Source organism: Carcharhinus amblyrhynchos, unplaced genomic scaffold (genome assembly GCF_965287045.1).
Source record: "Carcharhinus amblyrhynchos unplaced genomic scaffold, sCarAmb.v2.hapA scaffold_49, whole genome shotgun sequence".
Classification (NCBI taxonomy): Eukaryota; Metazoa; Chordata; class Chondrichthyes; order Carcharhiniformes; family Carcharhinidae; genus Carcharhinus; species Carcharhinus amblyrhynchos.
The window spans coordinates 2,001,937-2,290,294 of NW_027649790.1; the positions used below are offsets into that span (position 1 = coordinate 2,001,937).

Below are 288,358 nucleotides of genomic sequence, written 5' to 3' on the forward strand. Positions count from 1 at the left end.
GTAGGGAAAGATAAATTTAGTGCACGCTAGGTCCATTCAAAAGTCTGATGGCAACAAGGAAGAAGCTGTTTTTGAGTCGGTTGGTATGTGACCTCAGACTTTTGTATCTTTTTCCCAATAGAAGGTGGAAGAAAGTATGTCTGGGATGCATGGGGTCTGTGATTATGCTGGCTGTTTTTCCAAGGCAGTGGGAAATATAGACGGAGTCAAAGAATGAGAAGCCGATTTGCATGATAGACCAGGCTTCATTCATGACCTTTTGTAGTTTCTTGAGGTCTTGGGCAGAGCAGGAGCCATACCAAGCTGTGATACAACCAGAAAGAATGGTATTCTATGGTGCATCTGAAAAACTTAGTGCAAGTCGTAGCAGACATGCCAAATTTCCATAATCTTCTGAGAAAGTAGATGTTGGTGGGCTTTCTTAACTTTAGTGTTGGTATGGGAGGACCAGGACAAGTTGGTGGTGATCTGGACACCTAAAATCTTGAAGCTCTCAATCATTTCTACTTCATCCCCTTTGATGTAGAGGGACATGTCCTCCACTATGTTTCCTGAAGTTGGGGACAATCTCCTTTGTTTCATAAGCAAATCTAACTGCCAATTCTGTTCAAATGCCAATTGACAATACTACTCTGTGGAGGGCATTTATCCACTTAAATGTAGGTGGGCCCAGTCTTAATAGCCCATCCTGTCACTGCAGCACTTCACTCTAAGTACTTGCACTGAAGGATACCATGTTTGTTGTGCATTTATAGAATTTTTAGGGATTTCTTACCAGCACCCTTGCAGCTGAACAGGGGGCAATTTAAGAGAATGCTTGTGTGCCATCCCTTTGTGCGAGTGACTGGGCAGTGCAACATCACAGCCTATAGCATTTCCGTCCCTAGAATAAAGCTCTTAGTTTATGTTGAGCCTCCACGTCCTCCTTAGTAAATCCGGTGACCACCACTTAAAAAAAACCCGGCAAGCCGGACACTGCAGCCACTCGAAGTCTACACAGATGAGAAAGAAATGATAAAAGTCGTCAGCATTCAAGCCTGGCGACGAAGGAGGCAAACAATGGTTGCAGTCACTCAGAGGAACCAAAAAAAACGAAAATAACTCGAGGGAAGCTTGCCACATACTCTGCCAAAATGATCACAGTAACTGAATAGCAATTACCCAGGAACAACAAGATTGGAGCTGGCAGTGTTGTAAAACACAACAATAAAAAAAACAAGCTGAGCTTGGGTTGTGCCTTGTTTTAGGAGACAGGAAGGAAGTGCCAAAAATTCATGGCACGTTATGGAAGGACCTGTGTGTGCACAGAGAAAATTTCTGGAGTTTTTGGCACCATGGGACAGTTTGATGAGAATATAGAGCAATAGAGTTTGTATACAATTCAACTTTTTTCATACAATCCCCACAGTGCAAAAGACCATTTGGCCAATCAAACCTGCACCAACACAACACAATCCAATCCAGGCTCTAGCCTTGTAAATCCATGCATCTACCTCACTAGTCTTTCCCAACACCAGGGGGTAACTTAGCATGGCCAAACTACCTACCCTGCACATCTTTGGTCTGTGGGAGGAAACTAGAGCACCCGGAGGAAACCCTTGCAAATACAGGGATAATGCACAAACTCCGCACGGTGACCTGAGGCTGGAATTGAACCTGAGTCCCTGGCACTGTGAGGCAGCAGTGCTAACTACTATACCACACTTGGCAGCATGGTGACACAATAGTTAGCACTACCTCACAACACCAGGGACCCGAATTCAATTCCAGCCTCAGGTGACAGTGCGGAGATGCACATTCTCCCCGTGCTGCATGGGTTTCCTCTGGGTGTCTCCCACAGACTGAAAGACATGGTTAGGTGCATTGGCCATGCTAAATTCTCCCTCAGTGTACCTGAACAGGTGCCAGAGTGTAGCGACTATGGGATTTTCACAGTAACTTCATTGCAGTGCTAATGTAAGCCTACTTGTGACAATAACAAATAAACTTTAAACCTTGGACTATTTTTCTGAGTAGTAGCTTTCACGTTTACAATCTGTGTGTCCTTTACTCATACAATAAAGACGGTGGTGTGGTTTCATCTTTTTTATTGGATCAGTGATTCTCAACATTAATTAGTGCCAGTAGCACAGACCTGATTAAATAATAACCATCAAACTGCATACAACCAGGTCAATGGCTAAGCCAGAGACTTGCAGGTACACAACCCTGAATCACATGAGAAGGTTTAATAGGTGACTAACTACAAGGTAATGATGGTAATGATATGCAGCTATGTGACAGTGATATGTCACTGAGGTAGAACAAAGTGGTAATCTCCTGTAAATACCTCAGTGCTGCTGAGTTGGCTTAACTTTCTGGAATAACTGACCAAGTGAAAACAGTTGTGAAATGATTTGTAAATCGAGCAACAATACAAATTTAACATATTTAACATCAACTTTCCTTGCATTCATAAATGACACTTTTTAACCTGGAAGAACATCCAGAGATGTATCACAGGAGCATATAGGGGTGACCAAAAAAATTTGGTGAAAGACATAGATTTTAAGGAAGGACTGTAGGCAGAGAAGTAGAGAAGGTAAGGAAGGGAATTCTAAACTGAGAAGCCAAGCAGTTGAAGAGACAGTTTAGCAGTCACACTGTACTGTGGCAGAGTGAAATAGAAATGTCAGCTCAGTTGTTTTAACTAGACAGACTACCCAAATCCTCAGTGGGTAACCGTGTACTGGTCAGTTATTCAGAACAGTTGCCTTGTTTGGGACACAGTGGTAAGCACTGCTGCCTCTCAGCGGCAGGCAACTGGGGTTAATTTTGGCCTCAGGTGACTACGTGGAGTTTGAACATTCTCCCCGTGTCTGCATGGGTTTCCTCCAGGTGGTCCAGTTTCCTTACACAATCCAAAGAGGCGGTGGTTAGGTGGATTGGCCATACTAAAAAAATTGCCCCTTAGTCTCAGGGGAATTAACAGGGCAAATATGTCAGATTACAGGGACAGGTCCTGAGTTGGATTACTGTTGGTGCAGGCTTGATGGGTCAAATGGCCTCTTTCTGTGGTGTAGGGATTTTATGATTCTAAGTGGGCCTTGGGGATCCTGCAGAAGACAAGTGTCTGGGTTTGCAGTGGCAAACAGAATACTAGAATGAGAATTTTAAATGTGAGACATTGTGAGAATGACAGCCACTAATGGTCAGGGAGCACAGGGATGGTTAACGAATGGGATTGGATGCAGCAGCAGAGTTTTAGGTGATTTGAAATTTATCAAGCCCAGTGTGTTGGCAGAGTTAACTGGAGGTAAAATTGGAACATACAAGGGTCTCAGCCAATTGGCTGAAGAGGTGGTGAAGATGAGCATTAAAGAGATGGATGCAGATCATCTTGTTGATGGAGGGTATAAGAGATCCAAAGCTTAACTCTAGCTAAAATAGGATGCTGATTTGCAAAGAGTCCTGTCCAGCCTCAGACAGAGGCCAGGGAGGGAGATGGAGTTGATGGCTTAGGGAATGGAAGGATAACAGACAACAGCTGCCATCTTAACAGCACTTAACGGGAAGAAACTGTTACTCATACAATACTGGATGTCAACATGGCCCAAGAGCTTTGCAAACAGACTCAAGTTTGAGGATCTTTACATTCAGTCTCTCATTCCCTGGCACCACTTTGTTTCACATACACAGAACTAAGCCAAATTAAATAAACTTGGCATTCATCAGAGTCCATGAAGGCAAGATGGGTGTTCTTAAAAATTTATGATAATTTATAGAAAGTTACAAATAGAGGAGAGAAAGCAGAGAAAGCTTCATTGCCCGTTCCAGGAACAGGGACTCTCTTACATTATAGTCCTTCAAAACAATACCGAGTTTCATCCTCTAACTTTCACTCAAACCAGACGATGGTAGGCTCAAGTCTCATTGCACGGACTTGAGCTAGGCTGATACTCCAGTGTGATACTGAGGGAGCGCTGCACTGTTGGAGATGCCACTAAACCAAGACCCCAGCTCTTCTCTCGGACGGTAAAAATCTGGCAACATATTTCAAAGAGCGTGAGCCTCTCATGACCTGGCCAACAATTATTCTGAACCATCTGATATCAGTGCACCCCAGGGGTTTTACATCTGGGACACTATGGTCTCAATGGGGCTCAGTCCTCTTGTGCTGGTGAAGGAAGGGCTGAAATATTTACAGCAAATACAGAACTCCACTTTTTGTTGTTGGTTACAATTTGTAACAAACCACTTTGAAATTAAAAGCGTACATAATTAATCTGAAAACTTTAAAAAATAAATTCTGTATTACACAAGGGAGATTTTACGGAATAGTCAATACTGGAATGGACGGCAACAAATATGGTCAAATTTGCAAAATGGGCATATAATTGGCAATTGAGTTTCAACATAGATAAATGCTAAACTTGTATCAAACCTTGATTAGCCCTCACTTAGAATACTGTGTACATTTTTACATTTAATATATTATTCATTTATTTTTAAAAAGTCAGACACATTGAGAGAGTGCAGTGATAATAGCAGAAATACCAGGGTAAACCTCTCGAGAGCATGAATATGCTGGGTCTCTTCTTTCCAAAAGACTGAGAGATAACTAGAAATATTTAAAATCATGAATAGTTTTGATCGTGTAAGCACAGAGAGAATGGGGATAATTCTCCTAAAAATGTTCCAAGTGCTGAATTTGCAGGAAAACTAGTGTTAATCATGATTGATTTTTCAGTGGGAGTTCAGTCAAGAATCTCCCACACATTTTGCAATGCAATGAACAAAAACAGCCCGGGAAACAAACATGTTTGACATGCAGAAATCACAATTGAGAGTACCATTAAAAACTTGGGGAGTGGGGCCTATTCATGCCAGAGTCTAATAGAGTCTGGAACTCCACGCATGCACAGTGGCCCTGAACTGTCAGCCTCCTGTTTGCTGGCCAGCTCAACGGCTGGCTAGCCCAGGACCCCCGCAGTGCTTCTTCCCTCTTCATCAGTCACGGCCTGATTGCGGACCCCATGACCATTCCTGGGTCAGCCCTGATCCCTGCCCAATATCCAGCCCCCCTTTCCCCCCAGCATGATGACCATCCTACTGGCTCCAGCCTGCCCCGATCGCTGGCCTCTCTCCGACTCCAACCCCAACCGATCCTGTCTGCAGAGCAGCATCAGGATCCCCCACCCCTACCAATCACCCCTAAGCCCCGGCCTGTTGTCACTGCCCCATGCCCAACTGGGCAGTGCCAAGGTGACCCCTGGGCATGGATACTTTAACCCTTGGGCAATGCCAGCCTATGCCCCCTGGCAATGCCCAAGATGCCCATACTCAGGGGTACCCTCCCCCCCCCCACCACCTGACCCCCCTGGGGGATCCCGATGGCCCCCTCTTCCCTCTGACGGGGTGGGAGATGCTCAGGATGCTTAGTCCTGGGCCCGATAATGACCTGCTGGTCCTGCCAATTTCAAGCATGGTCCCGACCGCGTTGGGAGATATGCGTGTCAGGAACGCATGCATGAATCCTGTGAATCAGCCCACATGCAATTCTCCTGGCCTGATGTGCTAAAAAATCTCGGGATGGGAGAATTGCCCCGTGTTTCTGCTTGTGGGAAGAGCAGGACGAGTGGTCATTTCATATAGTCACCAAGAAATCCAACAGGGAAGTAACCCAGTGAGTGGTTAGAATGTGGAATGCAGCGTCACAAAACAGTGGGAGCAAATAGTTTAGTTAAATTTAAGGGGAGACTGGAAATGTATAGGAGCTTGAGTGCAGCATAAACACAGACATGGATGGGATGGGCTAAATGGCCTGTTTCTGTGTTGCATGTTCTATGAAAACCATGAGCTGCACATGAGATTCACTTCCCACTGTGAATTCACCCCCATTGACACTTCAAAGAGACTGACAGCTAGGTGTTACAATCCTTCTCAGATCTATTGATAATTTCCTGTACTGAAGAGGAACACAGTGTTGCTGTACTACTGAATTGTTTGTCCCAGATACCATACCACTGGTCTGCAGAATTACCCCTTTTTCGAAGATAGTTGTGCAGAACTGCAGTTTATGGCTGTGGGGCATACAGCAATGAAAGGCCAAAGATGTAGAGATCAATCAGGAAGGTTAGAGTGACACAGGTTTGCTTGAGAAACCAAGGTTTTAAAAAGAGAGGGAGGGACAATTGGGATTGCTGCGCCAACTATTACAGAATAAAAATCTGGAAAAAGTGCTGTTACTAATCTCTCATTTTTAAAACCAGATGATCACACTGTAAATACTCTATAAAGGACATCACTCCTTCACCTTGAACTCAGTGCCACTGGGCGATCTGCAGAGCCTTATTCCTATGCAGAAGTGAGAGGACCAACCTGCAAAGATGAATGGCAGTGAAATAAAGTTCTCTTTAAAAGTTTAGTCTGAGAGCATCCAAAGATCCATGTGTCGAAGAGCCAGGATCCGTCATGATTACTATCTAATGAGCAGAAAAACAATTCATCAAAAATAATCTGTTGCGTGTCTTTTAGAACAATAGTGCTGCAGGGTTTCACACTATATTATTTTCCAGTACTTTGGTCCCTCTGTAGAATCGGATAAAGTCAAATGCTCCAAGGTCAAGTGTTTTGAACTTTCCATCAAGAATGAGTTCAGCGATGGCCCTGCCCACGGCAGGAGAATGCTGCAGGCCGTGCCCACTGAAGCCGGTCGCAAAATACATGTTGGTAACCAGTGGGTGAGTGCCAATGATTGCATTCTGGTCGAAGGTGTTGTAATCGTAGTAACCTGCCCAGGCGCTTTTCAACTGAAGACAGAAATTTGTTAGATTAGAACAACAGCAAGTACCATCATTTGTAGACCTCCTATAAATAGGTACACCTCTGATGGGATCTGCTGCAAACATGCACACCTCTCTCTCTCCACTGAGAAACTCTCTCTAAATACCCATAACCTACTCTGCCGAGACCCTCTGCAAAGGTATACAGGCGTGCTGAGATAGCCTGCAAATGCACAATCCCACAGCAGCCCTCTTCAAATATGTGCACACTCCCACAGAGATCTGCAACCCACACATGTACTTCCACAGAGAGCACCTGCAAATATGCATGCATACTCCTTCAAATGTGAATACATTTATCACAGAGATCCTTGCAAATGCATGCACACCTCACCTTCACAGGTATCCCTGCAAATGCACATGCGTGCCCCCACTGAAACACCGTGCAAATATTCACACATCCCCTCCCACAAATTCCCTGCAAATACACACACACGCACACCTCAGCAGAGACCCTAGGCACAACATACACACCTCAGCAGAGTCCCTACATGCACACCTCAGCAGGCAACACACACACACACCCCTGCCCCCCAGTGCAAATAGCCCACACAGACCCTTACAAATACGCAAGCACATTCTCACCGAGACCCCCAGCTGGAAGCAGGAGAAATTTGGAGATGTGACCAAAGGTTTGGTCTCAAGGTAAAATTTAAGGCCAGTCTGAAGGTGGAGAGAAGGGAAGATTGTGAATAGGAAGGAATTCCAGTGGGTACAACCTAGAGGGTGTGAAGGTATAGGTGCCAATGGTGGGATGGAGGGAATGCAGGTGGATAAACGGCAAGAGGTGGTCACAAAGATAAAGATTCTATAGGCTGCTACATCTTGTGACAATCTCTCTCAGCTGCAGTCTAATATTCAACACATTCCTCCTTCTCTTTAGTTCTGAAGAAGATCTGGATGGACTCAAAACATTAACTCTGTTTTCTCTCCCTACAGCTGCCGCGAGACCCGCTGAAATGTTAAAATGATGCATAAATAACTTACCCGCAAGGACTCGAAGGCAGGCACTCTCTGAGCCAGACTAGGCCACACTGCCTCGTCAAAGTACTTGTAATCCACTTCCAGATCACTGATGTCTGGTTCCTCCTCCTTAAACAGACAGTAATTGGAGTTATTGAGAGAAACAGTGCGTCAAATCGCTCAAATCTATTTTATTCATCATACTTTCTTTGTGAATGTCATTCTCAGGATGAGGGATGTTAAAAATGGAACTGCCCCATCAAACACTTCCAGCCAAATTGCAGTATAGGTTATCTGCAGAGTTAAGCTCTTTTTGGATTATGGCCGAACAAATACATAGCAGCTGGCATAGAAACTCGCATTTTTCAACCAGATTTATCTCCAGCTTCTCAACGTGAATGCCAGAATAGAATGCTCTGGCTGGAAAGGGAGATGGAAACAGATTAAAAACTCTGAAAGGGAAATTGAAAAAAAAACACTTTGAAAAACTGACACAGGCATGGAGGGCTGAATGGCCTCCCTCTCCGTGCGTATGATTTTCTGAAAAACATGAGCTGGACAAATGATGCTAAACCCACACAAAGTCAAACTCTCTGTCATGGAGAATGGCAGTAGCCTTGGTATGGAGGTTGAGAGGGGAGGTGTTGGTGACAGCCAACGAGAAGAAAAACTGATGCATACTACGTGGCATCTTCACTGGCATCCATGTAGACGGCAGAGTCATCTTCGTCACTTTGCCATTCCACATCTGTAGCTCCCGTATGTAAAATGGAAAAATGAAAATCACAGCTTATACAGACTTGGCAGTACTCACCTCAGTTGGAGAAAGTCCTCCCAGGTAATTACCTCCCAAACCTTCTCGACGAAAGTAAACTCCTTTGTGGTCAATAGTCAATGGGCATTCCAGTCCTGGGCCATTTGGACAGTGAAAGACATAGACATATCTGACAGGGCAGAAGGGGAAGAGATTAAAAAGCTTTTGGATGCTGCCGTGATGATCTAACAGATAACTGACCACCCAGTAGTAACTGCACAGTTGACATGGACCCAGAGTCTGTTGAGCAAACTATCTTCACTGAGGCAGTGGTAGAGACAATACAATTAACTTTACCAGCCTCCAGCTCGCAGGGAGATGAAAGTCAGGAATCCTGTTTCTTATTGTTAACTATTAACTTATTTATGTGTCAGGAATGGCTTACTTGGTAGTACGCTCACCTCTGAACCACAAGGTTCCAGGTTCTAGTCTCACTGCAGGGCTCAGGGACCATTGCATTGTCAGAAGTACCACCTTTCAGATGAGACACTAAACTGGTGTCCCACCTGCCAGCTCAGATGGCTGTAGAAAATCACTACAACAATTGCTGCTAAAACCAAAAAAAAAACGTCAGGAACAGTCGTGAATGCACACTCAGGCCATTACAGCCACTGGTATTTTACCAGTCAATGACAGGAGCGTTAGTGAAGTTTTAAAACCTCATTTTAGAAGTGTTATAATGATTCAAAATGAAGATCAGGATAGCAAATTCATAAAGAGTAAGTGGGGGCGGGGGTAGAAATTGTCAATAAGTAGCAACAGTGCTAGCAACAATGAGAGTGAATGTGTCAGTTACAACAGTTCATAATGGAACAAATCATATCATAACTGTGTCCACACAAGTTTCTAGCTTTGACCAGTGGGGAAGTTTGAAATGTTGGGCACTGAGTTATGGAGAAATTCCTACATAGCTTGCATAGCTGAAATGTCAATTAATGGGACTTTTGATTCCATGTTGCGATCTTGAGCCCCACACTGAAGTAACTTTTTTTTATTTTACATTTTATCTTAGGTCGTAACAAACTTTAGGAAAGGTAATTTGAGCACCGTCCTTTGGCAGAAATGGCTTTTTCCGTTATGTAGCTGACAGATTGATTGGAAAACATCTGGATTTACCATCAAGGAAAATTGTTACTGTTACTGGCACTCCCATTACTTTCTCATCCGTATTCTCCCCTCTTATTCTGTCAGGAATTGGCTAGCCTGGTCTTCATTTTGAAGTATGCCTTAGGGTGGATCATACAGTAGATGTAACATTAACTTCTGTATGACTGTAACTGCATTTGCACATGAGCAAGTGCTCCCCCTAGTTTTGCAGCACAGAAACACAACCTCCAAAAGAGGAGCAAGGAAGCTATCCCCGTGTCCTGGCCAATACATATTTCTCAATCAATATCACAAAAAAGGATAATCTGGTCATTTTCACATTGCTGTTTGTGGGAGTTTGCTGTATACAGATTAGTTAACACAACTAGTTTACCACAATTACTGCATTCTAAAACTGCTTCACTGGTAGTAAAGTGCAAAGAGACATCCAGAGGTTGTGAAAAGATCTCTATAAAAGCAAATCTTTCATTTTTTAAAAGACAGGATCAGAACTGTCTGCAACTGAATGGCCTTGGTGACACACGCCAGCTTGGCTACTACTCAAGAATGGACATCTAGGTCAATGAACCAAAAATTAACATAAAACTTATTGCAGTAAAAGTCCAAGGGGAGGGAGCATACAAATGCTAAACATATAAATGTATGTTCGAATAGAATTGTATTCTTGAATTGCATTTTTTGAGAAATGCGAAGTAGCCTTCCCTGTCAGAGTAATCAGTTTGCAGAGGTGTGGCTAAAATATCAGCAAGTACAGCTTCTAGCAATGGCCTCACTCTGAAAACCCAATGCTAGACAAGTGTAACAAAACGTTTAAGATGCTCTCATTTGTGCCCAACTGTTCTGAGATCTTCACCAATTACATTGCCCAAAAGATCATTGTTGTGGTGTTGCATATATATAGAAGTTACAAATGTGGTGTTTGATAAATGTAAATAGTGAAAAGAAATGCTAGAACAAAAAGAAGAAATCATAAAGCATTGTTTCTTTAAAAAGCTGGTCTACGGATTTTAAATTGCAGGAAGCAGGCTGTAGAAGCAGTTTTTGCAATACTATATCAAAGCCGAGTAATCAGTGTTTCAACCTAACCAAAACAGGCTTTTGTATTGGACCAATGATTTTAAAGCAAGCACACAGAGACCCAGAACCAATGAAATTCAAACTGAGGGTTGTTGACAGCCTCAAGCCACTCAGATTGCAGGAATATTGTGTGGTAATTCCAGTTATATAAACTCCGACAAGAGGGGATAACTATCAGAGTATGCTTGCCACCTCTTGAGTCAGAAGGAGAGAAAGGTGAGATTGTCATGTAAATCCTGCAGTTTCATGCATGTATTTAGATGGTGATTTTATAAAGAAAGACAGAGATTCCAACTCAAAGTATTCCAGACAGAAGCATCACCAGAGAAAGTTCATACTTCCGAAAGACGCCTGGTTGTACAATAATTGAGAGTGACTAAATTCTATAATTATTTATTTTATTATTCCTGAAGGAGTTGTGTAATATTTAACAGCATTCTATTGGGATTTTATTCAGTTTGTTAATTCTTTTAATGAGGTTGTCACCAGTTTAAAAAATGAAGACCTGTTAATGGTTCACGATAGAGCGTTTCAGATCCTGCTTCAATTTACTAAACCCAGTAGCTTCCTACTACCTCACACACATGCATATAAGATTACAAGGCGAGGTATATCGCCTTGAGCGGTTCCAAAATTGTGCAGGGGAAAAGAAAAATCACCTCCATGTCATAACAATTACTACAGGTTATACCAGTACTGGCAGAGAATAGAAACATAAGAACATAAGAAATAGGAGCAGGAGTAGGCCATCTAGCCCTTCGAGCCTGCCCCGCCATTCAACAAGATCATGGCTGATCTGAAGTGGCTCAGTTCCACTTTCCCGCTTTCTCCCCATAACCCTTGAGCAACAGTTCTCAATGTTCAAACCTCTCCACTTCAAATTATAGAATGGTTACAGCTTATAAACAGGGCATTCAGCCTGTTGTGTCTGTGCCGGCTCTTCTCAAGAGCAACTCGGCCAATCTCACTCCTGTGCCACTTCCCTGGAGCTCTGTAAATGTTTGACCCAATTCCCTTTTGAAAGCAGCAATTGAATCTACCTGCATCACACACTTTCAGTTCAGAATTGAACATAAAACTTAAATTGAGGCCAAACCATTGCTTCATAAAGGTTTACAGTAACTTTTTGCATTTTGCACTCTGACAATAGATGCTATTGTATTTAATACTTCTGGGGTTTATGGTGTTATTCTGTTAAGTAGGCTTGTATGTGGGGGTCTGTATGCGAAAATCATTTAATTAAACTAGAGGCAAATTATTACAAGGTTTAGGACACAAAAGGAAAATAGGTGTTGACGGTATGCATTTGAAGTAAGGACAGCAAGTTCATTTTCAATAAATAAATAAGCAGCGGGTAAAAATTTGCATTAAGAGTGAAGTGAGAGTTTACATTTTAGTTACTAAATTACAAAGGGGTGTAAAGGGTTTACAATTTGGAAAAAGTCACGATAAGACAAGGTTATTAAATTGCATTTGACCCAACAATGGCAGCAATAAGGAGTTAAAGATTACAAACTCTGGGAAATTTAAGTTTCAAAGAGGGACTAGGGACAATGAAAAAAGATGAAAGAGAAAAATGGTACTTGTGGAGTGAGGTGCTGGGCGTGGCCATGTAAGACCTCCTGGGTGCCACTCTATGTCAGTTCAACCAAAGAAAAAAGTATCAGTCTTAGAAAAAAAAGCAGGATTCCATTTTGAAGTTTCTTGAATTTCCACAGTAGAATGGGAGAGAGAGTAAAAAACCCTGTCATAAACCTTTTGCTACAGGAACAGTGGGTTTGCTTTGTGACACTACTGGAATTTCTGTAGTAAAACATCTATAAAGGATTATCCTTAAGGGTGTTTATTAATGAGTTTGACCAAGCAAGGCATCACCATGGCACAATGGTTAGCACTGCTGCCTCACAGCGCTAGGGACCCAGGTCCAATTCCGACCTTGGGTCACTGTGTGGAGTTTGCGCATTCTCTTGGTGTCTGCACAGGTTTCCCCCGGGTGCTCCCATACTCCAGAAATGCTAGGTTAATTGGCCATAGGTCAATTGGTTAGATATAAGGCAAGTTTTTCTTTTATAGGGTAGTGGGTGCCTGGAACTCGCTGCTGGGGCAGGTAGTGGAAGCAGATACAATGGTGACTTTTAAGGGGTGTCTTGACAAATACATGAACAGGATGGGAATAGAGGGATATAGTCCCCAGATGACCACCGACCATTCTGCCCAACTGAACTAAAGCCCCCAGATGGGTAGGGGGCTTTAGTTCAGTTGGGCAGCATGGTCAGTGCAGGTTTGGAGGGCCAAAGGGTCTCCTTTCTTTGCTGTAATTTTCTTTGTATGTTAAGTTGCCCGTTAGTTGTAGGGGGACTAGCAGGGTAAATGTGTGGGGATATGGAGGTAGGGCCTGGGTGGGATTGTTGTCGGTGCAGACTCAATGGGCCAAATAGCCTCCTTTTGCACCGTAGGATTCTCTGATTCTACGAAGCAGGGAATTTTTTAAAAAATTGGCAGTATTTTGCAAAACAAATTTTAACTGTAAATGTAACCTTGGATTCAGTTTTTTTCTTGTTAATAAATGTTTTAATTTGATGTTTCGAATCCCAAAAATAGATTTGTTGCTTCTGAATTCTATAAACTCATCTTCTCATTGTCGAACACAAAAAAAAAGCTATGATACATGGGCCAAGGTTCCCTTTTGGATTTGGTTTGATCCGGCAATTGACATCTGCCGGATCATAACAGTACTCTGTTTCTATTGATAAACTGCAGGATGTCATACACATTAACCATATTCTCAACCTGGCCTGTTACCTTCAATTGGTGCATCTACAACCCCAGGTCTGTTTTCTCCCATAATCCCTTTGGAATTGTATCCTTCATTGTATGTTGACATGTTTCCTGTTCTTCATACAAAAACACATCATCCCACACTTGTCTTCATTAAACTTCCTTTACTAGCTGCCTGTCAATTCCACCAGCCTGACCACGTCCTTTCAAAGTCTCACTAACCTCCTCACAATTCACCTCACTTCCGAGTTTTGGCATTCACAAGTCTTGAAATAGAGTCCTGCACATCTAAGTCACTAACATATAAAGAAAAGATACGGACCACTTCATAAGGGGACTCTCTTACCTATATATTCTTCTGGTATGAGAAACAACCATTCATCATGACTCTGTCTCCTATTCCTCAACTTTACATCCAAGCTGCCACTGCCTTGTGTTTTTTTCCATTTGGGGTTCAACAGGCAGTAACTAAAGTAAATCAAATTGCTTTCCTTTGTGTGTCAGGCTAAGATCAGAAAGTGTCCATGCACAGAAATTACAACCTGGAATCCGGTCTATCCCATGCACCCCACTAGGTGTTTGTAGTTATTACTTGAGCTTATCATCGTGCATATGAGACTTTATAATGAACTGACTGGTGCAGCAGGCTTTGGCAAATAGAACTTCATTCACAACCAACGTTGCAATCCTTTATCATAATGGAAAACTGCAAAACGTGAAAATAAATCTTTAATTTCTACGACAGATTATTTCCTCAATGGTGCAGCCTTCCCTGTTCTGTACTTTGCCACAACCCTGCCTCATTTGCTCACCTTTTTCTGGGCTCTACTGGGAGTTTCACACCCTCCAAGGTACCTTCAGGTCCAGCACCAATCCCAATCATCTCTGCCACTTTGCCTGACCATGCTCCAGCCTCATTGATGATTAGCGCACACTCCACTGGCTGGTACTCCGTGCTATTTGGCATCCGCACCTGTCATTCAGAAGACACAGCAAGGTTCAATACTAGTTCCTAACCCATCACTTGACTATAATCCCATTCCACAACTATATCAGCACCAGCCAGATAGCATCATACATAGCTTTGGGTTGATACTCCCCAGAGGAGCATCAACCCAAAGCTGTGTATGCGAGGGAGTGTCAGTCCCAGCAGTGCACACCAGGAAATGTCAGCGTAAAGCAGCATATGCCAGGGAGCACTTATTGCAAAATTGTTATTTAACAGTTGAGATTGGTTGCTCAGCACCAGTTATTACTCAGATAGCCATTAAAAGCCTAGTTCCACCAGTTTGAACAAGAGTCAGTTTTTCAATAGGGCTTCTAACAGCAATGCAAGCGCAAAAAAAAGGAGAGAGTTTGCATCTGATTTCAACGAGTGCTGGCTTTGGGGGAGGTTGGCGCATGGCATTGCCTCAGGGAGCATATTGTGGAATGGAATAATGGACGACAACTTCAATGAAACATGGCAAGTGTGGTGAATACCTGCAGTTAGTTCAGCGTTAGGGGCCTGGCTTAATGTTGTAGACTAATTGGCCAAGAGTGAAAGCAGCAGCAGGACAAATAAATACTTAATACATTTAATGTGCCAAGCTGTACAAAAACTCATAGCATTGTTTAACATAGTGCCATAGAATCCCTACAGTGCGGAAGGAGGCCATTCAGCCTATCCAATCAACAACATCTTAGGACTGTGAGAGGAAACCTGAGCATTTGGAGGAAACCCACGCAGACACAAGAAGAATGTGCAAACTCCACGCAGACAGTGACTTGAGGGTGGAATTGAACTTAGGTCCCTGGTGCTGTGAGGCAGCAGTGCTAACCACTGTCACCATGCTACCCATTAGAATGTCCTAAGGTTTTTTGTAAGAGTATCCAGGTGACCAAAAGCTTGGTTAATAGGTATAGAAGGAAGAGAAGTAGAGAGGCACAGAGGTTTAGAGAGGGAATTTTAGAGCTCAGGGCCAGGTACCTGAAAGCACATCAGTCAACAGTGGGGAATAAAAACTGGGCATGCATCACAGCAAAGTTCAGCACTCATGATCTTTCAAACGTTCAATCTCAAATGTCATCCCTCAGAGGTGCTGAAAGCTGGCTAAATACTTCTCCATAGTAAAGAGTTACAAGAGATCCTCTCACTCATCACTCAACAGGCATTTGGGATACAGCTTTCATTCTACATTCTTCTCAGTTCTGGGAAGAACTTGGGGCATATTTGATAAAACAAAAGAAAAAAAAGTCAGGTAACTGAATCGTACAATAAGCTGATGCCATGGCTCTATAGGACATGCTTTTGGTATTCATTTTGCTGTACTATTTTAAATTTCTACAACAGTATTCTCTCTGGGAGGCAACAATTAAAATCTCGCAAGATAGAACAAGTGCCCCCAATATCCAAATCTGAGCAGGCCAAGGGGAGGTTTGGAAAGGAGGTCAAAGTAACTGCTCCAGTTTCACATACTTTCCCAACCATGTTGCTACTTGGTTAGTTACAGACTGTCTTAATCACACACTGACCTGGAATGGAGTCAGGTGCAGACCCCATTTAGAAGACTCTCCTCATTCCTGAGAAAGGATGCAAAGTCTGGAGGGCAAATTCACCAGCATGTTAGGGCTAAAAGATTGCAAAGACAAGTTGTCTTTTTGCCTTGTCTGTAGGAGATGAAGATATAATTCAGTTGAGGTGTTCTGTCCATCAAAGGCAGGTTTGACAGACTGGAACAGAGTCCTCAGGTGGTAGAGTCCAGGACAAAGGGTTACAACCTCAAAATTAACACTAGATCATTCAGGGATGATGTTAGGTAGCATTTCTTGACATAAGTCATGGAAATCAGGAACTACCGGCTCCAAACTATTCTGGCCAGGCCAAAATGAGATTGATAGATTTTTTTGATAGGCATTTAGGGTTACACAACCAAATCAGGTAAATGTAGTTAAGGTGGAGATCAACCAGGATTGAAATGAATGGTGGAAAATGCTAAGTGGCCTATTCTTGTTGCTAAGAAGCTGCAGTAGGTTACCACTGGTCTCATACATTGACATGGTGAATCCTTTTCAGCGAGACGCTCCTGCCATCATCTGTTTGCATCTCTCTGGTTGAATGTTGAAAACCTGTCGGAATATAGAGATTAATACAAAATCTTACCAAGTATTCTACAACAATATTGGTATATACAATAGCTCCACGTGTTGGCCCAGTTGAAGGCTCTGTTGTTAAATCAAGCCACATTTATACTGAACTGGTAGAAATAAAAGCCTACAAGGTGCGTATGTGCATCCTCAAGCTTCTCCTGTAAAATCAAAGTTCTTTGTTTTTGAAAAAGGCCTGATCAGTGTGGCCTGGGTATCTTTCCTATGTTCTTGTCCATTTGTTTTGTGCACAGAATAGCTTAACTGAGATGGGGCCCACGTCATTTCATCAACACTACTGATGTATTTTCTTAAAAGTTTAATGTTACAGCTTACAAGGTAGATAAGGATTTGAAAGGTCATTTGGTCTGCCTTAGTTAATCAGTATAGAAAAAATCTACACTGGATGACATTGAAAGTCAGAATTTGTGTATGCTTAGTTGGCAAGTCTGTTGAGATTGACGTGACGTGTATAACATATATATTGGAACATGGTGAATAAGCTGGGATTCAACACTTGCTAGTGATCACTTTTCTGGTCTAGATAATGACTGCAACCACCAGGTGACTTCACAAATGAAAGATAGGTAGTATCTAAGCAGGAGGGAATGTCAGCAGTCCAATGTCTCCTACTGTCTGTAGACTGTAGGATAGTATGTACAAACTGATGGTATTACCATCTCAGGACAGTTTGAGTCCAAATGAAGTGGAAGAAATCATAAAGAATATCATGAGTGGTTCAACAGGAAGTTTAAAATATTTTGCAGAAAATAAGTGAAACTGCTTACAATGGATGCCAAAACCAATATTTTATTTTTAATGCTTAGTGTTGTTCTAATGCACAGTTTATGTGGGGGATATTAGAATTTAAGCTAAAGCAAATCACAACATGTCGCAAAGTTCAGGGCAATTCACAAAAGTAGCTTTTATTATAGGATCAGTGTAAAGAAACATCGTCTTGTTCGTCCAAATTGTTTGTACTCGGTTTACAAAATCGTCAAAAAAGTGCGTACATTTGCAAATCTTGAGCAATAACATAGAAGGAGCAACAATATAAAATCTAACTGAGCTTCATGGGTCCTATTGGAAATTCTGATGTGGAAGCAGTCCATTATGTCTAAGACCCTTGTGAAAGTGATGGCCTGCGTCACGTATATGAGCAAAGTTTGCTGATGATAACAGCCCCAAGCACCTGGGAGAGATTCCAGTCTTATGTGACCGTGTGGAGTTTGCACTGCCGGCAGCTGATTCCACGCACCCACCACCCTGAGTGAAAAATTTACCCCGACATCACCTTTGAACCTACTCCCCAGCACCCGAAACTTGTGTCCTCTTGTGGCAGCCATTTCAGCCCTGGGAAAAAGCCTCAGAATCCAAAGATGTGTAGGTTAGATGAATTAGCAGTGGTAAATATGTGGGGCTAGAGATGTTGCGGTGACTAGGTAAGATACCCTGTCAGAGAGTCAGTGCAAACTCAAGAAGAGGAATGGCCTCTTCTGTACTAAGTTTATTTATTTGTCACAAATTGGCTTACATTAACACTGCAATAAAGTTACTGTGAAATTCCCCAAGTCGCCACACTCCAGCGCATGTTCAGGTCAATGCACCTCATCAGCACATCTTTCAGACTGTGGGAGGAAATCAGAGCACCCGGAGGAAACCTACGCAGACATGGGGAGAAGGTGCAGACTCCACACAGTTACTTAAGCCGGGAATCAAACCTGAGTCCCTGGCACTGAGGTAGCAGTGCTAAACACTGTGCCCAGAAGGGATTCTATGATCCATGATTTACTTCGAAATTCACATTGAAATGGTGTTGTTTTGAGTTCCTTCAATGTTTCGGGTTTTCTTTTATCCATTATCCAATGCAAAATGTCATGTGTTCACTCAAAGTCTGACACTGATTGTAAATTTTGTCCTTCAGTCTGAACTTGTGTTGCCATAACCTCACTGTTACAGATTTATCTGAATTTTCATATATACCTTTCACTGCCTGAAACACATCTCCTTACAATTTGCAGGCCTGCTGATAAGACACTAAAGTATACAATTTAATAAACTGCTCTGACCTTTGGCGTTAATTTGCTTTGAAACTGAACTGTGGAGTGATAGCTGTAAGCTCCATTGTATCCCATAAGCTGAAAAGCAGCCATACAAGGCCCCAAACCACAATCTCCAGTTTGTGCTGGGAGATGAGAGAGTGCTACAACTAGCCCCATGACCAGAGGATGAGGAAAATCATTATTGATGGCCATGTCCATTATCCAGTGAGTTTTGCTGAAACTGAACGTGAGTAGATGTCAGACAAGGTTCTGATGCTATTTCGTTCGTGGTGCGGCTTAGGCTACATACAAAATAGCTAAGCATTTTTAAAATATTAGTTCATGGATATGAGTGTTGCTGGCTGGCCAGCATTTATTGCCCATTCCCTAGCTGCCCAAGGACAGATGAGAGTCAACCACATCGCTGTGACTCTGGAGTCACACGTAGACCAGACTAGGTAAGGATGGTATATTTCCTTCCCTAAAGGACATTAGGAACCAGATGGGTTTTTCTGACAATTGACAATGTTTTCATGGTCATCAGTAGATTCTTAATTCAAGATATTATTTATTGAATTCAAATTCTGCCATCTGCTGGGGCAGGATCCGAACCGGGTCCCCAGAACATTAGCTGAGTTTCTGGATTAATAGTCTAGTGATAATACCACTAGACCATGTCTTTCCCAAGCAAATGGGAGGAACAGTGATGGAGGGAGAAGGAATAACAGTATTCGCTCCAACCCTGCTTTGGGCTTCTGTGTGTCGTAAGACGCACTGAGCTTCCAGCCCCTCCATCACAGCCATGCTGACACCATCCAGCGTGCAGCGAATAGCATCCTGTGTGCTGATGGAAACAACCAGCTGGTCCACCAAATCTGTCCAATAACATCATGTTGCAATTCACACCATCAGTACTCCTCCCAACCACATCCATCACCAGTTTCAATCATGTGGGAGAAGCAAAACAATATAGGTAGGGGGGAGGAGCTTTGGCTAATTCAGTAACTGCCTGTATTTCTAAAGCACCTTGACAAAATAAAACATTGAGAGGTGGGAATTGGTTGGCAGAGATCAAGAAAGGGGCTTGAACGTAGTGATTAGCACAGCTGCTTCACAGTGCCAGGGACCTGGGTTCCATTCCTGGCTTGGGTCACTGTCTGTGCGGAGTTTGTATATTCTCCCTGTGTCTGTGTGGGCTTCCTCCCACAGTCCGAAAGACGTGCTGATTAGACGCAACGGCAATCTAAATTCTCCCTCAGTGTACCTGAACAGGCGCCAGAGTGTGGCGATTAGGGGATTTTCACAGTAACTTCATTGCAGTGTTAATGTAGGGAGAGAGAGAATGAGATTGAGGAAGAAGTTGAAAACCAGGACTCTACTGGAAGCCTATACAGATCAGCAGGCACAGGAGTGATGGATGACGTGCTGCCAAATCAGTATAACACTGATGGTCAAAAAAATCTGGGAAATTTCTTTGATGGCTGAAGGCAGTTAAACAAGTTCCAGGAGAACATAATCAGCAGGAAACTCATTCAGCTTCCTGTCAAATATTTAACCTAAATCAGTAATCATTGCACAAATCAGCAACTTGTTCAGATGGTTAATAAACTTCTGTGCGAAGAACAGATCTCTAATATCTAACTTAGTTTGATGCTTACATAACATAAGGCTCGACAAGATCGGAAATTCCCGACCAAAGTCAACGGAGATTTCCATTGTTGGACATTCGTCCGCTCCGATTCTGTGACAGGTGAGGTGCTAGAGTTCCAGCCAATGAGTTTTTCCATGGGAATCAAATTAACCCTTTAATCATTGTAAAGGCTTCAATCAAATCTTCTCAAAGTGCACATTTTGCTGGACTAAAATCCTCAGCTCTTTGCAACAGAAGAGAGTATCCAACGCCTTGAGCCTGGTTTCATCACTTGTTTGATTAGCATCTTCACTCTGCCTTGGCTACATAATTCTTTATTCATTTGCCTATTAAAAATCGGTTTTGAAATTTTCCATTCATCCCCAGCCTCAAAGCACTTTGGTAAGACAATCTCAGATTTCCACTATCCTTCCTGTCGAAGTGCTTAACATCCCTGAAGATGCTTCATTTTAAGATTAATTTGATTGGGATTGTAACTTTTAGTTTATAAGATATTATTTTGATTCAGAAGACTGTGATTTTACATGTGAAATAGATAAAAGAAAGTTTGGATAGACTATCAGATTGGCTTGGAGTTGCAAATCAAATGTGGAGTCCTACTGTTTTTCTGGGATGATGGTGAGAAGTATTAACACCTAGAAATATTGTGGCCTTTGAATATCTCAAAAGAGATGGGCTGTCTGTAGGCATCTTAGGAGAGAGTTTGAGGTTCCAGCCTTTTCTGTTTTCATTTAAAGTGAGATCTGTGCAGTTTTTCTTTGTGCCCGTATCACTGAGGTCTCAATTCCCATGGGGAAGGGACAGTATATTTATTTTTAAAATGGGCTCTGCATCTATTGCTTATTCAACGTTAAAGAAAAATGGGAAATGTTAATGGGGTGGGGGGCGGGGGGGTTCATAGAGAGAGAGAGAGAGAGAAATACAAAGGTTGTGAAGTACTCTCATACTTTTCAGACCAAAGTTGGGTTCAGATTCAAAGATAAAGTTAAAGATAATTAATTTGTATTTCTTTCTGGAATAGGCCATGTGCATCTTGTTGCCATGGAGATGGGCAATTTAAAGGTCAGTACGTGTCTGGAGCAACTTGAAGGTGGCAGAGAATCTGTTAGATTAAACGGTCAGGAGCAGAGGGCCATCAGGAACTGATTTAGAGATACTATGCAAGGATACAAGTGAGGTTCATGTTCAGAATGGGGAAATTCAAACTCTTGAGATGTTAAAGTGGGGCTGGAGGATTCAGCTGCTTGGATGCTAGTGGAAGAATCCCCAAGAACCCCATCCTAAAGATTTGAGCACAAAATCCAGACTAACACTCTGGTGCAGCACTGGGGAATTGATGCACTGATAGGTGCCTTTCAGATGAGAAATTAGATCAAAGCCTCACCTATCCCCTCAAGCTGTCGTAAAAGACCCTAGTGCACTATTTCAGAGTCAAGTAGTTCTGCCCAATAGTTCGGCCAATATCCCTCAACAAACACCTTAAAGAAGATCATTCCTCTTGTTGCTGTTTGAGGGATCAATTTGTGCACAATCTGGTTGTCATGTTTACTACATTAAAATAGTGATGGTACTTAATTAGTCATGAAGCATGTTGCGCAAGAGGTTGTGAAAAAAGCTACATAAGTCTAATTATGTTAATGACAGAGGGCCAAACCTGGTACGGTTTAATGTGCCAAAAATTCTCCTTTTGAGTTCACCTAGTTGAAAGTTCGCCATCCGTACTAAGAGGGATTGCAAAATCAAAATGTTTACATGAAGGGTACTCACCTATCACCTCTCCGTGGCAATGGTACACACCCATTGATATCGCCTTCCTACGGAATGCATTCAGCAGCAGCCAGGGATCAAACCAGCCTTCGTTCTCCAGACCTGCATCACAGGGCACAAGGAGATCAACAGCTAACAGGCAAGATCAGACTGCCTGTACATTAATTTTGGTAGAGTATCTTACCCATTCATACTCTAAAGGTGACTGACCACATCGCAACATCAGTCTGCCCCAGTTAGACTTCAATCCTTAAGCTCAGATGCAATTATAAAATATAAATAGAAGTTAATATAATCTAAAATGCATGTCAGAAGCTCCAAGGCACTGGATATTTCAAAGGCAATGGGCCTAGAAAAATCCCAGCAATAGCATGGAAGACTTTTGCTCCAGAACTTGTTCACCTTTAGCTAAATTGTCCCATTACAGCAACAACATTGACATCAACAATGCGGAAACTTCTCCAGGTATGTCCTGTCCAGAAAAAGCTGGACCAATCAATCCTGCCAATTACTACTCCATAGCCAACCCCTGATCATTAACAAATTGATGGAAGGTGTCATCAACAGTGCTATGAAGTGGCACTTCACCAGCAATAACCTGCTCTGTGATGCTCAGTTTGGGTTCCACCAGAGATTCTCAAGGGGCATAGTTAGCTTGGAGATTTGTCAGGCTGAGGAGATTACAGTGATAGGGAGGGAGAAGGTCATGGAGGGATTATAGGAATATTAAAATCAAGATGTTGTTTGACCAGAAACTTAGAGTAGCAAGCACAGGGTGATAAGGGAACAGGACTTTATCCGAGTTAAGACACAGACATCAGATTTTGATAGCCTCAACTTTAGAGGGTAGAATGTTAGAGAACAGTCAGGAGTGCATTGGAATAATCGTGCCTCGGGAGTAATAAAGGCATGAATGAGGGTTTTCAGTAACAAATGAGCTGAGATACAGCTGAAACTGGGTAATGCTATGCAAGCAGATATAAACAATCTTAATAATGACACTAATAAGAGGTTAGAAGCTCGCCTCAGGGTTAAATGTAACAAAGTTGGGAACAGATTAGCTATCTAAATCAAACACTGAAATTCACTGGCATCAACTTGAGATATTTACAAATTATCAATAACATTGACTTCAAAAGCTATAGTGTAATTTAAGCTAAAATACTTCCATTTTTATATTAACAGATTTGTGATGGGAGTCAAACTATCTTCTCAAATTCACCAGAAATGACCAACCTGTACCATTTATATTTCACTTCAATGCTAAAGTAATAGACTGTACCCAGTGGTACAGTGCCCATTTTATACAGACAAGCCCATAACCACTAGTATTGTATCAGAACAATGGCAGACTTGTACCCACAAATACTTCACCCTAATGTATGCAACTCAAAGTCCTCTCCAGATGCAGCCTAAGCTCAGAAGGGCAAAAACTGTAATTGTGCTGATAGTTTTTGTCGTAGCTCAACTGGACGAAGTATAAAAACATGATGGTCATCTTTAATTTTCACTGAAATGCCAATGACAACACAGCAGTGTGGTTAAGGTTACAATTAACCATGCCCACAGCAATAATGGTTCTCATAATTTTAGGTGGCTCTCTGAGAAAACAGATCTTAACATAGATTAAAGTAAGCGTATTGCTCAGGTTACCAACAATCTCTGCCAATCCAACATCAGAATTGCTGTGCCCAAGGACAAAGCGTAAATTTTGAGCACAACCCAGAGACAGCCTTAGTAATTGGGCCTATCCATTATATTTCTATTACAAACTGACTTTAGGAGACCAAACCATAACCCTGTATAGTGATTACAACTTTATAATTTTGAATTTTGCACTTAATTTACTGTTCATAATTTGTTGTTTAATAAAAATCTAACTTTCTGGCAGTTATGGAAATCCAGTACAGACTCGAAGGCCACGTGGCTCTATGATCTTTACTATAATTACCAATATTAATCTTATGATGACATTGACTGTGCGCTTTATGGTAGTAACATTAACGCATCTGTGTTGTCTTTGCTCTGTGATGTCTTTGGTCCGTAATGTCTTTGGTCCAATGTTCTACTTTTGCATCCAGTTATGCAGCACAATCCACAGAGATCCAATTCAGTGAACCCGTTAATTGAACTGATAGTTTGCAATCTAAGTCTCAATATGTGCTTAGCGGTGAAGTGGACGGGGAAGATCTTTCTGATAGCTTGCCTCTGATGTGAACTCTGTACCAAGATTACTCAATACATGTCAGACATATCAGAGATATAGTGCAGAACTTAACATCTCTCTGCTCTACATATTCAGAGCTTGATGGTGGAATTTGGATTTCCATTGGCGATGAAGCATTTTTTGTGACAACTTGAAGAACAGATACTCAGCAACACTCACCACATATGAAAACAAGATTGAGTTTCAGAATGCAACATTCAAAAACCTAACAGACCAGGTGATTTAATTTAGGTAAAGAAACTCAGTAGCTAGGTTAAGAGTAATAGAATATTTTGTGAACAGAGGGGGGTGAGGATAAAGGCATCAAAGCTTTCACTGCAGAAATTATGTTGTACTGCAAATGGGTAAAGGGTTCTAAGATAAAGGCAAAATACAGCTGATGCTGGAATCTGAAACAAAAACAGAAAATACTGGAAAAACTCAGCAGGTCTGACAGCATCTGTGGAGAGAGAATATAGCCAATACTGATAGTCAGGAAGAAGGGTCACCCTAACTCGAAACATTGGCTCTATTTTCTTTCCACCAATACTGTTGGACCTGCTGAGTTTCTTCAGCATTTTCTGTTTTCCTGCGAGTGTAAGGGACTCGCCTGCCTGCTGGCCATATTGGTACTATGTTTGAGTAGCCACGTTCCTATTGTGACCAGAGCTTAAAACTGTTCTTTACGAGCACTCATGTCATTCAAAGACTACAGACTGGCTGATATAGGGAACAGAAATACCGTGTATAAGGGCCACACATCTGAGAATGGACAATCAGATGGACTGAGTTAGAGTAAATGCTGTCTGGCTGAAATCATACCATTATGCAGCAGTATATTTCACTGAATACAAATGAGTCACCATTTACTTTTACAGTGATACAGGTTTACAGCATGGAAACACGCCTTTCCGCCCAACTTGTCCATGCTGCCTTTTTTTTTTGAAAAGTCCTAAGCTAATCCCAATTGCCTGCATTTGGCCCATATCTCTGTACCCATGTTAACTATCTAAATGCTTTTTAAAAGACAAAATTGTACCCGCCTCTACTACCACCTCTGGCAGCTTGTTCCAGACACTCACCACCCTCTGAGAAAAAACTGCCCCTCTGGACACTTTTGTATCTCTCCCCTCTCACCTTAAACCTATCCCTTCTAGTTTTAGACTTCCCCAACCTTTGGGAAAAGATATTGATTATCTTTTTGAAATGATTAAACTCTTTAATTATTAGTCAGATATTCTTCATGTGGCACTCACCATATGAAGCTACAACAACCCCCTCTGTGTTGATCCACGGGAATTTCCTTTGTATTTGCTGTGGTGTTAGCAGAGTGACGGCTGCTCCCTCAGCCCTAAAGGTTGGAAACAATAAGTTAACAGTTTCTTTCTCATTTAGGCATTAGCCAATCCCTTTTCCTCAATGATCAACACACACTTTTCCTCCTACAGCTTGGTGACAATGCACAAGCCTCTACCAAGGGGACAGACAGTACAAGCAAATACTTGCTACTGACCCTGAGATTGGCTCCGCTGATAGAATCATAGAATCCTTAGTGCAGAAGGAGACCATTCAGTCCATCGAGCCTGCACCAACAACAATCCCACTCAGGCCAAATCCCCGTAACCCCATGCATTCACCCCGGTAATTTCCCTGACATGAAGGGCAATTTATCATGGCCAATCAAGCTAATCCGCACATCTTTGGACTGCGGGAGGAAACTGGGGGAAACCCATGCAGACACGGGTAGAATGTGCAAACCCCACAGACAGTGACCCAGGCTGGAATTGAACCCGGGTCCCTGGCGCTGTGAGGCACCAGTGCTAACCACTGTACCACCGTGCTGCCCTTAGTTTCCTCTTCCCACTAGCAAGTGAAAATCTGACATTTAATACTCACTTTCCTACAATGGTGTGGCTAATGTTGAAGACTCAGCAAAACATCAAAAAAAAACTTGTATCCACCTGATTTTTTGACACAGAGTTGGCACCCTGTGAGCTGCACAATCCTCGAAGCACTCCCTCCTCACCATACCCTATATATCCTTGGAAGGAGGAAGAAATGGCCACTTGGCCATTTTAAAGCTGAGCAAATAAATGTAGCACCTGACCATAGTTACTACCTATTAACCCTTCAAGAGTGTCACAGTGGCTGGCACTGCTGCCTCAGTGCCAGGGACCCGGATTCGATTCCTGCCTTCAGCGACTGTTTATGTGGAGTTTGCATGTTCTCCCCATGTCTGCATGGGTTTCCTCCAGGTGCTCTGGTTTCCTCCCAATCCAAAGATGTGCAAGTTAAGTAGATTGAACATGCTAAATTGCCCCTTAATGTCCCAAACGTGTAGGTTAGATGCATTAGCCATGGTAATTGTGCGAGGTTATGGGGATAGGGCATAGAGTGGGCATAAGTAAAGTGCTCTTTTGGAGTTGGTGCAGACTTAATGAGCCAAAGGCTTCATTCTGCATTATAGGGATTCACTGGTTCTATCGCTCCCAAAATAAATATCAAGTGAAGTGGGATTGGGCTTAGTTTGAATCTTTATGATTTAATAACATAGCAATACGTGCTTTGTGGGCTCACACAAGAACAAGCAATTGGGAGAGGCACTGGAGAAAATTGGATTACTACATAAAGAATCACTGTTTTCAATCAAGGATGAGAAAATTGGAAGGAAAGAAACCTTCTTAGAATATATACTTCATTCTTGTTATTTAACCTTCTTGAAATCCATGAATGGCAGGAACTTCAAATCTTAGTTTTCAAATAGCTCACCTCTGAATTCGATAATTTTCCTCCAAAATCCCACTCTGTTCCTTCCCAGCCAGAAATAGATAGCCTGAAGGATTGAACTGGATATCGACAGGGTCCTCGTTCAGCACATTTAAGTGTTCCTGTTAGACAGACATGGAGTGAACTTTAACTTCTGGTCAATGTTCTACTCCCGTCCACCCTACTGAAGACCCCATTCATTTAGCACATACGGAGGATTACCACCATTAAAACCAAGGGCTTCCTCTGATTATTTAGTGGCTGCAACACTAAAGCTAAAATAGGTACAAATTAACGTGCATATTTGTCCAAGCCAATGAAAATGAGATTATTCTCAATAGTTTTGCAGTCAACAATATTGACAAAAAGTAATGAACTTGCATTTTTATCAGCCCTTTCACAACTTCAGACTCTTGATGCTTCGAGTGGATAGGGATCTTAACAGCAAGTCTTAGAATCTGCCACCCTGCAAAGTCACCCCAACATGTTCATCCTAGCCTTCTTGTTGCGATTGGCTATGCTCTTTCTTCAGGAAGATTAATGGGCAAAGCTGTGGAGGATGCAAAGGGCCATTTCCCAGGCTGTATTGTAATGCTTCTCTTGAAGTATCAAAACACCTGAAACAATGCTCATACATGCCAATAATAGGTTCCACGATGGCTTGGATAGCTGGTTACTGCATTTGAGGTCAGAGTGTATGTAAGACTAGCACAGAGGTGTCGCAGAGTGTAGCTGCTGTTTCCCAACAGCCATCCTTATACATCCATATAAGGGGGAATGACGAGAGACAATCAACATATCCTTATTATTTTTGGATTGTGCAGGCAATGTATTTAAGTGCACGGTGCTTTTAATTTTTTTGTGGCTTCTCATGTGTGGCCTGTGCAGGAACTCTCAGGATCAGTTAAATAATGGCCACTCCCAGGGAAACATCCATCTGATCCAGCACTGATGCTGACAGAAGAGTTGCACACTCCTGGAGTGGCAGCCTTTACATCTGATTAAAGTATAGCAAACATATATAGAGGAGCACAGAGGATTGTGGCTGCCATTAGTGGCTTTCTGAATTCTTGGTATCTGTGAAAAGTGCAGTGCTCTCTCAGACCATTAGCAGTTGTCCATTGGAAACATAATGAAATATTGCTTGTTCCAGTAAACAAGGCATCAGTCACACATGTACGTGTAGATTGCGTTGAGGCAGCTCAGAATGCTCCTGAGGCAACAAACCTGTGCTGAAGTTGCCCTTTCAGACCGGCTGTGATCTGGCTATGGTTTGGAGGTCTGATTTCTGCGCATGGTAATAAAATGCACATCATATGAAATACTATACAAATGTTTTACATATTCATTAGAGGCGTGGCAAATTTGCAAGTCTCTGCCATTGTAAGAAAGTCATAGATTTCCACAAAGATTTTGTGGGAAGGTACATGCCGGATTCCTCTAGGAAAACCTCACCTGCGCTGCATATCTACGCTGGTCTTCCTCATTGTCATCCAAAAATTCTCAAAATCCAAAATTTTAGGAAAATAAGTAAATGTTGGAGCACCAAAAACCCTTGGCAGAAAGACTTCGAAAGAATTGGTCAAGCAAAATGAAGCTTACAAAAAGGTCCAAAAATCCACATGAAATGTAGTTGATAAGAACATTAATGTTATTTTGCTTTTTTTTAATCTTACAGCTTGTAGAACTATAGTCCATTCTATATGGATGAAATTAACATTTGATTGAACTCCCATGTCCAAACTAGGTGACTGTGGTAGAGTCCCCCTCAGATGTCTATTGCTGCCCATTCAATTGTAAAGAAACTCTCAACTTTAAATCAGTTCATGTTGATACAGGTAGAGTGAAAGCCAATCCTTGTGAGTCATGGCTCACCATTCTAACATCACTTCCAGATACATTTTTATAATTTACGCTCATATTTATACACACCATTAACAATGTTTACTTGCTCTGATCCTTATTCATGTATGTGATTTCCACAACATAAAATATTCCCTTCAAAACTACACAATTAAAGTGGTTCAATAAAATAAACCCCAACTGTTAATTAAGGTGATTTGTGTTGCACAAACCTATCATCTTTACTTTAGAGCAGCACAGACTTGCAAGCAGCCTGACAGAGATTTATAAAATAATGGAAGGGCTGGATTGTGTGCCCAACGATAAGATTTTCCAGTTTGTCTGTTTTTTGGTTGTGTTTTGCTGGTTAGACCAGTAGTTCTCATCACTAACTGACCTTGAAACATTGGTGGTGAGCCGATTTCTTTTACTGCAGCAATCCATGTGATGTAGGTACACCATAGTGCTGTTAGGAAGGAACTTCCGGGATTTTGGCCCAATGACAGTGATGAAACAGCAATATGATTCCAAGTCAGGATAGTGTTTGGCTTGGAGGAAAACTTACTGGGGGCGGTGGTTCCTTTCATCTATTACCCTCATCAGTACAAGTGTTGGAAGTCCAAGGTTTGGAAGGTGTTGTTGAAGGAGACTTGGCCAGTTGCTGCAGTGCACCCTGTCGATGATGCACACTGCTACCATTCTGCATCAATGGTGGAGGGAATGAATGTTTAAAATAGTGGATGGGGTGCCAATCAAGCGCGTTGCATTGCCCTGTCAAGCTTGGGGCTGCACTCATCCAAGCAAGAGGAGAATATTCCATCTCACTGTTAACTGGTGCTTGTAGATGGTGGACAGGTCTTGGGAAGTGATGGTACAGCTCAGTGGTACAGCATGTGTCTGCAAATCACGAGGTTCCTGGCTCAAATCTGAGTGCCTCCTTCAATGATTGGCTGGCATGACATTCCAGGCACAGTAGTTAGCACTGCTGCCTCACAGTGCCAAAGATCCGGGTTCGAATCCTGACTTGGGTCACCATCTGTACAGAGTTTGCAAGTTCTCCCCATGCCTGCATAGGTTTCCTTCCATAGTTCATAGATGTGCAAGTTAGGTAGAGTGGCTGCAATATATTGTCCCTTAGCGTCAGGAGGATTAGAAGGGTAAATATGTCGGATTGAGGGGATAGGGTCTGGGTAGGATTTTCATTGGTGCAGGCCTGATCAACCAAGTGTCTTCTTTCTGCACTAGAAATTCTATGATGAAATGTTACTTGTCACAGGATTTCCAGTCTCTGATCTGGTCTTGCAAACACAGCATTTATATGTCTTGTCTAGTTCAGTTTCTGGTCTATGGTAACCCCAAGATGTTGACAGAAAGGGATTCAGCAATGGGAGTGCCCTCGAATACCGTAAGAAGTCTCACAACACCAGGTTAAAGTCCAACAGCTTTATCTGATAGCAAATACCACTAGCTTTTGGAACACTGCTCCTCCTTCAGGTGAGTGGGAGATCTGCTCACAAACAGGGCATATAAAGACAAAAACTTAATTGTAGAATAATGATTGAAATCTTTACAGCTAATCAAGTCTTAAATGTTCAGACAACGGGAGTGGAGAGAGTGTTAAGCACAAGTTAAAAAGACGTGTATTGAGTTAGACAGGTCATTTAGTGAGATGCTGCAAGTCCAGGTAAGTCATGTGGGTTACAGACAGCGTGACATGGACCGAAGATTCCAGTTGAGACTGTCCTTACATGGTGGAACTTGGCTATCAGTCTCTGCTCAGCGACTCTGCGCTGTCATGTGCCGCAAAGGCTGCCTTGGAGAACGCTTACCCGAATATCAAAGGCTGAATGCCTGTGACCGCTGAAGTGTTCCCCAACAGGAAGAGAACAGTCTTGCCTGGTGATTGTTGACCGGTATTCATTCATCTGTTGTGGTAGCGTCTGCATGGTCTCCCCAACGTACCATGCCTCAAGACATCCTTTCCTGCATGACACCATACAAACTGCACAGCAACCTCTTCAAGATGCGTTGAATCATCGACATGGATGCCAACTTCTCACACAATAACACCATCCACCAGGTACACTGTACGTACACTTGCAACTTAACCAATGTTGTCTTCCTGATACACTGTATATCGGGGAGATCATGCAGCACTCTGAATGCTAGTGACATTTGCTACCAAATAAACCTGTTGGACTTTAACCTGGTGTTGTGAGACTTCTTGCTGTGTTTACTCCAGTCCAACGCCAGCATTTCCACATAATGTCCTTGAATGCCACATGGGAGGTTAGATTCTCACTTGTTGGAGCTAGTCATTGCCTGACACGAATGTTACTTGCTACTTATCAGTCCAAGCCTGAAAGTCAATCAGGTAGTTCTGCATACAGGCAGATATTACTGCAGTATCTGAAGGGTCACACATGATGCTGAACATTGCTGGCGAGACCCCAGGAGACACGCTTTCAACTATGTGCAGATAGGAATAGATTAGATATTAGGTGATTTTTTTTGTGAAAATACTACTGACTGGTATGGTGGTTGCTAACACTCTGCCTGCCTTTAAAGTTGGGATAGGGGTGCAGGAATGGCTGGACCAGTTCTTAACTGGGTTAGAGGTTGCTTCTTATGTGGATTAATGAGTACGGTAACATATGTAACAACCTGACCTCCAGGGCTAGCTTTGATTCTGGAGGGGATCAGACAGGAATCTTCCAGTGTCTTTAATTTTCCTTGGTTTTTACTCTTTTGATTTGTTTCTCCCAGGAGGGTGCTGACTGTGTGTGGGGGTGCAGGAGGTATGGGGCTCTAGTAGGAAAGGTCTAATCACAATGCTCCAGCACCAGGATTGCAGGGTAGACTTAATGGATCAGCTGATATTTCTCTACCTGTTTTTATGTATTTGCTTACATTAAGGTTATCAGCTAAAATGTTGGCCAACGATCTTGATCAGCTTTTTATTTTCATTGGGCTCAAATTTTGGGAGTTACCTGTTGATGAAGGTGCAGATCAATTTTAATATTGAGGAAAAAGATACATCTCAAAAAACTATAGCCCTCAATTCAAATACAGCAAGTGCCAAGCTGCAAACCTAAACTTTTGTCTATTGTGAGACCTGATTCAAAATGCAGATGGGCAAAAAAAAACAAAAATTAACCACTGTCTGATAAACTTTATACTAAGCTTGCTCCAAGACAGTTACTGTAATGAGCTATTTTATGCTAACCACTGTATTACTAGTCATTTACTTTGGGACTAAAGCCTAGAAAATACTTTTGATCCACATTTGCAGGCGACAGCTTAGTATATTTTGGTGCAATTCATTTGTATGCCACGATCAGAGGGATGTGTGGCGAGTGTTCAGGATCTGGAACGCTGAGCAGCGTACCTGCTACTTTACCGGTCAAATCTGACACAGTAACGTAATCAGACCAAGGACAAGCTATAGCACAGAGCATGAATTTAAGAAGTGTTTAGCCATAAGGCTAGGTACACTGCCAGTGCATTACAGAAAAGTAAAGTTTATTTCTTAGTCACACGTAGGCTTACATTAACACTGCAATGAAGTTACTGTGAAAATCCCCTAATTGCCACACACCAGCACCTGTTCAGGTACACTTTAGCATGACCAATGCATCTAACCAGCACGTCTTTTAGACTGTGGGAGGAAACCGGAGCACCCAGAGGAAACTCACGCAGACACAGGGTGAACGTGCAGGCTCCGCACAGGAGTGATCCAAGTCAGGAATCGAACCTGGGTCCCTGGTGGTATGAGGTAGCAGTGTTATCCACTGTGCCACCCCCACAGAATTATACAGATTGGGGAAATTAAGCTTGTATCCCTCGTCCATACCAAATCATCTGATCTTATGGATGGTTATTGAAGTATAACTAGTGGCCAGGACAGAGGTAAGGAAATCAGAGTCAGAGTTCATGCAACAAAGGCTCAGACTCAACTCAGACAGTGTCAAATATTCTTCCAATACTCACTGTCTGGACTCAGAAGACCTTGTGGACATGGTTGCATTACCTGTAGAGCTGTGGCCCCATACAAGTCTACAAGCAGAGCAGAGCAGAGAAAATAGATGGCCAAAAAGAGGAAGTTGCCAAAGCTTTTTTTTCCAAAAAGGTTTTCAAGTCTGGGAATCCACCAGTAGACTTTTAACCTCCAAGAAACCATTCAAAAACACTAAGTAGCAACTAGCTATGTGAAGAACCCAAATTGCCCATACCTGTATATTGCGAAGAAAGTGAGCAGACTCAATTGACAGGTGGATGTTTTCTGGTAGAGAGAACTGCTGGCGAATTCCTCCTACTGATAAGACAGTGGATGCTTTGGCATACTGTGTGCAAAAGAAAATAAATTAGTGAGAGACAATCAGTAAAACGCCATCATACGTAAACCAGCGTCACAGAATGTCATTGTATCTATCCGTTGTGCCACACTGACACTAAAACATTTTCCTTCGTTATGTTTTTGCATCAACCAGTGGGTCCAAGTGAAGATACCACATTACTCCAGAGGAGGATAAAAACATGCAGAAATGAAAACAGCAGAAGTTCACATTTCCTTTCAAACCCAAATTACTCCGTTCTTCAAAAGAATGTGCTTATGTCCCTGGCTTTGAGTGAAGTCCAGACAACTGAACAATTTTCCCCTCTCTACTTGGGTCTGAGGCAATTTCAATCTACTTCCTTGTAAGTGCATGTCCAAAGCAGTAACAATTTGAAATTTGTTAAACTTTGAAGGGGATTAAGACACAACATAGCATCAAGTCTGTATCGCAATCCCATAAAAATTGCAGTTCCACACCAACGAAGGTCCTACAGAGGCTATATGGAAGAAAGGTTATCCTGCGCTGCTCTTAGACACAGCGGTGAGATTATACACCTACCTCAACTGTGAATCGTGCAAAACAGTGTGGCCAAAGAAAGGGGAAAGAGGAAAAGGTAAACATCAGAGGGATAATGTTTCAATTTTGTGAGGGAACTCAACCTTCATGAAAAATACAAGGATTCACCTGAGCTTTCATAAAAACATAAGAACTTGAAGCAGGAGTAGGCCATCTAGCCCTTTGAACCTGCCCCGCCATTCAACAAGATCATGGCTGATCTGAAGTGGATCAGTTCCACTTTCCTGCTTTCTCCCCATAACCCTTAATTCCTTTGTCTTTCAAAGTGCCCACCTATAGTAGCCCTAAGTCAGAAGGTTTTCCTTCAAAGACAAATAGAAATAATAATCAGATACTGCTTTACTATAATTGGGCCATCATCAACCCATGCATTTTAGTATTACAAGTGCTCAGTGAATGGTAGTCTATGAACTCATTGTTCTATTTCCATTGTTCTATTTCTACAGCCTTGAAACAATGCTTGAAAAATTAGGAAACACCCTTTTTAACCCAAAGGCACATTGACTTGTTTGGTACAATTTCATCTGGGAGCCAGTAAACAAGCATATCCATCAGTTGATGATCCATTCTATGTTTCTGACCCTACAGACAATACATCAAAAGTTAACTTTGGTGCATCTAAGCCATTCTTCTGAGCTTTGCCATCATTACCAGCTCTGTTGCAGAAAATGCTGCAAAAGGGACAGCAGAAAAATGGAAACAAAAAGCTCCAAGTTTTTCTTATTCGTTCATGGGACATGTGCGTCACTGGCTGGCCAATGTTCATTGCCCACGTCTAGTTGCCTAAGGGCAGTTGAGACTCAACCACATTGCTGTGGCTCTGGCTAAACAAATAGCAGTCCCCCCTCCACCCCCCAAAAAAAACGTGCTCTATCCCCTAAATTTGGAGAGAGCAGAAAGACTGAAAAAACAATGGGATGTAAGCAAGAACAAATGCTGAGGGAATTTACTGAAATGTGTCAGGTATGAGTGAGGTGGAGAGATTAGAGAAGCTGTTTGCTTCAGAACATTTTAAAAGGGTTGTTCAAAATGATGATAGAAACTATTTTCACTAGCTGAGAAGTGCTATGAGGAAAGGCTGAGCCTATTATCATCGAAGAGGTGATCTTATTGAAATAGACAAGATTTTTCAGGGTTTGACAGGTTGCTGGGATAATGTTTCTTCTCATGGTGGAACCTAGAACTAGAAGCAGAAAATATAAACAATGGGTTTCCCATTTAACATGGCAATTGGTTTGAGTGTCTTTGGAATTCTCTTCCACAGAAGGCAGTGGTGGGTGGATTATTGAATATATTCAAGGCTGAGTTTAGGCAGATTTTTTTTGTTGACGTGGGAGTCAAGAATTTTGGATTCAGGCAGCAATGTGCAATTAAGGTTACAATATAATTTAAGTTAATTGCCAAGAAAATTGGGGATGTTAGGGGAAAAGATCATGTGGACATGACAAGAAGTTTACTTCACAATGACGAATTATGAATGTAATGCAGGGTGGCACAGTGGTTAGCACTATGGCCTCACAGCGCCAGGGATCTGGGTTCAATTGCACCCTCAGGTGACTGTCAGTGAGGAGTTTGCACATTCTCCCTGTATCTGCGTGGATTTCCTCCAAGTGCTCTGGTTTCCTCCCACAGTCCAAAGATTGCAGGTTAGGTGGATTGGCCATTCTAAATTTCCCCTTAGCATCAGGGGGATTAGCAGGGTTAATACGTGGTGTTACAGGGATAGGGCTTGGGTGGGATTCTTGTTGGTGCAGGCTCGATGGGCCAAATAGCCTGCTTCTGCACTGTAGGGATTCTATCTGAAAGGGTGGTGGATGTAGTTTCAATAGGGTAAATAGAAAATTTGCGAAGATACGAAGGACGAACTGGGGAGGTGGACTAATTTGTTAACTCTTCCAAAAAGCCAGCAGAGAAAGAATGGCCCGAATGGCGTCTTGTTCCTCAGGGTTCTATGAAACTTCAAAATGTTACAACAGAATACAATACGGAGAGCATAAAATTAAGCTGAAATGAAATCCAAAACCAAAGAAAAAGAGCAGATGTAGCCCCAACAGTGCTTATACTTTTATTTTACAATCAGGGTTATAGATTAGAGTTGAAACACAGAATGAAATCTATCATGGTATTTTTCCTTGTAACATTAGGGTTTATTTGGCTCAGTTCCCTCGCTGGGAGTCTACTCACTGTTGGGTCTTTCTCTACCACCACCACTCGGACTCCTTCCCGGATTGCCTCTTTCTTCTTCAACCAGTAAGCAGTGGACCATCCAACAACTCCTCCGCCCACTATGACAATGTCAGCCCACTCGGGAGGCAGCCCAGAAGTCTGGTGCATTGGACTCCAGCCACTGCCAGGGAGCACTTCCTTCACTTTCCGCCTGAATTTGACAAACTCCTTTTCTAGATCTAGAACAGAGACAGAAGAGTTTTTAAAGGGCTGTTGATAGCTAGCAAAGGAAACACTAGGGTACCAAACACATTACTACCAAACCTTGTCCCGTCATTGCCCAACGACCCATGTACGTTTGGGTAGCATAGTATTAATGATGCTTGGCAAGTAATTCAGAGATCCAGGTTAATGGGAACAAGAGGCCATTCAGCCCTTTGAGCAAGCTCTGCCATTCAATAAGATCATAGCCGATCTTCTCCCTCAACATCATTTTCCTGCACTATCCCCGTCTCCCTTCACATTCTTAAATCTATCAATCTCAGCCTTTAACATGCTCGACGACTAAGTGCCCACACTCCTCATCTCACTCCTAAACAGCTTGCGCCTTATTCTGAGATTATGTCCCCTGGTTCCAGATAACCTTGATGTGGAAATGCCAGCATTAGACTGGAATAAGCACAGTAAGAAGTCTCACAACATCAGGTTAGAGTCCAACTGGTTTATTTGGTTGCCCAAGCTTTCGGAGTATCGCACCTTCAGATGAATGAGGAGTTGCGTTCACAAACAGGGCATATATAGACACAATCTCAATTTACAAGATAATGGTTGGAACGTGAGTCTTTACAGGTAATCAAGTCTTAAAAGTACAGACAATGTGAGTGGAGAGAGGGTTAAGCACAGGTTAAAGAGGTGTGTATTGTTTCCAGCCAGGACAATTGGTGAGACTGTGCAAGCTCAGGCACGAAAGCCTGTGAGTTTACTATCAAATAAATCGGTTGGACTAAAACCTGGTGTTGTCAGACTTTTTACTGTGTTTACCCCAGTCCAACACCAGCATATCCACATCATGGTTCTTTGTACAACAGATTTCAGGATGCTGTTGATGTAGCCGGAGACGTTCTCACACAATGTCCCATTGCCTGATACGATAGGACAGCTGGGTGTGTTGGTGTTATGTATTTTCGGGAGGCAGTAGAGATCTCCAACGCGGGGAGTACGTGGGACTAGAGCACAGAGGGTGCTCTGAAGATCTGGATCAAAGGCCTTGATCAGTCTATTGAGTTGACGGGTGTGTTCTTTGGTTGGATCTGCTCAGATGAGGAGGATCACAACAGACACCTACAGACGCTGGAAATTGCCCTCATAATATGGCATTCGACTCATCGACTGAAAGTTCCGATGCACCACAGCAAAAAACTGCACTGACCTTTAGGGACACGGCGGACAGAGTACTCTTCGTCATCCAGTACTTCCCCAGAGCGGACAAGCTACAACATCTTCTCCAGAGCCTTCAACATGTCGTCAATGGAGACTAACATCTTGCCAAGGCCATCTCCACACCCCCAACTTCTTGCCTTCAAACAACCGCACAACCACAAACAGACCATTGTCTGCAACAAATTACCCAGCTTTCGGGGAACAGTGACCACGACACCACACAACCCTGCCACAGTAACCTCTGCAAGACGTGCCGGATCATCAACATGGTTGCCATCGTCTCATGTGAGAACACAATCCACCAGGTACACGGTACATACTCTTGCAACTCGACCACGCTGTCTGATATGCTGCAGGAAAGGACGTCTCGAGGCATGGTACATTGGGAAGACCATGCAGATGTTATGACAACAGATGAATGAACACCGCTTGACAATCACCGGGCAGGAGTGTTCTCCACCTGCCAGGGAACACTTCAGCAGTCATGGGCATTCAGCCTCTGATCTTCAGGTAACCATTCTCCAAGGCGACCTTCACGCCACACGACAATGCAGAATTGCTGAGCAGAAACTGATAGCCAAGTTCCGCACACGAGGATGGCTTCAACCGGGATCTTGGGGTCATGTCACACTATCTGGAACCCCCACAACTTGCCTGGGTTTGCAAAATCTCACAAACGGTCCTGGCTGGAGACAATACACACCTCTTTAACCTGTGCTTAACCCTCTCTCCACTACATTGCCTGTAAAGATTTGCATTCCAAACATTATCTTGTAATTGAGTTTGTGTCTATATATGCCCTGTTTGTGAACACATCTCCTCACTCACCTGAAGAAGCGACACTTTGAAAGCTTGTGCTACCAAATAAACATGTTGGACTTTAACCTGGTGTTGAGACTTCTTACTGTCCAGACAACCTGCCACCCCTACCAAGGGAAACTTCTCTCTGCACCTAACTGATAAGAATTTTGTATGTTTGAACAAGATCACTTTACATTCTTCGAAACTCCAAGGCCCAGTGTATTTAACCTTTCCTTATAGTAATTTAGAGTCAATCCCTCCATTCGAGAGATTAATTTTGTGAACCTTTGACACACCCAGGGGGCAGGGATTCAGATCCATCACAGCAACTGATGGAACTTGAATTCAGTTAATGAAGCTAGTATAAACATGAAACCATCAATTATTTTTAAAACCCATCTCGTTTAGTAATGTTCTTCAGGGAAGGGTATCAGCACTGCTTACCTGATCTAGCTGACATATGACCTCTAGACCCACAGCAATGTGATTGACTCTTAATTACTGTCTCTGGCAAGTCACTCAATCCAAGGGCAGCTGATAATGGCCAACAAGTGCCAGCCTTGCCAATGACACCCACATCCCACGAAAGAATAGGAACATCAGATTTAGAAGCAGGAGAGGGCAATTCAGCCTTTCGAGCCTGTTCCACCATTCAATCAGATCATGGCTGATCTCTCCCTTGTCTCAAATCTACCTTCCCCCCCATTCACTATTCCCCTCCTCTTTATTAAGAATATATCTATCGCCTTCTTGAAACCTTTCAATGATTCAAGCTCCACAGTGCTATGAGACAGCGAGTTCCACAAATGCACCACTCTGAGAGAAGTAGTTCCTCCTCAACTCAGTTTTAAATCTACTGACTCTCGACCCATACCTGTGATCTCTTGTTCTAGATTGCCTCATTAGAGGAAACAACTGATCTATATTTACTTTTATCAATCCCTTTTGAAATTTTATATACCTTGGTCAGATCCCATTCCAATCTCCAGCAAGTACAAGCTCAAACTGTTTAATCTCTCCTCGTACATCAACCCCCTCATCCCTGGAATCAATTTGGTGAACTGTCTCCAAATGCCACCACATCCTTCCTCAAATAAGGAGACCAAAACGGGACATAATACTCCAGATCCAATTGCAACAACACTTCTCTACTTTTATACACCAGAATAAAGAAAAAGAAATTCCAGCAAGAGGTGTAAAGAACTTGAGCCAATTTTACCCTTCTTGACTTAAGGAGGCTGAGGTCAATGATAACCCCCAATATTGTTGCCCTGGCTAGAAGGAGTAACTCAGTACTAATCAGAGGTCAAACCTGAATGTTCCAGTTAAAAACTGAGCAACTGGCAGGTGATGGGGTTTATTTTTCAAAATCAGTAAGCTATCAAAGTTTAAGTTGGAGCATATTTCAAGAATTGTTGCTGATCAGATTGGAAAGCTCATGGCAAATATTTGCTGCAGAGGATTGAGAATCATTGATGGCATAGGAGGAGATAATTAGGACCATGAAGTCCAAGCCTGTTCTCCATAGGGTAATGCAGTTAATCCCGTGCTCTATCCAAGTCAATTCTTTTGGCCAGGTTCATTTCCTACAAGTGCCCATCCAATTTCCTTTCAAAATAAACGGTATCTTGCACTTTATTGCAGCTTAATAATGTTCCAAGAGGCTTCGTAGCTGTGCTGTCAAACAACATGTGATACCAAGCTACAAAGAGGATATATATTAGGTCAGGCTTGCTCAAAGAGGTAGGGTGGAAGGAGTACCTCATGGTACTGAGATTTAGAGAGGGTTTTCAAAGTATAGATAGGGCCTCAGCACAGCCACCAGTATTGAAGGAAAATCAAGGATGTGCAGGAGATCAGAACTGGAGCAATGCAGTGTATTTGGAGGATTGTGAAGCTATCTGAGATTACAAAAATAGGGAGAGATGAGGTCATGGAGTGTTGGAGGATTTGAAAACAGATGTTAAACAGCTCTCAGCCAGAATTATGTTCATATTAAATAGACCATAAGAAAATAGGAGCATAAGTAGGCCATTCGGCCCATCGAGTCTGCTCAATGAGATCATGACTGCTTTGATAATGAGTGCCTGGTTAACACACAAGGACCAGCTGATTTCACAGGATACTGCAGTGCAGAAGAGGCTCTTCGTCCTATCGAGTCTGCACTGACACATGAAAGGTCCTGGCCTGCCCACCTAAGCCCACTTGCCAGCACTTGGCCCATAGCCTTGAATATTATGACATGCCAAGCACTCATCCAGGTATTTTTTAAAAGGATGAGAGGCAACCCACCTCCACCATCTTCCCAGGCAGTGCATTCCAGACCGTCACCCCCCTCTGGGTAAAAAGGTTTTTCCTCAAATGCCCCTAAACTTTCCACCCTTCACTTTTAACTTGTGCCCCCTCATAACAGACCCTTCAGCTAAGAAGAACAGTTGCTGCCTATCCACCCTGTCCATGCCCCTCATAACCTTGACCACCTCAATCAGGTCACTCCTCAGTCTTCTCTGCTCCAGAGAAAACAATCCAAGCCAATGCAACCTCTCTTTATAACTTAAATGTTCATCCCAGGCAACATCCTGGTGATCTCTGCTGCACCCTTTCCAATGCGATCACATCCTTCCTATAACATGGTAACCAGAAAGTGCTCTAGCTGTGGCGTCAAAGTTCTATACTCCATCATGACCTCTCTGCTTTTGTAATCTGTACCCTGATTGATAAAGGTGAGTGTGCTACATGCCTTTTTCACCACTCTACTAACCTGCCTTTCCATCTTCAGAAATCTATGAACGAACTCATCAAGGTCCCTTTGTTCTTTGGAACTTTCCAGTGTCAGACCTTTCATAGTATACTTCCTTGTTAAATTACTCCTTCCAAAGTGTATCACCTCAAACCTTTCAGAGTTAAATTCCATGGACCACTTATCCACCTATTTGACCATCTTATCTATATCTCCCTGAAACCCAAGTCACTCAACCTCACTGTTAACATCTGGCCAATCTTTGTGTCATCAGCAAACTTACTGATCCTAACACTCCACGGTCATCCATCTTGCACTTTCTGTACTCCAATATTGCCTCCGCAGACTTACTCCTATTATACTTGTTAAAAGCCTTGTTTTCCTTCTCATTGTACCTCTGGTCATCCATGGTTCTCTGGGTTTGTTACATCTTCCTATTATCCTAGAGGGAAATAGAGGCCTGTGCCCTTCCCACTTCATCTTTGAATGCCCCCTCTCTGCCCTTCTGTAGATTTCCCCACAAATAACTTGCTCCAGTCTACCCCTTGGCCAAATCCTGCCGTTTTTTTCAAATCTAATCTCCCTCAATCATTATTCTATCAAATAAATTGAAGAGTCAGTTTTAAAGAGATATATTAGTCTGTACACTGAATAAATATATACACACACAATCACTTGTATCCATTCATCCCTACTATGTCAAAAAAAAATCAAAAGATCTCGCTCCTGAATGCTATCGAGATCAAGCGCTGCTGCTGATATTGGATGAGGACAAGATTAGGCTGAATCACCGTTCCCAGACACACAAACGGTGTGCTGGTTGTTACAGTAAAGTTCAGAATATATCTGGCATCAGAGGGAACTAAACCAAAGTGAAAGGTTTCAGCAAGAGAAAAACGAGCGAGAGCAAAAGCAAAACAGTCCAAAGACATGCGGGTTAGGTTGACTGGCCATGCTAAATTGCACGGTGTCCTGAGGTGGAATTGTTGTTGGTGCAGTCTCGATGGGCCAAATGGCCTCCTTCTGCACTGTAGCATTTCTATGATTTGATCAAGAATGGAGTTATTGTAATTTCAGGATAGAAGGGTATTATATGGAGACTGTGCTTGATCCAATTTGGACCTATCTATTCCACTCCTGTTCTTATTCCTTGCTTTTGCACCCTGCATTTTTCTCTTCTGTTTACTTACTTCTCATGATTAACTGATGTCCACATCCCACATTCATCTTAATAACCACATTGTACGGCAGTGTGTTAGGGCTTCAGTAATTTTTTTCAACTACTGCAAAGTTCACAAACACTTCGGCAAATATCCCTTAGAACCTCCCCTTTTGTGCTTGTGGCATAAATCCTAAATATATGCCTATTTGCTAATGATTCACAATAGGTGGGAATAATCTTTTACCATTTACCCTTGTGAATGCCACCAATTTTTTTTACTTTTACTGGGTTCACATTAACTTTGTCCATGAGACGGTTACCAGAGTAATCCAATGAAATGACCCCTTAGTCGAGTGTAGTAAAGATTTCCTTGGAATGCACTGCAATTTCTTGGCAGAGAGAGAACTCATTTTGTTAAGAAAATTAAAGTAGTTAAGATTTATTGATTAGTCAAAAGAACAAAAGAACAAAAACAGCCCGGGAAACAGGCTCTTCGGCCCAACGAGCCCGCGCCGCCATTTCAACATTACCAGTCCCCCCCTCCACCCATGACCCTTATCTATTGTTTTATGGCAATCCACATTGAGGGAAACTAATTTAGGGACAATTTATTACCTCCAATCAGCCTAATAGCACATCTTTGGGGTGTGGGAGGAAACCGGAGCACCCGGAGAAAACCCACGCAAGCACAAGGAGAATGTGCAAACTCCCACAGACACTGGCCCAAATCCATGTGTCTGCACAGCAAACACTGATAGTCACTGAGCTGTCGTGTTGCCCAGTATCTGGTCCAGTTTAAGCACACACTAACGACATGAAGCACTAGGCCAATCTCGAACATTCAAGAGCAGACCAAGTACGACCCATCGCATGTATGCCCCTCGTTGGACAAGGTGGACCAACTTAAAACCTGTGAATTAAGAGAAAAAACATTATCATACCACATCCTTTTACATTACCAGGGACGTCCCAATGCTAATGAACCTTATTTAAAACAATCTCCTATATCCTCCCATCTCCAAACCACTCATGTGCCTGTCTAAGTCACTCTTAAACAACTCTAGCGTGCTTGCCTCCACCACCTTACTTGGCAGAGCATTCCATACCCCCACTACCCTCTATGTGAAAAACCTCCCTCTAATATCTGTGTTATACCTCTCCCCGCTCACCTTAAGCTCATGGCCCCTCGTACTGTGTGTCTCTAACATAGGAAATAGCTTACCTCTGTTTACTCTATCTATACCCTTCATCATCTTATATACCTCTATTAGTTACCCCCTCAGTCGCCATCTTTCAAGGGAAAACAGTCCCAATTTGTTCAATCTTTCCTCATAATCCAGTCCTTCCATACCAGGCAACATCCTGGTAAACCTCCTCTGCACTCTCTCCAGAAGCTCCACGTCCTTCCGGTAGTAAGGCGACCAGAACTGGACGCAGTACTCTAAATGCAGCCTAACCAACGTTCTATACAACTGCAACATTAGACTCCAGCTCTTATATTCTATACCCCTTCCTATAAAGGCTAACATACCATAGGCTTTCTTCACAACCTTCTTCACTTGTACTGCCACCTTCAAAGACTTGTGCACTTGCACCGCCAGGTCTCGCTGCATTTCTATACTCTTTATGGGTCTACCCTTTATCATATAACTCCCCCCTACATTGTTCCAGCCAAAATGCATCACCTCACATTTATCCGGATTAAACTCCATTTGACATATATCTGCCCAATTTACCAGCCTATCAATATCCCATTGTATTGCCAGACACTGCTCCTCACTGCCCGCCAATCCAGCCATCTTGGTGTCATCAGCAAATTTGCTGATCACACCACTTACTCCCTCTTCCAAGTCATTTATATATACTACAAAGAGAAGAGGTCCCAGTACTGAGCCCTGCGACCCACCACTAGTGACAGACCTCCAGCTAGAAAAGGACCCCTCCACTACTACTCTCTGTCTCCTCTTAGCAAGCCAATTCTCAACCCATCTAGATACCTGGCCATGTATCGCATGAGCCTTAATCTTTTCTACCAACCTACCATGAGGGACTTTGTCAAACGCCTTACTGAAATCCACATAGACAACATCAACGGCTCATCCTTCGTCGACCGTTTTTGTCACCTCCTCAAAAAATTCTACCAGATTCGTAAGGCAAGACTTCTCCTTTACAAAGCCATGCTGTGTATACTTAATCAGATCGCAACGCTCTAAGTGCTCATACATCCTATCCCTAAGAATCCTCTCCAGCAACTTGCCTACCACTGACGTCAAACTCACCGGCCTATAGTTACCCAGGTTATCCCTCCTACCCTTTTAAAACAACGGTACCACGTTCGCTATCCTCCAGTCCTCTGGGACCTCACCTGTGTCCAAAGAGACAAAGATTTGCATCAGAGGCCCAGCAATTTCATCTCTCGCCTCCCTAAGCAGCCTGGGATAAATGCCATCGGGCCCCGGAGATTTATCAGTTTTAATGCTACCTAAAAGCCCTAACACTTCTTCCCTCGTAATCGATAGTTCCTTCAATTGGTCTACAGCTCCCTCGATGACCGTACCAGACATCAAGCCCCTCTCCTTTGTGAATACTGACGTAAAGTATTCATTCAGGATCTCCCCCATTCCCTCAGACTCTAAGCACAATTCCCCTCGTCTGTCCCTGAGGGGACCGATTTTTCCCCTAGCCATCCATTTGCTCCTAACATAGGAGTCAAACGCCTTTGGATTTTCCTTAATCCTACATGACAAAGCCATTTCATGTCCCCTTTTTGCCCTCCTAACTCCCCTTTTGAGATCCCTCCTACTCTCTCTGTCACAAGTAAGGCTTACATTAGCGCTGCAACGAAGTTACTGTGAAATTCTCCCAGTCGCCACACTCCGGCACCTGTTTGGGTCAATGCACCTAACCAGCACATCTTTCAGAACGTGGAGGAAACCGGAGCACCCAGAGGACTGGAGGAAACCCATGCAGACACAGGGAGAACACGCAAACACTGTCTACATAGATAGTGACCCAAGCTGGGAATCAGACCCGAGTCCCTGGTGCTGTGAGGCAGCAGTGCGAACCACTGTGCCACCACGCTGTCAGTTAGAATAGTGGTGAAGTTAACCCACAAAAATACATTCAAAAGAAACACTCCTGCTCACTTGCCCTACACCTGGACTGAGATGGCTGTTAAAGCTGCTAACCTTACTGGATACAAAGCATGGGAGATTGGGGGTGAGGGTAATCCACAAAGCATCTGGGGAAATATCACTTTCCCTCCAAAATCAAAGATCACAGTGAAAATGCAATCACATTTCTATTTACATCAGTTCTTTGTATTGAGAACAGTGAATCCTAGATACACCAGATTACGATCTTGATTTTTCAGGTGAGACTCTGCCAATGGTCTTTACGTTCAGCAATAGCCTTACTGTAGGAGATATGTTCTTGAATGGTTTCCCGTCACATTTTCTTATTCTCTGAAATTTGCTCTCACTTAAGAATGCACATATATTTTGTTTCAGGTTTTTTTTAAAGCAGATTGCTCTGCGCGAACTAGCTGACCTACTTCCTTCAATACAACAACGAGCGCACTTCAATCCCTTCGAACAGACTTTGGGTCATGAGAAATTATGGAAGGGGCTGTTATGCTACATGTTGGGTGTTGTTGGTTCCTCAAAGCTGAGGACTGCCCAGATCTCTGGCCATCTCAATTTCTCTACCTTATGGTGGAGATTAAGGTCATGCTTGGCCTTGGGAGGGCGAGGGCTTGGAAAGTACGTCTGGAGTGAGTGAGGTGGAAGTGAGTGTGAATGTGTGTGTGGAGGGCAGTGCGAGACATTGAGCGAGTGAAGTTAAAGTTAATTTATTAGTCACAAGAAGGCTTACATTACTGTGACATTACTGTGCAAATTTGCTAGTAGCCATACTCTGGCGCCTGGACAGATACACTGAGGGAGAATTTAGCACTAACAATGCACCTAACCAGCATGTCTCTCCAACTGTGGGAGGAAACCGGAGCACCCAGAGGAAACCCATGCAGACATGGGGAGAATGTGCAAACTCCACACAGACCCAAGCCAGGAATCAAACATAGGTCCCTAGTGCTGTGAGACAGCAGTGCTAACCACTGTGCCACCGTGACACCCGAGGTGAGCCAGTCTGCCTTTTCTCATTCATACTTATGCTCCAACACATACACAAGTACCCACTCTCTCACTTGCCCACCCATATACACTGACCTTCTCACACCCTGGGACTTTTACTACTTACTCTTTAACTTAATAATTTACTGCAATGATATTGCTGGCCTCCTGCTGAGCAATTGTTTCTTTCCGAAAAGTTCAACTTGGTTAGAAGTTCAGTTTGTCCAACCAAACACTATCATTCTGAAATGTTCTCATTGGTCCCTCAAGGGAAAAAAATATGCAATATGGCCCTTAACAAAAGGGTTGAGCAAACCTGCTTTACAGCATCCTCTATTTGTACCATCATTTATATGATTCCAGCTCTATTGTCTAATTTGGTGTCTATGGGAGTATACCCTATTTTGTGGTAAATCAAATAGCCAATTAAACTAAATCAACTAAATGGACTGAGGGACATCAAAGGAGCAGCCCCTTAAAGGAGGTACTGCCCAAAGCAATAAACTTAGAACCTCAAACCAAAACACGATTAAGAGTCGATAACACACCTCAGTCCCCACAGTGCCCACCAGGCATGATTGTCCGCGACAGTGCCAGTGGACACCAAGGGCTCTATGTGAATATGCTGTACACAAATTGATCAAGATGCTTAGATACATAGCTGTAAACACACAGGGCCGCACAGTGGTTAGCACTGCTGTCTCACAGCACCAGAGACACAGGTTTGATTCCTGGTTTGGATGATTGTGGAGTCTGTACATTCTCCCCATGTCTACATGGGTTTCCTCCAGGTGCTACAGTTTCCTCCCACAGTCGGAAAGACGCGCTGGTTAGGTGCGTTTACCTTGCTAAATTTTCCCTTGGTGTACCCGCGCTGGAGTGCAGCAACTAGAGGATTTTCTCAGTAACTTCAGTGCAGTGTTAATGTAAACCTACTTGTGACACCAATAAACTAACTTTTAAAACACACAAGGAGTTGAAGCTACGACAGCTCTTCCTGTGCAACGTACAAAGTTACAACAGAGTCCAGCTGGAACAGACCTGGCATTAACTGTCAATTCTTTCCTGGGCTGGATTTTGAGTTGTTGAGGAACTCTTGTCCAGTTAATGAGTGAAGATGCTGCAGGACTCAAATCTGCTGCACAGGCTAACGAAAGCATGGTGAGGGGCAAATCAGGTCACCCTCAAAGGTGCTCACCTTGAAAGAAGTCGTCGCGTTTCAGTGCCCGGGCGCTGCTGCTGACGGCGACCCGGCTTTGCCTCGGGCTTGCCGGGCAGGGAGAGCGGCGAAGGAAGCTCAGCGGGGCCAGAGCTCGCAGCCCGCGACCAGCACAGGGCAACATTGCAGCCAGCTCACTGAGACACTGAGCGGAGTGCGCAGGCGCCACGGGGTGGGCGGGGCCGACCAGCATTCCGTCGCTGGGCGTCATACGTTGCTGCGTCAGCCCGTCGCTGCGCACTTACGTCACTGCATCATCTCGCCATCATACGTCAATGCGTTACCACCCAAAATGGCAAGCAGCCCGTCACGTGACGCGGCCTCTTGTTTTTCCTTCCTCTTTCCCTTCATGGGCGGGAATCAAAATAAATCATCAAGACAAATAAATATGTCATCTGATCTCCCCGCCCCTTTAATAAAACGGAGCTGCTCCCTCTCTGCACAGACACTTTGTCATATTCCTCTCAGACGCTGTTCATTCTCTCCCTCAGTTTTACTTAAAAGCTATTTAGCGCCTCGAGAGCTTTTCTGGCTGGGAATCACAATCAGGGACAGTTCCAGCCTCAGCCCCGCTTTCGAACTGTGTGTGAGTGAATCCACCCCCCCCGGCTGTACAGTGTCAGTGTGCACCCCCTCCCCCGCTGCCCAGCCCGGCACCAGTGACCGTCTCCAGGAAGTGACGCGATCGAGCGGAAGTGACGCGCCGGCGCTGACGTGTCCCCCAGTGTCCTGGATCTTTCTGGATGGTTCTCGGGCCGCTCGCGACATGCTGGACTTCTTCAGCATCTTCAGCAAGGGCGGCATCGTGCTCTGGTGCTTCCAGGGGGTGAGCAGCCCCTTCAGCGGCACCGTCAATGCGCTCATTCGGAGCGTCATCCTCCAGGTGAGGGGGCGAGGGAGGCCGGGGCTCCCCGCGGGAAAGAAAGAAAACCGGGACCCCCGGGAGGATAGAGAGAGACCAGGGCCGCCACGGGAGAGAGAGAGAGAGACCAGAACCCCCGGGAGAGGACCCCCGGGAGAGAGAAAGACCAGAACTCCCGGGAGAGAGAGAGACCAGAACCCCCGGGAGAGGACCCCCGGGAGAGAGAAAGACCAGAACCCCCGGGAGAGAGAGACACACACAAGGATCCCTGGAGGGAGGCGGGGAGAGAGAAAGACACACAAGGATCCCTGGAGGGAGGCGGGGGAGAGAGAGACACAAGGATTCCTGGAGGGAGGCGGGGAGAGAGAAAGACACACAAGGATCCCCGGAGGGAGGCGGGGAGAGAGAGACACACAAGGATCCCCGGAGGGAGGCGGGGAGAGAGAGACACACAAGGATCCCCGGAGGGAGGCGGGGAGAGAGAGACACACAAGGATCCCCGGAGGGAGGCGGGGAGAGAGAGACACACAAGGATCCCCGGAGGGAGGCGGGGGAGAGAGAGAGGGAGACACACACACACAAAGATTCCCGGAGGGAGAGGGGGGAGAGAGAGAGGGAGACACACACACACAAAGATCCCCGGAGGATGGGGGGGGGGGGGGAGAGAGAAAGAGAGAGACACACACACAAAGATCCCCGGAGGGAGAGGGGGGGGGAGAGAGAGAGAGACACACACACATACACACACACTCAAGGATCCCCGGAGGGAGGGGGGGGGAGAGAGGGGCCAGGACCTTCGGGGTTGGGGGGAGAGACCAGGATCCCGGGGCGGGGAGGGGTGAGAAAGACCAGGACTCCCGGGGGTGGGGGAGAGAGAGACCAGGACTCGCGGGGGGCGGGGGAGGAAGAGAGAGACCAGGATCCCAGGGAGGGGGGAGTAAAGAGACTGGGATCCCAGGTCTAAACTGCATTTAGCACGTCACTATTCTCCAGTTGGGGATTATCCCTCAAAGTAGCTGTAACTGGTATGAAGTGTAACAGCTGTAACATTAGACCAGGTAAGATGAGGACTGAATTTAAACTTGTTGGGGAGATGCTGGTGTTGGACTAGGGTGGGCACAGTAAGAAGTCTCTCAACATCAGGTTGAAGTCCAACAGGTTTATTTGGAATCATGAGCTTTCGGAGCGCTGCTCCTTCAGGTGAGTGGAGGCTAGTTCACAAACACGGTATATGTTGGCAAAGAGACAATCGCAATGTTCCCAATTGTTTTTGTGATGATTGAGTGGCACAGTGGTTAGTATTGCTGCCTCATAACGCCAGGGACCTGGGTTCAATGCTAGTCTTGGGCCACAGTCTGAAGAATCTGCACATTCTCCCCATGTCTATGTGGGTTTCTTCCGGTTTCCTCCCACAGTTCAAAGATGTGCGGATTAGGTGGATTGGCCAGGCTAAATTGATCCTAGTGTCTGGGGAATTAGCAGGTTAAATGTGTGGGGTTGTGGTAATAGGGTCTGGGTGAATTGTGGTTGGTGCTGACTCGATGGGCTGAATGGCCTCCATCTGCACTGTTGGGATTCTGTGCAAGATAATTACAGAATAGAACGTGAAGTATAGTTGGAATGCAAGCCTTTCCAGGCAATCAAGTCTTTACAGGTACAAACAGCCTTCGATCTTAGGGTAAGCATTTTCCAAGGCGGCCTTCAAGACAATCATCGAACAGAAACTGATAGCCAAGTTCTGCATGCATGAGAATGGCCTCAACTGGGATCTTGGATTCATGTCACGCTACTTGTAACCCCCCCACCATACTGCCTGGGTTTGCAAAATCCTACTAACTGTCCTGGTTTGAGACAATTCACACCTTTTATAATCTGTGATTATCCCTTTCTGCGTGCACGCTGTTTGTACCTGTGTAGACTTTCATTCCAACCATTCTTCACATTCTAATCTGTAACTATCTTGCATCTGTGTCTTTATCTTTCTATGCTGTGTTTGTGAACTAATCTACAATCACCTGATGAAGAAGCAATGCACCTAAAGCTTGTGATTCCAAATAAACCTGTTGGACTTCAACCTGGTGTGAGACTTCTTCCTGTGCTCGTTAAACTTGGCAATATTTGATATATTATTGCCGCATGTATTGGGATACCATGAAAAGTATTATTCTTGTGTGCTATACAGACAAAAATGCTATTCATATAGAAGGAAAAGAGAGAATGCAGAATGTAGTGTTACAGTCATAGCTAGGATATAGAGAAAGATTAGCTTAATATGGGGTTGACCCATTGAAATGTCTGGCAGCAGGGAAGAAGCTGTTCTTGAGTCGATGTATCGCCTATGTCAGATACCTAAGTGCCCGATATACAACGGAGAACAATTGCCCCATGTCACTGCATTAGCAGTTTGTCATATCCAGTTTTGAGCTGATGGATGGTTTTCAATCACTGCACTGAATTTGGTGAAAGATTTGCCATTCTGTAGCATCTTTCACAAATTCAGGATGTCTCAGTATTTAAAAAATGCTTTTGAAGTGCAGCAGCCAGTTTGGGCACAGCAAGGTCCTACAAACAGCAATGTAATAATTTTCAGATTAGTTTTAGTGATGTTCATGGGGGGAGGGCGCCTTAGATATATGGGCCTCAGTTTAATGTCTCATCAGAAAGCCTGGATCGTCTGGTGCTAACATAAATTATGTGCTCGTATCTCTGGTGTAGGATTTAAACTCACACCCTTGTGTTACCAGCTGAGCTATGGCTAGCCAATATGGTTGCCTGGACTGGGAGGCATGCCTTATGAAGTTAGGTTGAGGGAGCTGGGTCTCTTTTCCCTGGAGAGACGAAGGTTGAGAGGCGACCTGATCGAAGTTTATAAAATGTTGAGAGGAATAGATAGGGTGGATTCTCAGAGGCTATTTCCCCGGGTTGAAATGGTCGCTACGAGAGGTCACAGATTTAAGGTGCGGGGAGGAAAGTACAGAAGTGATGTTAGGGGTAAGTTTTTCACTCAGAGGGTGGTGAGTGAACGGAATCGGCTGCCGTCAGTGGTGGTGGAGGCGAACTCACTGGGGTCTTTTAAAAGACTTCTGGATGAGTATATGGGGTTTTATGGGATTAGGGGTTATAGATAGGTCAATAGATTGGTAGGTGTTGATGTGATCGGCGCAACTCGTGGGCCGAAGGGCCTGTTTGTGCTGTAGTGTTCTATGTTCTAATTGGAGAAAAAACTTTACTCAGTGCTTTGTTTTGGGGTAGTTTATTATGCAAACTTATTATTAGATGAGTAAAGATAAAACAGATAAAATTAATGGTGTAAGCAAAGCTTTTTATGATGAAGTTTGTAAAATCGGAGGCCCAGTTGACATGCATGCTATTTGTCACACTTCGGTCAGTGAGTGTCCAAGTGCTTTAGGAAATCTCCCAAACGTATTGTTTGTGAATTTGTTGAGATTCTGGATAATTAGCCTCTCAATCTAAATTAGTTTAGAGGCTTTATCACATTGATATAGGACTGCAGTTTGTGAATAATTATTACAATTCCCTGTTTTTTAGGGTGATCAGAATTTTCCAAGATTTATTGCAGCAATTAAGATTTGTTTCAGTTCCCCCTTGCATTTAAAATCATGTTGTGGTTTGTGTGCTGTGTAGTGTTGGACTGTGGGAAGTCTGACTGTGAAACTTGGTCAGGCAAGAGGTAGTCAAGCAAACAAAATTAAGGTCTGGTGAAGGGAAAAAAAGAATTGGCAGTATTTGTAATTCTGCTCTGTTTAATGCAATATCCTATTTGCGATAGCCATGATGAAACATCAGAAGGATCAGAAGTTTGCATTTTGATATTTGTTTATAAATCTGTGTACAGTACTAATTTCACTTCACTCTGTGCTTGGGGATTGGGGTGAATCTTCATTAGTTATTCTCTGTGGAATATACCATCTGTGACCAACTTGCTTCCAGCAACAGCCAGGAGTATGAATGAGTCACAAGGACATACACATGGTGATCTGGGGACATCTTCCCTTGAAATTTTCTTCCTGGTCTATGGAGAAGGTTGCTAGTCATTCTATAAAGTAGAAAAACTGGAAACATCCAGGTTGTATCAGCCTTTGGAAGCACACCAAGGGTTCAATCTCTTGCATGTTATTAGCCAAATTCAGAAGCTGAGGCTGGAGTGGATGGAGTAAAGGTAAAGTCACCATCCTCCCAGATGATCATAGCTGCTCTCCCCTATGAGGAAGGAGGAGTTAACTGGTGGTGATTTAACCATAGGATCACCACCCCTCAGGCAAGGCCCAAAATTGGGAAGGTGGGCTATTGTGAATAATCTCAAATTATGGGAAATGAACCTGTGCTATTGGCATCACTCTGCTTTGCTAACCAGTTGTCCAGTCAACTGAGCTAAACTGACCGCCAGTCATAACAGCTGTTCTGGAATAGATCTTCCATTCAACAGACTTCTTGTTCACATTGGGGTGATTGTGGGATTGAAATAAGATCTAATTAAGGATATAAATAATTCTGTTCAATGGTATAACGAAACACTGATTAAATCCCTTGTTCCTGATGAGCCTATTTATGTTAGGGTACTGTGGAATAAGTACAGTTTACTTGAGTGTCCATGACAAAGGAACAGAAATCAGCCAAGCTTCAATGGTCTCTACTGGAAAGTGCACTTGAAAGGCAATTGAGTTAGCTGTGATTTTCCCTACTATCTGATAGTGTGACGATCACTGTGATGGCACTCTTTAAGACACTTATAACAGCAAAAATAAGACTAATATGAGTATGACAAAAATGGAGAGAAAATTGCCTCGTGTTCATTCGAAGCTTAGAAGCAATTCTGAGAAATTTCACTTCATTGATTCCTGGGGTGGGGAGGTTATCTTAGGAGAAAAGGTAGACAGGTTAGAACCTAGAAGATTGAGAGCTGACCTTAATAAAACATAAAGGATACCTCCAGGACTTGACAGGGTGGGTGTTGAAGCAATGTTTCCCCTGCAAGAGGCTAAAACTAGGGGACACATTTAAAATAAAGAGGTCTGCCATTTAAGATGGAGATGAGTTTTGTTTTTCCACTGAAAATCATGAATCTTTAGCATTCTTCCCTGGAGAGCTATGCAAGTGTGGCAGTTGAATATTTTTAAGGCAGAGGTCAATAGATTCTTGACTAATAAAGAAATTAAAAGTAATTGGAGGCAGATGGCATGTGGAGTTGAGACCACAATCGGATCAGCCGAGATCTTGTATCTTGGAGCAGGCTTGGAAGGGCTAAATGGCATACTCCTAATTTGTATGTTCAGGTTGGGGGATGCAGACACATCTTCTCAACTACTCATGCCTAAGTTTTGAAAATTCATTAGAAAGCCAGTCTGAATCGCCTTCATTCTGGTTCTGATTTGTCTGCACTACTTGTACTTGCAAATAGCCTATCAGCTCACATGCCTTGGTTCATACCCTCAGTCTTTGTTGCTGTGTCTGGTAAGAATAGGCCCCTTCAGACATGAGAAACTTTGGAGACAAAGAAAAGTGAACACCAAAGTACTGTAAAACTAATGAATTGTCTTTGTGTAGTCTCTTGTGACAGTAATCTGTAAACAGCCTTGTTTTTCCGAACATCAAACAAGTCAATTAATTAATTAACTGGATTGTCTGTTCTCGATACTGGTTGAAGGATGAATATTCCCCAGGTCTCACTCAATCTTTACAAACCAGCTGAATGGAAGAAATTTGTAGCCAGTGAGTTACCATGACTTCTTTTCCCACTCCTATACCATTAGCCCAAGAAGCTATGCTTGGCTCCCTTCTACTTCACATCTACTTTCTACCCCTCAGTGACTTCTGAAAACAGTGTCACTCTTATCTACCATACCTAACCACTTCCCTCAACCCTTCCATGATCTCTAAATTGTCAAACTGTCCAATATTCAGCACTTAAATGAGCAGAAATTCTCTCCACCTTTATATTGAAGTACCAAAAGTCACAGATTGCAGTCCCTGTCACAAGGTCAGTGCCTAGCCATTGATTCCATCAGCTTTCCTGGCAACTGTGGCTGAACCAGATTTTGATGTCATTATCTGACCTTGAGATGAGATTCAAATGTATATCCATCACTTAAACTATCTATTTCCACATCCATGACTGTGTTGCTGCCTGTCTTAGCTCATCTGCTAAAACCCTCAGCTAGCTGTTTGTTATCTCTAGACTTGGGGATTCCAAAGCACTGCTGGCCAATCGCCCTTGTTCTGGTTCATGTGATGCTATCTCCTGCATTTACAAAGTGACAATAATCAAAAACCAAAGTCAGTTAATTAATAACTGGATTGCCTGTTCTTGATAATGCTGGTAGAGGGATGAGTATTCCCCAGATCTCACTCAATCTAACAAATACAAAGTCCCATTTACCTATCATCTTTATTGTTGCTGACTTACATCAGCTGGCAAAACTTGTGTAGAATCCTCACGGTTCTTTTCAAATCTTAAGAAATAGGAACTGGAGTAGATCTTGAGTCTGCTCTGTGTTTGGTACGATCGTGAATGGTATTCTGCCCTCAACTTGGTTTTCCTGCAGCTCCCATAAATCTCTCTATGACCTTGTCCTGACATAATTCTCCCTCCACCAATTTCAAAGCCCTCTCAACATATCTGCACTCCTATTCTGGCCTCTTGACCGTTCCTGGTTTTAATTGTTTCACCATTGGTGGCTGTGACTTCAGTTCCTCGCTACAGTTTGTTTTTTATCCCAGTTCAAAATGTGTGCTGCTTGTTTTTTTCTGGTACCCCAGAGATTTTACCTTCATGAGGATTTTGCCTGAATACTCTTGTTTATCTCCTGTGGGCCCTGTCTGATCTGTACACGTGGGATGTTGCAAGCCCTTCTACAAATACAAAACGCTCCCCTCAGCTGCTTGTTTTTGAAGTTCTCTTCCAGCAGCTGCTGCTGTTTAGTGGCTTGCTTCCTTTTGTTTGATAAAATGGCACATAATCAAGAAAAAAAAACTTTTATTCATGTCATCAGGCGATACCCCAAAGCGCAAACAGTAGCCAATTTGTGTGCAGCAACAGAGAGACAGTGGATTTGTTAATCTGTTTAGATGTTGTTGGTTGGGTACAATGCTGGACAGGACACCAACAATTTGTATTTATGTAGCATCTTTTCATAAGAAAGCTCTGACACTGCAGTGAGGTATAATTAGCATGTAGCTGAAGAAGGTAGCCTCGAGGGAGAGTTCATAGAGCGTATTAGAGATTGTTTCTTCGAACAATATGTTGTCGAACCAACCACAGAACAGGCTATTTTGAACTTAGTACTGTGTAATGAGATGGGATTCATTAATGATCGTGTAGTCACAGATCCTCTAGGGAAGAGTGATCATTGCATGCATGCTTGAATTTCAAATTCAGTTTGAGAGTCATAAATCCTCGCCTCACAGTAGTATTCTGGCGTTAAACCTAGGTAATTATTTAGGCATGAAGACAGACTTGGCCCTGGTGGACTGGGTAGAAAGACTAAAAGGTAGGACAGTTTGTGAAGAGTGGAAGGTGGTTAGAGATATTCAATTCATCCCAACTAAAGAGGAAGAAAGATTGTGAGGCAAGGGTGGCAAGGGTAGGGTGGAGGGAATGCATCGATGGCTAACCAAGTGTCTTGGCAGCAGGTTTGCCGGCATTTGGCAACAAACTTTCACAAGTAACAATGTGATAACGATAAAGCTGTTCTAGGGCTTGTGATTTTAGGAGTACATACTGACCAGAAAACAGGAAAAGCTTCTCTGCTTGTCTCTAAGTAGTGTCACGGAATCTTTTACCAGCAGGAGCTTCCGTTTAATATCTCTTATCTAAAGATCAGTTATGCCACTAATGTAGTGCTTCTTCAATTCTGCAATGGACTATCAATTTAGTGGATTGTGGAATGTAACTTAACCCATGGCTTTCTGAACCCACATTTATGTCAGCATCCATTTGCATTTTGTTTATGGTGTAGCTGTGTGTATAATGTAGGCAGTTTGACCAATCGTGCAAAGGATTAAATATATGTGGTTGAAAGTACCTCTGCCAACATCTCATTTAGTTTGATTACAATTGAAGTGATTTTAGCTGGAAGAACATGGATCATGGCGTCTTTTTAAGCCCTAGGTATTTTTTGGGTGGAGTCTCTCCTTGGGTGCAAAGTGAAAGTGCTCTCGTGTTAAAAATGCTTTTCAATTGCTGCTAACTTTCAGAAATATATTTAGAAACATAATATTTTCTATAAACCAGTGCAAGTGGATGGCAAAATAAAACATTTTTTAAATTCAATTGATAAGTATTTGATAAGTTGCAGTTTTAATAACATAGCTGAACATGAACTCATTATCAAATTTCAGCGTTGTTAGTAAGGCTGTCCAGTCCCCGTCATGCAAGTAAACAGATTTTATATTGTTGAAAATAACAATGAGAGCTATACCTGTCCACGTAACAGACTCATTGCTGTATATTAGTTTGAGTAAATTAAATGTTTCTTGAGATGAAATCATTTTTTCACAAATGTCTACTAAAAGTGCCTGACAAAATGGAAGTTATGTGGAAGAAAAACTTTAGAAACCAGTACAACCACTAGAACTGCTCCATTTCTGTCTAATGATGAGATCAGTTTCGGATTAATTATACCTTGATCCAATGAAATTGACCACGTAAAACACAAACATTTGGGCAAACTTATGAGGTCTTTTAGGCTGCTCTGGGCAATGGTGCTTAGATTGCACTCCAATTGCTCATGTAAAGTGGCCTGGCTGCCCTCCTAAACTATATTTGCTGTAATCTTGATGCTTGGTAAATTCTGCTGTTTATGGCCTAACTCATCAATTCCCATTTACCACTCACCCCATCCTTTGGTTTCCAATTAAGCAATATTTTGATTTTAAAATTCTCATGCTTGTTTTCAAATTCCTCTGACATTGCTCCTCTCTGTCTTGAATCTCCTTCAGCCCCACAAACCTCCAAGATAGTTGACTTTTTCAATTCTGGCCTTTGAAGCAACCTGGTTTTAATCATTCCACCATTGGTAGTTGCACTTCAGCTGCCTGGACTCTAAGCTGTGGAATCCCCTCTCCACAGCTCTTTCACTCTATCCCTTCTTCCACCTGCGACCCCATCCAAATCCATTTACTTTCCTAAACTCTGAGAAATCACCTTCCCCAAAACAACATCCCATAGGTTTTAGCACTGGGCCAACTCCAGCAAATAATTACCACAGGACCTGTAGCTTTCTTTTGAGAATCTCTAGTTTAGACTAGAACTTATGGTCTCAGACTTCTGCTTTCTTCCTCTGAACAACAGCTTGATTCTTCTGAGAAAGCCGAGTTTTCCAACTGGGTGTGACTATAATCTAGATTCTTAGATTGCTAGTCTTTATTTTGCTTAACAAAGTGTCTGTTTCACCCTGCTACTATGCTAATCTGCATCTCACGACCTCAGTGCAGCTAAATCCCTATCAGTGTATTTTTATCCAGTTCTTTGCTGGTCATTTCCTTGCAACTTCCTAACACTTTATAAACCTAACTTGTTGTGAAGCCAGTCCCTGCCACCCCTTCCCCAGCCAGCCTATGTGTTTAGTATATATGATCTGTGGTATGACAGATGAGTAAGGACTGTAGTACCACAGCATTCCATCGGATAAACCCATTATGGCACTAAGCTGTAGCGCAGGAAGATTCAGAAATCTGCTGAGGCTGTGGTTAGAAGTTACAAGCTGTGACACAAGATTGTTTTGTTGTGTTGCCACATATCTTTCCCATCCTCTTTTATGCTGAGGGGCCTGCTGGCATTTGCTATTTCGGTCACTGAAAATGGCAGTGCAGATGGAGAAGGTCGTCAAGAAGACATATGGCATGCTTGCCTTCATCGGCCGTGGTATTGAGTTTAAAAATTGGCAAGTCATGTTTACGATTTGTGGGACCTTAGTGAGGCCGCACTTGGAGTATAGTGCTCAATTCTGGTTGCCACACTACCAGAAGGATGTGGAGGCTTTGGAGAGAGTACAGAAAAGATTTACCAGGATGTTGCCTGGTATGGAGGGCATTAGCTATGAGGAGAGGTTGGAGAAACTTGGTTTGTTCTCACTGGAGCATCAGAGGTTGAGGGGAGACATGATAGAACGCTACAAGATTGAGAGACAAGGACAGATTGGATAGTCAAAGCTTTTTCCCAGGGTGGAAGAGTCAATTGCTAGGGGCCATAGGTTTAAGGCGCATGAGGCAAGTTTTAAAAGAGATGTACGAGGCAGATTTTTTTTTAGAGTGGTGGGTGCCTGGAACTCGTTGCCAGGGGAGGTAATGGAAGTGGATATGGTGGTGACTTTTAAGGGGCGTCTTGGCAAGTACGTGAATGAGATGGAATAGAGGGATGTGGTCCCCAGAAGTGTAGGGGGTTTTAGTTAAGTCAGGCAGCATGGTCTGTGCAGGCTTGGAGAGCTGAAGGGCCTGTTCCTATGATTTCATTTTCTTTGTCTTTGTCTTGTGCATGGCCATTAGGATAATTGACAGAAGGCCAGTGGTATCCTAGCGCCTTACCATGAGTCAGGCCATTAGGATAGATTAGAAAGGAAAATGGAGATGAAGGTGAACAGCACAATTTACTGATATTTCTGTATTCAGTGTTTAATTGCTGTAAATTTAAGTAGCACTTAAACAGTCTTAGGGCAAGCACATACCTCTGAGAGAAGGGCAAGGCTGGTAGAAGTAGAGAACCCTAGATGACTTGGGATAGTGAGGCCATGGTCAAGAAGAAGGAGGCACATGACATGCATAGGCAGCTGGGATCAAGTGAATCCTTTGAAGAGTATAGGGGGTGTAGGAGTAGAGTTAAGAGAAATCAGGAGGGCAAAAAGGGAACGTGATTGTTTTGGCTGATAAGACAAAGGAGAATCCAAAGAGCGGCTACAAATATATAAAGGCCAAAAGAGTAACTAGGGAGAGAGTAGGGCCTCTTATAGACCAGCAACGTCATCTATGTGTGGATTCGTAAGAGATGGATGAGACCCTAAGTTATTATTTCTCATCAGTAGTCATTGTTGAGAAAAGCATGGATGTTAAGGAACTTAGGGAAATAAATAGTGATGTCTTGAGGAGTGTACATATAACAGAGAAAGAGGTGCTGGCATGTCTTAAAGTGCATCAAGATAGATAAATCCCTGGGACCTGATGGTGTATCCCAGGACATTTTGGGAAGCTAGAGAGGAAATTGCAGGTCCCCAGCAGAGAGATTTGGTATCATTGATAGTCAGAGATGAGATACCTGAAGATCGGAGGGTGGCAAATGTTGTGCCTTTGTTTAAAAAGGGCTGCAGAGAAAGGCCTAGGAACTACAGGCCGATGAGCCTCACATCTCTGGTGGGTAAATTGTTGGAAGGTATTTTGAGAGATAGGATCTACAGGCATTTAGAGATGCAAGGACTAATTAGGAACAGTCAGCATGACTTTGAGTGGAAAATCATGTCTGACAAATTTGATTGAATTTTTAGAAGGGGTAACCAAGAAGGTAGATGAGGGCAGTACAGTTGATGTTGTCTACGCGGATTTTAGCAAGGCCTTTGACAAGGTGTCGCATGGTAGGTTGTTGCATAAGGTTAAGTCTTAAGGGATCCAGGGTGAGGTAGCTAAATGGATGTAAAATTGTCTTGATAACAGAAGACAGGGGGTGGTTGTAGAAGGTTGTTTTTCAAACTGGAGGCCTGTGACCAGCAGTATGTCTCAGGGATCGGTGCTGGGTCCACTGTTATTTATCATTTATATAAATGATTTGGATAAGAATATAGGAGGCATGCTTTGTAAGTTTGCAGATGACATTAAGATTGATGGCGTGGTGGACAGTGAAGAAGGTTATCTCAGATTGCAACAGGATCTTGATCAGTTGGGGCAGTGGGCTGACAAATGGCATTTCATTTCAATAACGGCGAGGTGATGCATTTTGGTAGATTGAACCAGGGCAGGACTTAGTCAGTTAATGGTAGGGCGTTGGGGTGAGTTACAGAACAAAGACACCTAGGGGTATAGGTTATAGGTCATTGAAAGTGGAATCACAGGTGAACAGACTGGTGAAGAAGGCATGCTCGGTTTCATTGGTTAGAACATTGAAGACAGGAGTTGGGATGTCTTGTTGAAGTTGTAGAAGACATTGGTAAGGCCACACTTGAAATACTGTGCACAGTTCTGGTCACCCTATTATAGAAAGGATATTATTAAACAAGAAAGTGCAGAAAATATTTACTGGAATGCTATCAGGACTTGATGGTTTGAGTTATAAGGAGACGCGGGATAGACTGGGACTTTTTTCTCTGGAGCGTAGTAGCCTGAGGGGTAATCTTATAGAGGTCTATAAAATAATGAGGGGCATTGATCAGCTAGATAGTCAAGATCTTTTCCCAAAGGTGGGTGTATCTAAAACTAGAGGGCATAGGTTTAAGATGAGAGATACAAAAAGGTCCAGTGGGGCAGTTTTTTCACATAGAGGATGGTGAGTGTCTGGAACAAGCTGCCAGAGGTAATAGTATAGGCAGGTACAATTTTGTCTTTTAAAAAGCATTTACACAGTTACATGGTGTAGAGGGATATGGGCCAAGTGCGGGCAATTGGGATTAGCTTAGGGTTTTTAAAAAAAAGGGTGGTATGGACAAATTGGGCCAAAGGGCCTGTTTCCATGTTGTAAACCTCCATGACTTTATGACCTGTCTAAAAAGAAAATTGCATCACCCTAAGTGGTAACAGCCTGAACAAAACCAGCCATTTGCCAACCTGTTTGAATCAAGTGATTATACATGAATCTGTTTCATAAGTTCAAGTTTGTACGAGCAAATTATTAAAAGCTTTTGTACACACACATGGGAGCAGCAAAATTCACCCTGCAACAATATTTAATGACTGTTTTCAGCAGTTTTCCTGTTGGAAAACAGCTGAGTGGCTCCCTGCTAGCATAGTAAGCGTGTGGAATTGTTTCAATTACCTCACAAAGCTTCCCACACCCTCCCCAATCTAAAAATAGTTAACCACAATCGGATAACATAACAAAAATATTTGTTTAAATTAATCTGTGCCGTTATTGAAGGTTATTCAGTGGCCTATAGATTTATTGGAAAAATGCCAAGTGCATTGAATTGTTTCTGACTTAAGTTTTATATCCCTGGAAATATTGGTGGTCATCTTAGAAGTTTCTGTAGTCTCTGGAGCATTTCTACAGATTGGAGGTACATAGAACATTACAGCACAGTACAGGTCCTTCAGCTCTCAATGTTGTGCTGAGCTATGTCCAATCCCAAGATCAAGTTATCCCCTCCCTATCATTCTGGTGTGCTCCATGTGCCTATCCAATAACCGCTTGAAAGTTCCTGAAGTGTCCGACTCCACTAAAGTATCTATTCCACACCCCAACCGCACTCTTGAGTAAAGAATCTACCTCGGACATCCCTCCTATGTCACTCACCATGAACCTTATAGTTATGCCATCTCGTAACAGATACATCCACCCGAGGAAATAGTCTCTGCACATCCACTCTATCATCTCATAAACCTCTATTCAGTTGGGTAGCTAATTTAATTCCACTATTTAAAAAAAGCGGTAGTGAGAGAACTGAGTTATAGACCACTCAGCCTCATGTTGGTAATTGGGAAAATTCCATAATCCATTATCAAAGGTTTCATAACGGAGCACTGGAAAACAGTGGTAGAATTGGACAGAGTCAGCGTGGATTCATGAAAGGGAAATTATGCTTGGCAAATCTACTGGAATTCTTTGAGAGTATAACTAGGGCATTGAGGGGGAGCCAGTGGATGTGGTTTATTTGTACTTTCAGAAGGCTTTTGACTAAGTCCCACATAAGAGATTAGCGTGCAAAATGGGTGGCACAGTGGTTAGCACTGTTGCTTCACAGCTCCAAGGTCCTGGGTTCAATTCCCGGCTTGCGTCATTGTCTGTGTGGAGTTTGCACATTCTCCTCGTGTCTGTGTGGGTTTCCTCCGGGTGCTCCTGTTTCCTCCCATGGTCCAAAGTGCGGGTTAGGTTGATTGGCCATGCTAAATTGCCCCTTAGTGTCCTGAGATGCATAGGTTAGTGGGATTACTGGGTAAAATATGTAGGGATATGGGGGTAGGGCCTGGGTGGGATTGTGGTCGGTGCAGACTCGATGGGCACTATCTGCACTGTAAGGTTCTATGATTCTATGAAAATTAAAGTGCACGGGGTTAGGGGTACTATATTGAGATGGATGGAAAACTGGTTAGCAGAGTAGGAACAATTGGGTCTGTAGGCTGTAACTACTGCAGGGATCAGTGCTAGTCACAATATGTACTAATGATTTAAATGATGGAACTAAACATAATATCACCAGATTTGCAGGTGAGACAAAGTTGTGTGGGACAGTGAGCTGTTAGGAGGATGCAGAGATGCTTCACTGTGATTTGAACAGATTGAGTGAGTTGGCAGATGCAATAAAATGTGAGGTTATCCACTTTGGGAGCAAAAGCAGGATGGCAGATTATTATCCGAATGGCTATAAATTAAGGGGGCAATGTGCATGTAGACTTGGGTGCCTTAGTACACAAGTTGCTGAAAGTAAGAATGTAAAAATGCAAGTGCAGCAAGCGGTAAGAAAGCTAAATGGTATGTTGACTTTCAAAGCAAGAGGATTTGAGTAGTTACAGAGGGTCTTGTTGATGCCACACCTGGAACTATGTGTGCAGTTTTGGTCTCCTTATCTGTAGGAGGATATTTTTGCTATAGGGGCAGTACAGCGAAGGTTTACCAGACTGATTCCTGGGATGGAAGAACTGATGTACGAAAAGAGATTGAGTCAGTTAGGAAGGATTATGTTCACTGGAGTTCAGAAGAATGATGGAGTATCTCATAGAAACCTATAAAATTCTAACAGGACTAGACAGCATAGATGTTGGAAGATGTTCCCTACTATGGAGGTATCCAGAACCAGGGGTCATAAGAAATAGGAGCAGGAGTAGGCCATCTGGCCCTTCGAGCCTGCCCCGCCATTCAGTAAGATCATGGCTGATCTGTCGTGGCTCAGTTCCACTTTCCCGCCCTCTCCCCATAACCCTTAATCCCCTCTCTTATCAAAAACCCATCAACCCGCTTCTTAAAAATATTTAGCGAGGCAGCCTCCACCACTTCAACGGGCAGAGAATTCCAGAGATTCACCACCCTTTGAGTGAAGAAGTTCCTCCTCAACTCCGTTCTAAACCGCCCCCCCTTTATCTTGAGGCTGTGCCCCCTAGTCCTACTGTCTTTTTTGAGCGGGAAGAGTCTCTCCACCTCTATCCTATCCATCCCATTCATCATCTTATACGTCTCAATGAGATCTCCCCTCATTCTTCTAAACTCTAACGAGTACAAGCCTAGTTTATTCAGCCTATCCTCATAGCTCAACCCCCTCAACTCCAGTATCAGCCTAGTAAACGTCCTCTGCACTCCCTCCAAGGCCAAAATATCCTTGCGCAGGTGCGGCGCCCAAAACTGCACACAGTACTCCAGCTGCGGCCTCACCAATGCCCTATACAGCTGCAGCAAGACCTCCCTACTTTTATATTCAATCCCCCTCGCTATGAAGGCCAGCATCCCATTCGCCTTCCTGACCACCTGCTGCACCTGCAGGCTGGGTTTTTGCGACTCATGCACAAGGACCCCGAGGTCCCTCTGCACCGTCGCCTGCTGCAGTTTTTCGCCACGTAAGTAATAGTCCTTCCTACCATTCTTCCTACCAAAGTGGACCACCTCACACTTGCCAACATTAAATTCCATTTGCCATTTCCTGGCCCATTCGCCCAGCCTATCTAGATCCTTCTGCAGACTCTCCACACCCTCCGCACAATTTGCCTTTCCCCCAATCTTGGTGTCATCAGCAAATTTCGACACCCTACACTCGGTTCCCTCCTCTAGATCATCTATATAAATGGTAAATAGCTGAGGCCCCAGCACCGACCCCTGGGGCTCCCCACTAGTCACCAACCGCCAATCCGAATAGCACCCATTGACCCCCACTCTCTGCCTCCTATTTGACAACCAATCCTCTATCCACGCTAACACCCTACCCCCAACTCCATGTCCTCTGACCTTCTGCAGTAACCTCTTGTGAGGTACCTTATCAAACGCCTTCTGAAAATCCAGAAAGACCACATCCACCGGCTCTCCTCTATCCACCGCCCTAGACACATCCTCATAGAACTCCAGTAAATTTGTCAGACACGACTTCCCTTTAATGAAACCGTGTTGCGTCTGCCCTATCAAGCAATTCCCTTCAAGATGCCTCGCAATTTCCTCCTTAATGACGGATTCTAACATTTTACCTACCACAGACGTTAAACTAACCGGCCTGTAATTCCCCGCCTTTTGCCTGGCACCCTTCTTAAACAACGGCGTAACATTAGCCGTTTTCCAATCTTCCGGCACTTCCCCGGAATCCAGCGACGTCTGGAAAATAACCACCAAGGCATCCACTATAACCTCCGCCATTTCTTTCAGAACCCTCGGATGCATTCCATCCGGTCCTGGGGACTTGTCCACAATCAGCCCCTCCAGTCTGTCACGCACCACCTCTCTAGTAACAGTAATGTCATTAAGACCCTCCAGTCCTACCACCTTTCCATCGCTAACACCCGGCAAATTATTCACGGTCTAAGGATACTGAGGCAAACCATTTAGGACTGAGATGAGAAATTTCTTCACCCAGAGAATTGGCCAAAACATTCTATGTTTTGAAGATGAGGTTAGATATAGCTCTTGGAGCAAAGGGGATTAAAGAATATGGGAGAGGAGGTGGAATTCGACATTAAGTTGGATGATCAGCCATGACCGTAATGAATGGTGGAGCAGGCTTGAAGGGCTGAATTTCCAGTATCTGGCCTACCCCCATTGTCTGTTTCTATATTATGATAAACATGCACAGTTGCTAACAGTTATCCAAGGTTTTCCTATTTTGATACGGATTTTGAAAAGTATTTTTTAAAATTGTGAGCACTACTTGATGTTTGTTTACGCCATTTTGCTGACAGTGCTGACGTTTGGGTGTTGTCAGCCTTTCCGTTGCTGCACTATTGGTAATTTACCAAAATTTGCTGGACTCTGGGGTGGAAAACAGTAAATGTGATGCCACCATTTAAAAAAGGAGGTAAACAAAACACAGGTAACTATAGGCTGCTTAGCTTAACTTCTGTAGTAGGGAAAATGCTTGAATCTATCATCAAGGAAAAAATAGCGAGACATCTAGATATAAATTGTCCCATTGGAAAGAAGCAGCATGGATTCATAAAGGGCAGGTCATGTTTGACTAATTTGATGGAATTCTTCGAGAACATTACATGTGCAGTGGACAATGGGGAACCTGTGAATGTGGTGTATATATGGATTTCCAGAAGGTATTTGACAAGGTGCCGCACCAAAGACTGCTACATAAGATAAAGGTGCACGATGTTACAAGTAATGTATTAGCATGGATAGAGGATTGGTTAACTAACAGAAAGCAAAGAGTGGGGATAAGTGAGTATTTTTCTGGTTGGTGATCAGTGACTAGTGGTGTGCCTCGGGGATCAGTGTTGGGACAGCAATTGTTTACGATTTACATAGATGATTTGGAGTTGGGGACCAAATGTAATGTGTCAAAATTCGCAGATGACACTAAGTTGGGTGGAAGAGCAAAGTGCACAGAGGACGCTGAAAGTCTGCAAAGGGATATAGGTAATCTGAGAGTGGGCAAGGGTCTGGGAAATGGAGTACAATGTTGGTAAATGTGAGGTCAGCCAATTTGGTGGGAATAACAGCAAAATGGGCTATTATTTAAATAGTAAAAAATTGCAACATGCTGCTATGTAGAGGGACCTGGGTGTCCTTGTGCAGGAATCTCAAGGAGTTAGTTTGCAGGAGCAGCAGGTAATTAAGAAGGTAAGTGGAATTTAGTCCTTCATTGCTAAAGGGATGGAGTTTAAAAACAGGGAAGTTATGTTGCAGCTGTATAAGGTGCTGGTGAGGTCACACCTGGAGTACTGTGTACAGTTTTGGCCTCCTTGAGAAAGGATATACTGGCACTGGAGGGTTGCAGAGGAGATTCACTAGGTTGATTATGGAGTTGAGAGGGTTGGCTTATGATGAGAGACTGAGGAGACTGGAGCTATATTAATTAGAATTCAGAAGAAAGGGGAGATTTTATAGAAACATATCAGATTATGAAGGGAATAGAGAAGATAGAAGCAGGGAAGTTGTTTCCAAAGGCAGGTAAAACTAGAACTAGAGGGCATCGCCGCAAAATAATGGGAAGGAGATTTAGGTCTGAGTTGAAAACGAACTTCTTCACACAGGGTTGTGAATCTGTGGAATATCCTGCCTGCTGAAGCAGTTGAGGCTACCTCATTAAATGTTTTTAAGGCAAAGATAGATAAATTTTTGAACAGTAAAGAAATTAAGGGTTACGGTGAGCAGGCGGGTAAGTGGAGCTGAGTCCACGGAAAGATCAGCTGTGATCTTATTGAATGGTGGAGCAGGCTAAAGGGGCCAGGTGGCCTAATTCCTGCTCCTTGTTCTTCTGTTCTTTATACACCTCAAATAGCAGCTGAATATGTATCATCAGAAACTGGGTGTTCCTTGCTGCTTGACTGTAGTGAGCACCAATCTGAGTTTCTGTTTCCAAACGTAGTTGTATTTCCCATAACATTCACCAGCTATCAATTAGAAGTGAGAGTCTGGCTGACCTCAACCCTACCTAAACCAGAGACACTGAGACTAGTTTTAGGTTCTTTATCATGGCCCTGTCTGCTATCAGCTTATTTGGCACTGACTGTGATCACACTTGGGACCTTCTTGAATGTTGGAGCAGAATTCGCCCAGGCAAGTGGAAAGTGTTCCATCAGACTCCTGATTTGTGCCTCGTTGATTGCCCACAGTCTGAACACAGTCACAATCTCCTCCGAATTCCCCGTCTCTTAACTGCATCTGTCTCTCAGATCACTCCATAAGGAGAATTCTGATAGAAACTGAGTTTGTGTATCAGCTATTCTCCATGATGCTGCTTGTGAGTCGCACAGGTAGAAACGTTTTTTTTAGATAGCACGCCTCAACAGCCCTCCAGAGTTCAGGGTACGTCTTCAAGCTTTGTTCCTCTTTAAAAATCTGCTCATCAGTTTCTCACCTTGATGAAGGTTTTTTAGTTTACTAGTGTCACAAGTGGACTTACATTAACACTGCAATGAAGTGAAAATTCTCTAGTTGCCACACTCTGGCGTCTGTTTGGGTACACTGAGGAAGAATTTAGCATGACCAAGGCACCTAACCAGTACGTCTTTCAGAGTGGGAGGAAACCAGAGCTCCCGGAGAGGGAACACACAGACATGGGGAGAATGTGCAGACTGCACAAACAGTGACCCAAGCCGGGAATCAAACCTGGGTCCCTGGCACTAAGAGGCAACAGTGCTAACCACTCGGCCACCATGCTGTTAAGGTGGAGTTGAGACCGAGTGTGGTATTGGATGAAGTAGCACTAGAATGCGGGGAGAAGGTGATCAGACCAGGGTGATAAACACCATTCAGGAATTGCATTCTAACTTTACATCTGTTTTGACTATAAATTTCTATTTCCACACATCCACTGGCAGGAAGATTGATCTATTGCCTGGGAAGCTTAATATTCTTCATTTTTAAATCTTGACAAAGTTTATTATGGGTGAATTTGTCAAGAAAAAATATATAATTATGGATCAAATGTAATGACCTGATACAAAAGCAAGTAGCTTGAAGAGTTCGTTGTTCCTTGCTGACAGAAATTTGTTAGCATGTATTAGACTAGAGAAATGTCTTTCTAGAGAAATGTTGGCATCCCTGACCAAATTCACTGGGCCATATTATGTTATCCTTACCTCTGAGACAATATAAATTTCAGTAGTTCAGCTGATGAACTGACCGTTTTGTTTTGCAGGAGAGAGGAGGAAACAACTCATTCACTCATGAAGCCCTCACTCTTAAATACAAGCTGGACAATGAGTTTGAGTTGCTGTTTGTGGTGAGTATTCAACAGAGCAAATATACTCCATAAGTATAAAAAGCATAAGAAACCATTCCCTGTGGTGTCTATGCAAGTTCTTTAGTTAATGTTAATGTTTCACCTGGTGAGATGCTATAAAATCTTAAATCTGAAGTTGAGTTCAGGAAATCAAAGTGTGTAGTGCATATTGACATAGATGAATGAATTTGCTCAATGGGAACACAGTAAAACCTGTAAAATTGAATATCTACCAAAAAAAGCAGTTGCAGACATTCTTGAACCAATGGACCCCTTGCAGCAAGTCACAATGCATCAAGTCCATTTGCAACCTAAAATGGTGGGCAGATCATTCGCTTTAGAACCAGGAGCTGCAGCAACAACTTGGGAGTGGAAGAAGCACTGATTGAACCAGTGAAGAATCCCATTGTTTAAACTGAAGTCAAATTCACTGGTTGTAGCTGTTGTGATCTAATATAGGAGGGAAAGGAATAAATATCTGAAAAGTTGGAAGATGAATAGACACTGATTACAGGAAATGAGGCCAGCACCACAAGCTCCAGTCTTCTTCTTGGACTGTAACTCCTCCATTTTCCCTTTTTTAACTACTCGGAGCTAGCTGCCTACTTCCTGGAACATCTCAGTGCCAATGAAATACATTCCAGAATCCCATATTCCATGTAATAGAACTCCAGCTGATAATTTGGGAAATAAGATTATGAACTGAAATCGTGCGTACGCAGGGATTGAAAATTAATCCAAATCTGGAGTGAGGGCAAAACAAAGGAGGAATGAAGCATAAGAGAGCCAATCCTGAAATATATGACTCATCCAGTTTATTGTATGTAAAATGGCCATTTTAAAAATAATATTTTGAAATAAAATCTCTTAGAGGTTTGAAATTTACAAATTTCACTATAATAAATGTATGTTGATTTACTTTATTGCTATGTGCACCTTTGCCTACAGCAAGAAATTTTGTTGCACATGTTTCTTCCCATATTTACTGTAATAAATTCTAACATTTCAGGATCAAATCAATGGTCTCGCTGTCTTTGGTCACATTGAGTCCATACATGGCATACTTTTTAAATGCAGTGTTGTGCAGGTTTTAAATGCAGTGTTGTGCAGGATGGGAGAGGGTACTGTCCGGTCTTTGTATTTTATGCTCTCTGTAGCGGTCTGAAACAATCAGTGCTGTAGTTGTCCAGAAAGAAGAGTGCAGTATTATTGGTACATAGTAGATTCTCCAAATTTCTAAAACTCGCGTGACATCACTACTCCATTGAGTGGTGATGTTAACCTTCATGATAATCCATAGTTTTGCCCAATAGTTGGGCCCTGTGCCCTAAGATTTGGTGCTAGTCTATTAACTTGTAGCAGTTTGTAATGCTTCCTGTTTGTTATATGCCATGAGGAGAATTAAAGATATTCCAGGATAAGAGTGTTTTTTTTTTACAAACTCATTGACTGAGTTTACAAGTGTGGTTGTCAGAACAAGATCCAGTTCATTTAGAGGCATTTTCTCATCTCTCTTTGCCTTAACAGGTGGGATACCAAAAAATCCTGACGTTAACATATGTCGACAAATTTATTGATGACATCCACATGCAGTTTCGGGATAAATATAGGAACCAGTTACAGCAGCAAGGAGTGATGGGCCTCCTTAATGGTTCCTTTGACTTTTCAGATGATTTCAGCAGCCTCTTGAGGTAAGAGAATTGAAAGTCTGAAAGGGGAAAAAAATACCGATGACTCACAAGTAATACTCAACACATTTGTAAACTTGTGCAATACTGAAAGCAAAAACCTTGGATTCATTTAAGAAACAACTGGATCCTGTGATGGAACAGCTGTAGATTTTTCCTTTGGTGCAAGGTACAGTAGGCGAACTTAGTTTCTCTCTCTTTATAATTTTTCAAAGTTTAGTGTTTTTTGAGGACCCATTTCTTCCACTAGAGTTTGCTAATGTGAGACGTAGTGTGGTAAGTCACATGCCTCTAAACTTGCCAGTCTTGCAGTAACTGTTGGATTTCATTCAGAAATAAACCAGGGATTTAGAGGCTCTGCTAGTTTCATTTTCTATTTGTAGTTGAACAGATATCGCTGGTCATCGTTTAGTCACAGAATCTCAAAATGATTACAACACACATTGAGGAAATATGGTCCAGTGTATCAGTGCTGGCTCACTACAAAAAACATCTAAACTAATCGCCCTCCCCTGCCTTTTCTTCATAGCCCTGTATTTTTTTTATTCTGATAATTATCCAATTCCAAATCCAAACTCTGTAAAAACATTCTGCTTCAAGTTGTCTTTGATTCTGTTGCCATTCACCATAAATCAATGTCCACTGATTCATGACCCTTCTGTCAATGTCAACAGTTTCTCTTTTGCTAACTAAAGCCCCTCATGCACTATGAGACAAATGCAAAAAGCCCAAATTTCAACAGAAGAAAATAATGCTGATTGGTTGGCGATAATGTTACCATAGAGAGCAACAGGGAACTAACAATAGGCTCAAGTTCCTGGTAATTCTAAAAAGCGCAAAGCTTGAACATATTCCTTTTGTTTGCAAAAAAAGGTCCCTGTGTAGGATTGTATATTGCTGTAAATGAGCCATGTTAAGAGCTTGACTGTTTATCTTAAATTGGTTATAACTTCCTCATTGCTTTTTCTGTGGCAATACCTAAGTTAATCATAGTGGATTCCCAAACAGCATCCTTTTCTCCAACAGTATAAATTATTGTGATTGTTTTAAATTTGGCATTCTTGCACTTGTCCTCAAGAGTGCAGGATGAAAAGCTTTGGTAACAGGTCTCCTTTTCCAGCAGCATTCAAGTTCTGTGCTACTGAATGCTAATTGTGCCCTCCATGCACAAGTCTAGGTCATTAATGTAGATGAAGAAAAGCTGTGGTCCTGATACTGACCCCAGGAACACTCAACTATATTACCATTCTCTAGTTCACAAAAACAGTTGTTCACCACTACCGATTACTGTCCCTCCACCAGTTTTGTATCCATACTGCCATTGCGCCTTTTATTCCATTGGCTTTTAACTTTGTTGACAAGCCTGTTATGTGACACTTTATAAAGTATCTTCATAAAAACAAAGTTAGTTAAAATGATTTGCCCCTAACACATCCATGCTGGCTACCCTAGATTAATCTACATTTATCCAAGTGACTGTTAATTTTGTCCATATGGAATAATGGAAAACTTTGGATCGGGCTACACTGAAACTGGTACTAAAAGTGAAAGGACGTGGTTTCAAAAAAGCTTTCCCACCACTGTGGTTAATCAGTTTACCCATCTTATTCCTAGAATTGCTCGGCAAAGAAGGCATTTTTGGAGGAGCTGTGTGGTTATGCCTTTTGTCATGTCAAACATATCTTGTAAGGTGGTAGTAGTGTGTGTAATTGACCCCAGTACCTTGAGCTTGCTTGTCACTTATCAGATGAGACACCCACTTCTGATGCTTCCTGCAACTACTTGAATGTAGATGTAGTCTAGGAGAGGAGCATGTTTTACTGCGATTTCCCCCTATAGTATAATGGTGGCATTCCACCGTTGGACTCCTGCGTTAGGAACAGATACTAAGCTAGGTCCCAAAGAGCTATAAGAATCACCTATAGTGAGGGAGAGTCAAAATAAAATAAATGTTTATCACAGTATTGAAACTATTGAGTCCTTTGAAGCTAGAAATCTCATAACAGCACTACCTTTGCTTTTTATTTAAAGAAAAGTGTATTTTGCGCAGTATTGATTGAGTAATTCTGTTACTTATCATTTCATTTTGTTGCTGGTCCTCAGAACTGCTGAGGAACGCACCAAAGGAAAAGCACCTTCTGTCATGAAAACATTTGAACAATCCGATAAATCAAAGAAAACTGTGAAATCTATGATAGAAATCCGTGGAGAAAAGGGGAAGGAGAGCAAGAAAAATAAGAAGGATGGTAAGTCATTGTGCACTAGCAGAGTGTTTTGAATCTGTCTCCTGGTATTGTGGTCCTGGGAAAGTGTACCCTTTAAGAGTGCAGAGATTGCTGAACCAGGCAGGAAGGGTATTGATGAGCAGATCTCAGAAGAATTTTGGCAAAAGTGCAGTGTCATCAGCAGCAGTAATTTTGTTGGATACGTACAAAGGAAATGGTATCAATCCCTCAGATGCAAGACAAATCGATCCTTGAGTTTGTGTCCTTCTCTGAATGGATGAGGCACAAATAGAACTTGCTGATTATTTCAAAGCATTGGCATAGTTTTCAATTTTAATTAAAGTTGAACCATTGGGCTAGCTTTATTTTTTCTTAATTTTATTCATTTATATGTTTTTTAAGATGAGCAATGCACCCAAAGTGAATGTCCATATGGACAATGAAGTGAAATTGAATTGAAGTGATGTGCTGTAGAGGGGAAAAAAGGCTCTGATCAATAGGGTGCTGAACAAAAAAGTTAGCAAATCATTGAGAATATGCTCTTTTTAATGAGAAGAATACCTTTTGTTTCAGGAAGCAGGAATCTGATTGTTAGAGAATGATTTTTACAGTCAGTCTCAGCTTCTTCTGTAACTGGTTATACATTGAAGCTGTTGGCTGGATTATCTTAGAGAACTTTACCTGCTACAGCACAAACATGACTCTCTAACAGCCAGAGCCATTGCCACTGCTCATGGCATATGGAAGGGAATGCTGTGCAGATAAGTATTGTCAAATTGCCTGCCATCTGTATAATAGCAAGAGATGACTGAAAGACACTTGTCTGTATGCAGATATTTTTGCACCTTGATGTTCAGTTGTGTGTCGCATGAGGTCCTGAGGTTTGGAAGTCCTCTAAGCATGGCTCTCCCTCTGGTTGAGGTGCATGAAGTACATAAGCAACTGGTCGGTGTTTGCTCGGGCAAAGAATTTAAACAAGGGAGAGTGAAGGACAGGGCAAGAGGAGGAAGGATGGGGGGGACGATGAGAGGGGCCACAGGGACAGCAGGGAAGGGGTGTGAGGGGGCACCGGAGAACCAGCGGGGGGGATGTAAAGGAGCCATGAGGACATTAGGGGTGGGTGAAGGGGCCACACTGAGGCTGGTGGGGAGGTGGGGCAGCGGGCTGTGACGGGACCACGGATGGGTGGGGGCCGAAGGTGGGAGACAGCAATTGTGGGGACAGAGAATATCACCTCCCCAAGCTGCTGATTCTTGGGATATGACATCCTGGCACATCTGCCTTATCTAAGCAGCCATTGCTTATTTCTGATTCTAGGCATTCAATGTCAGTTGGTATTGTTGAGCAGTGGAACATGGAAACACGAGCAGTGTCTGTTCTGTCTTTGACACATGCACTTTTCAGCCATCACTGAATAGTGATCAGCTGAGGTGAGCTTGGGGAATTTTGTTCCCATCTCTAGTACAGGGGGTGCTTAGTCTGACTAACTTGGTCCTGGAAATAAATGTTTACCGGCAGCGTGTCACTTTAACTGGCCTACTTCAGTGGTTCATTTTCATCTCTTTTGTTGTCATACTAAGGAGACCACAAACACAATGGGGCAAAATGGCTTCCTTCTGTATTCTGAATTCTTCTCGCAAATAGCGATATTTAGATGGCATTCTGATTCCTCTGAGTTGTATAAGAGCTTTTCTGAAGGGTGTCTATTCTTTGGTGGGCTTTTTTCTATATTTTCTCTCTCTCTCTCTTACCCTGTCATTTCATTTTTTTTCTCTCATGCTGCCTCGCCATCATTTACAGCACCTGTACCTGAGGTACCTGCAGCAGAAAAGAAAACTGAGGGTCAGGTAAAGGCTTCCGTAAGCATGGTTGCAGGAGACGCCAATCAAAATGGTTTAACTCAGGAAGAAATCATCCAAAGGAACAGGAAGGAATTTTTCCGTAAAAGATTGGGAAAAGACAAGAAAGAAAGGTGAGAAGGTGACTTATTCCTGAAGGTTTAAATCATTATTGGATCAACTAGCTAGCAGTGTTTGCTGGTTTTGCTTAGTAATGGGTGAGAATGATAAAGTCTGTTGATCTTGTCAGTTTCAGAAGTGCCTGCAACTCCCCTCAGTTTATTATAAGTACAGCCTACACTTTCTCTGTTACATGTTGATGTGTTTCTTGCTATAAAACAACCCTTTAAACATACATATAATTTATTTTACATCACTTAGTTGACAATGTAGATCAGAGACTTGGTGCATTGCACTTACACACCTGATGGATTTATAATGCTCATGATTTTCTGGTAATCAATCCTAACTTTGATACCATCCATTGGAATGTCACTACACTGCCATCACTTTCTTAATTAATTTGCACTTGTTAGAGATTATAGAGTCAAAGTTACACAGCACAGAAAATGGTCCTTCAGTCCATCAGGTCTCTACTGTTCAAAGACAAACCGCCTAACTATCCTAGTTCAATTTCCCACCACTTGACCCTTAGCCTTGTATGTCTTGGCATCGCAGGTGCACGTCTAAATGCGTCTTAAATGTTATGAGGATTTCTGCCTCCACCATCTACCGGTAGAGTTCCAGATCCAGCACTCCACCAAGGGAATTGTTTTTTTCCCATCTATGCCACTCATAATTTTACACATCAGTCATTTCCCCTTTCAGTCTCCTCTACCCCAGTCTATCCAATGTTTCTCATGACTAAAAATCTTGGTGAATTTCCTCTTCACCCTTTCCAGTGCTATCACATCTCTCCTGTAATGTGGATTGCAGAACTGCACATTGGTTATGCCACAGCTGGAATTAATGTTATCTAAAGTTCCAGCATAACTACTCTGCTCTTAAACTCTATGCCTTGGCTATTAAAGGCAAGCATATTGTATGCCTTAACTATTTTATGTACCTCTCCTGCTACCTTAAGGGACCGGTGTACATGCACACCATGGTCCCTGTGATCCTCAGTATTTCCCAGGGTCCTGCTGTTCATAATGTATTCCCTTTCCTTGTTTGTCCTGCCCAAGTGCACAACCTCACACTTATCCAGATTGAATTCCATTTGTCACTGTCTATATCCTCATGTAATTTAATGCAATCCACCTAACTATTTACCATCCACCAATATTTGTATTATCTGTGAACTTGTTGATCAAACCCCTACATTCAAATCTAAATCATTTATCTGAACCACAAACAGCAAGGAACCCAATACTGACTGAGGGAACACAGTCATCCAGTCAGCAAATCACTCCTTAACCATCACCCTCTACTTCCTGCCACTCTGGATCCAATTTGCCAAGTTTCCTTGGATCACATGGGCTCTTCCCTTTGCTGTCATGTTGGATCTTATTAAAAGCTTTGCTGAAGTCCAAGAAGACAACGTCAAATGCATCGCCTTTATCTATACACCTGGTCACCTCTTCGAAACATTCACTCAAGTTGACCTCCCCTTAACAAAACTATGCCGACTGTTCTTGATTAATCCCTGTCTCTCTCCAAATGCAGATTAATTCTGTTTCTCAGAATTACTTCCAATAGTTTCTCCACCACTGAGGTTAGACTGTCTAGCTTGTAGAGTCCTGCTTTATCCCTTCCTTCCTCCTTAAATAATGGTACCATATTGGCTGTCCTCCAGCCCCTGGCACCTCTCTTGCGGCCTGAGAGGAATTGAAAATTATTGCCAGCGCCTCTTCTATCTCACTCAACAGCCTGGGATACGTTTCATCACAGCTCTGGAGATTTATCTAATTTTAAACTTGCCAGACCACTGAGAACTTAGTTTCTTTATATAAGTACAGTGGGTAATTGAGCAGAACGTATGACTATTGTAATGTCTTTGTCCTCCTGGAATTGCAGCAGCAAGTCCCCTAAACCAATAAAACAGAAAACCCGTCGTGTTTGGCCTCTGGATTCCAACAAGACTAGCGCCAAAGAGCTCGACTACAGCAAGAAACTGGCCAACGGTCAATCTGACACCTTCGCTGCCAATGGCGATGACACCAGTGCAGATATGGTACGCTTACTCTTTACAAAACGGTAGCAACCTTTCAACATTGATTATCACCCTCATCAAGTCGGAACGATACATTAGCCTCCTATGTTATTCCCAAGAGCACATTCTTCTCAACCTGAAACACATGCTGAATTTTCATACTGTGGATAACACCAGATTAGCTGGATAAGATTAAAACTGGATCAAAATCTAAAACGTTAACAAGATAAGATGTTGTAGAAGTCTGAGGGGAAAACCAGGAAGGCACTTGACGCTAAGAGATAAATGTTCTCCAGAACAAAGGATTGGTATCGGTCCCACCATTGTTTATAATTTACATGAATGATTTGGACTCTAAATACAATTTAAAAATTTGCAGTCAAAGTTATGTTGCAAACCTAGTTAATAGATGAACGTGACAAAATAAATTTGTAGAATTGGTGAATCATTAACAGATGAATCTCAGCATGAGTGTGAAGTGGTGTATTTTGCTAGGAAAAATAAATAGGCCTGACTCACTAAATGGGGTACACAAACTAATTAATCCATTGTGCAGATACACAAATTATGAAAAGAAACACTGGTTAATTTGGCTGTTACAAAGCACAGGAGTTGAATTCAAGGGGGATAGAATTGAAAAACTGAAATTGTTAAATTTGTATAAAATCTTGTTTAGGCCATGCTTGAGGTATGCACATAGTTCTTGTCCCTAAATTATTCTCCCCTGAATCTGGCTTCCAATGGGGGTACCATAAGCATAGACATGGGTCAAGGGAGGAGTAGGGAAAATACATTAAGATGGCGGCGCGGGCTTGTTGGGCCGAAGGGCCTGTTTCCCATGCTGTGCTGTTCTTTGTTTGTTCTTTATCCTTTTATAACATGGGAACATAGCACTGGACAAGATTAAAAAATAACTTGAGATGATACAAAACTGAGAAATTCATACGAACATATGAATTAGAATCAGGTAGACCTATCAGGAACGATTGAACATGTTGTGGATTGTTTTCTGTAAGAAGGCCAAAGGACAATATAATGTGAAAAGGCTTGATAGGCTAAACACCAGAATTAGGGGCCATAAATATAACATAGCTCCTCAAATTCAACAGCGAAATTGGAAACGATTTTATGCAGGAAGTGATTCAGATGTGGAACAGGGAGAAGATAAATATCATAACTGTATTGAAATAGAAATTAAGATGAGATGAGGAAAAAAGCAAAAGAAGGTTATATTGATGGGATTAGATGTGGGGTGGGGAGGTTTTTATGGGACACAAGCACTCGTATGAATCAGTTGCGCCAAATAGCCATTTTATGCCATATGTTCTACATGTTTTATTTAGATTGGGAGACAGAGTTTGTTGGAGGGGGGGGGTTTTGTTCATAAAGTTCCCTCCCCTTCAGTTTACAGCTGTCTTTGCAATTTGATTATTCTTGTGAGGGTCTTTGGGTAGAGTTTCCCATCTATATTTTTGTATCCTTAGTCTCTGCTTCCCATTTCACCTAACATGCACAGCTGAGACAGTAAAAGCACAACCTTCTTCCCGACTGTCTTTTCCCGTAAATCCAGCCACAGAAAGCTACCCAGGCAAAATTCATGCCTTCATCTTTCATTCTCCCACTGTCCTCATAAATTGGTTTAGGCGTTCACTGGCTGATCAATTGACATGTACTTTAGGCATTTTTAAAATGTAGGCGTTACTAAGTAAATAGTTCAGTAAAAATATGTCATATCGAGACAAACAAGACTGGTAAGTTAATGTCTGAAACATTACCCTCCCCCCCCAAATTCCACTCTGCTAAATGTATTAATTCATTATCGTATTGGTAGGATTTTGCTTTGTGGAAAATAGTTCATTTCTTTTGTGTTATAAGTCAATGCACTTTCAAAATGTGTCACTGTGCATGGTATATTGAATCCATTCTGTGACAAGGCAAGTATAATGTAAATGTTTCTTTTTTGTTCCTGTTTTCCATATTATGATTCATAGAGAACATTAAGTGAGAGTTCAGATGCGATGACAGATTTATAAGAGGCATACAGAGATAGACAGTGAAATGAATAAAAAGGCAGCTCTAGGAAGAGAGACATTCTTCTACTTTTTCTGCAAAGGTCAGTTGGTTTTAAAAATTGAGCTTATTCAGAAATTGTTTCTCATAACAGTGATTATCATTTCAGAATTTACATTTTGGATCAATGGCAGGAGATTTGAAAACTGTAGATTATGAGAGCAGTGAAGAGGGCGAGGAGGAGGAGGAGGAGGAAGTAATCCAAGAAACTTCTAACGTCAGGTATGTATGAACCATATTCATCCCCTTCAGATTTGAACGTTCAAGCATTCACCCAATGAGACTGTTCGTAAGTTATTAAACTGGATTTCTGTGATAGTTTGCATTTGTTTAATGTACAATATTCCACTTAGTGTGAAGAAACGTGGATTTGGTGGCATGTTTGGAATGCTAAAGGGCCTGGTTGGATCCAAAAGCCTTACCCCTAAGGACATGGAACCTGTCCTTGACAAAATGAAGGATCACTTGATTGGTAGGTTGCAGGGACCTCCTCAGACTAATCAATACTCTACATATGATTGCAGTGCAATTTACTTGTATACTATAACTAATCTGATTGGCCTTTAAATTATCCTTGACTCATATTTTCTCTCTACCTACCTGCAGCTAAAAATGTTGCTGCAGATATTGCAGTCCGGCTGTGTGAATCGGTGGCCAAGAAATTGGAGGGAAAAGTCATGGGAACCTTCAGCAGTAAGTTGGCTTTATGTTGTGACCTGGACCATCACCTGTGGCATGACCCTTATTTAACATAAGTTTAAAAAGTCAATTTTGTTAGTCATAAATAAGCTTTACATTAATACTGCAATGAAGTTACTGTGAAATTTCTCTGATTGTCACACTATGGTGCCTGATTGGGTCAGTGCACCTAACCAGCGTGTCTTTCAGTCGTACCTCATGAAGTTAAATTGTAGATTTGAAGCCAAGTTCAGCTTTCATGAAGTGCTTCCAGTCAGTAATTATCTTCATTGCTGTCACCTCGCCAACTATAGAGAATGTGATCAGACTTTAAATATTAGAATGTGGTGTAGTGGAGGATTGATTTTTTTTTTATAGAGCCACTTTCCACCAATGGATGGACCCTTGCCTATCACTAAATATCTTGCAGGCTTAAATTTGATAGCTTTCTGTTGTGTCCTGTGGCTTCTAAAATTGTTCTGTAGTAAAGATGATGCACAGTCCACCACATTTAAATTAACAATGTATGCATTCCTTGTGAGATCTCTAGCCTGTAACAAGTTTCATTGGAGAAGCCTTGTCATTCTAAGGAGCGCTTCCACTTTCCTAATAGAGACTGTTGCATTTATGAATGGCATCCTTTGCTGCATCTTCATTGCCAATACAAGTTTCACAAGCACCATAAAACAAATCCTAAGGGTAAGCTTAGTGATAGTCATGTAATTGCAGCCAGATGGCAGTCTACATCAGGGAAAATGTTTGAGATGACTCCAAGGATAAAATGACAGAAACTGGAATAGCTACAGCAGTAGAACCAATCTTGTCATGTTTAGTTATTAAAAATGTTGTCAAGGTTTGAGAGTACAGTACAAACTGTAAATTAGTTTATCTCCATCTCGTACTAGCTGTTGTTTGAATTCCTATATTTGTACCATGTTCTGTCTGTCTGATGTTATTGGAATTCTGCGCAGTAAGTGATGCCTGCCTCTAGATGGCAGCTTCTGGCTGTTGGGTGTGCTCACTTCTTTAAACATCAAGCGTTATGTCCTACAATAGTGCACAGTGAGGCAGTATTTCCGTTTATCTTCCGTTTACAGAACAGCTTGTGTCACTTTAGGGGGAGGTTAAAGAAAGCAAATTTCAAAGGAAAACTTCAGCTGTTTTACAAAATATCCCATGGGCAGAATTAGCTGATCTTGCCATTTTCTCTGGGATGGGTTAGAGAAAACTAACCACAGTTTCTGCTTTTTTGAGTGGCTTCTGTTGGAACTGATTTGTGCATAAACATTGGGTGAAGTAAGGATGGTGCTCAGCTGTGTTTCCACTCTCCTCCCACCCAAAAAATAGGAAAGCTCATTAACAAGCTTATTGTTTAGACTGGCATCCCTGATGTGATGCTGCAAGCTGCTTGTACAACCGGCATCCTGGGAGCACAGGGAATGCGATGGGGACACGGTTGCAAAGTAGATACCAACCATTTTCTTTCGATCCTTTTTCTCGATTTGTTAGCTACCCTTCCCCCTTGCTAACTGAGCGTACCTTTCTCTGACAGCGGTGACCTCAACAGTGAAGCAGGCATTGCAGGATTCCCTCGTCCAGATCTTGCAACCAAAGCGGCGTGTCGACATCCTGCGTGATATCCTCGAAGCTCAGAAGCTGAGACGTCCCTTTGTTGTTACTTTCTGCGGTGTGAACGGAGTTGGAAAGTCTACCAACCTTGCCAAGGTTGAGCATCAGTGAAAGCTATTGTTGTGATAACGTAACAGTTGTTCACAGGATGGTAAAGGTGAAACAATCTCAAAGAGCAGCGGGGAACAAACGGGTTTTGTCATTTCCCCAGCGTCCCCTCTTGCCGTTTAATTTTCCCAGCTCAAATGGAAACTTGTTTGCTTCTGGCTTTGGGGATGGGCATTTTTCTCCTTTCTGGCTGAATTCAGTTTTTAGCCCTGATCTGTTTCATTTCCAAAGACCAGCTGCCTTCTCCTCTAACATTAACCATCTGTAGTCCTGCTTCAATCCAATACATGTAAAAGGAATTGAAAATAAGAATGCAGGTGCAGCAAGCAATTAGGAAGCAAATGGCATGTTGGCCTTTATTGCAAGTGGACTGGAGTGGAGAATAAATAAGTCTTGCCACATGTGAAACTATATCTGGAATACTGAGTGTAAGGAAAGGAAGACTTGCAGCAGAGGGAGTGCAGCAAAGGTTCGCTAGATTGATCCCTGAGATGAGATGCTTGTCCTATGCTGAGAGGCTGAGATTGGACTCAAAATTCCCTCAAGTTTAGAGGAATGAGAGGGGTGCAAGCTTCTGAAGAGATTTGGCAAAGTGAATCCTGAGGGGTTATTTACCCTGGCTGGGAAATGTGGAATATGGGCAGCTTTAGGATAAGGCAGTTCGGAATCTTTGGAGTTCCCGTATCCCTGGAGGGTTCTGTACACTCCATCATTAAATATATTTATGGTTGAGATGGACAGATTTTTTGGCCTGTCAGGGAATTGAGGGAAATATTTATTCCTTATTCATTCGTGGGACATGAGCATGCTTGACTGGCCAGCATTTATTGCCCATCCCTGGGAGACTCGTTGAGAGTCCCAACCACATTGCTGTGGCTCTGGAGTCACATGTAGTCTAGACCAGGTAAGGATGGCAGATTTCCTTCCCTAAAGGACATTAATGAACCAGGTGGGTTTTTCCAATAATTGACAATGGTTTCATGGTCATCAGTAGATTCTTAATCCCAAATGCTTTTTGTCAAATTCAAATTCCACCTTCTGCCATGGCGAGATTCGAACCCAAATTCCCAGAAATTAGCTGAGTTTCTGAATTAATAGTCCAGCAAAAATACCACGAGGCCATTGCCTCCCCACATATTATGGGCAGGAATATGAAGTTGAATATCAGGCATGATTGTTTTGATTGGCAGAACAAATTTGAGGAGCTGCAAGGCCAACTCTCTATTGATTAATATGTTCTTAATTCCTTCTGCTTATCCAGCTTCACTCACTTTTTTCCTAGTAAGTCAAGCTTATAGCCACTCTTTGACTGTGTCCATTCTTTTTCTTTACATCTCTTGTAATAGAGGTCACTCTCGAAATACAAAATGTAACAGCACTGATTACCCTGCAAGATAAAGTAATTCTATTCCATGGGCATGTCCTTTTCCTATCTTTTGCTTAAATATCTCCTTCATATTGCATATCGGCTGTTAAGCTGCCGACTTCTGTTTTTGACCCTGTCCCTCAACAAATTTAGAATTCTGTTTCCTAGGGTTCTAGCAGTCTTTCTTCCATCAGTGAGACTCCTCACATATAAACGAGAGTTCTGCTCCAGTGAAGGCAGCTTTCCTTTGTTGGTGACTCTGTAGCTCTGTGCAATAGGGTATGAAGTCGCAGATAAGGGACAGAAATAGTCCTGGTCCCCTCATGCTGATACTATAGTTAAGAAAGCCCACCAATGCCTCTACTTTCTCAGAAGACTAAGGAAATTTGGCATGTCAGCTACAACTCTTACCAACCTGTGCACTTGCACCATAGAAAGCATTCTTTCTGGTTGTATCACAACTTGGTATGGCTTCTGCTCTGCCCAAGACCGCAAGGAACTACAAAAGGTTGTGAATGTAGCCCAATCCATCATGTAAACCAGCCTCACATCCATTGACTCTGTTTACACTTCCTGCTGCCTCGGCAAAGGAGCCAGCATAATTAAGGGCCCCACGCACCCCAGACATTCTCTCTTCCTCCTTCCGTTGAGAAAAAGATACAAAAACTTGAGGTCACGATTCAACTGCTTTTTCCCTGCTGCTATCAAACTTACGAATGGACCTACCTCACATTAAGTTGATCTTTCTCTACACCCTAGCTATGACTGTAACACTACATTCTGCACTCTCTCATTTTCTTCTCTATGAATGGCATGCTTTGTATAGTGTGCAAGAAACAATACTTTTCACTTTGTTAATACATGTGACAATAATAAATCAAATCAGTATTACCCTTTGGAGACCTGATACAGATGGCAGAGTTAGAGGTATCATCTGGATATGAGGAGTAAAGAAAACCCTTCATGAAGTGGGGTGATTAGGCATAGGTGACAGACCTGAACATAGAGAGAGGAGGACACTTGTAAATGGATATGTTTTATTGGCAAGATTGTTGGGGAGAAAGGGAGGTGCTTGTTGGGGTGATGGAGAGGAGCATAAGTCACGTTTAGAGTCATAGAATGTACAAAGGGCCCTTTGGCTTATCGAGTCTGCACTGGCAACTACCAGTAAACTAACTATGTAATGCAAGTGTGCAGCTAGTTTGCACAATTGCTGGTAACTTCTTGCTGGTTTAAATGTCTTTATTTTGGATGTTTTTGTAGTGAAACACAGTTTAAAAAAAAGCCTTGTAGCTGAAGACCATCAATATGGCAGTCCACCATTTACAAAACACCAGTCAGAAATCTGATGGAATACTCTTCCAGTTGCCTTGATCCTGCAAGTTCCAAGCTCGACACTTTCCAAGACAAAACAACCTATTTGATCAGCCCATCCACCACGTGAAGCATTCACTCCCTCTACCACTGGTTCATAGCTGTTGTTGGTGTATCTTCATACCCATATTGTTATTTTTACCCTTTAAAGAATAGTGGGCAAAGTGATGGAAGGATTTCTGAATTGATTATCAGACTGGCTCATAGTGACTGCAGTGTGCACCGTTCATGTGTTGCACACTCAAAAGGCTTATTCGCATAGCAAGCTAATCCCGTTTTTCTGCACTGATATTTTAAGTACCAATCCAAATATTTTTTCAAGGTTGTAAGGTTTCTGCTCTCTACTACCTTCCGAGGCTGGACGTGGGAGTGAAAACCACAGCCATAAAACCAACATCTTCCAGGTCTGTCTAAGCAAGAGAACTGGGAAATGGATGGAAATAAACAAAAGTTCCAAAATCTAAAAGCAATAAAACAGATCAGTTAGTACCTGAACAAAAAGGGCCTTGCTATTTGTGATGGTAGTCTCACCTGAGGGATTAGGAAATATAATTGCTTTTTGCTTCCTGCAGATTAGCTTCTGGCTGATGGAAAATGGGTTTCGGGTTCTTATTGCTGCCTGTGACACTTTCCGAGCTGGGGCTGTGGAACAGCTCCGGACCCACACTCGCCGTCTGAACACCCTGCACCCACCTGAGGAACACAATGGTCAGAGTATGGTCCAGCTGTTTGAGCGGGGATATGGGAAGGATGCTGCTGGCATTGCAATGGAAGCCATCGCATTTGGTAATTTTTGAAATCTTTATCGCATGAGATGTCTGAGGCATTTTGAGATATTTCTAAGGCATGTGACATGCACTTTTTTTCTGGTGCTAAATGTTCCTACTTTCATGTGATCTACTTTCTGCCTCACTCTGGCCCCTGTGACTGATAGTACACAACCTCACATGTACATGCTAAAGCAAGACTGAGATTATGGTCACTTGGTAGAACTTTTCAGACTCTGGAAGCCATAGTTTCTACAAGTCTAGTAAATCCCATTTGAATACATTGGATTTGTTTAGTACATTTTCCAGATATTCTGGAGAGAAAAATGGGAATCTTTGTAGAATTGCATCTGACTTATGAACATGCGATTAACATTCATCTCACCACCAAAGATGCCTGCAGTATAAAGCTACATCAATTGAGCACTGTTATTATCCAGGAAAGGGTCTGAATCCTGGGCTCCCAGGCATCAGTCCTCAATATGGCAGTCCACCATCTACAAAACACCAGTCAGGAATCTGATGGAATACTCTTCCAGTCGCCTTGGTCCTGCAGTTCCAAGCTCGACACCTTCCAAGACAAAATAGCCTATTTGATCAGCCCATCCACCACCTGAAGGATTCACTCCCTCCTCCGCTGGCCCATAGTTGTTGGTGTATCTTCACACGCGTACTGTTTTATTTTTTAGCCTTTAGGGAAAAGTTGATAAGTGATGGAAGGATTTCTGAGCTGATTATCAGACTGGCTCATAGTGACTGCAGTGTGGACCATCTACGTGTTGCACTGCAGCAACTCTCAAAGGCTCATTCAATAGCATCTTCATAAGGTGTAGGAGCGGGAGTCTCAAGTCTGCTCCGCCATGCAATGAGATCATGACTGATCTGATAATGCTCAATGTCGCTTTCCTGCCATATCCTCATAACCTTGATTCCCTTACTGATTAAATATCTGTCCACCAGTCTTCCAAAAGCATGACCACTACCACCTAGAAGGACAAAGGCAACAAACAAATGGGAAATGCCACTGTCCACAAGTTTCCCCCTCCAGGCCACAATCACCATCATGAGTTCAAAAAAATCACTTGTCACTGGGTCAAAATACTGGAACTCCCTCCCCAACAGCATTGTGGCTGTCCCTCCACCACATGGACTGCAGTGGCTTAAGCAAGCATCTCACCAGCATCATCTTTGGGACAATTAGGAGTTGGGAAATATTTGCTAGTGACACTTGCATCCCATGAGTGAATAAAAACAGTGATTAGTTAAAATTAATGAAGCTTTCTCAAGTTCTACAGTCCAAACGCAAGCACAGCTGCAGATTGAGAATGTTTGCACTGCGCCAGTGCAGAGCTGATGAAACAATTAGCTTCTTGTCTTTCTTCCTTCACTGGGATAAGTAGAAACTGGGTAACTGAGGGATGGTAATTAGGTTAGTTCCCACAATATGAATTTGCCATTTGAAAAAGCCCTTGCTTTCAGAGCAGCTGCCTGTTTGCTTGGAGTTGGGATGAGACCTCTTGTACTTGATTCAGTTTAATCCTCCAAGGCCAAGCTCTAAATATAAAGTTTAAAGTGCACATTTCTTCCCCAGCTCGAAACCAGGGCTTTGATGTGGTGCTGGTGGACACAGCAGGCCGAATGCAGGACAACACCCCATTGATGACAGCTCTTGCCAAACTCATCGCCATTAATACGCCAGATCTGGTGCTTTTTGTCGGTGAAGCATTGGTGGGAAACGAGGCTGTGGATCAGTTGGTGAGTATCAGCTGCTGCATGGCCCCAGAGGAAATTTCCATCATACACAGCATGTCAGGAATTACTCCATGCCTTTGGGATTGTGGACTTTTGACAACAGGTTTTGTGAGCATGTGAGCCCTTTTTACCCAGAAAGAAAGGGATTTACAGCTCCCCTCCCCTCCCCACCACTCCCCCTTTTTCCCCCCCACCACTCCCCTTTTTTTCCCCCCCACCACTCCCCTTTTTTTCCCCCCCACCACTCCCCTTTTTTCCCCCCCCCACCACTCCCCTTCCCACACCCCCCCCCACCACTCCCCTTCCCACACCCCCCCCACCACTCTCCTTCCCACACCCCCCCCACCACTCCCCTTCCCACACCCCCCCCCCACCCCCCCAGTAACTGTTGGAGCATCCAACAACGTCTGAAATTGTTCCAACCCTCTGAACAATTAATAGTTTTTTAAGGCGAGGGGTGAAGAGAAAGCAGAGAGATTCTGATTAGGTGGGTGGAAAGCATGATTGATTAATGATGAACATGGCAAAAGAGAACAATTGGACAATTCCAAACAAAGGATGGATCTGGACAAGGTTTAAATATGGCAGGATATCTGCTAGAGAGAGACCTTTGGCTTCGAAGCTGATTGCAGTGATAGAGAGGAGTTCAATTCACAGGCTACTCTGGGTAATCAGCAAGTCAAGCAATTCGTTAAGCAGCAACTTGGCCTGATGCTCTTGGAAACAATCAGAGTAGTAAGCTTTTTGGTTATAAATTGCACATTAATAGAGTTATTTAAGTCCTGATTAAATGAACATCAGTGGGGCAAATCTCCTTAATATATGGTTCTAATGTGATGCCTATAACTCAGTATCTCTAACTTTTTACAGCAATGGTGAAAGACTAATACCTCTTTCTAATACCTCAACACACGCACCTATCAGGACTCTACCGTAGTATTATATATTTATTAGTGTCACAAGTAGGCTTATATTAACACTGCAATGAAGTTACTGTGAAAATCCCCTAGTCACAACACTTCGACACCTATTTGCGTATACTGAGGGAGAATTTTAGCATGGCCAGTGTATCTAACTAGCATATCTTTTGGGCTGTGGGAGGAAACCCATGCAGACACAGGAAGAACAAAGAACAACCCAGCACGGGAAACAGGCCCTTTGGCCCATCGAGCCCACACCGCCATCTTAACAAAGCATTTTCCTACACCTACCCTGCCCTGTGTGTATGCTAATGGTACCTCTGCAAACTCCGCACAGTGACGCAAGCTGGGAATTGAACCCAGGTCCCTGGCGCTGTGAGGCAGCATTGCTAACCAGACCTGAACTCAGCATTACTGTACCCTAATGTGATAGTGATGGATCTGTACACTCAACTACTGTATGTGTGTTAGTAACATATGTAGTCAGCATCTGTTGTAGTGCTATACAACTCAAAATGTTTTCTCAAGATATAATGCAAGTTTGGAAGAACAGATCCAATATTTTGCCTACCAGGCCTTTTCACAGTTAAAAAGTAGTTCACATGCTTTACTGAAACCCATTACTAATCTGTTGTAGCACAGGTTTGTGTTTTGTACTGACTTTGTCTCTTTCCCCCCCCCCTCAGGTAAAGTTCAACCAGGCTCTGGCTGACCATTCAATGGCTGAAAAACCACGGCTGATTGATGGCATTGTTCTGACTAAATTTGATACGATTGATGATAAGGTAATGCTCAAGTATTTAGTGACCCCCTTGTTAATCTTGTGTAACCTGACTAGAATTCAGTACAACTACAGTAAGAGATAGTGGAGTTATTTGTTCACCTTTTTTTGTTTAAATGTCTTGCAATTAAGGTCTTTTGTAAATATTTCTCAATTGGTAATTTTTATTCATGTTGGTGTAGCTATAATCATTTTAAACTTTGACTGGACAGTGAACTGTAGATGAGATCCACGCTATGTTCCTGAGATAGTGTTAAACATAGATCAAATCCAGCAGCTGTACAGTTGGTCTTTCCACTGCTAGTAATGAAAATTTACTTTGTGATATTTCTGACATCCAAACCAAATTCCAGTCATATGCTGAATGTTTTCCTAACTCCTTTTCAACGTGTATATAACCTGAGCAAAAACAAGTTTCTGACATTTCAAAATCAGGAACAAGACACTATTATTTGGCTGTTTCTTTCTCTTTCTACATTTCCAAGACCAGAGACTTGTTTATTCAAACTGAATAGGGTTGTGAATTTAAGGTGATTTGTGACTTGCAGCTGTGCTGGGGTGTTTCGTTATTGTAAGTTTACATGTGGCCCACACAGTTCCATTGTGTATGAAGTATTGGTGACATCTGAGGTGTGATCTCTTCAGCTTTGTGGCTGAATATAATCTGTATCTCTTTCCAATGATGGGCTTAATGTGTCTTGTTTACTCATGGTCAGAGTGAGAAGTATCTAATCAATGTAGGAACAGAAGGTCATTGGGTCCTATCAAACATGTTCCACTACTTAAAAAGGTCAGGGCTGATGTGCAACTCCTGACTCCATCCGATCACCAGGGAAGTGGACATGAGCAAACTGTTGGAGCTGCCAGGTCCACTTTGAAATCCATTTGGAATAGTGCATTGAACTCTCCCATCTCCAACTGCTGCCACTTGTGCCAGATTAATACTCAGTACTGTTACACCTGTATTATCCATTCACTTGAGCACCAATATTTACAGGCTTTTCTCTTGTTACAGGTTGGTGCTGCCATTTCTATGACCTACATCACTGGCCAACCGATAGTCTTTGTTGGAACTGGACAGACCTACAATGACCTGCGCAGCCTCAATGCCAAGGCTGTGGTCAGTGCTCTGATGAAGGCCTAACTACTTGCTTTTCACTACTGTCTTAATGCAACCTAACTGCCACCAAATTGTCCTCCTCAGCCCGTCACTGATTTCTCCCTGCATATTGGAGGATTGCTGTTGAATGTTTTGTGGCATTACCGGTTCAAATTGCAACATTTCCGACATCTGTCTGCTGCAAACCCCTCCAACGTGCTTTTAAAAAAAACCAGAAAAGTCCACCACCTTACCACTGATGGAGAATAGAAATCCACTGCTTTCCTTTTGTATAAAAAGTCTTTTAATTCTTAGTGCAATAAACTTCAGTACTGGCTGCCTATGAATTAGAGAAATTGTAAAGAGAATTTATTAAATAAAGCTGCTATCATTGTCAGCTGTGGCCTTGTCAGCTGTTGTCCTTTTTTCAATGGGTTCCTGATTTTGGCCTATGGATGGTACAGCTAGCTCCTGTTTCTCTGTGGATTTACAAGGTAGAGTATTTTCTGTTTATTGTTGGAAAACAGTATCTTATTCAGCACCACATAGAGAAAATCTGCTTGATTGAGCTAGAACTCGAGCAAAACTCGTTAGAGTTTAGAAGAATGAGGGGAGATCTCATTGAGACGTATATGATGATGAATGGGATGGATAGGATAGAGGTGGAGAGACTCTTCCCGCTCAGAAAAGACAGCAGGACTAGGGGGCACAGCCTCAAGATAAAGGGGGGGCAGTTTAGAACGGAGTTGAGGAGGAACTTCTTCACTCAAAGGGTGGTGAATCTCTGGAATTCTCTGCCTGTTGAGGTGGTGGAGGCTGCCTCGCTAAATATTTTTAAGACGCGGGTTGATGGGTTTTTGATAAGCGAGGGGATTAAGGGTTATGGGGAGAAAGCAGGAATGTGGAACTGAGCCACGACAGATCAGCCATGATCTTATTGAATGGCGGGGCAGGCTCGAAGGGCTAGATGGCCTACTCCTGCTCCTATTTCTTATGTTCTTATGTAATTTGATCTACACTTGGAGGGATTCCAACACTGATCACCTTGCTTCTGTATAATGCATTACTAGGTGTTCTGATTCCACTCAAATTCATTATAGCCAGCTAGAGTGCTTTGGGCAGGTCTCCTCCAGTAACTCACCCTGTTGTTAACCAAAGAAATCTACTGTTTGAAAAGTTGCCATCAGTATTATTTTGAGAAAGTTTCAAAAGCAGGACAACTCATTGAATAACTCCATCTTTGTACCAGGCTTGACCCAAGTATATAATCAATGATTTCAAATCTTGCCCAGACCTAACTTTTACAACCAGCCAGAAATTTCAGGAAATGGAATAGCATTGTACTTTTTTTTAAAAAATAAAACCCTGTAGCACAAAGGCCAGTAGACCCAATTGATCTTGATCTTTACACTTCACACACACTTCTTCCCAACCCAATTCTAATCGTAACAATCTCTTTCCCCTTTCTCCCTTGTGTATTTGTCCTACAGTGCTTGTCACCTCACCTATTCCATATGGTTCTACATTCCAAACCATTGTGGGGCAGAATGGTGGCACAGTTGGTTAGCACTGGGTTCAGTTCTGGTCTTGGGTAACTGGAGTTTGCACTTTTACTCCATGCTTACATGTGTTTCCTCTGAGTGCTCAGATTTCCTCCCATAATCCAAAGAAGGGAGAGTAGCAGGATAAATATGTGGGGTCGTAGGGATAGAGCTTGGGTGGAATTGCTGTCAGTACAGCCTCCATGGGCCAAATAGTCCCTTTGTGTACTGTAGGAATTCTATGATTCAACTTTGGATAAGGTAGTTTCTCCTGAATTCTTCACTGGCTTTATTAGTGACTAACTTGTGCCTAATTTTAGACTCCAGTAGAAATGCCTTTCCTACAATGAAATTATCAAGGAGTTTGATAAGTTTAAAGACCTTTTCTAACCTACTTCAGTTGTTTTTTTTCCTCTCTAGAGAAACTCCTACCTGTCCAGTTCCTGCCATCCTAAAAGCTAGTTGCTTATTAGTTAGGTGCACCAGTATTTAAAATGGTCATTCCTCTTGTAGCTGTTTCTATAACTCTTCCTGCATTGTGTAAAGGCATCATTCCAGGCACATTCACAGTCTGAAGACATTCTCTCTATGATTCTGCAATGGGCTTGTCTCAATCAGTTCTGTTAGACTGTAGCTGCCAGTAATTGGGTTGAAGAGGAGATGGTGGGAAAATGATAATCAAGAAACAAGTTTTGAAAGCCCACCATTGCAGCTGGTGAAATTTGAATTCACTTAAAACTGGAATATAAAGCTAGTCTTTATGACAACTATCATCAATTTTTAAAACCAACCTAATGTCATTTAGGGAAGCAAATCCATCATCTTTGCTTGGTTTGGTTTGACCCAAAGAAATATGATTGACTCAACTTGAGTGGCATACTAAGGCATTTATGGGGAATTGGGAAAAACATGCCAACATCTACTAAAAATTAAATCAATTTATTATTTTTGCAATTGAATGGATTAGTTAGTCTGGAATGGATCTGAATGCATGTCAAGTTAAATTTATGCCACCCTGTCTTGCATCAGATTTTTTTACTCATTTGTATATAACTAGCTTCTGGTTAAGTTTCTTCACAAAAATTCTTGAACACATTTTCCTGCTGCATGTAGCAGTTTTAACATGTTATTTTTCCACTTGCTGTGCATCAGAATAGTCTTATCATTAATGATTTTTAATGATAAAATAATCTGTACAGAAATCAGTCATTAACAGTACAAAATTTCTACATCAAACTAACTGTACAATTGCAAGAGTTGTCAAGTATGGGAGAAGAACTCTGTTGATGAAGTCCATGAAATCCAGCTCACTTTAATGAGCAAAAAAACAGAGATCGACAAGATTAAAAACCAGAAGCTTGACTCAAATGAAAATGGGAGTGTTTGCAATACAGCGAAGTGGGACTTTCCTTTGCATATGTTCGCTCTCTGTCAGTGAAGGTAACCAGCTTTGGCCTCATCAGCAGCTGTCAGTTACTGTGCATCCTGCAATAGCATTCTCGTCCATGCCTGGGTTGTGTTCCAATAGTCAGTCTTACAAAAGGCCGAGTACTCATCTCCCCAGCTTTATCTCATCATCTGTTTCCATTTTCTGGCCTGGGCAGGAGAACAAATCACAGTTGAGCAGACAACTCCAACAGTTCATAAAATACACATTTAACTTGTACAGATATGGACTGGATTGACCTTTAAAGGGTTAATCTGCAATGGGAAACTTCAACAGGTCCTTGATCTTGCAAGTTAAAAGGGAAGTGGGATCCAATAGGGTGAGTCCCAAAAGGCAATATTCTTATGCTATAGGGCGACGGAGCCTACGTGTTTTATTTGTTTTTACAGGACTTGAGTATTAGCGAGGTGGTCAGCATTTATTTTGCATTCCCAATTGCACTTGAGAAAGTGGTGATGAGGTGTAGGAACAGTATCAGTGCTGTTAGGGAAGGAGTTCCAGGCTTCAGAACAATGATGGTGAGTGACTTGAAGGGGCATTTCCAAGTGGTGGTGTGTCTGCTGTTCCGTCCTAGATGATAGCAGTTTTGGGTTCAGAAGGTCAAAGAACAGCACAGGAAGAGGCCCTTCAGTCCATCAAGTCTGCACAGAAATGTCAAGGGAGTCTTGGTGACCCTACTGAATTCCATCAGCAAATAATCATAGAATCTAAGGAATTAAACTGGGAGGTTATTCAGCCATTTGGATTTTACTAGCAGTAGTTATTTTCCAAATGGAGCTATTCTCTCAATTTCCTTAGATTGATTGACTTTTAAAAAGGGTGTTATAGTTTCTGTCTCAATATCAAGAGCTGGAGGAGGCCATGTGGCTCAATGTGTTCCTCCATTCAATAAGATCACGGTTTATCTTCTAACTCAACTCCCACTTTCCTGCAGGATCTCTGTATCCCTCAATTCCCTTTGTGCCTAAAAATCTATTAACCTCTGCCTTGAATGTATTCAATATTCCACAAACAAGCAAAAACATTTTGCAGCATCACAGTCCCAAATGGGTGACACAGTAGCACAGTGGTTAGCACTGCTGCTTCACAGCTCCAGGGACCTGGGTTCAATCCCTGGCTTGGGTCACTGTCTGTGTGGAATATGCACATTCTCCTCGTGTCTGCATGGGTTTCCTCCCACAGTCCAAAGATGTGCTGGTTAGGTTGATTGGCCATGCTAAAATTGTCCTTTTGTATACTAGGAAGCTTAGGTTAGAGGGATTAGCAGGTAAAATATGTAGGGATATGGGGGTAAGGCCTGGGTGGGATTGTGGTCAGTGCAGACTTGATGGGCCGAAGGGCCTCTTTCTGCACTGTAGGGATTCTATGATTTATGATCTATGGCTGACGTTCACTCTGGGACTTTGACCCGCAACCCCAGCCAGGGGAAGCATCATCTCTGTACCCACCATGCCAAACCCCATCTCCCCAGCACAGTGTTGCCCTGCTCCCCCCCCACCCCCCCCACCCCCGCCAATAAAAATTCCACACACTTCACTAATCACCTCCAAATCCCAGAGAACACCGGCTTCGTCCACTAAATATCTCCTCACAGGTCAACATTCCCGTCTCAGGAATCAGTCTGGTGGACCTTCGCTGCAATTCCTCAAGTGCAAGCACATCCCTTCCAGTCACACAGACCAAATCTGTACACAGGACTCTAGACTGTGTTATCACAACACTTGAATTCTCTGCAACAAAAGCCAACAAACCACCTGACATCACAACTGCCTGCTGCCATTCTGTTCTCTGTGTGTAAGGATATCCAAGTTCCCCCAGCCTGACACTAGTACTACTCAGTCTCCCACTGCAAAAAGCATTTCACTTTAGACAGCACAGTGACACAGTGGTTAGCACTGCTGCCTCACAGCGCCAGGGACCCTGATTTGATTCCAATTTTGGGTGACTGTGTGGAGTTTGCACATCCTCCCTACGTCTGTATGTGTTTCCTTCCACAGTAAAAAGTCTCACAACACTAGGTTAAAGTAAAACAAGTTTATTTGGTAGTAAAAGTCACCTGTGTTTACTCCAGTCCAATACCAGCACCTCCACATCATTCCTCCCACAGCCCAAAGATGTTCATGTTAGGTGGATTGGCCATGCTAAATTGCCCCTTAGTATCACACAATGTATGGAGTATGGGGATACAGCCTGGGTAGAATGCTCTGTCGAAGTGTAGACTTGATGGGTTGAATGGTCTAATGTGCTATAGGAATTCTCTGATTCTCCATTTTTTTTCCAGCCAAAGTGGACAATTTTACACTTCCTCACATCACTCCATCTGGCATGTTCCAGCCCTCTCATCTAACCTCCCCACCAGCTAACTCTGATACAGCACAATTATAAATAACCAAGGCCCAAGCACGAAGACGATATAGAAATTAATTCAGAAAATAGATTTGACTAATTTTCAGACGATAGACCCTTATAAAAAAGACTGGTATCAGAAAGAGCTTCATAAAGTGATTTATATGTGGAAAGATTGTTGGGTATTGGAGGTGAAAGCTCTTGAAATGGGGGTTGAGCTATGAGGAGAGGCTGAATAAATTAGGCTTGTACTCATTAGAGTTTAGAAGAATGAGGGGAGATCTCATTGAGACGTATAAGATGATGAATGGGATCGATAGGATGGAGGTGGAGAGACTCTTCCCGCTCAGAAAGGATAGTAGGACTAGGGGGCACAGCCTCAAGATAAAGGGGGGGGGGGGGCGGTTTAGAACGGAGTTGAGGAGGAACTTCTTCACTCAAAGGGTGGTGAATCTCTGGAATTCTCTGCCCGTTGAAGTGGTGGAGGCTACCTCGCTAAATATTTTTAAGACGCAGGTTGATGGGTTTTTGATAAGAGAGGGGATTAAGGGTTATGGGGAGAGGGCGGGAATGTGGAACTGAGCCACGACAGATCGGCCATGATCTTATTGAATGGCGGGGCAGGCTTGAAGGGCTAGATGGCCTACTCCTGCTCCTATTTCTTATGTTCTTATACCCACTCCAGATGTTTGGAGGGTGTTTCCACTGGTTGGGGAATCTAGAATTTGTGGTCACAGAAGAGGAGATTGGCTGTTTAGAACTAAGGTAAGGAGAGATGTGTTCACACAGAGGTTTGTGATTCTTTGTGATTCTTTGTAATTCTCTACAAAGGCTACAGCTGCTCAATTGTTGGTCTTATTTTGATTACAGAAGGAATTAACGGGGATTACGTAGAAACACAGAAAAACTATAGCACAAACAGGCCCTTTGGTTCACAAGTTGTGCCGAACATGTCCCTAACTACTAGGCTTACCTATAACCCTCTATCTTACTAAGTTCCATGTACTTATCCAAAAGCCTCAAAAGACCCTATCGAATCCGCCTCCACCACCACTGCCGGCAGCCGATTCCACGCACTTACCCCTGACATCTTCTCTGTACCTACTCCCCAGCACCCTAAACCTGTGTCCTCTTGTGGCAACCATTACAGCCCTGGGAAAAAGCCTCTGAGAATCCACTCAATCAATACCTCTCAACATCTTATACACCTCTATCAGGTCTCTCCAAGGCGAAAAGACCAAGCTCTCTCAACCTATCCTCATAAGGCATGCCACCCAATCCAGGCAACATCCTTGCAAATCTCCTCTGCACCCTTTCTATGGCTTCCACATCATCTCTGTAATGAAGCCACCAGAACTGAGCACAGTATTCCAAGTGGGGTCTGACCAGGGTCTTATACAGCTGCAGCATTATCTCCCGTCTCCTAAACTCAACTCCTCGATTGATGAATGCCGGTACACCATACGCCTTCTTAACCACAGCCTCTACCTGTGAAGCTGCTTTAAGCGTTACACAGAATCTTACTGAACAATGCAGCAGACCTGAGTGGTTAAATCTGCTCACCTGGTCCAAAGGTTTGGATTTTTCTTAAATTAGCTTTTAGGTTAAAAAAAAAAGAACTGTTGTTCAGGTCCCCATCGGTCAGGACAAAGAAAAGTCAATCACCCAGGGTCAATCAAAAACAAGCCAGTTTCAAGTACATCCTAACCCTAACCCTAATGTTCCCCCACCTCCTTCAAAAGCAAAGTCTCTTTGGATGTTTTTGTACATAAATGCAATTTGTTGCTTTAAGATGTGATTTGAAGCATCACACATGGAAGGACTCAAATAAAACGGACATTAAATCCATACCTTGGCTATTCACTGTAAAAGGACCATTCTTGTATATATTGTCAACGTTGGATGCTCCTATCAGCAAAGAAAAACAAAGGAGCAATACAGATTAGATACAAAACTGGAAGGTTCCTGCAGCAATCCTCGACTTCAGGCCTGAAGCCTCTTCGGGTAATTCATAGCATTTTGAGTGAACATTTCAGCTACTAAGATTAAAGACAACATTCTTGAAGACTAATTACTTTAAAGTTTAGATTCTTCATCAATGTCAAGCACTCTCAGGTTAGGTTTAGTACGGGTCAGATGCAGAATAAGTAAGCTGCTCAGCTCCGAGCCCAGAAGAACACTCCCAATTACACCATTTATGACATTTGATATCCACACCAGCTGCTCACATTACAATTGGATGTATGTCATCACTACCCAGCCCATTTGGGGCAGAAGATCAATTATAAATAACCAAGGCCCAAGCACCAAACATTGCAGTATACCCAGTCAGATGTTTGGAGGGTGTTTCGGCTGGTTGGGGAATCTAGAATTTGTGGTCACAGAAGAGGAGATTGGCTGTTCAGGACTAAGGTAAGGAAAGATATGTTCACACGGAGGTCAGTCAGGAACTGCCCATGATTCTCCACCCATTCACTTCAGTGGATACTAAACCAAGGCTGGGCATGTTGCAACATCTGGTAACATATTCAACTGGCTAAGCTCTTGATCCCTGGCACCAAAATAGGAAATCTAGCTTCATACCGTTATTGCTAATTTGGAAGAATTTTTTTTAAACTCTTGAGCTTAAGTGTGCAAAAAACTTGTGGAAATTTTAAGACGTTATTGACAAAGACATTATGGTTGGACCATCTGTCTCCACTGTAACTGGTTAAAGTCCATGCTTTCTCAATTCCTCCAAAAGTCTGTGTCAAGCCACAAGATATAGGAGCAGAATTGGACCATTTGGCCAAACAAGCCTGCTCCATTTTCCCGAGGCAAGGAAAAGGCAATGAGTCAGGCTGCAGTGATAATATGGCCAGGTTTCCACTGATGCAAACTAATTTTTGGACACATTAATATGATAGAATTTGTATAACTCAAGATTACAAAATATACTGAAGTCCCCGTGATGCATTGTGAATGCAACATTACTCCAACTTTATCGGAGGATTGCAAAGAGTTTAACAAGTTGCATTAAAATTGTATCCGTTAATATTATACGTTGTGACTGGAGTCCAGCCCTGAACAAAATGAATGATTGGGCCTTAAAATTCCACCATTCTAATAGACGACGACCACTTGTGACAATCAGGATTGAATTACTCGGATTTTCCTTTCACCCATTTTCTCAATTCCCCATGATCTCCTGTGGATACTGCCAGCTTTCATGAGTGCTGGCTGCTCTCTGGCATCGCTGGGAAATTTGCCCCTTCAAGCTGGGGACAGATGTTCCTCAGTTTACTATCTATGCAATCCATCTCTTGTCCATTTCATATCTTCAGTGATGATACTGAGACTCTCAAAATTAAAAGTCCGTCCTGTATCGTCAGGCACATCAGAACAGAAGGCCATTTGATCCTGTTCCAACATTCAGTTAGAATCGTAGCTCACCTGGACCTCCTTGTCATCTAAGTCTTTGCTCCATATCGTTTGAGACTCTGAATCATTGACTTCCTTCCAAATTACTTATACATAATCTCAAAAGTTGGGGCCCCAACAACGATCCTTGGGGAACAATACTCATTATTTCCTGCCAATTGAAGAACTAACATTTTAATATGTATTCTGCCTCTTACCTCCCAGCCAATCTCCCAGTCTCCGGCATCTTGACCACAGAGGCTGAACGATGAGATTTTGGATTACTGGATTTTCAGATACACGCTTACACCAGTCACTGGACAGCAAACAGGAGCAGGAAGCTAAGCTAATTTCACCAAATTTACCCCATTCTGAATACTGCATTAATCCAACATATCATCAAGTAGGTCTTCCTCCTGCAAAATGACATGCTCCCAAAATCCACTGCAGCTTGTATGCTTAGTTACTGATTAAATCCAATCTTCTAACAACATACCTTGCCTCCCTAATGAACAGATGGTGTTGGTTAACCGTTCGAGATATTCTGGCAAATCATAGTAATCGTCCCCATACGAGATCACTTTAATCCCTTTGTCCAGCATGTTTTCACGAAGTTTTTTAAATTCATCCACATCATCCCTGCGCACCAGCATGAAATGTTCCAAGTCAGACTTGTTCCTCACTGCTTCCAAGAAGAGCGACTGGAACGTTGTGTCCTCAACTGTCCGGCCACAGCCAAGGAAGACAAAGGCTTTATTTTCATACAGCTTCTGAATTTCCCTCTGTTTAGTAATTAAAACACAAGCAATTATAGTAGTGACTACTACTCAATGTACAATAGTTACTGATCGAGACCAAATTATAAATGTTCACATTTGCAAAAGTTAAACATTTATTCAAAGAGTGCTGGTCTTTTATCATCTCCTCGTCATGGCTCTTGCTGGTACCACAAGTGTCCTAAAGCTCGTTGCCCAAATGACCACAGTTCCTGCGTCAGCCTCAACGGTTAATGTAAAAGCTATGGGTGAATCAAGTCCAAATCCTTTCCTCATCCAATATCCACATTTACAGAGATTCTGCTGCAAGAATCACTGGATTGCAAACAGAATCACGTGAACTGTTGTGGACTGTTTCCTCCATTTTAGCACAGGGCATCATCAAAACTGCTGCTTTGGCAGAAATCAGCCAATTCCTCACTCAACCTAGTTCCTGGCCTTGTGAGCACATTCATTCACTGAACAGCAATAGGAAAAACAACCTGCATTTATAAAGCATCCAAGTACTAATCATGTCATGAGACCCTGACTTTTGCCAGTTAGTAAAGCCTGACACTGTCAAAAATGTGGAATTTAAATTATTGGAAGGAATATAGTGTGACAAGAGGATTTTTTTTATTCTTTCAAGCAATGAGGGCATTGCTGATAAGACCAATGTTTATTGCTCATTCTTAATTACCCTTAAGGTGGTGGTGAGCCACCTTCTTGAACTCCAGCAGTCCATGTGGTCTAGGCTGTTAAAAAGATACCTCCATGATGTTGATGCAGTGACAGCAAAGGGACAATGATTTATTTCCAAGTCAAGGTGGTGAGTGGCTCAGAAGGAAACCTGCAGGGGATGGATTTCTCACGCATCTGCCCTTTTATCCTTCTCGGTGGTAAAGATCATGTGTTTAGAAGATGCTATCGAAGAAGCCTTGGTGAGTTGCTGCAGAACATCTTGTATGTAGTGCACGCTGCTGCCAGAATGTTCATGATGGAGGGGGTGAATGTTTAAGGTGGTGAAATATTGATTGAGTGGATGCTTTCTCCTGAGTGTTTTTTTTTATGCTAATCTCCATTGTATTATTGTCACTCAGAAACCCCAGTAGACAGAAACCTGGCAGGTGGTGAGGTCCAACTGCATCCAGTGGTCAAGACAATGCGAGGCCAGCGATCTGGGCCAATAATGGACCCCAGATCCCAAAGATCAGATACAGTATGTCTCTTCGAACTTAATACGCCCAGCTTTCAAACTGAGATTATGAAAGCATGGCAGCCAGTTCTCAGATTTAGCCAGGAAGTTATCCTCAGCTCCTCTCAGGAGATCAGACACACGGACATTCTTTCTCTAGCCCCACCTCTCCGAATTAGTTATGATGTCCGACATCCCATGCAGCAAGTTTTCCAAGAACCAAAGGTGAACCTTCACTGAGGGAAGTGCCCTCTTGTCTGACAAGCTTCTTTTATCCACATTGTCTGTTTCCTTTCAGAGATCATCAATTCATCAAATTGAGCACCAATGATTTGTGCCAGGGAGCTGAGACCATCATCCACAACTGTACCCACAATGGCAGCCATCATCTCAATGTCTACAACACAGCCAGAGCATGAGCTGCTCACTGGGTTAAACTGTCATTGCGAACAAAGCCTCAACCTGGCTGTCACCGATCATCTTGATAAAATGAGGATTTTCTTTGACTTGATTCACCTCTCCATCACCCCAACTTAATCAGAATCTTTCAGGAACACAGCACAGAGTATACACTCCAGGATTAGATAATTATGGGCCGTGCATCAGGATAAATAAAAGGATTAAAAGAGGGGTAACCCCAGAGCTCGCAAAAACAGAGCTGGTCCCACGCTTGCATCATGTAACACTCAGATATGGCTCTCCAAATTTTGGTGTTGACAAGGACTTGGCAGGATTGAAAGGTCACATATGTTGTTGTGGTTTCTGGTGCCGAAGTCAATGTAGACAGAGATGATGGCTGCCATTGTGGGTAAATTTGTGGATGAAGGTCTCTACTTCCTGGCACAAATCATTGGTACTCATTTTGATTAACTGTACAATATCTGAAAGTCAGGTGATCCATCAAATTTTATTCCTTTTTAACTTTTCTGCAGCAACTGAGTGATTTGTCATTTCAGAGGGCAATTAAGGAACAACCACATTGCTGAGAGTCTGGAGTCACACTTAAGCTGGACAGGGAAGGTAGGTTTCATTCCCTGAAGGACATTACTGAAGCAAATGGGTTTCTATAAGAATCAATGATAATTTTATGGTCACCATTACTAAGACTAGATTTCAGTTCCAGATTTTAATTTATTAGATTTAAATTTCACCAGCTGCTGAGGTGGGATTTGAACCTATATCCCACAGCATGATCCTGGGTCTCTGAATTATTAGTCCAGTGGCATTTCCACTACCCTGTCACCTCGCTCTGTTATTTGACGCACCACACCAACATACACATTTCACATCGGAGTGGGATATCAAAGTTTGAGCTTTATAGTTGCCTTGGTCAAGGTGGCTGCTAATACTGTGTTTAACAAGCTTGTGGAGCCTCTCCAAGTTGTTTTGACTTACCACACATGACATATCAGGGTGCTATAAGGCTGTCATAAATCGAAGCTGCAATCAATATCCAAACAATTTGTACCCTTTAAAAATCGTATCAGCCTGTGACAATAATTATTCTCCAAAGGTGGCAGAGAGTGAAGTGGAGAGGTGAAGGAAAATCACTGATTGGGATAATTAGTCAAATAGCAAGTTCCACGAAGCTCAGACACATATTCAGTATTCTGCTCTAGGAATAGCAGAAGCCAAGGTACACTCTGCAACTGTGATCTTCCAGATGTCTCCTTTAAAATCTCCTGTCTAATTGTATTTCAATATCTGCACTAGGAAAGTAATATAAAACTCACCATTACTTCTGTATTCCGCAACACATTCTGGTAGCCCAAAGGATGTAGAACAATCCCGCTCGGGTTAGTGTAAACGCCGTGGATATGTAACACACTTAACTTTCTTTTCTCCTGTGCCCATTCAAGTACCTACCACAAATAGAAACAGAATGGAACACACAGACTAGCTCTTCCAGCCTATCACAATATATATAGCAAAACAAACGGCAATTGCAATGAAGTCAAATGCAGCTTTCTGCCTCGTTCATTTCAGTTAGTCACATTAATAAATTCTCAACGAATTAATATTTTTACAAAGCTATCTTATCCACACATCATACAATTGAAAAATGAATTTTCAAAGTCTGTTGTACATTACTCAATATCTTTCGTTTACACTGTAGACTTTGATAGCACCCATCTGGGTCTGGGTACACCCCTTGCACCTCTCGCGCTAAAGGGATGTTTAATTTAAAGAAAGAGCTTCAGAAGGTACTCAGGGGCTGGTCCGCTGAACACAATAAACAGCAAGCGTGTGCTGCCGAGAGCTTTATGTAAGGCACATCAGAGGCCTTTCAGCTTCCTGAGATCTTAAAGTTTAAAAGTTTACTAGTCACAAGTAGCTTACATTCACACTGAAAGAAAGTTACTGTGAAAATTCTCTGGGGGATTTCCTTGGGGGGGTCCGGGGGAAATAGGGCATTATATAATTCTTTTCATAAGAATGTTAAAATTATTGTTGTCATGAACATTTGTTGTTACAGATTGTGACGGCTCCTTGTTTGAGTTACTAAACTTCATGTTGATGAATGCACCATCATTCACTATGACCTGAATTAATAGCTCACGCAGTTTAACATTTAAAACAGGAATTGCTGGAAATACACAGCAGCTCTACTCAGCATTGCAAAAGAAAGAACGCCCACTGTAATGAACATCCATCATCAGAACAAAAAAAAGTGAGAGGCAGACACAGAAAATGCTGAAAAATCTCAGCAGGACTGACAGCATCTGTGGGGAGAGACTAGAGCCACGTTTTGAGTCTACATAACCGTTCGTCACAGCTGAGAGCAAAGAGAATACAATTGGGGTTTTGCGGGGGTGGGTGGTGGAATTGGACAAAGGGAATGTAAATGAGGATACAAAAGGCTGAGAAGGTGCTAAGAGTGTCCACGATCAGAATGTGAGAATGGCAGAACAGAGGTACAGATTGTTAAAGGACTACCTGAGGAACGTAGCAGTTGCACTGAAGGGGTGAGGTGGAAAAGAGGAGAGCTGGAATGGAGGAGTGGAAAAATATAAGTAAAAAAGAATGATAAAATGGATGAGTGAGATTAAATAAATTGGAATAAAATAAATGGAAATACGATGAAGGGGAGAGTTCATCCTCTAAAGTTGTTGGACTCAATGTTCAGTCCAGAAGGCTGCAAAGTGCCCAAATGGAAGGTGACATGCTGTTCCTCCAGTATGCTTTGGGGTTCACTAGAACATTGCAACAAGCCAAGCACATGCCGACAGGAGAGCAGGTTGATGTGTTCAAGTGGCAAGCGACAGGAAGGTCTGGGTCCTGCTTGCTTGGGACCGAAAATGTTCAGCAAAGCGGTTACCCAGTCGGCGATGGTCTCTCTGCAGCAAATGCAGCAGACCAGATTGAAGGAGGTGCATACGAAGTGCTGCTTCACTTGAAAGAGGTGTTTAGGACCTGGAACGGTGAGCAGGGAGGAAGGGGCAAGTGTTGCAACTTCAGTGATTGCATGGGAAGGTGCCACAGGTAGGGGTGAAGTGTTGGATGTGATGGAGGAGTGGATCTGGGTGCCCTAGAGTTGTCCCTGCAGAATGCTGACAGGGAGGGTGAGGGGAAGATGTGTTGGAGTTGGCGGATGATGATTCTTTGAATGTGGAGACTGGTGAAAAATGAGGACAAGGGGGACCCTATCCTGGTTCTAGAAGGGTGGGGTGAGAGCAGTAATCCAGGGGATGGGTTGAATGCCCTGTCAACCACAGTGGGTGGAAAACCACGACTGAGGAAGAAGGAAGACATATCGGCAGCGCTATTTTGGAAAGTGGTACCATCAGAACAAATGCAACAGAGATAAAGGAACTGAGAGAATAGGATGGAGTCCATATAGGATATGGGGTGTGAAGAGCTATAGTCAAGGTAGGTGTGGGAGTTAGTGGGCTTGTAACGGACACTAGTGGACAGTTTATCACCAAAAATGGAGACAGAGTTCAAGGAAGGTGTGTGTCAGAGGTGAGAGACAGCCTTTAATTGCCTGACTAAAACTTAACAAAAGGTAAATAAAAGATATTTTTCAAAGAAGCTTCAGAAGATATTTTTAAAGGAGTCCAGAAGAAAAAACATTTCAGTTCCACCTAGAAGACTCCAGGCAAATGTTACCAAGGCTGAGACCAACACTGACTGCAGAATACTTGATTATGACAGATTTCCAAATGTCTTTTTGTTTCTCATCCTACTTCCCCTATGGTCATGTTGATGCTGATAATTTCCTAACTCTTCCAAAGCTGCCTCCAACTGTATTTGCTCCAAGGAGAGCAATCCTAGCCTCCCCAGACTGTGTAACTGAAATTCCCCCTGCCTGAAAACCATTCTAGTAAATCTACCTTTAACCATTCCAAGCCTTCACGTCCTTCCTCAAGAGTGGAGATTACAACTGTGAACACTATTTCTGCTGAGGCCCAAAGAGCTCCTCCTTCCGTATATGCAGGTCCTGATTAGTTCCATACAGAGACCTATTTTTTAAAGCAGGTATGGAGAGGATTCTCAGTTATAATGCAGCTATAAGGCAGAATTGAAGTTCTGTGTAATCACTGGCTTTGGTATGTGTATATGTATATGGCCCAACTGGTTCTTCCTTGAATATCCATGGCCCAGGCAATTGTGAGTTGATGCAAATTGTCACCATTTGTAGGCAACGCAGCTTTTGATCTATTTTACCTTTTTCTCATCCGTGAGGTCTAAGGACTCTAATTGTGTCCCTTGGTGAGCTCCATAGATTTCAACAAGATTGTCAAAGTTGGTGGTTAAAACTAGAGTTCCATTCTCCATCAGCTTCAAGACTGATTGCAAAAGGTGCTTCCCAACATCATCCATCTTGGATTCGAGGTCATCAAAAACCTCATATAAACAGTCCTTAAAGAAGGTTGATCGAACGTTGCTAGTGCGCTGTGGAGATTGAGCAAATTCAGTAAATGCAGTCATACATCAGAACATAAATCAAGCATACAGGTTGCAACAAGGCTTCAAATATCCCTAGGAGTCAAAAAAATATTGTCTCAAAGAGAAACTAAATTCCTAGTTAGAGGAAAATATTTATGTTTAGTGTGGAAAAGGAAGTAGAAAGAAATGGGAACATGTTTGAGAGATCAATAATATTTTAAAACTTAATCTTGCAGCAATCATTAATTTTTATTTCAAAGATTTTTTAACTATGAGTAAAATCAATCCCTCTTTTCCAATTAACTCAAATACGGCTGTTTACTACTATCTGTGATGACAATTGTTATTTTCTAAATCCAGTATTTTCTGATGTTTTGTACTGCATGGTGCTCGGAGGTTGAGTAATTCGAATAATTTTTTTGTTAACAAAAGCAGAAGGCTGGGTATAACAGAGTGCAAGGTGGTAGGCAATGGTGGGTGAGTGTTTTTTTTAATCCCAATCAGGGCAAATCTAATTGCTGGTAAGTTTAACTAGTCATATAATAAACCAAAGGATGGCACAGCATCTCAATCTAGCTGAAATGCACATTCTGCACCATATGGGAATCTCAGGATGCTTCCTGTGTCCTGCATAATCATATATACAGTGCATATCATCAGCTGGAGGAAGTCGAGATCTGCGGTTTAGAACTTGAGCAGCAACAGGCATCACTGTTTACTTCCATGAGGCAGAGCAAAATGTGAACAATACATTCCAGGAGGTGGTCACCCTGCAGCTTTTCAGTGCACGGATAGAGGCGGAAAGACAGATTGCCAGAGTTCAGTAGTTCTGAACTTCCAAATGCATCTTGTTCTCTAACATTTACTGAATTATGGCAAAAGACAATGGTTCCACTGGGCAATACAGTAAGAGCAAAGGCTGAGGAACAAGAAGGTTCAGCTACACATGGGGGAAGAAGGAATGTCAGAAAATCGAGGGATGAGGAATCCAATAGTTAGGTGAGCAGACAGGTGTTTCTGTGGTGACATACATGACCCCAAGATGGTATGTTACTTCCTGTTGTCAGGATCAAGACCATAAGAACAAAGGAGAAACAAAGTGGGCGATTCAACCCTTCAAGCCTGCTCTGCTATTTAATAAGATCAAAGCTGATGTAACACTCACTAAGTCACTTTTCTGTTTTCTCCCTATAACTCCCCCACTGATAAAACCTATCAAACTCAGCCTTGAGAATGTTCAAGGCCTCAGCCTCCACAGCTTCTTGAGGTAAAGAATTCCAAGGAATCACCACTCTTTGAGAGAAGAAATCCTTCCATCTTAAATCAGCTTCTCCTTATTCTGCAAGTGATCCTACACTCTCCCATGAGTGGAAACATCATCCCAGCATTCACCGTCTAACCCCCTAAGAATCTTATATGTTTCAATCAGATCGCCTCTCACTCTTCTGAACTCCAACGAGTACAAAGCCAACCTGATTAATCTTTCCTCATATAGCAGGCCCACCATACCTGGGATCACAGTAAACCTCCTCTGTACTGTTTCTAATGCTTTCCTTAAATAAGGGGATCAAAACTGTATTCTAAATATGGCCTCACTAGTAGCTTGTGCAGTTGCAGCAACACCTTTTTGTTTTTATACTCCTGCCTCCTTGAAATAAAAACCAGCATTCCATTTATCTTCCTCATTACCTTCTGCACCTGTACGCTAGCTCTCTGCCTATCATGAACAAGGACCCCCAAGTCCCTTTGTGCTACAGCTTTCTGCAGTTTCTTTCTATTTAAATAATAATCCACCTTCTCATTCTTTCTTCCAAAAGTGAACAATCTCACATTTTCCCACATTGAATTCCATTTGCCAATTTTTTACCCAATCACTTAACCTGTCAATATCTCTCTGCAAACAATTTATATCCTCCTCACAATCTGCCTTCCCTCCCATCTTTTTATCATTCACAAATGTGATCACAATGCACTCTGTTCCTTCCTCCAAATGATTAATATATATTGTGAAGAGCTAGGGTCCCAGGACTGATCCCTGCATCAATCCATTGCCCTCCAACCTGAGAAAGGGCCCCTTATCGCTCCTCACTGCTTCTTGTTAGTTAGTCAATGCTCTATCCATGCCAAATTACCTGTAACACCATGAGCTCCTATCTTATGTAGCAACCTTTTGTGTGGCACCTTATCAAGTGCCTTTTGAAAATTCAAATAAAGAACATTGACTGGTTCTCCTCTATCTACTCTGGCTAATACCTCTTCAAAGAACTCGAGTAAATTTGTCAGGCATGATTTCCCCTTCATGAAACCACACAGACACTGATCAGATTATGACTTTCCAAATGCATTGCTATTCTCTTAATTACCAATTCTATTCATTTTCCAATAACTGAAGTTAGACTAACTGGCCTGTAGTACCCTGCGTTTTCCGCTTTCCCTTTTTGAAAAACGGTATCACACTGGCAGTTTTCCAATCCTTTGGCACCGTTCCAGAACCAAAGATCTTTTTGGAAAATGACGACCAATACATCCACAATCTCTGCAGCTACCTCCTTTAAGATCATGGGGGGTAAACCATTAGATCCAATAGTTTATGGTAATGGTGGTGTACCTCTATAGTAAAGGCCAATGCAAAATATCTATTTAACTCCTCTGCCATTTCTTTGTTCCACATAATTATTTGCTCAGTGTCATTTTGCATGGGTACAGATGTTACTAAACAGCCGTAGAAATTTTTTTATAGGGGGAGGGGGGAAGGTGCGGTGGCTGTGGGGGAGTGAGAGAGTGAAGAACATTTGAGCAGCGAGGGCGAACAGCCCAAGGTCATATTGGTATCAATAACACAGGTAGGAAGAAGGATGAGGTCTTGCAAGCAAATTTTAGAGAACAAGGAAAGATATTTAAAAAGCACGATCGCATAAGGTAGTATATCTTCAAATCTGTCCAGTGCCACTGCTAGTGAGTAGAGGGGTAGGACCTAAAGACACAGGGTAACCAAGTTCACCAAAGGCTATAGGGTAAGGGAAACATGAACCACAAATAAGAATGTCAGCAGCACTGCTTTAAAGCATCAAGATAATTCACAGGGCTGTGAACCATCTCTTCAAACTGCGTCTAAATTTGTACACACTAAGTTATTTAATAAATGGAAAGACAATAGTGTACAACCAACAACAGTACAGCAATGGACTGTAAACTGAAACAGAGTGATATCAGTGCTGACAATGGGACAACGTGATTAGTACCACTGCCAATTACAGTTGCTGCACCATCACCATTAGCACTGGGCAGAGCAACATATGGTAAGTGGATCTGTACTAGATGCAGATATATTAACAACAATTCAAACACTCAATGGCACTGGTTCTGAATGGCTGATTTACAAATGTATTCAATTGAATCAAATATAGGGTGTTTCAGTACTTCATTCCCAAACTAAAACCACACCGCAATACATACTTTCCCCCACTTGCATCGGCTGCACAGGAATATTGATCTAATTGTTCCACAGTCAAAAACCAATAAAAACCAAATCACAGTTGTCTATGACAGCTCTCACACACTAAACTGGATCATTCTTTATCAAAACTGTTAATTACAGGTGACTGAAAATTACTTACTGGTGAAAGTTTCTGTATCAAGTCATGTGCAACATGCACAAGATTCTTATCTTCATGCAGGGATTTTTGGAATCTTTTGTTCTCTTCCTCCTCGAGGAGATCAAAGTCATTAGCAGCATCTAGCAAAGCTTGAATTAGTCCTTTCCAGGATTTCAGTGCAGGGACCTGCGGTGCTACAGCAGCACTCACACCCGTTCCAATCACCAACACCAAGTCCTGGGGTCTCTTAGTCTTCAGACTGGGCAGAAGCTTCCTAGTGGATAGATTTCTGTTGTTATGTTTCTTTAATGACTATAAGCATTTTAAATTTTACTCATAACAAACAGAAATTAAAATGAATTCAGATAGAACGTCTGTTACATTGAAAAATACAACTAGTGGAACAAAAGCAAAATGCAATGGGTGCTACAAATAAAAATTGAAATTGCTGCAAACACTCAATAAGTCAGATAGCACAAATATGAGAGAGAGAAAAATAGTCTTGTTACAGTTCAATGATCTTTCAACAGAGCTGGAAGAGACTTACAAGTTTATAAGCAATTGCAAAGCCAAAGTTCAATAGGGTTGTAGGTGAGGGTAATTAAATGATGAAAGAGATCATCGTGCAGGATAAAAGGGAGTGGCAATAGGATAACAAACAACCAATCAGTCCTGAGGCAGTGCTGACTCACACGTCCAGGGACCTAGGTTCGATTCCCAGCTTGGATTACTGTCTGTGCAGAGTCTGCACGTTCTCCCTGTGTTGGCGTGGGTTTCTTTCAAGTGCTCTGGTTCGTTCCCTCAGTCCAAAGATGTGCAGGTTAGGTGCATTGGCCAGGCTAAATTGCCCCTTAGTGTTCCAGGATGCGTAGGTCAGAGAGATTAGCAGGGTAAATATGTGGAGTTACAGGAATGGGGCCTAGGTGGGATTGTTACTGGCACAGATTCGATGGGCCAAATGGCCTCCTTCTGCACTATAGGGATTCTATGAAATATAGCCGAGCCATTGCTAGCATCTACTGTCCAAAAAAAATGGAAGCTTGCTTATGGATGGAAAATCGTGACATGCCAAATGAGAAAATAGAATTCAAAATAATTCCCACAGACATCCTTACTTCACACAATACAATTTACAACAGTTTATTTTTTCTTCAATATAAAAGCCGCCAAATCATTTTTTACACGCAAGAATTTCATTCCAATACCCTCATCCTCAAAGGAGTCATTCTTGTTTTTAAACTGCAATATGATTAGGTTTTACAATCTACAAAAATATGTAATCAATGAATCTTAATCAGCCACACTAAACATTGTAATTAGTTGACAGCTAACTCACAAACCTGATGCTTCCTAGGCCTGTTAAGTATTCCAATTATTAAGTTATTCTCCTTATAATCTGAGACTTAGGCCCAGCTTCATGTTCAGCTCCAAATGTTACAGTGTGTGCATGGTGTACAGGAAAGCAAAATGACTAGTATCTACATCAGTAATGGACACATAGGCTAGGGAGCGTGTCACATGAGTCGCCCTTCTTCATCTCAGTGGACTGCAAGATTGAAATCAGGCTTGTTCATTAACCATGACCCATAAATAAGATTACATACATATCTAATATTTCTAAGAGTTATAGAAAATGCTTAATCATTTTAAGTATTAACAGAACTCTCATCAACTTCAAATGGTAAAAACAAAATAAATATTTGCACTTTAGATGCAAAGCTCTAACACACCTAGCTTCATTTTCAAGCCTATCTTTGACAAAGGGTCATCTGGACTCGAAACATCAGCTCTTTTCTCCTTACAGCTGCTGCCAAACCTGCTGAGATTTTCCAGCATTTTCTCTTTTGGTTTCAGATTCCAGCATCTGCAGTAATTTGCTTTTAATCACTTTCTCTTGCTTTGTGTGAAAATCACTGCAGTCAGACTGGTGGGGGAAAAACTACATGGACAGAAATCAGTGAAATGTGGCAATCCCACGCGTGGGCAACTGTCAACAAACTGTCTCGAATGCCTACCACTGATCTATAATTACCCAAGCAAATCATAATAACTATTTAGGAACTGATTCTCTACATCCGTTCATTTATCATATTATTCAAATAGGACAATTTTACGTCCAGGAATAGCGAGTGTGGTTTTGCTTCAATACTATAGGGAGGGTTTTGGGGATTGTGGGTGTAATGGGCATTTAAGTGTTTGATCAACCAAGATCATATTAAATTCCAAAGCAGGTTCAATGGGCTGAATGGCCTATTCCTGTCCTAGAATCATTAGCTAAACTAATTGGAAAGCTTCTCCTAAAAGAGCAAGAATAATTATCTCCTCTTCTGCTTGGACACTATGAGTAGGATTTTCCGACTGCACCTCCCTAACCCCACCCATGGCCCGAGGTCAACAGACGTGTTTGCATGATCCAGGTCCTGCCCAGTATGAACCTGGTGGCGGGCGGGATGGGAAAATTCCACCCTATGTGTCATTTCACAAAAGGTACACAGTCAGTGGGTGTCTGGTAACACTGCTGCAGAGCAGGGCGATTGTAATTCAAAACAGTAGCTATTCATAGAAGCATGACACAGAATCACATCACTTGACCAACCAGTCCATCAGGGTTTATATTCCACGTAATCAAATAGTTTATATCATTTCAACATCTCTGTTTTTCAGCTTTCCTTTCTTACCCACTCAAAATCAATCCACCCTCCGTGATACATTAAATTGATGTCACCTCCACCTTGGCTCTGGTTTGAAGCGCTATCTTTGCAAGTTAATGTCACTTCCCACAAAAAATGTTTGCTTTCGTCAAATCAACCTTACATTCAGAACTCCTACGTCTTACACTTCACTGATCCTTGCTGATGCATCATTGTGCCTTGCTCACTATGTGCGTATTTCTGGCTTAGTTTATTGAATGCTATGATGATATTACTCACAAGAGCATCAATTAAATAACTTAGCCCCTCCATTCACTGGGACACCCAAAATATGTTTTGGAAAATCTTACCCTGTCTGACTCTGTGACATACTCTCAGCACAAGATTACATACTGACCTCCCCAATCCTGAGGAGAAGCACCTGATGCTCACGTACAATATTGATAACATACAGGGGAAAGCAGGGAAACAAAGCCATGTTTTACCCTCTGCTGTACAGAGAACCAGCACACCAACATTTAGACATCCAGCTGATAAAAGTAGAAATAAATTCTAATTGAGATAATTTCCTATCACCTGGATGTTTCCAACATATTTTGGAGTAGTTTCAAGATTCTCAAGATCCAATATTACGCTTGGAGATTGGAGTTCCAGTTCTTTTTCAGGTGGAGTGTACTATGTATGGGGCAGGGGTGAGAACTAATACCAGAAAGGCATAGGTGGAAACCAAATCTCAGATTACGTACAAACATGGAAATGAGGAAGATTAGACAACAAAACTGTTCCGTATAAATCATATGCAATAGTATTGATCATGGACTCTACTCAACCCATTCATCTTCCTCAGACAAACAATAAAACATAGCTTAAAAACACCTCAGGAGATGAAAGAATAAAATTGCTCCTAAACTCCAAGATAACCATAAAGATTGTGGAGCACACGTCCAACTTCTACCAGCCGTATTATTTAGCTCTAACCATTTAGATTTGGATCAGATGTGAATTGACGGAGTGGGGGTAGTGAAGTAAATACTTCTATTTCAAACTCACAAATTAAAATGATTTTACTTAATCAACTGCATTTTTTCTGCAGATCCATTGGAAGAGTCTGATTCAGATTATTCTTCTGCACATGACCCTGCACAGAAGCAAACGATCACAGAATACTACAGTGCAGAAGAGGCCTTTCGGCCCATTGAGTCTGCACCGATGCATGAAATACCCTGACCTGCCCATTTACCAGTACGTGGCCCATAGCCTTGAACGTTACAGCATGCCAAAAGTACCATCCACGTACTTTTTGAAGATGTGAGGCATCCCGCCTTCACCACCCTGCCAAGCAATGCATTCCAAACTGTCACCACCCTCTGAGTAAAAAAGCTTTTCCTCAAATCCCTCCTAAACCTCCCACCCCTCACTTTTGGGATCAAAAGAAATGCCAGTGAGCAATGTAAAAAAGTCAGTTTGTAAAGGCAAGGCCATGGATTTCAATGTAAAAAATGGCCCATGGTTATACCCAAATCTTAATTTTTCATTAGTGGCATAAAACGCCCTACTAGTGGATTGCACTCTACATTAACATATCTTTTGCTTTTACATAGTGCCCTACTCACTGTACAATCTCTGTTTCTTAGATATCTGGGTTCACCACTAGTTTCTTACACCTAACAATACATTTTTAAAAAATCTCAAAACAGATTGTTTCTACAGTCAATTTGGAAACACAAGACAATAACTGCACCAGCAGGGTGGATGTTATTACAAAGTGAATACTCTACCTGCATTTTTTGGCTGATGGCGCTTCATCCCTTGCACTTGAATCTTGCCTCTGTAAAGATGCCATCCAGCTTCTGGGACATAGAGAAACTCTAAAGTTAGGGAGTTAGATAATGTTTCAAAAGTAAGGAATCATGCTGAAACTTCTCTAGGAATTAAATACATTTCCTAAAGTCCTTCTGAAAGCTCACAGGCTGATTCACTGCAAAGTTTTTGAGGCAAAACTATGTTTAAGGGCACCAGCTTGTCATAGTAGATGGATCCCTAGCTATTTGCCCAAAAAGGTAAATCTGATTACAATTCTTTTGGGTATTTTGCAAAGTAAACTGTGACATAACAAAACAACAAAGCTGTCTGAAATCTTACAGGCAGTTACAGAATATTATTAAAAACAGAAACTACAATTTCTATTTCACTATACAAAGAAATACAATGAATTCCTCAATACTTAGATGCAAGACACGAGATTGCAAACCAAGCAGTTCCCCAGTGAAGGGACAGAAAGAAAAGGCAGTTATTACCATACGATTCTTATACACCTTCCCAACAACCAGATTCAGGTAGGCAGAGAACGTAAAACAGCCACCTGGATTCTCAGCAAATGAGAGATAGTAATTTTCACAAAGAATAATGGCTAATAGTAACATTAATTGGAGATGCCGGTGCTGGACTGGGGTAAACACTGTAAGAAGTCTGACAACACCAGGTTTAAGTCCAACCGATTTATTTGGTAGTAAACTCACAAGCTTTTGAGGTTAACCTCTTCGTCAGGTGAATGGGGAGTTCTGGCTTGAGGCTAGAACTCTCCATTCACCTGATGAAGAGGTTAACCTCGAAAGCTTGTGAGTTTACTATCAAATAAATCGGTTGGACTTAAACCTGGTGTTGTCAGGCTTCTTACTGTGTTTAATTGTAACAATCACGGCTCAGTTGAGTCACAATGCTGTGCTTCAAGATCCACTCCAGAGACATGAGCATAAAATGAAGGCTGTCAGTCCGCTGTAGTACTGAGAGAATCAGAGGCAGAGCTGGCACCATTTGGATGAAATGTTAAGCCGCTCCACAGGAGTAAAGCATCCCACGCCACAATTTCAAAGAGTAGAGGAGGTCAACTGCATCCTCCCTAATATTTGTCCCTCAACTTCATTAAAGAATAGACTATCTAGTCATACGTTTCATTACTGTTTGTGGGACCTTGCTATGCACTAAATGGCTGCCAAGTTTCCTCTATTAAAGCAGTGACTACACTTCAAAAGTTCTTAAATGGTTGTAATTACTTTCTGGAGAGGTGCTATATAAAGATAGTTTGTTTTCTTTAACCAGATTGGAGTTTCCGTCACATGGTAGATCTTATCAGGAGGTTTAGATTCCAACCTCGGGTTACTGTCTGGAGTTTGCACTTTCTCCCCATGTCTGTGTGGGTTTCCTCGGGGGGCTCTGGTTTTCTCCCACAGTCCAAAAGACATGCTGGTTAGGTGCATTGGCCATGCTAAAGTTCTCCCTCAGTGTACTCAACAGGTGCCGGAGCGTGGTGACTAGAGGTTTTTCACAGTAACTTCATTGCAATGTTAATGTAAGCTTACTTGTAACACAAATAAACTTTAAAAAAAATTACATCATAAAACACGAAGAATACTAAGCTCTCTGTCATGGATTCTCCATCCAAGGCCATTAATTTTAAGAAATATAGCTTGGTTTTAAGGGTGAACTAAAGGCAAAAGAGATTTTATACTGGTTCCAAACCCTTTTTGTATCCAGAGCTTTTGAACATGCTGCATGTTCACACACAGAACTCCCATCGCAAGTCAAGTTTCTAATTTCAATATGTGCTCAAGAAGAAAGTAAAGGAGGAAACTCTCACCAAATGGCTGATGATTGCCTCTGACTGAACAGATCTGGCAGGAGCTTTGGCACAGGTCACCTACCCATTCTCTTGGCTGCATTTAGCACGTGGCTCACAGAGGTAAGAGGGAAACAGGAAGGTGGGAAACAGAGAGATAGATAATACAAAAATATATATGGGGGAATTTTCCAGCCATTCATGTTGGCAGGATTTTCTGGCCCCGCTGCAGCGAGCAGAGATTTGGCTGAGTGCCAAATTCTCCACTGTCACTTGCAGCCGCAGCGCAGCACAAATGGCTCGAAAATTCTGGCCGCAGCTTTTCGTACGGTGCAACTGCAAAACAAAAAACTTCGGTATTTTCCTAAGATAATATTTCTTGAGACAGTGGTTATGCCACGTATTAACCAGATTACACTTTGTTTAGGCTGATTAAACAAACATTTCGTTTGCCTTTGATTATGCATGTCCAAATATAACCACAGCTGGAAAATTCTGATCACAAATCGTCAAAAAAATCCCAAGGCAGCTTCCAGTTTTGACAGGGCTGTAAAACAAGTCAGTCAACAATTCCAAGTATCATTTGTGCTTTTCCTTCCATAAAACGTTTGGTTCAATTTAATCAATTAGGATTATGGAAAGTTTTATTCATGCAACAACGGATGCCCTATTGCAATAACTTTTATAACCACCCCACTTATGTGACATGGCAAATAAAATTAAAGGCCACTGTCTTTATTGCAAGATTTAAGCAGTTTTTGTTGCTCACTTAGGCTGGAAAAGAGGAAAACTAAAGGGCCTGAATTGTGTTCTCAGCCCCCTACTATACTCCTTAAACACCTATGATTGTGCGGCCAAATTCCCCTCCAATTCGATTTTCAAGTTTGCTGATGACACCACCATCGTGGATCAGATCTCAAACGATGACGATAATGTACAGGAATGAGATAGAGAATCTGATGAACTGGTACAGCAACAATAATCTCTCCCTCATCGTCAAAATACGAAGGAGATTGTCATCGACTTCAGGGAGCGTAAAGGAGAACGTCTACATCAATGGGGATGACTTAGAAAGAGTTGAGAGCTTCACATTTTTAGGTGTCTAGATCACCAACAACCTGTCCCGATTCCCCCCATGCCAACACTATAGTTAAAAAAGCCCACCAATGCCTCTATTTTCTCAGGAGACTAAGGAAATTTGGCATGTCAGCTACGACTCTTACCAACTTTTACAGATGCACCATAGAAAGCATTCTTTCTGGTTGTATCACAGTTTGGCATGGCTCCTGCTCTGCCCAAGACCGCAAGGAACTACAAAAGGTCATAAATGTACCCAATCCATCACGCAAACCAGCCTTCCATCCGTTGACTCTGTCTACATTTCCAGCTGCCTCGGCAAAGCAGCCAGCATAATTAAGGATGTCACACACCCCTGACACACTCTCTTCCACCTTCTTCCTTCAGGGGAAAGATACAAAAGTCTGAGGTCACGTACCAACTGACTTAAGAACAGCTTCTTCTCTGCTGCCAGTCTTTTGAATGGACCTACCTTGCATTAAGCTGATCTTTCTCTACACCCTAGCTATGGCTCTAACACTACATTCTGTATGCTCCTGTTTCCTTCTCTATGAACAGTATGTTTTGTCTGTACAGCGCACAAGAAACAAATTTTTCACTATGTTAACACATGACAATAATAAATCAAATCAATTCCTTTTATAACTACACCATCGTAATGCATTCTACTTCCAAAGAAGCATTTTTGAAATGTACTTGCATCAATCACATGATCAACAGACATGCTACTATTCATACTAGCGTTTCCTCTGAAGGCATTTGGGATTTTTATTGGACAATTTCCTCATGTCATGCTTAGAAGCATAGAATCCCTACAGTGCAGAAGGCGGCCATTCGACCCATTGAGCTTGCACTGACAGCAATACCACCCAGGCCCTATTCCCATAGTCCCATGTATTTACCCTAATAATTCCCCCTGACACTAAGGGTCAACTTAGTATGGCCAATCAACCTAACCCACACATCTTTGAATTACAGGAGACACCCACAAAGACATGGGAAGAACATGCAAAATTCACACATTCACCCAAGGCCAGGATTGAACCTGGGTTCCCTGACACTGCGAGGTAGCAGTGCTAACCTCTGTGCCACCATGCTGACGAGTTAAGATGGATTGTTGGATGTGGCAGTGCAGAGGTGTACTTAAGTCTCAGTACCTGCTGCTGTTATTGGGAGACAAACATGCTCAATTTCCCAGCAGAAAGAAAATTCTGATTTGCTGCATTTAGTTTGCTGTAGAAGAAATGCCGAACATTGCTGCCACTGCACTTGCTCTGTATACAAACTATCCTGTTTTGAATCATTATCCAAAGGGGTGGCTTGCAGTGCCCACAGTTTGAGCAAGCTGGCACTGTTTGCTCAAAGATGTCTGCAGCAGTGGGTAACACAGCAGCTGCTTAAGCAGGAAAGTTATACGTTCAGCTCCCCTTGCCAAAAAGCAACATATGATCAGGCCCCGCGACAGTGCGAATTTCCCAACTGCAAATTGGCGAGCACGTTTTCTCTATTACAATAAGGACGACATTTCAAAATGTACTTTATTAGCTCTGAAAAACTTTCAGCTAGATACATGCTAGACAGAATGGATGGGGTGAAACTGTTGCCATTAGCAGAAGAATCTAGAAGAGGGTGCTGATTTAAAGTAATCAGCAAAAGAGGCAATGGAGACATGAGCATAATTTTGTTCATACAGTGAGTGGTTAAAATCTAGAGGAAGACAGATTCAATTGAGACATTTGGTTTGTTATCTAAAAAAGGTGGTGGTACACTGTTACAGAAAGAAGGGAGGGGAGAGGCATTACGTATACTCTTCATTCAGACAATCAGCAGACACAATAGGCTGAACGGCCACTTTCTGCATTGGAAAAAAATCTGTGATTTGAATCCTTCAATCATTGTGAAACAGGATATTGTGTTAGCAACATTTCATCAACAAGTTGGACGAGAGTTGAACAACTTTTTACTGGTCACAATGACAGAATTATGGAGTGATGTCCAATACAAACACGCTTGCAAGAGCGTCAATAGACCATTCGGAACAGGTTATAGGCAGAATTCTATGTCTATGAGGAATGGGAAAATCCTTTTAAATAAGGAACATGCATGTTACTGAATGCAGCCCAAAATAAAATAATTATGTTTGATTCAAACGTGGAAGCAAAATCGGGTGGAAAAAGCAAAGCTACGTTTAACAATCTTCGTGGGAAGAAGGTCATGTCACTGGACTCATAATACAGAGACCCAGGCTAATGGTCTGGAAGCATGGGTTCAAATCCTCCATGGCGAGCATAAATTCAGTAACAATTCTGGAACTGAAAGCTCATCTCAGTAATGATGACCATGAAACTATCATATAAACCCATCCGGTTATCCTTTAGGGTAACCTGACTCGGTCTGACCTTTGTGTGACTCCAGATCCACAGCAATATGGTTGACTTTTAACTATCCTCTAAAATAGCCCAGCAAGCCATTCAGTTCAAGGGCAATTAGGGATGGGCAACAAAATGTTGGCCTCATCAGTTACGCCCACATCCCATGAAATAAGTAAATTAATGAAAAAAATATGCAGTGCTGCTCTGAGTCAGAGAAAGCACAAAGTAATAAATTCAAAGAAGTTGATGAGAATGAAACAATGAAAAATAAATTGGAAAAATTCACTGACAAAGAAATAGGTCAGCAATGGTAAATATTTAAAACAATAATCAAGAATGTCCCAAACAAATACTAAAAAGAACTAGCGTATATTGGCCAAATAAATTAGGGTAAAATTGAAACTAAAATAAGATGCATGCACATGGACAGAGAATGACAAATGGGAATATGAAGTAGTCAGGAATTAAGTTAATAAAATCAGGGAAACAAATAACGAAATTGGATCAAGGAATATAAAAATATAATCAAAACAAAATTTTGGATAAGTGTTAGGTCTCTAATAGAATAAGTATAGGGCTCCTAGGTATAAATTCACAGGTAATGACAGGAAAATGTTAACAATCTTAAATTACTGTGTCATGGCATTTACCAGGCAAACTGCATGGTACATATTACATCAGAAGAAAAGATCCAAAAAGGAAATAAAAATATTTAAGATTGAAATGGGGGAAATCATTCATAATTTATAATTAATTAGGGAAATTAATTGGTGCAATTACTGTTAAATTTGTATAAAACCTTGGACCACATTGCAGCACTATGAACAGTTCCAAAATCTATATTATAGGAAGGACTTCGGAGCACTGGAAAAATGCACAATTAATTCACCGGAACAACCTTAGAATGGAGAGGTTATACCCAACAGGTTGGGCCTCTTGAGAAAAAAAGACTGAGGGGAAACCACATGAAAATGTTCAAAATTATGAAAGGGTTTAACAGGATAAAGAAGCTGTAGCTATTTGCAGGCAAGACTAGAACAGAAGGCCATAAATGTATGGTATTCACTAATAATTAATAGAAAACTCAGAAGGAACAAGTTTACAGAGTGGTGAGAATGTGGAACTTACTTCCAGTGGGTAGTTGAGGCAAGTAGCTTAGATGCATTTATGGGAAAAATATATAAACACATGAGGGAGAAAAGCACAGAAGGCTATGCTTATTAGTTGAGATAAAAGTGGTTGGCAGGAGGCTCATATGAAGCATAAACATTGGCATATAAAAGTGGAGCTGAATGGTATTATTTTGTGCTGGAACTATTTCAGACAGTAGATGCACTGGAGCAACAAAAGACTGGGGACTGAGAAAACAATTTTAGTATGTTTGTTCCAAAGAACATCAGTCTTTTACCTAGTATCAAAACAGCAGCCCATAGTTACCTAATATTGCCCAAAGACAATTAAATTATAGGCTAGTGCAACTCCTGATGTTCTCCTTTCGTTTGCTGGAGCAGACGAGGAAGGAGCATCAGAGAGAAAGCTAAGACTTTACCTGTTAAAAACCTGTTTAAAATAAGTTTAAAGCACTTTGTTCTTTGTAGAACTGTTTAAAGCATTTACTTATTGTATTTACTGCTTTAAGAATTGTGAGGGAGTGATTATCAGGCAGTTGTGGCCCATCAGCTTTAATTATCAAGTGTCCACACGGTGAAGCCTTACATTGTTTGCTGGAGCAGACGAGGAAGGAGCATCAGAGAGAAAGCTAAGACTTTACCTGTTAAAAACCTGTTTAAAATAAGTTTAAAGCACTTTGTTCTTTGTAGAACTGTTTAAAGCATTTACTTATTGTATTTACTGCTTTAAGAATTGTGAGGGAGTGATTATCAGGCAGTTGTGGCCCATCAGCTTTAAATCAGCGCCAAGTTTAAAAGGAGGCCTGGTGTAGATAGCGGGCAGCGTCGGAGCGGGCAGCGGAGTGAGAGGGAAGCAGAGTGAGCTATTAGGGCTTAATATCAAAAAGGGCTGGAAGGTAAAAAGGCCAGGTTGAAAGAACAAGGAAAAAAAAAATTTTTTTTTCAAAACTACTACAGCAAGAAACAAGGAAAAAATTTTTTCCCACAACAAATTATATTGAATAATGGAGGGGCATGTGATGTGCGGTTCCTGTATGATGTGGGAACTGGTGGACCCCAGGGTCCTTCCCAGTGACCATGTCTGCAGTAAGTGCAGGTTGCTGGAGGAGCTCCAGCTCAAGGTGGATGAGCTGGCCTCTGAGCTACAGACACTGAGGCTCATCAGGGGGAGAGAGGGTGCCAAAAAAGTGACATCCACCCCCTCTAGACTGTCTAAATCTAAGGGTCAGGAACAAAAGGGGGCTGCTGGGAGGAGGAAGGGGGGTGAGGAGCGGAGGCCTCAGCCTCTTAATCTGCATAACAGGTTTGAGGTTCTTGCTTCCACTCTGGAAGAGGACGAGGCAGGTGAGGTTGGTGAGCAAACTGCACACGGTACAGTGATGCAGCAGGACATAGGCAAAGAGAAGGGGAAAAGGAACGTAGTAGTGATTGGAGATAGTGGGGTGAAGGGTATTGACACTGTCCTTTGTCACAATGACAAAGTGCACAGAAGGGTGTGTTGTCTGCCTGGTGCTCGGGTACAGGATGTCGCAGCTGGGCTGCAGAGGAATCTGGAGTGGGAGGGTGAGAACCCAGTTGTGGTGGTACATGTGGGTGCCAGCGACGTAGGCAAAGTGCGGACTGAGGATCTGGGGAGGGAGTATGAGAAGCTGGGAATGGAATTAAAAAGTAGAACCGACAAGGTGGTCTTCTCTGGGCTACTGCCTGAACCGAGTGCAGACGGGCGTAGGGTTGACAGGATAAAGGAAGTGAATGGGTGGCTCAGAGATTGGTGTGGGAGGAATGGGATCGAATTTATGGGGCATTGGCACCAGTATTGGGGTAGGTGGGACTTGTTCGGGCGGGATGGGGTTGGTCTGAATCGTGCTGGGACCAGAGTGCTGGCGAATCGAGTAAAGAGGACTGTAGACAGGGCTTTAAACTAATTAGGGGGGGGGAGGGTGCGAGGGTAGGTGATGTTAGGAGGTCTACAGTTAAGGATAGGGTACAGGTAAGGGAAGAGGCTGAGGATGTCCCAAGTGGTGGCGTTATGGCAAATAGGGTCCAGAAGAAGGCTGGGATGAAAGCGCTTTATCTGAATGCACGAAGCATTCGGAATAAAGTGGATGAGCTGGTGGCGCAGATCGACACAAATGGATACGATCTGGTGGCCATTACAGAGACGTGGCTGCAAGGTGACAGGGACTGGGAGATGAATGTACAGGGCTATCAAGTGTTTAGGAAGGATAGGCAGGAGGAAAGAGGGGGTGGCGTAGCTCTGCTGATTAAGGACAGCATCAAGGTGGTAGCAAGGGATGATATCGGAGCCAAAGAGCAGAAAGTGGAATCGTTGTGGGTGGAGATTAGGAACAGCAAAGGGAGGAAGACGCTGGTGGGTGTCGTCTATAGGCCCCCGAATAATGATCTGGAGGTGGGGCGGGCTGTTAACGCGCAAATAAGTGCGGCGTGCAGGAATGGGACGGCAGTAGTTATGGGGGATTTCAATCTGCATATTGATTGGTCGACCCATGTTGGACGAGGTGGGCTCGAGGAGGAGTTCTTGGAATGCTGCCGGGATAGTTTCCTGGAACAGTGTGTGTTGGAGCCGACGAGGGAGCGAGCTATCTTGGATCTGGTGCTATGTAATGAGGCGGGTAGAATTAGGGACCTTGAGGTGAAGGATCCTCTTGGAGAGAGTGATCATTGTATGGTGGAGTTTCTGTTGCAGATGGAGGAGGAGAAAGTGGGTTCCCGGACACGTGTCCTTTGTTTGAATAGAGGGGAGTATGGTAGGATGAGAGAAGAATTGGCGAATGTGGACTGGGGGAGCGCGTTGGAAGGTAGGTCTGCTGAGGAGCAGTGGAGGATCTTTAAGGAGATCTTTCTTGGTGCTCAGCAGAAATTTATTCCGATGGTTAAAAAGGACAGTAGGAAGAGAGGTAATAAGCCGTGGATAACGAAGGAGGTGAAGGAAAGTGTTAAATTAAAAGCGGAGGAATTTAGAGTAGCTAAGAGCAGTGGGCGAGAAGAGGATTGGGAAAGGTTTAAATGTCAACAAAGATTGACAAAAAAGTTGATAAAGGAGGGTAGAAGAAGCTATGAAGCTGGGCTAGCGCTTAATATAAAAAAGGATAGCAAGAGTTTTTATAAATATATAAAAAGGAAGAGGCTGGCTAGGGTGAACGTTGGTCCCTTAGCGGATGAGAAAGGGGACCTAGTGGTAGGGGATGGGGATATGGCTAAGGTCTTGAATAACTTTTTTGTTTCTGTCTTCACGGAGGAGGACGTGAATAATTTGCCGGGTGTTAGCGATGGAAAGGTGGTAGGACTGGAGGGTCTTAATGACATTACTGTTACTAGAGAGGTGGTGCGCGACAGACTGGAGGGGCTGATTGTGGACAAGTCCCCAGGACCGGATGGAATGCATCCGAGGGTTCTGAAAGAAATGGCGGAGGTGATAGTGGATGCCTTGGTGGTTATTTTCCAGACGTCGCTGGATTCCGGGGAAGTGCCGGAGGATTGGAAAACGGCTAATGTTACGCCGTTGTTTAAGAAGGGTGCCAGGCAAAAGGCGGGGAATTACAGGCCGGTTAGTTTAACGTCTGTGGTAGGTAAAATGTTAGAATCCGTCATTAAGGAGGAAATTGCGAGGCATCTTGAAGGGAATTGCTTGATAGGGCAGACGCAACACGGTTTCATTAAAGGGAAGTCGTGTCTGACAAATTTACTGGAGTTCTATGAGGATGTGTCTAGGGCGGTGGATAGAGGAGAGCCGGTGGATGTGGTCTTTCTGGATTTTCAGAAGGCGTTTGATAAGGTACCTCACAAGAGGTTACTGCAGAAGGTCAGAGGACATGGAGTTGGGGGTAGGGTGTTAGCGTGGATAGAGGATTGGTTGTCAAATAGGAGGCAGAGAGTGGGGGTCAATGGGTGCTATTCGGATTGGCGGTTGGTGACTAGTGGGGTGCCCCAGGGGTCGGTGCTGGGGCCTCAGCTATTTACCATTTATATAGATGATCTGGAGGAGGGAACCGAGTGTAGGGTGTCGAAATTTGCTGATGACACCAAGATTGGGGGAAAGGCAAATTGTGCGGAGGGTGTGGAGAGTCTGCAGAAGGATCTAGATAGGCTGGGCGAATGGGCCAGGAAATGGCAAATGGAATTTAATGTTGGCAAGTGTGAGGTGGTCCACTTTGGTAGGAAGAATGGTAGGAAGGACTATTACTTACGTGGCGAAAAACTGCAGCAGGCGACGGTGCAGAGGGACCTCGGGGTCCTTGTGCATGAGTCGCAAAAACCCAGCCTGCAAGTGCAGCAGGTGGTCAGGAAGGCGAATGGGATGCTGGCCTTCATAGCGAGGGGGATTGAATATAAAAGTAGGGAGGTCTTGCTGCAGCTGTATAGGGCATTGGTGAGGCCGCAGCTGGAGTACTGTGTGCAGTTTTGGGCGCCGCACCTGCGCAAGGATATTTTGGCCCTGGAGGGAGTGCAGAGGAGGTTTACTAGGCTGATACCGGAGTTGAGGGGGTTGAGCTATGAGGAGAGGCTGAATAAACTAGGCTTGTACTCGTTAGAGTTTAGAAGAATGAGGGGAGATCTCATTGAGACGTATAAGATGATGAATGGGATGGATAGGATAGAGGTGGAAAGACTCTTCCCGCTCAAAAAAGACAGTAGGACTAGGGGGCACAGCCTCAAGATAAAGGGGGGGCGGTTCAGAACGGAGTTGAGGAGGAACTTCTTCACTCAAAGGGTGGTGAATCTCTGGAATTCTCTGCCCGTTGAAGTGGTGGAGGCTGCCTCGCTAAATATTTTTAAGAAGCGGGTTGATGGGTTTTTGATAAGAGAGGGGATTAAGGGTTATGGGGAGAGGGCGGGAAAGTGGAACTGAGCCTCGACAGATCAGCCATGATCTTATTGAATGGCGGGGCAGGCTCGAAGGGCCAGATGGCCTACTCCTGCTCCTATTTCTTATGTATTTCTTATGTGTTTCACCCAACTCACTCGATACATTAGCTTACCAGATTCTTGAGTGTTTGACCAGAACAAGAGGGCCTCTGTGTTAATTAGTCATGAAATGACTCACATAACTCACTTGCAATGATGTTTACCCCACATGCTGTGATAAACAATGCAGTGCCATATCAAATAGCATTCAATAAAATGTAGGATATCAGGAAAACAACAACATTACTTTGCAGAAGCAATCAGACTCTTGAAAATCAACCGAAGCCATTCCAAGGATCAAGACCAGAGAAACTTGGATGTCCAGAGACTTAAAAGTCAGGATTAAGAAAAAAAAATTAAGCTTTCAATTCAATACAGCAGAGTCCCTAAAGGAGCATAAACAGTGCAAAGAGGAACTTGAAAGGAAATTAGAAAAGCTAATAGTGCATGAAAAAGCTTTGGATAGCGTAAATATTTTTTAAAATATATAAAGAACAAGAAAATAACAAAGAGTAGGGCCAATTAGTGGATCTGGAAAATGCAGATACAGCCCTCTAAGAATACTTTGCATCGGTCTTCACAAAGGAAAGACGCAGGCATAGACATCAGCGGGAAGGCTGTCAAACATCAGAGGAAATTAAATTAGAAAGGGAGAGAGAAGGTACTAGCAAGTTTAGCAGCTTTAAAAGTGAATAAATCTGCAGCCCCAGATGAGATGTCTCCCAGGGCGTTGGAGGAGGCAAAAGAGATATCAAGGAAATGGGGATAATTTTCAAATCCTCTCTGGCCACAGCTGAAGTGATGTGGGTATGCCGGCGTTGGACTGGTGTAAACACAGTAAAAAGTCTGACAACACCAGGTTTTAGTCCAACCTATTTATTTGATAATATACTCAAGCTTTCGGGGTTAGCCCCTTCGTCAGGGGAATGGAGAGTTCTGGCCTCTGTCTGAGGCCAGAACTCTCCATTCACCTGACAAAGGGGCTAACCCCGAAAGCTTGTGAGTATATTATCAAATAAATAGGTTGGACTAAAACCTGGTGTTGTCAGACTTTTTACACAGCTGAAGTGCCAGAGGACTGCTAACATTGTCCCATTCTTATAAAAGGGAAACAGACCAGGCCAGTCAGTCTAACCTTGGTGGCAGGCAAATTACTAGAAAGAATTCTGAGGGACAGAATATATCAGCACTTGGATAGACAGCGATTAATCAGGGATCGTCAGCATGGATTTGTTAAGGGAAGGTCGTGTTTACAAATTTAGTCAAAGTTTTTGAGGTAACTAGGCATGTGGATAAAGGTAATGCATTTTGATAAAGGTCCTTCGTGGCAAACTGGTCAAGAAAATAAGGGCCTATGGAATCCAAAGAAAAGTGGCACATTGGATCCAAAATTGGCTGAGAAGCAGGAAGCAGAGTGATCGCGAGACATTTCTGTGACTGGAAGTTTGTTCTCAGTAGGCCTCTGCAGGGCTCAGTGCTGGGGCCATTGCCATTTGTAGTGTACATTAATGATTTAGACTTAAATGTAGAGCATATGATCAAGAAGTTCCTGGCTGACATGAAAATTGGTAGGGTATCAAACAGCGAGGAGGATAGCCATAGACTGCAGGAGGATATCAATGGCATGTTCAGGTGGGAAATGGAATTCAACACAGAAAAATGAGAGATAATGCACTTGGGGAGGGCAAACGGGTCGAAGAATATTATCTGGAAAGTAGTGAAGTTAGTGGGACCTTGGAATGCCATCCACAAATCCCAGAAGGTGGCAGGGCAGGTAATTAAAGTGGTTAAGAAAACATATGGGATCCTTCCCTTCATTAGCCATGCTGGAACTGGATAAAACACTGGTTAGGCTACAATTGGAGCATTGCTTTAAGTTCTGGTCACATTAAAGGAAGGTTGTGCTTGCACTGAAGAGGATACAGGGAGATTTACCAGAGGCTAGGTTGGAGAGTCTGAACTCTGAGGAAAGACTGGATAAGCAGGGGCTGTATTCCATGTAGCAGAAATAGTTGGAAGGGACCTGATACAGATGTATAAAGTTCTGAGGTGCACAGATAGGGTGGATAAGAAGGCCTTTTTTCCCATTAATAGCAAGGTTAATAACCAGGGGGCATAAATTTAAAGTGGACGACTAAGAAGGGAGTTGAGGAGAAACTTTTTCCACCCAGAGATGGTGGAAGTCTGGAACTTACTGCCTGAAAGGGTTGTAGACTCAGAAGCTCTGGTTATCATTTAAGAAATATTTAGAGATTCACTTGTGCTGCTGTAACCTTAAGGGCTATGGGTCAAGTGCTGGAAAGTGGGATTAGTGTAATCAGATATTTATTGACTGGTGTGGACACAAGGGGCCAAATAGTCTCCTTCTGTGTTGTAAATGTCTATGAACCTATTCTTCTACATTTAACCAAAAAAATGTAATGAATAAACTAGCAGCTTCTGGCTATTCTAACAGCCTGAAGGCTGGTCACAGTGCAATATATAAAAAATGAAGCCAACCATAAAAACGTACTGACACAAAATCAGTAGGAGATAATTGCTGATTTCCAGTTATAGCTGTGATGTCCAAAAAAGTACCGTTTGAGTGCCTATAAATAATTTCACAATTATTTACAGTCTGTTTCTTATCCAGTTTCCTATCTCTAGTTGATAAATGTAGTCATTATAAATGGGTATAACAAAACATGACAACCAGCAAAATTAAATAGATATACACGACATGCAAAAAAACTATGGACAAAAGCTGGAACAAAATGAATATGTGTGGCTCAGTTGCACCCAGCCTGACATTCCAGTGCAGTACCAAGGAAGTTCCATCTCTCAAATGAGGTGTTAAACAGTTGCCTTGTCTGACCTCTCAAGCAAGGATCAGATCAAGCTCAAGAGAGGCACAAAGTCTTTTGATGTCAGCTTGGACCTCGTTTGCCTCTCTTGTGGGGACGATGAATTGGATTCAATTTGAATTTGTTTTTTGGAATAAGCAAGGAGATGGATTTGGGCCTGCAGCACTGGCTTTGTAACTTTAAAAATTGAGTTTTAAAAAACTCCATGTAGAAAGATCTCATGGTACTATTTCAAATACTAGGAGAATTATGCCCTGGCCGATATTTATCTCCCAGTCAATATCAGTAAGAAATAGGATATCTGATTATTATCACATGGATGTTTATAAGAATGGCTGCACACAGATTGAATGGTAGCTTCCCTATATTATAACAGTGACTATACTTCAAAATACCTATAAAGTGTTATGGGACATACCATTTATTCTGCAACTTCTTTCCTTCTCCCCGATGTGCTCAATGAACAGTATGCTTTGTCTGTATAGCACACAAGCAACTACTTTTCACTGTATACCAATACATGTGACAATAATAAATCAAATCAAAGAACTACCAAATTGTGCCAGAGCATCCAATTATTTTATATTACGGAATGCAACCAGCAGAAAGAGAGAGGATCAAAGTCTGCAACTAGTTAGACATCTGTTTTGGAAAAGATTTCCTGCACAAGGTTAAAATGAATCTAAAAAGTGTAAGCCTTTAATTTGTTGTTCTGAAGAAAAAGTTCATCCTTGAATTTTTCCCACAGCTAAAGATCAAATTCACAAGTGTTATAATGACAAGCTATTACATAACGGTTGGCATCTTTTGCGCATAGCAATAACAATTTTTTTGGACAATTTCTGCACTATAGACACAACATTTATTGATTACCAGATGACCCACACATCAGACATCGAGCCTATCTTCACAATGTAATCACTACCAGGCAGGCCAGATAAAAGCCTGTGAATTCAGCTTTAAAACTTGTTTACACGTCTACTCTCCCTGCCTCAAAGCTCTCACCTCTATCTTCACAGGTCAAACAGTACACAATATCATTAATTTTAATTTAATTAATTTTAGCATTGTACAGAGACCATGATACAGATTTTAAAATGCAATCCACAACATCACAGTACAATATGCTATAAATCAACAGTTCAAGCAATTAATTGATTTTGCAGTTGAAGAAACGACCATTATGTTTTAGCTTGTAACAAAAAAGCTGGAGACTTTCATTCCTCTCAAATAGTACTAATTCCTCTTTTTTCAAACCACATTACTTCCCATTTGGTCAACATTTTACCACAATTTGACACACACCCAAGTCAGAAAACATGGTTTTAAATCACACTCCAAACAATGCAGTCTGATTAGTTTTTTTTCCCCACAGTTTCCCCTTTAAATAACGTATGCCATTTGTCTCAACTCATGGTAGCGTGCTTCACATTTTAACCACCACTGGGAAAAGAAGTTGCACCTAAGTTTCCTACTGGATTGATTAGAAACATAGAAGATAGGAGCAGGAGGAAGCCATTTGACCCTTCGAGCCTGTTCCGCCATTCATTACCATCATGGTTCATTGTCCAACTCAACAGTCTAATCCTGCTTTCTCCCCATAACCTTTGATCCCATTCGTCCCATGTGCTTTAGAAACATAGAAGTGTCTAATATTTACTGCCCTTAGCTTTCCCCACAATCTCCTCCAGGTTTACTAAAGAGATCACCAAACAGTCCTCACTCCATAGCCATTCTCCCTACATAACCTCCCCCCACCCCCAAACCCACCTTCACTATCTTAAAAACTTTGCCATGATCACTTTCCCAGCTTTTACCTTCCTGACCCCATCCTAATGATCCCTTCTCTCCTGGCCACACTGCCCTCTCCCGAATCCTCCTCCTAACCCCCACTGCCCTTCTCTCTCTCTCTTCTGCTCCCAAGTTCCTGACTACTCCACAACTAAAACCACCAAATCCTATGACTCTCCCTCCCCTCCTCCATTTCCTGCCCTTCTTGCTTTCACTCCACCTGGGATCCTCGCACTCCTCAACTATTCCCCAGACTTCACCTTCCCAGGTTCAGCCCTGTGTTCGCCCTATCCTGAGGGATTCCTGTTATTCCCAGTCCTGCTCCATTGGGTTTTGCAGGTCTCCCTAGTCTTCCTGATTTCCCCTCCCCACCCCTCCCTCTTCCTAGGTTTCCTCAGGGTTATTCCCAGTTTTCCTCAGTCTATTCCTGGGTTTTTAAATGATTCCACCGTCTCCTGGGTTATTCCCGATTATTTTCCCAGGTTATCTTGGATATATCACGGTTTTCCCCTATTCCAAGTTTTTCCTCTTATTCCAGTCTATTCTCAGTTTTTCCCCGATTTCTCCCATTGCTAGTCCCCCTGGGTTTATTCCCCCATTCCCGGTGGTTTTCCCAGGTCTATTCTCCCTATTTCCGGTGGTTTTCCCAGTCTATTCCCATATTCCTGGTGGTCTTCCTGGTTTTCTCCCCCATTCCCGGTGGTTTTCCCGAGTTTATTCCATCCACTCCCGGTGGTCTTCCCGGGTTTATTCCCCCATTCTCGGTGGTTTTCCCGGTTTGATTTCACCCAATTCCCAGTGGTTTTCCCGGGTTTATTTCCCTCTATTCCCGGTGGTTTTCCCAGTTTTCTCCCCCATTCCCAGTGGTTTTCCCATATCTATTCCCCCCATTCCTGGTGGTTTTCCCGGTTTTCTTCCCCCATTCCCAGTGGTTTTCTGTTTTTTTCCCCTGTTCCCAGTGGTTTTCTCGTTTTTTTTCCCCCCGTTCCCAGTGGTTTTCCCGGTTTTCTCCCCCATTCCCGGTGGTTCGCCAGGGTTTATTCCCCTCATTCCCGGCGGTTTTCCCGGGTTTCCTCCCCATTTCCTGTGTTTTTCCCGGCTTTTGTCTCCCATTCCCAGTGGTTTCTCGGGTCTATTCACCCTATTCCCGATGGTTTTCCTGGGTTTTCTCCCCCAGTCCCGGTGGTTTTCCTAGGTTTTCTCCCCCAATCCCGGTGGTTTTCCCGGTTTTCTCCCCCATTCCCGGTGGTTCGCCAGGGTTTATTCCCCTCATTCCCGGCGGTTTTCCCGGGTTTCCTCCCCATTTCCTGTGTTTTTCCCGGCTTTTGTCTCCCATTCCCAGTGGTTTCTCGGGTCTATTCACCCTATTCCCGATGGTTTTCCTGGGTTTTCTCCCCCAGTCCCGGTGGTTTTCCTAGGTTTTCTCCCCCAATCCCGGTGGTTTTCCCGGTTTTCTCCCCCATTCCCGGTTACCTCACTCTCCAGATTGTTCTCCGGCCACCGAGCGCGCGCCGCCCGCAGACAAACAGCTCGGCGACGGCGGCCGCGCGCTGCCCGGAGGCGCGGAAACGCCAAACTCAAAACCAGACTCTCCACCCACTCACGCACTGGCACTCCCCCTCAACCCGCCAACCCGCCCGGCCGGCCGGCACTCCCCCTCGACCCGCCAACCCGCCCGCCCGCCGGCCGGCACGCCCCCTCAACCCGCCAACCCGCCCGCCCGCTGGCACTCCCCCTCGACCCACCCGCTCCGCCGGCCGGCACTCCCCCTCGACCCGCCCGCCCGCCCGCCGGCCGGCACTCCCCCTCGACACGCCCGCCCGCCGGCCGGCACTCCCCCTCGACACGCCCGCCGGCCGGCACTCCCCCTCGACACGCCCGCCGGCCGGCACTCCCCCTCGACCCGCCCGCCCGCCGGCACTCCCCCTCGACCCGCCCGCCCGCCGGCACTCCCCCTCGACCCGCCCGCCCGCCGGCACTCCCCCTCAACCCGCCCGCCCGCCGGCACTCCCCCTCAACCCGCCCGCCGGCACTCCCCCTCAACACGCCCGCCCGCCCGCCGGCACTCCCCCTCAACACGCCCGCCCGCCGGCACTCCCCCTCAACACGCCCGCCCGCCGGCACTCCCCCTCAACACGCCCGCCCGCCGGCACTCCCCCTCAACACGCCCGCCCGCCGGCACTCCCCCTCAACACGCCCGCCCGCCGGCATTCACCTTTAACCCACCCACACTAACCCACCCACTCACTGGCACTCACCCACACCAGCCCACCCACTCACTGGCACTCACCCACACCAGCCCACCCACCTTACTGGTACTCACACTTAACCCACCCACTCACGCTAACTCACCCACTTACTGGCACTCACCCACACTAACCCACCCACTCAGTGGCACTCACTTACGTTAATCCACCCAGTTACTAGTACTCACCCTTAACCCACCCACTCACAGAATATAGAACATTACAGCACAGTACAGGCCTTTCGGCCCTCAACATTGGACATAGCTCGGCACAATCCCAAGATCAAGCTATCCCCTCCCTATAATTCTGGAGTGCTCCATGTGCCTATCCAATAACCGTTTGAAAGTTCCTAAAGTGTCCGACTCCACTATCATAGCAGGCAGTCTATGAGTAAAGAATCTACCAACCACTCTCTGAGTAAAGAATCCACCTTGGACATCCCTCCTATATCTCCCACCATGAACCTTATAGTTATGCCCCCTAGTAACAGCTACATCCACTCGAGGAAATAGTCTCTGCACGTCCATTCTATCAATCCCTCATCATCTTATAAACCTCTATTAAGTCGCCTCTCATCCTCCTCTGCTCCCTCAACCTTTCCTCATAAGACCTACCCTCCAAACCAGGTAGCATCCTGATAAATCTCCTCTGCACTCTCTCTAATGCTTCCACATCCTTCTTATGGTGAGGTGACCAGAATGGAACACAATATTCAAAAAGTGGTCTCACCAACGTCCGGTACAGTTGCAGCATAACCCTACAGCTCTTAGACTCAAACCCCCTGTTAATAACCGCTAACACACTACAAGCCTTCTTCACGGCTCTATCCACTTGGGTAGCAACCTTCAGAGGTCTGTGGATATGAACCCCAAGATCTCTCTGTTCCTCCACATTCCTTAGAATCCTGCCGTTGACCCTGTAATGTGCATTCAAGTTTGTCCTACCAAAATGAATCACCTCACACTTTTCAGGGTTAAACTCCATCTGCCACTTTTTGGCCCAGCTCTGCATCCTATTGATGGCTCTTTGCAGCCTGCAAGAGCCCTCCACCTCGTGTCTGCGTGGGTTTCCTCCGGGTACTCTGGTTTCCTCCCACAGTCCAAAGATTGTGGGATTGTGTTCGGTGCAGACTCGATGGGCCAAAGGGCCTCTTGTAGCACTGTAGGGTTCTACGGTATAAGATTCTTGATATCTGGGTAGTTCCAGAAAAATCACAAGGGATCAAGGCTGAGTCCTAGTTAATCCTTATTTCTGAATCATGCTTCATCCAACAATAAATTGCATTCATTTGGTTGTAGTTAACATCTGAAAATGCTTCAAGACATTTGACAGAAGCTTTTTCCAGCATACTCCCAAAGATGTGCGGGTTAGGTTGATTGGCTATGCTAAATTGACCCTTAGTATGGACTAGCAGGGTAAATGTGTGGGGTTATGGAGATAGGACCAGGGTGGGATTGTTGTTCGTGCAGGCTCAGTAGGCCAAATGGCCTCCTTCTGCACTGTCGGAATTCTACGAAGATGTCAATTAAGTCAAAGAAGGAAACAAAAAGTCTGAGATCGCGTACCAACCAACTCAAGAACAGCTTCTTCCTTGCTGCTGTCAGACTTTTGAATTGATTTATCTTGCATTAACTTGATCTTTCTCTACACCCTAGCTAGGAAAATAACACTACATTCTGCACTCTCTCTTTCCTTCTCTATGAACGGTATCTCTGTCTGTATAGCGTGTAAGAAACAATACTTTTCACTGTATGCTAACACATGTGACAATGATAAATCGAATCAAATATTTGATGTATTCAAAAGCTTTGACAAAGGTGTTTCTTTCTGATCAAGAGACCTAAAAGACAGTGGCGGAGTAGCAAAGACACTTAGGGAGGAAATTCCAGAATGTTACATATAGTTGGCTGAATGTACAAACACCATAATAATGGCTGGAGCAAAAGGGAATGAGGCAATGGCCAGAGATAGAGCATTCAGAGTGCGGGTACTTTATTTATGGAAACAGATTTACTAAGGTCTTACACTTAGTGAAATAGGTTATATAAGGACAGAATAGTTAAGGCAATTTATGTTCACAGGGACACTGACTATCGTCTCACTGGGTGCCACCTGAATTGAGATCTGGAAGCAATGGGAAGTGGATCCAAACATCAGGAAGTACTGGGAAAAGGGTCCCTAAGTTGAATATTATTCTGTGAGCAGCTGCTGGGGCTGGATACAGGTGTCCAGGCGTCGTGTAGCATTTTCACCTCTGAATCTCAGAGATTGTGGGTTCAAGTCCAACTCCAGCTCTAGCACTTAAGTACGAAATAAAAGGTTGATACTCCAGTAGAATGTTTTTTTTCATCCTTTCATGGCATGTCAGCATTACTGACAAGACCAGAATTTATGCCCCATCGCTAATTGCCTCAAAAAGACAGTGGTGAGGTCCTTCTTGAACCTCTGCATGTCATCAAATACAGGTATTCCCATAATGTTGTTAGGGAGGGAGTTCCAGGATTTTGACCCAGTGATAGTGAAGCAACAGTGATATATTTCCAAGTAGTGGAGGACATGCTCCTGTCTACATCAATGGGGATGAAGTAGAAATGATCGAGAACTTCAAGTTTTTAAGTGTCCAGATCACCTGTCCTGGTCCTCCAATGCTGATACTACTTTCTCAGAAGACTAAGGAAATTTGGTTTGTCCACTCCGACTGTCACCAACTTTTACAGATGCACCATAGAAAGCATTCCTTCCGGTGTATCACAGCGTGGTGTGGCTCCTGCTCTGTCCAAGATGTAAGAAACTACAAAGGGCCATGAACGAAGCCCAGTCCATCACTTAAACCAGCCTCCCACCCATTAACACTGTCTAAAATTCCCGCTACTTTGGAAAAGCAGCCAGCATAATTAAGGACCCCATGCATACTTTCTTCCATCAGGAGAAAGGTACAGAAGTCTGAGGTCAGATACCAACCGACTCAAGAACAGTTTCTTCCCTGCTGCCATCAGACTTTTGAATGGACCTACATTGCACTAAATTGATCTTCCTCTACTCTACACTTTAGTTATGACTGTTAACTACATTCTGCACTCTCTCCTGAATAAACTAGACTTGTACTCGTTAGAGTTTAGAAGAATGAGGGGAGATCTCATTGAGACATATAAGATTTTGAATGGGATGGATAGGATAGAGGTGGAGAGGCTCTTCCCGCTCAGAAAGGACAGTAGGACTAGAGGGCACAGCCTCAAGATAAAGGGGGGGGCGGTTTAGAACAGAGTTGAGGAGGAACTTCTTCACTCAAAGGGTGGTGAATCTCTGGAATTCTCTGCCTGTTGAAGTGGTGGAGGCTGCCTCGCTCAATATTTTTAAGACGCGGGTTGATAGGTTTTTGATAGGCAAGGGGATTAAGGGTTATGGGGAGAGGGCGGGAATGTGGAACTGAGACATGACAGATCAGCCATGATCTTATTGAATGGCGGGGCAGGCTCGAGGGGCTAGATGGCCTACTCCTGCTCCTATTTCTTATATTTCTTATGTTTCCTTTCCTTCTCTATGAATGGTATGTGTTGTCTGTGTAGTGCACAAAAAACAATACTTTTCGCTATATACCAATACATGTAACAATAATAAATCAAATCAAAACAGAACCAGGATAGTGTGGGCTTCAGTGGTGTTCTCATGTATCTGCTGCCTTTTTCTTCGCGGTGATAGAGGTCATCGGTTTGCAAGGTGCTGCTGAAGGAACATTTATGAGTTGCAAAGTACCTCTTGTAGATGGTACACTGTGCGTCAGTGGTGAAGGGACTGAATGGTTAAGGTGCTTGATGGCATGCCAATAAGCAAACTGTTTTCAGATGGGGCATTAGCATTAAACTGAGGCCTAGCTGCCTTCAGTTGAATGCAAAAGATCCCTTTATGTTTAAGGCGTGTCAGGGCATTATCCCTGGTATCCTGGTCAATGTTTATCAATCAAAATGAGATGAGATAAGCCATGTTCAAATAGAATGGCGTTGCAGGTTCAAGGGGCTGAACTGTCTGATCCTGCTCCTTGTCCTTATGATCTTATGTAAAAACACATTATCTGGCCACTATTACATTGTTGGTTGTGGGAGTTTGCTGTGTGCAAATTGGCTGCTCTTATGTTGCAACAATGAATACACTTCAAAACTAGAATTGCTCACAAAGCATTTTGTTCCATTGTCTGGGAAAAGCATTATATAAATGCAAGTCTTTTTAGAGAATATTCATTGTGTTACTGATCTGTGCCTCTTATGCGTCTATTTATTTCAGGGAAGGGAAAGGACCCTTAATGATCTCAGGGCATCCCAAAGCACTCTTCAGCTAAGTACTTTCTGAAGTGAAGTCACTGTTGTACTGTGGGGAAAAATACTGCTTGCCCCCAAAGGGGTTATAATGGTTTCTTAAAGTTGCCAAAATACATCTTCTAAAATCTTTGAATTTGCCTGAAAAGGAACTTGCAGTGAGTTATTTTATGTGACTGTTTACTTTCTTCAATACTAATTCAATTTTGTTTCAGTTAAAGTAGACATTCTCAAGTACGGACGCATCAATTAACTTCATTTGGCAATTCATGCCACTGGTTTGAGGAAAGGCCATTGCTTAGAAAAAGAGATTGGAAAGTAATGTCACTTTGAACTGAGGAATCATTTATATGAAATTTAAAAAAACACAAATTTGTGTTCAGATTTGTAATAGACCCCAAAATACCAATAAATGTACCAAATCATACATCACATAATTAAATGCGTCCTCAGTGAAAATAATACTTAACCTGTATATAAAAAAATCTTAAATAGGTGTTAAAATATAACATTTAGATACGTGTTTTGATTTGATTAATTATTGTCACATATATTAGCATGCAGTGAAAACTATTGTTACTTGCGCGCTTTACAAAGCATACAGTTCATAGAGCAGGACAGGAGAGAGTGCAGAATGCAGTGTTACAGTCATAGCTAGGGTCTAGAGAAAGATCAACTTAGTGCAAGATAGAATCATTCAAAAGTCTGATGGCAGCAGGGAAGAAGAAGCTGTTCTTGAGTCGGTTGCTACGTGACTCTTATATTTTTCTCCCAATGTAATTAAATGGAAGAGAGTATGTCAGCACTCACGTTCTCCCTTAAATAATTTCCAAACCACTATTGCTGCCTATTGGGCTTTTCTGTATTCAATACACCTACAACATAGGCTACACTAAGCCTGTAGCCTTTTTGCGCTGTTTAACCAACCTCCCATCTTCCATTCTTCATAACCCTGAGTTCATCCAAACTTTTGCCCCCCCCGCAATATCCTAACATCTTTCACCTATGAACCGTGTGCTTGCTGACCTGCATTGCTTCCTAAGCCACCCACCAAAAACACAAATTTAAAATTCTCGCCTTTGTTTACAAATTCATCAAAGGTGTCCTCTCCCTCTTGCTGCAATCCACAGTCCTTCAAGAATTCTGCACACCTTCAATTCTGACTTTACGTACATTCTAGATTTCCTTGGTACCACCACTGGAGGCTGTGCCTTCGGCTGTCTAGGCCATAGTTCTGGAAACCACCCCCGCCCCTACCCATCAAAACCTCCTTCTCATTGTCATGTAGCATTGCCACTATGTTGTGTATACATAATGACATAAAGACACTGATCACTCACAAGGGATCGTGTAAACACGTTGGGCGGAATTGTCCCATCCTGCCTGCCACAGAAATCATAGGTGTGAAACATGGACTATACAAAGACCTGTTGATCTCAGGTAGGATTTTCCAGCCTTGGGGTGAGCGCAGTCAGAAAATCCCACCCATTGTGTTTACTTTATTTAGATTGGGCGGGGTGGGGGGTCTTTTGGGTCAAACCAAGTAGACAAACTCAAATTACATTAGGACAAAGAAAAAGGGGCAGCTCCCCAAAAGGAAGGGGAAAGATAATAAAATGATGTGGAGCTGCTGGCGTTGGACTGGGGTAAACATAGTAAAAAGTCTCACAACACCAGGGTAAAGTCCAACAGGTTCATTTGACAGTAAACCCACAAGCTTTTCGGAAACACTGTTCCTTCGTCAGGTGCGTGGAAGGTTGCTCCATGAAGGAACAGTGTTTCCGAAAGCTTGTGGGTTTACTATCAAATCAACTGGTTGGATTTTAACCTGGCGTTGTGAGACTTTTTACTGTGTTTACCCCAAATAACAAAATACATACATTGATGGAAAGGTTGAAGGAATTAGCAACAGAGCTGAGTTCTGCTCACAGATCAAAGAAATCAAGGCTGGATCACGTGATTCATTTTCCATCTAGTGATGACATTCCTCAAAAGTATGTCATAACATTCTTCACCAGTATGTCATAACATTCTTCACCTGTCCTCTTTAAGGCATTCCTTAAAACTTACTGCTTTGAGCAAGATTTTAGTCACCTGTCCTATGTCTCCTCCTTTGATTATACATCAATCTTTTAGCTGATTGTACATTTTGCTATGTTAAAAGTGCTATATAGCTGTAGATGGTTGTTGTGATGGGCCCACGTGCAAGTAAAGATATGAGATTTTTCTGCATTCATGCTTCACACCAAACTTACCAATTGTTTAATGATCAACTAATTATTATATGCCTTGTAGGAAGATGCAATACATCATAATAGCTGTTTGGCCTGAAGATAGGATGTTGGAACTAATTCAACTTTGTTGTAGATTGGGAATTCAATCCCTTTGCCTTAAGAAGATTGGGAGTTGATTGACCATCCAACCTGGCAACTAAAAGAACTGGAGGGACAAATCTCAATGGAAGCTTAGATTCTTCACACTCAGCCTCATACAATCAAATGAGCAAGCAGCTTGATGGATAAAGTTAATTGAACAAGCAACAGAAAGCTGAACACAATCTTTTGCTGGTAGGATCTCCAGTTAGATAGCCAGTAATACATCAGTAAAATCCCTTTCCTCGATAGAGATTTCTAACCCAGACTTTTAGCAAACTATGTGACACTCTCTGGGCATTTAGATAAATGTTTTGAGTTCCAAGTTCAAAGTGCTGGCAGGTGCGACAAGGTGGAAGTTCAGGTGTTTCTAAAGTGTTGGTGCAGACTCAAAGGGCTGAAGGGCTCTTCTGTATTCTATGATTCTATGACTCTATTCCTGAAGATGAATGGTTTGCACTCCACATCAGAAAACAGAAACTCTACTTGTATGGATTTGTCAAGCGTTTTCTTTGGAGACTTTAATCATAGTGATGAGCTTACCCGTGCGTCAAATACACCCAGGTTGGCAAAAATAGTAGCTGGAAAATGGTATGAAAATGGAAAGTCCTGGAAAGAATCAGCTGGTCTAGCAACATCTATGGAGAGAGAGAAGCAGAGTTAATGTTGGAAAATAGAGTAAGTTTGGGGGGAAACATAAAAACTGACTGTAAAAGTTACTATAGGTACGTGAACAGAAGAAGATTGGCAAAGACAAGCGACAGGCTGTAGGAGTCAGGCTCCTGGAGACTGACAGGAAAATTTATAATGGGGAACAAAGAAATGGCTGACAAACTAAATACATACTTTGGTTCTGTCTTCACAAAGGTACCAGAAATATTGGGGAACACAAGGTTTAGTGATTGGGAAAAACTGAACAAAAATCAATATTAGTGGAGAAATGGTGTTGGGGAAATTGTTGGGATTAAAGACCAATAAATCCTCAAAGCTTGATAATCCACATCCCAGAGCACTTAAGGAAGTGGCCCTAGAAATAGTGGATGCATTGGTGGTTACCTTCCTAGACTCTATAGACTCTGCAACAGTGGTTTGTGACTTTTGTCTTCCATAATTGGGTGCCTTTCGGGTTGCCAATTTGAGTAGACATAGTCTAAGAGATATCACCACATACCTGCCTGACTCCAACTGACCCACCCAGACTCCTTCTATTCATTACCCACCCTACACGTGCTTCATAATGGCGTACCTGCCTTCTCAGAGTGTCCCAATTCTGACATTGGAAAAACTAGTCTCCCTATTCAGTTACCATTTTTTACCAAACGCCAGCTTTGATCCACCTACAGGCGGCATAAGCATATAGCCAGATACCCAATAACAACAAAAGCTGGAAATCTGAAATAAAAACAGAAAGCTACTGGAAAAACTCAACATATCTTACAACCTCTATAGGATAGAACTAGTGTTTGAACTATGGTTCAGCACATCACAATAACCCTCTGACACCTCTTACCCCTTCTTGTCCTTGTTGGCGATGCTCCCGCTTTAGCGCCGCCAGCGGAAGGGCAGAGGAACTGCAGACATCACGTGCTGGGAGCGGTCCAATTAGGAGCCTGGACCCCGCAGTGACCTGACGTTGGCTCACAGCGTCTTCTCTGAATGGCTGCTGTGGATGATGACGCGGTTCAGTCTGCATTGTGATAGGTTAGTGATGCTGTCAATCACCCGGGCGGCGCTTGGGGGGGCGGGGCGACAGGAGCGGCGCTCTCCTCCCCACTGTCGCCGCTGCCATGGAGCCTCAAGCGGCGTTCAGCTACCTGCTGGCCTGGGGCCTTGCGACCATCGCGATCGCCTCCACCCTGTTCGCGGCCTGGAAACTGCGGCTCATGCAGCGGCTCCTCTACCGGGTGAGCATAACCCCTCCACCCCACCCTGTCCGGGCGGGGACGGGGGAGGGACTGACCCCCACCCCGTCCAGGGGAAAGGGACTGACCCACCTTCCCGTCCAGGGGAAAGGGACTGACCCACCTTCCTGTCCAGGGGAAAGGGATTGACTCACCCCCCTGTCCAGGGCAAAGGGACTGACCCACGCCGCCCCCAGGGGTAAGGGAGGGGGGAGGTGTGGAAACCTGATCCCCTGTCCTGGGGAAGGGGGTGAAGATTCACCCTGGGAGTGAGGTAGGGAGGGTATGATGACAGACTGACCCCCTGTTTGGGGAGTCCAATGGGCAGAGTAATCTCTGTTTAGAGGCATGGAGATCTTTGAGCAGGATGACCCTTACTCAGGATTGGAAGATTCAGGGGGACATGACATGGTCTGGTCAGGGTTCGGGAGCCAGTGACCCTTACTTGGAAGGAATGGGGAATGGGGTAGTCGGATAACAGGAGCCTGGGGAGTCAGGAGCAGTGACTGTTCAGTCAGGATGCGGCCGACGGAGCAGGTTTCCTGAGGGGAGAGGGGTGCAAAGTAAGACTGATCCCAACCTTGAGAATTGGAACACTTTGGACAGGGTAGATACAGCAACTCCAGTGTAGGAGAGACTGGCATTCCACAATGTGTTTTACAATGTATGTACGCCAGAACTGAGAGTGTTTTATCGGGTTAGTGATGTTTTTCCATTTATTCTTCGGACAGGTGGAAGCCTCGAGTCCCAGGCATGGTGGTGAGAGTGTAGCAGAGGTGCTGAAGTCTCATGGTGTGAAGTACATGTTCACTTTGGTGGGAGGACACATTTCGCCCATCCTTGTAGCATGTGAGAAGATTGGGATCCGTGTGATAGACACAAGACATGAAGTCACGGCTGTATTTGCTGCTGATGCTGTGGCTAGGCTTTCAGGTAATGAAAGCTCATTATTTATTGGGGTACTGTGCACTGACTCAGGCTCAGAAGAATAGCCCAATTGCCACGAATCTGATGTTTCCCTGACGGTCCTCAATTTTGTTTTATATTCCTGGTGCAGGCGCAGATTGGCAGTGCATCAGACTAGCCCCGTCCTTGGTCCATTGTTGGGCGCCACTGCTTCCATCAGCCAGAGCTCGATTCTAGCCTAGTACAGCTCTAACTTCACCCTCTTCCCACCCTCACTCCTTCCTCGCTCCCTCCAAATCTCTTGTGTTCTCTGCTGTGTGGAATTAAATTTGAGGTGTTTTAAGACAACCAAAGGATATGATTGGGTAGAGAAAGATAATCCATTTTCTCTCGGGAGTCCAGGACCAGGTGACGTAATTTTAAAATCAGAGCTAGGCTGATTCCAGGTAATATCAGGAAGGACTTCTTCGCACAACTGAGTGGTGTAAATCTGCAAAACTCTCTCCCAAAAAAAGCTCTTGAGGCTGGAAGTCAATTGAAAGTTTGAAATTGTTAAGACTTTTGTTTGACAAGGGTATTGAGGATTACAGAACCAAGAGTTCCAACACAGATCAAACATGATGAAAGACTCATAGGGCTGAATGACTTCCCTCCTGTTCCTTGGTGTTCCACATTAATTTTCTTCAGATTGCAGCCTCTCAGCGCTCTCACCTTTTTCAGGAATGTTTGATCTGCTGTATAGCTTTTGGCCAATTTTACTACAGTCTGAACACTATACAAACAGTTATCACTTCTTTTTGCTCGAGCCTTAGTGCTTTGTTTTTAATATTCTTGGCATCACAGCCTGTACTGATTGCAAGTGGAATTCCAACATCTGTACCATCTTCAACATCTCCAGTCACCTCTGACACAGCCATCCTGATTTGAAACATTAGCTCTATGTTCTGTCCACAGATGCTGTTAGACCTGTTGAGAGTTTCCAGCACTTTCTGTTTTTATCTCCACCATTAACGCTGATCTCAAATGTTTAGTTTTCCCTTTAAAGCCATACCATTTTCTCTTCAATCTTAAAAAAAATACAAGAATAGAGATAGAAACCTCTCAAAACGCATCTCTCAAGTCACCTAAACCTCTAATTGAAGCTGTACTTTCCCCACATTAGAATTGCGACTATGAAATACTTCACTGGCATTGAATCCCTTTGGAACATCCTGTAAGGAGCTTTACTAAATGCATGCTTTCTTTTTTTTTTCCTGCCCTTCCTCCTTTCCTTTACCCAAACTTCCCATTCTCCAAATACTCCCCCTTGCTTTCCTTATCCACTTGAAACCCTTTTTCTCTATTAACACATCTAATAGATTGTTTCAAACATTTATCCTTTGAATTGTGCCCTGCACCTCGTGTATTTAAATTAAACTTTGCACCATGTTTTCTACTGTAACTCAGTCTTTGTTTGATTTGAACAATCCTTATCTCTCATGATGCTTTTCCTGTTGCAATTTGGAGAACTTTGAATCCAATGTTGATGCAACCGTGCAATTCTTATTGACCGATATACAACTTCTCTCCTTTTTTTTAAACCTTGTTAACATCCCTCCGCGATGGGTCTGAGTCCTTAGTATTGTTGTCTCTCTAATGTGCAGCCAACCATTTGGATACAGTGTGTGTTTCATACAACTCCAGACTTGTTTCATTGGACCTCACTTTGACAAACACTTTATACAAGAAAACTAGGTCAAGAAGAGTGTTTAGTATCCTTTGTAGTCTTTATTATTTCAATCTGCATCTTGCTTTTGTCTTATTCATTCATAGGATGTGGGTGTCTCTGGCTGGGCCAGTACTTACTGCCCATTCTTGAGGGTATTTTAAGAGTCAACCATATTAATGGTCTGGAGTCACATGTAGGCCAGACCAGGTAAGGACGGCAGATTTCCTTCCCTAAAAGACATTTGTGAACTAGATGGGTTTTTCTGACAATCGACAATGATTTCATGGTCATCGTTAGACTGTTAATTCCAGATTTTTATTCAATTCAAATTTCACCATCTGCCATCTGGTCAGATTCGAATCCGGGTTCCCGGAGCATAACCCTGGGTCTCTGGATGATTGGTCCAGTGACAATACCACTACACCACAGCCTCCTCTTCCTCCTCCTCCCACCCCGCCCCTTCCCAAATACCTAAATTATCCAAATGTCACTGGTAATCCGATGACCTAAAGCCATCATACTGGATAATCATATTGATTTAATAGCTGATGGTGGGGAAAAGAAAGGAAAGGGGAAACAAACTGGAGATAAGTGAAAATGGGTTCACAAAACAACTCTTTAGTTTTTCTTAGTTTTGCTATCCTGATAAGTTCTGTTTTCCTTAACAAGATTGAAACCAACAGCAGCTGCTTTGCAACTCTTATATAGACAGCCTGTTCTAACTTGAATTGACAGCAGTAATATTGTGGGTCTGCTGTCTTGCCCTTTATATTTGCTGTTATCTCTAGCTTCTTTCCTTCCCTTTTTTTCCTCTTTCTCATTATCAGCCATTTAATAAATGTGATTATCTTGGAGAATAGCTTTGGGTTGTAGGATTAGCAGTGATGTTTGCTGTTTGTGTGCTGCACCCAAACTCTGAGAGTCTTCGCCTCACAGCCGACTATTTACATTATAAACAGGACCCAGCACCATTCAATTTCTGAGTGAAAAGTAAGGGGAACACAGTGTGGAGCTCATTGATCCTTGTGGAATGGTAAAGAGACAAGTTGAAAATGCTATAGCCATGGGGATTTGATGGGGGAGGAGGGGGGATGAAGTTAATCTCAGTATATCGGGGAGTCTATCTATCTATCTGATGTATTGCAAGAACCATGGCTATTGAACACATGTACTGAAAGCTGATTGGCTCTGTGTTTCAGGCTGTATTGGCGTTGCTGCGGTAACTGCTGGTCCTGGCTTAACCAACACTGTGACTGCGGTTAAAAATGCCCAAATGGCAGAGACTCCAGTGCTGCTAATTGGGGGAGCAGCTGCAACTCTTTTACAGGTAAACAGAATCTTCCCATGAGTGAACGTTTGCATTCAGGGACAATACCTAGAGCTTGTACTTAGTGCTTTTACTGCATTGTAACACATCCCACGGTGCTTTTCACGGAGTATTATTAAATAAAATGTGACACTGAACTACATAGGAACTATTGGGGCAAATTTTGATTTATTATTGTCACATGTATTAGTATACAATAAGTATTTTTTCTGGCGTGCTATACAGACAAAGCATACCGTTCATAGATTACAAAGGGGAGAAGGAAAGAAGAGAGTGCAGAATAGTGTTGCTTTCATAACTACAGTTTAGAGAAAGGTCAATTTTAATATACGGTAGGTCCATTCAAAAGTCTGATGGTAGCAGGGAAGAAGCTGTTCTTGAGTTGGTTGACATGTGACCTCAGACTTTAAATCTTTTTCCCGATGGAAGACAATATGTCCGGGATACATGCGGCCCCTGATTATGCTGGCTGCTTTTCCGAGGCAACGGGAAGTGTAGACAGATTTGATGGATGGGAGGCTGGTTTGTGTGATGAGCAGAGCTACATTCACAATCCTTTGTCGTTTCTTGCGGTCTTGGTCAGAGCAGGAGCCATACTAAGCTGTGATGCATCCAGAAAGGATGCCTTCTATGATGCATCTGTAAAAATTGGTGAGAGTCACAGCGGACATGTGGACTTTCCTCAGCCCCATGAGAAAGTAGAGGTGTTGGTGAGCTTTCTTGGTGGCCAAAACGTCTGATTTCAAGAAGAATTTAGATATAGCTCTTGGGGCTAAAGGGATAGGGGGGAAAGGGGGGAAATCAAGATATTGAATTTGATGATCAGCCATGATCAAAATGAATGGCGGAGCAGGCTTGAAGGCTGAATGGTCTCCTCCTCCTACTTTCTATGTTTGTTACCTGTAGCATGGGCTTGGATGGTCAAAGAGGTAGGTTTTACAGGAGGAAAGAGGACGAAAGTTCAGAGCTTAGGGCTCAGGCAGCTGAAGGGGCAGGCATCAACTGTGGAGCGATTAAAATCAAGGTTGCTTAAGGTCAGAATTAGCAGAACATAGAGACCTCGGGCTGGGGTTGGCAGTTGAGGCTAAAGGCAATTACTGGGATTGGGCAGTGAGCGGTGTGGAGGGCTTTGAATTTGGAAGAAACTTCTTTACCCAAAGAGTGGTGAGAATGTGGAAGTTGCTGTCAGGGATTGATTGAAGTGAATAGTGCTGCTGCATTCAAGGTGAGGTTAAACAAGCATTTGAAGGAGAAGGGAATAGAGGGTTACGGTAATAGATTTATTTGAGGAAAGATAGGGGGAGGCTAGAGTGGTGCATAAACATCAGAATAGATTGCTTGGGCTGAATGGCCTATTTATAAGTGCAGCATGTTGGCACAGAGACTAGCACTGCTGCCTCACAATGTCAGGGACCTGGGTTTGACTTCTGACTTGGGTCACTGTCACTATCTGTGCGGAGTCTGCACCTGCTCCCCGTGTCTGCATCAGTTTCCTCCAGGTGCCCTGGTTTCCTGACACAGTGTGAAGAACGTGCTGGTTAAGTGTAATGGCCATGTTAAATTCTACCTCAATGTACCCTGAGCAGGCGCCGGAGTATGGTGACTGGGGGATTTTCCCAATAACTTCATTGCAGTGTCAGTGTAAATCTTCTTGTGACGCTAATAAAAATTTAAAAAGTACTGTACATAAAATAGGGAGAAAAGCAGTTACCGTGCTCAAGGAAGGGGTAAATTTTCAATGAGTTGATTGAAAAATTGTTGAGATTTAAGCAAGGTCTTGGAGGAGAGGAGCCAGGGAGGAAATTCCAGGGCGTGGGCTGAAGACATATCCGGTAGTGTTGGGAAGAGAGATTTCATGAAGCTAGTGTCAGCAATGATGAAGTTGTGGGGTGGGAGTGGACAGCGTTGGTTTGTAGGACTAGAGGAGAGGAGAAGCCATGAGAGATTTAACCACCAAAAGGGAACTCTAAACTCGAGGCACTGGAGGATTTGGAAGCAATGTAGATAAGTGAGGAGTAAACTATTGGCCAAGTGGAATAGGATTTGGGGAACGTTTCTGAAGAGCTGCAGTGCAGGTTCTGAGGGATCAAAGGTGCCAAGGGAGCATTGGATTACAGAAGCCTGGATGTATCAAAAGCATGAATGAGGACTTCAGTAGTAAATAACTTGATGTAGAATAGAGGCAGGCAACTTTATGACAAAATAAGTGGTCGACTTTTGTCAGATTTGAATAGGCTGCAGAGGTTGTGAACAGTTTAGTTTGGCCTGCAAATGTGACTGGAGAGGGAAATAGCGTTGACAGTGTGTATTGAGGTCTGACTGTCAGTCTGAGTTCAGAGCACTGGAAGGATTGAGAGAACTGGTGGACAAGTTACACTACATATCGTCAGTGTAGCTGCAAGGCATCCAAAGGAAAGAGGAAGGTTTCAAAGGATGGAGTTCAAGATAACCATTTTTGGAGATACTCTCACTACAATCAGATAGAGAGGAGTGGAACGTAGAGAAGAAAGCCCCCACCAAACGACAAGAGATGTGGTTAAAAATGATGTAATTGAATCATAGAGGCTGTAAGTAATCTAGAGGGATAATGCATCATGGTTGCAATCAGCAAACTTCATTCATGACTTTGGTGAAGTACATTTTGGTATTTCTACTTATTTCCTAGGGCAGAGGCGCGCTGCAGGATATTGATCAGCTATCTCTCTTCAAAACCCTCTGTAAATTCTGTGGAACCGTTCGTGCAGTCCGAGACATCGTTCCTGTGCTCCGGAAGGCTATTGCAGTGGCTCAGTCTGGTACTCCAGGTATGAAATTGGACTAGAACGTGCCATATCTCCATCTCTAACCCCAAAACAGTCACAAGTAAATTTCTATTAAAGGTGTATGGTGGATCTGTCAGGGTATGATGCAGAAGGACAGGTCAACATTTGTTTGAAGACCCTACTTCAGAACTGAAAGTCCCCTGCTTTTATTTCTATTGCGCAAGCGCTGTTGCTTCTAAGTACTGGGTATCACGTTATTAGTGCAGGACTGGTTGTTAATAGCTGAAAGGTGACAGACTAAGAAATGGGAACAGACCACACTGCTCCTCAAACCTGCTCACCATTCAATGAGATTGTTGCTTAATTTCTATATCAGTCTTTCCTGTCCTACCCCCATATCCCTGAGTTCCCTTATGGCCCCAAAAGCTATTGATCTCAGTCTTGAATATACTAAATAACTTAACATCTACAGCTCTTTGTGTGGTGAATTTTCAACCCTCGGTATGAACTTCTTTTCATCTCAGCAGTGAATATTTGGCTTTTCTATTTTTCCTGAGAAAATGACCCCTGGTTCTAAACTCTTAAACCAGGGGCCAAACCTTGTGACACAGACCCTTCCACTCTCTTGTTTAGGGTTTGCTTAAGAGTGAAATGAACGGGACTTCAGAAACAAGATTCATATTGAGGAAATGGTGTAATCTCCAGAAACACAGATGGATAAACCATCTCGGGTAACATACCCAAATAGGAAGTATTAAATTGAATTTATTGAATGTTCATTTTACTCATCCTGGAAAACTTTACTCAGTTTTTTGGTGGGGGAGTTTGTGTGCTTCGCAATGTGGGGAATGTCATTTGGGGGTATGTGTATTGTAAATCAGTGGATGGTAATTAACCTTGTTACAGGAATTGCTAGTTAAACGTGTCATGGATTGTCTTCTGGAGACAGCTGGAACACTTTGGGTAGTGAGCTTCTTGTAGGTTAGTAGGATTGAGGAAATGTCTTAACAATAAACTGGCTTCAACCTAAAAACCAGTCTGGATTCATTCTTCCACAGTAAGAAGTCTCACAATACCAGGTTAAAGTCCAACAAGTTTATTTGATAGTAAACCCACTAGCTTTCGGAGTTTGCCCCTTCATCAGATGATAAGTTCACGTAGAAATGAGTAGGAAGAGGGTCAGGAACACCAACAAAGTTCCTGACAGATAATGGGTGGGGAATGAGGAATTTCAAAATATGAGAAAATCTAAATGTTGTAATTTTGCACAGTACAGCTGACATTCTGTTGAGTAATGTCTTTGTGAAAGAAGCCATGTGGTAATAGACAATATGTTGTAGAAAATACTGGCCCATCAACCAGATCATAAATTGCAAATGGCCTGGGCAGCGCATGCAAACAACTCTTTGCAAATGGTTGGGGGTACAGTCCACACCAGTTGGTGTTCAGAAGAAATTCAAAGTTGCCTTAGACCATAAGACATAGGAGCAGAATTGAGCCACTCGACCCATTGAATCTGCTCCGCCATTCGATCATGGCTGTTTTTTTTCTCATCCCCATTCTCCTGCTTTTTCCCCGTAACTCCCGATCCCTTAATAACTAAGTATCTATCTATCTCTATCTTAAAGAAACTCAATGACCTGGTCTCCACAGCCTCCTGTAGCAAAGAATTCCATAGATTCACCACAGTCTGGCTGAAGAAATTCCTCCTCATCTCTGTTTTAAAGGATCATCCCTTTAGCCTGAGGTTGTGCCCTTTGGTCCTAGTTTTTCCTATTAGTGGAAACATCCTCTCCACATTTATTCTCTCTGGGCCTCGCAGTATCCTGTAAGTTTCAATAAGATTCTCCCCTTGTCCTCTAAACTCCAACGAGTACAGATGCAGAGTACCCAATCATTCCTCATATGACAAGCTCTTCATTCCAGGGATCATTCTTGTGAACCTCCTCTGGACTCTTTCCAAGGCCAGGATATCCTTCCTTAGATACGGGGTTCAAAACTGCTCACAAAACTCCAAAGGGATCTGACCAGACCCTTGTACAGCCTCAAAAGTATATCCTTGCTCTTGTATTCTAGCCCTCTCGACATGAATGCTAGCATTATATCTGCCTTCCTAACTGCCAATTGAACCTGAACACTAATCTTAAGAGAATCTTGAACAGTGACTCGCAAGTCCCTTGTGTTTCTGATTTCCTAAGCATTTTCCCATTTAGAAAATAGTCTATGCCTCCATTCCTCCTTCCAAAGTGCATAACCTCACCTTTTTCCAAATTGTATTCCATCTGCCACTTCTTTGCCCTCTCTCCTAACCTGTCCAAGTCCTTCTGCAGCCCTCGCCCACTTCCTCGTACTACTTGTCCCTCTACCCTTCTGTGCTGTCACATGCTCTCCCTGCCCTAGAAGGGGTTAACATATATTAGTTCTACCTTTTCTGCTCATCTGAATGCCTTGCATGCAAGCAGAGAAACTTTCATTAAAGCTGAGGGTCGGAAAGAATTTGGCGAGCCCTGTGGCACCTCAAAAGGCCTTCAGGTATACAATTTTGGCGAGAAGATATAGTATATTGTAAAAGGGAAGAGAGGAAAGAGCCTGGCAAAGTAATAGAGAGTGATGGGGAAGTAGTAACTACACAACACTTATCTTGTCAGATTGTTTGGGTATATTTTTCGTAGTTGACTAGTACTCTCAATACATTCACAAGTCCTAAATTGCACATAGATGAGGAGGCACCATGCACTTCACGTACAGACACACTGGGTAGTTGAGCAGATGATGATAGCCACAAAGTTGACAGACTATGAACAAAGTAATACTGAGGGACAAGCTAGCATGATTTGTTCGAAGGGGCAACTACCTAAACTGGCACAAAGGTAAAATACATTCTAAGATTGCGACGTGATCTTGATCAATTGGGCCAGTGGGCTGATGAATGGCAGAGAGATTTTAATTTAGATAAATGTGAGGTGATGCATTTCGGTAGATCGAATTAGGACAGAATCTACTCGATTAATAGTGGGGCGTTGGAGAGAGTTATAGAACAGAGATCTCGGCATGCAGGTTCATAACTCCTTGAAAGTGGAGTCACAGGTGGACAGGATGGTGAAGAAGGCATTTGGCATGTTTGGTTTCATTGGTCAGGAGTTGGGATATCTTGGAAGTTGTATACAACATTGGTAAGGCCACACTTGGAATACTGTGTACAGTTCTGGTCACTATTATAGAAAATATGTTATTAAACTAGAAAGCGTGCAGAAAAAATTACTAGGATGCTATTGGGACTTGATGGTTTGAGTTCTAAGGGGAGGCTGGATAGACTGGGACTTCTTTTCCTTGGAGCGTAGGAGACTTAATGGTGACCTTAGAAGTACATAAAATAATGAGGGGCATAGCTAAGGTAGATAGTCAACATCTTTTCCCAAAGGTAGGGGAGTCTAAAACTAGAGGGCAGAGATTTAAGGTGAGAGGGGGGTGATGCAGAAGGATCCAAAGGGGCAATTTTTTCATACAGAGGGTGGTGCATGCCTGGGACCAGCTTCCAGAGGCAGTAGTAGAGGCTGTCACAATTTTATCTTTTAAAAAATGTTTAGACGGTTACATGGGTAGGATTGGTATAGAAGGATATGGGCTGAACATGGGCAATTGGCAAAAACTGGGCAGCATGGACAAATTGGGCCAAAGAGACTGTTTCCATGCTGTAATGACTCAATACCAGAAAGGACCAGTGTGTATAGGGCTCTCACTGTAATAGAGAGAACAGGAAAAGCTACTGGTAAAAATGAAAATTGCCTGAATGTACAAGAGGAAGAACAAGAGACAGGATCTTTGGATTGGGAAAACTATGTAAAAATGCAGAAACCCAGAAAGCATAATATCAGTTCTGACACTGAACCAGAAAGCAGCCATGACCCCAGAAAAAAAAATCTCAAACTTGTGGGTGAAATTCTGCTTGTATGGGAAAAAGATCATGCCCAGAAAGGGACAGGAATGTAGATGGAGGCTGTAGTTTGACAAGAATGAAGCTGAGAGAGCAAGCTAGCAATCTCGGAAGAAACCCTCGTGACAGAAATTTTAGTAGCCACTAATAAAGTGGACAGTAAGCTATTTAAGGAAACCAAACATATTAGAAAGTTGGAAGGAATTTGGAGTGTATGGAAGTGCCTGACAGCCAGTTTTAAAAAAAAATTGTTTATTAGTATCACAAGTAGGCTTACATTAACACTGCAATGAAGTTACTTTGAAAATCCCCTAATTGCAACACTTCGGTGGTTGTACACTGAGGGAGAATTAAGCACGGCCACTGCCTCTAATATGTATGTCTTTCGGGAAAAAATTGAAGCACCTGGAGGAGACCCACGCAGACACGGGGAGAACATGTGGGCAGACTGTGACCCAAGCCAGGATTTGAACCTGGGTCTCTGGCACTGAGAGGCAGAGGTACTAACCATTGTGCCACCATGCTGCCCACCAGCTTTATCACACCAGTGCATCTACACAAAAAGGTACTTCCAGATGGTACGTATAAGGCCAAAGTGAGATTAATAGCCTGAGGCTTTGAAGGGCGATTAGGGGATCAGCATGTCAGGGCGGTCTCTCCTACTGTAGGGAAAGTTAAGGTTGAAGACTTTTTTGAAGATATTTAAGGAAGCCAAACATAGTTAGAAAGTTGGAAGGAATTTGGAGTGTACAGAAGTACCTGGAGGAGACCCACGCAGACACGGGGAGAACATGCAGATAGACCCTGACCCAAGCCAGGTCAGGTACATCATATTCCTGGGAATGCAAAACTGTCAACATAAATGCTGTCTTTTTATGAGGGGAGAGGTTTCAAAGAGACTTTTTTTAAACCAAAGAAACTAGGGATGTAGAAGGAAAGCAATGGAAATCGAACAAGTGTGTTTACGGATGGGATGATATGTCAAGAGTATGGTGTTTTTGTCTGAGATCTGTTTTATTGAAAACAGGCTGTGCTCAGTTAAAGGCAGACTCCACAGTGTTCCACTGACGCCATAAGGAGAAACTAGCTGGAATTTTCATCATGCATATTGATGATTTTGAGTGGGGAGGCTCTGTGAATTTGAGCAGGAGGTAATCCAGAAGATAAAGAAGGAAGTCAACGTAGGAAGTCCAGCTTTAGGGTCCTATAAATACATAGGTTCAGACATTAAGCTATCTGGGAGATCAGCATAATAAGAGTGACACTGAATCAATAGTCTTGTCTAGAAAGGTCACACCCCTTTAACTCAGGTTAGATTCTCACAAAAAGAGGATGTAGCCACCAAGGAAGAAACAGAAGAACTGAGAAATTTGGGCAGTTAATCTAATTGTGCACTCAGACTAGATTTGATGTTAACTAAGTACCATATTAAACATGTTTCAGTTAAGGAAATTCTGCAGGCAGATGAAAGATTAAAGTGATATTTGGAAAGATGTGTGCTCATGTTCCCAGCCTTGGGTAAGCGAGAAGATATGAGGTTGGTTGTTTTTGGTGATGCTTCACATGCCAATCTCCCAGCAGAGTTTATCATATTCCAGGTTGGCTTGGGAGGCCAAGAAAAGGGAGGAGGCGATGGCCTTGTGGTATTATCACTCAACTGTTAATCCAGAAGATCAGCTAATGTTCTGGGGACCTGGTTTCGAGTCCTGCCACGGCAGTTGGTGGAATTTGAATTCAATAAAAAAAAATCTGGGATTAAGAATCCAGTGATAACCATGAAACCATCCTCGATTGTTGTAAAAACCTATCTGGTTCAATAATGCCCGTTTATGGAAGGAAATCCGCTGTCCTTATCTGGTCTGGTCTTCATGTGACTCCAGAGCCACAGCAATGTGGTTGACTCTGAACTGCCTTGGGCAGCTAGGGATGGGCAATAAATGCTGGCCAGCCAATGATGCCCATGTCCCACATGTCTAAAAAAGATTTGTAAAAAGCACATTAGCTGCTAAAACACTGGCATTGGTAGAAGCACTACATGTGGGGGTTTACTTGTCCAATATATTATCAGAAATTTTATAAGGACCCATGTGAGAAAAGTTTACCTATAGAATGTTATGTTGACAACCGATCTCTTTAGAACCATGTTCATTCAACAAAGAATGTGACTGAGAAAAGGCTAAGAACAGACTGAGCTGGCATGTTATGAAATGTTAGAGAGAAGGGAAACCTTTAAAATACAAGTCACCACCTATTGGGCTGTTTTACAAGAATTGCCTGCTCTAAGAAATTATAAAACATTAGAAGAGGGGTATCTTAGTTTACAGTGATGGAATGAAAAACTAATTTCTGTTTTATTATGTCTTATGTACATTTGGTAAAGGAATTACGCAATTCATAGATGTAGAAACAAGGGAGAATTTAATTCTGCTGAGATTCAGAAGAATGTTAATTTTTAAAAATTTCTTTCAAAGCTTTAATTTAAAAAAGAGGGGCATCAGTGTATGTTCTTGTTAAGGAAATTGCCAGTTAAACATGTGACATTGATTGTCCTATGTACAGAGACAGCTGGAACACTTTGGGTAGAGAGCTTCTTGTAGGTTAGTAAGATCGAGGAGGTGTCTTAAATAAAGTGGCTTGAACCTAAAAGATAGCCTGGTTTGATTCTTCCACCACAGCCACTTGTGGGAAAAGGGATAGAGCATGATGCTACTTTCAAACACCTTTTTTTATTTACATCAGGTACAAATGTGGGTTAGTTGCAGAGTAAAGCTCTCTGTACACTACCCCATCAAGATACAACGTTGGTTGAAGAGTTTTCAGTTTCAGAAGGCACAGTTTGCACTACAGGTGCCTGAACTGTCTGAGCTATTCTGTCCAGGGATTGGGAGAGGCAAAAATAGTGTCAGTGATTTATTTATTAATTAATTTTGACTGTTGCTGGGGTGAGGTTGAAATTGTAATTAAAAAGGCCAGCTCATGCAAGAGAAAATCTGTGTTGACTAATTGTTTTCTCTTTGTAATGTTTTAATGTGTAGGAACCTTAGTTAGCAAATCAATGAAAGAAGGACCTTAAAGTTGCAAAAGTGAAAGCCTCATTGTCAAAATTTCTGACCTTTTTGTGTGCTTTGGTCACTTTATAAATTAACAGTAGACAGTGAACTCATCAAGGGTGAATTGGCGCTAAGGGGCAGTGAAGAGGGAGCTATAAAGTGCAGGACAGATACAGCATACCTGAGCTGTGTGAGTACTTAGTGCTAACATTAAGTGCTGAAAGCAAAAGAACGATTTGTTTCACAGCTCTGACAGCTTCTAGCCGATGAACATTTTAGACAGTTTTCTAAAACTGGCTAGTGTTTGAAAGCTGAATTGTCATCAGTAAAAATACAGTCACAAACCTGAGATTAATCCCTCACCCAGGTATAAGGGCGTTTAAGAGATCTCTGGATAGGTTTATGGATGAAAAGGGATTGGTATAGGCTAGTGGGTCATTGTTTTTGTAACTGGTCGGCGCAACATCGTGGGCCGAAGGGCCTGTTCTGCGCTGTAATGTTCTATGTTCTATGTTCTATGTTCTAAGGGTTACTGGAGCTCCTTTACATAATCTGGTTTGTTATTTTTCCAAGACAGTATTCACATCAATATTGTCAACATGTGATATGAAACTGGTTCCAACTCAAAATGAAATACCAAATGATTTGAGTCCTGATTTAATCTTGGTTGATTTGGAGAGCTGTATGGGTGCACGGTAGCGCAGTGGTTAGCACTGATGGCTCACAGTGCCGGGACCAGGGTTCAATCCCCGGCTTGGGTCGCTGTCTGTGTGGAGTCTGCACTTCCTTCCCGTGTCTGCTTGGGTGTCCTCCGGGTGCTCCGGTTTCCCTCCCATAGTCCAAAAGACGTGCTGGTTAGGTGCATTGACCCGAACAGGTGCCGGACTGTGGCAATTAGGGGAATTTCACAGTAACCTTGTTGCAGTGTTAATGTAAGCCTTACTTGTGACTAATAAATAAACTTTGATCGATTAAAAAGGGGAGAGGAGATTGAGTAGATATATTCAAGGCAAGAACATTATAATTTTCATATACTTGTCATGAAGAGAATGATGAATGTTGCAATATGCTATTTATTGATGTAATGGAAAGTCTTGCTCGAAACAAGAATCCATCAATGTGAAGCCTTCCAACAATAACAATTTGAGTTCAATGTAGCAGGACTCTGGCACTTGACAAGAATGCTGTCCAACAAAATTTGACAGTGAGCTGCATGAGATATTAGGAGAGTGGCCAAAAGCTGGGTCAAAGAAATAGGTTTTAAGAAGCATCTTAAAAAATAGTAGGGAGGATTCGGGAGAAGATTTCAGAGTTTGGAGCTTAGGCTGTTGAAGGCATGGCTCCTAATAGTGGAGCGAAATCTGGGATATGCAGGAGGCACATTGGAGGAGCACTTTTATGATTCTCAGAGAGTTGGAGAACGTTGCAGAGGTACAGAGGGGCAAAGCAAAAGAGGGATTTGAGCACTGAGAATTTTAAAATCACACCACTCTTGGAATAAGAGCCAGTATGTGTCTACGAGCACAATGAGACTTCCAGGGTGATCTTGAAATGTTTGCCGTGTTTTCCTTACGCTCAGGCGCCATCCTTAAGTTGAGGAAAATGGATCTGCTTTGGAAGACAATTGCCTGATATGTGGGTGTAGTGAGCTGATTTTGTGTGGTGTGATGCTTGAGGGAGGAAGCTGGGATTGGTTTACCTGTCTTCCCACTTGACGTTTAAGCAAAGTTAAGCGTGGTGAAGAGTAAGGAACAACATCATTGACAGGACTGAAGCAATCACAACTTAAACACAGCCTACACATCCACAGAAGGGGAATAAAAATAAATAACTGAAGGGTAAAAAGATGGTTTTGGAAAGGGACGAATAGGGAAATAAATGAGCAGTTGCGCATGGAAAGTCATTGTAAATGGCAGAGAAAAATCTGTTTTCTGAATAAGTCACACTGGGTTCATCACAATGTGGAAAAGATTATAAATGATACTCTGGCGCACTCTGAGCCACGCTACATGGATAAGTTTGTAATGGGCTGAGGCTGAATCTGTGAAACAAAACTGGTTCACAACAGCAGACAGCTGTCCTGTGTAGCTTGTTTGTGAGTTACAGATATTGGAATGGAAAACGAATCGAGTCACTGCCTTCCCTTGCGTGCTAGTTTGCATCTCTGTTCTCATGCACCAATTAGTGCTTTTGCTAAGAGGGTCACTGATTTCTGGAGTGGGAATATTACATACATATCAGAGGCTTTTGTGCTGAGCTGGGGTTAAGGCATGTTGCTTGCGCAGAACAAGAGAAGCTTCAGGCAGCTTCTAACTAGTGTGACACAGACTGCTTACTGTTTAGCCTCCCAAACAGGGAACTGTAGCATCTGTAGCAAGAGACATGGAAGCAAAAGTTCAAACCCCATCTCAGCAATTAGGGAATCTAAATTCAATTAATGAAGAAAAATCTAATAAATCTAGTATCAGTAATGGTAACCAGACTTCCATTAAACATTGTGAAAACTCAGTTTACTAATGTCCAGTAAGGGAAGAAGTCCACCATCCTTAATTGATCTGGACAAGATTTGACTGTTGACCAAAAATTGTCTAGAAAGCCTTGGGCAACATCTTCCAAACGCAAACCTTAATCATCTACAAGGACAGCAGGTACACGAGAACACCACCATCTGCAAGTTCCCTCCAAGCCACGTGATCCTGGTTTGGAAAGATAGCGCTGTTCCTTCACTATTGTTGGGGTCAAAATCCTGCAGCTCCCTCCCTGACAGCACTGTGGGTGTACCTACATCCACGCATTACAGTAATTCAAGAAGACAGCATGCCATCACCACCTCATGGGTAATAAATGCTCGCCCAGCGAGCAAAGCCCACATCCCATGAATGAATTTCTGAAAACATTGAGGGCAATTAGACACGAACAATTAATTCTGGTCCTGCCAATGACATCCACCTCCTGTAACGAATGAAAAAGGAAGTCCTACTTTCCTATTTGACCAATTATGGCTTTGGTTGGAATTTTCCAGCTCCTCCGGCCAGTCGGATTTTCCAGTCCTGCTGAAGTGAATGGACTTCACTTTTCCAGCCTTAGTCTTTTCACTTGTCTCTGCCAATTCAAAGTCAGTTTGTTTGCATTTAGTAATGTCTATTTTAATTTTAGTTTTTTGTTTCTTGTACGTTTAGGACCTGTGTTTGTTGAGTTTCCAATTGATGTCCTCTACCCATATCATGTAGTTCAGAAAGAAGTTATACCGAAAAATCCACCTAAAGGAGTTGTGGGAAAAGCCATAAATTGGTGAGTTCACTAAAATGGCAGTCTTTAAGAAGAAAACTGCTATGTTACTTTTTTTTAATTCCATGTTTTACAGCAACAATTTGTGGATTGTTACATACAATTAGTTTTTTCAGTTAAGCTTTATGAAATCATATTTCAGATACCAAGTAGGGAATAGTTGCCACAACACTGTTTGTTAGCCTTTCATGCAAATTAATGTGGTTTTTTTTTGGAGAGGAAGGCGGGGTTTTAATGGATCTACTGTCCTGCTGAAACTGCTATCGCTTCTCCCCCAGTTTCCTGCTAAACTTGGCCATCACCTCCACTGGCAGTGACCAAATGTGGCCACAGTATTGCTTTCCCTTTTTCTCTCCCTAATATGGTGACTTGTGCTGCAGGACAGTTCCATGGGCACCTTTCAGCACCTCACACACGTGGCCATTATTCCATTGTGAGCCTAGAAAGTGAGTGTGAATGGGCAGTTCAACTGTGGAAGCATCACAGCAGAGCTTGAACCTATCTTCACTCAGCGTCCACAGTTTCCAGCAGAGGTAAGCTGGCTAGGGATTGGAAACTGGAATGCTAGTTGTTTTTCGATTTCCCTTTCCTATACTGAGGTGGGAATGCTGAGGCCAAGAATAGCCCCTACGCCAGTCAGGCAGCCATTTAAATTTAAAATTTAAAATCTTCAATGGATAGTTGTTTGATAGTGCTGAAATAAAGAGACATACTGTTGAAGCTTTTTGTCTCGTACTCATCAGGATAGATGCAAGAATGATAAATTTCAAAGACAGCAACAGTTAATCCTGTGAGTGCTGATTGGTAGGCAAGTCAGCTCTGGTCATGGCATTGCCATTATTACTTGGGGACTGTCATCTGCAGGCAAAAGGAACGTGTCCAGACAGGTCTCTTTTTGAATTCAAAAAAAGGTGCAAATAGTTCCCTGGTGCATTCTCTGTGGCAAATCTTCAACCAATTGGACTCAACTGGCTAACTAATCAGCACCCTTTTCTCATGCAGTATCAAAGGGGTTAAATCTGAACTTGTTTCACTTGAAGTTTGGACTTTGGTGAGGGGGTTGTGTAAGTTGTGGACAAGCTTTGCAACAGCTTGCAATCACTTATCTCCCCTTCACTTCTCAGGTATCTTCATAATCATCTAAATAACCTGTTTGCTGGAGCCTGGGACAAAAGGGACATCTCACCTTTGCCAGTGGATCTTCCCATGGCCGCAGCCGATGAGGTATAATCCTGAGACGAGTTAATCCTCCCAAGTGAAGATTAGCATTTGCATAGCGTCATGGGCAGCAGCATCTTTGATCGAGATCAGTGTAATTTGAGATTAACCATGTGGCTTTTTAAATCTCTTAAAAGTGAGCTGATTGTTCACAGAGTAAGAGATGACAGTGTTGATGAATGAATGCATTCCACGTTTAGTGTTCATTATTAACCTCAAACGTTCAGTGTGCATAGTGCATGGCTTCACCCCTTGTTTGCAGCACTTCCCTTTACACACAATAACTCCTTTCTTAATCTCACTCAGAGACATGAATCATCAGCTAGTATTTGTTCATTAGTTGTCTGTTGGCCAACAGAAGCAAAATTAAAACAGAAAAATGCTGGAAAATGTCAGCAGGTCTGACAGCATCTATGGAGAGAGAATAGAGCCAACGTTTCAAGTCCAGCTGATCCTGCTCTGATGAAGGGCCATCTAGATTTGGAACGTTGGCTCTATTCTCTCTCCAGATGCTGTCAGACCTGCTAACATTTTCCAGCATTTTTCTGTTTTTGTTTCAGATTCCAGCATCCACAGTATTTTGCCTTTATCTTAGAAACCAAATTACCCCTGCCTTCAAGTTCATCTCATTGTGACCTTTGGATTTATCAGACAGAAGGACCTTTACCCCTTTGTCTTTTGTGGGTTAAGTGTGGGCCCTAAATGTGAAGGAAAAGTATTTTCATTCCCAAGTGTTATCCAGTCCTCCTTCCAAACCACCCCCCCCCCCACCCCCGCCCCCAACCAACCCCTACCATTCAACCTATCCGATTTTTGTGTTCCACAGCTGCCAAGCCACTCATGTTTAACCATTAACTTCGTGCGGGGTTATTCGACAATGGAAAACCTCGTACCCTGTTGGGTATGGGGCCCACTGGTGCCCATACCCAACGCCTGTAGGCTCAGTAGTGCTTACTGAATAATGACTAAGAACAGGGTCGTTTTTCCCTGTCCTCCCACAGCTGAAAGGTGCTGAGACTAATTGAAGCAATCTTATGAGCACTATTATGGAGATCAACTAACTTAGTACGGCCGTGAACTAATTTTTGCATCTCTTTCTAACTCAGCTACTTAGTGCATTAACTGATTTGGCATCAAGCATGCACTTCCCATTTAGTATCACAAAATTAGTATTTTGTGTGCAATGTTTCTGGAACGATTTCTGAAGATTTAATTCTTGTTGCTTTAGGTGCAGTGCTGTGTGGAGATGGTGAGCAGGGCTAAAAAACCAGTCATCCTCCTGGGCAGCCAAGCAACACTCCCACCTACACCTGTGGACAGTGTCCGGTAAGTCACTGATGTCCATGGGCAGGTCTAACTCTCTACCCTTGCTTTATCAAAACTTGTGACTCAGTTTGAAACCTTAAGTGCGTGCGACCTTGGTGAGAGCAGTATTTTAAGTTGCGGCCAAGTTTTGCTGTTGTGCAGGTATGGGATGTTCCTCTGAGGATTGAGTGGGTATGTGGCATGAGAGTACTGCTTTAATTTTTTGAGATCTGGGGTCGAATATGCCTGGAAGTCTCTTTCTATTGGTCATAAAAGTCAGAATTTGCATTTTAAGAGATGACATTCCTTGTGGAAAGAAAGGTATCTCTACAGGAAAGGTGGCTTGGAAGCCAGTTAATCCTTTTAAAAATGTTTTCTTTCATGGCAACGGCAGCATTTGCTCCCTATCCCTAATTATTCTTGAATTGAGCGGTTTTCTAGGTCATTTCAGAGGGTACTTAGGAGCCAGCCACGTTGCTGTGTGTCTGGAGTTGCATGTAGGCCAGAACAGGTCAGGACGACAGATTGCCTTCCCTAAAGGATATCTGTTAAATGGAAGTTTTTTTACGACAGTCAATGATAATTGTCATAGTCACCAACACTGAAGCTGGCTTCATGTTCCAGATTTATTTATCGAATTTAAACTCCACCAGTTGCCATGCTGAGATTTGAATCAATGTCCTGAGAACACTAGCCTGGACCTCTGAATTACTTATTCAGCAATGTTAGCACCAAGCTACTGTCTCCCCCTATTGTCACAGTAATTGTGGCGAAGGGGAGGCTTGAAAAATGGTTAAAAGGTTTTAGTGGGGATAGTGAAGTGTGTTAGATTAGGGAAATTTAAAAGAGTAGGTATGTAATGATTAAAGAAGCATGAGTGATGGCAAACTGAGCATTGCACAGACTTCATTTACACAAGGTTGGGTGTGTGCCTCACCAGTCCTGTGTGAAATTAGTTTAGGAACATTTTTAATCTGCATCCTAAAAGCGTAAATCTCTAACACACAACTGCTCCAGTTTGGCCCAATCTACGGCGCTTTAAGCACTGACTTTACAGATCACAGTAAGAAGTCTCTCAAAACCAGGTTAAAGTCCAAACAATTTATTTGATGCTAAATTCACAAGCTTTCAGAGTTTGCCCCTTCATCAGGTGACTGGAGAGTTTTGGCCTCAGACAGAGCGTATAACAGCACAGACAGTTTACAGATTACTGATTAGAATGCGAGTCTTTACAACTAACCTGCTATTCAAGTCTTAAAGATGCCGACAACGTGAGTGGAAAGAGCATTAGGCATAGGTTAAAGAGATGTGTATTGTCTCCAGACAGTACGGTAAGTGAGGTTTTGCAAATCCAAGCAAGTCATGGGGGTTACAGATAGTGTGACATGAACCCAAGATCCTGGTTGAGACTGTCCTCACGTGTGCAGAACTTGGCTATCAGTCTCTGACCTTCGGGTAAGCGTTCTTCAAGGTGGCCTTCATAACACACGACAGCGCAGAGTCGCTGAGCAGAGACCGATAGCCAAGTTCCACACACGAGGATGGCCTCAACCAGGATCTTGGGTTCATGTCGCACTATCTGTAACCCCCATGACTTGCTTGGATTTGCAAAACCTCACTTACTGTACTGTCTGGAGACAATACACATCTCTTTAACCTATGCCTAATGCTCTTTCCACTCACGTTGTCGGCATCTTTAAGACTTGAATAGCAGGTTAGTTGTAAAGACTCGCATTCTAATCAGTAGTCTGTAAACTGTGTGTGCTGTTATATGCTCTGTCTGAGGCCAGAACTCTCCATTCACCTGACGAAGGGGCAAACCCCAAAAGCTTGAGTTTACTATCAAATAAATTAGTTGGACTTTAACCTGGTGTTGTGAGTCTTCTTACTGTGTTTACCTTAGTCCAACACCGGCATCTCCACAGCATGTTTACAGATCACCATGCAGACATACAGTCATGTGATTGGGTAGTGTTTCCATTTCTACAGCAAACCAATTTTAGAACACTTACCAAAGTCGGGATGGGAAAGAGGAAAAAGCACTATCTTAGCTTTTGCATTGATTCCGTTCAATCCTGCAGTTGGATAAAACACCACTCACGGTCCGCGGTGATAATTGGCCCCAGTAATGTACCTGATATTCTAAACATTTTCCATCTAGGGCAGCTCTGGAATCTCTGGCTATCCCTTGCTTCCTGGGAGGCATGGCTCGAGGAATGCTGGGAAGGGACAGTCCCATTCACATCCGACAGAACCGGAGGGATGCTTTGAAAGAGGCCGACCTGGTGATACTGGCAGGTCAGTGAGATCCTGATCAGACAGAAATGGGAAGCCTTTAACTGAATTGTCTCAGGTACCCACACAGTGTTTTTAAAGCTGAATCAAAAGACTTCCATTTGTTGAGGGCTTCATCGTATTTCTCAATTCAGCGTGAAATGCAGTAATTAATTGCAATGGCAGCAGCCATTCTGTGTACATGTGCCATCTCATTAAGTGCTGGGAAATAGACTGTGCTGCCATTCTCCTCATTTCAATGCCCACTGGCATTTGTTGGCAAGATCTCTGAAATGCTCCAACTTGTTGCTTTTGTATGTGACTGTGCCATATGAATGGTAGCTGTCTAGCATATTGTACCAGTGCTGATAGAGCAGATTCACTGGACATGATTATGAACTTTGGATTGGACTGGTTTCAGTCTTTGATGTTATTCAAAATAAAGTCTTTTTTTCCCCTCTAACCTTTTCATGAGGAAAAAATGCAGGCTATTGGCTATTCAGCCCCCTGAGCTTGTCTCAGCGTTCCATTATCTCATGGCTGATTTGTATCTCGTCCCCATCTACGTTTCTTGACTCCATATCCCTTAATAACTGTTGTCTAAATCACCACGTAGAAAATGGGAGCAGGCTTAGGCCATTCGGCCCTTTTGAGCCTGCTCCACCATTCATTACGATTATGGCTGATCATTCTAATAGCTTGATCCCATCTCCTTTTTCCCCCCTCTCCACCCCCAAAATTCTTTCATCCCCTTCACCCCAAGAGCTATAACAACCTCAGAATTTGAAATGTTCAGTTAATCCACTCTTGTTCTGTTTGAAGACATCAGAGAGTGAGTTCGTTAGCACAGGTTGCATTCTGCAAAGGCAATACCAAGCATGTGCTAATTGTACTTTTTTAAAAAAATAAGTGGGTTGCATTTCTCCTGTGTGCTGTGGATCATTCTCAGGCAGCAACACTGAGCTTGACAACACTTATGTTCTGCCTGGCCATTATGATAGACTGAATGTGGAGTAGTTTGTATTTAATGAAATGCGCAGTCAGGAAGAGTGAGGAACTGCAGTAAAATTCTGCCCTTAGTCACCTCTGTTGTCAATTGAGCTTCTGTGTGGCCCTATCCTACTCTGTGGGGTTGTTGATCACAGCTGTTTCTCTGCCCCCCCCCCCCCCCCCCCCCCCCAAGCCTGATGGTCTTTTTTTTTGGCCAACAGGTACGGTGTGTGATTTTCGCCTGTCCTATGGACGTGTTCTCAGCAAACGGAGCCAGATAGTTGCTGTAAACCGTAATCATTCACAGCTGCTGAAAAACTCGGACATGTTCTGGAAGCCAGCACTTGCTGTGCAAGGTAAGTGGTCAGCGTCTCCGTTTGGGAACTGTGTTAGCTCCCCACAGTAACACTGAGCCCTATAAACCTGGCACGTCATGGCCTAGTCTCTGAACTTTGATCTCTGAGACTTCACATGGAAGTGTTAAGTCTGACCTCTTGCACATGTGCTCTCTTTCTCTCTCCCCTCTCTCTTTCTCTCTCGACCCAGTCCCATTACTATATTCTGAAATATTATGATATCTGACTTAGTGTATCTGAATGTTGTGTCTTTGTTTCTCTCAGGTGACCCTGGTTCATTTTTAGTTCAGTTGGCAGAGGGGCTAAAGGGTTACCAGGCTCCCAGCGATTGGACACAGCGCCTGAAGGAGGGAGATATTAAAAAGGAGAAGGCTAACAGGTAGGAGTATAAAAAGAAAAGGGAACTTTAACATAATTAACCTAAACTAAAGCACTTCCTTTTATTTGAACAATGCAGATTACCTGACAAGATACTGAACATGTTTTAAGTTGTGATAGGATAGAGAGTGCTAACTATTCCCAGCAGTTTGATGTGTTTTGAATGATGGGTGAAATTAAATGTAAAATTGATATGGAACAAGATAAACTTGAGTTGTGAAGAAATTCAGGGTAAGTGATTGAGGCAGTCACTGTGAATATCTAAGATTAACTGGAATAGGTGGATGAAGGGATATGGGTCAGCAAGAGGCCATTCAGCCCATGCCAGTTTTTTGCCAAAACAAATGGGCTAGTCTCAATCTGCAGCCCTTTCCTCGTGGCCATTCCTTTTTTTCTTTTCTGGTACTTGCTTAATTAACATAAGAAATAGGAGCAGGAGTAGGCCATCTAGCCCTTCGAGCCTGCCCCGCCATTCAATAAGATCATGGTTGATCTGTCGTGGCTCAGTTCCACATTCCCGCCCTCTCCCCATAACCCTTAATCCCCTCGCTTATCAAAAACCCATCAACCCACGTCTTAAAAATATTTAGCGAGGCAGCCTCCACCACCTCAACGGGCGGAGAATTCCAGAGATTCACCACCCTTTCAGCGAATGCGGTATTAAGTAAAACCCTCATGAACTCTCATTTGTATAATGACTGGGATGTTAGCCAGTTAGCTGTACCCAGAGGGACACAACCCAGCAAGGAAATGCGGAAAACCCACAGTTGAAAGAAATATTATAAATCATATGTTGCATATTGAAGCATTTAGTAGAAGTTACTGCAAGATTAGTTTCAGCTCTGCTGCTGCCCTGTGTGCAAGAGAACAATCTTCATAATAACATCCTTGAACAAGTAGTTCATTTAAGCCACTGTAGTCTATATTGATGCCAAGGAGCCGATCTAACTCACCACAGAATATCGTACAAATTTCAAGAGTCGCTCGGCCTGCTTCCAGTTTGTCTCCATCACTTCTATCGCTTACTGCCTGAAGTGACAAAGGGGTTATTATAGACCTATCCTTAAGGAGTATGAGGAGATGTTCAGTGATCAGGCAGAATATTTAAAAAGATAGCACATCTCAGCAAGAAAAAAAGAAAATTAATAATTTTGGGATAATGATAAATAAGAATTTAATTATAATTTGAATGGGACAATCATGGGATCCTGTGGAAGAGCAGAGGGATTACAAAATACTAAAAGCAGGATCTAATGTGTTTAAAACTCTCAGAATTACGTTTTTTTTAAAACAAGAGGTATTAAATGGAAAGTTAAAATACAATGGGGGCTTAAATACTGAAACACACTAACCACTGGAGTGACGTTTGCAGTTTGGGCCACAACTTGCAGAAGTACGTGGAGGCCAGGATTATAAAAGGTTCAGCAAGACGTTGCCAAGTAAGAAACTGCAAATATCAAAGAAAAGGACAACTGAGATTACCCCCCCCGCCCCACCCCTCCTCATAGAAGGGTTTAAAATTAAGAAAGAGGATGAATCAGCTTTCTTGGGGGGAGTGTGGAACTAGGGGCTTGGAGGAAACATTCTCTGTTCTGGACCTCGTTAAATAAATCTCTAATGCTTGCTCCAAACTGCAAGAGGTTGTGGTGGGAGGGGCAGTAGCTAAGCAGCAATCTGGAATGTACAATGCAGGGGACAAAATAAAGGTGGTGCACCACCAAGGTTCCCTTTAAGATGCAACTTAAAAAGGAGTTGCACGGTGCAATACGCAGAGGGAATTTGAGGAATCTTGCCTGCTTCTGCCACCTGAGTGCTGTGAGCAGTTAAAATGTCGACCAGTTCGATTACAGTGAGAATGAGGTTTTGAACAAAATCAATTTTCTATTTTAATTTTCTACTTTAAGTGATTGCCTTGCCTGTACCCCTGAAAGAGGTGGATCTAAAAATGTATTCCCCATCTCTATAACTTTTAGAATGGGTATGTATCATGGATGATGCTGTCTGTCGAGTAGGGGGGGGAAATAGGACTGTCATGAACTTGAGCCAAGGACGGCTGCAGGGCAGGCGTTCAGCAACAAAGTACAAATCAAGCCAGCTATGGAGCAAAGATGGATCTATTTTACTGAACAAATCTAATGGGGTAGGGGTTTCAAACAGCAGAGGAAAATTAAATGATGCTCAGGAAACAGCAGAGCTTGAGTCCAGAAAGGAAGCCTGTATATTACAACATGATACGGTAGGAAGGGCATTTGTTTCTTAATCTTGCAGTTAGATTGACGCAAAAACCAGGTAACACCGGATACATGAATCATGCCTGAAGCTGGTCCAGTATGACAAAGAAGTTTGCTGACTTGCTGCATCTTGCCACATGACGCACTCTAATTACTGTAGATCACAAAGGCTGTCATTACAGGCAGAAATGATGGCAATTTGGATTCCATTCATTTCTCCCTCCTTCAAGAGGCATTATTCCTTCAGCAAATACATATTTTCCAGGCTTCATACTCTGGAAGTCCTTCCCTAAACCACTACGCCTCTCTCATTTCAAAACCCACACCTCACTTGTGAAGCTTCTAGTTACTCCTCTTAATAGTTCCCTTCCGCATCATCCGTTTTGTTTAAGTGATGTCTTCCATTCCCAATACTATCTTGTCACAGCTGCTGGAAGTGTGAATGCAGCATCAGACTCCATGGCTGGAATTCTCCCATGGCTCTACTCTGGGTTCACTGGCAGGTAAGGGAGGGAGAGAATCAGCAAGAGGCTCAAAAATCAATTTTACACCAGTGTAAATTTACCGCAGGATCATGCCCACCACGGCATGAACCTCATTTGCACATTGCTAATCGGATGCAGGTGAGGGTCCGTACATTCATGGCACCCACAGGAAAACACACCAGCGTGAAACATGTTTGGAACAACACGGCATGCAGATGTTAATAAAAGCATGATTGACTCTCCCTCTGTGACACATACAGTCTAAAACGGTTTTCTTCATTCATAAAATAGAATTCATAGAATCCCTGCAGTGTGGAAGGAGGCCATTCAGCCCATCAAGTCTACGCCAACTCTCTGACAAAGCATCCCACCCAGGCCCTATCCCCATAAAATCCCTATCCCCATTTAACCTGCAAATTCTTGTCTCTCTCTCTCTCTCTCTCTCCCTCCCCCTCTCTCTCTTCCCCTTCTCTCTCCTCTCCACCACCACACACACACACACACCCCCGCCCCCATCTATACGACTTTGGGCACTAATGAACCATTTAGCATGGCAAATTCACTAACTTTCACACCTTTGGACTGTCGGAGGAAACCCACACAGACACAGGGAAAACGTGCAAGCTCCACGCTGGATGTCGCCCAAGGCCAGAATTGAACCCAGGTCCCTGGCGCTATGAGGTAGCAGTCACCCAAGACCGGAATTGAATCCGGGTTTCTGGTGCTGTGAGGCTGCAGTGCTAGCCACCGTGCTGGCCTCGTGAGTTTTTCCCTCATGTCCCTGTTGGTTCTGTTGCCATTTCAGAAAAAGTGATCGTTGTGCTCATTTGGGGAGCCGGTGCAGACACAATGGGCTAAATGGCCTCCTCTGAGCCATAACAATTCTGTGACTCTTGAGAGTAAATACTGTCAGAGGCTAGTTGAGAGAAATGGCCTATTTCTGTTTTGTAATTTCTACGTATTTGCCTATTAAACCATTTGGAGGGAAAACACCCTCGTCCTTTAAAGTCTTGTTGGAATTTTACTCCCGTTTGTCACAGTGCTAAGATTTTAATGAAAGGACTTCTAAGGACTGTTACTTTTCCAGTAAATACCTAACTAAATAACCCAGCTTTGATCTCTGAGATTAAATAGTGAGAACAAATCGTACAAACTTGGCTTGTATCCTGAGGACAGGACATTGAGGTGTTTAAAACGCTAAAAGGTGTTCATAGGATAAATGCAAAGTAACTATTTTGTCTGCTGGCAAAGGTGGGGTCGGGGATTAGAGAGCAAGGGGGCATGTTTGAAAGTACAGCCCAGGCCACACCAGTAGTGCAGTCAGACAATGCTCTTCATGTAAACGATACTAGAAATTAAATGGTTGTTGGAGTAGTTGGAACTTTCAAATGAAGATTAGATTTTTTTTAATTTAAGGGGGCCCATGAGTGTTGAAATTGAGGTGCAGATCAGCTGTGATCTAATGGAATAGCAAAGGAGCCTTGATGGGGCTAATGGCCTATGCCTGTGTTTGTGGCTGGAATGTTCCAGTCCTGCTCTGGCAGTGGGGCCCAAAAATGCAGCAAGCCTGCCAAAAGTCAATGGACTTTTGTATGTTTATTGATGTATCTTTTTTTACATCCACAGGCAATTCGGTCCGCCTTGTTGACCAACAAGGGGCATACACACAGTGGGCCGTGCGAGGGCTGCTCTTGGATGTTGCTTCGAGAGTTGCCTAGTGCTTCACGTCGTTAGTGTACGCTTACACTGGACCAATTGACGGGCAACACAACAGCTCAGTGACTATCACTGTTTGCTGTGCAGTCACAGGGACCCGGGTCGGGTCTCCGGCTTGTGTCGGTGTCTGTGGGAGTTTGCACATTCTCCCCGTGCTTGCGTGGGTTTTCTCCGGGTGCTCCGGTTTCCTCCCACACCCCAAAAACGTGCTTTTAGGCTGATTGGTGTCAATAAATTGTCCCTAAATTGGATCTCCCTTAATCTCTCAATTATAACTCCCTAAATTTGCACCCCTTTATTGTGGAGTCCACTAGATGTAGACAAAAGTCATAGGTAGAAGAAGGACTTGAATAAGGCACTCACTGAGTGATAAAATTTGGCTTGTAGGTCTGAAGGGCCTGTTTCCTGTGCTGTGCTGTTCTTTGTTCTTTGACTTCGGTGGGACTGGAAGATGCCGCTGGTGGGCAGAGCTGGAAAATTCCAGCCTATGTCTGTGTAAGTTTAGCTGACCTCCATGTTGGAGATAGTAACCGTGTTGTAAGTAGCCTGGTCAGCTGGAATTTGAGAGAAGAATCAGCTGAGGACCCCAATCCCAAGTACTGGCTATGGAGCCCTCCGGTGAATACATTTGTAATGGGATGGGACAGGATGGTACTAGGATGGCCCAAAGGTCAAATAGATGGATCAATTGCTGTGGAGGCTCACCACACAAGTTGTAATTTTCATTCAAGTTAGTAGGCTCTGGAAAAGCTGCAAAATCTTCACAGGATCGATGCCTTTTAAGAGGGAGTAGACCAGGCTTAGAAGAAAAGGATTAGAACTGTTATTGTGAGTTTAAATAGCCTTTAGTTGCATTGTTGGAGACTTAAATGCTTTTGTTAAATTCAGAGGTGTAAAGAAACTTTACAATAATGCAGTACAGTATCAAGTATGGTGAGGATTTAAACAAGAGGTGAGAGTTAAATATTAAGGTTGCTGTAAGAAGCGAATTCGGGAATTATTTTCTTGCCAGATTTGAGCGGGGCGGGGGAAACCTGACTGAGTTGTCAGGGGTGGTCATGAAGCAGATTATACAAATAGTTCAATAAACTGTTTGCTTTTCTGAAAATGATTTAGGATTGCTGAGTTGTGGGATCTAAACAGCCTTTCCCTAGTCCTGAAAATGATTGTTTATGGATCACCTGATTGTATTTTCGGGAATTTGTGTGATTAGCATAAGGTTTAGTTTTGAGCTACAGTCGCTGTGATGTAGAAAAATGCAGAATTCCACAGACGGTAAACCGGACGATTTACCAAGCACTTTGTATTAGCCAGTGTCGGCTGAGAGAGGGTCATTGGCTAGGGCATTCAGAAAACATCTCGCTTTTTAGTTAGCGGTCATGGCATTTAAAATGATCCGTCCAAAAGATCACACTGTGGACAGTGTAGCTCTCCCTCAGTACTGCTCAGTAATCCTACAGGTACTCAGTAGTTGGGAAATCCTGGAATTCTCTTCCTGACTGTGTATGTCCCTTCCTGTGTACCTACATATGTGGACAGAAGTCTGCTCATTACCTTCTCGGGGCAACAGCCTGTAAACAAATTTAAAAAATGATAGCCGAGGTGAGGGTGCTAACTTTTAATTCGTGACAGACAATATTTCAGGGTTTTAAATTGGGAAGGAGGTAATTTGAGGTGGGTGTCAGCAGGTCTGAGCTATTGAGAGGACATCGTTTCTGAATTAGAATATTCATTTATCACCTTCCAGTGAAAAGGCAGAGGAAGAAGTGGCAAAACACCTGAATCCACTGAAGGTTCTGCATCGCGTTGAGCATTTGATGGAGGAGGACAGCATAATAGTGGCGGATGGGGGTGACTTTGTGGGCAGCGCTGCCTATATCCTCAAACCTCGTGGCCCTCTCCGATGGCTCGATCCTGGTTAGTGCAAACAGAATTCATCAAATCGTAGAATCGAATCCCTACAGTGCAGAAGGAGCCCATTCAGCCCATCAAGTCTGCACTGACAACAATCCCACCCAGGCCTTATTCTCATTAACCTGCACGTTTCCCCTGCTAATCACCCTGACCAACTAACCTAAACTGCACATATTTGGACTGTGGGAGCACCCGGAGGAAACCCACGCAGACATGGGAAGGATGTGCAAACTCCATACAAACAGTGATCCAAAGCCGGAATTGAATCCGGGTCACTGGTGCTATGAGGCAGCAGAGCTAACCACTGTGCCACCCCACATTATAAAGGGGAGTGGGGTGATCATCCAGAGATGTCTTTTGCATAACGGGCCTTGGTAAGAATTGGCTGGAGTTCAGCTGTGATTTCCTGTCAGTGGTTAAATAACTAGTTAACAATCGCCCTCTAAGTCATTTTACTTAAATGGGATATTGGTAAGTTGCCACCTTGGGAGGGGGGGGGTGGATATTTATACAATTCCAAAGCTGAAATTTGATCTTTAACAAAGTCAAATTTGCAATGAATTTTACAATTTAGCATCTTATCACATCCTCAGAACATCTTAAAATGCCTTGTAATCAATGAATTACTTTTGAAATCACTGTTACTGGGCAAATGCGGATGTCAATTAGGCTACAGCAAGGCTCCACACACACACAGAACTGAATGATCAGATAGTCTGTTTTTGGCAGTGTTAGTTGAGGGAAAAAATATTGGCCAAGTTACCAGGATATCACACTGCTGTTCAGATAGTGCCAAAAATCTTTCACAAACACATCAAGACGTGATTGAATGTCTTGTCTGAAAATCAGTACACTGGGGCAATGCAGCACTCCCTCGATAGTGCACTGAAGTTTATGCCTATATTTTATGCTCCAGCATCTGGAGTTTGAAGTGCAACCTGTCGACTGAGGAGAAATTTTAAAGCATTGTTCTTTAATAGAACGTAGAACCCTACAGTGCAGAAAGAGGCTGTTCAGCCCATCGAGTCTGCACCGACCACAATCCCACCCAGGCCTTACACCACCCCCCCTCCATATCCCTACATATTATACCCACTAATCCCTCTAACGTACACATCTCAGGACACTAAGGGGCAATTTCTTAGCATGGCCAATCAACCTAACCCGCACATCTTTGGGCTGTGGGAGGAAACCGGAGTACCCGGAGGAAACCCACGCAGACACGAGGAGAATGTGCAAACTCCACACAGACAGTGACCCGAGCCGGGAATCAAACCCAGGACCCTGGAGCTGTGAAGCAGCAGTGCTAACCACTGTGCTACCGCGCTGCCCCTCCACAATAGTATAATCTTAACATATTACGGCTGAAAATCTGTCCACATCAGATTGAGGTCTAATATGTCTGATCATGCTAAGAGGGAAGGGCATGGTTAACATTAATGGAGGTATAACCCATAACACACAACATAATGCTATTGAATGAAAGGAGTTAGACTTGTTGCTGCTGTTCCACAGGTTGTATAACAGGTGGGGCAGGACGGCCCACTTATGGCGTGCATGGCCCTGCTGTGTTCAGGGTGATAATTATAAAGATAAATTCTGCTTGAGATTATTTCTTTTTTTAAAACAATTTTTTTGTTTTGAACTAGGAGGATCTGAATTGCAAGGTTATGCCATGGGTAGTGGGTGGGACTTTATGTGCAGCTTTATTACTGCTCCTAAATTGCCTGTGGAATAACCTTTGGCTCCTTGGTGACTTTGAGAACAGAATAGTGACGGTTGGAAATGCTGTTGCATTGAAGTTGCTAAGTAGAAATGCAGTGACAAAGGGATCTGGTCCATTAGATCTAACGCTTCCTTAAATCTTATTCGCATTACAGTTTAATTTTCAGTGGAACAGATAAGCAGGGTGTAAGAGTAGCAGCAGTCTTTCAGTGTTGCACTGGAGTGATTTCCTATGTTGCTAATCCAAATCGTGGTGTGAGGTTTGAACCCAGAAAAGAAACTGAGTCAAATTCCCCACCCCCTCCACCGTCCCCACAGTGACCCAGTCTGTGCACTTAAAACTTTCATCAATTTTGTGTTTTCTAATCTGTTTATAAACAGTGCCTGAATTTCTAACAGATTGTTCATCTCCTCCCTGATCTTTCTGTTCCCAGGAGCTTTCGGGACACTCGGAGTGGGTGGCGGGTTTGCACTTGGAGCCAAGCTTTGCAGGCCAGAGTCACAGGTCAGTATATTTTATCTAGCATTATGTGCTGAAAGCAGGAGTGCTCTGACTTATGTATGTGTACCTTTAGAAAGAAGAGAGGGAGTTGTAAAGATTTCATCAAATTATTTAAATGCTTTGTTAAAAAATTCGGTTGCCTTGAGAGCTGAGAGTCAGTCTTAAATCACTGGTGCCCCCATAGAATCCCTCCAGTGCAAAAGGAGGCCATTTGGCCCATTGAGTCTGCACAGACGACAAGCCCACCCAGCCCCTATCTCTGTAGCCCCACATATTTACACTGTAATCCCCCTGACATTAAGTGGCAATTTAGCATGGCCAATCAACCTAACCTGTCTTTGAACTGTGATACAAAACCAGAGCACCCAGAGGAAATCCACACAGATACGGGGAGAACGTGCAGACTGCACACAGACAGTGACCTGAGCCGGGAATTGAATTGGGGCGCTGGCGCTCCGAGGCAGCAGTGATAACCACTGTGCCAGCTTGCCATGTTGATTCTGCATGCCTGCTTCGGGCCTTTCACCTCTGGGATCTGGTTCATATCCAGCCTGACTGTTGAGATGAGGCTTTGCTCTGTTTAGATTTCAGCAAAGGGATGGAGTAAGAGTCCCAGGAAATGATTTGTTGGACAGCCTGAACTCTCTGCTCTAATAAATGTAAAATACTGGGGGTGTTGGGACCTGAAGCAAAATCTTAGCTGGTCTGGCAGCATCTGTAGGGAAAGAAAACAGTTAACAATTGAAGTCTGTGTCTCTTCAGAGCTAAAGGGAGAAATGTGTTGGATTATGCATTGTACAAGAGGGATGGAACAGTATAGAAGGTCAGTGATTGGTGAGAGCTAAGAGATTACAATGGTGAGGTGTTAATGGGAGAATAAAGGTCAGTGTTGGGTGAAAACAAAATTTAAGAACAAATAGCCCCCTGGGGGAGGGAGGGCTTTTGTATTGGGTCAAAAAGTTTGAGATTAAAAAATGCTCCAGTGAAGCCTAGTGCAAACTGGACCAGCAAACCCCTCATCTTCCATTACAGCCCTCAGGACTCAACATTGAGTTCAACAACTTTATTCTGTGACCTTTCTCCTTCATCTTAATTTTTTTAATATATTAAACTGTATTGAACTGCTTTCAGCTTGTTAAGTTCATTCAGTGAAATTGGCAACTATGGCCGAGGTGGGGGTACGACTTCTTAAGGTCAGGATCAAGAGATGTTGGGAAACTAATAGCAAATTCACAGTACATAATGTTATTGGTGTATTAAAAAGAATCTGGTATTTTATAGCAAGGGAGAGTTATGAGATCCAAATTGCTGGAGTATTTGCACCATTCAACAGGAACTTGCCAGTAATCTTCCTGTGACTTCCAAAAGTCACTGCATTCATGTACAGCCACAAATTAAACTCTGCAGAAAATCAGGGGTGCTATTTCACAGTGTAAGGGCTTTGGTAATGTAATGTCCTAGCTGTGTTAGGCATTGTAGGTCTTAAAGGAAAAAAGATGCGGTTTGCACACACAGATTTAAAATAACAACAGATTTATTGTAGGAGCTGTTTGTTGCCTGTACAGAGTAGAAAATGAAAGTAAAACAGAAGCTTGTGTAAGCACCCCAATGACACTGCCATCAAATCACATGATTAGTTCTTAAAGCAATCGTGCAACCACTCAAATATATATTAGTTAATGAAGTTTTTTTTAGCCCTGATGTAATACAACCTTCTCCAGCCCAGAAAGTAAATGGTAGGGTTGCTCATTTTGCAGGCAGTCATTTCCCAAGAGGTTACTTCATTTTTAGCTTTTCTTGCACTTCCTTTGCTGTTTGGTGTCTCGTATCTCATTTTTCCTTCACTCCATTTATTTCCCCCTTCTGGAGCTAATTTGACTCATTCATTCTACTTCAGTTGCTGAAGGGTAGACTTGGTCCTGTTGCTCAGCAAAAATGCAGATGTCCTGTTGCCTTTTCCTGTGGCATAAATTATTTGGAGCTAATGGGTCTAACGTGGTGCTAACTATGAGGTGGTTGCATGAGCAGCCCTGGGCCATTGGCAGGATGTGGAACACCTTGCTGTACATCTGACCTCTTGTTCCTGGCTTGAGATTGCTGGGTAACGGAATAAAAGTACAAGAGGAACCTGGTTCCGTTCCCAGCACTGACTTAAGTCTCAAGCATTGATCATGAATTTAAAAATATGGACTTAAATCGGGCGGCACTGTAGCACAGTGGTTAGCACTGCTGCTTCACAGCTCTAGGGTCCTGGGTTCGATTCTCGGCTCGGGTCACTGTCTGTGTGGAGTTTGCAAGTTCTCCTTGTGTCTGCATGGGTTTCCTCCAGGTGCTCCGGTTTCCTCCCATAGTCCAAAGATATGCAGGTTAGGTTGATTGGCTATGCTAAGAAATTGCCCCTTAATGTCCAGGGATGCGTAGGTTAGAGGGATTAGTGGGTATAATATGTAGGGATATGGGGGTAGGGCCTGGGTAGGATTGTGTTCGGTGCAGACTCAATGGGCCGAAGGGCCTCTTTCTGCACTGTAGAGTTCTATGAAATCTATGACTTTTTAAAATAAGCGTTTTTTTTTAAACTACACTTGGAGAATCATTACCGAGATCAGAATCCCTGTGTTTTATTTTGTATCCAGGTTTGGATTGTTTATGGAGATGGTTCGCTTGGCTACAGCGTTGCTGAATTTGACACTTTCAAACGTCACAAGGTACGTGTCACACCACCACGGTCAAATTGGTATTTCTAACCATTTCAGTTATTTTTGTTGTTGTGACAAGTGCACGGTGCAGCAAGAAGATGGCAACTTTTACAGTAATTGGGCTGTTCAAACCCAATGCTTTCTTATAATTTCTTCATTGGATGTGGGTGTCTCTGGCTGAAGTTTAAAGTGTATTTATTAGCGTCACAAGTAGGTTTACATGAACACTGCAATGAAGTTACAGTGAAAATCCCCCAGTTGCCCCACACTGCACCTGTTCGGGTAAACCAAGGGAGAATTTAGCACGGCCAATGCACCTAACCAGCACGTCTTTCAGACTGTGGGAGGAAACAGGAGCACCCAGCGGAAACCCACATAGACGTGGGGAGACCGTGCAGGCTCCACACAGACAGTGATCCGAGCCAAGAATCAAACCTGGGTCACTGGTGCTCTGCAGCAGCAATACTAAAGAATAAAGAACAAAGAAAATTACAGCACAGGAACAGGCCCTTTGGCCCTCGAAGCCTGCACCGACCAGGGTGCCCGATTGAACTAAATCAACCATATCCCTCTATTCCCATCCTACTCATGCATTTGTCAAGATGCCTCTTAAAAGTCACTATCATATCCGCTTCCACTACTTCCCTCAGCAACAAGTTCCAGGCACCCACCACTCTGTAAAAAAAATCTGCCTCATACATCTCCTTTAAACCTTGCTCCTCACACTTTAAACCTGTGCTCCCTAGTAATTGACTCTTCCACCCTGAGAAAAAGCTTCTGACTATCCACTCTGTCCATGCTTCTCATAATCTTATAGGCTTCTATCAGGTCTCCCCTCAACCTCTGTTGTTCCAGTGAGAACAAACTAAGCTTCTCCAACCTCTCCTCATAGCTAATGCCCTCCATACCAGGCAACACCCTGGTAAATCTTTTCTGTACCCTCTCCAAAGCCTCCACATCCAGTAGTGTGGCGACCAGAATTGAACACTATATTCCAAGTGTGGGCGAACTAAGGTTCTATAGAGCTGCAATATGACTTGCCAATTTTTAAACTCAGTGCCCTGGCCAATGAAGGTAAGCTTGCCATATGCCTTCTTGACTACCTTCTCCACCTGCATTGCCATTTTCGGTGACCTCATGGTATGGAGGGCATTAGCTATGAGGAGAGGTTGGAGAAACTTAGTTTGTTCTCACTGGAACAATGGAGGTTGAGGGGAGACCTGATAGAAGCCTATAAGATCATGAGAGGCATGGACAGAGTGAATAGTCAGAATAGTCACCCAAATCCCTTTGCCTATCAATACTCTTAAGGATTCTGCCATTTACTGTGTATTTCCTATCTGTATTAGACCTTCTAAAATGCATTACCTCACATTTTTCCGGATTAAACTCCATCTACCATCTCTCCGCCCAAGTCTCCAGTTGTATCCTCTGATGGTCCTCATTGCTAACCGCAAATCCACCAATCTTTGTGTTGTCTGCAAACTTACTAAATCACCGTGCTACCGTGCTGCTGTAGGCCAGTGTTTATTGACCATATCTAAATGACCTTGTGAGGCAATCTATTGGACTGCTGCAGCCTGTGTGGAGTAGATACACTCTCAGTGCTGCCACTTTGTAAGCTATCCCTTTCCACCATTGCTTTTCTAATGTCTTCTGTGCCATGTCTTGTCTCCAGAGTAGCGAATAGTGGTCCATCCTGCTCCCAAACTGTAAACTGTGACTCTCTGGGACCAGTCCTTATGAGGATTGGGTCTCATGCTTCATCCTTGGGCTTGGTCCCAAATGTTTTTTTCCTCTGCTGTCACTCCTTTGAAATTCCTTGGCAAATTTTTATTACAAATTGTGATTGTGCCTCTGCCTGTGCAGACAATGCAGATCCATTTGTGCTGCCAAACAGGCATGTGGCTAAGATCATGAACTCTCATGTGTGGAGTTGTGAATGGACCAGCCAGTGTAGACTGTGCTTTAATTTACTAATCTTGTTTAGAAATAAAGGAATTTGTTATGCTATTTCTTCAATCTTCTTATTAAAGAAGCAGCATGTGATTTAACTTAAATGTTAACTTAAACGTTAAAAATTTAACTTAAATGGGGACCTTATAGAGACGTATAAGATAATGAAGGGGATGGATAGGGTAGAGGAAGAGAGATTCTTCCCGCCTCGAAAGGATAGCAGGACTCGAAGGCACAGCCTCAAGATAAGGTGGGGGGGGGCGTGCAGCATAGATCAGAGTTGAGGAGGAACTTCTTCACTTAAAGGGTGGTGAATCTCTGGAATTCTCTGCCCGTTGAAGTGGTGGAGGCTACCTCGCTAAATATATTTAAGTCACGGGTAGATAGGTTTTTGATAGACAAGGGAATTAAGGGTTATGGGGAGAGAGTGGGAAAGTGGAACTGATCCAGTTCAGATCAGCTATGATCTTATTGAATGGCGGGGCAGGCTTGAAGGGCTAGATGGCCTACTCCTGCTCCTATTTCTTATGTTCTTATGTTTGGATAACTAATACTGTCTGTATCTTTACTGATGTTAATCCTGTTCCCTCATAATATCTCACTGTAGCGCTTCCCCTGGCACCCTGTGTTACTGTCTATCTCCTGTATTCATCCCAAATATGTGGCCACTGCTGGCTAGGCCAGCATTTATTGCCTATCTCTCATTGCCCTTGTGAAAGTGGTGACCCACTTTGCTAAATACAAAGAGGTGACTTGCTGTGTTATTTCAAAAGGCAGTTAAGTGGCAGTGACATTGCCGTAGGTCTGGTCTGGCACGAAATTCAAACCTTATTTAATATGGATAAACTGCTATTAATTTTAATATTTGTGGATTCGTCTGAAAGAGCTGTGCGCTTTGGTGTGTGTACAGTTACTTGCCTTATTATTCATGTGTTTTTTTCAGACTCCTGTGATTGCCTTGGTCGGCAATGATGCCAGCTGGAGCCAGATTTCCCGAGAGCAGGTTCCATTGCTGGGCAGCAACGTGGCCTGTGGACTGGCATATACAGGTACATGGCTTGATCGTCAGCTGTGCAAATACACAACTGAGAAATGTACATTCTCCATCTTGACAGGCTTGTCCCCACCGCTTTTGTAGTATCGATAACAACACGGGGATGGGCGAGAGCGATGGAGTTTGATTCATATCATGTACAACTGCATGTGAAAAGCAAGTAGCAGTTTAATAGTCTGCAGCTTTCTAATTGCTGACCAATGTGCTGGTGCAGCTGGCTAAGAATGAAAAGTGAAAACTTGCCTGCGTCTTTTAACTTTGCTCCTCTGCCGCTCGCTGATACTGGGATCCAATTCCATAGGTGATCACCATGACCGTGGGTGCCACACAAATGTCCATTCGCCATGTCAGTTTAAATAGTGTTGGCAGACTGTTCTACTCTGGAGAGCATCGCATCTTAGCTTTCTTCTCTTTGCTATGTCCAACACACACTCGCTCACCCAAAGCGGGAGTGAGTGGAAGGATGCAAGGGGAATCTTGTCTGCAATCTGAGTGTGTGAAATTGAGGCCAGTTGTAGCAGCCCTACACCATCCCTGCAGTGGGTCAGCTAATATGGCACAGCTCAAGGAATAGCACCTGAACTCTTCCAAGTTGTGCAGTACATTTGTAAGCTGAACCATGAGAAGATGAGGGTTGTTGAGAATGATCATTCTGTGCCATTCGATTGGTGATTAACTTGGAAATCACCAACTTTTACTTCTGAATGATTGAATCCTACAATGCAGAAGGAGACCATTCGGCCCATTGAGTCTGCACCGACCACAATCCCACCCAGGCCCTATCCTTGTAACCCCATGCTTTACCCTAGCTAGCCATTCCCCTGACACTAAGGGGCAACTTATCATGGCCAATCCACCTAACCCGCACGTGTTTAGATGGTGGGAGGAAACCCAAGCACGGGGAGAATGTGCAAACTCCACACACAGTGACCCAAGCCTGGAATTGAATCCGGGTCCCCGGCACTGTGAGATAACGGTGTTAATCAGTGTGCCACTGCTTGTGTGATTGTTAAGCTCCAAAGTAAAGGGGAGGAAACCACGAAAGAATTGGCACGAAGGCTTCAATTGAAGGGTGTTTAGATGTCTCTGGAGTGTCCAGTTGTTTCCAGGTTCCCACTCGAATAAGGGAATATTGGAGAATATAAGTGGAATAGTTTGATCTTGGGTTCGGACATATTTCGGCACAACATTGAGGGCCGAAGGGCCTGTACTGTTCTATATCCTATAAGGCTCAAGCCTCTTCCCAGGAATCAGGACAGTATGGTAGAGGCTGCCCTCACTCCAGTTAGCGTGCCTCATGAGGACATGGCAGAACAATGACCTTCACGTATATCTCCTCTCCACAGATTACCATACAGTTGCTGAGGGATTTGGCGGTAAAGGCTTTTTATTGAACCGAGAGAATGAAGATCAAATGGATGATTTAATCAGGGCTGCTCAAGTGGAATGCAAGAATGGGAATCCAACACTCATAAACGTCCTCATAGGAAAATCAAACTTCAGGGAAGGTTCCATTTCTGTGTAATAGCAGCTTCTGTGCAGATCATGGATTTGATGTTTCTTGTGTGCCTTGCCTCATTATACCCTTGTCCTAACAGTGAAGCAGAGTGGTAAAAGTTTGTATATAATCAAGCGATGACATTTACTGCACAAGATATCAAATCAAAGACTACACTAATGACCACGGGCATTCTGATTGGCTTTCTGTTATAGTGTCAATTCTATGAATTTTTAGATTGATCAATGTGTTTACGTTTGTTGAATTCCTGATAGTTGTACGTCACTGGTTAATTGTGGTATTCGTTGTCCAGCCTGGAGGCCACTTGTACGAGATTCCCTTTGTCTGAGGGGCTTTGGAAGACTTGCTGCTAGGGGTGTTTGTGTGGGCTGCCACACTGTGGTGTACGGACTGAGCTGGAGTATGGTGCTACTCCGTCTCTTCAGCAACGGAAAGGAATTCTGTCTGTAAGTGAGGTGATTCCAACGCAGTGAATCAAAGGGTCTGGCTAAAACATAGCCAAAAGCTTTTCTCAATTTTTCTCTTTTCTCTTTTGTTTGTTAAGTGCTTGGCCTCCAGTGTGCACAGAGCGTGATCAAACCCAGGAGCTGGTTGTTGGATTGCACGTACAGCACAACCCATCTCACCCCACTTCTCTACAGAGCAGCAACTTCTAGGTCCATAACCTTTCTACTGATACTGTCCGCTTTGAATTCAATTCTTCACACGTTCCATCCATCATCTTTTTCAAAATCCCCATCTAATTCCCTTTTCTAAATGGATGAGCCACTTGTGGTCAAACCATTTGATGTTCAAATCAACTTCTAATGAAAGAACATATACAAATTAAGAGCAGCATCCAGCCTGCTGTGCTGTTCGATAATATCATGGCTGATCGGATTGTGGCGTCAGTTTCACTTTCCAAGTTCTACTGCCTTCCAATTTACCTCCTTTAGCCTTTGACTCCCTTGTCAGCCAATGATCTTTGTACTCAGCCTTAAAAATATTCAATATCCCAGCTGCCTGTGCTCTCTGGGAAAGAGAATTTCCCAGGCTTTAATGACCCTCTGAGAGGAAAACTTACACCTCACCTCTGTCTCAAGTGGGAGACCCCTTATTTTTAAACCATGTCTCCCACAAGGGGAAACAACCTTTCAGCATCCACCCTCAAGTCCTCTCAAGGTCTTGATGGTTCAATAAGATCAGCTCTCATTCTCCTAAACTCCAGTTGGTATAGGCCCAATCGCCCTAGCATATCCTCACAAGACAACACTTTCATCTCAGGAATCCCAGAGAGGGGGATTTCTTTTCCCCAGTATTTACCTCCTCCTAATGATGATCCCGAAGCTGTGATCTGGAGTGTTTCCCAATCAATTGAAACATTTACTACTAATTGTCATGATTTGGGGAAATTGCACACAGCGGTCAGCACTGCTGCCTCACAGTGCCAGGAGCGCGGATTCACTTCCAGCCTTGGGTGACTATGTGGAGTTTACAGGTTCTCCTGGTGTCTGCATGGTTTCCTCTAGGTGCTCTGGTTTCCTCCCACAGTCCAAAGATGTGTAGGTTAGGTGGATTGGCCATGCTATGTTGCCCCTTAGTGTCCAAAGACGAGTAGGTTAGATGGATTAGCCATGGTAAATGTGTGAGGTTATGGGGATAGGGCAGGGGAAAGCGGCCTGGGTAAGATGCTCTGTTAGAGAGTCGGTGCAGACTCGATGGGCTGAATGGTCTCTTCTGTAGGGATTCTATGATCTGCTTTGAACCTCTCTTACTCTTTTAGCTTGAAAAGCAACTTTGAGCAAATAGAAGTTATTCCATTAGGAAGGATTTCAGCAAGTAACAGTTCAAAAGCTATTCAATGGTTTACAGCCCTCTGCAGTCCCTTTACCAATCATTTGAGTAACAGATGGTGGCAATGCCTATGTAAAGTTTGTTGCGGTTGACAGCGACTATTGTTTTACATGCTGCAGTGAAGCTGGTGGTCATCTGAGACCTGGTCTGGTTCAGCTGAGAGTTCCGAGATTTTCAGCTGCTAACCCAGTGGGTGTTCCTGAATGTAAGGGGGCATCTTAAAAGAAGAATCTTAATGGGCAAATCTGAGTTTCTGATTAATGCTGCTTCTATTCCAAGAGAGGACCAAGAACCAGATGATTGGTGCTCCTGTGTTGCTTTTTGTGATGATCAGCTGCATAACAATGGGATTTACAGATGCACTTCCTGCTTCTACCAGTGCCCAGTAATCAGCTTCTGAGAAAACAAGGTGGCTGTCCACATGAAAAAGGCATCTGCTCCCCAGCTGATCCCAACCAATCTACGGATTAAATTGATCCTGGTGGTTTTGTTGGCTGCTGATGTAATGACCCTCACATTGTCCTCCAAGCTCAACCAAAACCATCAAGAAGGCAACTAAACTCAGCTCGATGATGCTACAATCTAGAAATGCTTCCCATTTCACTGTCATCCAGTGAAAAGAGCTTTGTCTTTGTGACCTATCCTCACTTACTCCTGCCGTTATTGTCATGAATCTTCACTATATCCACAGATTTAATATCCTGCTTATAATGGGAGTGTTGTATGCAATACTCCCAGCCGGAGCTAAAGCAGCGCTGTAATAACTCAACATTGCCTCCTGGTTTTCAGGTTCCATCTCATCTGTTCCAAATCTAGAACACTACTTGTCTTTTTACCGTCTGCACTTAAGATTTCTGTATCTGAATCTTAGTTCTCTCAGTTCCTCTCTTGCTTTTAATATAGCCATGAGGTGGAAATGCCAGCATTGGACTGGGGTGGGCACAGTAAGAAGTCTCTCAACACCAGGTTAAAGTCCAACAGGTTTATTTGGAATCTCAAGCTTTCGGAGCATTGTCCCTTCATCAGGCGATGAAGGAACAGCGCTCTAAAACAAATAAACCTGTTGGATTTTAACCGTGTGCTCTGAGACTGCTTACTCTTAATATAGTACACTTCCTGTCCCTGCAGAAACAGTGAATGGGCCATTCTCTACATTGATCTGTATCTGTTAAATCTCCAGGTCTTCCTTATTTATTCTGTCAGTTTGTTAGACATCCTAATTCAGCACAGTTCTACCCACTTGTATCAGTGTGCTAGAGACCATTCTAAATTTGTCAACAATGTGGAAATATTGTACAAGTGAAACTGAATCATCACTGAATTTCTTTTAAAGTTTCTGCGAAGTTTTAGATTGTTTTCTTAGTTTTGTAAAATTAATTTTGTTTAGATTAATACCAATAATTTATCCGGATAATTAGCTGCTTCCATTTCTTTAATGGTTGGGATGTCTGCATTCCTTTGTGATGCGCTAACCCAACTAAACCTTGTTTGGATTCCATCAATGCCTTTGGAACTCCTCACCCTCCGGACTGTCATCTTGATTCTTTCCTGCGGCCATGACGGTTCCGTTTTACCGTTGCTGCATTTGACTGTTCCAGCGCATTCACAGCAGGATTTTGGAACACTTTTTTTCTTTTGTAAGTCACGAGCTTCCTATTGTACCTTGTTGTTGGTGTTATCTTCAACGCTATTTGCCTGCAAAGGCGTTGGAATTGCCACCTTGTGGATCACAGTGGGAGCCACAACCTTTTTGAATAGTTTTGTTTTCCCAAGCCCCAGGCTTCCTTTAAATTGTTCATTATTCCCCATGAGGTTTTATCTTCAGCTGTAGCCTGGCATTGATGGTTGCCAATGTTTTGAGCTAAATAATTCTGCCAGCACTTACTGTTTGGAATAATTCCTGCATTTATTAAAAGCGTAGTATTTGGAAGAAAAAACACCAATTTGTTAGCTCAAAGATTATGATCTCAGTGTTTACAGAGCAGGTACTTTCCAACTAAACGTTGTCATCTTTTGATCCATGTTGTACAAATATCCAATGTCATCTAGGTTTTGGCCTCAATTTACTGGTAGATGTTTAATCTTTCGTTAAACATTTTGTAATAGGAGAAGCTGTAGCTTGTGTTCCTGATCATGTTGGCATTGACAGGAATCTGTTTACCATCAGGACACCATGCAGGCTTTGCCCTGATCAGGGCTTTCTCCTCCACATCGCAGTGTAGCAGACTTTGGTGAAGAGTCTTCCACTTTGCTGCAAATTTTCTTCCGAACCTCTTAACCCATCCAGGAGCGACACAAGCCATCTGGTGTTGGAGGTGCAATCCTTTCCCAACCTCTTGCTAATTGGCCTTGAAAACATTCGGAATAGGAGGAGGTCATTCAGTCTCTTGTCCCAGTCCGCTGTTCAATTAGATTGTGATGTGGGGACGCTGGCATTGGACTGGGGTGGACACAGTGAGAAGTCTCACAGCACTGGTGCTCTGAAAGCTCATGCTACCAAATAAACCTGTTGTACTTTAACCTAGTGTTGTGACACTTCTTACTGTTCCAATTTAGATCATGGCTGATTTGCACCTCAACTCCATTTTTCTGTTTTAGCAGAGTTTCACTTGATACTCTTGCCTGATAATCAGCCTTAAAAGTGCTCATTGATTTGTGCCACTCACAGTCCTTTGAGAGAATTCCAAATTTCTACTATCATTCGTTTAATGATGTGATTCCTGATTTTGCTTCATAACATGTTAACAGGATTTGATTAAACAGAACCATCTCTCTCAGATTACCACTCGTGTCTGACCTCAAAGCGATATCAACCACTGTCTTCATATTTTGCAGTTTCTCTTTCCTTTAGCTGTGATATGTACATTCCTGATTCCTCCTCCCTCCTTATGCACAAGACAAATTTCCGCCATATCATTAAACCAATTTTGCAGAATCTTTTTTGAACTTTGCATTCTCAAGTTGCTTTAATTGCACAATATTTATTTTCTCTCATTCTTGATTTCTGTATACCTCAAGTCTTTAGGAGCCATCTTATTTGAACTCTGGCATTTACAACATGGTCCATTTATAGATTGCATATCACACTTGTTCACATGTCACAGCGTTTGACACAAGTGGTAATAACGACAGGTTTTACTTCTGGAGATGTAATGTTGAATCAGCCATGTCAGCTCCTTTATTAACATGATATGTTTTTGATAATCGGCAGGGAGGGGGTTAGTCCTTTTCCCTTCGTTGAAAAAAATGGAATTTTAAGAAATGGCTTTGGTTATTTTAGTGCAGAGGATGAGTATTGTTGAAAAAAGAGACATTGTTGTCGAAGTTTTTCCTCTTGCATTCATCAGGACCATTCGCAAGAATACAGTGCAAGAGAAATCAATGGATTTATACTTTGGTTGGTAAGTGGACTCTGCTCAATCAGCATTCTCTTCTCACAATATAAATTTGTTGATTTTGCTTGTTATTGTATTCTTGCGAGATGAGTGCACGAGAAGCTTCAGTAACAATGTCCCTTTTTCAACAATAAATGGGCTTGAGTTTTAATGAGTCGAATTGTAACTGGAATCTTCTATGCATTTCTCTATGATTCTGAAATTAAGCCATATTCATGAACCGGATATTAATGTCAAAAGCTTTGAGACCAGGCTGTTTGCCTGCGAACACATGAACAGATTCATATGAAATTCCTTGTTCTCAGTCTCATTCTGATGAACGGTTTTCCTAAAATAGTTAAGGAATTTAACTCTAATGTGTTTTGCTCGTGTTTGAATATTGTAATTTTAAGACTGAGGTAATTAAATGAGGATGAAACAGGTGTGGTAGCGATCCTTCGCCCATAGATGTCTGTAGTAATCCTTTGGAAGCACGTTACTTGAACCTAGTGGTTGCTCAACAGTACCACAGTAACCTGTCTCTATGACTGGGTGCCTCGATTTCCTTCTAAAGAAGTTGCAATGGTCATCCATTGAACAGTTGGCTCGGTGGCAAAACAGTTATACACCATTAAAACTCAGATGTGAACGGAACCCCACCTTTTTAAAAAAAAAGTCATTCTTTTCTGTGTAACAAAGCCAATGTGCAGAGTGGACAGGGCAAGCTCTTAACTACCTTCTTGCTCCAGAAACCAATTCAAAATCAGATTGAATTCAATTCATGGTCCCCACAAGAGAGACAGAGAAGATCTAAGCTGACTAGAAGAGGCATTACACCTGATCTTTCACTTGATCTGAGTCAAAGGCTACAAAGCACATTTTACATTGAATAAAAGTTTTAAATGGTTAACATTACAGTTATGGGTTTGAGATTGTCCATTAAACTCCTTTTTGTTTGACTATTAGGTGAAAATTGGGGATCTTTGAAATTAATACTTTGAAATTAATGGATTTGGTAGAGGGTAATTTTCCTGGGGCTCCCCACTGGAGATGATGGTTCTTGTTTATGGGGTAATGAGGGGTATGTATTTACATTCTTTAAATGGTACTGAAATAGTGTAGTTGGCTAAAGCTTGTAGTTCAGTGTGTTGCTGGTGTAACTGGAAGATGGTGGCTTTAGTTCCACAGACTGTTTGTTACCTTGGATTTCCTGCTTCAGGTTTATTGAGTGTCAAGATGGGTGGGGGTTGGTGAGGGCGGGCAGTGGGGGAAATGGTGTTGGTGCTCCCTGCATCCTGCCATTCGGACTTCATGTAGCTTGGGTACTCTTTGCCAGGCCTTGGCTGTGCCAGAGTTCTTTCCCATAAGACTGAAGCAATGTGGGGCACCTCCGCACTTGAATTAAGGGTCCGCCAACATTTGCGGAGCCTCACAGATACCACTGACTTGAACCTTCTGTCCCTTCCCTAAAAGAGAATTTGACTTCTGGTGCAGCGTAGACAGAAGGAATTGAGAAACACCAGAAATTGGGATGGCTTTTTAACTCCTAAACAGTTACCTATTTACACTAGATTTTAAAAATTCTTAATGAAAGAGACCAAGTTTAAATTCAATTATGGGCACTTGTGGTCTGAGTTAAGTTCTACCTCCATTTAATGTTAAAAGCTGTGTTATACTGTACTTTTATATGTATTGAGATATTAAAGTGCTTTACTTCAATCTGAAACTCACTTGTGTGACTCGTTTTGTTTCAACTCTTGTCCCCAACGTGGGAATATTATTGCCAAACATAACTGTGCAACATCTGGCTCTACTTTCCTGTCTTTCTTATTTGTAAAGTTGAGTTTGGAATGTGATATTGATAAAGATGTGAAAAATTGTAAAAGTGATAGAGGGGGAAGAAATGTTGCGTGGTCCCTTTAAAAGCTGGCCTCGTTTCCGTGCTTGCAGTTTAAAATGCAAAACAGATCCAAAGTCCAGACTGAAACATTTGTATCAAAGTGTCAGGCAGTAGTCTTGACAAAGACAACATGTTGTTGTTTGAATTTTGCCCAACAAATTTAAAGCAGACACTTGGCTACCAAGAACCTATAAGACTTGAATTTGACGTTGGGGGAAAAAAAAATCAGACCAATCCTATTGCAGGAAAATTGATAGGTCATCACAGGCATAAAAGAGAGTGTCAGAGGGAAAACAGGATATAGCAGCTGCCACCTTAAATCAAGAGGGAGAGAGTAGTTCTCCACCCTGCCAGTTTTATATGTCTCTTAAGAGAACACACCATCTAACCAGCAAAAGGTACAAAATCAAAAGAACTTACAGACAGAAATCAACTGAGAAACTCCAGAAGGTTCCGAAAGACACAAAACCAGGTTGTATATTTTGAGTGACAAAATTCTCTCTGGTTAATGAATGGATATTGTACTTATTTGAACAGCATTCCAGTCAAATTTTATTTTATTCCATGTGTTACTTGTTAAAGTTTCCTGTTAGTTAACTAAATCATTAAGTGTTGATCTTAGTGAGTGTCTGTTAGTTAACCACTAAGTGTTACTGAAGGACAGTTCACCTTCGCGCACACCTTTAACACATTACGAGGCAGAGTATTCCTCTTTGGGGGTTCATCATTACTTCTTAAAAGGTGGTCAACCGTAACATTTACCACTGAGTTGTTTGCTTAGTTAGGTGGAGGCATTGCCATTGTTTTGTGACAGTGAATTGATAGCAATCAGTTCTGAGTCAGAGGGATTTGGGTTTAAACCCCACTCCAGGACTTAAGCCCATAATGTGGGCCAGTACATTAATCAGTCACTGTAAATGGCTAATCGGGAATCCAGATATGGCTAATCTGTAAATAATTGATCAAGTGATCTATCTGCTCATATAAAAGCAAAATACTGTGGACGCTGGAAATCTGAAATAAATACACATGCTGGAAAGAGCAGTTTTGACTATGACTGTGGAAAGATGACCAACGTTGGAATCTATGACTATGACTGGACCATAGGATCTTGAGCTCTGAAGAAGAGTCATACGGACTTGAAGTGTTAACTCCATCTCTCTCTGTCTCTCGCTCTCCACAGTTGTTGTCAGACCTGCTGAGTTTTTCCAACATTTTCTGTTTTCATATTTCTGCTCATATTTGCATATTTGAATCTTTTTGTGTCTTTTTTTTGGTAAAATGATGAGCTTAAAAGCAACTTGAACACATTTTGGAAGAAAGGGTGGAGCAGAGGGCATTGCCATTGCTGTGCCTGCTGTATCCCCATTTAGATTGGCAATTATAGGAGGCACCTGTTCAGGCAAATGTTAAAAGATCCAGTGTCACTATTTGAGAAAGAGCAGGGAATTCTCCCTGCCTCCTGGACATTCCTGATTCAACATCAGCATTAGACACTAACACAGATTTGGCAGTCCCTTCCGTGCTTTAACCCATTCCCAGGGAGACAGTTTTGATGAAAGGTCACAGATCTGAAACATTGGCTCAGTTTCTGTCTCCACAGATGCTGCCTGACCTGCTGAGTATTGTCAGCATTTTCTGTTTTAATTCTGTCATCCAATTTTGCTGCTGTCTGTGGGATCTTCCTATGTCAAATGAGCTATCTAATGTGTCTCTCTGAATCAGCTCTGAAGTGGTGAAGGTGGCCCCTGTGATGTGAGAAGTGCTATTTGAATGCCTTGTGTTACATGTTGGGCCAGGTACTTCAAGGTGTTCTATGAAGCTTGTCTGACCTGTAACATTTCACTTGAATTTGGCCAGGATGAACATGAGGTTTCACTCCAGTTGTGATTCAATTGACCCATGAGGGCCTTTTATCAAAAACAAAGGTTAATTAAGAATATTCTTGACATGTGTAGTAAGCCAATTACAAGCAAGAATCACAACAGCCACGATAATGTGTAACTCCTAAGGAATAGCTCTGATGTGTTCCAACCAAAGCCAAAATCCAATACAGAAACCCCTCCAACTAAACACAGTACAACATAGGTTAATGCCAACTTGTTACTGGAATTCAGCCTTCTGGGTTAAGTGCTGAAAATCCCTTGTGAAGAAACCCAGAGGAGGTTGTAGTCCAATCTGTTTCCCAAAACACAGCTGCTTTAAGGCAGGATGGCAGCAAGCCTCTCCTTCAGCTAACTGATAATAAATAGTTCCAGAACCAAACAGGGAGAGAGAGAGACTGCTTCTTAGCTTGCTGCTAAACTGCTACAAGTACACACTGCCCAAAAGAAAAAACCTTATTGCCTGACTGCCACAAATGAAACTGAAAGCCCTTTCACCTGACTGCCACAGCTTAGCTCTACCCCCAATGACATTGCTGAAGCTGTAAGCTGCATGAGTTTTTAAAAAAACCCTTAAAAGTACACTCACAATACACTGTCCTTGTTAATGTAAGGTTGTGAATTGGGTAAGACTGATTTGCAAAAGAAGAACATTGTGCTGTTTGTCAGGAAATCTTTTTTATCATCAACCCCAGGGCTTCCCTCAGGAGATTAGCCTGCCGTTCAATTAGCCACTCTCATCTTTCCTTACGTGCTTATTGAAGCCTGTTGCTTCATGGCGCCAGATGTTTTCTCTGAAGTTAGTTCCCCTTGCTGCCTAAGCTGCAGTTTGATGAGATGTCCACAAGAGAGATCCTGATTCTGTGGCAGACCACAGATATCTAAGGGCCAGTAGTTTACAAGCAGGAGACTGGTACAGGGTATGGCCAAGATGCAGTGTGTTAACTAATGGTAATGCATTGCACACGATCTGCGGTGTTGGTTCTTGTCACTGTTGTAGCGTGCGTGGATTCAGCTGGACCAAACTGTGAAAGTTGAACTATGTTTGAACACTTTTTCTCTCTCCGATTAACTTTTATTGCAATCTTATAGTCTCTAGGGGAAACAGAAGTTGGTGGAAATCTGGGGGCAGCTTTGTGCTGGTATAATTGAACCGAGTATATAACATGTGGGCAATCCAATCTCATCCGTTTTATACCCTCACTAAACGTGACAATTAGCCCAGTGAGTGAGGGTCAAGCAGGCCGGTGCACGTGGGAAACCAAACTGCCAACCATCCCACAGCCCAGTTTACTTACGGTGCATCGACTCAGGCTGTAAGCTAAGATTACTTATTCTTCTACCAATAATAGTCACTGAGACACTTGGTTGAACCAAAAGAGAGAGGCAAAAGTTCTCCCTTTCACCGCGGCACCTGCCTGGAATTTGGACAGCGAGGGCCACGTTTCAGATTGTAAGCAGTGAGAGATTGAGAGTGTGACCTGTGGCACTGAACTCGCAAAATATGTATCTACTATAGGAAAGCTGAGAGCTGCGCACATCAGGGCCAGCATGGTGGCACAATGATTAGCACTGCTGCCTCAGTACCAGGGACCCGAGTTCGACTCCTGGCTTGGATCACTGTCTGTGTGGAGTTTGCACATTCTCCCTGTGTCTGTGTGGGTTTCCTCCGGGTGCTCCGGTTTCTTGCTACAGTCCAAAGATGTGCTGGTTAGGTGATTTGGTCATGCTAAATTCTCCCTCAGTGTACCTGAACAGGCACCGGACTGTGGTGACTTGGGGATTTTCACAGTAACTTCATTGCAGTGTTAATGTAAGCCTTACTTGTGACACTGAAAAATAAACGATAATTTGGAAATATATTGGCCATTCCTTCACTGTCATTGGATCAAAATTGAACTCTCTCCCTAACAGCACTGTGGGTGTACCTACACCACATCTCGAAGGGCAATTAGGGATGGGCAATAAATTCTGGGTCTAGCCAGCATCACCCATATCCTGTAAGTGAATAAACAAAACATTGAGGGAAAGATAAAATTGCTTTTTATTTCCACATCGAAAAATAGATGTCGTGATGTGGCTGTTAATCCATTCGCGATGCTGCGTGGAGAGATTTGATATAATCTCAGCCCCTGTTTGTAATGTTCACAATATTGTGCTCAGAATCCAAACATTTTTAGCATTAAGCATTTCATATTTCTTTCAACCGATACAAATGTTTGTACATCAGGATGCACCGATGGTGCGGTGCTGTTTTAAAATTAATTTTAGCAGGCAACATTTTGCAGAGTATTTCCTGCTCCCAAACTCTTCTCAATCCAATTTACCCCTAACCTAGTTTCATATTTGTGATCACCAGCTGAGTTGAACTGTTGAACTTAAGGCTGTTGGTGAGTTGCAGTACATGACTGCTATTCAGTGTGACGGTGCCTAGCGAGCGGATCTGTTGGAGCAGAGACAATTGAGTCAGGGGATAACAGTTTTAATGGAGGTGTAGATAGTAGCAGGTATGGGTAAGGTTCCCATTACCAGGCCACACGGATTTAAAGTTTTGTGTGAGAGATGCAGGAGAAATGTGGGGAGGAACTTTTCTTACATAGTGAGCAGTGATGACCAGCACCCTGGGGCTGGTGGAAGGAGAGGAGGTATGGTGGCACAGTGGTTAGCACTGCTGCCTCTCAACCTGGGTTCGATTCCCAGCTTGGGTGACAGTGCGGAGTCTGCATGTTCTCCCTGATTTTCGTGGGCTTCCCCCGGGTGCTCTAGTTTCCTTCCACAGTGCGGAAGACGGGCTGGTTAGGGTGCATTGGCCGTGCTAAATTCTCCCTCAGTGTACCCGAACAGGCGCCGGAGTGTGGTGACTAGGGGATTTTCACAGTAACTTCATTGCAGTAACTAATCAATAAATCTAACAGATTCAAAAAGAAATTGAATGTGTATTTGAAGGAAATAAATTTGCGTGCTGCTAAAGCAGGGGAGAAAGGACCGGTATGAACTCGAGGGACTGAGCCCACCTTCTCCTGTGCCATAATGATTCCACGATTCTTGAAGTTTCATTAGTGTTGTTTTAAAAAAAATCCTAGATTTTCCCTGAGTTTACCCAGGGATAATTTTGTTTCTATTTTTCTCCTAATTTGTGAAGTTAAAACTAAATATTAAAGGAAGGCAGCCCAAAAGATACCCTGATGTTAACTGAATGATAAAATAGTGACTTTACCTGAGAACATATAAAATACCAGTGAGTAAATAGCCTGAGCCAGTAGATGGCAGCCTTGCCCTGGCTACAGAGTGAACCTTAAACTGACTAATGGTTTTCACAGGCTTTCTCTGGTTGTGTTAAAGTCGGCCACTTCAAGACTTGAATAACAGGTTAGGTGTAAAGATTTGCATTCTAATCAGTAATCTGTATACTGTCTATGCTTTATATGCTCTGTCTGAGGCCAGAACTCTCCATTCACCTGAAGAAGAGGGAAACCTCGAAAGCTAGTGAGTTTACTATCAAATAAACCGGTTGGACTTAAACCTGGTGTTGTCAGACTTCTTACTGTGTTTGCCCCAGTCCAACGCCAGCATCTCCACATCATGTGTTGAATAAAACAAGAAGTCTGACAGGTTAAAGTCCACCAGGTTTATTTGGTAGCAAATGCCACTAGCTTTTAGAGCACTAGTGCTTACTGTGTTTACCCCAGTCCAACGCCGGCATCCCCACATCATCACTGGGTCAGTGTCAGTACCACTACACCACCACCACCTCACAAGAACATAAGAAATAGGAGCAGGAGTAGGCCATCTAGCCCCTCGAGCCTGCCCCGCCATTCAATAAGATCATGGCTGATCTGAAGTTGATCAGTTCCACTTTCCCGCCTGCTCCCCATAACCCTTAAATTCCCTTATCGATCAGAAATCTATCTATCCATGACTTAAACATATTCAGCGAGGCAGCCTCCACCACTTCAATGGGCAGAGAATTCCAGAGATTCACCACCCTCTGAGAGAAGAAGTTCCTCCTCAACTCTGTTCTAAACTTATTTTGAGGCTGTGCCCTCTAGTTCCGGGGGACTAGTGTAATTTAGTCTCAGCTGAATAGGCTGTGGGGTTGCCCTCTGGAACCTACCACCCCAAACATTACCAATGACAGATAATTGTGTAACAATTACAGAGGCTGAGTTCTGACTGGAATGAAGTTGTTATAATGTAACGTGCATAGGATTACCATCCCTCTAGGATAGTCCTGGAGTCTCCTTGATTTAAAGGTTACTCTCTGGACACGAGACCAGACAATTTCGAACACATTTCTCAAGTAAGAAACTGTAGAAATGATCCCTAAAAGCGTGAGCAATTCTGAGAGAAAAATAGAGGCACCAAACAAAAATGTGGTTTATTCCCTCTCGTTACGAACCACACTGATGTTAAATGCAAGGGTATCCCAAAACCCACAACAGTATCTTGGAACACCGCTGTACATGTGGTTTCCTTTGTATAATGTGAAGAACAATTTACAATCCAGTGATGAAGCAGTACAGTTATTGTGTGAACAATTAATAAAGAATATTTATTAACTTAAAAGAAGAATAAAAACACACACGACAAGAAGGACTGTAATCCTCTATGGCACTTAACGATACTGATGGCTAAATTTTACATGAAATTATCCCTTGGTACCCAAAATCACAGACCTCGCCTGCTAGAGTGAAAAGAGGCCATGTAGGCCCCCCCCTAGGAGGGTAGGAGGTAAAGAGGGTGCCCCCTGGGCATTGTCAGCCTGGCTGTGCCAACCTGGTCCCCTGACACTGCCTGAAGGGCAAATTGGCAATGGCCAAAGGGAATGGTCACAGGGAGAAAATGCAGACTCCACACAGATAGTGGCCCCAAGCCGGGAATCGAAGCCGGGTCCCTGGCGCTGTGAGGCAGCAGTGCTAACCACTGTCGGGATTAACAGGGAGGAGTGAAGGGTGGGGGCTGGGGGTGGTGGGACATGAATCCACACTATTCTTCCTGTTGTTTTTGTGCAGTTTCTACAAAGGTTCAATTGGTTGAACTTACACAATGTGATGGCAGTAGTAAATGTTGATGGTGGAGAATATGTTTGTAACTTTAGCAAAGACATTGAAAAGCAGAATGATCTTACAATGTAATTGGTTTACTATTGACTTTGCGTTATATGACATTAACCAATGAACCATATCCATATCCCATACTATCTTCAGACTGGGCTATAGAACGTTGCCGAGTGCCTGCTACTTGGACAGGAATGGGGACATTTCCATTTTGAGATGGTGATGTTAGCTCATTGATTGAGTAGATTTTTCCAATGCCCTCTGTCTCTGCCTTGGGTGGAGTATCTATCATAAATGATTCAGTTGGTTACCAAGGCAACCCCTCTCATTGATGAGTGTTGTGTTGCTTCGGATGTTAGGCGGAGAGCTGGCAAAGGCAGACTTTGTGCCAGCTTTTGCTCTTGCTGTTTATTTTTCCGTATTTTCTTCATTCCCTCCGATTCCCATTTTCTCCCTTCCTGTTAAGATGTGTGTCCGTGAATGCCGATTTCCCTCAGCGCCCATTCGCCATTGGGTAAGGCTGGATGGTCAATATCAGGAGTCCATTTGACAGGCCTGGAGTGTGGGGATTAGCAGCGGGGGGTAGTGGTGGTAATGGATGGGACATGAACCCACACTAGTCTTCCTATTGTTTTTGTGCAGTTTCTAGCAGAGGGCATCCCAATAGATGTTTGGGGAGTGGGGTGGGTTGGGAGAGAGTGGTGGTGGTCCGTGGGGGGGGGTGCGAGGTGTGGTGATGTGTTTAGTAAAATTATCACAGAGCTTTATAACTACATGGAGAAAAATGGACGTAAAGGTGCGGGAGTTCCCCTGAACCCTGAAACAGCTCTGGCAGAGCAGTGACCTCTGACACTCCTGGAATTTCTTTTGATTTCGGTTGATCTTCCTGTCCATGTATTCCTGACTTAAGCTCTGTGAATCACCCTTCATAGCTTACCCAGTCTCCTTTTGGGATCAGTGCTGCTGTTCTTTTACACCTTATCTTGTGCGGTGTAATAATACTTCAGTGCATGTAGCCTTGTGTGGGTTAGGTGCATTGGCCGTGCTAAATTGCCCCTTAGTCTCCCGGGAGGGATCAGCAAGGTAAATTTATGGGGTTATGAGGATAGGACCTATATGAGATTGTTGTCAGTGCAGATTCAATGGGCAGAATGGCCTCCTTCTGCACTGTAAGAATTCTATAATTCACAATTTGGGATTTGAACCTGGGTCACCTCAGCATTGCCCCAAGTCCCCGGATTACTTTGTTCCAGGTGGAGCCTTAGTAAGACCCCACCTGGAACAAAGAACAATACAGCACAGGAACAGGCCCTTCGGCCCTCCAAGCCTGCATGTGTTCCTAACTAGACCATCCGTTTGTATCCCTCTATTCCCAGTCTGTTCATGTGGCTATCGAAATAAGTCTTAAATGATCCCGGTGTGTCTGCCTCAACCACCTTACTTGGTAGTGCATTCCAGGCCCCCACCACCCTCTGTGTAAAATACATCCCCTGCATATCTGTATTGAACCTTGCCCCCCTTACCTTGAACTTGTTACCCCTTATGTTTGTCATTTCTGACCTGGGGAAAAAGCTTCCACTTATCAGTCTATCTATGCCCTTCATAATTTTATAAACTTTTATGTTTAGTTGTACAGTGCAGAATATCCAGGGTAATGCCAGGGGTTAGAGGATTTTTAAAATATTTGTTCATTCACAGGACGTAGGCGTCACTGGCTGGACCAGTATTTATTGCCCATCCCTGAGGGCATCTCAGAGTCAACCACATTGCTGTGGCTCTGGAGTCACATGTAGGCCAGACTGGGTAAGGATGGCAGATTTCCTTCCCTAAAGGACAGTAGTGACCCAGATGGGTTTTTATGACAATCAACAACGGTTTCATGGTCATCATTAGACTTTTAATTCCAGATTTTTATCAAAATCACCGTGGGCAGCACAGTGGCACAGAGAGCAGCATGGTAAAACTGTGAGCGGCACTGCTACCTCACATCCCCAGGGACCTGGGTTCAATTCCCGGCTTGGGCCACTGTCTGTGTGGAGTTTGCACATTCTCCCCGTGTCTACATGGGTTTCCTCCAGGTGCTCCGGTTTCGTCCTGCAATCCAAATATGTGTGGTTTAGGTGCATTGGCCATGCTAAATTGCCTCTTAGGGAGGGATTAGCAGGGTAAATTTATGGGGTTATGGCCTACATGGGATTGTTGTCAGTATAAGCTCAATGGGCTGAATGGCCTCTTTCTGCACAATAAGGATTCTATAATTCACAATCTGCCACAGTGGGATTCGTACCTGGGTCACCTCAGCATTGCCCTGAGTCCCCAGATTACTAGTCCAGTGACAGTACCACTACGCCACTGTCTCCCCCCGAAATAAATTATGAGGAGAGGTTGGGTATGTCTTCAAGTGTAGGAGGTTGATGGATGACTGAGTGTTTTTGAAATCAGAGCAGGAGTTAGTAGGAGAGGTCATGAGGAGCCTTTCCATCTGGTGGGGGAACCCAGAACACGGGGGTTACATTCTTAAAATGAGAGACATGCAGAGTGAGAAACGACCGAGTGTGTGGAAATTTGGAATTCTCAGCCCCCGAAATGTTCAGAATGCCAAGGGGGTCAACTGAAGCTTTCAAAACTGAGAAATATAGGTCCTTGTTGGGTGAGGGTTTAGAGAAGTATGGGTCAAAGGTAAAACACAGAATGGAGGTACATGTCAGCCATGAACAAATTCAAGGGTGGAACAGGCTAGAGGGCTACCTCCTGTTGTTATGATCTGGCAGCTGATAGTTGCTGCACAACCTAAACCCCAAAGGGAAACTTGGCAAGCTATCACAACTCATTTCTTTTTGTATTTTGAACTAGAGAAAATGTATGTATTGAAGACGGACGCCATGAAATCCAGTAGCACTGTTGGAGATTTTAAATATTGAATTAAACCATTTATTTAAAAAAAAAGAAAACTTAAACACACAATATTACATTTACACAGTTAAATCCAAAAAGATTTCTTACTTGGTTAGACTCGCAAAATAAACACCCCTTTAGGCAACAATACTTTGGGCTAAATCTTCCAGTCTCACTCACTGCGGGAATCATTGCAGGTGGGAATTTGGTGGATTATTGAGATCATTGACCTCAGCTAGTCTCAGGGTGGATGGGACTGGAAGGTCCTGCTCTTTATGTTTAACATTAAAAGTCCAGTACAAATACCCCTAAGGCAAAGCTACTATCACTTTAATGAGACACACTGCACAATAGCCCACCCCTCACTTCCGGTCTACTGTGAAACTTCAAACTTCAGACACCAGGTTTCCGTCTGCAGCCCAAAAACCTTTCTGGTTTTACTGGGGAGCAGATTTGAAACTGCTTTCTGGAAGATAGGCATTTTCTAGCTTGCTTGGAAAGGTGCCTCATTGTTCCTCATTAAGCTCTTTACCCAGCACAGAGCATCACTCCAGGAGGTCCAGCATGACCACTCCCCAAAAGCTCCCACATCTCTCCTTAAGTAGTTGACTGCCTTTTTCATCTTGATCCCATTGTCCTTAGTCTTCTTTGAAACTCACTTTTTCTAGGGTACAAAAATTTTTGTTTTCCCTACTGTCCCCACTTTTGGATCAATTAGAAAGTAATAACTTTTTTAAATCATTTTGATATTTCTAAGTTGTAAACTCTTTTACTCCCCTTTGAAATTTAACAGCTAAAAGAAAACTCAAAACTCCCATATCTCCTAATGCAAATTTCCCATCCACAGATCATTTATTCAAAGAAAATTTAACTTCACAGAAACCCTACAGTACAGAAGGAGGCCATTTGGCCCATTGAGTCTGTACTGACAACAATCCCACCTGATCCCCTAAACCTCATATATCTACCTTGCTAATCCCCCCAAAACTAGACTCAATTTACCATAGCCAATCAACTTAACCCACACATCTTTGGACTGTGGGAGGAAACCGGAGCACCCGAGGAAACCCAGGCAGACACGGGGAGAATGTGCAAACTCCATACAGACAGTGACCCGAGCCAGGAATTGAACCCGGGTCCCTGGCACTGTGAGGCAGCAGTGCTAACTACCTGCCTTTCACACAATAATCTCTTTAATATCCTAAACCTTACAACCCAACTGTCTTCAGTTTAATTAAGTTAGTCAGACACACAAACAAGCCTGCTTTGCAGAATAACATAATAATTCCCCTCAAATATTAAAAACAATAACATTTTTCTCCAGAAAGTCATGTTCAAAACTAAACATGATGTGGGATATGACTAATGTTCTACAAGTTGGAACTCCAGCTCTTCACCATATTTATTGACAACTTGGATGATGGAAAGCCACATGTCCCAATTTGCTGAAGACACAAGGATAATTATCACTGTAAACTGGGTAGATGGAAAGATAAAATTATAGAGAGATATTGACGGATTAAATGAATGGGCAAAACTGTGGAAAATGTATTTCAATGTAGACAAGTGTAAGGCCACTCACTTTGAACCTTTTGACAAGATGGAACAGGATTCTTTCTTAATGGTGAAAAACTAGAAACAGGGGAAGTCAGAAGAGAGTTGGGGATCCAGGCACGTAGACGGTCCTGGGTTCGATTCCCGGCTCGGGTCACTGTGCGGAGTTTGCACGTTCTCCTTGTGTCCGCGTGGGTTTCCTCCGGGTACTCTGGTTTCCTCCCACGGTCCAAAGACCAGTACAGGTTAGGTCGATTGGCCACGTTAAGAAATTGCCCTTAGTATCCTGGGATGCTAGGTAGAGGGTTTAGTAGGTATAATATGTAGGGATATGGGGGTAGGGCCTGGATGGGATTGTGTTCAGTGCAGATTCGATGGGCTGAAGGGCCTCTTTCTGCACTGTGGTGTTCTATGATTCTATGATCATTAAAATGTCACACACAGATACAGAACATAATCAAAAAGGTTAATGGAACATTTTGGCCTTTGTTTTCTAAGGACTAGTATACAAGGGGTTAGAAGTCAGGCTTCAGCTCACAAAGCCCTGATTAGGCCGCAGCTGGACATAGTGAGAGCAATATGTTATTACCAGGTGAGAAGGGGGTGTAATCTTATCGATTGGGCACAGCAAGTGTTTTAGGTTCTTTTTCACGGGGGTCAGATCTTTTCCAAATCAGAAGCTGTGAGCAACAAGGAGCCAATCAAACATTGTTTTCTTGAGATAAAGAGAGAACAAATTTATTAATCAGTAAACCTGAGAAAAATAATAGAAACACAACATCAGGCATTCAAGCCCCCAGCCCCCTGACGCAGTCACACAGACACACAAACACACACACACATAGAGACACAAACAGACAGACACACACATAGAGACACAAACAGACACACACACACAAACACAGTCATAGACAGACACACACAGAGACACACATATATGCATATAGAGACATAGTCACAGACAGACAAACACACAAAAAGACACATACAGATGCACACACACTTGCATTATCACACACACAGACACACATGGAGACAGGCACACATACAGCCTCACACGCAGACACACATTTTCTCTCTCAAACTGGCACACAGACACACACACACACACACACATTAAGTGGTTATTTAATGGCCTTAACCAGGATAAGGCTGTGTTTCTAGTCTGAGACCTGCCTGCTCCAGTGTGATATTGCAACCTAGTCAGGGTGGGCGAGAATTTGGAGGGAATCTTGTCCATACAATTCCCACACTCCCCGACCGTCACCCTCAACCCCCACCTTAGAACCCGCTGGAAATGGGGAGCGCAAAATTCTGGCTGCCATGCGTCTATTTAAAGGGTGAACCCTGGCTCAGTTGACCCCACTCTTGTCATTGTCTCGGTAGATTGTGAGTCACACTCCAGAATATAAGCGCCTACGCGGCGAAAGTGGCCTTCGAGCCAAGCTTTCAATCGAACGGTGGAACATTTCAAGCTGTTCGCCTTGGTGGCAGGTCAGCAGTTGCTTTCCTGATGGCGGGGGAAGCCACTCCAACTGGAGTATTTAAAACAGGCAACCGGGTGGTGCCCAGTGCAAAACAGGGCACATCGTCCACCGACCCCAGGGAAGTGAGTAGCTCTGGTGAACGAAAGACTGGAAGCAGCTCCACGTTTTCTGCTGTTACGAAAGGTCAAGCAGAGCGCTGAACCCCTGTTTGTGCCAAACACATCAAAGAGGCACAGTCTCACATTATCAGCCTACGCAGGCCGTAATCCAAACTTAGTGAAAACACATTCCCTGCAATCTTATTCCAATCAGATTGGTTGGCAAATCTCCAAATGTAGATGGTCTGGCGGTGGTCAAGGCCTTTGGATAATTTGAAGCATATTTCAATAATAACTCCTGATCTACTATGTTGAAGAACGATGCGGACGGTTCAGGCCTGTTTCTCATGAAGAAGCAAGTCTCTGATTGTAACTGCCGGGCTTATGTACGATCGGGTTATTGGCCAAGTTTAGTCCCGCTCTCAAATGCAAGGCTGGCTCATTGCAGGGAATGGAGACAATTGAACATTTCTTCCACTCGCCCGACTTTGCCAAGTCCGTGCACGCCAGTAAATTCATCTCCCACAACCCTCTCATTCTTTTAACCTCCCGAGTGTTTTGTTCGCGAGTGAGTCGACCAGAATCGCATAAGGAACCACTTGCTTTGCAAGAGCCCTTTTCACAACCTCGGACTGTCTCAAAGCACAGATTCACAGCCGGTGACGCACCTTTCGAAGAGTGGCCGCTTCTGTCATATAGAAAACGTCAAGTGTAATTGGCGCACAGCAAGATTCCACAAACCGCAATGTGATAATGACCAGCTAATCTGTCTCCGCCATGTTTCACTAATGCACCATAGAAAGCATTCTTTCTGGTTGTATCACAACTTGGTATGGGCTCCTGCTCTGTCCAAGACAACAATAAACTACAAAAGGTCATGAATGTAGCCCAGTCCATCATGCAAACTAGCCTCCCATCCATTGACTCTGTCTATACTTCTCACTCCCTCAGAAAAGCAGCCAGCATAATTAAGGACCTCATGCACCCCGGACATTCTCACTTCCACCTTCTTCCGTTGGAAAAAAAGATAAAGAAGTCTGCGGTCATGTACGGGTGGCACGGTAGCACAGTGGGTTAGCACTGCTGCTTCACAGCTCCAGGGACCTGCGTTCAATTCCCAGCTTGGGTCACTGTTTATGTGGAGTTTGCACATTCTCCCTGTGTCTGCGTGGGTTGCCTCCAGGTACTCCGTTTTCCTCCCACAGTCCAAAGATGTGCGGGTTAGGTTGATTGGCCATGCTAAAAAAATTGCCCTTCGGGTCCTGAGATGTGTAGGTTAAGGGATTAGTGGGTAAATATGTAGAGATATGGGGGTAGGGCCTGGGTGGGATTGTGGTCAGTGCAAACTCGATGGGCCAAATGGCCTCTTTCTGTACTGTAGGGTTTCTATGATTTCTATGTACCAACAGACTCAAGAACAGCTTCTTCCCTGCTACCATCAGACTTTTGAGTGGACTTACCTTGCATTAAGTTGATCTTTCTCTACCCTAGCAGAATGTATCACTACATTCTGCACTCTTTTATTTCCTTCTCTGTGAACAGTATGCTGTGTCTGTAAAATGCAGAAGAATCAATATTTTTCACTGTATGTTAATACATGTGACAATAATAAATCAAATCAAAAAATGTTGGTTGAGGAATTAACTTTGACCAGGACACCAGGTAGACCTCCCTGACTATAAGACCATACGGCATTGGAGCAAAATTAGGCCACTCGGCCCATCAAGTTTGCTCCGCCATTCAATCATGGCTGACATTTTTCTCATCCCCATTCTTCTTGCCAGGACCAATAGGATCTCTCACCCTGCTGACTGATGGGGTCTGGTTTAATTTGTTTCCTTGAAGACTGCGCCATGGAAAGTGCCACACTCTCTCCAGTGCCAATTGGGATGATGGCCCGGATTTAATGCGGCTGAGAGGGGATTAACCCCCTGGTGGGGAAAATTAGCTCAACACCATCAGACTGAAATCCCAGCAACCCCCGCTGATAGAGCTGCCAGCCAATCAGAGGCTGGCTATCCATTTCCGGCAACACCAATAGGAGGAGCTTCTGTAACCGATAACGCTGGAAAAGCTTCACCGGGAAAGTGGCGGATCCCCGGATACAGGCGATTGGGGTGGGGATAAGGGTAGAGGGGAGAGAGCCACGAGAGATTGGAGCAGGGGCGGTCAGGGCAAGCTCAGAGGATTGGCTTTCTGTCGCAAGATCCTCCCAAAACCTCCTCTCCACCACCCCCCCCACCACCTCCTCCTTCTCCCCCACCTCCTTCTCCCCCCACCCCCCCCCCACTCTTCTCCCATGCCCCCTTCTGCCCCCCCACTGCCTTCCCAAATCCATTTGATCAAACACTGAACGCTGTGAACCACAGATTTCCCTCTGAAACTGCAGGGAAAACCTGACAGTGTTCGCTGGATACCATTTAGGAGACAGAGTAGTGCCGTGTGAGTCCCATTTAATCCCGGAGACACCCCTAAATCCAGGTCTGCGGAGAAAGAATTGGTGTCAATTAATGAGCCTAATTGCCAATACGCCACAAGGGGGCAGATTGCGTGTGGTGGCCCTTCCTGCCTCTGGTTTAATGTTGGCGGTAGAGGGGAGGTCTCACACTGCCCACCAACCCTGAATTGTGGCCCCCAGTGTAAGTCAGTGGGGCTGTTTATTTCTCAGCGTGTTTATTGCTGAGACCTGGGTTAAATTGCTCCTTATGTGTTCAGTTCTCTGGACTGGGACTTGAAGATAATGATGGAAGACGGAGAGATATCATTGAGTCCTTTCTTTGCAGCTGCCTTGATAGCAAATATGGATGGATTATTCAGATAAGAAAGCAAGTGATAGCCTTGCCCCACCCTTATCTTCAACTGATGTCCATGTGTGTGTTCTTGCCAGGAATCCATGAGTCTCTCTCTCTTCCACAAGACCCTGTGTTTCGCTGCGTAGTTAGAAAGTCACAGAAATCATAGCATCCTTACAGTGCAGGAGGCCATTCAGCCCATCAGGTCTGCACTGTCTCTCCGACTGACCGTCTTACCCAGACGAACCCCTGTCCTATCCCCTATAACCCCATGTATTTACCCCACTGATCCTTCTAACATGCACGTCTTGGGACCCTAAGGGGTGATTTAGCATGGCCAATCCACCTAAACTACATACTTAAGCACCGTGGGAGGAAACCAGAGCACCTGGAGGAAACCCCACGCAGACACAGGGAGAATGTGCAGACAGCACACAGATAGTGACCCGAGCCAGGAATCGAGCCCGAGTCCCTGGCGCTGTGAGGCATCGTTGCTACCTGCAGCACCTCATCCTGGACAATAATCAGGAGTGGGGTCCTTTACTCTCCATTTTTTTTGAATTCAGTTACAGTCCTCACTCTGTGCTACATTAGATGACCCTCCATCGAGTGGGGCATCTAACACTGACCACATTGCAAAGTCCTGGCTGCCATCCTCAGCTATGATCAACTCATTTGGCACAGGGGTTGGAATCTGCTTGCTCTGTGCCACTCCTGCAGCTGCATTGACCCACCGATTCATCCCTGGCCAGGAACATTCTTGAACAGGCACAGCGCTGCAGTACAGAACCGTTGTGCTTCACAGTGTGTGTGTTCCTGAGATAAATATTGTAAAACAAGCAGCTGAATTATTGACATTAGTTGGCTCGGAACCTCTCAGCAGTCGATGAATAGAATTAGAAACTCAATCTGTCACACATTCCTCGTAACAGTGTGAATTATTCAATAGGACAGGCCTTTGCATGAAGCATATCAAATCTTCATCTTCTCTATATCATTCTCTATTATTACACGGATACAGAGCTGTGTTTGATGTTGCCCAGTGTTTGTCAAGGCTTGAGCTAGCCTCTATAATTAAGTAGCACATGGTGGCAAGCGTTCATTATGCCAACAGGCTCTCCAAGAGATCGGAATCTCTTTATTCATTCATGGGACATGGGCATCACTGACTGGGCCAGCATTTATTGCCCATCCCTAGCTGCCCAAGGGCAGTAGAGAGTCAACCACATTGCTGTGGCTCGGGAGTCACATGTCGGCCAGACCAGGTAAAGACAGCAGACTTCCTTCCCTGGCAGCATGGTGGCACAGTGGTTAGCACAGCTGTATCACAGCGCCAGGGTCCTGGGTTCGATTCCCAGCTCGGGTCACTGTGTGGAGTCTGCACGTTCTCCCCAAGTCTGTGTGGCTTTCCTCCAGGTGCCCCGGTTTCCTCCCACAGTCCGAAAGACGTGCTGGTTAGTGCATTGGGCATGATAAATTCTCCCTCAGTGTACCCGAACAAATGCCAGAGTGTGGTGACCAGGGGATTTTAATAGTAACTTCATTGCAGTGATAATGTAAGCTTACTTGTGACGTGAATAAATAAACTTTAAACGACATTAGTGAATCAAATGGGCTTTTCCAACAATGGTTTCAGGGTCATCTGTAGATTCTTAATTCCAGATGAGTTTTTATTAAGTTCACAATTCCCCCATGGTGGAATTCAAACCTGGGCCTTCAGAACACTAGTTTCTGGATTAATAGCCCAGCGAGAACACCACCACACCAGTGCCTTTCTGAAGCAATTCTACAAACCTTCACCTGATCATCCAGTTGAGATCCTCTCCCCGAGGTGGGCACAAGTACAGAGAGTGTTAGTGACCTGCAACGTTCAAAGTAGGTTAATAAAGTAGGTTAACATCAAAATGGAAGCAAAGCATTGGGGTGAATTATCACAAGAACATAATTGAAAAGCAGAATGATACAATATATGGATCTGGATGATAGAAACCATATACAATATAGAATATAGGCTTACACTTGGGAGGATTGTAATGAAAACAGGAAGTGCTGGAAAACCTCAGCATCCTACTGAGGATCTTCTGTGAATGTCTGTATAGACTGTGTATGTTTATTGATGTCTCCTTTTTACATCCACAGGCGATTCGGTCCGCCTTGTTGGCCAACAAGGGGCATACACGCGGTGGGTCGTGCGAGGGCTGCTCTTGGATGTTGCTTCGAAAGTTGCCTAGTGCTTCACGTCGTTAGTGTACGCTTAAACTGGGCCATCTGACGGGCAACACGACAGCTCAGTGACTATCACCGTTGCTGTGCAGTTACAGGGACCTGGGTTGGATCTCTGACTTGGGTCGGTGTCTGTGGGAGTTTGCACATTCTCCCCGTGCTTGCGTGGGTTTCCTCCAGGTGCTCCGGTTTCCTCCCACACCCCAAAAACGTGCTCTTAGGCTGATTGGTGTCAATAAATTGTCTCCAAGTTGGACCTCCCTTAATCTGGCGCACATATAATTCCTTAAATTTGCACCCCCTTTATTGTGGAGTCCAAGAGATGTAGACAAGAGTCATAGGTAGAAGAGGGATTGGAATGAGGCACTCACTGAGTGTTAAAATGGGCGGCGCGGGCTCGTGGGGCCAAAGGGCCTGTTTCCTGTGCTGTGTTGTTCTTCGTTCTTTATCCACCGAGGGTGGGGTTTACCATACTCCCCTTGGCGTGTTTCGTGGTGGCGGAGGTGGCCCACCATTGGCCAGTTGGTCCTGTCGCTGTCAAATGGATTTCCTGTTGTCAGTATCCCTTGTCACTGGGGAACCTGTGGGGGTGGAGGGGCGGGGGGGGTCACATTGGCAGGACTGGAAGATCCCACCACTAATCAATGGCCAGAAAGACCCGCCCAACCTGAATGTTTTGAGTCTGAATTTGGAAGAAGAGGAATATTGGGCTGGAAACGTTAACTCTGTTTCTCCCTCCACCGATGCTGACAGACCTGTAGGGTGGGATGTTACAGACTCGCTCATCCCAACACCATAAAATCTCACCTGAGGCCAACAGAACTTCCCATGCTCTGCCCCTCGCTCACTCTGATTCCCATGGCAGGCAGGGCAGTAAAATTCTGGCAGCTGAGATTTTCCAGCACTTTCTGTTTTTATTTCAGATTTCCGGCAAACGGAGTATTTCGCTTTAATCTTGGAGGATTTTACAGATAATGCTCTCATTATGAAAAAAGGTTTGAGAGACATTGGCAGCAGAACTGATGGGTGTGTATTGTATCAGAGCGGAGTATTTCAGCTGGCAGGAAAGAAGCTCAATCTTCTCTCCAGGCTGGTGACAACGGGGAAGCTCTGTCTTTTATGTGTTTTTCACATTTCATTCTCACTGAAGCCAATTAAAAAGAAAGACATGTTATAAAACAGGCTTTTTACTCACTTACTCTGGATAAATCTTCTGTTTCTTTTACCGTAACTACTGACGCTCCCTTTGCTTAGTGTCGCCAACTATAATTAATGTATTTCTGGAGATTGCCTTTCCCCTCATTCCCCAGCCATTAATTGGCCAACACACCTGATTTGATTTATTATTGTCACACGTAATAACATACAGTGAAAAATACTGTTTCTTGTGCGCTATGCAGACAAAGCATAGTATTCATAGAGAAGGAACAACAGAGTGCAGAGTGTACTGTTACAGCCATAGCTAGGGTGTAGAGAAAGATCAACTTTCTCTACAGGGGAAGTCCATTCAAAAGTCTGACAGCAGCAGAGAAGAAGCTGTTCTTGAGTCGGTTTGCTGAGGCAGTGGGAAGTGTAGACAGAGTCAATGCACGGGAGGTTGGTTTGTGTGATGGATTGGGCTACATTCACGACCTTTTGTAGTTCCTTGCAGTCTCGGGCAGAACAGGAGCCCATACCAAGCTGTGATACAACCAGAGAGAATGCTTTCTACGGTGTAAAAGTTGGTGAAAGTTGTAGCTGACATGCCAAATTTCCTTTGTCTCCTGAGAAAGTAGAGGCGTTGGTGTGCCTTCTTAACTATAGTGTCGGTATGGGGGGACCAGGACAGGTTGTTGGTGATCTGGACACCTAAAATCTTGAAGTTCTCATCACATGTGATGCGCTGCCTTCCTACACCAATTAGGAAGCAAATAGACTCATTACTCAATGAGTAATGACGATGCTTGATTGTTAGCCAAACAACCTATTTTACCCATTTTCAATATTCCTGTATCTGGGTAATGAGAGATAGAGTCATAGGGGTTTACAGCACGGAAACAGGCCCTTCAGCCCAGCTTGTCCAAGCCACCCAGTTTTTACCACTAAGCTGGTCCCAATTGCCCCCATTTGGCCCATATCCCTATATACCCATCTTACCCATGTAACTGTCTAAATGCTTCTTAAAAGATAAAATTGTACCCACCTCTACTGCTGCCCCTGGCAGCTTGTTCCAGACACTCACCACCCTCTGTGTGAAAAATTGCCTCTCTGGACACTTTGGTATCTCTCCCCTCTCATCTTAAAGCTATGATCTCTAGTTTTAGATTCCCCTACCTTTGAGAAAAGATGTTGACTATCTGCCTTAACTATACCCCTCATTATTTTATAGACCTCTATGAGGTCATTCCTAAGCCTCCTATCTTCCAGGGAAACAAGTCCCAGTCTATCCAACCTCTCATAACTCAAACCATCAAGTCCTGGTAGCATCCTAGCAAATCTATTCTGCACTTTCTAGTTTAATAATACCCTTTCTATAACAGGGTGACCAGAACCATGCACATATTCCAATTGTGGCCTTACCAATGTTTTGTACAACTGCTGAATGCCTTCTTCATCACCCTGTCCACCTGTGACTCCACTTTCAAGGAGCTATGAACTGTACCCCTTAATCTCTTTGCTCAATAGTTCTCCCCAACACCCTACTATTTATTGAGTAAGTCCTACCCTAGTTCGATCTACCAAAATGTATCACCTCACATTTATCTAAATTAAACTACATCTGCCATTCGTCAGCCCACTGGCCCAATTGATCAAGATCCCATTGCAATTGGAGATTAACTTCTTCACTGTCTACTATGCCACCAATCTTGGTGTCATCTGCAAACTTATTAACATGTCTACTAAATTTTCATCCAAATCATTAACATAAATGACAAATAATAGTGGACCCAGCACTGATCCCTGAGGCACACCATTGGTCACAGGCTCCAGTTTGAAAGACAACCCTCTACGATCACCCTCTGTCTTCTTGTCAGGCCAGATTTGTATCCAGTTGGCTACCTGAACCTGGATCCCATGAGATTTCACTTTGTTGAGAATAGAAGGCAAAAACCTAACAATTTTTAGTTTCCGTTGATTTTTTTTTCCAGGGTGGCACACTGCAGTGTCCTGGAGACAGTTCTTCAAAATCTGGAAACTCCGGGCCAACCCTAAAGCATTGCCAACTCCATTTTTTCCTGACTGGTCTGGCAACGGATTAAAGATCTTCCCTTTTGTCTGTTTCCTCCCCCCTTTCGCTGGCTCAAAGTCCATTATGTTTCCATCGTTCTTCAATGCTGATGAAAGACCCTTGAAACTCTGGGTAGGGTGTGCAGGTTATGTGGATTGTCCGTGTTAAAAGTTAAATGATCTTCTTTTGCACTGTAGGGATTGCATGGTTCTATGGGGTCTTGTGGCCAGGCTTTCTATGTGTCGGGTAGCCCCCAGGGGAAAGGAACATTGGCGGGCGGTTCCATCGCAATGCTCCCAACACTGCCCCCTGGCTGAGGTTGGCACTGACAAGCTGGCAATGCCAACCTGTGCTAGGGGCAGTCCCAGGGACGGGTCCTAGTGGGAGCACAATGAGGGGGAGGGTTTATTTGTGTGGTGGAGGTGGGGAGAGAACGCTCACTGAGTGGTTGAAATGTTGACAATGCATCATAGAATCATAGAACCCCACAGTGCAGAAAGAGGCCCTTCAGCCCATCGAGTCTGCACCAAACACAATCCCACCCAGGCCCTACCCCCCATATCCCTACATATTATACCCACTAATCCCTCTAACCTACACATCCCCGGAAACTAAGGGGCAATTTCTTAGCATGGCCAATCAACCTAACCCTGCACATCTTTGGACTGTGGGAGGAAACCGGAGCACCCGGAGGAAACCCACGCAGACACGAGGAGAATGTGCAAGCTCCACACCGACAATGACCCGAGCCGGGAATCGAACCCAGGACCCTGGAGCTGTGAAGCAGCAGTGCTAACTACTGTGCTACCGGGCCAATGATTGTCGAGCGGGGGCATTGGGGGATGCGTCGGGGAAATACTGGCGATGAGGATAGAGATGGGTGGGGTGGGGGAGAGCCTTCAATACCTCCATCTGGGTGGGGAGAGGGGATTTATCTTTATTTCTGACTGAGGCACCCATTCTGTGGAGCTTGTAACGGCACAAGCTAGAACCCATTTCTTTCTTTAAAGCAGTACAAAATCCAAAGAGAAAACTGCTTTGTGTAACTGGAAAATTAGACACCAGCTTTTGGACTGAGCCTGAACTTTGACAAGTCCTGATAAAATCGCTCCCCCCCTCCCCTCATTATCTTTTATTCTTTCTCAATCAATGCTGCCAGACCCGCTGATTGCTTCCAGTGTTTTTTATATCCTGTGATTAAATATCTGGAAATGTATGCCATCAGCATTGGCAACCCTGCAGAACAGAAACAGAGGATCATAGGATCCCCACAGTGCAGAAGGAGGTCATTTGGCCTATCGAGCCTGCACCAACCACAATCCCACCCAGGTCCTATCCCCGTAACTCATGTATTTACCCTAGCTAGTCCCCCCGTGACTAAGGAGCAATTTAGCACGGCCAATTAACCTAACCCGCACGTCTTTGGACTACGAGAGGAAACCGGAACACCCAGAGGAAATCCACACAGACACGGGGAGAATGTGCAAACTGGGAATGCAACCCGGGTCTCTGGGAAGTGGGTAGATAAGACACAGATTGCTCATGATCTAATTAAATGGTGCCTTAGGGTGGTGGTGGTGGGGGGAGGCGGGGGGGGGGGGGGGGGGGGCGGTGGGTAGGGAGGGGTGGTTGGGGGGGGGAGAGAGGGAGGGGTGGTGGGGGGGGCGGCGGTGAGGGGGGGGGAGGACTGATGGCCTACTCCTGTTCCTAAGAACATCATGATGGAGTTACTTACCTCTTAGCCTGCCTACCTACAGACCCACCTATAGGGGAGACAATGGCCTAGTGGTATTATTGCTAGACTATTAATCCAGAAACTCAGCTAATGTTCTAGGGACCTGGGCTCGAACCTCACCACGGCAGATGGTGGAATTTGATTTCAATAAGAAATATTTGTAACTAAGAATCTACAGATAAAACCATTGCCAATTATTGGAGAAAAAAAACCCATCTGGTTCAATAATGTCCTTTAGGGAAAGAAATCTCATCTGGCCTACATCCAGGCAATGTGGTTGACTCTCAACTGCCCTTGGGCAACTAGGGATGGGCAATAAATGCTGACCAGACAACGACACCCCTGTCTTACGAATAAATAAAAGATAAGGTGGATAGATTGGAGAAGCTGTGGCTATTCGCCTTTGGGAAGAGGTGTTTGAGAGAAGGCTGTTCTGAGGTGATCAGAGTCAAGGGGGTGACCGAGAGAATAGATAGGCAGAAGGGCTGAGTGTGAGGGGACACAGATTTAAGAATCGATGGCAACACGAGGAAAATCTTAATAATGCAAAGACTGGTTGGAATCTAGTAGAGCTTGACATTATGGGCGAGGCAGTTTAAATCAAGGTTTTCAAACGAGAATGGGATAATTATGTGAGGATAAAATAATTCTCTTTGGAATGAGGGTGGAAGAGAAACATGGAAATCGGAGCTAGAAGAGGCCATTCAGCCCTGAGAGCTTGTTCCGAAATTCATTATGATCATGGCTGATCATCCAACTCTGATCCCTCGCCTTCCCCTCATGTCCTTTGATCCCCTTTGCTTCAAGTATGATATCTAACTGCTTGTTGAAAGCTATGGGATTGATTGGTCTTGCAGGGAGTCGACGCAAACAGGTCTCCGTCTGCACTCAAGGCATTCTTCTGTGTTGCTAATCATGGATTGAACTGGATGTGTAATTCTATATGGTCATCTGAGCAGGCCCAGTATAAGAAGCTGCTCTTGGTTAAACTGCATCTCATAGTGTTAACTGATAGTCATGATGTGGAGATGCCGGCGTTGGACTGGGGTAAACACAGCAAGAAGTCTCACAACACCAGGTTAAAGATAGAAACCCCACAGTACAAAAATAGGCCATTCAACCCATCGAGTCTGCACTGACCACAATCTTACTCAGGTCCCATTCCCACACACATTTACCCACTAACCTACACATCTCAGGACACTTAGCATGGCCAATCATCCTAACTTGCACATCTTTGGACTATGGGAGGAAACTGGAGCACCCGGAGGAAACCCATGCGGACACAAGGAGAATGTGCAAACTCCACACAGACAGTAACCCAAGCCAGGAATTGAACTCAGGTCCCTGGAGCTGTGAAGCAGCAGTACTAACCACCGTGCTACCGTGCCTCCCAACAGTCCAGCACAGTTATTTGGTAGCAAAAGCCACTAGCTTTCGGAGCGCTGCTCCTTCACTTACCTGATGAAGGACTCCAATGTGGTGTTGTGAGACTTCTCACTGTGTTAACTGATAGTGACAGCTTTACAGGGTGGGAAGTTGAAAGACGTTGAAGCTTCAACAGACGTTCTTGATCAGTGCAAATATCTCAGCCTAATGGAGAATAAAACCTTCATCTTAAGCTGCATAGTATATCAGCTTTCCATTTTGATCTTTGTAATTGTCCATTTTTTTTCCAGTGACATTAATTGAGCCAACATCTGCACTTGAAGATTGAAGTGCTGGCATTGGAAAGATTTCTCCAGATAAAACAACTTGACTCATAAGCAATGGAATGCAACAAAACATAAGAACTTCGTGTCTGCAAGAGAATGGTTTAGAAATGACTTGGTGGAGAAATTGTTTTTCTTAGTCATTTAGAAGAAACTTGCAGAAACAATGCCTGCACGTTTGGGGCACCGCTGTGAGGATCAGAACTGTTTGCTAAGACCCAATGTATTGGCTGCTTTAACAGATGAAAGTGGTGATCCATGTGCCAAGCCATCTGGTCCCATCTGGCAGCATGACACAGAGTTCTACTTCACAGAGGATTCAAAGGCCTTTGGCAAGACAATGCAGCCTGGTCATTCCAATGCTCAAGTTTCAAAGAACAACACAGCACGGGAAACAGGCCCTTCGACCCAACGAGCCCGCGCCACCATTTCAACATTGTGAGTTCCCTCTTCCACCCATGACCTTTGTCTATGCTTATGGCACTCCACATTGGAAACCAGGTTGAGGGGAGACTAATTTAGGGACAATTTGTTACACCAATCAGCCTAAGATTGGTGTAACAAATCTTACACCAATTTGGGGTGTGGGAGGAAACCGGAGCACCCGGAGAAAACCCACGCAAGCACGGGAAGAACTCCCACAGACACTGGCCCAAATCCATGTATCCGCACAGCAAACAGTGGTAGTCACTGAGCTGTCATGTTGCCCATCAGCTGGTCCAGTTTAAGTGTACACTAACAATGTGAAGCACTAGGCTACTCTCGAAACAACCAAGAGCAGCCCTCGCACGACCCACCGCGTGTATGCCCCTTGTTGGACAACAAGGCGGACCAAAGCACCTTGAATTAAAAGAGAAAAACATCAATAACATGCACTTTGGTGTCAGTCCTGTGAAAGACCAATGCCCTCAGTCAAAGCGTACCTTTCACATAGGAAAAACACTTCCTAATGGGATGATAAGAAATGGGCACTGAGGGACAGAGATTACAAGAGGAGCTCAGGAGGCCAGAGGTGAGTTTCAAAGGAGGGACTTTGAGGGGAAGATTGGAGGTGAGAGCTCCCGGGAATGGGGCTTGGGCATGAGCACCAGTGCTGGGATAAAGTGAGGGAAGGTGCTCCATAGATAACAGAGGGATGAAGAATTCTGGAGATGTTCCTAAGGTTGTAGGAGGTCACAGAAATAAGAGGCAACAATTTAACACGGGTACCCTGTGCAATGCAAGCCATGATGTGGGTATGCCGGCGTTGGACTGGCGTAAACACAGTAAAAAGTCTGACAACACCAGGTTTTAGTCCAACCTATTTATTTGATAATATTCTCACTAGCTTTCGAGGGGACAGCCATCATCACACGTGAGAATACCATCCACCAGGTACATGGTAAATACTCTTGCAACTCGGCCAACATTGTCTACCTGATACGTTGCAAGAAAGGATGTCCCGAAGCATGGTACATTGGGGAGACCATGCAGACGCTACGACAACGGATGAATGAACATTGCTCGACAGTCACCAGGCAAGACTGTTCCCTTCCTGTTGGCGAACACTTCAGTGGTCACGGGCATTCAGCCTCTGACCTTCGGGTAAGCATTCTCCAAGGCGGCCTTCACGACACACGACAGCGCAGAGTCGCTGAACAGAGACTGATAGCCAAGTTCCGCACACATGAGGACGGTCTCAACAGGGATCTTGGGTTCATGTCGCACTATCTGTAACCCCCGTGACTTGCCTGGGTTTGCAAAACCTCAGTTACTGTACTGTCTGGAGACAATACACATCTCTTTAAACTGTGATCAGTGCTCCTACCACTCACATTGTCAGCCACTTCAGGTCTTGAACAGCAGGTTAGGTGTAAGGATTCGCATTTTAATCAGTAATCTCTAAACTGTCTGTGCTTTATATGCTCTGTCTGAGGCCAGAACTCTCCATTCACCTGACGAAGAGGCTGTCCCCTCGAAAGCTAGTGAGAATATTATCAAATAAATAGGTTGGACTAAAACCTGGTGTTGTCAGACTTTTTACAATGCAAGCCAGACAGATATAGATAATGAATGAGCAGGATTTTAAATTTAAAATTTACATCTTGTAAAATCACACTGAGCACATCAGATGTACAAGTTACAAGTATCATTTCAAACATTATACAAGTTGAGATACAAGTTGCAATGGTTTGGTTGTGTCTGTAAAACAAAGGGATTGGAAGGATGACCAGGAGCTGACTTGAGTAGTTGAGTCTTAGATGAAGAAAACATGAATGCATCCTTAGTGGCTGATTGTGCTGAGGTGGGAGCAGAATGGTGTGTGGTGGCTAACCCGAAGCATCAAGATACCCGAGGAGCAGCAAGTTGGCGAGGAAGACAAGGGGCCAAAAGTGGGCCCTTGTGCAGGTTAGGTGGATTGGCCATGCTAAATTATCCCTTAGTGTCCAAAGATGTGAACTTGGGTGAACTGGCCATGCTAAATTGTCCCTTAATGTCCAAAGATGTGCAGGTTAGGTGGATTGGTCATGCTAAATTGTCCCTTAATGTCCAAAGATGTGCAGGTTAGGTGGATTGGCCATGCTAAATTGTCTCTTAATGTCCAAAGATGTGCAGGTTAGGTGGATTGGTCATGCTAAATTGTCCCTTAATGTCCAAAGATGTGCAGGTTAGATGGATTGGCCATACTAAATTACCTGTTAGTGTCCAAATCCAAAGTGGAATGGCCATGGTAAATGCACAAGATAATGGGGATACAGCCAAGTGGGAGTGCTTGGTGTGATCTCTTTTGTAGAGTCAGTGAAGACTTGATGGGCTGAATGGCCTCCTCCTGCACTGTAGGAATTCCCTGGTTCCATGGAGTTTAAGGGTTGGTGCCTGATATTCCCAAACACAGGTTTGTTTACCTTTTCCCCTTTCTTTCTTCTCAGTGATACAGGAGAATTGACAGCCTTGCAAATTCCTTCATTGTGACCCGAAACTCGTTGCGTGATCTCAAAGTACATTTGAACCCAAGTCCTATTGTACTATGAGGAGTCCAAATGATTAATATAACAATTTGTCATTAGACTTACTTTAGATCTGCTTTGTTGAACAATTGCAGGATGTAATTTAGCATTCTGTTCGTTCTTAGAACTTAATTATGATGCCATTGGAGTTTGGTATTTAGCAATTATGATCAAATGATAGTGCTGAGGCTGTTTGAGATCCAGCTGAGTGATATCCCTAGGCATTAATAACAGAGATGGTTAATACCAGCCAGGACACTCGAGAATCAAGCTGAATCATTTATTATTGTTCGCTTCAGTTTTCTGATAGATCTGAGGCTTCATTGGATGCATGCCAACTGTGTGAAACTGGAGCTTGAGTCTCTGCAAAGAAAAGGGCAGTAGTAAAGTTATATTTTCTCACGGTAGTGACACTTGCTGTACAAGAATTCAGGTTGTGGAGTCCAGTTGAGCAAAAGGTGGTCACTTAATTGGAGCTTGCAATGATTCCAGATCTTTTTTTATTGGTGATCAGCTTGTGTGGCCTGCGTGTCATTGTGTAAACCTATCTGCCTCCAAGGGGCCTCTTGTCAAAGCAATCTGTGGGTGGGTGAAGAGTTTGGGTTACTTGGCGGACAAGGACTAGGCCTTGAGGATGTCACTGAGAATGACCACGCTTGCATTGTATATGTTCATTGAATCGTAGAATCAAGAATCCCTACAGTACAGAAGGAGGCCATTCAGCCCATTGAGCCTGCACGCAACAACAATCCCACCCTATCCCTGTACCCCACATATTTACCTTGCTAATCCCCCCCCCGAAACTAGGGGCAATTTAGCATGACCAATCCACCTAACCTGCACATCTTTGGACTGTGGGAAGAAACCGGAGCACCCGGAGGAAACCCGCGTAGACACAGGGAGAATGTTAGCTCTTACTTCCCAGAATTCAACCCTCTGCCAACACTGCCAATGCTTTTGGTGATTACACCACACCCTGGGTTATGTACAAGGTCATTGGTCTGATGCATGGTGACTCCAGGACCCAAGTGTTGCCGTGACACTTACCAAACACAGAACAGGCTGATCACCAGTGTTACACTGATTTTACCATTATTTAGCCCAATGGGTCTATTCTAGTGTCTAGCCTGTTCACACAAATAGGATTGTCAACTGCAATTTAATGTGTTCCTGGAGGTTTCACCACACAACTTCCCCTCACACATGCTCCAGCCATTAGTCAGCCAACACGTCCACCCTTCTGACACACTGTCTTCCTATGGCAATTGGAAAGCAAAAAGTTTCATTACCCAACTAATCCATAGAATCCCTACAATGCAGAAGGAGGCCATTCGGCCCATTGAGTCTGCACTGACTCTCTGAAAGAGCATCTTACCTAGGCCCTATCCCTGTAACCCCAGGTATTTACCCCGATAATCCCCCTAACCTACAAATCTTAAGATACAAACGGTCAATTTAGCATGGCCTGCCCACCTAACTCTTTGGACTGTGAGAGGAAACAGGAGCACCTGGAGGAAACCCACGCAGACATGGGGAGAATGTGTAAACTCCACACAGACAGTGAGCCGAGGCCGGAATCGAGCCTGGGGGTCTCTGGCACTGTGACGAAGTAGTTCTCGCCATCTCAATTAGACGATGTTTGACTGTCAGCCAAATGATCTTTTATCCACACTTTCAACCTTTTTATACCCAGCAGAGAGAAATGATCAAAGAAAATGACAAAAACCAATTGTTTTAAATGTCCCGATCAGATTTCTACTTAACCGTGACCTGGAAATTGATCTCAAATCCTGGAATCTCCAGGCCACTCCAACCCAAGATTCCTCCCACTCTATTGAGTTCACCACACACAGGCAAGAAGTTCTCTTCCTTTGTGTCTCAGGCAGTCCCACTGAAACGCAGCGCTCACATCTATCACAGTCTCACCACTCTCGGGGTAAAGATGTTCCCCCTGAATTCTCCATCAATTTATTTTTGGCTATCCTACCTTTAGTTTAGGATTCCTCACACAAGTGAAAACATCTTCTTTATCTATGTACCATCAAACACCTCCAGATATTTGAATACCCCTCTTAGAGCAGCCGCCTTTTAATAAAGAAGGAACAGGTGAAAATTGGGCAGTTCTGACACTCTCTGGGTTTCTGCATTCACTACACAACTTGTTTCCTCTAGTTGTCCATTCACCCAAAGCACGCAGGTCAGCACTTGTGGTTTAATTTATTATTATTATTTAACTTATTATTCCATCGTGGGTATTTCAGGCTAAGCCCGTATTTATTGCTCAAACTGAATTGTCCTTGAGAAAGTAGGACCTTCTTGAACCACTGCAGTCCCTGTGGTAATATTGGATAATCTCAGGATATTTTTAAAGCACTACTAATATCCCAAAGCCCTTCACAGTCAGTTTCGTTATATTACAGCTTGGAAAGGGTCCAGAGGAGGTCCACAAGAATGAGCCCAGGAATGAACATAGAACATAGAACATTACAGCGCAGTACAGGCCCTTCGGCCCTCAATGTTGCGCCGACCAGTGGAACCAATCTAATGACCCTCTAACCTAAACTATTCCAATGTTATCCATATGCCTATCCACTGACCATTTGAACGCCCTTAAAGTTGGCGAGCCCACAACTGCTGCAGGCAGGGCATTCCACGCCCTTACTACCCTCTGAGTAAAGAACCTACCTCTGACATCCATCCTATAATTACCAACCCTTAATTTAAAGCTATGTCCCTGCGTGTTAGCCATCACCATCCGAGGTAAAAGGCTCTCACTGTCCACCCTATCCAATCCTCTGATCATCTTGTATGCCTCAATTAGGTCACCTCGTAACCTTCTTCTCTCTAATGAAAATAACCTCAAGTCCCTCAGCCTTTCCTCATAAGACCTTCCCACCATACCAGGCAACGTCCTGGTAAACCTCCTCTGCACCCTTTCCAATGCCTCCACATCTTTCTTATAATGCAGCGACCAGAACTGTATGCAATACTGAAGAGCTTGTTGTGTGAGGGACGGTTGAGGACTCTGGGTCTGTATTCATTGGAGTTTAGAAGGATGAAGGGGGACCTTATTGAAACTTACAGGATACTGCGAGGACTGGGTAGTGTGCATATGGAGAGGATGTCTCCACAAGTAGGAAAAACTAGAACCAGACAGCATAACCTCAGGCTAACAGAACAGAGATGAGGAGAAATTTCTTCAGCCAAAGAGTGGTGAATCTGTGGAACTCTTTGCCGCAGAAGGCTGTGGAGGCCAGGTCATTGAGTGTCTTTAAGACAGAGATAGAGAGGTTCTTGATTAATAAGGAGATCAGGGGTTATGGGGAAAAGGCAGGAGAATGAGGATAAGAAAAATATCAGCCATGATTGAATGGCAGAGCAGACATGATGGGCTGAATGGCTTAATTCTGCTCCTACGTCTTATGGTCTTATGGTCTTATATTGGGAATGGCTCTAAGGCAGTGATCTAATCTTGGTGCTAGGTGATGGCGATACCAAGTCTCAGAGACATGAGATTAGCTAAACCCCTCCATTAGGTTCCTGTAACTTATCATCAGTTATCCTTAATTTCAGGTACATTCCACAGTATGGAAATGTACTCAAAATCCTATGGTGACTGTGACAAGATTAAACCATGTTTTGATCTTTTTGACCTCTCTGCAAATTTTGATAGGTTTGACCACACTATCTTTCTCCAACACCTCTCCAATGTTGTCCAGCTGGGTGGGACTGTTCTTGCCTGGTTCCATTCTTATCTACCTGATCATAACCAGAGATTTACTTGCAATGACTTCTCTTCTTGTTCCCACACGCTTATTTCTCAGTTTGCCCCAGTGGTCGATCTTTGGTCCCCTCCTCTTTCTCATCTACATGTTGTCTCTCTGAAACCGCAGCACTGGTTTTCACGTATACCCTGACAATATCCAGCTCCACCTCACCACCATCTTTCTCCACCTCTCTACTGTTGGTAAATTATTGGACTGTTTAGTCGGCATCCCGTACTGGGTGAGTATAAAGGCAAGAATCTCCGACCTCGCTGTGGCTGGGATTCCTCCGGTTCCACTGCAGTGAATGGAGATTTAACTGAGTATCTAGATAAGAACAAAATCAGCCCGGGAAACAGGCCCTTCGGCCCAACGAGCCTGCGCCGCCATCTCAACACCACCAGTCCCCCTCTCCACCCATGACCCCTGTCTAATGTTTTATGGCCATCCAGATTGAGGGAAACTGATTTAGGGACAATTTATTCCTGCCAATCAGCCTAACAGCACATCTTTGGGGTGTGGGAGGAAACCGGAGCACCCGGAGAAAACCCACGCAAGCACGGGGAGAATGCACAAACTCCCACAGACACTGGCCCAAATCCATGTGTCTGCACAGCAAACAGTGATAGTCACTGAGCTGTCGTCTTGCCCAGAATCTGGTCTAGTTTAGGCACACACTAACGACATGAAGCACTAGGCCAATCTCAAACAACCAAGAGCAGCCCCAGTGCGACCCATTGCGTGTAAACCCCTCGTTGGACACGAGGTGTCACGTTTTCTGTTCTCACTGTTAGTGGTAGTGGGGCGTGAACAGCAGAGAATTCTGGCCTAAGATTCCTTCAGTTAAATAATGGGATGGCTGAAGCCATTGTTTTCAGTCTCTGCTCCAAACTCCATCCACAGCCCCTCCCTCCCTGGCATCAGTCTGAGATTAAGTCAGCCTGTTCACAACTTCGGAGTCACATTTGACCTTGAGATGAGCTTATAGCTAGCTATTTACACCATCTCCAAGCTTAATGGGTGGCACGATGGCACAGTGGTTAGCACTGCTGCCTCACAGCTCCAAGGACCTGGGTTTGATTCCCAGCTCGGGTCACTGTCTGTGTGGAGTCTGCACATTCTCCTCGTGTCTGCTTGGGTTTCTTCTGGGTGCTCTGGTTTCCTCCCACAGTCCAAAGATGTGAGGGTTAGGAGGATTGGCCGTGCTAAATTGCCCCTTAGTGTCAGGGAGACTAGTAGGGTAAATATTTGGGGTTACAGGGATAGGGCCTGGGTGGGATTGTTATCAATGGGGACTCAATGGCCTCCTTCAACACTGTAGGGATTCTATGATCACCTACTTCCAGCTCTGGAAAAGCACCGAGCTTTACCCCTGTCACAGCCAGTCTGCTGCTGAAAACCACATCCATACGCTTGTTACCTCCACACACAACTATTCCAAAGCACTCGTGGCTGGCCTCCCACATTCGAAATCCAACATCCTGCTGCCCATATTTGTGCTCACATCAATGTCACTCACCTACAGCCCCTTCTGCTCGCTAATCTACACAGTCAACCAACACCCTCATTATTAAATTCTCATTATTGCTTTCATATCCATTCATGGAGTCCCCTTTCCCTCTCTCTGTGACCTCCTCCAGCCTCGCACCCCACCGAGATATCTGACCTCTGATTTGCCCACTTGAACACCCGCTGACGTCAGTCTCTCCATCATAGGTTGCCACGCCTTCAACTGCCTAATCCCTAAATTCTTGGGGTTCCCTCGCCGAATCTCTCCACTTCTCTTAGAGCTACTTCTTAAAATCTATTGCTTCAGTGGATTGTTGGTGGTTCGTTATCTAATTTTGCCATACAATGCTCTGTGGGATATTTCATTATGTGGATGATGCATGTAAATGCAAGTCAGAATTATAGAATCCCTGCTAATCCCTCTGACACTAGGGTCAATTTACCATGGCTAATCTCCTAATCCACACATCTTTGGACTGTGGGAGGAAACTGGAGCACCCGGAGGAAACCCACACAGACACGGGGAGAACATGCAAACTCCACACAGACAGTGACCCGAGACCGGAATTGAACCTTGATCCCTGGCGCTGTGAGGCAGCAGTGCTAACCACTGTGCCACCACACCGTCCATTACTGTTGTTGCTAAACCACTAGCTGAGATTCCAGCTTGTGACTCACTCCCACACCTGCAGCAACTGAACACCTGAATTAGATTTCAGTCTGTTATACACTCCTTAAATATTGAGTATGAATAAATCATTCAGGCATCCATGTGATTTGGGACCAGGAGGAGGCCATTCGGCCCGTCGAGCCTGCTCCTTCGCCATTCAGTGAGACCGTGGCTGATTGGATTGTAATCTCAACCCCACATTCTCTCCCACCCCCAATAACCTTTCACCCTCTTGTTACTCAAGAATCTATCTAGCTCAGCCTTAAAAAGATTCAAAGACTCTGTTTCCACTGCCTTTTGAGGAAGAGAGCGCCAGAGACTCACAACCTTCTGAGAGAAAAGCTTTGTCCTCATCACTGCCTTAAATGAGTGACCTCTCAGTTTTAATCAGTGACTCCTAATTTTAGATTCTCCCATAAGAGGAAACATCCCCTCCACATTCATCCTGTCAATACCCCTCCGGATCTTAGAGGTTTTGATCCAGTCACCTCTTACTCGTCTAAATTCCATCAGATACAAGCCTGACCTCTCCCACCTTTCCTCATAAAACTATCCCACTCATTCCGGGTATTCGCCCAGTAAACCCTCCTGAATATGTTATTGTATTTTAAAGTTTATTTACTCGTGTCACAAGTAGGTTTAAATTTACACTGCAATGAAGTTACTGTGAAAATCCTCTAGTTGCTGCACTCCGGCACCTGTTCAGGTACATTGACGGAGAATTTAGCACGGCCAATGCATCTAACCAGCGCATCTTTTGGTCTGTGGGAGGAAACTGGAGCACCTGGAGGAAACCCACGTAGATAGGGTGAATTCTCAGAGGCTATTTCCCAGGGCTGAAATGGTCACTACGAGAGGACACAGGTTTAAGGTGCTGGGGAGCAGGTACAGAGGAGATGTCAGGGGTAAGTTTTTCACTCAGAGGGTGGTGAGTGAGTGGAATCGGCTGGTGGTAGAGGCAAACTCGCTGGGGTCTTTTAAAAGACTTTTGGATGAGTACATGGGATTTAATGGGATTGGGAGTTATAGATAGTTCTATGGCCTGGTAGGTATGGATAGGATTGGTGCAACTTGTGGGCCGAAGGGCCTGTTTGTGCTGTAGTGTTCTATGTTCTAGACACGGGGAGAATGTGCAGACTCCACACAGACAGTGACCCAAGCCAGGAATCAAAGCCAGGTCCCTGGGACTGTAAGGCAGCAGTGCTAACCACTGTGCCACCGTACATATACATCTCTCAACCCCTGGTTAGATAGATAGCAGCTTGTATTTCATTCTCATTTTAACCTGATAACGAGCATTATGTTGAGCTGCATGAGGCCTTTTGCCCAGTTTATACCCCAGGGTTCTCCCATCAAGAATGGATTCATCTTCATGGGAGCAAGTGACACAGTTGAGGGGGGACAGAGGTGAGGGAGAAGACTTTGTCTGAGGGGCCAATGATAAACATTAAGTGAAGCGAGGAGCACAAGTATCTTCAGGGTGACTTCTCCGGAAACTGGCTAAATGTCTCCCAAGTTAGATACTGATTTGATTTATGTTGGAGTTGGTGGAAGTAATCAGACAAATGACTGGGCCCGAGGGGAAAGGTTTACCTCTGCATAATAGATGGACTGACAGCACGTTGGTAACCAGACACCGCCTTATCGAAGGAGGGCCGATGAATAATTCAGAGTCAATCTGAGAAGCTTGCAAGTGCCTCATGTTCCTTGGGTCTCGTTCGCCTGAGTCAGTGCAGATACTTCACCGTGATTGCTCAGACCGGACCCCTGGGCAAAGCGTGCGGAGGATGGAAGTGTGGAGGAGAGGGTTGAGATAGGTTGCTCAGGGCCGCGGGTCCCTGCCAGCACGTTGGTCAAAGGGGGTGTTCACATCCTGCTGCAGCATGTTCCAGAAATGGGTGATGGATTGACTCGGAAATTTCAAACCCGGTTTCGGTTTCTGTGGATTCTCGCCCCGCTGGCCCTAGGTAAGATCTAGGGGCTGTCCTGGTTCTGCTGCCCAAACCCCTGGGAAAGTAATTTTGAAGTTACAGCACAATAGGATGAAATATAACTTTAAGGCTAATCCTTTCAAATCTGACTGTTTCCTTTCAACACAAATAATGAAGTGTGTAAATGTCCTGAGTGCTGTTGCAGGGGGGTGTTCTGCAGTGTGTTTGTGTTTGGAAATGTCCAGCAATATTATAATTGTTTTACATTATAGGGCAGCAGTGTGGTGCACTGGGGGTAAAACTCACACTTCCAGCAACTTTCACTGGGGTTGGAATGTAGTAAGAAGTCTTACAACGCCAGGTTAAAATCCAGCAGGTTTATTTGGTAGCAAAAGCCACTAGCTTTCGGAGCGCTGCACCTTCGTCAGGAGTTCTGTTCACAAACAGGGCATATAAAGACTGGAATATAAGATGTTGGAATATAGCCCAGGGTTAAGTGTCTTCTCTGTTGGCTGTAAGGAGTATGTGGGGGGCAAGGGGTTTCAAGGGCAACTAGACATTAAATAAATTCACCCCTGGCTCTCTATGCCCTCTCCCACCACCAATCCCCCTAGCTCCATCCACCAGGATAGTTAATTAAATCCATTCTCTGGATTGGGTGACTTTGGGCAATGCCAAACCTGTAAATACATCCTCCTTATCTATTTTTATCCGCTCCAATGTCTCTCCTACCCTTCCCTTTCCTGTGACATTGTTAGAGTTCTGTTTGTTAGTGAAGACACACAAAAGATTAATTTCCTATCTTAATGATGCCCCCTTTATTTAGTGGACGGCATGTGGCACTGCTGCCTCACAGTGCCAGAGAACAGGGTTCGATTCCCGGCTCGGGTCACTGTCTGTGTGGAGTTTTCACATTCTGCCCGTGTCTGCGTGGGTTTCCTCCGGGTGCTCCGGTTTCCTCCCATAGTCCAAAGATGTGCGGGTTAGGTCATAGAAACATAGACACCTTACAGTACAGAAAGAGGCCATTTGGCCCATTGAATCTGCACTGGCCACAATCCCACCCAGGCCCTACCCCCATATCCCTACACATTTACTCACTAATCCCTCTAACCTACACATCTCAGGACACAAAGGGGCAATTTTAGCATGGCCAATCAACCTAACCCGCATATCTTTGGACTGTGGGAGGAAACCGGAGCACTCGGAGAAAACCCACGCAGACACGGGGAGAATGTGCAAACTCCACACAGACAGTGACCCAAGCCGGGAATCGAGCCCAGGTCCCTGGAGCTGTGAAGCAGCAGTGCTAACCACTGTGCTACTGTGCCACCCCATGGTCGATTGGCCATGTTAAATTGCCCCTTAGTGTCAGGGAGATTATCTAAGGTAAATGCATGGGGTTATGAGGATAGAACCTGGGTCAGTGCAGACTCGATGGTCTCCTTCTACACTGTAGGATTCTATGATTATTCTCCACAGGGCCTTTTTTGTCCGTCATTTGGCTGTTTCACTAGTTCACCTTTGATTCCAATCCACCTGGGCCAGATTCCTTTACGCCATATCGAAATGAGCCCTCTTCCTATCGAATTTTGATTCTTCTTTGTCATTTTCCACGACCATTCTAATCTTCACGATATTGTGATCACTTTTTCCCAAACGATCCTCCACTGAAACTGAGACTTTTGGATAATTACATAGGACTTAGAAAGATAGAGGGTTATAGATAAGCCTAGTAGGTTGGGACATGTTTGGCACAACTTGTGGGCTGAAGGGCCTGTTTGTGCTGTAGTTTTTCAATGTTCTATGAAACATACTGCATTGCCTTGTTTCCTTCCCTAGAATGAGGTTCAGTACTGCTTCCTTTCTCAATGTCTACACAGATCCAAAAGGTTCTCCCGAGCGAATATTCAAGAATTAGGGAATTCTCTCCCTACTTCTCCTGTTAATTTCTCAGTTTATTTAGGAGAGGTTGCGTGGGTTGGGCCTGTAATCATTGGAGTTTAGAAGAATGAGAGGTGACGTTACTGCGACTAATTCTCAGGGAGTTTGACAGGGTGAATGATGAGGGGTTATCTCTTGTTATAGGAGAATCCAGGTACAGAGGGCACAATCTCAGAGTAAGGGATCCCCCGTTTAAGGCAGATCTTCATTCAGAGGGGAGTGAATCTGTGGAATTCTTTTCCAGAGAGGGCTTTAGAGGCTGGGTCATTGAGTATGTTCAACGTTGAGATAGACTGATTTTTAATCAGTAAGGGAATCACGGATTATGAGGGTTAAGACTGGTAAATGGAGTTGAGGATTATCGTATCAGACCAATCATGATCTCATTGAAAGGCAGAGCAGATTCGATGGGCTGAATGGCCTCCTTCTGCTCCTACGTCTTACGGTTTTATGGTTAACAGTTGAAGTTCCCCATTCTCAGTAACTTCTAATTTTTACATCTTTCTGGAATTGGTCTGAGAATTTTCTCCTCTATATCATTCCCAATGTTTGGTGACTCATAATAAACACTCAGCGCGCGACATTGAGAGCAACCCCAGGATCATTGCCTTTGACGTTCTGCTCCATAACTTCTGAAATTCTGACCACAGGATCATTGCCGTTGACGTTCTGCTCCATAACTTCTGAAATTCTGACCACAGGGCCATAATCTTTTCCTTGCCCCTGTCATTGGACCCCAATGGACCACGACTTTGATTGTTTCTCTCTAAATGTTCTGCACCCCCTCAGCAATGTCCTTAACCTTGATGCCAGGGGGACAACACAGGATGCATGTCAATGGATGGAGAAGTGCTCGACTATTTTTGAAAAAAGCAACACATTGTTAAAGCTTTACGCCTTGCACTCATCAGGACAAATCAGAATAATATCAATGTAAGGGAAAACAACACCTTGAAAAATCCGATACCAATCGGGTTAACTTTCCAAACAATCAGCATCCTTTTCTCGTACAGTATAAATTTGTTGCTTTTCCTGACATTGGTATTCTTGCAAAGTTTCCTGATGAGTACAAAATGAAAAGTTTTGACAAAGTATCTCTTTTTCCAGCTTTACTCAAGCAAAATGACTATTGAATCCCCTGTGACAACTGCAGGTCTACACTTTGCTGCCACTCTCTCCGTGACCTTGTGGACAGGTTCTAGACTACAATCCGCTGACGTGTTGTCCCTCTCATTTAGCACTGAAAACTGTTCTGTGGGTGTCATAGTTCTGGAACATTCTGCACTGCCAGCTCAAGCTCTTGTCTTTCTGCTGTGCCTCCAGAAGATTTTTTCAAAATGTAGAAAGGAGAGGCGATGGCCTGGTGGTATTATCGTTGAACTATTAATCCAGGAGCTCAGCTGGGGACCTGAGTTCGAATCCCACCATGGCAGATGGTGGAATTTGAATTCAGTGCAAAATATCTGGAATTAAGAATTTACTGATGACCATGAAACCATTGTTAATTATTGTTAAAAACCCATCTGGTTCACTAGTGTCCTTTAGGGAAGGAAATCTGCCATCCTTATCCAGTCTGGCCTACAAGCGACTTCAGACCCAGAATAATGTTGTTAACTTTCAACTGCCCTCTGAAATTGCCAAGCAAGCCAATCAGTTCAAGGGCACCTAGGGCAATTAGACAGCCATATCCTACGAGTGAATTAAAAAAACCCTGAGCTCTAGTTCGAGTAGATGATCTCTGGATATCACATGTGATCATCCAGAACGCACAAAGCACTCTGGGTTTCCACATTACATCAGAATTTCAGGTTGTAGCTACCCCATCATTCTATGTAAGTTAGTTATTTAGTGTTATATCAATGTTGTATCACCTTAACTGGGCAGCATGGTGGCACAGTGGTTAGCACTGCTGTCTCATAGGGCCAGAATCCTGGGTTCAATTCCGGCTTGGGTCACTGTCTGTGTGGAGTTTGCACATTCTCTCCATGTGTGGCGAATCTCTGGAATTCTCTGCCCATTGAAGTGGTGGAGGCTGCCTCGCTAAATATATTTAAGACGCGGGTAGATAGGTTTTTGGTAGGCAAGGGAATTAAGGGTTATGGGGAGAAAGCGGGAAAGTGGAACTGAGCCACTTCAGATCAGCCACGATCTTATTGAATGGCGGGGCAGGCTCGAAGGGCTAGATGGCCTACTCCTGCTCCTATTTCTTATGTTCTTATGTTCTATGGTAGTTTCCTCCAGGTGCTCCAGTTTCCTCGAAGATGTGCAGGTTAGGTTGATAGGCCATGCTAAATTGACTTGGGTGTCAGGGGAGTTAGCAGGGTAAACGTGTGGGGTTGTGGGGACAGAGACCGGGTGAGATTGTGGTCAGTGCAAATTCGATGGGCAGAATGGCCTCCTTCTGTTCTATAGGCATTCTATGAACTCCTTTTATTTACTACTTATTCATTATTTATTGATTTTATTTATTACTGCTTACTTACGTTGGTATTATTATTTATTAATCATTCAATATAATTCAGAACCTTTTAATGTTGGTACATACTACTTAATTAATTTTAATTTTAGATTGAATTAGATTCTTGAATTACTTATTTATATGTTTATTTATTTTCTGTTATGCTTGATTTAAGTTACTCATTTCCTACCCACTCTGCTCTGAATTTCCACTCACAACAAAATCCCGTTGTTACTCAGTTCAATGATTCACTCTCAGTTTAGCTCACACATGGGTGTGTGCAGCACTGGGCCCCACACAATAGGAAGAATGTTGTGTCAGTGAAGAAGGTACAGCCAGTGTACATTCACTAGGACGCTGCCTGATATGAACAGATACAAACACAAACTGAAATCTCCCTCTTAAAATTTCAACTTCATTTATCAGTGTCACAAGTAGGCTTATTTTAACACTGCAATGAAGTTACAGTGAAAATCCCCTAGTCGTCAAACTCTGGCACCTGTTCGGGTACATTGAGGGAGAATTTAGCATGGCCAATGTATCTAACCAGCATGTCATTTGGACTGTGGCAGGAAACCAGAGCACCTGGAGGAAACCCACGCAGACACGGAGAGAATGTGCAGACTCCACACAGACAGTAATCCAAGCTGGGAATCAAACCTGGGTCCCTGGTGCTGTGAGGCAACAGTGCTAACCATTGTGCCACTATGCCTCTTCAGATGTAATCAAGAAATACTCCAGAATCTTGATCCATCCACTTTCATTGTTTAAAAAAATTTTGAACAATTTGGACTGCTATCCATAGAACCTCTACAGTGCAAAAGGAGGCCATTTGGCCCATTGAGTCTGCACTGCCTCTCCAACAGAGTATCTTACCCAGGCCCACCACTCTGCCCTATCCCTAGAACACCCACACGCTTATCCCCCTAATGTACATATCTTTGGAAGCTATTGGGCAATTTAGCATGGCCAATCAACCTGACCTATACATCTTTGAGCTGTGGGAGAAAACTGGAGCACCCGGAGGAAACCCATGCAGACATGGGGAGAATGTGCAAACTCCACATGGATTGTCACTCAAGGCCAGAATTGAACCTGGGACCCTGGCACTGTGAGGCAGCAGTTCTAACCACTGTGCCACCATGCTGCCCATGCTTCCTTCCCCTTTAAGCATTTACATTTCCTCTGCATCCATCTTTCATTGCTATTCTTGTCCTCTCACTCCCTCTTTTGTCCTTCACATCATTCTGTTTGTCGTTTAATCTCTCCTGCCTGCCACTCGCTCACCTTTTATCCTTTCCCTGCCCCTTAAATCCCGTTAACTCTCTAACACCTTCCAGTTTTGTGGAAAAGTCACGGAGCTGAAATGATAATTTTGTTTCTCTCCCCACCACTGACGTTACCCGACCTGCCCAGCATCCCAATCATTTAATTTTTGTGAGTAACTGGGTCTCTTTCTTACTCAGGGTTGGATATCCTGGATCCCGAGGAGGTCACGTATATCGAGAGCCAGGTGAAAGGGGTCATAGGTCGATCTGTGATCCTGGAATGCGGCCAGCCTTTGCCCACCATTTACATTTGGGGTTTTACTAGGCCTGGCTTCAGTGACATCCGTGCGGTCCTGTACAACTATGGAATGGGCCCCAAGCTGCAGAAAATGGCCTCCATGTTTGGTGATGTGAAGGTCCTCTCCGACAGTGCGGACTTGGTCATAGATAACCTGAAACTGGCCGCCGAGGGAAGATTCACGTGTCAAAGTTTGTACGACACCAACGACGGGGCAAAACTCATCTACGTCTTCGTCAGGTTACATGTCCTGGGTGAGTCTGAGATTTTAACTCTTTAGCACAGTAACTTCATTGCAGTGTTAACGTAAGCCTTACTTGTGACTAACAAATAAACTTTAAAGTAAGGAGAATGCAACCAACCATCTCCACCCCGCTCCACCCCACGCCCCCGCACCATCACCCCTGCTTCTGACAGAGGTGAATTGCACCCTCTCCTCAATTTACTGTGGTTGTTTCTCTCCCCACAGGGGTGCACCAGGCAGCCTTTCATCTGTTCCCGTGGCAAGGCTTTACCTGGGACAGATCACGAGCATGTTCTAGCTTGAAAGGTGCCACTCCACTTCAAGCATTGGCTGACCAGGAGTGTACTCTGCACTTAACACCAGCCATTGGCATGTTGGGAGGATTGAGCCTGTCCAAAGGTGTGCGGGTAGTTTGATTGGCCATGCTAAATTGACCCTAGTGTCTGTGGCATTGGCAGGGTAAAAAGGTGGGGTTATGGGAATAGGGCCTGGGTGGGATTGTGGCCGGTACAGACTTGATGGGTCGAATGGCCTCTTTCTGTACAATTCAATGACTGTGTTTGGCTGCGGTTGGAAAATGCCTTCTTGGCCATCGAGTCCTGGGGTGGGACTCGAACTCGAAACTTGTGGCTCAGAGGCAGCCTCATGCCACAAGACCGCCACAATTTGCTGTACTCTCCCTTTAAAGAACATTCCGGAACCGAAACAGAATGAGCAGGCTTTCCGTGATGTGTTTAGAACCAAACCTTTTGTACAAACATTGACGGACCGGAAACGACCCACTTCTCCATCCAGCCTGTTCCCCACTCAACTGCGAATCCTCACACCTCCCAATATCTGTAGCTGTAAGCTGGCAGCGCTCCCTGGCATTGCTCATGTTAAGTTGATTGTTTGATGAGAGGGCGTGATGCAATGTTCTGGAGCTGTTAGTAAACTGGCTTGTTGCAAATGGGCACATCCTGAGGTTAACTCGCGTTCAGTTACTGTTATTGAGGGTTTTCTTTGTGGGTAGATTGATCGAGAGCTCGCAGATGTTGTAGCTCGAACATGTTGTTCCCTGGGTGGTTTCTGTAAATAGCAAATGTTTACTATTAGCTTCTCTGCACATCTCCAAAAATGGCACAGAAATAGAACTCGGTCAATGCAACATATCAGTCCTGGTGAACATTTTTATAAATTAGAACCAGAGAGTCAGAGAGTTCTACAGAAAAGGCCCTTCAGCCCATTTCCCCAGTCAAAAATAACCACCCAATTATTCTAATCCCATTTTCCAGCACTAGGCCCACAGCCTCGTATGCCTTGGCCCCGCAAGCAGCTAGCTAAATACTTCTTCCATGTTATGTGGGTTTCTGCCTCCACTGCCCCTTTGGGCAGCGAGTTCCAGACCCCCTACCACCCCCTTACTTTTCCTCACATCCCCTCTAAACATCCTACCCCTTAACTTAGATCTATGTCCTCTAGTCATTGACCCCTCTGCCAAGAGGAAAAGTTTCTTTCTGTCTGTCTATCTATGCCCCTCATCATTTTATACATCTCAATCATTCCCCCCGTGCCCCCCCCCGAGTCTCCTCCGCTCCAAGATGAAACAATCCCAATGTATCCAATTTCTCTTCAAAACTAAAACTCTCCAGCCCAGTCAAAACCTAGTAAATCTCCTCTGCACCCTTTCCATTGCTACCTCATCCCTCCTACAATGTGGATCCCAGAATTGCACACAATACTCCAGCTGCGGCCGAGCGAATGTTTTACATAATTCCAGCATAACCTCCCTGCTCTTAAACTCTTTGCCTCGGCTAACGAAGGCAAGTATATCGTATACTTTCTTAATGATCTGTCCCGCTACTTTAAGGGACCGGTGTACATGCGCACCATGGTCCCTCTGATCCTCGTTGCTTCCCAGGATCCTGCTGTTCATCATGTATCCCCCTGCCTTGTTTGTCCTGCCCAAGTGCACAACCTCACACTTATCCAGATTGAATTCCATTTGTCACTGATCAACCCATCTGGCCAACTTGTCTCAGGTGGTAATCTAAGGCTATCCACCTGACTGTTTCCCAATTTTTGTATTATCTGCAAATTTACTGATCAACCCTTTACTTTCAAGTCAAAATCATTTATATAAACTACAAGCAGCAAGGGCCCAACATTGATCTCCGCAGATCGCCACTGAATAAAGTCTTCCAGTCAGAAAAGCACCATCACTCTCTGCATCCCGCCACTCAGCCAACTCTGGATCCAATTTGCTAAACTTGCTTGGATCACATGGGCTCTCACCTGGTTATCAGTCTCCCATGTGGGACCTTATTAAAAGCCTTGCTGGAGTCCAGGAAGACTACGTCAAGTGCATTTCCCTCATCTACACACCTGGTCACCTCTTTGAAAAATACAACCAAGCTGGTCAGACAGGACCTCCCCTTAACAAAACCACGCTGAGTGTTCTTGATGAATTCCTGCCTTTCCAGATTCAGATTAATTCCATCTCTAAGAATTTTTTCCAATAGTTTCGCCACCGCTGAGTTTAGACTGACTGGCCTGGTCTGTTGAATCATAGATTTTTACAGCAGAGAGGGAGGCATAGACTACCCAGTTAGCCCCATTCTCCAGCCCTACCTCCATAACCCACTAAACTCATCACTCTCAAATATGTATCCAGCTTTCTTTTGAAACCTCCTATGGAATCTGCCTCCACCATTCTCCCAGGCAGTGCATTCCAAATCCCAGCAACTCTCCAAGTGAAGAAGTTTCTCCTCATCTCACTCCTAGCTCTCTTCCTGACCTTCTTGAAATTGTGACCTCTAGTCACTGGCACACCAACTAATTGATACAGAATATTCCCGTTTACCCTGTCAACATTGTTCATGATTTTGAACACCTCAATATGGTCACCTCTTAATTTTCTTTGATCCAAGGAGACTAAGCCCAATTTCTCTAATTTTTCCTTGTATCTAATGTTTTTCATTCCTGGTATCCTCCCTTTTTGAATAATGGTCCCACATTGGCTGTCCTCCAGTCCCTGGCACCTCTCTTGTGGCCAGAGAGGAATTGAAAATTATTGTCAGTGCCTCTGCTATTTCCTCCCTTGCCTCACTCAGGATACATTCCATCCGGCCCTGGAGATTTATCCACTTTAAAGCCTACCAGACCACTCAGAATCTCTTCACTGTTGGTGTTAATTTTTTACATTATATCACAGTCCTCTCTCTATATCCACATTGTCTCTCTCACCAGTGGACACTGACACAAAATATTCATTCAGAATCTTACTTACAATCTCTGACTCCACACCCAAATTATCACCATGGTCCTTAATGGGACCTACTCTTTCCCTAGGTATCCTTTCACCCTTAATTTGAAACAACTTACGATTTTCCTTTATCCTATCTGCCAGTATCTTTTCGTGTCTGTTTTTGCTTTCCTAATTTTCTTTTTAAGTAACCTCTTGCACATTCTATATTCCTCCAGGGTTTCTACTGTATTGAGGACTTGATGTCTGACATAAGCCTCCCTTTTTCTCTTTATCCAGTGCTGTGTAACCCTTGATATCTAGGGCTCACTGGATCTGCTGGTCCCACCCTTTCTCTTTATTGGAACGTGTTGGCCTTGTACCCTCCCTCTTTACTTCTTGAGTGCACCCCGCGGTTCTGATACAGATTTACCCAAAAAGTACCTGTTCCAGTTCACTCTGGCCAAACCATATCTGATCTCATTAAAACCAGCCTTTGCCCAGTTTAGAATTTTGATTTCAGGCCCATCCTTGCCCTCTTCCGTAACAATCTTGAATCTAACCGAGTTATGATCGCTTCCTGCAATATGCTCCCCCATTGATACTTTAACCACTTGCCCAGCTTTGTTACCTAAAGTTAAGTCCAGGACTATCCCCCTGTCTTGTAGAGCCTACTACATACTGGCTTACAAAATTCTCCTGGGTGAATTTTAAGAATTCCGTTCCCACTAAGCTTTTCACAGTATGACTTGCCCAGTAATGTTGGGCAAGTTGCAATCCCCATTATCACTACCCTATAACTTTTACACTTCTCTGAAAATTGCCTACATATCTGCTCTTCTCTTCCTCTCGGACTATTAGGGAGCTTATAGAACATTCCCAGCAATGTGATTGTTCCTTTATGGTTTTTATGTTCTGTTCATATGGCCTCATTTTGAAGAACCTTCTGAGATATCTTCCCTCTTTACTGCAGTAATCGAATCCCTGATCAAAACTGCGATACCCCCTCCTCTTTCACCTCCTTCCCTGTCTTGTCTGATGGTCCTATATCCTGGAATATTGAGCTGCCAATCCTGCCTCCCTCTCAACCATGTCTCATTGACAGCAAACCTCCGTGTGTGCCTCAATCCATCTGTTCATCAGATTCCTTGCATTAAAATAAATTCCATCCACTCTTGCCAAACTCCTTTTGTGCCTTAACTGGCCTATGACCCTCCTCACTCACTTGCTCTTGTGTCTAATTTTGGCTGCCCCCTACTGAACCTTCTCTCAGGATCCCACGCTCCTGCCAAGCGAGCTTAAACCTTCTCTAACAGGACTGGCAAACCTCCCTGCAAGAATGCAAACCAATCAGCTATAGCAAGTGAATCACTTGACAGGATTCTTATACAATCTATAAGGCCTGGACCAGCAGTTAAAACCAGATACAATCTATGTGGCGAGGTGCACCAGAACAGAACTGCCCAATAAGCCTCATCACCAATGTGAAATTCCTTTGATTCCCTTGTTTGTGAGCTTTTCTTGCAGCTTGTTGGAGTCTAGTTTCCCTCCCTCAGTTTTCCCTCTGCCTTCCATTGTTCTTCTTCATCCACCTCCTTGCCCCTTTCCTGCCACTGTGAGCCCTCAACCTTCCTGACCCCCCTCCCCTCCTTTCACCACCCTCCATCCACATTGCCCCTCTTCCCTTTGTCAGACCCCACCCCGTCTCTGGGCCTCACCACGTATTTCACCCCCAGTGGAATTCTGACCTTTGTCGCAGTGGCTGCCTGAATCCTGAAAGGGGCGGCACAGTGGCACAATGGTTAGCACTGCTGTTTCACAGCTCCAGGGACCTGGGTTCGATTCCCGGCTCGGGTCACTGTCTGTGTGGAGTTTGCACATTCTCCTCATGTCTGCGTGGGTTTCCTCCGAGCGCTCCGGTTTCCTCCCACAGTCCAAAGATGTGCGGGTTAGGTTGATTGGCCGTGCTAAATTGACCATAGATGTGGAGGTTACAGGATTAGTGGGTAAAATATGTAGGGATATGGGGGGTAGGGCCTGGGTGGGATTGTGGTCGGTGCAGACTCGATGGGCTGAATGGCCTCTTTCTGTACTGTAGGGTTTCTATCATCCTGCAGCACATTCGTTTCCAAATAGACACTGGTGTGTAGCACTGTTGGGGTGGGTGGGGGCTGGGGGTGGGGGTAGGGGGAGGAGACCCTTGTACTCCCCAACCCTAAGCACAGTACTGACCTGACTCGGTGACACAGGAGGATCCATGGGTCCAGCGGCACAGGCCTGTCCATGAAGACCAGCTCAGCACGGAGATGAAGGCAGGAGCCGTTCTAACCTGGCAGAGTGGTTTCAAGTTTGCAGTTTTTTTATTAGTGTCACAAGTAGGCTTACATCAACACTGCAATGAAGTTACTGTGAAAATCCCCTAGTTGCTACCCTCCGGCACCTGTTTGGGTACAGAGTACAATGCATTAGGAGCAGTGCAGCACCATGGTAGTGTGGCACTCACCCTGAAGTCTCTAGTGAACTGAAGACCATCCTGTGTGTGCCACCCTTAAGCAATCAGGTTTTAGACTGACACGACTTCCCGCTGGCATGGGGCAAGATTGAAAGGTCTGTTGGGACACCAGTTAGCAGTTGTTTTAATGAGCATTCATGAGATGCGAATTAATGCAAATAGCATTCCTGGCACCAGCCAATGGGCAGACTGACCCGCCATTGGGAGAATTGCCATGTGATTTTACACCGGCGAGTTTCTGATATTTTGTCTCCCGCCAAATTCTCCACTCCCGCCCTCCACTGAACCCACCGCAGGCGGGATGGGAGAATCCCGGCCAATGTTTCATGTCTTTGTTCGGGATTTTCGGCTTCCACGCTTCTCGGGTGAGTTTGTTGGCGGAATCAGGAAATCACGCGAGAATCCCAAATTGTGTTTTACGTTGGTGGGAAGTCTCATCTCTGATCCCCTCACCGGTGATGTAATTGGAACCCCATTAGAATAAAATTGCATGTCATTATCAGGGCGCTACATCTGATTCCCCAGCCCCATTATCCATTCATCCCGGTGTCAGTGCACGGCGCCATGGATTACAACTGCTCTCCCAGGGTATGTATCTGGCAGGCAGACCTGCCGGAGGAGCTCAGGTGAGTGCATTGCTCACAGGGGAGAGGATGATGGCCAGGCAGTGCTAGGGCAGTGCCAGGGTTAGTGTCAGGGGGCAGTGCCAGGGGGCAGTGCCAGGGTTAGTGTCAGGGGGCAGTGCCAGGGTTAGTGTCAGGGGGCAGTGCCAGGGGGCAGTGCCAGGGTTAGTGTCAGGGCGCAGTGCCAGGGTTAGTGTCAGGGGGCAGTGCCAAGAGTAAGTAATTCCAGAGATCAGTGCCAGAGGATAATTCCTGGGGAGTGCCAGGGGGCAGTGCTGGGGCAGTTGCATGGAGGGGTGGATGCAAGGTGTGGGAGTTTCCATTTTAACTTTTGTGCATCGGGGCAGCCTTTATAAATGGCGCCCCGAACTTTAAGAAACAAAGTTGCTGTCAGGATGGGGTCAGCCAGAGAATCCGCTCCACCAGCATCACGTCATGGGATCATCCCCCTCCAACCTTTATGTACGATGTTGCCAAGCAACATGGTGGGGAAGGCTGCCACTGGGACGGATGGCGTCAATGCTGCTTTTCCCACACGCTGCCACATTGCACAAAACCAGGTAAAACTCCAAGCCCTGACTTTTCATCAGAACTGAGGAACACTGGGGATGTGTCAGGTTTTAAACAAGAGGGAGAAGGCTGGTAATGAGCAGGAAGGGTGGAGGACAGGAGAGGGTTAATCAGCACAATGGAGAATGGTGCAAGTCAAGAAAAGATGGGAAGGGGACAGATAACGAAATGAAAGGTGGGTCTAGAAGTGGGGGAAACAGCAAAATCATTGATGTTTTAAAACAGTGGGAGCAGAGATTGTGAACTGAAATTCAACTCAACGTTGAGTTCTACAGAGCGGCTGACTGGCAGATGAGATATTGTTCCATGAACTTACAATGAACCTCATTGGGAATCTGCAAGGAAACTGGTGTACCAGGCTTAGAGCCAGGAGGTTTTTGAACTGAACACGCAGAGGTGGAAGATGTTAGCTCGCTCTGTGGAAATAACCAGGTTCCTTTTACTTTAACAGTTCCAATTTCCAAACCATCCGTCCAGATGAGCCTCTCGGCTCCGATTGAAGGGGCTGCGATTTCGATTTTGTGTTCTGTGGAGAATGGAACCGGTCCCCTGGAATACATCTGGAACAGGCAGGCAGCACTATCCAGAAGTCCCGTTAACATCAGTGCGAGCGCAGACAGCCTGCTGAACCTGACCTCAGTAAACAGGAACCACACTGGCTGGTACACCTGCACCGTTAAGAACGAGGTGAATGAAGAGACCAGTGACCGCGTCTGGCTCGATGTCATCTGTGAGTTCCTTACGTTACTCGGGCTGAAGACTTCACAGAATTTACAATGAAAGGTTCATCAAATTAAATCTGACTTTGTGCCCAACTGGTTGCCTCACAGAGTCAGGAACCCGGGTTTGATTCTGGCCTTGGTGTCTGCGTGGGGTCTGCATGTTCTCCCCATGTCTGCATGGGTTTCCTCCGGGTGCTCTGATTTCCTTCCTTAGTCCAATGATATGCAGGTTAGGTGGTTTGGCCATGCTAAATGCACAGGGTTACGGGAATAGGGCCTGGGCAAGATGTTCTTTTAGAGAGTCGGTGCAGGACCAATGGGACCAATGGCCCCCTTCTGCACTGTGTGGACTCTATTCTAGTTAGCTCGTTCCTCTCTACTGTGGAAACAGGAGTAATACCAGGCCCTGGGAAAAGCTCCCTCCCCAGTATTCAATGCAATTGGTTCCAATTGAGGCACCTCAAAGTCTGCTGGCTCTTATTGGTTCGAATCATAGAATCCCTACTGTGCAGAAGGAGGCCATTCGGCCCATTGACTCTGCATTGGCTCCCCGAAAGACCACCCCACCCAGGTCCTTCCCTCTGCCCTATCCCATATCTCCATATTTACCATTGCCAATCCACCTAATCTGCTCATCTTCGGACTGTGGGGGGAAACTGGAGCACCCGGAGGAAACCCACACAGACATGGGGAGAATGTGCAAACTTCACACAGACAGGCTGGAATTGAACCTGGGTCCCTGGCACTGTGAGGCAGCAGTGTTAACCATTGTGCCACCATTTGCTGCTAGTTTTTATTGCTATTGATCAAGATGTCTTTATAGATGTCAGCTGTGGCTCAGTGAGTAACCCTGCCTCCTCTGTGTCAGAGATAAATGGAGTTGAATCCCACTCAAATAACTTGCGCACAAAATCAAAGCTGGTATTTCAGTGCAATGCTGAGGGAGTGCAATCCTGTCAGAGTTGCCCTTCTTTGGGTGAAAAGTCAAACCAGTGCCTTGCCTGCTCTGTCAGGTGGATCCTACGGTATTATTTTAAAAGAAAGAGGAGGACTTCTCCCTCAGAAATACCTGTCTCTCAGCAACATCTTTGCAGGAAGATCATCTGCTCATTATCTCATTGGTGTAAATTGGCTGGGATAGTCTCTACATCGCACAGTGACTATACATTGCCCCATTAAGTGGAGAATGCTTTGGCACATACTGTGGCTGGAATTTTATCGCCTCACCGCCACCCCCCCCCCCCCCCCCACCCCCCCGATTCCAGGGGCAGGAGAGGCTCGCAGGACAGAAATCTCTGTTGGCCTCAGATGAGATTTTATAATCTCGCCCCAGGGAGGTCGTAAAATCCCGCCCTGAGCCTCTCAATTGCAATATGTAAATGTCTTTCACACCATAGGGCCAATTCTACAACCCAAGCTCTGGCTTGCAAGTATTAGTGCCATGAGACTGACTGCAATCCTTGTTGTCATTAATCAATATTGATTGATGAAGTTAAATCCAAAAGTACATAAAAAGGAAAGGAATAGGCCATTCAGCCCTTCGAGATCATTCAGTGGCTGATCTTCTATGTCAATTTTCCTACATTATTCTCGTATCCCTTGATGTTTTTAATCTGCTAAAATCTAACGATCGCAGTCTTGAACACATCCCACAGCTCTCTGGAAGAGAATTCCAAAGATTCACCGCCATTTGAGTGAAGAGGTTTCTCTTTATCTCTGTCCTAAATGGCCTGCACGTCATCTCAGACTGTTGTCCCCTGATTCCAGACCCCCTTCCCCAGCCACCCCTGCGTCCACCCTGTCGAGCCCTGTCAGAATTTTGTACATTTGAATGAGATCACCTCTCATTTTACAAAACTCCTGTCAATAAATGCCCAATCCCTCCATCTCAGCAATCGGCCTGGTGAACATCTGTTACCTTTCCACAAGGGCAAGTATTGTACAATTATGTTGAAGTGTAATTTAGCAGGAGGGGTGATGGACTAGCAGTATTATCGCTAGGCTATTAATCCCAAAACTCAGCTAAATGTATCTGGGGATTTGGGTTCGAATCCCGCCGTAGCAGACAGTGGAATTTGAATTCAATTAAAAAATATTTGGAATTAAGAATCTAGTAAAGACCATGAAACCATTGTCAGAAAAATCCATCTGGTTCACTAATGTCCTTTAGGGAAGGAAATCTGCTGCCCTTACCTGGTCTGGCCTACATGTGACTTCAGAGCCACAGCAACGTGGTTGACTCTCGGGCAACTAGGGATGGGTAATAAATACTGATGTGGAGATGCCGGCGTTGGACTGGGGTAAACACAGTAAGAAGTCTGACAACACCAGGTTAAAGTCCAGCCAATTTATTTGATAGTAAACTCACAAGCTTTCAGGGTTTGCCCTTCGTCAAGCGAATGGAGAGTTCTGGCCTCAGACAGAGCATATAACAGCACACACAGTTTACAGATTACTGATTAGAATGCGAGTCTTTACAACTAACCTGCTATTCAAGTCTGAAAGAGCATTAGGCATAGGTTAAAGAGATGTGTGTTGTCTCCAGATAGTACAGTAAGTGAGGTTTTGCAAACCCAGGCAAGTCATGGGGGTTACAGATGGTGTGACATGAAGCAGAGACTGATAGCCAACTTCCACACATGAGGACGGTCTCAACTGGGATCTTGGGCTCATGTCACACTATCTGTAACTCCCATGACTTGCCTGGGTTTGCAAAACCTCACTTATTGTACTGTCTGGAGACAACACACATCTCTTTAACCTGTGCCTAATGCTCTTTCCACTCACATTGTCGGCATCTTTAAAACTTGAATAGCAGGTTAGTTGTAAAGACTCACATTCTAATCAGTAATCTGTAAACTGTCTGTGCTGTTATATGCTCTGTCTGAGGCCAGAACTCTCCATTCACCTGACACAGGGAGAAACCCCGAAAGCTTAAGAACATAAGAACATAAGAAATAGGAGCAGAAGTAGGCCATCTGGCCCTTCGAGCCTGCCCCGCCATTCAATAAGATCATGGCTGATCTGTCGTGGCTCAGTTCCACTTTCCCGCCCTCTCCCCATAACCCTTAATCCCCTCTCTTATCAAAAACCCATCAACCCGCTTCTTAAAAATATTTAGCGAGGCAGCCTCCACCACTTCAACGGGCAGAGAATTCCAGAGATTCACCACCCTTTGAGTGAAGAAGTTCCTCCTCAACTCCGTTCTGAACCGCCCCCCCTTTATCTTGAGGCTGTGCCCCCTAGTCCTACTGTCTTTTTTGAGCGGGAAGAGTCTTTCCACCTCTATCCTATCCATCCCATTCATCATCTTATACGTCTCAATGAGATCTCCCCTCATTCTTCTAAACTCTAACGAGTACAAGCCTAGTTTATTCAGCCTCTCCTCATAGCTCAACCCCCTCAACTCCGGTATCAGCCTAGTAAACCTCCTCTGCACTCCCTCCAAGGCCAAAATATCCTTGCGCAGGTGCGGCGCCCAAAACTGCACACAGTACTCCAGCTGCGGCCTCACCAATGCCCTATACAGCTGCAGCAAGACCTCCCTACTTTTATATTCAATCCCCCTCGCTATGAAGGCCAGCATCCCATTCGCCTTCCTGACCACCTGCTGCACCTGCACGCTGGGTTTTTGCGACTCATGCACAAGGACCCCGAGGTCCCTCTGCACCGTCGCCTGCTGCAGTTTTTCGCCACGTAAGTAATAGTCCTTCCTACCATTCTTCCTACCAAAGTGGACCACCTCACACTTGCCAACATTAAATTCCATTTGCCATTTCCTGGCCCATTCGCCCAGCCTATCTAGATCCTTCTGCAGACTCTCCACACCCTCCGCACAATTTTACTATCAAATATATCGGTTGGACTTTAACCTGGTGTTGTCAGACGTCTTACAATAAATGCTGGCCAGCCAGTGACACACACGCCCGATGAATGAATAAAAAAACTCTTTCTTTTCTTTCCTAGATGGTCCTGATCAGCCAGACATCAATGTGACCCCTTACGCTCTCAACGCTGTCGGTTACTCAGCCATTGAGCAGGACACTGTCTCCATGACTTGTTCCGCCTCTTCCAACCCGCCTAGCCAGTACATCTGGTTCCACAATAACTCTCAGATCTACGCAGGGCAGCAGTTTGTCATTGAACGAATTTCCCGAAGTCAAACAGGAACCTACATGTGCCTCGCACATAACACAGTTCTCAACGCCAGGACTAAGACTAGCATCGTACTCACTGTCTACTGTGAGTAGATTTTAATCTCACGCCGTTTGGTTTCAAGAAGCTTCTCTTTTTGTTATCCTCGGCTGATTTCCATCTTTGATTTTTTTTTACCATAAACGCCAATATTTCTTGACAAAGTTACAAATTGCAGATCAAAAAGGCGAGATTAATAAACATTTGTTTTTTAAGGTGCTCTTAGTATATTGTTGTAACATCCTACACTAATTCACAACACAACTGGGAAACAGCGGAAGAAGTTGACACAATTGTGATGGTCTTATTTGCATTCTAAATACAATCCAGGGCAATGCCAGCTCTTGGCTCGAATTACAGATATACCTTTGGCAGTGTCTTGCTGAAAAATGGTGATTTTTTTTGTATTATTTACAACCAATTGTCTATCATCCAAACTCGATTATAAGACCAGTCTTCAATATGAAGTGATGTGATATGGTGCTTAAAAAGTGTGGTTGAAATAACATGCACAGGATGAATGGGTGATACTAACTGTTGTAACCTTCTGCCATCACCCTGGCTATGATCAGTCACAGTAGCTCACATTCAGTATTGCACAGAAGAGGAGTTACCCAGCGCAGGGCTGCCAACTGTGATTCAATGTATTCCTCCAGGTTTCATCACATGGTTCCCCCCCCCTCCACATTCCATCCATTAGTCAGCCAACACATCCATCCTTGTGACGCACTGCCTCCCTTCGAAAAGCAAATAGACTCATTAGCCAATTGGATGATGCTCGATATAGTGGCACAGCGGTTATCGCTGCTGCCTCAAAGTGCCAAAGACTCGGCTTCGATTCCAGCCTTGGGTCACTGTCTGTGTGGAGTTTGTACATTCTCCCTGTGTCTGCGTGGGTTCCCTCCTACAGTCCAAAGAGGTGCATGATAGGTGGATTAGCCATGCTGAATTGCCCCTTCGTTTCCCATGATGTGTAGAGTAGGGGGATTAATGGGTTGTATTCATGGAGTTACAGGGATAGAGCCTGGATAAGATACTCTGTTGCAGAGTCAGTGCAGACATAAGGGATTTCTTCTGTACTATGATTACAGCCAAACAGCCCTTTTCCCACCCATTTTCAATATTTCTACATCTGTTCAAAGTGAAAAATAAAACAAACCAATCTTTTTCTAATGTCCCAATGATATTTTCCTCAGGGTTACACACGGCAGTGTCTAGGAAATTGGTCTTCAATTTCTGGAGATCCCAAGCCAATGCTGAAGGGTTTACAATCCTACTAGAAAGTTGGATATAAAGTAACAAGAGAAAGCTGTACGCTCCTCTTCACTACCTCCCAAAAATGTTCCAGACCCACCATTGGCAGGCAGTGTTCTCCCTGTGATGATGTGAGAGTGGAAAATCCCAACTGTAGCCTCTGGATTGGGTCAGTATCTCGCTATCCTCAACTCCAGCAGGCTGGGTCAAACCACAACGCAAACATCTGAGGCATTTGAAGATTGGCATCCAAATGAATAAAATCTTTGACTTGTAAATGGCATAAAAACTGCATCATCTGGTGGGGTCTAGAATGTTGCCACTGCATAGAGGTTTACATTATGGAAACAGGCCCAACTTATCCATACTGCCCTTTCATTTAATCACTAAGCTAGTCCCAATTGCCCGCCTTTGGCCCACATCCCTCTATGCCCATCTTACCCACGTAACTGTCTAAATGCTTTTAAGCTTTGCCCGCTAACCTTGTTCACCTTTGCCCTGTTAATGGCGGCACAGTGGTTAGCACTGCTGCCTCACAGCGCCGGGTTCGATTCCTGGCCTGGGTCACTGTCTGTGCAAAGTCTGCACGTTCTCCCCATGTCTGCGTGGGTTTCCTCCGGCTTCCCCCCCCACAATCTGAAAGTCGTGCTGGTTAGGTGCATTGTCCATGCTAAATCCTCCTTCAGTGTTTCCGGACAGGTGCCGGAGTGTGGCGGCTAGGGGATTTTCACTTCATTGCAGCGTTAATGTAAGCCTACTTGTGACACTATTAAATAAATTTTTAAAAAAACTTAAGTGTCCAGTGTAAGCGTCCACTTAAGTGTCTAAGTTTTAAAAAAACTTAGGTGTCCAGCGTCCAGACCACCTCCCTAGATGGTCTGGACACTGGACGCCTAAGCAATATTTTCTCCCAAAAACTGAAGCAGCTTCAGATGCTGTGGGAACAAGACACTGGTTGCAGTGAGGTAAAGGAGTTGTAGTGTATCTAATCTGCTCTCTTCGTAACCTTGAATGTTGAGAGGATATTAAAAGGAACGGTGTGGAAGAGTGAATGTTCTGAACAAGCAGCCTAATGGAGACACAAAAATTTATGTCCTTCAGAATGATGTGGGTGTTATTAGACTTGGGATGAGTTTCAATAGCATTTCTTGTTTAGGACTTTGCTATGTTCTTTAAAGACATTGCTTCTCTCCATTTTCCCCAATTCATTGCTGCAGAAAACTCATTTCACAACACCTTGAAACTGAAATCAACATTTTCCTTGACAGCCAGAGAGTCACCTCAAAATACTGACTTGCCTAACTCCCTGTTAAGTGTTAAAGTTCACCTTCTTTGGCATTGGGCGTGGTAAGTCAGAATCTCGGCAGTGGTAGAGACATTGTTAGAATGCAAGATGCAACTAATGTTTTAAATCTGTTTTCAAACCCACCCATTTATGCATCACTGGATCTAATTGAAGAGATAAAGGTCAGTTAGAGTTTAATTGCCACATGTAAGGGAAGTTTGCCGATTACTGGGCTTGTAAATGATTACCTCCAGGTTAGTTTGCAAACATCTCTCAGTGACAACAATTTCCTCCCACTCCAATTGCTCCCTTGAACTGTTGGCATTGGCCAGCTGCTGTTCCATGATCCCCTTGGTTGGAAACAGGTTGTCCGTTGGCTAATTGTAAATGGGAAGAGGCGGCAGAAAGAGTGCAGGTAGGACCCAGGTTCAGTCTTGTTCATCATGTCTCCCCATATACCGAGTTACTAACCTGTGTAGTCCTTCCTGCCATGTATAGATCTGCCTGCTGGAAGGCCCATCTGCACCGTGCTATCTGTTAATGATAATCGGGATATAGCATTGTGGTGCTCTTGGGAAGGTGGAGACCCCCCGGCGACTCTCCAGTGGGTTAATGTGGCGAGAGGTGGCATTGACACCGAGGGACAATCCAGTATTTCAAGAGTAAAGTCAGGACGGGAGACCTCAAACAACAGCACCTATTCCTGCCGGGCCTCCCATCCAGCCTTGAGGGCAGACTGGTCCTGCAGAGCCACTGCGCGTGAGTATAACTAATGAACAACTGTGCTAGAATATGCTAAGTGCTCTTTCCCCGTGGTCGACCTTCCCCTTTTCTGGACTATCTGTTGCTAAGAGTACTGGAGTACTGTGTGCAGTTTTGGTTGCTGCATTTGCGAAATATATATTGGCCTTAGAGGGAGAGCAGAGAAGGTTCACCAGGCTGATACCAGAGATGAAGGGGTTAGCCTATGAGGAGAGATTGAATAGACTGGGTCTGTACTCATTGGAGTTTAGAAGGCTGAGGGGGGATCTTATAGAGACATATGAGATAATGAAGGGGATGGATAGGATAGAGGTAGAGAGATTCTTCCCGCTTAGAAAGGATAGCAGAACTAGAGGGCACAGTCTGAAAATAAGGAGGGGGGCAGTTTAGATCGGAGTTGAGGAGGAACTTCTTCACTCAAAGGGTGGTGAATCTCTGGAATTCTCTGCCCACTGAAGTGGTGGAGGCTACCTCGCTAAATATATTTAAGACACGGGTAGATAGGTTTCTGATAGACAAGGGAATTAAGGGTTATGGGGAGAAAGCGGGAAAGTGGAACTGATCCACTTCAGATCAGCCATGATCTTATTGAATGGCGGCGCAGGCTCGAAGGGCTAGATGGCCGACTCCTGCTCCTATTTCTTATGTTCTTAAGAGTGACCCGGTTGAGTCTGATGTCAGTCAATGAGCACTTTCCCAGTTGGAATCACAGCCCATTTGTAAGGATTGGGAACACTAGCCATTTTTCACTTCTCCAGCATCTTGTTCTTTGCAGCGAGCACATCGCCTGCTCTCAGTAATGTTGTTGGGCTTTGCACTAATCTTGTGAACAATATCATTAGCCTCCAAAAGCAACCCCTCTTCCCCTGAAAGCTCCAACATGCAGGCGAAGAGTGCGAATAGATCCCACTGTGCACATAATAAACGCTTCTGCAATCTCCTTGCAAATCTCGCTGGAGTGGAGCATCTGGTTGTGAGGGTCGTTGGTTAGACTTTATCCTACACAATTCAGCTCCAGTTAAATTTCCACCTTAAATTACCGGAAGTGCGAGTTGATAATGAGGTCAGTGGGGCATTTGGAACTTGACCTCTGTGTGGCTGGTGTGATGGCACTGCTACCTCACAGCACCAGGCTCCCAGGTTCAATTCCAGCCTTGGGTCACTGTCTGTGTGGAGTTTGCACTTTCTCCCTGCGTGGGTTTCCTCCGGGTGCTCCGGTTTCCCCCCACAGTCCAAAGATGTGCGGGTTAGGTTGATTAGCCATGCTAAATTGTCCCTTAATATCCCAGGATGTGTAGGTTAGAGGGATTAGCAGGATAAATATGGGGGTTTGCGGGGATTTGGGGTGAGATTGTTGTCAGTGCAGATTTGATGGGCCAAATCGCCTCCTCCTGCACTGTAGGGATTCTATGAACTGTGAAACCAGAATCATTAATGATTGCGGATTAACCCAGGAGATCTGAGGGTTGTGAGAGAAACAGGGAACAAGGGAGGTGGAAGCTGAATTAGAGGTAAGTCAGAAGCAAAGAGAAGCAACGAAAAGAAAAGAGAGACTGACTAGAGGGAGAGAGATAAAAGAAAAAGCAAAGTAAGAAATATATAAAGATTTGCAATTTAAATTTTACAAATCTCGCACAGTAATTGACTAATCAAATTCATGAAAATCAACAGGTTACATTGTGCCCTTCCTGGCTTTGAAAGGTTGATGGGTGGCACAGTGGTTAGCACTGCTGCTTCACAGCTCCAAGGACCTAGGTTCAATTCTGGTCTCGGGTCATGTCTGTCTGTGTGGAGTTTGCACATTCTCCCTGTGTCTGCATGGGTTTCCTCCGGTTTTCTCCCACACTCCAAAGATGTGTGGGTTAGGTGGATTGGCCATGCTAACTTGCCCCTTAGTGTCATGAGGATTAGCAGGGTAAATATGTGGGGTTATGTGAATAAGATCCGGGTCTGATTGTGATCGGTGCAGACTCGATGGGCCGAACGGCCTCCTTCTCCACTGTAAGGATTCTATTCTAAAGCTGTTATTGACATTGGGCGGCACGGTAGCACAGTGGTTAGCACTGCTGCTTCACAGCTCTAGGGTCCTGGGTTCGATTCCCGGCTCAAGTTGCTGTCTGTGTGGAGTTTGCACATTCTCCTCGTGTCTCCGTGGGTTTCCCCTGGGTGCTGTGGTTTCCTCCCACAGTCCAAAGATGTGTGGGTTAGGTTGATTGGCCATGCTAAGAAATTGCCCCTTAGTGTCCAGGGATGTCTAGGTTAGAGGGATTAGTGGGTAAAATATGTAGGGATGGAGGGGTAGGGCTTGGGTGGGATTGTGTTCGGTGCAGACTCGATGGGACGAATGGCCTCCTTCTGCACTGTAAGGATTCTATTCTATAGCTGTTATTGACATCTTTTATGGGGGTGAGGATCATCATTAGGAATTTGGAATGGGCCTTGTATCACAGGGTGGCTTTTTCCAGCTGCCCCGTGGCAGATTTCCATTGGCAGTTGGCAGGATCGTCCAGACCCGCCGATATCCATAGTGTTTTGAGTGGGGTCACGTTTGGTGGGAACGGAGGATCCAACTGGCAATCAGAGGGCCAGAAAATCCAGCCCACAATTTAGACATAACTTCCCCTCCCAGCCCCCTCAAAATGTGGAAGGGATTATGAAGGAAGACCTATTTTGAGATTCAGAAGACGACAAACTAGATTTGTGGTTTGTAACTTCTTTTTTGCACTCTAATTTCTCGCTTGTGTTTACTTTCCTCCTTTCGTCCGAGAGACTTTTCCACAACTAGTTCTGTCTTAAAGTTCTATTCCATTTTCAGTGTTGCCTAAAAGGAAACCCAAGTGTTCAGCCTCCGCAGTGAAGGGTTTGGAATACACCATGTTATCGTGCAGCTGGGAAGGAGGCCTACCGCAGGCCTCACTGCACTGGAAGAATTGGAGAGGCTTTTCCCTGGGTAAAGCTGAACGGTCCATCAATAATCAAGTGCTAAAGTCCAGTCCAGCGTACAGTGGCAAGGAATTTGTCTGCCAAGCGACACATCCTTTGACCAGGAGCAAGGCGTGCAGCGTCAAACTAGGTACCCCGTCTCCCAGGAGAATCTTTATTTTGGAATTTTAATATTCAGCCATCCATCCCAAACTCAACACATCTATAATCATGTAGGCGTAGTTATTCTTTGACTATCATCTTTTTTAACTCTTAGAGCTTTAGTTAAAGTGTTCCCTTGGACACAGGTACTGAGACAAGCAACCAAAATGGGTGCCAATGATCTAAATGGTCAGGAAAGGTTAAAGGTTGAAGGCGCGAAAGCAAAATATGGCAGAGGTCAGAAATCTGAAATAAAAGCTGAACGTGCTGGAAATGCTCGCCGGGTCTGGCAGCATCTGTGGAGAGAAACAGAGTTGACTGCCGGGGCTTTGTGTCCATGTTTACTGTGGATGCAAGAGGCCAAAAGCGAGATTCCCGCCAGCAAGGTCGCACAGCACTATTCTCACCGCCTCCTGCCATTGGCAAAATGAGGTTTCTGCCCAGGGGCGCTGCAGCCGGGAGAGGGGTGGAGGGTGGGGGGTGGTGGGTGGGAACCGGAACGGCAGGCCAGAAGGTACAGGAACCGGAGGAAGAAAGTGAGACTGAGAGAAACATAACACGGAGTAAGAGCAGGCAGAGAGAGGGACTGGAGGTAAATGGTGCATTTGCTTCAATGCCAGAAGTATAACAGGCAAAACAGATGAACCGAGAACCTGGATTACGGCATGGGATTATGATGTTGTTGCAATTATGGAGTAGATATGCCGGCTTTGGACTAGGGTGGGCGCAGTAAGGAGTCTCACAACACCAGGTTAAAGTCTAATAGGTTTATTTGGAATCATAAGAACATAACATAAGAACATAAGAAATAGGAGCAGGAGTAGGCCATCCAGCCCCTCGAGCCTGCCCCGCCATTCAGTAAGATCATGGCTGATCTGAAGTGGATCAGTTCCACTTTCCCGCTTTCTCCCCATAACCCTTAATTCCCCTGTCTATCAAAAACCTATCTACCCGTGTCTTAAATATATTTAGCGAGGCAGCCTCCACCACTTCAACGGGCAGAGAATTCCAGAGATTCACCACCCTTTGAGTGAAGAAGTTCCTCCTCAACTTTGTTCTAAACTGCCCCCCCCTTATCTTGAGGCTGTGCCCTCTAGTCCTGCTGTCCTTTCTAAGCGGGAAGAATCTCTCTACCTCTACCCTATCCATCCCCTTCATCATCTTATACGTCTCTATAAGATCCCCCCTCATCCTTCTAAACTCCAACGAGTACAAGCCCAGTCTATTCAGCCTCTCTTCATAGTACAACCAAGAGCTCGGACGGAGAGCAATTTGTTAGATGTATCCAGGAGAGCTTTTTGATTCAGTACGTTGACAATCCAACCAGGGAAGGGGCCATACCAGACTTGGTATTGGAGAATGAGCAGGGCCAGGTCATCGAGATTTTGGGCTCAGTGACAGTAATTCCATAAGATTTCGGGTAGTCACGGATAAGGACAAAATTGGCCCTCGGGTGACGGTGCTTATTTGGGCGAGAGTTAATCACATCCAAATTAGACAGGAACTGGGGAATGTGGATTGGGAGCAGCTGTTTGAGGGCAAATCCACATCCGGCATGTGGGAGACTTTTAAAGACCAGTTGAATGAAATGCAGGACAGGCATGTCCCCCAAAAATGAAGAATAGAAATGGCAGGATTTGGGAACCATGGATGACAAGGGAAATTGTAAGCTTATCAAAAGGAAGCATACAATAGGTCTAGGCATCTAAAAACTGACAAAGACCTTAAGGAATTTAGTGAAATAGGAAAGGCCTTAAGCGTGGAATTAGGAAGGCTAAAACGGGCCATAAAATGTCTTTAGCAAACAGGGTCAAGGAAAATCCTAAGGCTTTTAATGCTTATATTAGCAGCAAGAGGTTAGCACGAGAAAGAGTAGACCAAATAAAGTCATGCATGGAGACACAGGAAGTGGGTGAGATCATTTATGAGTACTTTGTATCGGTATTCACCAAGGAGAAGGACATGACGGATGTTGAGGTGAGGGATAGGTGTGTGAACACTCTAAAGAATATCGAAGGTGGAAGTGTTGAGAATCCTAAATTGCATTAAGGTAGACAAGTCCCCAGGGCCAGGTGGGATCTATCCCAGGTTACTGTGGGAGGCAAAGGGGAAGAAATAGCTGGGGCCTTAGCAGATATCTTCACACCCTCTTTGATGACAGATGAGATTCCAGAGGACTGGAGAACAGCCAATGTTGTTCCCTTGTTTAAGCAGGGATAATCCAGGAAATAATAGGCTGGTGAGCCTGATGTCAGTGATGGGGAAGCCTTTGGAGAAGATACTGAGGGATAGAAAAAATGAACATTTGGAAGAAAGTAGGCTGGTTAGTGACAGGCAGTGTGGTTTGTACGGGGAGGTCACGTCTCACCAACTTGACTGAGTTTTTGAGCAGGTGACAAAGATAATTGATAAGGGAAGGGATGTGGAAGTAGTTTACATGGACTTTAGTAAGGTGTTTGACAAGGTCCCACATGGCAGACGGATACAAAAACTAAAATCACATGCGATTCAGAGTGGGCTGACTAGATGGAAACAGGACTGGTTGGGTGATAGAATGATGTGGAGATGCCAACGTTGGACTGGGGTAAACACACTAAGAAGTCTCACAATGCCAGGTTTAAGTCCAACAGGTTTATTTGGTAGCAAAAGCCACCAGCTTTCAGAGCTGCTCACCTGATGAAGGACTTGGGCACCGAAATGGCAGATGGAGTTGAATCTGGACAGTTGTGAAGTGATGCATTTTGGAGGATCAAATTTAGGTGTGAATTATACTGTAAATGGCAGAACCCTTAGGAACATGAACATACAGAGGGATCTGGGCATGCAGGTCCACAGTTCCCTAAAAGTGGCAACACAGGTGGCCAAGGTGATTAAGAAAACATTAACTGGGGCATTGTGTGCCGGAGTTGGGAAATCATGTTGCAGCTAAATAAAACCTTGGTTAGGCCGCATTTGGAGTACTGCGTGCAGTTCTGGTCACCACATTCCCAGAAGGATGTGGAAGTTTTTGAGAGAGGGCAAAGAAGGTTCACCAGGATGTTGCCTGGTCTCTGTTGGCAATGAGGAGAGGTTGAATAAACCAGGATTGTTTTCATTGGAAAGATGGAGGCTGAGGCAAGACCTGATAGTGGTCTACAAAGTTATGAGAGGTATAAACAGGGTGGGTAGTGAGGTGCTTTTTCCAAGGCTGGAAGTGTCAATTACAAGGGGGCAGAGGTTCAAGGTGAGAGGGGGGAAATTTAAGGGAGATGTGTTGGGGAAGTTTTTCACGCAGAGAGTGAGGGATATCTGGAACGTGCTGCCAGAGGTGGTGGTGGAAGCAGGCACATTAGCAACATTTAAGAGGCATCTGAATGGGTACACGAACAGGGAGGGAACAGAGGGATATGGTCCGAATAAGGGCAGAAGTTTTTTTTGTAGTTCAGTTAGGGCATCATGATTGGGACAAGCCTGGAGGGACGAAGGGTCTGTTCCTGTGCTGTAAATTACTTTGTTCTTTGGAAGTTGGGAACCTCATTCAAATTCATTAACATGTGATTATAGGGCTTTCCTGCTGTATCTCCCCCCCAACATTGGGAACTCTTACCCCCAAACCACCCCCCCCCAACCCTCCCCTCATCTCCATGCCCCCCTCCCATGCCCCCTTGCCACTGTGAGGTTTGCACCGTGCCTGGAACAATGTGTAATGGATAAAGAGACTATGTTGGGGGCGCACAGGTAATGTCAGTCCCCAGGGAGGGACAGATATGCCCCGACAGCCCCTTGGCACTGCCCCCCCGGCAGTGCTATGGGACAATGTCAGGAGGCTTGCCAAGGGCAGTGCTATAGGGCAGTGCTGGAATAACCCCCTCCAGAAGCTCTAATGGGGAGATGGGGGGGCCTTCCCGTGTATATGGGTGGGGGGGGGTGGGGGGTGGGTTCTTGAGTACAGTTAGGGTTCCGATGGGGGTCAGAGGCCTACCCATGTGCATATGGGGTGGCTTTATGTGTCCTTGGGTAGGGGGATCTTCTTTATTGTTACTGGAGATGAGACCCTCTTGATCTCTGGGAAGCTTGTTCAGGTCCGCCCTGCTTGACCAGCGCCATGGCGTGGACTACGCCTCCAGGATTTTGATCTTCTAAGAACAAAGAACAACACAGCACGGGAGACAGGCCCTTCGGCCCAACGAGCCCGCGCCGCCATCTTAACAATGTGTTTTTCCCCCTCCACCCTTGACCCATGCCTATGTTTATGGTACCCCCATTGGAAACCAGATTAAGGGGAGAATAATTTAGGGACAATTTGTTACACCAATCAGCCTAAGAGCACATCTTTGTGCTGGATAATGTGGCAGCAAGTCGCACATTGCTTCAGGAACAGAAAATTCCTCCCCGTGTTTCAGCTGTTTGCTGTCTGACCTGCCGAGTATTTCCAGCACTTTCTCTTTTTATTAAGTCTTGCTTGCTGTTTAAAAGAAGTGAGATTTTGAGATGACTTGCCTGAGGTTGTCAATATTTTACGGAGATTGGCAGACACCTTTCCCCCCAATGAAGAGTTTACAAACCAGAAATGATCAGATTCTTTGGTTCAATTCATTAATATAAAAATGTGATGTAAAAGTTACACCGTGCTGTGTTTATTTGGGTTTCAGAGGCGCCTGATCTGCTTACCCCGAGAAACTCCCTGACGGTGTTCGAAGGGAGTGATGTCCATCTGACCTGCGTCCTTAAGGCTGCTTATCCTTCCTCGGAGATTGTCTGGCACAATAACAGAAATGAGAGCGTCTGGCTCACACCCAAAAAGTATCTGTTGCACCAGGAAGCCTTCTGGTCAAACCTCACCATCCGGGAAACCGATGGGGACCTTGACAATGGACATTACTGGTGTACAGCCAGCAACGTGGTGGGGAGTTCCACCCTCAGCATCCGCCTCCAAGTAAATAGTGAGTGAACCTCTCATTAGTGATTGTAACAGTGGCAACTTGTGCATTGTACAGCTCTTTGGCTATCTCTTTCGTGTGTGTGTGTGTGTGTGTGTGTGTGTGTGTGTGTGTGTGTGAGTGCATGTGCATGCGTGTACGTGCATGCACGTATGTGTGTGTGCATACATGTGTATGCATATATGTGTGTGCATCTGCGCACACATGCGTGTGAGTGTGTGTGTGGATCAGTGTGTGTGTGCTTGCGTGTGTATACGTGTCTGTGTAAGCACATGTGTGTGTGTATGTTGTATGTGCGTGTGTGTGTTTGTGTGTGTGCCTGTGCATATATGGGTATTTACTATTATGCATACTACAATATATACCTTGTAACACATGCTACACACAGCATGACGTGTACCACACACACTGTGACGTTTATCATACATCCATCACCTGCTTTATCTGAGATTGATGCTCTTTTATATTTTTATTTCTTAACTAAGAAATTCTTAGATCCTCTTTTAAATTTCCTTATGGTTAATTTGCCCCTCCCCCCTCCGCAGGATTGCATTAGGGTTAACCGAATTGCGTAGGCAGTTGAGACCCAATGACATTGTTGTAGGTCAGACCATGTAAAGACAGCAGATTTCCTTCTCTAAAGGGTATTATTTACAACAGTCTAATCATTTCATGGTCACCCATTGCCATCAAGCCAGGGGATCGACCCTGGTTCAATGGAGAATGCAGGAGGGCATGGCATCAGGCATACCTAAAAATGAGATGCCAACCTGGTGAAGCTACAACTCAGGAATACTTGCATGCCAATAACAGCAAGTGATAGACAGAGCTAAGCGATCCCACAACCAACGAATCAGATCTAAGCTCTGCAGTCCTGCTACATCCGATCGTGAATGGTGGTGAACAATTAAACAACTCACTGAGGGAGGGGGCTCCACAAATATCCTCATCCTCAGTGATGGAGGAGCCCAGTACATCACTGCAAAAGATAAGGCTGGAGCATTCGCATCTTCAACCAGAAGTGCCAAGTGGACAGTCCATCTCGGCCTCCTCCAGTGGTCCCCAGCATCTCAGTCTCCAGCCAATTCGAGTCACTCCACGTGATGTTAAGAAACAGTTGGAGGCCCTGCGAAGGCGATGGGCCCTGATAATATTCCAGCAATAGTACTGAAGACTTGCAGTCCAGAACTTGCCACTCCCAGAGGCAAGCCCTTCCCAGTACAGTTACAACACTGGCATCTACCCAACAATGAGGAAAATTGCCCAGGTACGTCCTGTACACAAAAAGCAAGACAAATCCAACCCAGCCAATTACCATCCAATCAGTCTACTCCCAATCATCAGTAAGGTAGAACATAGAACATTACAGCGCAGTACAGGCCCTTCGGCCCTCAATGTTGTGCCGACCAGTGGAACCAATCTAATGACCCTCTAACCTAAACTATTCCAATGTTATCCATATGCCTATCCACTGACCATTTGAACGCCCTTAAAGTTGGCGAGTCCACAACTGCTGCAGGCAGGGCATTCCACGTCCTTACTACCCTCTGAGTAAAGAACCTACCTCTGACATCTGTCCTATAATTACCACCCCCTAATTTAAAGCTATGTCCCCTCCTGTTAGCCATCACCATCCGAGGAAAAAAGGCTCTCACTGTCCACCCTATCCAATCCTTTGATCATCTTGTATGCCTCAATTAGGTCACCTCGTAACCTTCTTCTCTCTAATGAAAATAACCTCAAGTCCCTCAGCCTTTTCTCATAAGACCTTCCCACCATACCATTACCTGGTAAACCTCCTCTGCACCCTTTCCAATGCCTCCACATCTTTCTTATAATGCGGCGACCAGAACTGTACGCAATACTCCAAGTGCGGCCGCACCAGAGTTTTGTACAGTTGTAACACGACCTCACGGCTCCGAAATTCAATCCCTCTACCAATAAGAGCTAACACACCGTACGCCTTCTTAACAACCTTATCAGGTGGTGGAAGGGGTCATCAACAGTGCTATCAAGCAACTCCTGCTCAGCAATAACCAGCTCAATGACACCCAGTTTGGGTTTCGCCAGGGTCATTCAGCTCCGGACCTCGTTACGGCCTTGGTTCAAACATGGGCAAAAAAGCTAAATTCCAGAGGTGAGGTGAGAGTGACAGCCCTTGACATCAAAGCCTCGTTTGACAAAATGTGGCATCAAGGAGCCCTGGCGAAACCGGAATTAATGGGTATCAGGGGGCAAACTCTCCGCTGGTTGGAGTCATACCTGGTACTTAGGAAGATGGTTGTGGTTGAGAAGGGTCAGTTGTCTCAGCTCCAGGATATCTCTGTAGGAGTCCCTCAGGGTTAGTGCCCTGGACTCAACAATCTTCAGCTGCTTCATCAATGACCTTCCCTCCGTCATAAGGTCAGAAGTGGGGCTGTTCGCCGATGATTGCATAGTGTTCAGCACTACTCACGACTTACTGAAGCAATCCATGTTCAAATGCAACAAGATTGGGACAATATCCAGGCTTGGTTTGACAAGTGGCAAATAACATTCGCGCCACACAAGTACCAGGTAATGGCTATCACCAATAATAGACAATCTAAGCACAGCCCTTTGACATTCGTTGGTGTTATAATCCTGAAACACACCTTTACTGTGGAGTCCAAGAGGCGTAGACAAAAGTCGTAGGTAGAAGAAGGATTGGAATGAGGCACTCACTGAGTGTTAAAATGGATGACACGGGCTTGTAGGGCCAAAGGGCCTGTTTCCTGTGCTGTGTTGTTCTTTGTTCTTTGAATCCCCCACTGTCAACATCCTTGGGGTTACCATTGACCAGACACTCAACTGGACTCAGCACATAACTACACAATAGCTACAAGAGCAAGTCCGAGACTAGGAATACTGTGGCGAGTAATTCACTTCCTGACTCCCCAGAGCCATCCACCATCTACAAAGCACAAGTGTGATGGAATATTCCCCACTTGTTTGGATGGGTGCAGCTCCAACAACACCCAAGAAGCTTGACACCATCCAGGGCAAAGCAGCCCGCTTGATTGGCACCACACCCACAAACATCCACTCCCTTCACCACCGATGCTCAGTAGCAGCAGTGTGTACTATCTACAAGATGCACTGCAGCAATTCAAAGAACAAAGAACAAAGAAAATTACAGCACAGGAACAGGCCATTCGGCCTTCCACACCTGCACTGACCATGCTGCCCAACTTAACTAAAACCCCAATTCAACAAAGATCCTTAGACAGCACCTTCCAAACCCACGGCCACTTCCATCTAGAAGGACAAGGGCAGCAGATACATGGGAATGCCATCACCTACAAGTTCCTCTCCAAGCTGCTCACCATCCTGACTTGGGAAATACATCACCGTTCCTTCGCAGTCGCTGGGTCAAAATCCTGGAATTCCCTCTCTAACAGCATTGCGGGTCAACCCACAGCACGTAGACTGCAGTGGTTCAAAAGTAGTAAAAAGTCTGACAACACCAGGTTTTAGTCCAGACGATTTATTTGATAATAGACTCACAAGCTTTCGAGGTTTCCCTCTTCGTCAGGTGAATGGAGAGTTCTGGCCTCAGACAGAGCATATAAAGCACAGACAGTTTAGAGATTCTCTAAACTGTCTGTGCTTTATATGCTCTGTCTGAGGCCAGAACTCTCCATTCACCTGACGAAGAGGGAAACCTCGAAAGCTTGTGAGTCTATTATCAAATAAATCGTCTGGACTAAAACCTGGCGTTGTCAGACTTTTTACTGTGTTTACGCCAGTCCAATGCCGGCACATCCACATCGTGGTTCAAAAGGACATCTCACCATTACCTTCTCAAGGGCAACTAGGGATGGGCAATAAACGCTGGCCAGCCAATGACACCCATATGCCATGAATGAATTAAAAAACCTATTACTGCTGTTAATATTGTTGTAATTTCTTATTTTGTATTTAATCAGCTGTGGTGGTGCGGGTTTGAACTCATATCTCAAGAACCATTAGTCTGGTCTACTGGATTACTAGTCCAATTGCTAATCATTCAGCTGGCTCCTTATGTGATCTTTCTCTAGCTGTTTTAACCGAGTGGTTTCAGGAATGAACCTACTTGACGTCTTGACACTCTGCTGTCTCACTAACTATGTCTTTTCCTCCATATCCCTGACAGAATACCCCACACCCCCGAACGTGACCATCAGCAAGCTGTTGTATGGCCGCCAGAGAACGGAGGTGGTCCTGGAATGGATGACTCGAGGCACCGGTGACTTAACGGGTTTTATGATTGAGAGGAGGCCCGTCAGACGATCCCTGGCGCCACGTGGCAGAGACAAGCTGGAGGAGGCCATTGCCGACCCATACGTACCCTGGCAGACAGTTGCTAGTGCCATCGACCCTGCCATCAGAGGTCACAAGCTGGGGGGCATGGACCCCAGGGTCCTGTATGCTTTTCGTATCCTGGCTGTCAATCACAAGACGACAGGGTATCCTTCAGAAGTGAAAACTCCAGGTAGAGTACGATATCTATTGGAGGAATTTAGAATGATTTCCCAGGAGCTGTAACCACCTTTTCCCCATTCTTTCTGGTTTATATTTGTTGAGGTGTGGATACCAATGGTGCAACACCTTCACTGCCAACCCTTAGAACATAGTGGATCTCCTTTCTATTCTTCAAAATATACATTACTTATAAAAAATATAAAATCATTTTGATTTGATAATTACAGGAGGTGTAATGAAATTCAACTTGCCTCCATTCAGCAAGTTCCACCTTGAGATACCTCACTACAATTGCAAGGCTCTTGATATTTAAGAAGTAGGGCCATTTGACCCATCAAATGCTCCGCCATTCAAACCGATCATGGTTGTTCTTCTGCCCCAAGCCATTTTTCTCCTCTATCCCCGTATCATCCCTTGATATCATTAGTGTCCAGAAATCTATCAATTTCTGTCCTCTACATGCTCAGTGAATGAGCATCCATGGGCTGGGGTCAGGAATCCCAAAGATTCACCATCCTCTGAGTGAAGAAATCCTCTCCTCAGATCAGCTTTAACTGGAATGCCCCTTATTCTAAGACTGTGAGCCCTGGTTTTAGATTCACCAGCCAAGGGGCACATCCTTTCTACATACATCCTATCACCCTGTAAGGATTTTGTAAGCTTCAGTGAGAGCACCCCTCGTTAGGGCAGTTGCTACAGAGGGACAATGGGGACCTTTCAGCCATAATACACCAAGGGAATAAAATCTGTATAGAACCGCTGGGCTGAAACTCTAGAAAATATGGGCACTGTTTCTCTAATCTTTAGACAATGTCACCATTCTAGGGATCAGTCTGGTAAATACATCCTTTCTCAGATAAAGAATCCAAAACTGCACACAATACCCCAGTGCAGTCTCACCAAGGCGCCATACAATTGCAGCAAGATATCTTTACCCCTGAACTCAAATCTTCTTGCAATACAGGCCAATAGACCATTTGCCTTCCCAATTGGAGTATTGCGTACAGTTCTGGTCACCACATTATAAGAAAGATGTGGAGGCATTGGAAAGGGTGCAGAGGAGGTTTACCAGGATGTTGCCTGGTATGGTGGAAAAGTCTTATGAGGAAAGGCTAAGGGACTTGAGGTTATTTTCATTAGAGAGAAGAAGGTTATGAGGTGACCTAATTGAGGCATACAAGATGATCAAAGGATTGGATAGGGTGGACAGTGAGAGCCTTTTACCTCGGATGGTGATGGCTAACACAAGGGGACATAGCTTGGGGGGGGGGGGGCTGCAGTTTAGATCGGAGTTGAGGAGGAACTTCTTCACTCAAAGGGTGATGAATCTCTGGAATTCTCTGCCCGTTGAAGTGGTGGAGGCGACCTCGCTGAATATATTTAAGTCACGGGTAGATAGGTTTCTGATAGACAAGGGAATTAAGGGTTATTGGGAGACAGCGGGAAAGTGGAACTGATCCACTTCAGATCAGCCATGATCTTATTGAATGGCGGGGCAGGCTCGAAGGGCTAGATGGCCTACTCCTGCTCCTATTTCTTATGTTCTTACGTTCAATTACTTGCTGCACCTGCGTGCTAGCTTTCAGTAACAGGCAGTGTGTAATACTAATGGTTTCTGGCGAGAGGGTACGTAACAGGCGAGTGTATAATGGGTGAATTGTAAAGGGCACAGTGTCTAATGGGTGGGTGCATAACAGGTGAGGCGTGTAATGAGTATGGTTAGTAACAGGCAGGGGTGTGTAATGAGCAAGTGTGTAAAGGGCAAGTGTGAAATGGGTGGCTGTGTAACAGCAGGGTGAGTGACCAGCAGTGCACTTATATAATGGCTGGATATGTTAAAGTTGGCTGTATTTAATGGGTGACTGTATATTGAGAGATGTGTATATTGAGGTGTATACCAACATGTATATAACAGGTTGGGTGTGTGATTGTGGAGAAGACCCCTGTATCTGTTGTACCATTCAATAAGATGATGGCTGATCTGCAACTCAACTCCATATACCCTGCTTTGCCCCAAATCCCTTCATACATTTGGTTAACAAACTTCTATTAATTTCAGAATAACGTTGACAGTCAACCCAATGTCATTTAACGTTTGTAGAAAAGAGTTCCACATTTCTATCATTGTTCCTGCATTGAAGAAAAATTTGGATCAGTTAATGAGGGAATACAGACAAGAAGATGTGCTGATAAAATTGAGAAGTTGAGATGAATTATGTTTTAGTGAACAGCTAAAGGAAATCGGCATTAGTAGAGAAATGGTTGTGGGGAAATTGATGGGATTGAAGGTGGATAAATCTCCAGACCCTAATAATCTTCATCCCAGAGTCCTTAAGGAAGTGGCCCTGGAAATAGTCAATCCATTCTTTGGACTCTGGAATAGTTCTTACAGATTGGAGGGTAGCTAATGTAAGCCCATTATTCAAAAAGGGAAAGAGAGAGAAAACAGGAAACTATAGACCAGTGAGTCTAACGTCGGTACTGGGGAAGTTGCTAGAGTCCATTATCAAGGATTTCATAACTCTGCATTTGGAAGGCAGTGGGATAATCAGGCAAAGTCAGCATGGATTTACAAAAGGGAGATCATGCTTGACAAATCTAATGGAATTTTTTAAGGATGTAACTAGTAGAGTTGACTGAGGAGAACCAGTGGATGTGGTTTATTTAGACTTTCAGGAGGCTTTCAACATGGTCTCACATAACTGACTACTATGTAAGGTTTAAACACATGGGATTGCAGGTAATGTCTTGAGATGGATAGAAAGTTGGTTAGCAGATAGGAAGCAAAGAGTTGACATAAATGGTTTTTTTTCTGATTGGCAGTCAGTGACTAGTAGGGTTCCACAGGTATCTGTGCTAGGATGTGTTCACATTATATATTAATGAGGGGACTGAATGTATTATCTCCAAATTTGCAAATGAAACAAAGTTGGGTGGGAGGGTGAGCTGTGAGGAGGGTGCCGAGATGCTTCAGTGTGATTTGGGCAGGCTGAATGTGTTGGCATCTGCAGTATACTGTGGATAAATGTGAGGTTATCCACTTCGGTAGCAATAATAGGAAGACATTATTATTTGAATAGGTGTAAATTGAGAGAGTTGGATATTCAACGAGACCTTGGAATACTTGTGCATCAGTCACTGAGAGTAAGTGTGCAGGTACAGCAGGCAGTAAAGAAGGTATGTTGGTCTTCATAGCGAGACGATTTGAGTAAAGAGGTAGGGATGTTTTGCTGCAATTGTATAGGGCGTTGATAAGATCACACTTGGAGTATTGTGTGCAGTTTTGGTGTCCTTATCTGAGAAAGAGATGTCCTTGTTGTAGAGGGAGTCCAGCGAAGGTTTAACAGGCTAATTCCTGAGATGGCAGATCTGTTATATGAGGAGAAACTAAGTCGGTTAGGATTATATTCACTGGAATTTAGAAGAATGAGAGGGGATCTCATAGAAATTTATAAAATTTTAACAGTCAGGCAGGATAGATTCAGAAAAAATGTTCCCAATGGTGGGGGAGTCTAGAACTGAGGGTCATAGTTTAAGAATAAGGGGTAAACCTTTTAGAACTCAGGTGAGGAGAAATTTCTTCACCCAGAGGATGGTGAATGAGTGGAATTCACTACCAGAGAATGTAGTTAAGTCAAAACATTGTGTGATTTCAAGAATAAATTAGGTGTTGCTCTTGGAACTAAAGGGATTAAGGGATATGGGGGAAAGGGTAGACCAGGATATTGAATTCAATGATCACACATGATCAAAATGAATGGCAGAACAGGCACAAAAGGGCTGAATGGCCTGCTCCTGCTTCTAGTTTCTATGTTTCTGTAAGTAGAATGGGAGGAGATTCCAATGAAGACTAGTTATCAACATAGAAACATTTTGAAGGGTTTGCATAAGAGTAAAGAGAAACTGTTTCCAGTGATTGAAAGAAGCAGATTTAACGTGACTGGCAAAAGGATCAGTGAAAAAAATACTTTAGGAGAGTTTAGGATTTAAGAGTGTGCAATGGAAATGATTCAATATTAACTTTCCAAAGGGAACTAGATACTTGAAGGGTAAATAATTGCAAGGATATGGTGAACAAGCTGGGGGTTGGAGGTGTGGAAGGTGTGGTGGGGTGGGTTGGGAGGGGAACAGGCTAGATTGCTCTTCAAGAGGGCTAGAGCAAACTCAAATGGGCTGAAGGGCCTCCTTCACTGCTACTCTACATTGGTCCAACCAGCTTCTTCCCACAGGGGGTGAACCGGACAGCGAGGCAGTTTATTGGGTTGATCCAAAGCAATGGAGAAGTTCTCAGGGGAAACCCAGAAATTTTTAAAGTTTATATATTTGTGTCACAAGTAGGCTTACATTAACACTGCAATGAAGTTACTGTGAAAATCCCCTTGTTGCCTGTTTGGGTACACTGAGGGAGAATTTAGCATGGCCAATGCACCTAAACAGCACGTCTTTCAGACTGCGGAAGGAAACCAGAGCACCCGGAGGAAGCCCATGCAGACACGGGGGGAATGTGCAAACTCCACACAGACGGTCACCCGAGCCGGGAATCGAACCCAGGTCCCTGGCGCTGTGAGGCAGCAGTGCTAACCACTGTGCTTTTGTACCATCCCTAAATGTAGGTCAACAAAACAATCCCAGAGGATCCGTTGTTATTGCTGAGACTCTAGCGTTAAGACAAGTTGATCCTTGCTCGATCTGTTTGGTGCCTGGTTGGTGGTCTCTTCATTCTCTAAAATGCTGTCCGTTCTGTTTGTTCATTTTGCTTTGGGCGATAGAGTTTTTCACATCAGAAAGGGCCAGTTGTTGCACTCTGGCTCTTGGGAAAAAGGACAATTACATCAAAGTGTTTGGTGGATCTGTCACTGTATGTGTGTGTGTGAACTGGCGTTCTGATCTAACCCCTTCTCGTTCCAGTTTACAGCTGACCATCGGACTGCCTGTTCCCAGCGGAAGATGGATCCCAGCGTCGTGCCTCTCCCCATTTACAGTTGGTTTCCTGAATGATAACTGTTGTAGCCATTTGACAGCCTGTTTCCCACAACCCAACACGTTAAACACCTCATTGTAGAGAAGTATTAATGGCCAAACAGGAAAAAGTAAGATGATAAAGAGAATATAGGCAAAGGATACACCAATCAGTAGATAGTTGCTGTCGAAGAGCTAGCAATTGCTCAATGGGCTGAATGGCCTCGTTGTGTTCTTCAATTTCTTTGGATGCAAGAATCAGAAAATAATCTTTTAATGAGCCTGAATGTTTATGCTGAATCTTAATTATCTTCCACTGAAATCTCATTGTTATCAATTATTTCAGTGCAAACTTCCTCAAAGGATTAACGTTGCACTCTGGCTGGCTAAAAGCCCCATGTTGTTTGGAGAAAAGACACACCATTTTATTAAGATGATAGACTCAATTTACTTCCTCCATGTTGGTGTTTATAGTACTAAACACTGACTGTAATACATGGTGATTTAAACCCTTCTTTGTAACCTTTCTAGGAATAGTGTTGTTTGAAGGCTGGTTTATAATGGATTCTGGTCTGTGCCTTGCTGTGAGGTGTACTTTCTCTTCTTGCTGTTTGAATCCGTGTGAACAAAGAACAAAGAAAATGGCAGCGCAGGAACAGGTCCTTCGGCCCTCCAAGTCTGCACCAACCATGCTGCCCAATTTTACTGAAACCCTCAACCCTTCTGGGGACCATATCCCTCCATTCCCATTCTATTCACGTATTTGTCAAGATGCACCTTAAAAATCACTATTGTATCTGCTTCCACTACCTCCTCCAGCAGCGAGTTCCAGGCACCTACCACCCTCTGTGTAAAAAAAACTGCCTCGTACATCTCCTTTAAACCTTGCCCCTCGCATCTTAAACCTGCGCCCCCAGTAATTGACTCTTCCACTCTATGAAAAAGCTTCTGACTATCCACTCTGTCCATGCCTCTCATAAACTTGACTTCTATCGGGTCGCTCCTCAACCTCCGTCGTTCTCCAGTGAAATGCAAGGCACAGTTTTAACAACCAAAACTGTTGGTAGAGTTTGGGAAAGATATTCAAAGTTAAAACATCTGAATCTTGATTCCTCTCTTCTTCCGATGCACCGATTCCTGGGTGGTTTGACGGTGGGGTCATGAGCAATCCCAGATGCAGTTCTCCAAAAGTTACTGATCTGGGTCAGACCCCTCTATTTATCCACATCCGACTGGGATACCCCTAAAATTGTTATGAAGCTGGGTGAGGGGGTGTGATTGGCTTTTGGTCTTTATTTAACCCCCTCCATCCCCTCTGCTGGGAATAACAAAGGTTTAATCCTAATAGATGTTGGTAGACTTGCTGAGCTTTTCCAGCATCCTCCGGTCTCGTTTAATCTAACAAGGCTCCCTTTCCCTTGGACACACTTTCTAGACTTAACAGTTATATTCTAAAAGGAGCCAATTTAACCAGGCTTTCTTGTGTTAAGATGGAACAAGTTATATTAACTAGTTAGAAGGTGAGGAAAACAAAGGTAAAACATATATACTATCGTTCAAACAGATTAGACATGAGAATAGAGTCCAATTGTAAGTAAAACATAAATAGAAAGGTATACAGAACAGTTCTTGATTTGCAAGGAGTAGGGTGACACAGTAGCACAGTGGTTAGCACTGCTGCTTCACAGCTCCAGGGACCTGGGTTCAATTCCCAGCTTGGGTGACCGTCTGTGTGGAGTTTGCACATTCTCCCTGTATCTGCATGGGTTTCCTCTTGCAGTCTGAAAGACATGCTAGCTAGGTGTATTGGCCATGGTAAATTCTCCCTCAGTGTACCTGAACAGGTGCTGGAGTGTGGTGACTAGGGGATTTTGACAGTAACTCCATTGCGGTGTTAATGTAAGCCTACTTGTGACACTGATAAATAAACTTTAAAAATTTGGAACACAATTTCTTGGTTTCCCCTGAGAAGTTCTCCATTGCTTTGTATTAATCCAATAAACTGTCTCAATTCCAGTTCAGCTGCAGGTTAGGTGCATTGGCTGTACTAAATTGCCCCTTTGTGTTCAGGGGTGCGTAGGTCCAAGGGATTACTGGTTAAATGTGTGGGATCCTGGGGATTGTTGTCGATGCAATCCTGATGGGCTGAGTGGCCTCCTTCTGCACTGTAGGGGTTCTATGCTCTATTCTATGATTAGATATTGGAGTGTGCAGCCATTATGATTTGATTCCAATAGGGTTGAATTCTGTAGTCGAATAGTTGGTTCTAGTGCTTGGTGACTTGGCAGAGAATTTCCAGTTCTGATCTTTTTGCTGGCTGAGCTGACTTCTTCAAACAGAGAGAGAGAGAGACTTGAGATATACCTGCATAAGTTTCCTATTTTTGCAGGGGTACTGCTTCTTCAAGGTTACATAGAATCCTACAATGCAGAAGGAGGCCATTTGGCCCATCAAGTCTGCACCAACCACAAACCCAACCAGATCCTATCCCCATAACTCCATGCATTTACCCTAGCTAGTTCCCTTGACATAAGGGGAATTTAGTCTGGCCAATCCACCTAATCCGCACATCTTTAGAGTGTGGAAGGAAACCGGAGCACCCGGAGGAAATCCATGCAGACACTGGGAGAACATGCAAACTCCATACAGACAGTGACCCAAGCCGGAATCGGACCCAGGTCCCTGACACACACACACTCAGTGTGGGAAATCTTCCAGCTAATTATCCTCAAAGAGCACATACAGACAGACAGAGTTGCCTAGTGCTTCACATCGTTAGTGTACGCTTAAACTGGACCATCTGACAGGCAACATGACAGCTCAGTGACTGTTTGCTGTGCAGATGCATGGACCTGGGTCGGATCTCCGACTTGGGTCGGTGTCTGTGGGAGTTTGCACATTCTCCCCGTGCTTGCGTGGGTTTTCTCTGGGTGCTCCGGTTTCCCCCCACACCCCCAAAAACGTGCTTTTAGGCTGAGTGGACCTAAATTAGACCTCCCTTAATCTGGCGCACATATAATTCTCTAAATTTGCACACCTTTATTGTGGAGTCCAAGAGTCGTAGACAAGAGTCGTAGGTAGAAGAAGGATTGGAATGAGGCACTCACTGAGTGTTAAAATGGGCGGCGTGGGCTTGTAGGGCCAAAGGGTCTGTTTCCTGTGCTGTGTTGTTCTTTGTTCTTTGACACTGGGGCAGCTCAGTCAGCTAACATTCAACCCATTGCTTACATGGTGAATCCATAATTCCATCTGGGTAAAACACAGGATCTTTTGAGATGTGATGGCAGTTATGTCCCTTTGTCATTACTGGAGATGGTGATCAGCCTCAGGATGTCTTTTGGAAATACCTTGTCTGGAAACAGGGAGAAATTCCACTATCCCTCAGAGAAACACTCCAGAGTAATTCATGTCAGTGGCTGACTGTATATTTTCAGCCAATCTTGGGCTTTGCGTCCATTTTAAAAAAAACAAAACTCAGGTTTTTTTATTTCATGTGTCACTCTGTGGACTTTTTTCATGACAAGACGAATTAAGACATGGGCAGCAAACCAGCTCCTGGGAGGCAGATTGGCCATTTACATATTTTCCAAGGGTGGCAGGCTCTGTGTTAACCAGATTCGCCGGTTTAACAGGTTGAAACCAGGCTGAAGGAAAGCCGACAGCTGAAGGGAGGTGAGGACAGCTTTGAGGAGAAAGGCCTTTATAGCACTGCTTATGGTCCAGAAACAACGAGTTACTTCCCCCCTGCTCAGTCCTCCAAGCTCACACACATTCGACCCTCCTCCCCTGCCACCATCCAAATACCTCTGGAATGAGTATTCGAGGACCCCTCTCTTTGTGTTGGAATCGTTCCTTTTCTAGGATTGGATTCTCTAACCAGCCTACCCAAGGGTCAGGGATTGAGCCCCACCTTCCCCAGGGTTGCCCCACACACCCCACTCTCTGCTAACCCCCCTCCTCTGCACCTTCATCAAAAAATTCCATTAGATTAGTCAAGCCTGGTCTTTTACAAATTCATAAGACCGTCAGATATAGGAGCAGAATTAGGCCATTGGCCCTTTGAGTCAATTCCACCATTCGAGCATGGCCGATACATTTCTTAACCCCCTTTTCCTTTGATCCCCTTACCAATCAAGAACCGATCTATCTCTGTCATAAATACACTCAACAACCTGGCCTCCTCCACAGCCTTCTGTGCCATAGAATTCCACAGTGGGGTGATGGGGATATCAATGGGGGATGGAGATATCAGTGGGGGTGATGGGGATATCAGTGGGGGTGATGGGGATATCAGTGGGGGTGATGGGGATATCAGAGGGGGCGGTGGAGATATCAGTGGGGGTGATGGGGATATCAGTGGGGGTGATGGGGATATCAGTGGGGGGGATGGGGATATCAGAGGGGGCGATGGAGATATCAGTGGGGGTGATGGGGATATCAGTGGGGGTGATGGGGATATCAGTAGGGGTGATGGGGATATCAGTGGGGGTGATGGGGATATCAGTGGGGGGGATGGGGATATCAGAGGGGGTGATGGAGATATCAGTGGGGGTGATGGGGATATCAGTGGGGGTGATGGGGATATCAGTGGGGGGGATGGGGATATCAGTGGGGGGGATGGGGATATCAGTGGGGGGGATGGGGATATCAGTGGGGGTGATGGGGATATCAGTAGGGGTGATGGGGATATCAGTGGGGGTGATGGGGATATCAGTGGGGGGGATGGGGATATCAGAGGGGGTGATGGAGATATCAGTGGGGGTGATGGGGATATCAGTGGGGGTGATGGGGATATCAGTGGGGGGGATGGGGATAAGAACATAAGAAATAGGAACATAAGAAATAGGAGCAGGAGTAGGCCATCTAGCCCTTCGAGCCTGCCCCGCCATTCAATAAGATCATGGCTGATCTGTCGTGGCTCAGTTCCACTTTCCCGCCCTCTCCCCATAACCCTTAATCCCCTCTCTTATCAAGAACCCATCAACCCGCTTCTTAAAAATATTTAGCGAGGCAGCCTCCACCACTTCAACGGGCATAGAATTCCAGAGATTCACCACCCTTTGAGTGAAGAAGTTCCTCCTCAACTCCGTTCTAAACCGCCTCCCCTTTATCTTGAGGCTGTGCCCCCTAGTCCTACTGTCTTTTTTGAGCGGGAAGAGTCTCTCCACCTCTATCCTATCCATCCCATTCATCATCTTATACGTCTCAATGAGATCTCCCCTCATTCTTCTAAACTCTAACGAGTACAAGCCTAGTTTATTCAGCCTCTCCTCATAGCTCAACCCCCTCAACTCCGGTATCAGCCTAGTAAACCTCCTCTGCACTCCCTCCAGGGCCAAAATATCCTTGCGCAGGTGCGGCGCCCAAAACTGCACACAGTACTCCAGCTGGGGATATCAGAGGGGGTGATGGAGATATCAGTGGGGGTGATGGGGATATCAGTGGGGGTGATGGGGATATCAGTGGGGGGGATGGGGATATCAGTGGGGGGGATGGGGATATCAGAGGGGGTGATGGAGATATCAGTGGGGGTGATGGGGGTATCAGTGATCATTTCTAATCCATGGTCAGCGTTGCTTAGAATTCTGTATTCCTGATCTTTTCAGTTTGTTATCAATAGCAGTGCTTTCAACTTTCAAAGAACAAAGAACAAAAACAGCCCGGGAAACAGGCCCTTCGGCCTAATGAGCCCGCGCCGCCATTTTAACATTATGAGTCCCCCCTCCACCCATGACCCTTGTCTATGCTTATGGCATTCCACATTGAGGGAAGACTAATTCCTCTGAAATACATCGAAGATTTTACCTCAATTAATCCTTGTGGAAGCAGATTCCACATTCTCACCATTCCCTGCATTGAGATGCATCTCCTGAATTCTCCACTGAATTTATTAGTGACTCTTTATGGCCTCCAGTTTTGATCTCCCTAGATATTGAGAACAATTTCTCAATGTCTATCCTATCAAAACCTTGCATGGGGTGAGAGTCTCCGGCCTCCGAGCCGCGTGTCTCCTGCCAGTGGGAAGTGGGACATTGTTTGCTAGCGGTGGATTTCTCTGGGTCCTGCCATTGAAAATGAGAATTTTCATTAATGTCACCCCACGCTGGTGGCAAACCCTTGGGCGGGGCTGCACTGCTGGCGGGATTGGAGAATCCCATCGGCATGAATGGCTGGAGAATTCTGGCCATTATTTTTGAAATTGATTGGATGTTATGCTCTTCTCTTCTTTGTTAAGGTCCATGTTAAGATTAACGCGCTTTGTTTTAATTGGGGGAACCTCTTGGTAAAAGTTCCGATGGTATAATTTCACATGAATGTATTATTTGTTCTTAAGTGGCAGACTTAATTCTGTTTGATTTAATTCCCGTGTAATATAACTTGTTAACAAAGTGAGCAAGCTTGGTTAAAACCAGTTTTTTGAGATGTCACCCATATATCTTTCAGCTGACCCACCTTTCAGTGCCTTGCCAGCAGTGATTGGAGCTGCCGTGGTTGGAATGCTGGTTGCCGCCATAGGGACCGTGTTGGTGTTTATGTATGCTATGAGGAACCGTGAAAACATACCATGTAAGTAACTCCCAGATCAATAGGGCATCGAGTGCCAGCCACTTCCGGCTTTTAAATGATCACTGTCACTGCAAAGGTTTGAACCTGATTCTGAGGAGAACTATCTCAAACCTTCATTCCTCACAAATGAAATAGACTGGCAGGCGAAGGCGGACTCTCCGCACTCTGAGTATCTGGCTGGAGTATTATGATTGTATATTTCCTACTGCTCCCCATCATCACTTCCCCCTGCACCCCCCTTCCAGTTCCACACGCATGAGGATGGTCTCAACAGGGATCTTGGGTTCATGTCGCACTATCTGTAACCCCCATGACTTGCCTGGGTTTGCAAAACCTCACTTACCATACTGTCTGGAGACAATACACATCTCTTTAACCTGTGCCTAATGCTCTTTCCACTCACATTGTCGGCATCTTTAAGACTTGAATAGCAGGTTAGTTGTAAAGACTTGCATTCTAATCAGTAATCCGTAAACTGACTGTGCTGTTATATGCTCTGTCTGAGGCCAGAACTCTCCATTCACCTGACGATGAGGCAGATGAGGGAAAATACTTTGGAAATTTCCAGGCAATCTCAAGTAATATCTAAATGGACACTTATTCCTGTCCAGTGCGATCTCTGCCACAGTTAGGAAGCAGTTCAACTTCCTCTTAAGAACATAAGAACATAAGAAATAGGAGCAGGAGTAGGCCATCCAGCCCTTCGAGCCTGCCCCGCCATTCAATAAGATCATGGCTGATCTGTCGCTGCTCAGTTACACTTTCCCGCCCTCTCCCCATAACCCTTAATCCCCTCTCCTATCAAAAACCCATCAACCCGCGTCTTAAAAATATTTAGCGAGGCAGCCTCCACCACTTCAACGGGCAGAGGGGTAGCACTGGAACCAGCAGTGCCTTAACTCACTATCCCTGGGTCGTTTCAGAGACACACAGTGCTGCACAGATGTGCACCGCTCCCAGCTTTGAATCCCAAGCTGCATTTTTGCTGCATTTCCTCAGTACTAGCTTGCTCCCTCTTCTGAAAGCAATGCCACATCAGGTCCCACTTCTACCCGTTTGCACCCAATGCATAGGAAATGCATCCACAATGAGCAGGTACAACAAGGGGTCAGATACAGAATGAGGCTCCCTCTACACTATCCCCATTAAATATTCCCAGGGATACATGAGGGTTTGATGCAGAGTAAAGACTGCCCTCACTATTTATATTGTACATAGTCACAGCTCAGAGAAACGTATGAACGCATGTCACACACAACTTTTTACAAAATTATTGAAGTAAATTACTGTAGACGCTGGAATCTGAAACAGAAAATGCTGGAAAATCTCAGCAGTTCTGACAGCATCTGTGAAGAGAGAACAGACTTGAAACATTAGCTCTGTTCTCTCTCCACAGATGCTGCCAGACCTGCTGAGATTTTCCAGCACTTTCTGATTTTGCTTCTGCGAAATGATATTGTCATGCAGACAATCGTAGTGGCCATTCACTATTCAGATCCCATAAACAGCAACGAGGTCCACAATCGGCTGTGATTTCTGTTTTAACTCTAAAGGGAAACCCAGTGCTCTTTGAAGATTAGCATGGACCTGTAACATTCATCGGAACAGGCAAAGACAGCTCCACTGACCTTGTAGCAGACCCCCAGTGCTACCCCAGAATGTCAGTCCCAACTTCTTTTTTTAGTTTCATTTATGGGATGTGGGTGTCATTCACTAGGCCAGGATTTGTTGCCCATCAGAAGGTGATGGTGAACTGCCACCTTGAATCGCAGCAGGGATACCCACAGTGCTGTGAGGGAGGGAGATGCTTAAATCCTGGATAAGTGTTTGATCCCACAATTTTTCAACTGAGTCAAGCCAACATAGCTCTGCCATTCAGTACCCAAGGCAGTCACAACATGGAGTAGATGCAGAATAAATCTCCTCCTTCACTGACTCAACAATATCTTTTAACTCGAATCTCAGAAGAAGTGAAATGTCTAAAAGTGGAGAGCATTGGTTTAAGATGAGAGGGGAGAGATACAAAAGGGTCCAATGTTTTCACACAGAGGGGGGTGAGTGTATGGATGAGTTGCCAGAGGTAGTAGTAGAGGCAGGTACAAATTTTAAAAAGCATTTAGACAGTTACATGGATAAGATGGGTATAGAGGAATATGGGCCAAACAAGGGTAATTGGGACTAGCTTAGTGGTTACAGAAAAGAGCAGCATGGACACGTTAGGTGGAAGTGCTTGTTTCCATGCTGTAAATCTCTGTGACTCTATGCCCTAAACAACAAATTGATGGTTCGCCCTGCAGTGCAATGTGTAAATAGTAATATGTGGTCTGTAAATGGTGAAAGTGCTGATTCTGGACAATGATAGCTCTTTGACATTTACAACCTAATGCCCATTAAAATTGGTACGCATGAGCGATTGACTTGGAAATTCCGATGTGCCCATTTCTGGGTTTCTTGGGACATGGAGTGCATGGCGTATTTCTGAATGGTGAGGCCTGAGATGCCCCTGGGCCAATCAGAAGGCCAGCAGCTCAGCAGCCTCAGAAAATACCACCGCTAGGGGCGCTCCAGGAAGATGAGGACAACTGGATGGACAGCTTTCCCCCAAAGTGAGTTCAAGCAGATCAGAGACAGTCAAAGATCAGTCAGTCCAATGACAGTCAACAGCCCAGCGATGGTGGGGATGGGGAAGCGTTGTGGAGCACGGATGCTTTTGTTTCCATGGGGACAGACATTGTCATACATGGTGGGAGGGGTGGGGGGATGGGGGTGTCCTCCGTGGAACATGGGTCGCCCTCCATCCTGTACCTGGAGTATGTTGAGAGCTGTCAGGCTTCACTGGATGTTTGTCTCACAAGGTCGCTGGCCTTCCTGAAGGGGACAAAACGCCTGAGGGTGGGCAATGTCTTTTAATTGACCACTTAAGCGATTTAATGAGCAGGCAGCTGATGGCAATATCACATGGTGGCAGGAAGATGCTGGGCTTTCCACCTTCCAACCTGTTGTCACAGGAAACCAGAAGGTTCTGGTGATGGAACCAACGGTGTTGAATGGCAAAGTTGGGATGGTGCGTGAATTGGAGGGAAACTTGGAAGTGATGGTATTCTTGAGTATCTTATACTCAGGGGGTCAGTTAGTTCACAGCCACGATTGGCATCCATTGCAAAATCCAATATAAATGCGGTTCTCAAGTAAAGTGTCGAGTCGAGCAGTTCAGATTGCAGGAAAAGTATCTTCCTGGACCTGTTGCAGAGTTGCCAACTGCGATTAAATACATTCCTGGAGGTTTCATCACCTGACTTGCCCCCACACTCCATCCATTAGTGACACACTCCCATTAGGCCAACACGTCCACCCTTGTGACACAGCCTTCCGAGACCAATTGGAAAGCAAAAAGACTCATCGCCCAATGGGATGATGCTTGACTGTCAGCCCAGTTTCAATATTTTTACGTCTAGTAAAGAGAAACAGTGAAGGAAGTTTTTTAAAAAGCTACCGTTTTTAAGGTCCAGATGATATTTCTTTAGGCTTTCACACAGCTGTGCATTGGAGATTAACCTTCAGTTTCTGAAGAGTCCGAGGAGGTTGGCACCTCTACTCTGTTTTCCTACACATGGAATGAGATTCAATCAAAGAGGATTCCTGAATATTAGAGGAATAAATTCAATGGAAACCTATTTGGTGAAATTTTGCTGTGTAACTGTAATGTTCCAATTAGCCAGTCTATGGCTAATGTTGACTGATGGATGTATTATAATGACCAACTATCTCTCTCTCTCTCTTAGGGTTGCATGATCTGCTGTTTCAGGGGTAAGTACTGCATGATGCCTAATATGAACATGGATAGGTTTCCAAAGTTTGGCAGAGTAAAATGTTCAACACTCTCAGTTACCCCTGGGAGTTGACTCCCTAACTGTTCAGCTCCCATGCTGCTCAGAGTTCAGATTGTATTGAGAGTTTCAATTGCTCCCCTAGTGTCCCGAGGCTCTGGGGAGAGGATTCCAGATTTCAACCAACCTTTGTGTGAAAAGCTGTCTCCAAATAGCACTCCTCACGAGCCTGAATCGAACTTTAAGATTATGGCTCCTTGTTCTGGATTGTCCCAAGTTGTTTTCCATTATCTACCCAATTGAATCCCAATGTCACTGCAAACATCTCAATGCTTTCAAACTCAAGGGAGTACAAACCAAGTTTACACAATCGAAGAACCTCTTGTCTGGTAATATTCTGGTGAAATTCTTGGGGTTACGCAGCAGTCTGTGAAATTGGTGTTCGCTGCCAACAGATGGCTTTGACCAATAATGGTGTTTATATTAATGCAAGAAAGCCGATTGCTTACTGCTCCATAACAATAGCCACCTTACTCATAAAGTGTTAAAGTAAGTTTAATATGATACTCAGAGGAAGTGCCTCACACAAGGCAATTGTCATCTTAACCAACATCATCGAGATTTGTAGGGGAAAAGCTCGTATTGATGTAAGTTTCTTAATATCGGTGGTGTTGTGGATGGTCTGGAAGGATGGCAAAAGTTGCAGCAGGACATAAATAGGATGCAGGACTGGGCGGAGAAGTGGCAGATGGACTTCAACGCGGATAAATGCGTAGTCGTCCATTTTGGCAGAACCAACGGGATGAACGAGTACACTATCAAGGGCAGGAGTCTTGGTAGTGTTGAGGAGCAGAAGGATCTTGGGGTCCGGGTCCACAGGACTCTTAAATCGGCCTCGCAGTTGGAAGAGGTGGTCAAGAAGGCGTATGGTGTACTGGCCTTCATAAATCGAGGGATTGAGTTTAGGAGTCGGGAGGTAATGCTGCAACTTTATAAGACCCTTGTCAGGCCTCATTTGGAGTACTGTGCGCAGTTCTGGTCGCCTCACTATAGGAAAGACGTAGAAGCTATTGAAAGGGTACAGAGGAGATTTACAAGGATGTTGCCTGGACTGGGAGGCATGCCTTATGAAGTTAGGTTGAGGGAACTGGGTCTCTTTTCCCTGGAGAGACGTAGGTTGAGAGGCGACCTGATAGAGGTTTATAAAATGTTGAGAGGAATAGATAGGGTGGATTCTCAGAGGCTATTTCCCCGGGTTGAAATGGTCGCTACGAGAGGACACAGGTTTAAGGTGCGGGGAGGAAAGTACAGAAGTGGTGTTAGGGGTAAGTTTTTCACTCAGAGGGTGGTGAGTGAATGGAATCGGCTGCCGTCAGTGGTGGTGGAGGCGAACTCGCTGGGGTCTTTTAAAAGACTTCTGGATGAGTATATGGGGTTTTATGGGATTGGGGGTTATAGATAGGTGTTGATGTGATCGACGCAACTCGTGGGCCGAAGGGCCTGTTTGTGCTGTAGTGTTCTATGTTCTATGTTCTAATATGTTGATCAGGAGATGGTCAGGAGGTCACTCTGAGTAGTGTCCCTCCTTCTGAGGCAGAAGCTCTGGGTTTGAGTCTCATCATAGATCTTGACGGCCAAGGAAGGTGCATTCATAACATGGTCAAACAGTGAGTTAACCTGCAAATCCTTCCCAACACGCCAATGGTGGTAAGAGAGGGACAAACTCCTGGCCAGCCATCTGATATGGAGTTTTTTAAATTCTTTCTGGGCACTTGGACATCATTGGCTGCCCAGCATTTATCAACTCACCTGATGAAGGGGCAGCGCTCCAAAAGCTACCAAATTAAACCTGTTGGACTTTAACCTGGTGTTGTGAGACTTCTTACAGCATTTATAGCCCATCCTTAGTCACCCTTGAACTCAGTTGCTTGCTAGGTCATTTCAGAGGGCAGTTAAGAGTCAACCACGTTACTGTGGCTCTGGAGTCACATGTAGGCCAGACCGGGTAAAGATGGCAGATTTCCTTCCCTAAAAGGCATTAGTGAACCAGATAGATCTTTTTCTGACAATCAACAATGATTTCATGATCATCAGTAGAATCTTAATTCCAGATATTTTTTATTGAATTCAAATTCAGCCGTGGCAGGATTCGAACCCGGGTCCCCAGCTGAGTTTCTGGATTAATAGTCGAGCGATAATTCCAACAGGCCATCGCCTCCCCAAGTGGAGGCCCCTCAAGCTATAAGCCTCTGATGACAGACTAGTGACCTGTTCCAGGAAAAGAAACATCGCTATGGCGACAGATCAAAGTCTGCCTTGTGCGCCATAAAGAGCGGGAGGAAAAACAAAACATAAATGGTTTCTATGAAAGGAGTTGACTATTTGTCTGAAATGGCCTTTCATTGTTTCATAACTTCTCATGGATATGTCACTGAGTTAAGAACTGGTAAGAAGTGAACTGAGGTGGTCTTAGGTGAGTGGAATCGGCTGCCATTGGTGGTGGTGGTGGATGCAAACTCGCTGGGGTCTTTTAAGAGAATTCTGGATGAGTACATGGGACTTAATAGAATTGAGGGTTTTAGGTTAGCCTAGTAGGTAGGGATATCATCGGTGCAACTTGGGGGCTGAAGGGCCTGTTTGTGCTGTAGTTTTTCTATGCTCTATGTTCTAATTCTCAAACCGTTCACCTTCATTTCCACAGACCACCCAGTGAATCACGGGAGCAGATTAACTATCCAGAGGATGCGGATATCACTGCCCCTGCTGAGCCTGAAGACATTGAGGATGGCAGGGAACTGGCGGAAGGTATCAGATAGATTTTTCTATTGCGTCCTTTGCTCTCTTCAGGTCTCATGACCCCAGAGTGGGGCAAATAGCTCACAGTGTTGGCCCTGTGCTGACCATAGAAGGCCCATCCAGCTCTGTTACCAACCCTGTGGTGGGGTGGGAGGGCTGAGGTTTCACCAGCCACCCCCCACCCATGACTCCCACCCTGTCCAGAGCCACTACATCCCAGTCTGAGCCCTCCCAGCGCCTGCTGAGGTCTGGGGCCTATCAAGGAAAGTAATAGAAGGAACCTGCAGCTGACCCTTATAGATAATGGGCAGGATTTTCCGACTGCAACAGAAGTAACATTACACTCCCTAAGTTACATACAGGAGTATATCGGCAAGTGTGAGCCAAGTCCAGCATAAATGAGGCTGTTGGACTTATACTATAGAATTCCTACAGTGCAGAAGAAGGCCATTTGGCCCATCGAGTCTACACCGACTCTCTAACAGAGCATCCCGACCAGGCCCTATCCCTATAACACCACATATTTACCCCACTAATCCCCCTAACCCACACATCTTGGAGCACTAAGGGGCAATTTAGCATGGCCAATCTGCCTAATCAGCACATCTTTGGACTGTGGGAGGAAACTGCAGGAAACCTACGCAGACACGAGGAGAATATGTCTCCACGTTTGCAAACTCCACACAGTTACCCGAAGCCAGAATTGAACCCGGATCCCCTAGAGCTGTGAGGCAGAATTGCTAACCAATGCTAACCAGCTGACCATAAAAGTTCAAGAAAGTATCTCCAGTAAACCCTAAACTTGAAAGAGCTACCCTGAAAGGGGGAAACCCAAATCCGTTCAAATTAAAAATACCCCAAAAATAATTTGAAATAATTTACAAATGTGGATGAACATAAGAACATAAGAAATAGGAGCAGGAGTAGGCCATCTAGCCCTTCGAGCCTGCCCCGCCATTCAATAAGATCATGGCTGATCTGAAGTGGATCAGTTCCACTTTCCCACTTTCTCCCCATAACCCTTAATTCCCCTGTCTATCAGAAATCTATCTACCCGTGACTTAAACATATTCAACGAGGCAGCCTCCACCACTTCAACGGGCAGAGAATTCCAGAGATTCACCACCCTTTGAATGAAGAAGTTCCTCCTCAACTCCGTTCTAAACTGCGCCCTCCCCCACCCTTATCTTGAGGCTGTGCCCTCTAGTCCTGCTATCCTTTCTGAGTGGGAAGAATCTCTCTACCTCTACCCTATCCATCCCCTTCATTATCTTATACATCACTATAAGATCCCCCCTCATCCTTCTAAACTCCAACGAGTACAGACCCTGTCTGTTTAGCCTCTTTTCATAGTCCAACCCCCTCATCTCCTCATTCTCACTGAGTAAAGTTCTCGATGTCCTGCGGTAACCTCCAATCACTGAATGGAGGGCCTGTGCTCTTGTGCTCTGATTGGTTGAATTAAGCTTGGCAGGGGAACTCAGTCGGGGACCTCTCGTGTTGGCAGAGGGGGGGGAGGAATCTTAGAATATCTTTCGCTAAGAAGGCGGGACATGTTCTCAATGACTGCATTCAATCTTGCAGAGACTGGTCCAGGCACTTCTGCCGAGGAGGCGGTTACCACGACAGCCACCATCGAATCACCAGCCGCTGAGGTTGACCAAGGGGGTGACGGTGAAGCCACTGAGTTAGCCAGCACCTGAGAGCGGGAGATGGAGCCTGAGGAGCCGACAGAACATTCCTGACACCACATCCTGGAAGTCTGATAAAGTCATGACGATGGTTGCTTTTCCTCTAGTTCATCCTGAAAACATTAATAGAACACCTACCGAGCTCAATTATTCTTGTTCACATGCTGACTGACGTCAGGAAATCATCACATTAATCTGTACTTCGGGTGACTGATCATAGAACCCTACAGTGCAGAAAGAGGCCCTTCGGCCCATCGAGTCTGCACTGAACACAATCCCACCCAGGCCCTACCCCCATATCTCTACATATTATACCCACTAATCCCTCTAACCTACACATCCCTGGACACTAAGGGGCAATTTTAGATGGCCAATCAACCTAACCCACACACCTTTGGACTGTGGGAGGAAACCGGAGCACCCGGAGGAAACCCATGCAGACACGAGGAGAATGTGCAAACTCCACACAGACAGTGACCTGAGCTGGGAATCGAACCCAGGACCCTGCAGCTGTGAAGCAGCAGTGCTAACCACTGTGCTACCGTGCCGACTGGATGATGGAAGATATATGAATTCTTCTGAGTGTAATTTTGTTGCCAAGGTTGCACTGCCGTCTGTGTCTTCTCTCTCCTGCTATCCTTACACATACCACCCTCTCACTCTTTCCTCCTGTGAGTTTTCTAGCAGATTGCAATAGTCTTTCTGTCTCCGCTGGCCTCACAGCACTGGGGATATGAGTTCAATTCCAGCCTCGGGTGGCTGCCTGTGTGGAGTTTGCACATTTTCCCCATGTCTGCCTGGGTTTCCTCCGGTTTCCTCCCACACGCAAAGATGTGCAGGTTAGGTGGACTGGCTGTGCTAACTTGCCCTGTAGTGTCCCAAGATTTGTAGTAGTGGGGTAAATACATGGGGTAGTGGGATAAATACAGGGATAGGGCCTGGCTGGACTGCTCTGTCAGAGAGTCGGTGCAGACTTGATGGGCCAAATGGCCTTCTGCATTTAGGGCTGCTAGGATTAAGGCTTTCATATCAATTGTTAGTTTTACCTGATCCCTGTACCCTCAGCACTGGCACTTCAGAGGAAAATTAGGGTCATTTCTCCTGGGGAAACCTAGAACAATTTCAACATAAGAACTCTCCCATCTGAGACAGAGATGAGGAGATATTTCTTGTCAGAGGGTTGTTAAACTTTCAAATTCTCTACCCCAAAATGAAGTTAGTGGTGTTTGGGTCATTGAATATATTTAAGGCTGCGTTTGATTTGATTTTTGATTGACAAGTCCAGGGTTACGGGGATGGGAAGAAAATGACGCTAAAGGTCAGATCAGTCACAATCCCCACTGAATGGTGGAGCAGGGTCAAGGGGCCGAATGGCCTACTCTTTATCCAATTTCTTATCTTCTTATCGAGATTTTGAAATCAGTTTGAAGCGACCAGGATGATGTTGAACTGTTGTAAAAACTAAACCAGTTAACCAATGCTGTTTATGGAAGGGGATGCTGGTTTCCTTGTCTAGTCTGGTCTAATATGTAACTCCAATCCCATGTGGTTGACCCTAATTTCCACTGAAGCAACCTATTCAGTTGTATCAAACTATCTTGGTCAATTGGGCCAGTGGGCTGACGAATGGCAGATGGAGTTTAATTTAAATAAATGTGAGGTGATGCATTTTGGTAGATCGAACCAGGGCTTACTCAGTTAATGGTAGGGTGTTAGGGAGACTTATAGAACAGAGATCTCGGGCACAGGTTCATAGCTCCTTGAAAGTGGAGTTACAGGTGGACAGAGTGGTGAAGAAGGCATTCAGCATTCTTGGTTTCATTGATCAGAACAATGAATGCAGGAGTTGGAATGTCTTGTTGAAGTTGTACAAGACATTGGTAAGGTCACACTTGGAATCCTGTGTACAGTTCTGGTCACCGTATTATAGAAAGAATGTTATTAAATTAGAAAGAGTGCAGAAAATATTTACTAGAATGCTACCAGAACTTGATGGTTTGAATTAGAAGGAGAGGCTAAATAGACTGAGACTTTTTTTCCTGGAGTATATAAAACTTAGAGGTGACCTTATAAAGGTCTATAAAATAATGAGGGGCATAGATCTGTTAGATAGTCAATATCTTTTCCCAAAGGTAGGAGAGTCTAAAACTAAAAGGCATAGATTTAAGGTGAGGGGGGAGATATACAAAAGGGTCCAGAGGGGCAATTTTTTTCAAACAGAGGGTAGTGAGAGTCTGAAACAAGCTGTAGTAGTAGAGGCGGGTCCAATTTTTTCTTTTAAAGAGCATTTAGTTACATGGGTAAAATGGGTTTGGAGGGATATGAACAATCGGGACTAGCTTAATGGTTAAAAAAAGGGTGGCATGGACAAGTTGGGCTGAAGGGCCTGTTTCCATGCTGTAAACCTCTATGATTATGCCACGTAGCAATGCCCCACTCCCGCCTCCTGTGGGAATGGGCTGGAAGTTCTGGCTTTGCTGACGTCCATAGTCTGAGAACAAACCATTTTACAAAATGAGTTTTCCAGTTGAAATTTCTCTCTCTTGGTAATTTGGAGAAACAAGTTGGTGATCCAAGCAGAGTGACCACACAGCTGGCAACAAACTGTCCGAGCAGATAGGGCAGTGTTATGCAGCCAAATCTGTCCACAATAGCGCATTTAGCTCACTTTGGCATCCCTTGGGACCATAAGGTGTAGGAGCAGAAGTAGGCCATTTGGCCCATCGAGTCTGCTCTGCTCAATGAGATCATGACCAACCTGATGCGATTGTTTTCAACTCCACTTTCCTGCCTCATCCCCTTAATCCTTGAATCCTTCACTGATTACAATTCTGTCTATCAGCCCACTGGTGTTACTGGACACTCCAATTTCTAAAGGAGGCTGGGAGAGCAATCCCGATGATACCAATAAGATATCTGGATTCCTCATTAACTGGATTGTTGGAGACTTTCTCGGAAAGAGAAGGTGTTTGCTGTTGATGAAGAGACTTTGGAATTGCTGTATCTCAGAGTAAGTGGTCAGTCTCTATCCATATCTGGCACACATTCCTCAACATCAGATGTGCCAGCTAAGGCCTCAGTGATTGCTCTCAGGACTCTGAGACAGATTTGGATTCAAGTTTCTCTCCAAGGTACTTAAGCATGGAATCTAGGCTGATGTTCCAGTGCAGTGCTGGGGGAGTGCTGCACTGTCTGAGCTCCCATCTTCTGAATCAATTGGATTGTGACTGCCCTCTCGATCAAGTTGCTCCTGTGAATATGAAAGATGTCATGGCATTATATGAATGAAGAGTAGGGGACTTATGGCTGATGTCCTGGCCAATAATTATACCACAATCAACATCACAAAAACAGATTTTCTGGTCATTATCTCATTGCTGCTTGTGGGAGCTTGCTGTGCACAAATTTGCTGCCGCCATGTTTCCAATGTTACAACAGTAAGGACTTTTCAAAAGTACTCCATTGGTTCTGAAATACTTTGGGGTGTCCCAAGGTTATGAAGGGTGCTATATAAATGCAAATCTTTCTTTATTCTGTACACAAAGGTTCTGTTCCATTCACTGAACACGGTTGTCATAGAAATATAGGAATTAAGCAAATTCAGCTCTTTGAGCCTCCTCCAAGGCTGATCTCTCCTTGGTCTCAAATCCACCTCCCCACCTATTCCCCTTGTCCTTTTTTTATTAGAAATATCTCTGTCTCCTTTTTGCAACCAATCAATGATTCAGATTCCACCGCGCTATGGGACAGCGAGTTCCGCAAAGTTACCACCCTCTGCGAGAAGTAGTTCCTCCTTATCTCAGCGTTAAATCTATTGCCTCTCAACCTACACCTGTGACCTCTTGTTCCAGAGGAAGAGGAAACATTTGGTCGACATTTACTTTATCAATCCCTTCTAAAAAGTTTTATATCCCTCGATCGATCGCCTCCCATCCTTCCAATTTCCAGCGAGATTCAGCTCAAACTTTTTCATCTCTCCTCATACGTCAACCCCTTCATCCAAAGAAGAACAAAGAACAAAAACAGCCCGGGAAACAGGCCCTTCGGCCCAATGAGCCCGCACCGCCATTTTAACATTACCAGTCCCCCCCTCCACCCATGACCCTTGTCTGTGTTTATGGCATTCCACATTGAGAGAAAACTAATTTAGGGACAATTTATTACCTCCAGTCAGCCTAATAGCACATCTTTGGGGTGTGGGAGGAAACCGGAGCACCCGGAGAAAACCCACGCAAGCACGGGGAGAATGCGCAAACTCCCACAGACACCGGCCCAAATCCATGTGTCTGCACAGCAAACAGTGATAGTCACTGAGCTGTCGTCTTGCCCAGCATCTGGTCCAGTTTAAGCACACACTAACGACATGAAGTACTAGGCTATTCTCGAACATCCAAGAGCAGCCCTTGTACGACCCAACCCCTTTATCCCCGGAATCAATCCGGTGAACCTCCTCTGAACTGCCTCCAATGCCACCACAGCCGTCCTCAGATAAGGAGACAAGAATGGATCACATAAGCTCTAGCACAATAATGAAAGAAATGTGGGTGTGTGGCACCATTGTACAGGAGCATGGGGTCAGAGATAAAATACAGAGAAATTAAGGAATGGCTATTCACGGTTATGAGGTCCTACCACAGTGTAATGGGAATTTAAACAGCGATTGGTACATTTTTATGATTCTCCATTGGGAATGAGAAGTGGAACTTGGAGTGGAACTTGTTGAGTTGCATGCCTGTGTTCCCGTTAAGTGATTCCATTGCACAAAGCTCTGTGGCATGGGAACTAACTGGAAAATCTTCTCTCTATTTATTGTAGCCATTAGACTCTCAGTGTGGTCTTTAGACATGAGCATCAGATATTAATTACACTGCAGATTTGTTCTGACTTCAGATCAGATCTACACAATATTATCATTGCCATGTCGACAACTCATCTCAGTAATATTGCTTTTGTCAATGTTTTTGCTGACTAATTACCACCAAAATAAACTGGATGAAACTTCAGTGAAACTTGCATTACTTACCTCCTGCTAACAGCCCTTCTGGGAGGTCTCGTGGCCCTGCCTCTGAGCCAGAAGCTTCAGGTTCTGGAAGGTCTTGATGGACAAGGAAAGTGCGTTCATTACACAGTCAAACAAGTTGAGTATCATTCTGCAAATCCTCCCTACAGTGGCAGAGAGTGAGAATGGGGGAGAGTGCTGGTTAGCCATGTGACAAAAGAATGTTGGATCCTCCAACATAACTCGGACCTGCAACGTGCATGGCAAAGTTGCTACAGCAGCAATCAACGTTCCTTCGATAACGCCATACTGAACTCATGATCTCTATCATCTAGTTGGACACATGGGAAGAGCATTGCCTGGAGGTTCCCCTCCAAGTTATTCTCCATTCTGAAATGGAATTACATCGCCGTTCCTTCATTGTCGCTGGGTCAAAATCCTGGAACTTCCATCTTCACAGCACTGTGGGTGTACCTACACGATGTGGAGATGCCGGCGTTGGACTGGGGTAAACACAGTAAGAAGCCTGACACCATCAGGTTTAAGTCCAACCGATTTATTTGATATCAAATAAATCGGTTGGACTTCAACCTGGTGTTGTAAGACTTCTTACTGGGTGTACCTACACCAAATGGGCTGCAGTGGTTTAAGAAGGTGGCTCACCACACTACCATAATTGTGGTTGAGCAATAAAAATGATGGCCTAACCAATGTTGCTCACATCCCATCAAAGAATTAAAGAAAAATTAGACACCTAAGTGAACTATAACACACCCTTTCCCCTACCTTTCTCTTTGAGCAGTTTGTGTGTCAACCCCACTCACTGCAGCACACCAGTTAGCACTGCTACCTCACAGCGCCAGGGACCCAGGTTCAATTCCAGGCCACTGTCTGTGCATGTTCTCCCCATGTCTGTACGGGTTTTCTTTGGGTGCCCCAGTTTCCTCCCACAGTCTAAAGATGTGCGGGTTAGGTTGATTGGCCATGCTAATTTGATCCTAGTGACAGGGGATTAACAGACAATGGCATGGGGGTTTACGGGAATAGGGCATGGGTGGGATTGTGGTCGTGCCGACTCGATGGGCTGAGTGGCCTCCTTCTAAACTGCATGGATTCTATAATTCAAGATTGTATCTGACATTTTGTCGGCTAATGTAACGTTCTAACTATGTTAGCGGTTGTGGGTTTTATAAAAACAACCTGGTTTGCACATGTAGATTCAAAGTAACACACAACAGGTTTGTTGAAAAGAAACTGATCCTGAACACCAGCTTGTTTGAATGACATCACCATCAAATCATGTCTTCAGCTGTTGAAGTAATCATACAGCCACTCAAATATATAACAATCAAGGAGAATAGAAACCAAGATGCCAACATGTGGGAGAAAGACATTGCGGAACTCTTGAAGATCAGATTTATGTGCAAGAGGGTCATTGCCACTCCCCCCAGGATGGTTACAGTCCTGGAATGCATTCAGGGGCACATCGCTGGTCTGCTGTGACCCTCTGCAAGGTCCTTTCACAGCACTGGAATCCATAGCTCTCTGGGCATCAATCTGAGCCTTGGTGACAGCAAGCTCAGCTTGTTTGGAAAAAGTCCAAGGAGGGGATTTTCTGCCCGTTTTTCAATCAGTGGGAAAGGCAGAAGGGGCGGAAAATCCAACCTTCCGCACACCTGATGAAGGAACACCATTTCCATAAGCTTGTGGGTTTACTATCAAATAAACCGGTTGGACTTTAACCTGGTGTTGTGAGACTTCTTACTGTGTTTACCCCAGTCCAACGCCGGCATCTCCACATCAATAAACGCTGGCCAGCTGGCGACACCCACAAATAAACACAACCTCTTCCCCTCGGTATATTGTTCTCAGTTGGTTAACTATTTGAGAAGTACCCCTTGTTCCTGAGTACATTTATAGAGTATTAGTCTAGGTAGAATTCATGAAAGATCCATTCTCAGCTGCATCATTAATCCTTCTCATTTAAAGTTCTTCTCTTCAAAATATTTGGAAAAACAGACAATGATGAAAAGAAAACACATGGGCCCAGAAACCCTGACATGCCTATTTTTCCAGTGTGTGTGGGCGTCACAGGGTGCTTTACCAACACTGGGTGGAAGGCAGGTCAGACACTCACCACACTCCTTTTAAAGGATCCACGTTCAGTTAAGTTATTCATGTTTTCGGTTGGTAGCCATTGCTGGACCTGGTTTTCCCTGTGTGCAGTTAGCTATGACATCAGCTCCAGGAGAGGGGGCCTCAAACAGGCCTGAGGCCTCTTATTTGCAAATGGTAATGGCCTAATGGCTGCTTTGGGTGGGGGCAGCGGACACCTCAGCGTTGTCTTTACTCAATATGGTGGTCAGCACACTTGGGGCCTGAAATGTAGACTGTCCACCATATTAGGGTCTTAGTGGCCCCAACAGTGCCTGAAAACCGTGGCCAATTCCTCGACTGCACGGCCAAGTTGGAATATTGAGTGATACATGATTGAAGAGGGTTGTGCTTTGGTGTGACCACTTGTGAGAAGCTCGCAATAGAAGACACAATTCAAACAACCTCACTTACTGCATTAAACATTTTCTCACCAGAAACTCAATCACGGTTAAGATGTGTAAATCACGGGATCACAGCAATTACACCACAGATAGAGAACACTTGGTTCATTGTGCCTGTGCTGGTGACAGATGTTATAGATGAGCAGTAACGTCTGATTATTGTCAGATGTTGGGCATCCTCATCATTCCCCATGTTTTTCTAGTTGTTAGACAGTGCCAGTCCTTTATTGGAGTTTCAGATCAGAGATTTAGACAAAATCCAGTTTCATCTATGTCTTGCCAGGAAGCTGGATAATATTCATCTCTTCATTTGTTTATGGACTGAATTTTACTAAAATAGAGATTTATAGCATGGAAACAAGCCCTTTGTCCCAACTTGTCCACGCCACTAAGCTAATCCCAATTGCCCGCATTTGGCCCATATCCCTCTATACCCGTCTTACCCATGTAATTGTCTAAACGCTTTTTAAAAGGCAAAATTGTACTCGCCTCTACAACTCCCTCTTGCAGCTCGTTCCAGACACTCACCACCCACTGTGAAAAAATTGCCCCTTTGGACACTTTTGTATCTCTCCCCTCTCACCTTAAACCCATGGCCTCTAACTTTAGACTCCCCTGCCTTTGGGAAAAGATACTGACCATCCAGCTGGTCTATGCCCCTCATTATTTTATAGACCTCTATAAGATCACCCCTAAGCCTTCTATGCTCCAGGGAATAAGTCCCAGTCTAACCAGCCTCTCCTTATAACTGTGGATTTTTGGAACCCAACATTGGCACAGAAAATCGAATCCTAGTCCACGCTCTGCCTGCAGCAGAATGGGCTCAGCCGTTTTAGAATATGCAGCCTAATTGGCTCCACCAGAGGTTGGGGCAGCCTGGAAGCCTCAGTAGCCCCACCACAAGAATACATTCTGCTGAGGCAGGCGGGAGATCCCAGGAACCTGGACAGGTAACTACAAAGGGTTTTCCCTGTGTGCAGTTAGCGATGACATCAACTCCAGGAGAGGGCCAGTCCATCACGTAAACCAGCCTCTCCATTGACTCTGTCTACACTTTCCGCTGCCTTGGAAAAGCAGCCAGCATAATCAAGAACCCCTCACACCCTGGACATTCTCTCTTCCACCTTCTTCCGTTGAGAAAAAAGATACAAAAGTCTGAGGACACGTACCAACCAATTCAGGAACAGCTTCTTCCCTGCTACCATCGGACTTTTGAATGGACCAACCTTATATTAATTTGATCTTTCTCTCCATCCTATCTGTAACTGTATTACTAGATTCTGCTCCCTCTCCTTTCCTTCTCCCCGATGTATTCTACGAATGGTGTGTTTTGTCTCGCAGGAAACAATACTTTTCATTGTATCCCCATACACGTGACAAAATAAATCAAATCAATAAGGAAATAAAAGCTGAAAAAGGACTGAGGGTTGGAGGGTTGGGGAATCCTTCTCTGGAGAACACTGGGGACATGGGGGTGGGTGTGGGGTGGGGGTGTGGTATCCTTCCCTGTCCGTGGCCCTTTTTTTAGGACAATGGAGCCTCTGCCTCTCCTGGGCTGCTGCAGTGACACCACCTCTTTAGAGACAGCAGCTTCTAGTGCTCGAATGGACATTTGGCTGCAAGTAAGCTACCTGTCCTCTTTGAGCCAGCAATTCTCCTCGCACCCTGCTGCTGGGAAACGTCCTCGGCGACAGTGTTGAGAAGCTAACCCCTCTATGTTGCAGCCCCCATATCCCCTTCTCCCCAACCCTTCCCCGCCTGCCTGCTGTGGGCCAGTAAGATTCTGCTGGCAATCTCTGGTAGCTCTTACTGCTAATGTGGCGTTGTAATCAGTGCAAGCTCGATGGGCCTCCTTCTGCACTGGAGGGATTCTATGATTCTACTCCTCAGAAGCTTCTGAGCCATATAGTCCATGGGTTAGCTAGCATGGGAACAAGGCCCACCCACTTAATGGTGTTTTAGATTGAAAAGTGGCTGAGGTTTGGTGCTGCCTTTGAGGTTATGCAATGCGTGCAAATGATATACACGGGGTAGTCTATCGCTGGAAGATTGGAATAAGGCGGCAGTGGAACCTGCCTGGCTCACATCCACATATTGGCCTCATCCCCTTCCATCTTGGCACCAAGACTGGCTAACTCATGCTGAATTTGGGAACTGTTCCTTTCCACTGCTTTGCCCCCCGGAATGGATTGCATTTCCCTATTGATTTCCCTATTGCATTTCCCTATTGTAAGAACATAAGAAATAGGAGCAGGAGTAGGCCATCTAGCCCCTCGAGCCTGCCCCGCCATTCAATAAGATCATGGCTGATCTGAAGTGGATCAGTTCCACTTTCCCGCCCTCTCCCCATAACCCTTAATCCCCTTGCCTATCAAAAACCTATCTACCCGTGTCTTAAAAATATTGAGCGAGGCAGCCTCCACCACTTCAATGGGCAGAGAATTCCAGAGATTCACCACCCTTTGAGTGAAGAAGTTCCTCCTCAACTCCGTTCTAAACCACCCCCCCTTTATCTTGAGGCTGTGCCCCCTAGTCCTACTGTCCTTTCTGAGCGGGAAGAGCCTCTCCACCTCTATCCTATCCATCCCATTCAACACCTTTCAATTCCAAATGCTCGGCATATCCTTCCTCTATCAAGACCTTTGCCAACATTCATAGAGTCATACAGAGGAGAAGGAGGCCATTCGGCCTATCGTACCTTTCTTAGCTCTTTGCAAGAGTTATCCAATTATTTCTCCTTCCATGCTTTTCCTCCTTAACCCTGCAGTTCATTTCTCCCTTTTCAAGTAGATAATTAGCCTCCCTTTAAAAGATACTATTGAACCTGCTTGCGCTCCCCTTTCTGGCAATGTATTCCACTCCGCATCAATTTGATCGCACACAAACTATTTCTACTTATCCCCATCCCAGTTTTCTCCATTGACTCCCTTTGTACCTCTTCATGGGCTGGCTATCGAGATATGCAAATAGAAACACTTCCAACACATTTGTCCGTAAACCACACAGCGATTTCTGACTCATCCCTGGCCCTCATTTAGGCCGATTATTTACCCCCTGCTTCCCATTTCACCAATTAATCCAATTTACGGGTTCCGTTTCGGGGTCCCGGGAGAGAGAGAGTTTCCCGTCAGACGTACCGCTCTGCTCAGGGAGGCTTCAGAAAGATTAGTTGAAAGTCAAGTTCCAGAGAATTTCCCAAGTGTGTTCCGACCTCAAAAGAATTTAGAAAAATCTTTTGCATGACCTGCCTTTCAAAAAGCTGTCACTTTGGATTTTATGCTGATTAAATGCTTTGAATGAGCTCTTTCATGTCCAGCCCCAGCACTTTTCCCAGTTCTACATGTCAATATAATTAAGGGAGAATTCCCAGCTTCAAGTTTCTAGTTTTGGGCCAAGGGAACAAGGAGAAAAAAAATCCCCGGAGATCACCATCCGTTACTGCATCAGTGCAATCTGCAAAGCCCCTGTTATTGCTCATTTGATACATTCCAAAGCAGGGAGGTGATGCTAACTCTTTAGAAATGGCTGGTTTGTCCACTGCCAAACCTGTGGCTGTCAGACATTAATGAGTGAAAGACATCTTTTCAAATGGATTTATAACCACCATCTAAATTACAATGCGGTATAACAGGGGTGCAGTCGTGTGCCGTACTAGGTAGCATCCCTGCCTCTCAGCCACAAGCTCTGGATTCCAGTCCCACCCCAGCACCCGATGACCAAGGTCTATTATGGGGCAAACCAGGTTGCGTATCAACCTACCAACCCTTTCAGCCCATGTCAGGGTCAGAGTGGGAGAGATTCCTGGTCAGACAAGCTTTGATTATTATTCTTTCACAGGGTGTGAGTGTCACTGGCTAGGCCAGCATTTATTACCTATTTGCCCCTGTGTGGGTGATGGAAAGAGAAGCTGAATGTTGTATGTCTAGTTATGTTTATTGATGTCTCCTTTTACATCCACAGGTGATTCAGTCCGCCTTGTTGGCCAACAAGGTGCATACAGGCGGTGGGTCGTGCGAGGGCTGCTCTTGGATGTTGCTTTGAGAGTTGCCTAGTGCTTCACGTCGTTACACTGGACCAATTGACGGGCAACACGACAGCTCAGTGACTATCACTGTCTGCTGTGCAGTTACAGGGACCCGGATTGGATCTCCGACTTGGATCAATGTCTGTGGGAGTTTGCACATTCTCCCCGTGCTTGCGTGGGTTTTCTCCGGGTGCTCCAGTTTCCTCCCACATCCCAAACATGTGCTTTTTAGGCTGATTAGTGTCAATAAGTTATCCCTGAATTGGATCTCCCTTAATCTGGCGCACATATAATTCTCTAAATTTGCGCCCATTTATTGCGGAGTTCCACTAGAGGTAGACAAAAACGTCAACGATCGACGAAAGACTTGAATAAGACACTCACTGAGTGTTAAAATGGGCAGCACGGGCTTGTAGGGCCAAAGGGCCTGTTTCCTGTGCTATGCTGTTCTTTGCTCTTTGTTGTTCTTTGAATGCTTTACCATCACCATCCACGGCTCCTGGCTGTGACGTGCTTGTAAATGTGCACGTTGCCTTGGCAACTCGGACTCCCTGAGCAATCTACAATACACCCCATAATATGAAAGGGCTACATGTAAAGGGGAGGCGAGGGCATAGTGATGTTAAGACTGGGCAAGTATTCAAGTGATTCCCCCCCCACAGTAATGTTCCGCAAACCTGGGTTCGAATCCCACCATAACAGATGGTGGAAATTTATATTCAATATAAATCTGGAACTAAAAGTCTAATGATAACCATGAAACCAATGTTGTAAAAAAAAACCATCTGGTTCACTAATGTCCTTTAGGGAAGGAAATCTGCTGTCTTTACCTGGTCTGGCCTACACGTGACTCCAGATCCAAGCAATGTGGTTGTCTCTTAAATGATCTAGCAAGCCACTCAGTTAAAGGGCAGTTAGGGATGGGCTATAAATGCTGGCCCAGTCAGTAATGCCCACATCCCATGAATGAATAAAAGAGTGTTTTATTAATATCAATGGAAAACAGGTCCTGACTGACAGATATCAAGGAGATGGGTGCTCTAACTCAAAAGGTTAAAAATTCCCCTCTCCTGAGCAAGGTTGGACTCTCCTGAAGCCCAGTACCCATACCTTAAAACCAGTGTCCCAGACTCCTCCATCACCATCCCTGGATATGTTGCGTCTAATCGGCAGGACACAGCCACATGAGGTGGCAACAGCATGACATACAGTCAGGAGGACATGGTCCTGGGAGTTCTCAACATTGCCTCTGGAAGCTTCATAACATCAGGTGGAATACAGGCATGGAAACCTTCTACTGATTCTCACCTACTGCCTCCCTCAGCTGATGAATAAGTACTCCTCGGTAGCTGTGAATCAGCCTGATCGATCACTGTGCCCTTCCAGATACACTCCCCACCCATGTAAGACATCAGCCCACACCCTGCTGCAGAAGTGATGGCGCCACGCTACTCCCATCTCCTGGCTCATAGAACTCCCAGCCACCTGACGAAGGGACAAGCTGTCCCGAAAGCCTGCAGCTTTTGCTACAAATAAATCTGTTTGGACTTTAAACTGGTGTTGTGGGATTTCTTTACTCCAGTCCAACGCCGGCATCTCCACATTATAGAATGCTTACAGGGCAGAAGGAAGCCATTTGGCCCATTGAGTCTGCACTGACAACCATCCCACCCAGGCCCTATACCTGTGGCCTCATGTATTTACCCTGCTAATCCCTCTGACACTAAGGGGCAATTTAGCATGGCCAATCAACCTAACCCACACTCTTTGAAGTGGCTCACACCATTCTGGCCTCCAGCTATCACCCATTCACTTATTCATGGTCCTTGCAACATTTCAATGGAACGGTAACATAGTGTTTATCCTGCTGGACTGGTAACACATGGGTTCAAATCCCAGCCAGTGTAAATTTAATTAATTGATTAAT

The 288,358-nt window shown here is 44.1% G+C and overlaps 5 protein-coding genes across 9 annotated transcripts; 3 read left to right on the forward strand and 2 right to left on the reverse strand.

The window, feature by feature from the left end:
* Positions 1-5,572: 5,572 nt before the first annotated feature.
* foxred1 (FAD-dependent oxidoreductase domain containing 1) lies at positions 5,573-47,672 on the reverse strand. Its single transcript, XM_080182222.1, has 11 exons — positions 47,514-47,672; positions 36,061-36,281; positions 33,196-33,306; positions 27,125-27,243; positions 25,612-25,706; positions 22,150-22,251; positions 16,595-16,671; positions 14,376-14,536; positions 8,602-8,731; positions 7,812-7,916; positions 5,573-6,791 (listed from the first exon to the last, which is right to left on the reverse strand). Exons 1-11 carry the CDS (start codon positions 47,656-47,658, stop codon positions 6,537-6,539), a joined length of 1,521 nt encoding a protein of 506 aa, XP_080038348.1. The 5' UTR covers positions 47,659-47,672; the 3' UTR covers positions 5,573-6,536.
* Positions 47,673-48,225: 553 nt separating this feature from the next.
* srpra (SRP receptor subunit alpha) lies at positions 48,226-89,255 on the forward strand. Its single transcript, XM_080182229.1, has 14 exons — positions 48,226-48,417; positions 68,328-68,411; positions 69,939-70,102; positions 72,203-72,345; positions 74,125-74,296; positions 76,179-76,335; positions 78,494-78,606; positions 78,738-78,856; positions 78,991-79,077; positions 80,615-80,787; positions 84,112-84,325; positions 85,898-86,061; positions 87,665-87,763; positions 88,775-89,255. Exons 1-14 carry the CDS (start codon positions 48,301-48,303, stop codon positions 88,901-88,903), a joined length of 1,935 nt encoding a protein of 644 aa, XP_080038355.1. The 5' UTR covers positions 48,226-48,300; the 3' UTR covers positions 88,904-89,255.
* A 2,109-nt stretch (positions 89,256-91,364) lies between these two features.
* On the reverse strand, positions 91,365-138,890 carry fam118b (family with sequence similarity 118 member B). Of its 5 annotated transcripts, none has more exons than XM_080182248.1 (8): positions 138,872-138,890; positions 112,457-112,546; positions 108,049-108,301; positions 104,210-104,437; positions 101,275-101,403; positions 98,088-98,373; positions 96,044-96,100; positions 91,365-91,995 (listed from the first exon to the last, which is right to left on the reverse strand). In XM_080182248.1, exons 2-8 carry the CDS (start codon positions 112,519-112,521, stop codon positions 91,952-91,954), a joined length of 1,062 nt encoding a protein of 353 aa, XP_080038374.1. In that variant the 5' UTR covers positions 112,522-112,546; positions 138,872-138,890; the 3' UTR covers positions 91,365-91,951. The 5 variants fall into 5 exon arrangements, with proteins under 5 accessions (XP_080038374.1, XP_080038376.1, XP_080038371.1 ...); XM_080182250.1 differs by having other exon boundaries at positions 112,457-112,528; positions 138,872-138,886; XM_080182245.1 differs by lacking the exon at positions 138,872-138,890 and adding an exon at positions 137,905-138,016.
* A 224-nt stretch (positions 138,891-139,114) lies between these two features.
* On the forward strand, positions 139,115-185,482 carry ilvbl (ilvB (bacterial acetolactate synthase)-like). Its single transcript, XM_080182221.1, has 15 exons — positions 139,115-139,265; positions 139,994-140,195; positions 143,076-143,203; positions 145,869-146,007; positions 156,129-156,240; positions 157,362-157,461; positions 158,684-158,781; positions 160,922-161,058; positions 162,246-162,380; positions 162,645-162,759; positions 168,938-169,107; positions 171,264-171,334; positions 173,965-174,036; positions 176,927-177,032; positions 178,384-185,482. Exons 1-15 carry the CDS (start codon positions 139,149-139,151, stop codon positions 178,560-178,562), a joined length of 1,881 nt encoding a protein of 626 aa, XP_080038347.1. The 5' UTR covers positions 139,115-139,148; the 3' UTR covers positions 178,563-185,482.
* A 35,649-nt stretch (positions 185,483-221,131) lies between these two features.
* vsig10l2 (V-set and immunoglobulin domain containing 10 like 2) lies at positions 221,132-275,148 on the forward strand. The gene is given in 11 exon segments (XM_080182251.1): positions 221,132-221,204; positions 227,037-227,390; positions 234,760-235,038; positions 238,997-239,272; positions 242,262-242,522; positions 245,341-245,598; positions 250,241-250,531; positions 254,682-255,020; positions 266,414-266,536; positions 273,065-273,168; positions 274,744-275,148. Coding segments are annotated over 11 exon segments (2,637 nt in total). The 3' UTR covers positions 275,023-275,148.
* Positions 275,149-288,358: the final 13,210 nt, after the last annotated feature.

Excerpts from the sequence above, each read along its gene's own strand:
- foxred1 (XM_080182222.1), bottom strand. The coding sequence starts at position 47,658 with ATGTTGCCCTGTGCTGGTCGCGGGCTGCGAGCTCTGGCCCCGCTGAGC. Across the intron at positions 36,282-47,513 it reads ACGCGACGACTTCTTTCAAG|ATCTAGAAAAGGAGTTTGTC; the intron begins GTGAGCACCTTT and ends TCTCTGTTCTAG. Across the intron at positions 27,244-33,195 it reads ACTTTCTTCGCAATATACAG|GAACACTTAAATGTGCTGAA; the intron begins GTATGGGCAATT and ends TCTGTCTAACAG.
- srpra (XM_080182229.1), top strand. The coding sequence starts at position 48,301 with ATGCTGGACTTCTTCAGCATCTTCAGCAAGGGCGGCATCGTGCTCTGG. Across the intron at positions 68,412-69,938 it reads AGTTTGAGTTGCTGTTTGTG|GTGGGATACCAAAAAATCCT; the intron begins GTGAGTATTCAA and ends TTGCCTTAACAG. Across the intron at positions 72,346-74,124 it reads CAAGAAAAATAAGAAGGATG|CACCTGTACCTGAGGTACCT; the intron begins GTAAGTCATTGT and ends CATCATTTACAG.
- fam118b (XM_080182245.1), bottom strand. The coding sequence starts at position 137,999 with ATGTTGCTAGACCAGCTGATTCTTTCCAGGACTTTCCATTTTCATACC. Across the intron at positions 101,404-104,209 it reads ACCTCACGGATGAGAAAAAG|GTACTTGAATGGGCACAGGA; the intron begins GTAAAATAGATC and ends TATTTGTGGTAG. Across the intron at positions 91,996-96,043 it reads TTTTACAGTGAATAGCCAAG|GCCAGAAAATGGAAACAGAT; the intron begins GTATGGATTTAA and ends TCTCCTGCCCAG.
- ilvbl (XM_080182221.1), top strand. The coding sequence starts at position 139,149 with ATGGAGCCTCAAGCGGCGTTCAGCTACCTGCTGGCCTGGGGCCTTGCG. Across the intron at positions 174,037-176,926 it reads ACACTTTCAAACGTCACAAG|ACTCCTGTGATTGCCTTGGT; the intron begins GTACGTGTCACA and ends TGTTTTTTTCAG. Across the intron at positions 177,033-178,383 it reads CTGTGGACTGGCATATACAG|ATTACCATACAGTTGCTGAG; the intron begins GTACATGGCTTG and ends TCCTCTCCACAG.